The 250,551-nt window shown below is 37.2% G+C and overlaps 1 protein-coding gene across 3 annotated transcripts; it reads right to left on the bottom strand.

Annotated features, from left to right (window-relative positions):
* Positions 1-86,053: 86,053 nt before the first annotated feature.
* On the bottom strand, positions 86,054-235,320 carry LOC131077716 (uncharacterized). 3 transcript variants are annotated; one of them, XM_058015253.2, is made up of 9 exons: positions 200,363-200,706; positions 199,937-200,264; positions 152,750-152,783; positions 151,866-152,102; positions 147,745-147,834; positions 126,821-126,886; positions 126,603-126,694; positions 86,584-86,631; positions 86,054-86,465 (listed from the first exon to the last, which is right to left on the bottom strand). In XM_058015253.2, the coding sequence occupies exons 2-9, from the start codon at positions 200,242-200,244 to the stop codon at positions 86,348-86,350; spliced, it is 993 nt and encodes a 330-aa protein (XP_057871236.2). In that variant the 5' UTR covers positions 200,245-200,264; positions 200,363-200,706; the 3' UTR covers positions 86,054-86,347. The 3 variants fall into 3 exon arrangements, with proteins under 3 accessions (XP_057871236.2, XP_057871237.2, XP_057871238.2); XM_058015254.2 differs by having other exon boundaries at positions 200,373-200,689; XM_058015255.2 differs by lacking the exons at positions 199,937-200,264; positions 200,363-200,706 and adding an exon at positions 234,748-235,320.
* Positions 235,321-250,551: the final 15,231 nt, after the last annotated feature.

Here is a 250,551-nt window from a genome sequence, read left to right on the forward strand (position 1 = left end):
TGATCACTATAGTCTACACTATGAACTGGGTACTCATCAAAAAGGGTAAGGACAAAACTCCTTATGAGTATTGGACCGGTAAGACACCTATGGCTAATTACTTTAAGGTATTTGGTATCAAATGTTACATCAAGAGGAGTGAACATCAGGGCAAATTTGAAGCTAAATGTGATGAGGGAATATTTCTAGGATATTCCACCAAGAGTAAAGCTTTCAAGTGCTACAACAATAGGACTCAGAGAATTATGGAAAGCATCAATGTAAGAGTTGATGAATCCTCTGAGAAGACTGAGGAAACCGGCAGTGAGCAAGCTGTAAATGAACCGGTTGCAACCTTCTGGGAACCGATTGTCAGTCAACCGAGTACCAGTAACAGTGTTCCTGAACCGGTGAATGCTGATACTGATGAAGATGAGGATGAAGAATAAAAGAAAGAAGAACCAGTTAAGACCATTCCTCGGTATGCCAAGATGAATCATGATCCCAAGCAGATCATAGGTGATAAGGATGCAGGAATCCTTACCAGAAGAAAGATCAGAGAAAACTCATGTATGATCTCTAAATTTGAGCCTAAGTCATTCAAAGAGGCTCATAAAGATGAAGACTGGATCAAGGCAATGGAAGAAGAACTTGACCAAATAGAGAAAAATGGTACATGGTCCTTGGTACCCAGACTAGAGCATAAAAATGTCATTAGCACCAAATGGGTGTTCAGAAATAAGTTGAATGAGGATGGCACAGTGATTAGGAATAAAGCCAGACTGGTATGCAAAGGATATGCTCAAGAAGAAGGTGAAGACTATGGGGAAACCTTTGCTCCTATAGCCAGATTGGAAGGAGTTCATATGCTTCTTGCATATGCAACTTTTAAGAGATTCAAGGTATATCAAATGGATGTAAAATCTGCATTCCTAAATGGTGTACTTGAAGAGGAGGTGTATATTGAGCAACCAGATGGGTTTACCCTATCTGAAGATAGTGACATGGTATGTAGGCTACATAAAGCATTATATGGTCTAAAGCAAGCACCTAGGGCATGGTATGAGTGCCTACATTCCCATCTTGTGAATATTGGATTTGAAAGAACAAGTGAAGATAGCAATATCTACTTGAAGTTTGAAGGATATCAGATTTTGATATGTGAAGTTTTTGTTGATGACATCATCTTTGATGGAGATGACAAGATGAGTCATGAGTTTGCTGATGAGATGAAGAAAGAGTTTGAGATGTCACTCATAGGGGAGATTAAGTTCTTCATTGGATTGCAGATCCAGCAGATGGAAGATGGAATCTTCATCACTCAGTCCAAATATGTCAAAGAGGTGTTGAAGACTTTTGGCATGGAAGACAGCAAACCGATTGGTACACTGATGGTAACCGGTTGCAAATTGATAGAGGATGATTTCACACTAGTTGATGAGAAGGAATACCGGTCAATGATTGGTAAGTTGCATTATGTAGTGCATAGCAGACCGGATATTGCACATGCAGTTGACATCACTGCAAGGTTCCAGAAGAGTCTGAGAGAATCTCACTTGATTGTAGTCAAGCGGATTCTTAGGTATCTAAAGGGAACAGTTGACTATGGATTGTGGTACCCATACAACAATAATTTCAATATGAAAGTATTCACAGATGCTGATTGGGCCAGTAATGTGGATGACCGAAAGAGCACAACCGGTGGTGCATTCTTTCTCGGTGGTAGACTGGTCTCATGGATGAGCAAAAAGCAGAGTTGTATCTCTCAGTCTACAGCAGAAGCGGAGTATGTTGCAACTTTCATGAACTGCACTTAGACAATCTGGATGAAGCATGTACTGGAAGGCTTCAAGATCCCTGTATCTGAACCGGTAAGTATATTCTGTGATAACACAAGTGCTATCAATATATCAAAGAATCTGGTTTTACATTCTAGAACCAAGCATTTTGAGCTTAATTATCATTTCTTGAGGGAAAATGTTCAGAATAAAGAGATTGCAATGGAGCATGTGTCCAGTAAGGAGCAGTTAGCAGACATATTCACCAAGCCTCTCCCAAAGAAAACATTTGTGCATTTGAGAGGTGAATTAGGGGTATTGCCCCTTCAGGAGGTGAACTAAAAGTGATTGTTCCACATCAGTCAGGTACTAGAAAGACAAAGTTTTGGTTGATTGATGTGTTGAAGGATGCTACTCCTCAGGGGGAGCAGCATGGTGGAACATAGATGTTTGTACATCCACTTTGGCATTGTTGTCAAAGGGGGAGAAGGAGTGAAGTGGAAAAGATATCTGCAGCAAATGGGGGGAAGATGTGAAGCAGAGAAGATATCTTTTGTATATTGCCATCAATGCCAAAGGGGGAGATTGTTGGCATTATGTGAACCGACATGGCATTCTGTAAACCGACATGAAGACATAATGATATTATATGTTATCATTGATGTCAATATGAGACATGGTGTGAACCGGCACATGTGATGGGTCAAGAGAGAGAGGAACCAGCATATGTATGAACCGGTTTATATGCCAAAGTGAAGCGGTATAGTTGTTCAAGGTGAACCGGCATGTTGTTATGAGAACTGGCACATGGAAGCCTTGTATGACTATCGGTTGGTAGGCAGCTTCCACTTCGGGGTTTCTGGTCAAAGTACCTTAAGTTTGTGTGACTCAATCGGTGATCCTTGTGTGATGAGTTAGCAGTATGATGGAGGACAGATCATGTTGCCACGTAAGCTCTGTGTGTGTGAAGGATCTTGCATCAAGATGACTATTCCTATCTACCTTAGGAATGTGCGAAGTCTATCAAACGGTGATAACATGTGATGGGTTATCAGCCGCCATGAAAACAGTGGACAATGGACGATGGAGAATGTCTTGAGATTGATTCAAGATTGTTGCATTGAATGCAGTATGATTCAAAGGTCAGGATCGAACCATTTGAATTGCTTAACCTAATAGGTTTAAGGTTTAGGGTTTTTGCTACCGACCTGTATGTTTCCTATAAGGTCGATGTTGTGTTTCTTTCTGAAGTTGTTGGCAAAATTTGTGAGTGTGTATCCAAGGAAAGTGATACGTGATTCTTGCCAGACCAAAGGAGAGAAAAGATACCTGCAAAGTGAATGTGCAGAAGGAAAAGACGAGCCTAAACGGATCTGTATTAGCATTGAGTGCTATTAACAGATCATTGTAATACCTGTTGATCTCTAACCACTTCAATAGTTGTAAAATCCCCTAACAGGGTAGCCTTAACTGGCTTGATTCAAAATCCCTTAAATTGGGTGGTCTTAACGGGCTTGTTTCAAATCCCTTAATCGGGTAACTCGAGGCTAATGATTTCTAAGAAGCTAGAGAAGCTTAGGAGATCCTTTTAGCTATTGAGTTCTTGAAATCCTCTAACAAGGTGACCCTACCAGGTTTAACCCTTAACCGGGTATCCCTTAATCGGGTGATCCCTAATAGGATCGGTTCCTACCAGAACCTATTGTAATGTTCTTAACCGGACAAGGCTCCTAATAGAGTGGATTTCTAAAGAGTTCAAAAAGTAGCTTGTGGTTATTCATCCCCATCGTGGTTTTTCCGAGTTGGGTTTCCATGTGAAAATATGTGTGTCATGTGAAATGCTTTTGTCTTGTGATGCTTTGTTTTATCTGTTAAGCACATGAAGGTTCTATGTTTTATGCCTATCTATAAAACATATTGAACTCACTGTTGTGAAGATCTAACGAATAAGTTTACCTATTTATGCATAAGAATATAATGATACTGTAGTATTGAGCTAAGAGGAAAGCTTATTGAGTGACCGGTTCATAACTGACTGAGCTATACTGGATGTTATCGGTTGCACTCTGTTTTACTTGTATCCCTGTTTGTCAGCCATTTGGAGTATTTGTTGTCAAACCGGTTTTGGACTGTATTTGTGCTTGTATTGATTCACCCCCCCTCTTACTACCGGTTTGGTACTAGTGGTTCATCATTGAGTTATCAATAACCCCTTAAGACACCAAATTATGTCGTTATGGGTCATATTGTATTTTAAGGGATCATATTGTGTCATATGACCCCTTTAAGACACCATATGACCCCTTAGGACACAATATGACCCTTTATGACTCTATACGGTGTCATTATGGGTCATATGACCCCTTATGACACCATATGGTGTCGTTAGGGCTCATATGGTGTCCTAAGGGGTCATGGGACACCATATGACCCCTAAGGACAACATACGACCCCTTAGGACACCATATTGGGTCGTTATGGGTCCTATGGTGTCCTAAGGGGTCATATTGTGTCCTACGACCCCTTAGGACACCATATGACCCCTTAAGACACCAAATTGTCTTGTTATGGGTCATATTGTGTCCTAAGGGGTCATGGGATGCCATATGACCCCTAAGGACAACATATGACCCCTTACAACACCATATTGGTCATTATGGGTCCTATGGTGTCCTAAGGAGTCATATTATGTCCTACAACCCCTTAGGACACCATATGACCCCTTAAGACATCAAATTTTGTCGTTATGGGTCATATTATGTCCTAAGGGGTCATGGGACACCATATGACCCCTTAGGACACCATATTGGGTCGTTATGGGTCCTATGATGTCCTAAGGGGTCATATTGTGTCCTACGACCCCTTAGGACACCATATGACCCCTTAAGACACCAAATTCTGTCGTTATGGGTGATATTGTGTCCTAAGGGGTCATGGGACACCATATGACCCCTAAGGACAACATACGCCCCCTTATGACACATATTGGGTCGTTATGAGTCATATGGTGTCCATAAGGGTAATATTGTGTCCTACGACCTCTTAGGATACCATGCAACCCCTTAAGACACCATATTGGGTCGTTATGGGTCCTATGGTGTCCTAAGGGGTCATATTGTGTCCTACAACCCCTTAGGACACCATATGACCCCTTAAGACACCAAATTATGTCGTTATGGGTCATATTGTGTCATAAAGGGTCATGGGACACTATATGACCCCTAAGGACAACATACGACCCCTTATGACACCATATTGGGTTGTTATGGGTCATATTCTTTCATATGACCCCTTTAAGACACCATATGACCCCTTAGGAAACAATATGACCCTTTACAACTCTATACAATGTCGTTATGGGTCATATGACCCCTTATGACACCATATGGTGTCATTTTGGTGTTGTTAGGGTTCATATGGCATCCTAAGAGGTCATGAGACACCATATGACCCCTAAGGACAACATACGACCCCTTATGACACCATATTGGGTCATTATGGGTCCTATGGTGTCCTAAGAGGTCATATTGTGTCCTACGACCCCTTAGGACACCATATGACCCCTTAAGACACCAAATTGTGTCGTTATGGTTCATATTGTGTCCTAAGGGGTCATGGGACACCATATCATCCCTAAGGATAACATACAACCCCTTATGACACCATATTGGGTTGTTATGAGTCATATGATGTCCTAAGGGGTCATATTGTTTCATATGACCCCTTTAAGATGCCATATGACCTCTTAGGACACAATATGACCCTTTACAACTTTTTACACTATCGTTATGGGTCATATGACCCCTTATGACACCATATGGTGTCGTTAGGGGTCATATGGTGTCCTAAGGGGTCATGGGACACCATATGACCCCTAAGGACAACATATGACCCCCTATGACACCATATGGTGTCATTTTGGTGTCGTTAGGATTCATATGGTTCTAAGGGGTCATGGGACACCATATGACCCGTAAGAACAACATATGACCCTTTAGGTCACCATATTGGGTCGTTATGGGTCCTATGGTGTCCTAAGGGGTCATATTGTGTCCTAGAACCCCTTATGACACCATATGACCCCTTAAGACACCAAATTGTGTCATTATGGGTCATATTGTGTCCTAAGGGGTCATGGGACACCATATGACCCCTAACGATAGCATACGGCCCCTTATGACACCATATTGGGTCATTATGGGTCATATTGTGTCCTAAGGTCGACACAATATGACCCTTAACAACTCTATACAATGTCATTATGGGTCATATGCCCCCTTTATGACACCATATGGTGTCCTAAGGGGTCATGGAACACCATATGACCCCTAAGGACAACATATGACACCATATGGTGTCGTTAGGTGTCATATGGTGTCCTACAACCCCTTAGGCCACCATATGACCCCTTAAGACACCAAATTGTGTCGTTATGGGTCATATTATGTTCTAAGGGGTCATATTGTGTCCTAAGGGGTCATATGGTGTCCCCCCTCTCCCCTATTCTCTCTCCCCCCCTCTCTCTCTCTCTCTCTCTCTCCCCCTCCCCCTCTCTCCCCTCCCCCTCTCTTCCCTAATCTCTCTCTCTCTCTCTCTCTCTCTCTCTCTTTCCCCTAATCTCTCTCTCCCCCCTCTCTCTCTCTCCCCTAATCTCTCTCTATCTTTGTCTCTGTCTCTGTCTCTATCTCTATCTCTGTCTCTGTCTCTATCTGTCTCTCTGTCTATCTCCCCTCCCCCCCCTCTCTCTCTCTCCCATAATCTCTCTCTAAAATCAGATATCGGATATTCGATTTTTGTCACTACCATTAATGTGGCAACAGTAAAAAAAAAAGGCGACAACGGGAAAATTCTTTGAGATCACAAATTTATACTTAAAAATTAGATATCCAATATAATTCGATATCCGATTTTATTGGATATCCGATGTTTGCAAATAAAAAAGAGCCTTGTGGGCCATTTTGTGGATTCCAATGGCCCATGGTCTTCACATTCTATTTTTTGTCGACGATCACGGGTTTTCAGACAGGTTGAGACAAATTTGTTCTTTTGAGATATTCTTAAAGTCAAATCTTACATTGTCAATCATTTAGGAGCATCTTTGTGGAGGTAAATGGGGAGTAGTAGTCGTCGGAAGTCTAAATGCAAAAGAAAACTTTCAAATGACCAAATTGAAGTGTATAGAGAAAGAGATAGAGAAGGTCATAGGAGGAGAAGACAAGGTATGTTAAATATTGCTAATGTTGCTTCAAGTGAAGAGGAAATTGAGTTTGAAAATGTTGAACAAGTTATTGAAAATGAAAATGTAGATTTTGAAAGTGAAAATTTTGAATATGTTGAAAATGTTGAAAGTGATAATGAAAATGCTCAACATGACGTGAGAATGGAAAGTGAAAATTTGGGAGTTGACAATGAAGGTGTCCATAATTTTGGTGTAAATATGAATTTTTTGACATTGGAGGTGAAAATGTAAAAAAATTTGACATAGGAGGTGAACATGTGGAAAATGTTGACATTAGAGGTGAAAATGTGGAAAACTTTGACATTGAAGGTGGAATTGCTCAACCAAGTGAACAATATGTAACACCTAATTACTTTAGAAATGAATACCCTCTCATGGATGAAATAAAAATTCCAAATCCAAGACCTTCAAGAACCCCAAAATGGTTACTTGAAATTGATGAGAACATTATTGCAAATCTTGAAGGCAAGAGCTCAACAAGAACCATTCGGTTGTGGGCTACACAACTTTTCGACCAAAATTTTAGCAATAAGACATTGAACGAGCAATGCCAACTCTTTGTTCAATTTCTAAAGATGATAAAGATGAGACCATTGCTAAACAGATTGAAGATTCGTATGAACAAGAAGATGGAGAGAAATTCTATTATTGCCAAAATCTATTTGATGCTCTCAATTCTATTGAAAAGAATACCAAAGAAAGAGATAAGAGAGCCGCTTGAATAGTGATTACAACCTCCTTAGTAAGCCATCAATTAAGGAAGTCTCATCAAATGAGAAAAACTTGTGTTGATTTGAACATAAACCGTAAAACTTTGGATAGAGCACTTGCACAAAGACAAAGACTTGATGATCCACTTCAACATGATACATGGGCTTTTGGTGGGAGGCTTCCACGTGTTGATAGAAAGTTGATTGACAATGTGAAGGAGGATATTCAACAATTTTGGCACCTAATTCTAGAGTATTACCCAATGTAAAGGACATTTTGAAATTAAGAATCGACAACCGAGACCGCACACCAAATCCCAAACATTTCTTGGAATCAAGCCAAACAATGTTGTACAATTTTTTTTGTGAAGTACATCCAACTTTGCAAATATCAAAAAGGGCCTTTGAATCTTTGAAGCCATTTTATTGTGTTCCTCTTAAGATTCATAATACTTGTTGTTGCAAGTACCATGTGGAGTTTTCAATTTACCATGAACTTTTATGCCATATTCGTTCTACGATGCATACTAATGAGATGTTGCAGAAGTGTGGTGCAACGCTATTTTTGAGATCATCAAGAGACTTGCAAGATCTATTTTTATGCCCTAGAGATGATGGTTGCTATTTCTATAGAAATGATTGTTTGAATGAGAAGTGCTCACCATGTGGCGGGTTGTCAAAGTTTGTTTCATGTTTTCATGAGGGCAACGAACACGAGTTTGGAAAGACTTATGTTGAGAAAAAAAGATATGAGATAGTGAAATATACTTTGAAGAGTGGAGGTGAAGGTTCTAGATGTGAATTAGTCTCAAGAGAAGTGAGTGTTGCACACCCATAGGTTTCAGTGGTTGGATCAACAGTTCAGGATGTGTAAGAACTCTTTCCCGATTGGCACTATTGTATCGATGGTTTATTTTGCAGAGAACTATACATTGCAACCACAGAATGAGGTACAGTCTTAGTACTACAATTCAATCCAAATTGCTATTTTTGTTCACATTACATATAGACATGCTCTTGATAGTACAAAAGAGGATAGGAAGATAATCAGGGAGTATCATTTTTATATGAGTGATGATAGATCACACTCCTCCGAGTATGTGCAACATTCTTTTGAGAATTTTTTTGAGTTCTTGCATGAGAAAGATATTGCAATTGATTGACATATCATATGGTCAGATAACTATATGGGTCAATTCAAGAATGCCCATATGTTTTATTGGTTGAGTAGAATGCATGTAGAGAGGCGTAAACCTCATATTTGGTATTTTTTTGAGGCAGGGCATGGGAAGGAGGAGCATGATGGAGCAGGTTCATGTTTGAAGAGCACTCTAGTTAAGGAGTAATTAAGGATTTCAGGTGCAAATTTATCTGATGCAGGTTCTATTGTTGATTGGTGTAGTTCAACATTGTCACATGGAGGTACTCTTGATTCAGCAGTGACCAGATTCTTTTGGTTGGTTGAGGAGAGCACAGTGGGATACAAATTGGATTGTCAAACAATTAAAGATTCTTCAAAGATGCATTCATTTCTCAGCTTAGATGCAAGTACATGGACCATTTGGACATGAGCATTGGCTTGTTTTTGTCAGAGTTATATTTGGTGTGATTGGGACTAGTGCGAGTCAAGTGAGTGGGTTGATACGTGGGTTCCCCATTATCTAACTCCTTTATCTGAAACAATATCCTTGTCAAATGATGACATGGAAAGTTTGCTTGAGTATGACCATCTATTAGATCTTGTACAGCCAGGACATGTTTTTGTAGTTGTTGGACCACAAGGGAATGAAGAGAGATCTGAATATTGGTTGGCACGATGTGTACAGGGAAAAAAAAAGCTAACATAACTAGTGACAGATGATGATGGGTTCACATATCCTACAGGTTCAGTTGTTGTTGTGGGAACTTGGTTGCGAACATACATGATTAGAAAGAATGGCATACCTTCATTTGAATACTATGAGAGACACAAAACCATTCTAATGTATTCACACCTTATTATAGCTACAAATGTCAAGTTGTTGAAACATCAAGAAAAACTGAAGACCAAAGACCTATGGACAGTGACTACTACTGATCATGAAGCAATACTGGATACTCTTAAGCAAAGAGATGACCCTTCAGGCATACTTGAGTAGTAGGTCTTTAATGGTGCCTTATTTTTTTTATCATGCATTTCATTTAAAACAATGATCATTAAACCTAAATGTTCAAGTTTGTTATGTGTATATTAAGGATACACTCGATATAATTGGAAGGGACACATTTTTGCAAAATGACTTATTATCATGCATTTGATGAGCTTTACAATTTTTGTTATTAGACAACATTATTTGATAATTTTTGTTATTAGACAACACTATTTGATAATTTTTGATGATATAATGATCGCAAAACCTTTATGCTCATGCAGGTCTTTTTTGATGATATACAACAGTATCGCATTATGATTTTTACATCAACATAGTGGGTTCTCTTGATATAATTTGAAGGGACGTATTTTTATGGTATATAATCTCACCTTTTCATTTATTATCATGCATTTCAGTTGAAGTTATTATCATAAATCCTTTATGTTCTTCCATGCATTTTATGTGTAGACTAACAATTCTTAAAAATACAGGTTCATGCTAGATCATTCGTCGTTGACTAGTTTACTCTTGGTAATGGTACATATTCCCTTGTGCATTAATGAGATTAAATTTTGTACATAAACACTAATTCAAGTGAATGTATTTCTATTTATAAATGACCATATCTACCATCGTCTTCAACCATGCAGATAAATGCAGTGAGAAGGGCTTTAATCAACATGCATCTTTTTTCAAAGTTATACTTGTATACTTTGCAGAGAAACTGGTAAGTTTCATAATTATACAATCTTGTACGTCTTAAAAATGTTTCAAATTATCTATTTATAATTTGACAAAATAATTTGTATTAATTGTTATAATTTTTTTCTTGTAGCACATTCATTCCGCATAAAAAGGTTGCTTATTTTGGTCTTCATTTATATGCAGGCATTGCAGTACATAAGCTTTTCTCTAAGGACATGAGGATGTTTGATGCAGATGAAGTGGGATGTTGTATTTGTATATGGATGTGAATTGATGTAACTTTATTATGATGATATGCAATGTCCATGAGCAAATTGGTTTAGTTATATTGATGATATACAATGTATGTGTACATGAGTAAATTGGTGTAGTTGTATTGATAATGAAAAAATATCATGTTTGCATATTCCTTCATGGATGTCACATGCAAGTGTAATGGTAATTATGTGTATACAATACATGGAAATATTTATGATCGTTATGTGTCTACAGTGTAATGCTTGTTTATCTATATTTTTCATTGAATGAGACTAACGATTTTTTTGCCAACTTTGCAAAAAATTCTGCCGTAATAAAACCGTAGGGAAACTTGAAAAAATGAGATAGGATTTTGTAGGGACCCTCTCTTGTGGCCTTGTAGGTTCAAATGGATCATTCGCACGTGCCATGGATTCTGAGTTAGGGCCCATCGAAGTTTGACAATTTTTAGCACTTAGGGTGCTCAAAGGACAACGCCTGTAGGGTATGACCCCGAGCATTTGATCGAGTGGGGGGGGGGAATAGGAGCACGCATAGGGTAATAATGCCTAAATAGACATGTCAAATCTGACGATTTTTTATCATGACAAGCAAAATGAGAAATTGGCCACGCGACAACATTCAATTGAATGAGACTGACGATTTCTTTGCCAACCGAAAAAATGTTGCCCTAATAAAACCGTAGGGAAAATTGAAAAATCAAGATAGTCTTTTGTAGGGACCCCTCTCATGGCCCCGTAGGTTCAAATGGATCATTCAAAGGTGCCACAAATGCTGAGTTAGGGCCCACCAAAGTTTGATAACTTTTATCACTTAGGGTGCTCAAGGGACGACGTCGGTAGGGTATGACCCTAAGCGTTCAACCAAGTGGGGGGGGAAAATAGGAGCATACATAGGGTAATAATGCCTCACTGGACATGTCAGAGCTGATGGTTCATTATCACAATGATAAGAACAAGAAATTGGCCACGCGACAACATTCGATTGAATGAGACTGACGATTTTTTTGCCAACTGAAAAAATGTTGCGCTAATAAAACCGTAGGGAAAATTGAAAAACTGAGATAGTATTTTGTAGGGACCTCTCTCATGGCCCCATAGGTTCAAATGGATCATTTGCAGGTCCCATAGATTCTGAGTTAGGGCCCATCAAAGTTTGACAATTTTTAGCATTTAGGGTGCTCGAGGGACAACACCGGTAGGGTATGACACCGAGCGTTCGATCAAGTGGGGGGGGGGGAAATAGGAGAATGCATAGGGTAATAATGCCTAAATGGACATGTCAGAGCCAACGGTTCATTATCACAATGAGAAGAATGAGAAATTGACCACGCGATAACATTCGATTGAATGAGGCTGACGATTTTTTCGCCAACCGAAAAAATGTTGCCCTAATAAAATCGTAGGGAAACTTGAAAAATTAGGCTTTTGTAGGGACCCCTCTCATGGCCCCATAGGTTCAAATAGATCATTCATAGGTGCCACCGATTCCGAGTTAGGGCCTGTCAAAGTTTGACAATTTTTAGCACTTAGGGTGCTTAAGGGACGACGCCGGTAGGGTATGATCTTGAGCATTTGATCGAGTTAGGGGGGGAAAATATGAGCATGCATAGGGTAATAATGCCTAATTGGACATTTTGGAGCCAACGGTTTGTAATCACGATGAGTAGAATGAGAAATTGGCCACGCGACAACATTCGATTGAATGAGAGTGACAATTTTTTTGCCAACCGAAAAATGCTTCCCTAATAAAACCGTAGGGAAAATTGAAAAACCAAGATAGGATTTTGTAGGGACCCCTCTCATGGCCCCATAGGTTCAAGTGGATCATTCGTAGGTGCCACGGATTCTGAGTTAGGGCCCGTCAAAGTTTGACAATTTTTAGCACTTAAGGTGCTCAAGGGATGATGCCGGTAGGGTATGACCTCGAGCATTCGATCGAGTGGGAGGGGAAAATAGGAGCATGCATAGGGTAATAATTCCTAATTGGACATGTTAGAGTTGACGGTTCGTTATCATGACAAGAAAAATGAGAAATTGGCCACGCGACAACATTCGATTGAATGAGACTGACGATTTTTTTGCCAACCAAAAAAATGCTGCCCTAATAAAACCATAGGGCAACTTTAAAAACCAAGATAGGCTTTTGTAGGGACCTCTCTCATGGCCCCATAGGTTCAAATGGATTGTTTGCAGGTGCCACGAATTCTGAGTTAGGGCCCATCAAATTTTGATAATTTTTAGCACTTAGGGTGCTCAAGGGAGGATGCCGGTAGGGTATGACCCCGAGTGTTCGACCAAGTGGAGGGGGGGGGAATAGGAGCATGCATAGGGTAATAATGAATTGTATTGTATTGTTCATTAAATTAATTGTATTGTATTGTTCATTAAATGAATTGTATTGTTCATTATACAAACAACACTTACGATGAAATGAAATGAATTGTATTATTCATTAAATAGCCATTATTAACCATTGTTAAATATTGGATTGAAGATTAAAGATTTCCATGATAACACCATGCACATATGAGCAAAAACTTTAATGATCAAATATCAACTTTTGTATATATGAAAATGTCAAATGATTACAATTGTATGTCCATACACAAATATGGCATAAATGCCAACTCAAACAAAATGTATGTCTATATACGTGAATGTATGTCCATATACAAAATATACATGCCACCTAAACATGTAAGCATCCCAAAACTATCTATAACATCCTGAGCTGCTGATAGATCATCAAAATCGTTCCTCTTCACCGCACTACTCGGCTCTGAAGGATCCTGCACTAGAAAAAACAAACCATGATTAATATTAGCTATATTATATAACTCACATTCAAAAAGTTAACATAAAAATAAACTATAATTGAAATATTCTTGTTTACCTCATCTCCACATTTTCTCTTCAGCTTTGCAGGACTCTTGATGTATGTCTCCGGTAGAGGAGGTATGTTTTCAATATTTTCATACACAACCTACATATGTTCACAAACATGACATTGATACAAGTTAGCATATAATTGTCACTGATAATAACAAATTATATCTACTAAACACAAAATAAAATATACACACATGTACTCAAGGCATCTCTTCTTCTTCATCATCTTTAGGTATACTGCGTGTAGTCAACAAGGATGTGAAGCCAAGAATTCTCTGTACGTATACACAACAAGTATATGAAACTATCAATCTATGTCTAGACGTGTATAATCACTATAAGTTATTTAAACTATTCATTCAATAATATTTGCATTCAATTACCTTTCCCTTGTCTCCAACTGCACTACCAGATCCTAAATCACACAACCCCGCACTCGTGCTGCTTGTGCCCTACAAGAGTAAAATAAGATATACATACAAGTCACTACATAAGCTAATTAATACCAATATAAATGATGAGCATGTATGTACAATAAAATAAAAACAACTAGGTGCAATAATTTATGTACCATCAAGCTATCAAGGCCAAATGAAATGGCCGTCAAGGTTCCCTCCTGGATCTATGTCAAATCCTCCTCGATCATCAACTGTTAAATAGACCATGTAAATAAAAATTAGTACTTAATATTATCTAGATTATAAATATTCATTTAAAATATAGAATGAACTATGAAAATACAAATCTTACCACTACATCATCAATGTATGATGAAGGTGCCTCCTTGCCTCTAGCATGCGAGGACTCCCCAGGGTATCCTCTAGTCTGTGTCATAACATCTGGTGCATCATGCATCTCATGCACCTCATAATCTGCACTGTGCACAGGAGGATCAACAGGTTGTCCAATTGGACCCAAGCATATGTCCCACACATGAAACAACTATGGGGCACACAAATGTGTGGAGCCGAGGAGGACGTATCAGCACCACCGAATGCACCTCTACCATCAAAAGTAGGTTGAGTTACTAACCCAGCCTAAGAAACCAAAAGGCTACTCAAAGAGTGAATAGCCGATATGATATGTGATGCTGCCTCACAAATGATATCTGGATGTTGCACTGGAGGTGGGGGATCAACAGGAGGATGGGGGACATATGGGCCCTAGACTACTCTGATTGCCCCAGGTCTATTTTTGGGCATACCTAAACCCACACCTTGGAAAGGTTGGATGTCAAAGTAGTTCACATATTTTCCTAAAACAAACTCAACATACAATTTTTTTATGAAGTAGAAGGGGACATCAAGATTTTTGTTGGGTGGTTTGTGGAAAACCATCCACCAACGATCCCAAAATTTTTTTACAATACCATCATTTGTGCACCATTTGATAGAAAGTTTTGTTTTTTGGGGGTCTACCAGTTGACCAGTGCAGGGATTCACAAACAATGCGGCGATAGTGGCTTTGGATATCTCGAGATCCTTGATATTCTTATAGGACAAGCCATCCGCATATTGTTCCCTCATAGAATCTCGCCGCAAAAGAGCGGCATTGTTCTCCTCAGTAATGGTTTCCATGCTCTTTATGATCAACATGAGGGGGTCAAACATTGGGTTCAAGCGAGGGATCCTACAATAGACATCTGCAATCCCCCTCAATTGGTTCAAATTTTGTGCAATTAAATCCTGAATTTAGGGGGGGTTTGGCAAAGGAGGGTTTGGTTGTTGCGGTTGTGGTTGATCAATGTTTTCACTATTATCCCCCATTTTTAACCTAATTGAATGTAAATAATTGAATTTAGTTAACAAATTTGAACAATTTTGTATTTGATTTAAAAAAACCCAGTTTTCATGAAAAAGCCATATTTTCAATGAAAACAAATAAACATTAAAAAAAAAAATTGAATGAAAATGATTGAAAACAATAAAAATCCTACTTTTTAATGTATTTTTTAGCAAATTTGGGTCGAAGAACCAGATATAGGGTCCAACCGGATATCGGATTCCAAAAAATCGTGTAGCCCGTGGGTTAAAAATAACTCATGGGCTGTCACAATCCAATTATATTGTCTCAGAAAATCGGATATCCGATTTTTAGACTTAAATTATTTTAAAATAACATTATATTATATAATATAATAATATATTATATAATATGTATTATATAATAATATAATAATATATTATATAATATATAATACAATATAATAATATATTATATAATATTATATTATATTATATAATATATTATTATATAATATAATATAATATTTTATAATCTAATATTATATTATATATTATGTATTATATAATATATAATATAATATAATAATATATTACATATTATATATTATATAATATGTAATATATAATATAATATTATATTACATTATATATTATATAATTTATTTTTTAATTTAAAATTACCTATAAAAACCCAATTTATCTGATATCCGATTTGCTTAGGTGTTTACCATGCCAAGGTGTACTGACACCCAAGCCAAGCAAAAAGTCAACACAGATTTTCGTGTTTTTAGGCGAGTGGAGAAGGCTATTTTTTTCACATCGCCACTTTTTGGCCCCCCATGATCCTGCACTAACCCACTTATCAAACATCAATTTCACAAAATGTGGAGGGAATGGAGGCATTGGAATGCTTCTATCAAATGGGTAAGGACATATATCCTTAGTTGTATACTGTTTCTTTGGTGTATTCATGTCTGCCATTTGCTTTTGTAAATCCTTGATTTGTTGTTGCAAGTCACTCTTGGGTGGTGTCTTTTCTCTTTGAGCTAGTCCCATGCCTGAGCCACCGGGCGAAGGAGGAGGGATATAATGCATATATGGATGGTATTGATCATAAATGTGTTCATATGGGGTAGGAACATGTTGGTTGAAAATTTTGTACACTTGGGGAAATATACAAAATTGTGGTTTCAACCACAGTGTGTGAGTAAAACTCTCCTAATTAAGGGAAGGCTCCCCCTATCTAACTACAACTTTAAAAATAAAATGGGATGGGACAATAGTCTTTCTTCTTCTTTCAAGAAATCCAATATCATTTTCTCTTCACGGAAAAGTGATAGTAATTTAACATAAAACAACAATAACAATTTTTTGAAATGAAATGAGAGAAAGGAAATGAAGTTTCTTGAAAGCTCAAAGACTTCCGCCACTTCCTTCGGGTCGGGACAATGATATCAAGCTCAAAGTCTTGATTATATGAAGTCCTATCTACCCTTTTCTATACTGACGCTATCAAGAACAAATTATAACAGCTCAAAGACTCGAATATCTTATTCTTTTCTACATAAAACAATGGGAAGTAGTATAAGCTCAAAGACTCACAACTATTTCTCATAAAATCTATTTCTAAACTCTCTTAAGAATAAGTGCAAGCATAAAGACTTACAACTCCTCTCAAAAGAATATTTATTCTAATTTATATTAACCTCAAATACTTGCAGCACAAAGACTGAAAATCAAATTCGATTAAGTTCTTTGAAGGAACACTTGCAAGAAAGATAATATAGAACAAAAACTCAAGGATGTAGCACGAAGACTCAAAGCTTGAGCAATTTCCTTCTATTTCTTTCAACTCTTGAATTCACACATGAAAGGTCAAAGACTTCTTTGTTGTAAATATGGCAGAGTTATTTGCTTGCTTTCCAAAAGATAAAGATTACAATAGACCCCTCAAGTATTTATAGAAGAGGAGTCTTGAGAAAAAGGTGGGAGGATCCTAACTAACTTGAGAGATTCTCTCAACCACTAAGACTTATTCAATATCTAGCTAAGACTTATTCCAACTACAGTCCTAACTAAACATAATTTGTAGTTGCCTTACATGTAATTACAAAAGTGCAAGTAAACACTTAACTTGCAATTTACAAAAGGTTTTTACATGTAACTTGTCCAAAGAAAAACTACAATTATGAGATTACAAATCTGAAAAAATACAACTAAGTGTTGAGAAACACTTAAGCTGCAGTATGTGAAGAGATGAATCCTTCGAACTTCTGGATGATCATTCGTATCTCAACGGGATTCGGTTCATGGGTGTTCTTGGCAACAACCATGGTCTTCATGATGATATCATGGCATCGGAGAGGCATAGTCATTCTTCTCCAAGATGGACTGGATTTCATGCAAAAAGATTTGATGTTTCATCAGATGCTGAATTGAAGCAGTTGAGAATTGTTCACTCCTCCATTTATTATGAATCCTCATCTGTAGATCTGCAAGCACTTCTTCTTCTGGTATCAACTCTCCATTCTGACTCATTATGTTGTAAGAGGCCTTCTCATAATGGGAAACAATACCTTGGAATACTTCACCCCGCAATCTCATTGCATCATCAATCTCCTCAATGAGGGATTTGAGAACAAGGGCTTTATTCTCCAGAAGTTCTTCAAATTCCAAGAGCATGACCCTGGAAGGAATAATGGAATGCTCCTGAAGAACACTCAACTGTTGTTGGGGCATGGTGTGCCAGATTGTCAAACTACCTTCAACCCTTTCCAAATTCAGTTTGAAAGTGTTGGAGGTATGATTTAGTTTTTCTTCAATGGTCTCCTACTTAGACATCATTTGGAAAATGTCTTTCAACGCCTATGCACATAGATCATGAAGTTGATCCACCCAAGAATCCAACGCTTGTACTTTCTGAGAAGCTCTTTCAACTCTTTGAATTTATTCTTGGGAACCAGAAGAACTTGTAGGATTACTCCCTTCACCAGCAGGTTTTGTAATTTTATGAATAGCTGCAACAAGTTATCGGTTCTCCTCTTCTAGCTTGTCTTTCTTTGCTAGAAGTTCATCATACTGCTGCACTAGTGGGGCTACAAATTGTTGGGCATCATGTTTGACCACTTCATGCATTTGTTTGCCCAATTCTATCCTTGTAACCCTATGTAATCAGCAACTTGCATTTCCTCACGTAGCTTATCCGCAAGGGGCTGAACAATTTCTGCCACTTTCATCCTATTGCTATCAATAGTTACTCTTGAGATTGTCTTGGCCTTTTTAGCAACCTTGGGCCTAGACTGTTTGATTTGCTGATAGTCAAAGACATCAAGAGAGATTTCCTACTTCTTCCTCTTTGGGGTAAAAGAACTAAGACACGGAGGTAAAACAACTAGTTCTCCTCTAGTAGCTACTGAAGGAGAAGGAGAAGTAGTTTATGTTTGAACAACCGCGGTCACCCTAGGAGGAGTATTTGTTTGGATGGCGACCATGGTTTTCTTAGTAACCAATGGGCATTAAGATTACCTCATAAATTCTTCAAAGCCATAAGTAGATGTATCAATCTTTGTCAAATGGATACATGCAGAAGTATCCTCAAGAATTTCCAGCGAACTCTCTTGTTGATGATCAGGAGGCGGCTCAACTGCTGAAATAGGAATGACATTCTGAGGAGACTCTTCCACTATTATGTCAGGAGGAGAAAGAGGCATCTCAATGGAAACTGAAGAAGGAATCTCATGAGGTGAGTCCAAAGCTAGAGACTTAGGAGCATCTTCTGATTGTTGTCCTTCTTCTGGATTATCATGATCGATCACATGAACATGAAACCGAGACTTTTCCTTTCCATGAACTGTCACCTCCTCGGGAGGAAGCACTATTTTTTGACTAACCCACAATTTGATCTTGGTGCCTAAAGATGATTCACCTTCCTTATTGTCAATCTGAATCTTTGACTTATGTCCAAGAGGCCCCGTAGAGTCATCTTCTTTCCCAACCTTGATCTTGATGAGTCTAACATAATTACCTTTGAGCCAAGTGTTGGTGTTAGCCAAGATAGGCTAAAATATTTCAAGAATGAACGTGCATTCTTTACGCGACCATTGGATTAAAGGAAGTGGGGCTTCCTCAACCCTTCGTGAGATGTACTCTAGATCGAGAACATGACCATCATTGATCATTCCTTGTAGAATTTCCACCAGGTTCAGATCGATAACCTGCTCAACAGTAAGCCTGCAATAGTCCATCTTGAGAACCTCCATTTCTATACAAAGATCTACCCAGATATCCTCAATACGATGCATGTGTACGAAGGACTTTTTGATCTTTTCCTTCATACCTTGGTAATCAAAATCTTCCCTGGACTTAAACCTTTTAAGTTTAATCTCTTGCATCTCAGTCTTCATAGCTTTGGATTTGATGAATGTGACAAGAGAATACCAGCCAATTTTCAATGGGTTTGTTGTAGAAATCCCCATTCCAACCTTATGTCTGACAGATTGATGAGCGTGCACAACCATGATTTGTCTTCCCAACTCCATAAGAATGATCTTATCAGTCGATTATCTAGGGAGCATGTATGGTTGCCCACTGTAGCATCCGACCCTCACATAAGTGAAAGTTGGGAATTGAAGAAACAAGCACCCATACTCATTGACTCTTTCCCATGCTTCATCTGATACCCTTCTGTTCTTTAGAGTCTTTTCAAATTGGCACATGAAGTAACCAAAGAATGCATCTTGAACTCTTCTGAAATGTAATCTATTGGGTCTCAAAGGCAATTGATCACAATATTCCCACACAAGTATAAGTGAGCGGTGGTCACCCTTGGTAGAAAGACTAGGGAAATGTCTGAGTGACGCTGCCAAATACACTACATATGAATTCATGTAGAAAGTCATGGTGGTAGGGACTGCGGCAAGTTGCTCGCACAAAGAATCACTGATAATATCTCCCCTTGATATATGATGGGATTTCCTTATGAACATGGTAAACTGATACATCCAGGGTTCAAAAGCATTAGAGTGTTAAAGACCCATCATCCTACTAAGGAGAGTTATGATTTCTCCAATTTCTCGCTTAAAGTCACAATGGTACAACTTAGCCCACCTTGAGAAGGTGGCTCGTGGCTCATGAATCCACCTATTAATATGATGTTTGTATTCCTTTTCCCTCTTGACATAGTACTTGGCTGCACTATCCTTTTAAATTTCCATATAAATAGGTGTTGGTGGTATTCTGAAGACTTTCTCAATTGTATCTGCATCAAGGTGGATTATTGCCTCACCATCATCATTTTTAATGGTTCTTGTCTCCTTGTCAAAGTGATGGGCGCAAGCGAGAACAAATTCAGGTTCTAGGGAAGCCACTGGAAAAGAGAATGCGTGATGGATGTGGCTATCCAACAACCACTGCATATTACTATCCTGCGGATCCTCCACTCTCTTGACAAATTTTGACATGTCCACATGCCCTATCTCTGTGTCTTTTATGTGATCCAAAGGAGAGGAAACTTGTGAAGGTGAAACTTCATTCTGGTACTTGTCATATTTATACTTCATCTTCTTCAGAATAGGAGAGGATGGTAAATATGACATTGAAGGATAACCTGGTATACTGCGATGAAGACTTAAAAGTGTTAAGGCAACATCATAATCAACTACAACTAACATTTTTCCTTCTTCAAATGGGAAGAACTCCAACCCTTTCACTTCACAAATTTGTGAGAGAAAGATGGGAAATAAATGGGAATGGTGGAAATTTGACTTTGACCAATTTCGGATCTTGGGGAGAGTTTTACAAGTATACAAGTTGGGAAGAATGAACATGCAATTAGACTTTTAAAACCCAAATGCAAGTATACTTGTAAAACGGAAAATGGAGAAATAAGTAAAAAATGAGAATTAGACTTATGGGAAATGACGTGAACAGAAAGTACGGATATAATAAACATGGATAGATAAAAATAGGGAGGTTTTGGGAATGTCATTTTCAAGAAAATGGGAAGAACTTTGGACATACAATCCAGTTCTAAAAACCCGATTTTGGAAGGATGGGTATTTTTTATCTTCGCAACTTGGAGTTTCACTGGAAGATGGTTAAATTATTATAACTATAAGGGAAGATCAATTATTTTCATCCAACTTGTAATCGGGATTTAAAATCTTGAATACAAGTAAAGAGGGAAAATGGGGAAGAACAATGCAATTCACAAATTGCTTTGCAAAGGGGAAAATCTCTCTCACAAAACCCATTTTGGGGCAAAACCAAAATATACAAAAGAATATAACTAGAAAGGGAAAACAAGAAGACAAGAAAACAAGAAAATGAAACAAGAAAAGAAAAGAAATCATACCTTGTTTCAATCTGAAATGCCTCTTCAAAAGATGATCAATCTTTGAAAGAAGGGAAGAAAACTCTTAAATAGAGACTAACTGCATTCCAAAACCCTAGCCACGTTTTTACCAAAACGCCATAGGCAACAAAACGTGGCACCAAATGCAAGTTTGTAGAGCCAAATCGCCAAAGAGAAATCACGCCTAAGAGTCCCAAAGCAAAACGCCTAAGGGAGAGATGAAAATGTGGCACCAAAACCCCCCTAAACGTAGCCTTGGAAGGATCACGTGGAAACGGTTTTTGCAGAAAACAAGGGTTTAAACTGTTTTCTAAAACAAATGAAACATGTTCTTCAACTCACATAAATCGCCTTGCAACAAAATTGCCTCCTTGCTCCATGAATCTCTCCACAAAAATCGGAAAAAAATTGTGGCAAAATTATCTTAGGAGAGGAAAATCGGGATTTGGGGAAAGAAATACAAGTTAAATTTTACATGCAATAGAGAAAATCGGGTTTTTATTCTCATATTACAAGTTTAAAATGTTACTTTTCTTTCAACAAGGCAAAATCGGGTTTTAGAAATCCAATTGCAAGTTTAAAATTTCTCTATTTACACTTTATGGAGCAAATCGGGTTTTTTAGACACAATAGCAAGTTTAAAATGTCACTTTATTCAATTTCTAAGCAAAATTGGGTTTTGGAGAGAGATATGCAAGTTATAATAATTTGTAAAGGGGAAAATAAAATCACTACAACAAGTTTTAATAGCTCAACACATGCAATAGGGAAATAAAATCCCCATTACAAGCAAAAGACACTAAAATAGGGGTTTTACAAAAGAATTACAATTGACATTTAAATATGCAATTTAAAATTAACTTGTAACTTATCCAAAAAATCCCTATTATGACTTAAAAGTGAAAAAGAATCAAGGGGGAAATAAAAAGTAAGTTATAAGTTCTTTTTTCAATAAAGTACACTTGTAATTAGCCAAAAATTTCCGTACAAAGACTAAAACAAAGAAAACCATTAAAACTTGCAATTCAAGGAAAATTTCCCACCTGTAGTCAGGGAGAAAAAACCCGAAATTGAAGGGAAGACATAGAAAATGAACCCAGAATGCGATGAAACTTGAAATGTGGTTCGAGGATGGACTGAGGATTAAGACAGTCCAAGGGCGAAGCAAAATTCTACCTCGGGAAGCATGCCATAGAGTAAAATTTTCATTTTTTGACAATTTTTTTAATGTTATGGTCCTTTTTTGAAAACAAAAATGAGGACAACATAACATAGTTATAGCTTGCATATGGACCACTTGGTATGGTGTTGTAATGAGGAGCATTGGGTCTAGGTCGATACATGTCATGACCATGAGAATAGGAGGTGTCATAAGAATGATCTTGGATATTGCCCCCAAATTTGATACGGGGTCTCCTCGTGTCATGATTTTGAATGTTTGCTTGAGTGTAATTGTATGCATTGGTATGATCTTGGGTATTATCATGAGCATGTGTAGTGGTAGTTCTCCTCCATGGGAAAGGACGACTGCGGGGTTGTTCATGAGAGGTTCTATCATAGCTGGCATGCGAATGAGTGTATGTGTTTGGAATTTCAAGTTTTTGAAATAGGGAGGAAGGTGACTCAAGCACGAGATGCTCTCTCCTATTACCACCATTATTGGGCCTCCTAAGCCTTGTATTAGCCAGATTTGCTTGATTTGGACCATCCTCCAAAATTTGTGACATATCAAAATCACGAAATAATCTTGTTCCACTTTGTGCCATAACTTGTAGGAAATATTGGCTATCCTTCTTTGTGATTTCTTGAACCAATTTATTAAAATGGGGATCCATGATAGTTTCCTCAACTTCTGTAGAATCCACAGATGCATTGTCATTGTCATTAGCATTTCCATTGTTGTTATCATTGTTGTCTTTGTCATGGTCTGGTATATTACTGCGATTGTCAAATGGATTGTAAAATTCATCTCCATCAAACTCATAAGTATTCATGTTTAAAGACCTTAAAGCTTCTTCCACTTCCCTTATAGACCTTTGTGAATGGGTTTCAACCATGGACTAAAGTCTTGACCAAAATGAAAGGTAGGGTGAAAATGCAAAGATTATGGAAGACCAAGAGGTGGATGAAATGTAAATGAATCTATGGTAAACTTGCAATGTCCAAGAGTGTAATACCAAAGTATGTATGTTTTTAGAGTAAGGTGTGGCTTCCAAAGAGATGATGGATCTCTTGATGAGGTAAGTTGACCTTGACTCAAGAAGACCAAATGAGACCCTAAGATGATAAATCTTGATACAGGAATCACCTAGTGTTGTGTTGTAGTATGTTTGCAAAGTTTGATGAGGACAAGCAAAGTAACCTTTTAACTCAAATTTGGAAAATATGTATGATGGTAATGAAAGTGAAAAAAAATGATTGACTATGTGTGACCAAGATAGGTTGACTGAAGAATGAAGCCCTATAGGAAGCAGCCTTAAAAGCTCTTTGAATCTAAAAAACATAAGTCCTTTTTCTCTTGACAAATCTTTTGCAATTTATTAGTTCTGAACACAGATACAATTTAAGTAAACCCAGACGTGATTTTGAAAATGTTTTCCAATTCTGTCTGATTGTGAAGTTGTTTAATATGACCAAATCTCAATGTTTTTTACTCTTTTCGTGGAAAGAGGACACAATAACAATGAAAACTCAATGTTTGAAAGTTTTTTACCCAAGGGATAAAAAATGTTTCCAAATGAGAAATATAATGTGAAATGTTTTTTTGCATACACTTGAAAACACAGTAGACACAATGTTTCCTTGATTTGTTTGAAAATGTTTGAGTGTTTTTTATCATGCAAGCACAAATCCTAGGGCTGGCCGGGACAATAGTTGTTGAATCTCACTTGGGGGGTTACCCCAAGCTACGTAATTCAAAGTGAATACTTAGATGCTTGACCCCACTAGATCCACCCTCGACACTCACTTCTCTAGGAAAACCAAGCACCAGTCCCCACGAAAACTCCCTGTGGCAAAATTTATCTCTCTACCAAGAACCGTAAGAATGTGAACCACTTCAGAGGTCCGACCTCCTACACCAACAACTAGAAATTTTTTGGCTTCTAACACAAAATGGTGTCTATTAAGGGCATCTGTTCAGGTGGTTATAATCAACAGCATGTTATGCTCCGTTAAATGGAAGACCTCCCATCCTATAGAGGTTGTGCTCTATCGGGTTTATGAGGAGTCATAATGCCGTTATAGCAACATGTAACACCCATTGCTTGCAACTTTTGTCACAAACAATTTTATTTATAATGGCTTGGAAGAGCTTGGTTTTAGCCCGTTACCACTTGGTTTGTTCCCTCTCACTTGGCCTTATGGGCTCCTCGGGAGCCAGGCCCTCTAAAAGGTAAAACAAAAAGATCCTATTGCTCAAGACACAAAAGACACTTGTTAATTTTAGAGCACCAATTGAAGTGTTTTGCTAGACTAAAGAAGACAAAGAAAGAAATTTCAAAATCAAGTCTTTGCCAAAGGTCTTGCACCAAACTTGTTAGTAGTTGTGAAATAATACCCCTCCTGCAAGCACACAAGTTAGGTAATTTTTTAGAAATCCCAAATGACTTTGTGAAATAGGGGCCTTCGACAATACATTTTTTGACAAATCCAAAGATATGATTTTCCACGAGTTATTTTGGATCAAAATTAAATTCATAAAGAACAAACCACCTCTAGAATTTCAAGACATTTCCAAAAATGTAAGAAAATTTAAAAAAATTGCTAATTTGCTCCCAAAATTATTTTTTTATGAAAAATTATAAAAAATTCAAAATTTATCTAAAAAATCTGAATTTGGTACTGGAAACTCCTGATACCATTCCCAACCTACACAAAATAATTCCTACAAAAATTCCAAGCAGTTTGTGAGATATGATCAAAACATTGCAAAACCTTAATTTTTAAAGATCTGGTTTTTCACAAATTATTTTGCACCCAAATTAAAATTAAAAAAAATAGAACCCCTATAGAATTCTGATAACTTTCTAGAAATGTAAGAAAATCCGAAAAATTTTGCTAATTTTCTCCCAAGATTAATTTTTTAAGAAAAATCATAAAAAAATTCAAATATGATCCAAAAAATCTGAATTTTAGAGTGAACACTCTGGATACTGTCCCCACCCTGCAAAAAAAAATTGATGCAAAAATTTGAAGCCATTTGTGAGATCTGATCAAATCTCTCCAAAATCTTAATCTTGTATACAAAACCCTAGGTGCACTTGAAGTTATTCTTCAAATTGTTTTACAAAACAACAATATAGGGTTAGAAAAACCTACAAAAAAAACATAGATCTACAAAAATCCATGTCTCATCGGGTGTGCCACAATGTATATGGTGAAAAGTGATGATAAATTGTTGTAAAACCATAAAGATCCAACCACAAACAATCTATGTCCTACAATGAAATATTCACCAATACCAATAGAGATATATAAGGTCATGTAAATCAACAAAATAAAACAATATTACCATTCACATGTCAAGTAAGGTTTCAATCTCCATTGTCTCCTATCTCCATTGATCTTGTTTGATATATTTTCTCTCAGATTTTATGTGTGCACAAGAGCTCAACAAAGAATGGATTGTGGTTGATAGCTTGATCACACGAAAGCTTGATTATGTCATTAGGGGATTAAACAATTAGATGATTAGGGTTGATAATGAAGAGGGCATCCTCTTATATAGAGAACACTATAGGAAATGGAAGGATAAGATTAAAAGGTGAAGAGGAAATAATAAAATGATAAAGGGGGTAGGTAAGAGAAGAATTAAGAGATGAATGACTTGTGTCATGGGTAGAAAAGGCTAATGAATTAATTAATTAAATAAAGATTTATTTAATTAATAGAGAAAGTGGGATCAATTAAATAAATAAAATATTTATTTAATTTAGGAAAGGGACAATTTAAATAAATAAGTATTTATTTAAATGAGGAAAGGCTTAGAAGAGGATTAATGAATTAATTAAATAAATAAGAATTTGCTTAATTAATAGAAGACTTGGGATAAAATAATTAAATAAATAAAATATTTATTTAATTAGATAGAACAATTTTAGGTGTCTACAGTTGTCATAGTATGCTTGTGCTAATTGAATATCAATATTGGCATAGTGATCAATGTTAGGACACTTGAAGATAGTATCAAAGAAATCCTCATCCAATTTGATGAGTGTTTTCTTCCCTTCTACATCCTTGACTGACTTGCATATTGGATCATATCTATTAGCTAATGCCAATACAAATTCATAATTTTGTGTTGACATTGGGAAAGTTGCAACCACATGAATGCCACTGTTGATGCTCGCCTCCATTTTGTAGTACTGTGGTGGCTCTTTGACTCTCTTTAGGAATTCTTCAAGATCTATGTGCCCTATCTCTGTGTCCCTAATATTGTCAATATTAGATGGTATAGATGAAGGTGGAAAGACCAGATGAGGGTCTTGCTTCTTGAACTTCATTGCTTTCTTTCTTGGTGACGACTCTATCATTTGACTCTGATTGCAATTGCAACATTTGGAAAATATCATCATCATGCTTTAGCTCATTAGAATCATCTTATTAGGATTCTTAAAACCCTAATTTGTTGATAAAATAAGAATGCCTTTGAATGCAAATCGGATTTATACCTCCAATCTACATGTGTGTGTATCCAATCTAAATTGGGCTTATAACTCCGATTTACACCAAAAATTGGTGAAAAGAAAAACAAAGTGCATTTTGGACTTATAATTTTGATTTAGACTTGAGATTCTCAAAAACAAAAAATGGTGTAAATCAGGATTGAAAGTCCAATTCGCACCTAGGAAGATCAAATAATGACAAATAGTGGCAATCAGACTTTCAAACTCGATTTACACCATGTTTAAAGCAAAGGGAATAATACACTGCATTTGGTGTATGTTGGGGTTATAACCCCAACATGCACCATGGGAAGGAACCATGGTGTAGGTTGAGAGTATGAACCCAACATGCACCATGCAACATATCTTAGGAAGCACTGCATAAAAGGATAATGGTATAGGTCAGGGGTATGGCCCTGACATACACTGCAAGCAAAGGCTCTGATGCAGGCTGGGGTCATCACCCCACCTTGCACCGAAGCAACCATGATATCAAAAATATGTATGTTGAACTTGTGATCACGACATACATCACATGAAATGTGATGTATGTTGGGATCACAAGCCCATCATACACCAAACATTACATAAAACTTGGTGTAAGGAAAATAAATAGTGTATATCAGGATTAAGGGCCGAAATACATCACATGAATAATGGTGTATGTCGAGTCTTAAACTCCGGTATCTACTGTTGTGGAAAAATGAGAAACGATAAGAAAAGGCTTTGGCCTTGCGCAATCACTCTCCAAAATCTACTGAAAACCCTCAAACAAATGAGAGTGAAAGAAAGATTAAAAAGAAAATAAAGAAGAAGGAACTTAGAAAAGCTAAAGCAATTAATACACAATCGTGCAACATAAATGTATTTATCGGGTTTATAAGTCCAATTCTCAAAAAAGAAAAGAAAAATGATGCAAATCAGACTTGTAAACCCAGTAAGCATCATGAAAAATGGTAAGAGTGCAGTGTTGGAGTTAAACTCCAACCTTGCACACAAAACCCAAAATTGGTGTAATGTCGGACTTTAAGTCCGATTTTGCACCAAAAGACAAAAGAATTAGTTAAGTTAAATTTAAAATTTAACCAATCAAAACAAAGATTGGAAAATGACTACAAAGTTTCCCAATGCCTAAAAAGGTAGACAAAATACCTTGAAAAATGAACCCTTAGAGAAATGAGAACGAATACGAATAAAGATTCGTAGGGGTTATCTTGTTTTTGCTTCAAGCAAAAACAAGGATAACAACTGGCTCTAACTGGGGAACATTTTCTGATCGTTCACAAGAACTATTTGAAAGTGTAGAACCTCAGATCTCTAAGTTCCTTCTTTTGTTCCATTGGGCCACAGAGTCAAGCGACCAAATAAGCAAAAACAAAACAATAAATGAAAGAAAATGTAAAACTGTACAAAATTTAAAATGGTTCCAAAATTTATTGAGTGAACAATTTAAGATGTTGTCCACTATAAGGCAATGCAAATGGAGTTCTATCATGATATGCCAAAAGATAGCTTGATTCTCCACATAATTAATGAATCATGAAAGGACCAGTCCATAATGAATCGAACTTTCCATGCATGCCTTTTGGTTCATATTTCTTCTCCCGGTGAAGAACAAGATCACCAACTTTGAAAATTTTGTAAACCGGGGAAGTTCAGAAAATTATGGTTTCAACCATAGTATGTGAGATTAAATCTCTCCTAATTATAAGGGAAGATTCTCTCTTTTGCTTACTACTCTCTTTAATTTAGAACAAAAGATAAACCGTGATTCCTAATCTAAACTTAGGTGGTACATCATCCTATTCTCTTTTTAGAATAGATGTTATTCTTTTCTCTCTTTTTTTTCAGAAAATAAATTATAATTTGGAGAAATAATGATTAATACAAAGTTGAAGTTACTACAAAACAAATCAAATAATTCTAATGAACAATACAAATAACTTGAAAAAAAAAGTTTTCATAAAAGCACAAAGTCCTCTGTTGCATCTCTAGGATGAGAAAATAGTCTTCAAGCACAAAGTCTTACAATCACTATAATCTTATCTACCTTCTATAAATAACTTTTGTAACCCACGATATTTTACCAAGATAACAAAGCAAAGCAAAAATTCTTTGTATTGATATCTAATTACAATTTTGATAATCTTTTCGCAAAAATAATAAAATGAAGCTCAAAGTCTTCAAATCACTACATCTTGTACTAATTGCTAATTCTATAATTTAACGAGTGCTGAAATGTAACACAAAGTTTACAAAAAGAAAAATTTCTCTACTCCTCAATAATATGTTTCCACAATGCTTTTACTTGATCTAAACAAGATTTTATAACAAGAATGACATAAGAACACTCTCACCATAAACCACAATGTATTCAATGCAAAGTCTGAATGCCAAAGCTTCCTTCTTATTTGATCATATTTTCAAAATAACAATATGAACTCAAAGTTTCACTTTTCTCTTCACTTTAGCAAAGTTTTTTTGCATAATATTAAATATCACTAATTACAATGGACAACCTCATATATATACGTGAGGTGCAATGAGATAATCTAGGAGAAATATGACTAAGTCAAAAAAGAGTCCTATTTGACTTAGGACTTGTGCATATTCTAGATGCAAAAACATGAATACAAAATGACACATGAGGTGTCGAAATCTAACTCCAAAAATGCACCTACAACTATAGAAAAATGGAAACTATGAAGTGTCACCAGACACTCCATTATGATCTTGCTTCATGAATTCTTCCAACTTTTGAAGATTAATCTTCATCTATTCTTCAACAGGTCCCTTGGTATGGCTTGTGATAACTTTGACCCAAGTGATCCAATCTTCGAGGCTCACATAACACTTTTTTGTGTTTCTTCAAAAAGGAAGCCAACTCATCCAAATTGACTTCAATGTCTCTTAACTTATCAATTGAAGATGTTGAGAAAACCTCTGTATCCACTTCTTCTCCAACGAGCAAACTAAATTATTTGATAATAACATCTTCATGGAGAGGCTTTTGGTTTTTATCAAGATATGTACAGCGAACTATCAATACCTTTTCAATGATTTCATTACCTTTGTCATTACATTCTTTTTTAGCTTTCCTCATATCTTTGATAAGCATTTCTAGGGTGTTCATTTGATGTTCTAGCGCTTCCCTTTATTCAATATACATTTCCCTTGAAGGAAGAAGGCCATTATCAACCAAGAAATCTAATTGAAAATCCTCTAACTTCAACCATGAGTTGAAGTCCTCTTGTTTTTCTAGCTCCTTTGAGAATAGAACCAATATTTTATCTATCTCAGACTTGACACCCTCCAAATTATTGATTAGGACAATTGTAGAATATATGAGATGTGTTCCCTAACTGAGTATCCTACCCATCCATTCACCAACTAATATTTCTCATGAGTTGACTTTCTTAGACTGTTTGATGATCTTCTCATCAAATAATGAGGCGACTGACTCAATTATCTCTGAAGAATTTGTTATCTTGATCCAAAAATTGGTGAGTTGTTCCACCTGTTTATTTGGTCTATCTTTTTTGAGATTTTCCTCATTATATATCTCCACATGATTATCAAAAGATGATGGAGCATCTTCTATTGTTCCTTCATGACTTTTCTTACCCAAATCAGTCTTGTTAGTAGCATAATTTGTGGGCTGAATCTTGTCAATATTTGTATCAGACCATTTCTACATACTTATTGTTTGATTTATCTACCTTCACCCTAGACAAGGATTTGGCTTTCTTTGTACCCTTGGGTTTAACAGGAACCAATTGGCTAAAGTCAAAGTCATCTGGGGAGATGGATTGCTTCTTCCTTTTAGGGGTATTTGAAACTAACAAGGGTGGTAGCTATGTATCATCTTCTACTCTTATCGTCAATACCTGAGATGCAAGCTCTTGATTCTATATGTTTGTGGTCACAATAGGAGGAAGATCGGTTTCAAACACGAATTTATCAAAATATTCTAACATGGAGGAAGTCACTTTAGACAAATTAGGAAGGAAAAAATTCTCAATGTTATCTTGTGGAGTATCATGAGATGAAGGAGGGATGATTTCTTGTGTCTCTTCAGACTGGGAAATACTGGGAATTTCTACCAAACCCTCCTCATCATACTCCTCTTCTTGGTCCTTTTCTAAATCCTCCTCTTCTTCACGTTGAATCTCTTCTTCAAGAAACACTTCTTTAGCTTCATCCTGTGTTTGAGTATCCTAGGCCAAGGATTATTCTTCACTTTTATCCTTACCCTTTCCAATTGTAAATTTGAACTTAGGGGCCTTTAGAGTTGCTGGATCTTGTCTATTCTTAGTTCTCAACTCAGAAGTTTTATCAATTGGCCCTACAATGTCATCCTATGATCCAATTTGGAAAGGTTTTAATTGAATCCCCTTCCGTGTCAAGCAAACATTGGTATTGGCAAGGATTTTCTGAAATCTTTCCCTAATTGAAGTATTTTCTTTTTGGGACCATTAAATAAGAGGTAAGGGTGAATATGCAATATTTGTCTTCTCATATATAGGATCTAGAATGATTCCATTATCCTCAAGATCCTTAGGAATGTTAGCAAGATTTAGGTTCTCAATTTGATCTATAGTAAGGCAACAATAGTCGAGCCTTTTGATATCCTCATATGTTTTGTAATCAATCCAAATATCCTCTAATCCATGAACATGAATATAACTTTTCTTAAGTTTGTTCTTCATACCTATGTAGCCAAAATGTTTCTAGGCCTTGAAGAACCTCATTGTCACTCTTCTAATCTCTTCATCCATGGCTTTGGATTTATAGATGGAATTTATTGAATATCTCCTTGAAACCAGTTTTATGCAAACCAGATTGGCTTTCATGCACTGCTACCATCTGATGAGATAGTTTCATGAGTATAATTTTATCTAATGGGTACCTAGGAAGCATGAAAGGATCTCCATCAAAGCATCCTATTCTGAGATATTTAAAAGTAGGGAATTTTAAGAATATGCACCCATATTGGTTCATTGCATTCCTAGATTCATATAACACTATCTTAGTTTGAAGATCTTTATCTAACATGCATATTTAATGATAAAAGAAAGCATCATTCATTCTCTTGTAAGGATGTAAACTATTCTTGAGAGTCAATTGTGATTAATACTGATATACAGGAGTTTGACTCCTTTCATAGGCAACCTTGGAAAATACCTCATTGAGGTTGTTTCATAAACTAGATAGGAAATCAAATAAAACTTCAAAGTGGTAGGAATCTTGGTCAATTGCTCACACAAAGCATCACTTATCTATTTACCCCAATAGATATTCTTCTTATTTTGTTGAATAATATGGATGTATTGATACATCCACTTATGATAAGTATCTAAAACAGGAAGTCCCTTTAACCTACTAAAAAGAGTAATCAAATCATTTACCTCTTCAATGAAGTCACTTCGATGAATAGTCTCAGGCCATCTTGCAATAGTAGGCCTTCAAATATTTAGCCAGTTATCATTGATGCTTCTTCAACACTTATCTGAGTTGTTGGCATAGTATGATTTTGCTGATTGCATATCAATATTGACATATTGATCAATATTTTGACACTTTAAGATAGTGTCAAAGAAATCCTCATCCAATTTGATGAGAGTTTACTTCCCCTCTGCGTCCTTTACTGACCTGTGTACTTGATCATATCTATTAGCTAATGCCCATACAAACTCAAGATTTTGTGCTGACATTAGGAAAGTCGCAACCAAAAGAATTCCACTATTGATGGTCGCCTCCATTTTAAAGTACTGTGGCAGCTCTTTGACTCTCTTTAGGAATTCTTCAAGATCTATGTTCCCTATCTCTATGTCCCTAATATTGTCAATATTGGATGACACAAATGAAGCTAGAAAGACCAGATGAGGGTCTTCCTTCCTGAACTTCATTTCTTTGTTGCCTGGTGATGGCTTTGTCATTTGATTGTGATTGCAATTGCAACATTTGGAAAAGATCATTACCGTGCTTTAGCTAATTAGAATCATCTTTTTACGATTCCACAAACCTTAATTTGTTGATAAAACAAGAATGCTTTTAAATGCAAATCAAATTTATATCTCCAATCTACATGTGTGTGTATCCAATGTAAATCGAGCTTATAAGTCCAATTTACACCAAAAAATGGTGAAAAGAAAAACAAAGTGCATTTTCGATTTACACTTGGCATGCACCATGGGAAGGAACCATGGTGTAGGTTGAGGCTATATGACCCCGACATGTAGTACCCCTCCTCGATCAACCTTTTTTGTATGTTTTGAGTTACTTCAGTGACTATTCTATGGAACATTATTGTATTTTGATTTGGATATTATGCGATGTTATTTCATGCTTTATCTGGATTTATGGTGTATGATTTTATGCAGTATCTCAATGCTTATGAATAATGTTATTTTATGGATCTTTATCATAGACTGACACTTTTCCCTTATATTGCAATGCGTTATTTATATGTTGCGTGTTTGCAAGTGTATTGGGATATGAGGGGATGATTTTCCTTCACTCACTCTGGTGAGATAGGGAACACCATGATTCTCCTTCATCGATGTGCATGTCATGTCTGTATATATATATATATATATATATAGGTCTATATGCACGTGTGGTTCTTTGGTGCAGGACATTGTAGGTACTAGTATCGGGTAGGTACGGGCTATTGACTCCACCTGGTTTCACAGGTCTGAGGATGCCTGATATATCTGATGGGAGTGGAGCAGATAGTTGTGGTACCCCATCTTGACCCGTAGTTACACTTGTGTGAGTGTTGTCAGTCAGTTGTCTTTCCCGTTTGGATGGTATGCGAGTCATAGTGTCTTGTTTGGTCATTTGTGAGTTGTCATTTGATCATCCCTTGTTTTGTGTGTTTTCGTTTATTTAAATGGTTATTTAAATTAAATGGATAATGCTATGTCATGTTGGCGTAATTAGTTGATTATTATGCTTTGTGATCATTGATTTATTAAACTGATGAATTGCTAGATTAAATAGTTAAATGGCTTAATGTATTATGTAAAGTTGCATTGATATTTTTGTGAATTAAATAAATTGCCTAGCCTTTTTAAAAGGTTGAATGCTAATGTTGAAGGAAGTATTTATGGAAAAAGAAATAAATAAAAGCTTCCCTTTTTTACTTTTCCATTTGGCCTTTTTTATTTAATCATTGGGGAGAATTATTATTTTTGGGGAAGAAATAAATCTGATTGCCTTTAAGTTATAAAATATTTAAATTTGATTGGATGTAAACTTTAACCTAGAAGCTTAGGTTAAAAGATATTTTTGGGCATCCATTCTGGGGATTCATGGCAGGAGAAGAAGAGGAGTTTTGAGAGAAGAAAACAATTCTGGAAATCTTCCTGGAAGAGCTGGAGATTCGACCTGGGTTGTAAGACTGGTGTTCCTTCATTCCCTTACTTGCCTTTGCTTCAGGTTGGATAATCTATTCTGATGTTTTGATTTGATTTTGTATATTTCAGTTTTCTTCCTACGTGATTGGAAAATGCAATTTGCCTGTAGATTCTTTTTGGAATGTTGAAATGGAAGAAATATTGCCTGATATAGTTGATTTTGTGATGCTATTAGCATATGGTTGCATTCAGGAAATGAATTGTTCATTTCTTCTTTGTTGTGTGTTATTTGTTCATAGAAAATAACTTCTTGATTTACCTCTTCTTTTGAAAGAATGAATTTTAGATTGGGTTTGTTGGGTGCATCCTTGTTTCTATACTGTCAAGAATTGGCTAGTTATTCTTTCCAGTGTGTTTATTTCACCATCTACCTTGCTAGTAAAATTTTCCCTAAATTTTTGGAGATTGGCACTGTATGTGTGTGCTTGTGGAATAATTATGGAAATAGAATGTTCTTTGTGGTTATTGATTTTGTGACTTTTTGGCTTTAAATTGCCTTGGAGGCATGTGTTTTTGTTTGTTTCATAGACTTTACCACTCCCGTGATGGGCTTGCCTTATCACGTGGGTCGATAGTGTTTGCTACCCGTAGGTAGTAGAACTAACGGTCTGAAGCACCGCTACGTAGTAGCAGTGCTACCAGTCAGTAGGACTGCCACCGGTTGGTAGCAGCACTACCGATCGGAAGGAGTTGTTACCGGCGGTAGAAGCACTACCAGTCGGTAGGGCTATTACTAGTAGTAGCAGCACTATTGACAGGTAGTGTCCGTGCCTTGGCAGTAGCACTACTGACAGGTAGTGTCCGTGCATTGGCAGCAACACTACAGCGGGTTGGCTTTTGCCACCGCTTGACCATGTGCCTTACCGGTGCAAACCAATATGTGTTATAGAATTACTTTAATTTTATTAAGTGAACATGTTGATGTGGTTGTTTTATGTTAAGCATAAATGGTGATTTTTCATGTGATTTTTATCATGTGGTTAAGAAATTTATCAATGGAAATCAAGCATGAATTAGAGATTCAAATTGGTAGATTTGGATATATTTTGGAAATGAATTAAATGCCTGTTAGGAATTCATGTTATAACCGGTTGAATGTTTAATGTGGATTTCATTCCTGATGAAATATTGATTTGGAAATTGATTAGATGTGATAGCTACAAGAGTGTTTTATTTAATTTTTCAATCAATGAGGTTTCAAGTGTATTATGTGTTGCTTTGGTTTGTGGTTCAGTCGTCATGTGGAGGCGTATTTGGTACCTTTGACTAGAGATATATGTTGGCTTGGTTGTCTTAACCATGTAGTGTCTTTGCCTTATGGTTAGCCAAGAGTCAATATGTCCTTGTTTAACCACTTGTTTTTGATAGTGGTGTTATGGCTATCAGCTTCACCATAGGGTCCTCGAGGAGTGACCATGTTTGTTTAGTGTCCTTTGAGAGAGTGGCTTTTGCTTGGGGGTTGCGCCCAAAGTGGTAGGCATTACGACCAAGTGAAAGTCAAATAATAATTGGTAATCGAATGAATTGATTAGGTGGGTAGTATCATAACATTAAAAAGATAATTGTACCTCGTGCATAGGTGAGTGTTAGTGCAGGGCTCATAATGTTGCGAGAAGGCCTGGAATGGCAAACCAACCACCTTGTCTTCACGAAAGGCTGGTAGGGTCTGCATGAGACTTAGTTGGAACCAGAGGTTCGAGAGAGGTTACTAGAACAGTGAGCCAGGACCTATGGAGGTTGTACCATGGTATCCATCTTAACCTATGCGATGACACTCACTCATTTGGTTCACTTGTGTGTTTGTGATGTTGAGTCACCCGGATTTTGTGGGGTCATTTTGTGTTGTCATGGAGTCGTATTGTTTTGTCGACCATTTCATGCTTATGATTGTTTGAGGGTCCTCAACTATTGTGAGGCCTCACCTCGACTCAATCTGACATTCAGTGGATTTTATATTTAGACTATGATGGATACTTTATTTTGATGCTTTTTGAGACTTAGAACTTATATGATTTCAGGATTTGGATAACATTGCTATGATTTGATGATTTTACTTATATGCTTTTGTGATAGAACACTACATGATTGTTAGATAAGATGATATTACAATGATAGATGTCATTATTTAAATTGCAGGACTTTTCTATGATAATAGAACTATGATGTATGTTTAGTTTATGTGAATTGGGATGAAATTGCTTATGTGAATTTGCTTGATAAAAGATGTATTCAATCTGTGCTGATGAAAATTGTATGCAAGTAATGATGTGTATTGTTATATTATTGAATTATATTATATATGGATATTTGGAAGTACTAATGTGTAAATTGAGATGCGTAGGAAATTTACCATGTGACCATGGAAAATTACGGAGAATCAAACCTAGACTTATGTATGTTCGTAATCCAGGGTTTGTCTATTTGGAGAGACAACACCCCGTTTGTGTTGTATTTTATTTGTAATAGTATATGCTGCATGAGTGTTAAGTGTTATTTAAATTTATTGTGTAAAAACCACAAGAGACAATTTCATGTTTTATTTTTGTAAAAGTGTTTTATTTGTGTCACTTGACACATGTGTGGATTTAAATTTAAATGTTTTATTTTGTCTCTTGGTGGGAAAGTGTTTAAATTATAGTTCTTCTTAAATAAAATAATGTGTTGTCATAAATACTTTGGGAATATAATATTTGGGGTGGTCAACTTATGTTTGACCCGAAAATAAACTTCAGAGGGGTTTAAAATGGGTTAAATGAACACCTAGGGGTAGTTTAATAGGGTTTCCTAAAGCCCATAAGGTATACCTAGGGGTTAGGGGTAATTTTAGGCAAGTTTCTACTTTATAATGATCTTTTTAACGCTTTAAAAATTGGCTTTTTTGAGTTGTGCGAAAATTGAAAATTAAAAGTTTAAATCTAATTTAGATTTTTCTTATTCGAATGGGAGTCTTTTTGCATTTTTGCTTTCTTTCCCTTTTGGTTTTTAGAAACTTGTGAGAACTCAGAGAGTGAGCTTCTTAAGCAAGATTTTTGGGAATTGAAGGGTAATCACCCACTCTCCATTTTTGGAGACAAGAGAAATTTTGAAAAGAAAATAATGTTATGGAATAGAAAAATTGATTAAGGGTAGAAGGAAAAAGATTCATGGATTGGGCAGCTCTTCATCAAATATCATAATACCTTTGGGCAGATTAAAGTTGGTTTCAGTTATTCATTATAATGTCTTCTTCTTGCTTATGTCTAGAAGTTTGTTGGTGTAAGAAATCTATGTTTCTTGAATGTATTTAAATCTTTTGGTATTTTTGCATTATGATTTGTGTTGTGTTTTGGGAGTTTCCTCAAGACCTCTTTCTCTTGGGAGAGAAGAGGATCTTGTGGGTGGTAGCAATGACAACCCTCGAGTGAGAGACTCTCTTTTGAGAGCGATCACAAGGGATCTTTGTGTGACCCTTGCTGCATGGCCTGTTTGCGCAATGGGGGTCATAAGGAGGGATATAAGGCTAGAATGCCTTTGGGGGGCATAAGGAATAAGGGGTTGAGATTCTTGATATATTTATTGTGCCATGAGGTGGCTTCTTGTTTATTTCATACTTGCAATTCTCCTCAGGGTATTGGTCCACTACCACCCTTTGAAAAGATCATCACCAAAGTGTGGTGCTATGAAGCCAAGTTGGGAGTGTGTCTGATTATCTGTATGCATTGCCTTCTATGTGTTTGCCTATATGTTACCCGTCTAGGAATTGGTTCTCCGAGCTCAGGGGTGGCTACCAGTTAGCCTAGGCTGGGAGGTGAGCACTCCGTGGTCATATTTGTGTTTTCTATTATGCAGGAAAGTCAGGAGAAAGAGAATAGGAACCATGAAAAGACACAGAAGATTATTGTTGAAGATACTTAAATCGAGTTGCAAATATTTGTTTTAATTTGATTCAGAAGTATGCCCTCATTCATAGAAATGAGAGGCAAGTTGTAATTCTTGAAAATAGACTTGAGTTTTATTGTTGTAGCTAAGCAAGGAAACATCCTGTAAATATGCAGAATATCTTAGAGTTGTAAAAGCTTGTTTTATTTCTACTTCTGTTTGGGTTTCAGAAAAAGAAAAGCCTCTTGAGTTGCGTGTAAAAGCTTCTTTTGTATTATGGAAAAATTAGTTTCAAATAAATTTTATCTATATTCTACTTGTTGAAAAGTATGAGTTATTTTGCTGAAGAATTCTAAGTATTAAAAAAATAAATAAGAGTGTTTTAAGTAATTGTTTTATTAGTGGAAAAATCAATGAATGTGTTTTATTCAGAATAGTATGATGTATTTTTTTTTAAAAATGTTAGAATAAAAGTTTAGCAAAAGATCTACTTCTATTTCTTTTATCAGCAATTAGAATAAATAAATAAAAGAGCCTAAGTTATATATATATATATATATATATATATATATATATATATATATATATATATATATATATATATATATATATATATACTTAAATGTTTATTTGTGCACATGTAATTTTGGATTTACATAATGTGTTTCCCATTGTTATTCTGTTTAAAATTTTGTATGTAAATCTTATTAAAAAATATATATATATATTTTTATATATATTCACCCTTAAAACTTTTATATATATAAATTTATATAAATATAAATATATATATATATATATATATATTCATATATAATATATTTAAAAAAAAATATATATAAATTAAAAAAAGAAAAAGGAGATTTGGGTTCCACGCGGGCCGCACTGTGTGTACGCACAGTGAGGGCCGCGCGGCGCCCACTGTGTGAATACGCAGTGCAGGCCGCTCGGCTCCCACTGTGTGGCCACACAGTGGAAATAAAAAAAAAGAAAAGGAGATTTGGGTTCCATGCGGGCCGCACTGTGTGTACGCACAGTGAGGGCCGCGCGGCGCCCACTGTGTGAATACACAGTGCGGGCCGCTCGGCTCCCACTGTGTGGACACACAGTGGATGGCCGCGGCCACCACTGTGTGGCCACACAGTGGTGTGAGCCGCTAGCGGCACCCATTGTGTGGACACACAGTGGTGCCACGGCACCCACTGTGCGCCCACACAGTGGCACCTCGGCCCTCCCTGTCGCCCTCTTCGAACCTGCAATGAAAATGGCTGCCGCCTTGGGGTTTCGGCCCTGTCAAAAACACTCAGTGGTAAGCAAAAAAAAAAATGGATTAAGCCCTAGCCCGGGTAGGGCTAGGGTAAATGAATTAACTTTTACATGATAGTTTAGAGTTGATAATATATTATAAAAAAAATAGAACCCTAATTAGGGTTGGGAAAATATTGTTTATTATTTTGGAAAGTTATTTTAGAAGAATTAAGATATATAAATATATAAATATATATATATATATATATATATATATATATATAATTCTGGTTATATTTGGAGTAAGTAATTAATAGAGATTTAAATATTTAAATACCTCTGAATTGGTTTCTAATAGGTAGTAAAAGAAAAAAAAAGAATATACAAATTTATGAATAAAGCCTGGTCTTATAAAATTCAAATGTATTTAGCGAGTTAAATGCTTAATATTGCCCTAGTTAATTTAATTAGAGCATTAAAATTTTAAAATGGTTGTTTAGACTATATGGTCATATTGGAGATTGAATTAATTTTCCTCTCTTATTTCTTTAGCGTGATTGTTTTAATAAACTTAATGACTAGGTATCTCGTGGAGATTAATTTAAACCAGTTAGTTTTCCGCAATTAGAATTAAACAAATTATCGATGCTTGGTTCGTTTCAGAATTAGCTCGAATATAATTATGGGAATTTCATTAACGCTTGTCGTGTGAGCGAACTTGTTAATTAATTAGTATTTTATAAAAAAAAATCATTCCGTTTTTGCCCTAAATTTTGGGCATGACAACTATCTCCTAGCACGGTGGGGTGATTCCATTTGGGAATTACATGGTCGGGTGGTAGTTCCACTTCCCATTGGATGTTTATATTTGTGCCTTCATGCAAGGATTGGCTTCGCAGGTGTTCCTGTGGTTCGTGACTCATGCTTCATCTTTGGTTTGAAGATTATTGTTATTTGTAGACCTATGTGGTCATTGTATCATTGTATCATTGATCTTATGTAACCTTGTAACTGGATGAGATCTATCCTTATATGTTTATTGAGAAGCTATGTATTGGAAGAGCAATGTAACCCTATATTGGCATGTTTTTATCAGTTTCCTTGATGAAGTTAGTAAATGCTTATTGAAGTGGAAATTATATTGTATCCTTTCAATATTTCTTTGAAGAATCTTTATTGGCTTATGGCTTCTTGTGATCATTGAGTTAATGATGCATATGTGGATTTATATTTTTGTGGAATTTATTCTTGAAGTTAATTCTTCGTTGGTAACCCTTAAGGAATTCTGGTGTAAGTCTTCCCCTTTTGTTATCGTGCATGTTGTGTAAATGCACTTATGATATTTATACTTAAAAAAAAATTGTTTCACCCTTGTTGTGGGTTGTCCTTCGAGGTTCCTGGCAGGGCATTACATTTGGTATCAAAGCCCATGTTTGAACACTAGGTACTCTGGGTTTGTAGTGAGCCCATTTGCCTTGACCTTTTTGTGTAGGTCTTGTTGTGTGACTTCCTTGTATCTTTCTTTGCCTTGAGCTGAACCTTTTTCTCTTGTGTAGTGTTAGGTCATGGCTAGGAAAGCCAAGCGAGGTGGCCGCGTTGGTGGGCGCACCAGAGGCAGAGGAGGAGGAAGGAGTCAAGGATCCAATCGCCATAGTCCTTCGCCACCACCCACTCATGCAAGTGTGGATAGAGATCAGTTGGTTCATCAAGGGGAGCCACATTCAGTGGAGCAGGTTCCCGAAAGGGAGGAGCTGCGTCAGATGTTTCAGGAGGTGCTAGCTAGACTAGGCCACGTGGATCAGCCCATCCATGGCCGGGTAGAGGAATCGCTTCAGCAGATTCCAGAGAGAGAGAGAGAGAGAGAGATCTCCTAGAAGGAGAGAGACCCCAAGGGACCCGGATCCATCTATCTTAGGGCACATGAGGGACTTGATGAGGTCTAATCCTCCCTTATTTGATGGAAAAGGTACTGGTCTCAAGGCAGAGACCTGGCTTATCAGTTTAGATCGGTGTTTTTCTATGTATCCTTACAATAGCAACACCAAGGCGAGATGTGTGATCATGCATCTCAAGAGCTTCGCATCCATCTAGTGGAGATTAGAGGAGGAGAGGATCGGTGTGAGCATTAACACCGCATCTTGGGAGATCTTTTTGGAGAGGTTCAGGGCACGATTCCTCTCACCCTAGTGGAGGCATTCGTGAGCAGATGAGTTATATGCTCTGCGCCAGTTTGGGTTGTCAGTGGATCAGTTTGAGCACAATTTCTATGAGCTCAAACAGTATGTCAGGATTGGCAATGATGAGGCTATGCTTGTGCAACACTTCTTGAGGGGTCTTAATGACTGCATTGGTGAAGGAGTGAGAGTTTTTGAGCCTACTTCAGTAGAGGTAGTCATGGCGAAAGCCAGGTTGGTAGAGCAGAACCTTAGCTGTGCTCATGGCGGTTGGTCTGGAGTTCAGATTGGAAGTGATCCTTTCAGTGGGTCTAGAGGTAAAGGGAATCAATCCTAGACTGCTGCACCTTTTAGGGGTCTTCAGGCATCCACCAAGGGTGGACAACAGCAGCAGTCACCAAGATCAAAGTAGTCTCAGGGCCAACAAGGTGGCATCTCTCAGTCCCAGAAGAGCAGGAGATGGCAGAAGGGTAGGTAGACCTTTCCAGGGCAATCTTCTCAGGGGGCATCTCAAGCCCCTACTGGGGAGAGATTTCAGCAGTCCAATGGACCATTTGGGAGTAGAGGACCGATTAGGGGAGTTTGCTTCACTTGTGGTCAGTATGACCACAAGGCCACTCAGTGTCCTCAACATCCTCACCAGGCAAGCAGTCAGAGGCCAGCCGCATCAGAGCCGACAGTGGGGGATGTAGGTAGATCCCATAGAGTATTTGCAACGGTGGATGACCACCAGGCTGAGCATCAAAGTAATGTGATTGAGACCACAGGTGTGTTGTGTGGTACCCCTTTCTCTGTACTTTTTGATTCTGATGCTTTAGATTCTTTTATTTCTTCATCCATTATGGAGCGGTGTGGGCTTGTGTCTGCTAAGCAGGTAGATAGGTGGCAAGTAGATTTGGCTACCGGTGTGCGAGTGTTTGTAGATGCCTTCATTCCCAGTTGTGAGTTGGACCTAGGACCCTTTATCACTTCAGTTGACCTTCGAGTCATTCCTTTGGGGTCCTATGGAGTAGTATTGGGGATGGATTGGTTATCATCTCACAATGCTCATGTAGACTGTCGTCTGAAGATAGTAGAGTGTGTAGATGACCATGGCAGGAGAGTGGGGATCATTGGAGTTCAGCGATCGATATCCTTACGTATGATTTCCGCTATGCAACTTAGGCAGTGCATGCATCAAGGGTGTCATCTTTTTGCAGTTTCTCTTGAGGATGTGGATGAGGGAGAGAGTCAAGAAATCTCTCTTGATGGTCACCCTATTCTTTGAGAGTATGTAGATGTGTTTCCTTTGGATATTCCCGGTATGCCTCCGAAATGAGACATAGATTTTCGCATTGAATTGGTTCCTGGCGTGGAACCTATTTCAAGAGAACCATATTGGATGACTGCTCAAGAGTTGAGTGAGTTGAAGTTGCAAGTTGAGGAGTTGTTGGCCAAGGGATTCATTCATCCTAGTGTTTCTCCTTGGGGTGCGTCGGTTATCTTCGTCAAGAAGAAGGATGGTTCTCTTTGATTATGCATTGATTATCGATAGTTGAATAAGGTAACCATCCGGAACCAATATCCATTGCCTCAGATTGATGACCTCTTTGATTAGGTGAGGGGATGCAAGGTGTTCTCTAAAATAGATCTGAAGTCTGGGTATCATCAATTGTGCATTCATGATGCAAACATTCATAAGACGGCGTTTCGTACTCTTTATGGTCACTATGAGTTCACAGTGGTTCCATTTGGGTTGACGAACGCGCCTTCAATGTTCATAAGTCTTATGAATGGGGTTTTTTGCACCTACCTTGACCACTTTGTTCTTGTGTTCTTGGATGACATATTGATTTATTCTAGATCCATGGAAGAGCATGAGGGTCACTTACGTCAGGTATTGCAATGCTTGAGGGCGAATCAACTTTTTGCGAATTTGGCGAAGTGTGATTTCTTCCAGTCAGAGGTGAGCTATCTTGGTCATATAGTTTTAGGAGAAGGTGTATCCATGGATCCTTCTAAGATCCAAGCCATTGTTGATTGGCCAGCACTGACCAATGTTTCTGAAGTTCGAAGTTTCATGGGTTTGGCCAGATATTACCGTCGCTTTTTTCAGAGCTTTTCTTGGATAGGCCAACCGATTACTTCTCTTCAAAGGAAAGGGAAGAAGTTTGTTTGGTCAAAGCAGTGTGAATTGGCTTTTCGTACCTTGAAGGAACTCCTTGTTAGTGCTCTGATTTTGGCAATTCGTGACCCATCCAAAGATTTCATGGTATGCATAGATGCCTCTTTAGAAGGTATAGGTGCAGTGCTTATGCAGGATGGACGTGTGGTTGCCTATGAGTCTCACAAAATTAAGGATCATGAGTTGAACTATCTAGTTCATGACTTGGATTTGGCAGTTGTAGTGCATGCGTTGGTTTGTTGGAGACATTTCCTATTGGGGCATCGGTTTGAGCTGCATAGTCATCACCGCAGTTTGCAGTATATTTTCACGCAGCCTAACTTGAATGCTCGACAGCGGAGATGGATGGAATTCCTCTGCGAGTATGATTTTGAGGTTCGTTATATTAAGGGGAAAGAGAATGTATTGGCAAATGCTTTGAGCTATAGGTGGCATAAATTGTCCCTTGGTGTGGACTTGAGTGAGAGAATTCTTGGAGTTCTTCCTCAGGACACTTGGTATCAGGATGTTAGAGTCGTGGTGGAGTCTGGAAGACCATTGGAGGGTAGATATTTTGGTTATACTCTTGAGTCAGATGGTCTTCTTAGACATCTTGGACGGATCTATGTACCTCCTTTGGAGGCTCTTCGCATTTTGATCATGACTGAGGCCCATCGTGCACCTTATTCAGCACACCCTAGTGTTAAGAAGATGCACGCAGATCTTAGACAAATATATCATTGGGCTGGTATGAAACGTGACATTGCTGATTTTGTATCCAAGTTCTTGGAATGTCAACAGGTGAAGGTGGAGCATCAGCACCTTCTAGGGAATTTACAGCTGAATTTGATATCGGATTGGAAATGGGATATCATTTCCATGGATTTCATAGTAGGGTTACCTGTTTCTTCGCGGCGTCATGATGCCATCATGATAATTATTGATAGATTGACCAAAGTTTCTCATTTTGTTCCTATTTGATCTTCTTATACTGCAGCAGTGGTGGCATGAGTCTTCTTGGAAGATGTGGTGAGGTTGCATGGGATCCCAAGGTAGATCATTTCTGATAGAGACCTTATCTTTATATTGGCCTTGTGGACCTCACTTCAGCATGCTTTGGGGACCCAGTTGAACTTCAGTTCAGCTTATCACCCAAAGACCGATGGTCAGACTGAGTGTGTGAATCAAGTCTTGGAGGACATGCTTGCATGTATGTTATGGATCAACAGTCACGTTGGGAGGAATATCTTTGCCTTGTGCAATTTTCTTATAATAACGGATATCACAACTCTATAGGCATGTCGCCCTTCCAAGCATTGTATGGTCATCCTTGCCCTACTCCTTTGAGTTGGGATTGGTTGGAGGATAGGGTGTGTCTAGGACCAGATTTGCTTCATGAGATGGAGCAGCAGGTTGAGCAGACTCGTGGGCATTTGGTTGCTACCCAAGATAGGCAGAAGAAGTATGCTGATGCTCATAGAGTCGATTGCCAGTTTTCTGTTGGCAACCGTGTGCTCTTAAGAGTGCATCCGTAGAGGATTCTGATCCATTATGGAAAGGGTTCTAAGTTGGCACCTCATTTTGTAGGCCCTTTTAAGATCCTACAGAGGATAGGACCTGTTGCCTACCATCTTGCCTTTCCACCGAGTCTATCCTGCATCCATGATGTCTTTCATGTTTCTGTTCTTCATCCTTATCATTGTGATGTGACCCATGTTCTTGATTGGAATGCTTTGCAGGTTGAGGACGGGCAGCTTTCCATGGAGCCCATGTGCATCCTTCAACATCGGGATTTGACCCTTAGGGGTCGTACCATCGAGCAGGTAAGGGTCCTATGGGACCCCAGTGATGAGTCCTCTGCGACTTGGGAAGATGCAGCGAAGATGAGAGAGCTTTATTCTTCTCTATTTTAGGCTTCCAGGAGTAAGCCTAGGCTTGGGGGGGAGGATGTAGTACCCCTCCTCGATCAGCCTCTTTTGTATGTTTTGAGTTACTTCAGTGACTATTCTGTGGAACATTATTGTATTTTGATTCGGATATTATGTGATGTTATTTCATGCTTTATCTAGATTTATGGTGTATGATTTTATGCAGTATCTTAGTTCTTATGAATAATGTTATTTTATGGATCTTTATCATGGACTGACACTTTTCCCTTATATTGCGATGCGTTATTTATATGTTGCATGTTTGCAAGTGTATTGGGATGCGAGGGGATGATTTTCCTTCACTCACTCCGGTGAGATAGGGAACGTTATGATTCTCCTTCTTCAGTGTGTGTGCCGTGTTTGTATATATATTCATCGGTGTGCATGTCGTGTTTGTATATATATATATATATTGGTCTATATGCACGTGTGATTCTTTGGTGCAGGACATTGCAGGTACTAGTACCAGGTAGGTATGGGGTATTGACTCCACCTGGTTTCACAGGTCTGAGCATGCCTGATATATCTGATGGGAGTGGAGGAGATAGTTGTGGTACCCCATCTTGACCCGCAGTTACACTCGTGTGAGTGTTGTCAGTCAGTTGTCTTTCTCATCTGGCTAGTATGCGAGTCATAGTGTCTGGTTTGGTCATTTGTGAGTCGTCATTTGATCATCCCTTGTTTTGCGTGCTTCCATTTATTTAAATGGTTATTTAACAAAAATGGATAATGCTATCTCATGTTGGTGTAATTAGTTGATTATTATGCTCTGTGATCATTGATTTATTAAATTGATGAATTGCTAGATTAAATAGTTAAATGGCTTAATGTATTGTGTAAAGTTGCATTGATATTTTTGTGAATTAGATAAATTGCCTATCCTTTTTAAAAGGTTGAATGCTTATGTTGAAGGAAGTATTTATGGAAAAAGAAATAAATAAAAGATTCCCTTTTTTACTTTTCCAGTTGGCCTTTTTAATTTAATCATTGGGAAGAATTATTATTTTTGGAGAAGAAATAAATCTTATTGCCTTTAAGTTTTAAAATATTTAAATTTGATTGGATGTAAACTTTAACCTAGAAGCTTAGGTTAAAAGATATTTTTGGGCATCCATTCTGGGGATTCACGACAAGAGAAGAAGAGGAATTTTGAGAGAAGAAAACAATTTTGGAAATCTTCCTGGAAGAGCTGGAGATTCGACTTGGGTTGTAAGACTGGTGCTCCTTCATTCCCTTACTTGCCTTTGCTTCAGGTTGGATAATCTATTCTGATGTTTAGATTTGATTTTGTATATTTCAGTTTTCTTCCTACATGATTGGAAAATGCAATTTCCCTGTAGATTCTTTTTGGAATGTTGAAATGGAAGAAAGATTGCCTGATATAGTTGATTTTGTGATGCTATTAGCATATGGTTGCATTCAGGAAAGGAATTGTTCATTTCTTCTTTGTTCATAGCAAACAACTTCTTGATTTACCTCTTCTTTTGAAAGAAAGAATTTTAGATTGGGTTTGTTGGGTGCATCCTTGTTTCTATACTGTCAAGAATTGGCTAGTTATTCTTTCCAGTGTGTTTATTTCACCATCTACCTTGCTGGTAAACTTTTCCCTGAAATTTTGGAAATTGGCACTGTATGTCTGTGCCCGTGGAATAATTATGGAAATGGAATGTTCTTTGTGGTTATTGATTTTGTGACTTTTTGGCTTTAGATTGCCTTGGAGGCATGTGTTTTTGTTTGTTTTGTAGACTTTACCACTCCCATGATGGGCTTGCTTCATCATGTGGGTCGGTAGTGTTTGCTACCCGCAGGTAGCAGAACTATTGGTCGGCAGCACCGCTACGCAGTAGCAGTGCTACCAATCGATAGGACTGCCACTGGTTGGTAGCAGCACTACCGATCGGTAGGACTACTACTGGTTGGTAGCGGCTGCTACGAGTGGTAACAACACTACTGGTCAATAGTACTGCTACTGGTTGGTAGCAGTGCTACCAGTCGACAGTGGCTGTTACCGACAATAGCAACATTACTGGTCGGTAGGGCTGTTACCAGTGGTAGCAGCACTACCGGCAAGTAGTGTCTATTGCCTCAGTAGCAGCACTATTGCGGGTTGGCTTTTGCCACCGCTTGACCATGTGCCTTATCGGTGCAAACCGATATGTGTTATAGAATTAATTTAATTTTATTAAGTGAACATGTTGATGTGGTTGTTTTATGTTAAGCATAAATGGTGATTTTTCATGTGGTTAAGAAATTTATCAATGGAAATCAAGCATGAATTAGAGATTCAAATTGGTAGATTTGGATATATTCTGGAAATGAATTAAATGCTTGTTAGGAATTCATGTTATAACCAGTTGAATGTTTAATGTGGATTTCATTCCTGATGAAATATTGATTTAGAAATTGATTAGATGTGATAGCTACAAGAGTGTTTTATTTAATTTTTCAATCAATGAGGTTTCAAGTGTATTATGTGTTGCTTTGGTCTGTGGTTTAGTCGTCATGTGGAGGCGTATTTGGTACCTTTGACTAGAGATATATGTTGGCTTTGTTGTCTTAACCATGTAGTGTCTTTGCCTTATGGTTAGCCAAGAGTCAATATGTCCTTGTTTGACCACTTGTTTCTGATAGTGGTGTTATGGCTATCTGCTTCGCCATAGGGTCCTCAGGGAGTGACCATGTTTGTTTAGTGTCCTTTGAGAGAGTGGTTTTTGCTTGGGGGTTGCACCCAAAGCGGTAGGCATTACGACCCAGTGAAAGTCAGATAATAACTGGTAATATAATGAATTGATTAGGTGGGTAGTATCATAACATTAAAAAGATAATTGTACCTCGTGCATAGGTGAGTGCTAGTATTGGGCTCATAATGTTGTGAGAAGGCTTGGAATGGCAAACCAACCACCTTGTCTTCACGAAAGGTTGGTAGGGTCCGCATGAGACTTAGTTGGAACCAGAGGTTCGGGAGAGGTTACCAGAACAGTGAGCCGGAACCTATGGAGGTTGTACCATGGTATCCATCTTAAGATATGCGATGACACTCTCTCATTTGGTTCACTTGTGTGTTTGTGATGTTGAGTCACCCGGATTTTGTGGGGTTGTTCTATCATGGAGTCATATGTCGACCATGTCATGCTTATGCTTGTTTAAGGGTCCTCGGCTATCTCCTAGCATAGTAGGGTGATTCCATTTGGTAATTACATGGTCAGGTGGTAGTGCCACTTCCCATCGGATGTTCAGATTTGTGCCTTCATGCGAGGATTGGCTTCGCAGGTGTTCCTATGGTTCGTTACTCATGCTTCATCTCTGGTTTGAAGATTATTGTTATTTGTAGACCTATGTGGTCATTGTATCATTGTATCATTGATCTTATGTAACCTTGTAACTGGATGAGATCAATCCTTATATGTTTATTGAGAAGCTATGTATTGGAAGAGCAATGTAACCCTATATTGGGATATATTTATCAGTTTCATTGATGATGTTAGTAAATGCTTATTGAAGTGAAAATTATATTGTATCCTTTCAATCTTTCTTTGAAGATTCTTTATTGGCTTATGGCTTCTTGTGATCATTGAGTTAATGATGCATATGTGGATTTATATTTTTGTGGAATTTATTCTTGAAGTTAATTCTTCGTTGGTAACCCTTAAGGAACTCTGGTGTAAGTCTTTCACTTGTGTTATCGTGCATGTTGTGTAAATGCACTTATGATGTTTATACTTTAACAACAAAATTGTTTCACCTTTGTTGTGGGTTTTCCTTCGGGGTTCCTAGTGGGGCATTACATGACATGCACCATGTAACATATCTTAGAAAAGACTACATAAAATGATAATGGTGTAGGTCATGGATATGGCCCCGACATACACCAGAAGCAAAGCCTTCAATGTAGATCAGTGTCATCACCCCGCCTTGCATCAAAGAAACCATGATATCAAAAATATGTATGTCATACTTGTGATAATGACATAAATCAATCACACAAAATGTGATGTATGTCGGGATCACAGACCCGTCATACAACAAATGTCACATGAAACTTGGCGAAAGTAAAATAAACAATGTATGTTGAGATTAAGGCCCAACGTACATCACATGAATAATGGTGCATGTCGAGTCTTAAACTCTAGCATACACTGTTATAACAAAATAGGAAATGATAAGAAAAGAAATAAATACATACCAAGAAGAAAAGGCTTCAACCTTGTGCAATCACTCTCCAAAATATATTGAAAATCGTCAAACAAATGAGGGTGAAAGAACGATTAAAAATAAAGTAAAGAAGAAGAAATCAAAAGGACTTAGAAAACCTAAAGAAATTAATACACAATCTTATAACACTTATCAGGTTTATAAGTTCGGTTCTAAAAAAAAATCCCAAAATGATGTAAATCTAACATGTAAACCAGTAAGCATCATGAAAAATGGTAAGAGTGCAGTGTTGGAGTTAAACTCCAACCTTGCACACAAATCCCAAAAGTGGCGTAATATCGGACTTAAAGTCCAATTTTGCACCAAAAGACGAAATAATTGTTTAAGATAAATTTAAAATTTTACCAATCAAAACAAAGATTGGGAAATGGCTACAAAGTTTCTCAACGACTAAAAAGGTGGACAAAACACCCCAAAAAACAAACCCTTAGAGAAATGAGAATGAATTCAAATAAATATTCATAAGGGTTATCTTGTTTTTGCTTCAAGCAAAAACAAGGCTAACAAGTCTCAAAGGTGGAAAGGAGATACTAGAACATGTCTTGCAGTTTTAGAGTAATAAAGAGTATGGTGAATGCTCGAAGATAAATGAAGAAAAAAGAAAAGAAATGAAGAATTCTACTAAGGATAATAAGATTTTCATGTCTAGCAGAATTCTCGGAAGTCTGTGGTGGACCAGAGACCTCCTATCTTTTCCAGGTATTTATCTTCCGAAGGAGATTGTTTTTCATGTAACGCAGTAGGACACAAAGTAAATGAGTGTATAAATAAGATAAAGAGTTATTCTTTCAATGGAAATTGTCATTATTGCAACAAGTTTGGACACAAGGCTAGTGAATGTAGAAGCAGAATGAATACAAATAGATATGTCAAATCTTTCAATGAATATTTATATGTTTGCAATGGATATGAGTACAAAGCCATTGAATGAGGATGAATAAAAACTTTAGAAGATATGTGAATGAGAACTCTATGTAGAATGGTCTACTATACTATAATTGTAACACTATTGGGCACATTGCAAAATTTTGTAAAAGTAATAATGGAAAGACTATTGGCCCGGAAAGTGTAGTGGACTCTAAAGGAAAAGGAAAGTCATTTTGGGTGAAGAAATCAAAAGAGAGGACCAAACGTGAAATGTTGAAGGTGGTTCAACATCCGCTATGGATGTAGTTCCCTCTTCTAGTAACTAGCTCAAACAACTGGGTCTCATTAGTACAAAAACAACAATATATGACTAAAGAACTACTAAAAATTGCATATAAATGACTAATCTTGGTCACATGACCATTAGTAGTTTATTGCCAGTCATTTATAACACGACCAAATTTATGAATAAATTATTTTAGTCATTTATTGGTTGTTTTGATTGATCAATTTGGTCATTGATTTAGTCATTTATTTGGTGATTGATTTAGTTGTTGATTTAGTCGTTAATTTAGTCATTGATTTAGTCATATGTTCAATCATTAATTTAGCCATTGATTGTTGTTAACTGATCATTTATTTAGTCATTACTTTAGTCATATATTTAGTCATTAATTTAGTCATTGATTGTTGTTAAGTGGTCATTTATTTAGTCATTGTAATCATTAATTACCATCAATTGGTAGTATATTTAGTCATTTTTATTCACCGATTTCCAAAATACCATGCCAGGGTCTTCACAATTTCCATAAGCTAGTACCTTGCAGGGTATGTACTTTATTCATTTCATTCTCTGGGCTCTCTCAAGTGGAGATTCAACATGTATTAGTATAAAGCATGCCACTCCAAAGGAATTGCACTTTGTGTTAGTTTAACTGTAAATGTAATTCAAAGTTAGAAGACCAACATAGGATCTAGTTAGGTGATTCCTACTATCCTCCAAATTACAAGAGAACACTTAGAAGATTTACCGATGACTATCTAATCTAAATAATTGTTTACACCTTTAATGAAAACATCTTTTGACCCCTCTTGGTTTGATGTTGGGTTTCCTCTCAACATGGCAGATGTGTGTGATGATTTTCTAGAGGTTCTGAGTATATATTGTGGTCCGGATGTGATTTTTGATGGTTCAACAAACAATGTATCATCTTTTTGAAAAACTAACTTGTGAGTATTTATTTTTTGTGATTGCGTTTATTTGTGCAATTACAATTTGGGAAATGAAGAAGAGTGAAGGAGTGAGATCAAGAGAAAGTGTGAAGAAATGATTGCAGTACAACGATTTGGCAAAATGACAAAAATTGTAAGTATCAATGATAAACCCAGACGTCAATATGAATTGAAACCCTTTATTCTGACGAATGTAGATTTGGTTGGAGCTTTATTGGGTATCAATGATCGTGCTATTCTAAAAAAAAAAAAATTCAGTACATTCATGTTAATCTAGAAGAATATGATCATGAGAATATTAAGGTTTTTAGGCATAATTATTTGGTTGAAAATTCGCACAGGTTGAAGAGTGAATTTGGCAGTCTAGGGCACAAGGTATTGGACACTTGGAACTATTTTATGATGATTTATGATGAAGAGATTTTAAGAATCATTCTCAACAGAATTCATGGTGAATCTATTTGGCTTGATAGACCATATTTGATTTCGAAGGAACTATTACAAATTGTGACAGGGTTGTGTGTGACCAAAGAAGTATGTATGCTGAAATTTGTAAAGAATGTTGAAGTGAATTGATTGATCGAGGTAATTTTGGATGGAAGAGCTTTAAATATTAATTCTATCATGGATATGGATGCTAGGTATGCAATAATGGGGATATCTTACAAGGTTTATTATAGGAACAAAGAAGGTTTGTGTGCATCCATGGGAGTGCATGTGGCATACAAGATGGTTAAGGAGAATGCAAAATATGATAGATGTGCGAGATTCTACGAAGACAATTTTTAGATAACATCAAAATGACAAAGATTGAAATGCATCCATCCTGAGATGGCTCTCTAGTTGTTTGTTTATATTTCTATTTTTTGAATGCTTTTCTTGATGCTAATTCTTAATTTAATGAATTTTAGGAAATCATCGGAAGCTGCAAAAATGTGCAAATTCTATTTGAGGTGGCCTGCTGCCACACAAAAGTTCAAGGATGAAATTGATCGAATTGAGTCTCAGTTAGTGGAAATGACTAAGAATTATAAAGTCTACAGATATTTTTGGTAAAGAAAGAGATAAGGTTCAGGGATTGCACGATTAATTATCGTTGAGAAGGAGTCAAAGAGATAATTTCATGAGGATGTTTGGAGAGTTGCGAGTTGACATAGAATTGGAACTTTCTTCCTATTCAAGACTATTAGCTGATGTAGAGATTTTTGAGAAGGATGCTAAAAATATAGATTCTTTTGATGATGTGGTAAATAAGTGTATTGACTGTGAATGTCAGAGCATGATTCTAGTTGTTGCTACTCGTGCCTGGAATGCTTCAATGATTAGGTTGAAGAAACAGTTCAAAGATATTTGGCCAAGTAATTTTGAATAATTTGTGTATTATGATGCTTTGTGATTTGGCATTTGTCTTTGATGGGAAAGGGGGAGAAGCTTTCTAAAAAATGTTTTATATTTGCTTTGGAGGATTGTTATAGTTAGGGGGAGTTGTCTGAGTTGTGATTTTTTTTTGGTTATTTGCCATGAATGATAAAGGGGGAGATTATTATAGACATATGCTTTGTTGTCATTGATGTCAAATGGTGTGGTCCGGATGGGTTTTGGTCTAGACATCAGTAGAGTTAGCTATAGTGTTAAAGTATTTGCAGTTATGTTTTTGGATTGGAGGTCACTATGATTGGTATTGTTGCTTGAACGTGGATAGGTTGCATTGGCATGTGTTTTGATTGATATCAGCTTGTTTTTTATGGCAAGGATAGTTGGATGCTTGGTTTTTGTGGTCCGGATGTTCCTTGTTTTGGTCCAGACTTTTGCAATTGTGAAATGATATGATTGGTACATGTGTTGGGTTATGTTATTGGAGTTAGATGTAACATATATTGGTCTAGTTATTGTGTGTGAAGTGTTCTTTTAGCACGTGTTGCACATTTGTTTTCGTTTTGGCTCGGGTTATGTTCTGTGCATTTCATATTTTGGTCTGGTTGTATATCTTAGGTAAAAAATGTGCATACACATTTCAATATTTCTTTTGGCCGACTTGGTGAAGATGTTTTTGTTCCAGATTTGTATATATGTAATGATTTGTTGAAAATAAATTGTATGTGACATATGTGTGTGTGAAATTCAGTGGTGAGTGTATGTGCGATTTGATGTAAGGATGTCGATGTGATTGAATTTGCTACATCATAAGAGATTGCAATGTAGAGGTGACAATTGATATAAGAGTGGTGATCTGAAGACTTGGGAATCTGGATATTTTAGTAAGGTCAAAGTCTGTAAGGATGTAATCAGCATACTGAGATGCCTTTGTTCATATAGCTCTTTTTCTATAAGTTGTAATTCTGTATCTTGCCTTGTTATAGTTAGCATCAGTGTGCAAGTCTTTTTACTGTAAAGTAGTTAGCCTTGGTATGCAAGTTCGGAGCAGTGAGCTCCCTTCTTTTTGTAAAACATTTCTATATAGTGGATTGATTTTGTGAGTTGGCACTCACTGTGGTTTTTCCTAGTTTAGGTTTTCTATGTATAAAATATTCGTGTTCATGTGTGAATGTTTTATGATATTGTGATTCTATTATCTTTGATGTGTATGTCTAGAATTAACTTGTTGAGGAAAGATTGATGTCCAGAATTTTATCTTATGTTGATTTACCCCCCCCCCCCCCCACCCCACCTCCTCTCAGCATTTAGTGTGTGTTAAACAAAGTCAATCATAATTAAAAATTGCATTGGATCAATGAATATCTAAAACTTGACAATGAACATAAATGCAAGATTTTGATAAAAAAAATTAACACATTATAATAATGAAAAAACATTATTATCTTTTCCAAAAGTATTTAAATAAAAAAAGATGATCATACTTAAAATTTGTATTAGATTAAGAGATATTCAAAATTTGAGAATAAATATTAACGTTAATTAAAAAAAAACACCTTAAACATTATATCTTAAAAAAACATATTTAAACAAATAATACAACCATAATAAAAGATTATATTGAGATTATATAGCTACAAACATTTTTGAGGCTACATATTTAAAAACTCATAATCAAGTCAGTAATTTTGAGTAAAAATTAATTAACAAAATGTATGAGAGGGCACTAGGGGTTCATCCAACAAATGCAACAATTCCCGTAAAAATAGAAACTTAAATATTTGAGGATTGTTTTTATATTGATAAAAGAAAGTTTACAAATAATAGAAGCTATCAACAAGTAGTTGAAGAGAAAATAAATACAACTCAACCCATACAACTAAGTCAATTAAACAAAGATACAATAGAGCCTTACTTAGACTGGAGCACTTTTACATAAATCAAAATTGTTCTTCTGAAACTATTTGAACTGATCTTTAATTTGTAATACTTGATCCATTGCTAAAATATTCTTCTTCAAAAGATCTTGCAACTAAGAAAACAAAAAGCAACCTGAAAACATATATCAAAGAAAAGCCTTAAAGTACTAATTTCCTGAAGATGGTTGCTAGAAAATACAACAAAACATATTGCCCTCCAAAAATGTTTTAAAATCACTTGTCTAATAGAATAAAAAATTACATTATTGTGCAAGCTGACACCAAGAACAAATTATTTCTAGTTCAACTTATAATGAAAAATAGCAAGAAATTTTTCAAACATAGCATTCCATTGTTTCTGGACCAAAGGGCAGCCCCATAAGATATGTTTCATACTTTCATATCGTAAGCAAAAAGGGCACTTAACTAGTTGAACCATAATACATATAAGTATGTCCCCTACATGAATCTTATGATGTAACACTTTCTAGGCCAACAATTGATTATCTACATCTGATGCAGGAGCATCCCCAGTTCTTGGCAATCTTGCATCAACCAAAAATATTTCCTTTTCAGTTTGTGTTTTGTTTGGCATTTTCAAAATTTATTTCTATATTTTCTTGCATTGGCTCACCGAATCTTGTGAAGTTGGATTTTGCTTGAGCATGTGATCATCTTCCTTATTCCTAAACCACGAAGCATTTGGATCATTTTCCGGCAAGTTATCGATTCCGGATTCTGAGACAGTTTTTTGGCTTTGGACATGTTGTTCTCAAATTTTGATTCCCCTCTTATCCCCTATAAGAAATACAATAAATCTATTTGCAAATAAAGAGATCAAAGAAAAAGAACCTCAGAGAAACATATGACAAGGTTTCAAGAACCTTCTACACTTTGAACTTATCCAAAGTTCAGGCGGGTATACCTTCTATGAATAATTTCACACTTTTAAAATAGATCCACAGTAAACCAGTCCAAAACCAGTGAATCTTATCGCCTCAAACACAAACTGAAATAATGAAAGAAATCTTATGCTCATGTTCAGTATTGATCTTCAAGAAATGTAGAAAGAGAGCTACAACTGGTACCAATGCCTTATACAGGCTACAGAGTCATCTAAGTTAAAAAAGGATTTCACAATCAAATATCTCCATACATATCATCACTTCGGCTTCTATCAACCCCATACATGCCTAACATATATGAGAGTCTTTCCTATTTAGACTAGACAATGTTCATCAGATTCAAAGTCTCCAACAAAATAACATACTGACAGAGATATTCCTTCCGTATTTAATTCCCCTCCTAAAGAAGAAAGCTAAGAAACGTATCTATAAAGACTGCATTACAATCCATGTTCAATTGAATAACCCTATATTACCCAAATGAAACCAGTAAATTATTGAAAGCACACCAGAAGACAACACAAATTCTAGGCTTCAAAATTTATGGTCTGTATATTGATATTCATTTTGGAAAAAACTTACAAAGCTCAGAATATTTCTCTATAAACTTAGAAAAAACCCAGATAGATTTCTGCAAAGTTTCTTTACAAATTCTTGTGATACTTTTCCAACAAGTTGATCTTCCTCTCTACATTATCTACTCCTTCTACTAACTTTTCTAGATCCTTTGTCATGTCACAAGTTGATTTGATAATGGGGTCATCCCCCGCCTCATCATAAGATACACATATAAGTTCTAGGTCCTCCTCCCTAGGCTTCCACTTGTCCAAAATAGGCATTAGAACAACCTTGTCTCCATTGAGCTCATTCCACATATCCAAAACTTTACTCATATTGTTATACACCAATGATGATCCTACAGTGTCAGCAAAACTCAAAATTATGGCCCTCACTCTCTCTTCATATTTATTTGCAAACAGGGTTTGAGCCTGTTTTAGCTTTTCCAACTCCTGAGGAGTGATCTCAACTGATTGGGAACTAGAAGGTGCAGGACAAGGTGGGAATTCAATGATAGGGCTAGTAGATGGAGGCTGTGTAGGAGAAGAAGAAATCATCAATGTTGAGGACTCACCTCGATGGTATTGACCTGCCAATTGGCTTTTCAAATTAGCAAAAATAATGTCTCGGCTCATTACCTCTCCTTTGGCATCATTGTAATATTTTCAAACTATCTCCAACTTAGCTTGGAGATCTGCCCTTTCCTTTGCTTCCTTTTTTGCCACTGCAACACTGAACTTTGCAGTTTCCAAGACTGTGCTAGCAACCTCTTCCACTCCAGTATTTTGTACTCTCTTCACTATCATACCTCCAAGGTAGCTGGACTTTGGGGTATCCTTTCTCTTTCTATTTTTATCTCTTTTCAGAGACCACATGACAAGGGCAACATCATCCTTGCTGAAGGTTAATCCTTCCATAGGCTTGGTCTCTTTCCTAACTGCCTCTAGAACCAAGGCATCTGCTATATCCCATTTAGGGAGGATGAGTACACCAGCCTGTGCTACCATTTCCCTTCCTTGCTCAAGAGTGATGGTCTTAAACTTAGTGACCATTTCTTGCTTTATTTCTATCTCCACCACAGTTGCATCCTTGTGGGGCTTCTCACTCTTCCTCTTCTCACATCTGGCATTAAACTTATCAATATTCTGCTTCCACACAAATTGCATGAAATCTCCTGAGGTAAAAAAGTTGCTATCAACTAAGAATTCCTCATTGGCCTGTTTAATGGCAGGATCCAGTTCATGGCCTTTGAACTCATTGGTGGTTATGTTCATCTCAGCATCTTCTGACTCTTGAGGCATTCCATCTTCTATTTCATCATAGGTATAGGCTATCTCCCCAAGACTCCCTAATTGCAACAATTTCTCAATTGCTGCCTGGTCATCTCCTATACGAATAGGGGATTGAGATGGGAAATACAAGGGCTCATTAGATTGCACTTCCTTTTCCACCCTTTGCTTCTTTGGGGATTCCTAAATGTCAATGACATCTTGTATTTTCCTCTTCCCTCTTGAAGTAGAAGGCTCCCTTGTTGTTGGCACTAACACACTGTACTTGGATTTTCTATCCAATACATAGTCACCAGGAGCGATTGCTTTAGCAGATGTAGACCTAGCTAGAACTAGTCTTGCCTTCTCAGGGTTGTTTTTAATCACTGCTTCCCTAGTCTTCTCCTTCAATGTTTGCATTACATCTTCAAAGCAAAGAATTAGGAATTTTTCTTTTTCCTCAAAGGGGTGAAAATTGGACAAAGGGTCATAGCTGGTGTCAAATTGGTGCACAAAATCTAGAGCCTTCTTGTAGGCCACCCATTTTTATTTCCTTAGCTCTTGCTCATCCAAATTAAACTCATTTCTGATGAGGTCTTCAGGGAATTGGAATTGGTGAGGTCTATCTTTGCATACTGCCCTCTTCCTAAACATATTGTTAAAGAAGTCTTCAGGGTTAGAAAACCTTGACACTGCAGTGGACAAATGGTATTGTTGAAAGAATTTCTCAAAGCACTTCCATCCACCTTTAGTAATCACAAACTGATGTGCTATTATTACTGTAGGGAAAATGATCCCTTTTCCTCTATTAGATAGCTCTGCCTCTTGCACACTCCCAATCTGTCTGAGGATCTCTGCAATTCCTATTTTCAGTGGGACCTGATATGGCAACAAAAATGGAGTGCCTCTAAAACCATACACTATAAAAACTGTGGAAACAAGGTACAAGTACATGTCACTCCAATTATGGACAATTTTGATTTCTTCAGCAAACTCCTTTGGCCTAAGAAACTCCAAAAGAGCTTTAGGGACCCTTGGAATCTTTGAGCATAAAAGAATTCTGATCTTGGATGCAAAGCACTTATCAAACTTTAGGTAGCTAGCATCTTCCCTGTCCCATGACAAGATTGTGCTCCATAATTGAACTGGCATTCTCTCCCCATCCTTTTCTTTCACCAGATCCATTTCATTGGCAAAGTAGTCACCGCCTTTGAATAGAAACAGATGTTTGAGAAGGGAGTACCATCCAAAAGGCTTGTCCACCTTACCATTCTTTATCCCTATCAAGCCTTCATGGATTGCATCAGTAATATAGGGGGCATAATCAAATGTGACTGCTAGAGAAGGGTTTAAAATTTGAGATATCATTAACATGTAATGAGTTCGCATGTTCACTTCAGCATCCTCTCCAAAAATCTAGCAGAGTGACCAGTATAATCCTTTGGCTCTAAGAGTGAACAAATTTAAGGAGAAAGGCTCCATGGTATTAGGTCCTACAACAGTCAATCCACCTATTTTAACAAAGAATTCTTTAAGAGGCCCATTTCTAAGATGATTCCTCTATGCACTATAGACTTGAGCCAATGATTTAAAATTAATGGGCTCCAAATAATTGGACACCTCACTGGGCCCAAATACATTTTTGACCTCATCATCATTTATTTTAATGAGGGTTTTTCCATTTATATCCCTAACACTTTTGGTAACAGGGTCATAGTTGTGTGCAATCTGAGTTAGGAGATCCACATCCATGAACACTCCAAGGACCACCAATTTACCTACATCCAACTCCCAAATATTATTCATTGGGGCTGGGGAGTGTCTCATACCAAATCCAACATTGAATAAACCCAAACAAGACAACCCTATCTGTGGGTCTCTCAGCCAATTACCCTTGTCATACAACCCTTCTCCTATTCTCAAGCGAGGAGCCTTGGGCACTAATTCTTTGACCTTAGCTGCTACGTTTGTGGACATAGACAACTGTTCCAGGAAATCATCACAAATTGCTCTCTCCTGGTAATTAATTTTCCCTATGAAGTCCCTTCTGGGTGCCATCTCAATGATATGCAAGTAATTCAATTACTAATCACAACAATTCTTTAACAGAACAAAACCACAATTCAATCAAACTTTCAAGTAACTGGTAAGCAAGATACAAGAAAACCTGTTTTCAGCCCGAAGAACTCTGCTCTGCAACAACTCTTCAAAATGATGCCTACATTCAATTGATGTGAGTGTATATATGGAAATTAGGTTCTTAACTATGACATTAACACCACATGCTTCGACCATCACCTCAGAATTGAATTCACGAATGAATTCAAAAATTTCGCTCCAATGCATCACAAAATGTCTGTGTTTCTATCACTTTCTTGTTTCGCCATTTCGCGAAGCCTAAAATCCATTCTTCTTCATCAAGCGAAATCACGCGAACCGTTAGATCCAGCGAAACTTGCATGGCTTTTACTTTATTTACTATTCTTCATCCGACGATGGGCTTAGATCTCTTTCGCCATTTCGTAAAAGCTAAACATTGCGCACATTCACCTAGTGAAACCACGCGGGCCGTCCGATCAAAAAGAAATTGATCGGTCTTTATTTTGTCTTGTGACTAGCGGTTAACCCCACTAACCGTGCACCAAGCATTTAAGGCTAGCGGTTTTCGTTGTTTCGCAAATGGTAATTACCTTGCATCTTCGGCCTGTGAAAAAGCACCCACTGTAGGATCCTTTTGAGATACCCGCCCTTTAACAAACTTAACCGGTAGAAGTGGGTCCTCTGACTCAGCACCATCCGACTTGGCAACCTACTAGCAAAGGAAACCAATGTGTCAATCTTTTATTCGTCGAACAACTTCCACGAGATCTACTTCAGGTCTGCCACATGTATCTGAGAACTTGTCTTTTCGTCAGCGGTCTAATCCATCCGTTCTGCCACGACACCGACCAAGTGGTTGCCATGTCACTTTGCTATTTCGCGAAGGTTAAATCTTGGTCACCTTAGGGCTATGAAATGGTGTCGACCGTCCGATCAAAAGGAACTTGATCGGTATTTACCTTCAGTTTTTACTGCCTCACGGATCCATTTTCCTTTTTGCCACTTCGCGAAGCCTAAAACCCGCGCACCTTCACCCAGCGAAACCGCATGAGCCATCCGATCAAAAGGAACTTGATCGGTCTTTACCTTAGTCTTTTCCTGGATGTCGGAGCCAATTTCCTTTTCGCCATTTCACGAAGGTTAAATCTCAGTCACCTTTATCTTGCGAAACCGTGCGGTCCGTCCGATCATATAGAACTTGAGCGGTCTTTATCTTTAGTGAAAACCTGGATGCCGGAACCGCTTCCGCCTTTCGCCACTTCGTGAATGGTAACTCATGGGCATCTTAGGGCCGCGAAATCACGTGCACCTATAGATTAAAAGGAACCTGCTCACTAGTTAGGAAACTCGATTAAAAATTAAGAACTTTAGGAAAAGCTTAGAAAAATAATGTGATGCTAGACTCGCCTAGGAAGAAATAAGAAGGGGGGGTACACTTCTCATGACAAGCGGACCCTTCTTTAAGTGAATAAAGTAACAAAAAATTAGAAAGAGAGGATTTTTATCAAACACTGGAGCGATTAAGACTTAAACCCTAAACCCTCTTTGTACCTAAAGCAATTAGAGGTAACAAGGCCATACCAGACTCAAAATTTTCATAGATAGCCAATTATGGGACAATAATACCCATTTTTAAAAAGTGATAACAGCGGCTCTAACTGGGGATGGTTGATCACAAGACCAACACAAGAATTCAGAAACTCTCTGGAGAAACAGACCAACACAAGCCCAAAAACAACAACTAAAGCAAACCTAAATATATACAAACAAGGACCTATTGTGCATGGACATCAAGAGAAGTAATGTTTCAGGAATTTTCCATGCACTAGAAATTCCTGTACTTCATCATTCATATTCTTTAAAAAATATGAGTCCTTTCCATTCAGATCACAGACCACAGAGGGGCCGATCCACAGTGACTCAAATTTTTTGTGTTTTCCCTTATCCTGTCCTTTCGTATTCCATTGAAGAATTACATCACCAATTTGGAACTTTCTCAATGAGGTTCTCTTGTCGAATAGGTATTTGGACTGCAACTGGACCTTTAGATTCCTCCCGTGGGCCAGAGTTCTAATTTCTTCAACTTCCACTATCTGAATCATCTGGTCTTCCATAGGTTCAGATAATTCCATGTCCTCGGTTTGTAGGAACTTATACACTGGAAGCAAATTATTAACAGGCACCCTGGATTGCGTGCCATAAACTAATTCAAAAGGTGAGACCCCAATAGCCTTTTTGACAGTAACCCTGTCAACCCATAAAGCCAATTTTAACTTTTGGTCCCAAGACCTTTTATTCTCTTCCAGGATTTTCTTGATAATATTCAAGAGGCTCTTGTTACTAGATTCGGCTTGCCCATTACCCTGAGGATGATAAGGTGAAGAGTAAGACATAATTATTCCATGACTAGTGCAAAATTCAACAAACTCTTTTGACCTGAATCTCATGACATTATCCATTACTAGTTTTACAGGGACTCTGAATCTAGTTATAACATTATCCATCAGAAAGTCAATAACAACCTTACTTGTGGCTCTCCTGGTGGGTATAGCTTCAATCCATTTAGTAAAATAGTCAGTAGCTACTATAATCCACCTATGACCTCTTCCTGATTTCTCAACAATATCTCCAATAAAATCAATGCCCCATTGGAAAAAAGGGGCTTCCACTGTGATTGGGTTCAGGGGTAAAGCTCCTTCATACTTCAATTTGGATGAAAACTTCTGGCATGGGTCACATCTCCTAACATATTCATGGGCATCTTTAAACAAAGTAGGCCAATAGTACCCAGCCCGAACTATCTTACCAGTAGTTGTCTTAGTAGAGTAATGACCTCCACACACTCCATCATGCATTTTAGTTAACACTCTCTTAGCCTAGGATTCATCCAAACATATTAGTAATGCCCCATCTCTATTCCTCCAAAATAGATCACCCCGAACAAGGACATATTTCTATGACTTCAACTTCAAAGTTCTTCTCTGATTATGTGTCATTCCTTCTGAAAATGTTGCATCCCTTAAAAAATGTACTATATCTGAGTACCAGGGTTGTGTTTCAATACTGGTGACCAGGATATTCTCAACTTCAACATTATTTATTTCAACATCAAGAAGGTTTGACTCAGCCATAAGCTTGGCAAGGCCTAAACCTCTCACCAATTTGGTGATCTTTATTTCCAAATCAAACTCCTAGATTCTGTTTATCCATCTGCACCTCTTACCTGTGACCTCAGACTGGGATAAGATATCTTTGACAGTAGCATGTGGGACATATGCAACTACTTGTGCATTTACAAGATATGGCCTAAAAGCTTTGATAGCTTTGACCAAAGTATATGCTTGCTTCTCCATGATTTCATATTTTAACTCTGCAGCCTGTAAAGATTTGCTATAGAAAGCTATAGGATGTTCATATCCTTCATTATCCTTTTGTAATAGAACTACAGCTAGTGTGTGATATGAAGCAAAAGAAAACAAAGAGAAAGGCTTACTGTAATCAGGGGATTTCAACACTGGTGCCTCCTAGATAGCCTTTTTGATCTCAGCAAAAGCCTTTGAAGCTTCTTGATCCTAGCAGAATTTTGTATCCTTTTTAAGCAATTTGACAATGGGCTTGACTATCTCTACAAAATTTGCAATAAATCTTCTAACAAAATTAACTTTTCCCAAGAAAGATTGGATACCTTTAACATTCTTTGGTTCAGGCACATTGTTTATTGCCTCAATTCTTATAGGGTCTATTCTTACTCCTTCTTTAGAGACAATATGCCCTAGCAGCTTCCCTTCAGTAACAACAAAATGACACTTCTTAGGATTTAAAGACACCCCAAATTCCAAAGCCTTACTGAAAGCCTGTTCTAAATGTCCACAGTGGTCATCCGCCCTTTTGGAAAAGCATGTCAAATCATCTTGATATACTACCATGATGATATTGATGAATTCTTTGAAAGCTACATCCATCGCCCTCTGAAAAGTAGCTCCAGCATTTTTCAAACCAAAAGGCATTCTGACATACACATAAGTTCCCCAAGGGGTGGTGAAAGCAGTTTTGAATTGTTCTAATTCTTTTACCAACACCTGGTTATACCCTTAGAACCCATCCATCATTGACAGTAGGTCACAGTCAGTCACTCTTTGCAACATAGCTTCCATATTAGGAGAAGAATAATTATCCTTCAAGGAAGCAACATTCAAGTTTCTAAAGTCAGCACAGAGTCTTATGTCCCCATTCTTCTTTCTCACCGGGACCAAATTTGAGACCCATGAGGATTGCCTTATAGGCTTAATAATTCCCCCTTCCCTTAATTTGGTTAGTTCTTGCTGCATCTTGGATTCCAGCAGGGGGTTAATAGGTCTTTGCTTTTGTCTAAAAGGCTTAGCATCTGGAAGCAAAGGGACTTCATGCTGGAACAAATCCTGTCTATACACCTTTAGATCTTCATAAGACCAAGCAAATATATGCTTATATTTTTTTAATAAATTAATGAGATTCACCCTGACATGAGGAGGCAACTTTTTCCCAATATATACCACCTTAGGGGATGATTCTGTCCCCAAGTTTACTTCCTCTAACTCATCTAGCTTAGTGGTTGATTGCTGGTGCAGATGACTGTCACTGTAACTGAACCTACCTTCAAGCTCTACCAACCCTTTAGGTATTTCATTAGTCTCTAATTGAACCAAGTCATTTCCAAATACAGTTTCTTTGTTGTAAACCACTTCCACCAAGGCATTGCAGTCATTTTTTTGTCCATCGTAGTCATCAATGCATTGTATGAACCTAAGAATATCTTCATCATCAACAAACAATTGCCAATTATACACATTGTCAGGAATGACAAGCCTAGCTTTTACTTCAACTATGGATATACCGGTTAGTGTTGCATCACCATTCTTTAATGCAACATCAGCTAAGAATTCTGCCATGATATTCTTAGATCTTTCTATCCAATTTATAGAAAAAGCACTAAAATGCTCAATCACATCCCAGACTACATGTTTGTATCTTTTCAATCTATCATTCTCGGATGCATATTTGGATCTTACTTGAGAAACAACCAACTCTGAATCTCCTAACACTCTCAACAATTGTATCTCATGCCTTTTTGCAACTTCAAGCCCCAATAACAGGGCTTCATATTCAGCAGTGTTATTTGTACACTGAAAGGCTAATAAGAAAGAATACTTAAAAGTTATACCTGATGGGGACACAAAAAGAACTCCTGCTCTAGATCCTTCTTTAGAGCAAGCTCCATCAAAATACATCTGCCACAAAGCATGCTATTGAGATTCCAATTCAATCACAATGGAGTCAGTATTCTTTAATTGGGGTAAAAATGGTTGTACTCTAAAGTTGTCAAGATCCACATCAATCATACAATTGAGCATGCTAGGATCTACTTTCTCGATTACCCTAGGGGCACGTGGTTCTTTGTACAATTTGACTTGATTCCCATTAATTGGGATGGTAGCATATGACAAATCCAACTAAACATTTCCACCTACTGTTGTAGCCCACTGCCTAGATAATAACATGCCATAATGAGGCTTGGTGTCAGTTACAATAGTATCCATCTTATATGTCGCTTCAGGGAATGTTGCTATCTTCACTTCAACATCTCTCATTGTACCTATCACAGGCACTTCTATGTTATCCATAGCATAGCATTTCCCATATACTGTACTCCCTGAAAGTCCTAATTCTTTCATAACACCATAGGGCATTACATTAGTAGTTGCACCAGAATCTATCATACAATTTTTAATCAACCAGTTATTCAGTAACAAAGTGACATAGAAAGGATCAACCTGTGAGGGTTCTTGTGTAATAGTTGTTCCAACATAAACCTCTAAGGTTTCCTGATCTTTTTCATCTTTAGTTGAACCGGTAGGTAAAACTGTGTTGCTGTCAGATATGTTAGAAAATAAAGACAAAGCAGCTTCTCTAAGTTCCTTTATTTTCAATAATTCTATCAATGGGATAGTAACTTTCATTTGGGTAAGAGCTTGAGCCATATCAAATGTACAATTACTGCTCAACTCAGTATTAGCTTTAGCTCTTTCTACCTTAGGCTGACTTGCCTTCTTTGTTGTGGCAGCTCCTTGTGTATCATTAGTAGCTTTATCATCTGTACCCTTGGGTACTTCTTTAACTTGATCTTTCTTCTCTTGACCATCTTGAGGCAAAGTAGCACTACTTGTTGCTATCTTCTGGGATACCTCTTTTATAAACATAGAACCATGTTCACCTTGATTGCTATCCCTTTTAGTGCTCCTTAAGTTGTAATTGTGCTTGGCTTTGGCTATAGCAGCCTTAGTGATATTTTTTACTTCTTCATCACTAGGCCTCCTAAGATGAACTTATTCATCTTTGATCATTACCACATTCAAAGTGGGATGCCAATCAAGTGTTAGTTGTCCTTGGTAGGACCTTTTACTGTCCAGCGCATCACAATCACTAAATTCACTTTGTAGAGACTCCTCATCACTTTCTATGATAGTTTCAAACATATTAATATCAGGCTCAGCCTCGTCTCATGGATTATTCAAGGGCTTGAGCTACAACACATTGATGAGGAGAATGTGGTCCATCACAAGCAACACACCAAGGAGTGTTCTCTATGTTATGAATATTTTTTCCTTTTAAAGGATCGGGGCTATCTTGGCTCTGAGTATTTTTTGGCTTTTCATTCTGAGGTTTACCATCTTTCTAGGTAGTGTTATAGGGCATGTCATGCAACCTGGGAGGTTTGTCTTGCCAGTTATAATGGGGTTTATCATTTTTGCTCACCTTGGCAGTAAGATCTTTCATAGCAGTCACTAACTTCTCTATTTTATCTTCTTCTTTAGCAACTTTGTTAGGTTGTTGTTTTGTTTCCTGCCATAGCCTACCATCAGTTCTTCTTCCTAATTTTCCAGATGCTTTTCTATTGCTCTCTACATTGATAGAAATTCTAAATGCATCTCTAAGGCTATGTGGATTTTTATCCCTCAAAATATAAGCCATTTTGGAATCAAATGCATTGTAATAAGTGTTCAGGCACATGTGTCATGTAATCTTATTACCTGATACAATCTATGCATTGCTTTATGAAATCTAGCATTAAAATCAATGACTATTTCATTATCAGACTTTTTGATATTGTTAAACTCATTAAGCATGAAGCTCACATTTGTTTTATCACCATACTGTTCCTGAAAGCAATTTTTAAAATCCTCCCAAGACCCAATGTTGTTCATAGGAAGACCTCTATACCAGTCTCTTGCATCATCTACTAAAGACTGTACAAATAATTTCATGATGACATCTTCATCCATAATTTCATAATCATTAATCAAGTCACCAAAATATTTTAAGTGCTCTTATGCACTAATTGCATTATTTCCAACAAATTTATGAAGTCTATCTCTTAACTCAGTAGGAACATGGTTAAGGTACCCTGGGATTCCATCAAAAAAGAGTTGCCTATACAGTTCTAAGTTAATAGGTCTTCTCTGGAATGGGTTAACAACATGGTTATTACCCATGTTCATTCTTACATTGGGGCTCTGAGTTAGAGAGATCTGGTTACCTTGGTTAGTACGAGAGGCTTGATTGGCTGTTGCAGTGCTAACAGGCAGAGTTGGCTGAATTTTAACAGGAGGGAATGGGATTTGCTGAGGAATAGGTTTATTATAATCTACTGAAGGAAATGTGATGGGAGGTGCTTTCAGATAGCTAATCTTCCTTTTGACTTCTTGATTAGCTGCTTCTAATTCAGCCTTTTCTAATTCCATTTGTAAATATTCCTTCTCTTTTCTCATCCTCTCTATCTCTCTTTCATGTGTTGAAAGCCTGTGAGAGATCTCCACTATAGTCTTAGATCCAGACCCATCTTCCATGCATTTCTTCTTTCCTTTATCAACATCATTTCTAGCAGTTTGTGGGTCACTAAGAACTTCCTTACTTGGTTGGACTACTGACTTATATGCTGGTTTGGCCTTGGGAACTAGAATTTCTCTAATCACAAGACCTTCATCTTCACTCTTAGCCTTTTCTTGGGCAAGCAACTCGAGGTCAGAAATTTGTCTTAGGAGCCTCTCTCTCTCCATCAACTTTGCTTTTACTTCTCTCTCCTTATTTGGTTCCTTTTGTGCTCTTAAGGAGATCAAATGATGGACTCTTCTGTTCAGGTCCTCTATTTCCTAGGATACCTTATCTTCATCAGGGAAGATTCTTCAGAGTCTGAGATATTGACTTGATCAATATCAATTAAACTGATGTTTCCATCAATTGTCCTAGGTACAAAATCTCTGACTATGTTTGAACTAGTTCTATCTTTCCCAGAAAAACTAGCATGGGATATCCTTTGATTTGAAAAATGGACATCTTCTACATTCCCAAATAAACTAGAATGGCAACCTAGAACATCATTCTCAGAATCACGGGAAGATGAATTTGAATTTGTGTAAATAGGTCTTTCAAATATCTTACCCATATTGGTGCTTTTTTGCACCCAAGCAACATTTGATGCTTCATGAACCACTAATCTCTTCTGACCTCTACGTGACTGTTCAAGTAATCGTTCCTACAATGTCTCACAAGGATGCTTCTTCATGAAAGATCTGGTGTTTTTTGCTCCCTGCATTATGCTTGTTTCCATAAAGAATTTCAATTATTTCAAAAGGACTAGTTAAGATTATCAGAGTCGCCACCCACAAAGACTGTGGGAAAAATGAAAACAAGCTTTACACAGAAAATTTGCCGATCTTTAAAAATCAAAATCACAAAGATTTTCAGAGAGAGAAAGGAACACACGAATCAAAGGTCAGGCAAACAATTTTGAACACAGATATCCAAACAATATTCGGAACTAATCCAAGCGCCAATCTGCATCTGGATTCACACTATGACTCGATCCCCAGCAGAGTCACCACTTTTGTTGTTCTCAAATTCGGATTCCCCTCTTATCCCCTATAAGAAATATAATAACTCTGTCTGCAAATAAAGAGATCAAAGAAAAAGAACCTCAGAGCAACATATGACAAGGTTTCAAGAACTTTCTACACTTTGAACTTATCCAAAGTTCAGGCGGGTATACCTTCTGTGAATACTTTCACACTTTTAAAATAGATCCACAGTAAACCAGTCCAAAACCAGTGAATCTGATCCCCTCAAACACAAACTGAAATAATGAAAGAAAGCTTATGCTCATGTTCAATATTGATCTTCAAGAAATGTAGAAAGAGAGCTACAACTGGTACCAGTGCCTTATCTAGGCTACAGAGTCATCTAAGTTAAACAAGGATTTCACAATCAAATATCTCTATACATATCATCAGTTCGGCTTCTATCAACCCCATACATGCCTGACATATATGAGTCTTTCCTATTTAGACTAGACAATGTTCATCAGATTCAAAGTCTCCAACAAAATAACATACTGACGGAGATATTCCTTGCGTATTTAATTCCCCTCCTAAAGAAGAAAGCTAAGAAACATATCTATAAAGACTGCATTACAATCCATGTTCAATTGAATAACCCTAGATTACCCAAATGAAACCAGTAAATTATTGAAAGCACACCAGAAGACAACACAAATTCCAAGCTTGAAAATTTATGGTCTATATATTGATATTCATTTTGGAAAAATCTTACAAAGCTCAGAATATTTCTCTATAAACTTAGAAAAAACCCAGATAGATTTCTGCAGAGTTTCTTTACAAATTCTTGTGAACCTTTTCCAACTAGTCCTGGTATCCATTTATAATAGTATGGATGCATACAAGCTTCGGACCTTCTCAAAAATTTTGTTACAACAATCTTCTTGTTTTAACAAGAAGTTACAAATCTTTTCCATATTCTAACGGCCCCCTTCTTGCGGTTGTCATTCAATGGCTTCTTCTTGAACCTCTACATCCAGCACTACATACTTTCTTGTCCACTTGTGGTACACGTCATCAACAGGCCATGAGAAGTTAAAAAATTTCCCTTTTGTCTTGGCTAATCTCTTCCAAGAGTTCCTCATTTTATTGACCTCTGAATTTTGGAAACCACAGTGTGACTTAATTTTCTCTATCTCCTCAATCATTCTGACAAATAGGAAAGTATCATTTGTATTAATGATTCCCTTTATCCTTAATGATAGGTTGGCTCCTAATTCATTAAGCCATATTTGTTTGTCCTTCAATTGAGTTGGACTGGAAAAACCCCTTGGGAATAATTCAAATACTTGCTCAGTGCACTCTTTCTTATACAAGTTGATCTTCCTCTTTGCATTATCTACTCCTTCTGCTAACTTTGCCAGATCCTTTGTCATGTCACAAGTGGATTTGATAATGGGGTCAGCCCCTGCCTCATCATAAGATACACATATAAGTTCTAGGTCCTCCTCCTTAGGCTTCCACTTGTCCAAAATAGGCATTAGAACAGCCTTGTCTCCATTGAGCTCATTCCACATATCCAAAACTTTACTCATACTATTATACACCAATGATGATCCTACGGTGTTAGCAAAACTCAAAATTGTGGCCCTCGCTCTCTCTTCATATTTATTTGCAAACAGAGTTTGAGCCTATTTTAGCTTCTCCAACTCCTGAGGAGTGATCATAACTAATTGGGAACTAGAAGGTGCAGGAGAAGGTGGGAATTCAATGATAGGGCTAGTAGATGGAGGTTGTGCAGGAGAAGAAGCAATCATCAATGTTGAGGACTCACCTCGATGGTATTGACCTGCCAATTGGCTTTTCAAATTAGCAATAATAGTGTCTCAGCTCATTACCTCTCCTTTGGCATCACTGTAAGCTTTTCAATCTGTCTCCAACTTAGCTTGGAGATCTGCACTTTCCTTTGCTTCCTTTTCTGCCACTGCAACACTGGACTTTGTAGTTTCCAAGACTGTGCTAGCAGCCTCCACCACTCCAGTATTTTGTACTCTCTTCACTATCATACCTCCAAGGTAGCTGGACTCTCGGGTATCCTTTCTCTTTCTATTTTCATCACTTTTAAGAGACCACATGACAAGGGCAACATCATCCTTGTTGAAGGTTACTCCTTCCATAGGCTTGGTCTCTTTCCTGATTGCCTCTAGAACCAAGGCATCTACTATATCCCATTCAGTGAGGATGAGTACACCAGCCTTTGCTACCATTTCCCTTCCTTGCTCAAGAGTGATAGTCTTAAACTCAGTGACCATTTCTTTCTATCTCCTCAAGACTCCCTAACTGCAACAATTGCTCAGCTACTGCTTGCTCATCTCCTATATGAATAGGGGATTGAGATGGGGATTACAAGGGCTCATTAGATTGCACTTCCTTTCCCACCCTTTGCTTCTTTGGGGATTCCCGAATGTCAATGACATCTTGTATTTTCCTCTTCCCTCTTGAAGTAGAAGGCTCCCTTGTTGTTGGCACTAACACACTGTACTTGGATTTTCTATGCAATACATAGTCACCAGGAGGGATTGCTTTAGTAGATGTAGACCTAGCTAGAACTAGTCTTGCCTTCTCAGGGTTGTTTTTAATCATTGCTTCCCTCTTCTCCTTCAATGTTTGCATTACATCTTCAAAGCAAAGAATTAGGAATTTTTCTTTTTCCTCAAAGGGGTGAAAATTGGACAAAGGGTCATAGCTGGTGTCAAATTGGTGCACAAAATCTAGAGCCTTCTTGTAGGCCACCCATTTTTCTTTCCTTAGCTCCTGCTTGTCCAAATCAAACTCATTTCTGATGAGGTCTTCAGGGAATTGGAATTGGTGAGGTCTGCCTTTGCATACTTCCCTCTTCCTAAACATACTTTTAAAGAAGTCTTCAAGGTCAGAAAACCTTGACAATGCAGTGGACAAATGGTATTGTTGAAAGAATTCCTCAAAGCACTTCCATCCACCTGTAGTAATCACAAACTAATGTGCTATTGTTACTGTAGGGAAAATGGTCCCTTTTAATTTGTTAGATAGCTCTACCTCTTGCACACTCCCAATCTTCCCGAGGATCTCTGCAATTCCTATTTTCAGTGGGACCTGATATGGCAACAAAAATGGAGTCCCTCTAAAACCATACACTCTGAAAACTATGGAAACAGGGTAGAAGTACATGTCACCCCAATTGTGGACAATTTTGATTTCTTCAGCAAACTCCTTTGGCCTAAGAAACTCCAAAAGAGCTTTAGGAACCCTTGGATTCTCTGAGCATAAGAGAATTCAGATCTTGGATGCAAAGCACTTATCAAACTTTAGGTAGCTAGCATCTTCCCTGTCCCATGACAACATTGTGCTCCATAATTGAACTGGCATTTTCTCCCCATCCTTTTCTTTCACCAGATCCATTTCATTGGCAAAGTAGTCACCACCTTTGAATAGAAACAAATGCATGGGAAGGGAGTACCATCCAAAAGGCCTATCCACCTTACCTACTATTATCCCTATCAAGCCTTCATGGATTGCATCAGTAATATAGGGGGCATAATCAAATGTGACTGCCAGAGAAGGATTTAAAATTTGAGCTATCATTAACATGTAATTAGTTGGCATGTTCACTTCAGCATCCTCTCCAAAAATCTAGCAGAGTGACCAGTATAATCCTTTGGCTCTAAGAGTGAACAAATTTAAGGAGAAAGGCTCCATGGTATTAGGTCCTACAATAGTCAATCCACCTATTTTAACAAAGAATTCTTTAAGAGGCCCATTTCTAAGATGATTCCTCTATGCACTATAGACTTGAGCCAATGATTTAAAATTAATGGGCTCCAAATAATTGGACACCTCACTGAGCCCAAATACATTTCTGAACTCATCATCATTTATTTCAATGAGGGTTTTTCCATTTATATCCCTAACACTTTTGGTAACAGGGTCATAGTTGTGTGCAATCTGAGTTAGGAGATCCACATCCATGAACACTCCAGGGACCACCAATTTACCTAAATCCAACTCCCAAATACTGTTCATTGGGGCTGGGGAGTGTCTCATACCAAATTCAACCTTGAATAAACCCAAACCAGACAACCCTATCTGTGGGTCTCTCAGCCAATTACCCTTGTCATACAACCCTTCTCCTATTCTCAAGCGAGGATCCTTGGGCACTAATTCTTTAACCTTAGCTGCTATGTTTGTGGACATAGACAACTGTTCCAGGAAATCATCACAAATTGCTCTCTCCTAGTAATTAAATTTCCCTGTGAAGTCCCTTCTGAGTACCATCTCAATGATATGCAAGTAATTCAATTACTAATCACAACAATTCTTTAACAGAACAAAACCACAATTCAATCAAACTTTCAAGTAACTGGTAAGCAAGATACAAGAAAACCTATTTTCAGCCCGAAGAACTCTGCTCTGCACCAGATTTTTTGCAACAAATCTTCGAAATGATGCCTACATTCAATTGATGTGAGCGTATATACAGCAATTGGGTTCTTAATTGTGACATTAACACCACATGCTTCGGCCATCACCTCAGAATTGAATTCACGAATGAATTCAAAAATTTTGCTCCAAGGGATCACAAAATGTCTGTGTTTCTATCACTTTCTTGTTTCGGCATTTCGCGAAGCTTAAAATCCGTGCTTCTTCATCAAGCGAAATCACGCCAACCTTTAGATCTAGTGAAACTTGCATGGCTTTTACTTTATTGACTATTCTTCATCTGACGATGGGCTTAGATCTCTTTCGCCATTTCACGAAAGCTAAACATTGTGCACATTCACCTAGTGAAACCGCACGGGTCGTCCGATCAAAAAGAACTTGATCGGTCTTTATTCTGTCCTGTGACTAGCGGTTAACCTCACTAACCGTGCACCAAGCGTTTAAGGCTAGCGGTTTTCGTTGTTTCGCGAACGGTACTTACCTTGCATCTTCGAGTTGCGAAAAAGCGCCCACCGTAGGATCCTTTTGAGATACCCGTCCTTTAACAAACTTAACCGGTAGAAGTGGGCCCTCTTACTCAGCACCATCCGACCTGGCAACCTACTAGCAAGGGAAACCAATGTGTCAATCTTTTATTCATCTAACAACTTCCACGGGATCCACTTCAGGTCCACCACGTGTATTTGACAACTTGTCTTTTCATCAACGGTCTAATCCATCCATTCTGCCACGACACCAACCAAGTGGCTGCCATGTCACTTCGCTATTTCGAGAAGGTTAAATCTCGGTCACCTTAGGGCTGCGAAATGGCACCGACTGTCCGATCAAAAGGAACTTGATCGGTATTTACCTTCAGTTTTTACTGCCTCGCGGATCCATTTTCCTTTTCGCCACTTCGCGAAGCCTAAAACCCACGCACCTTCACCTAGCGAAACCGCGTGAGCCGTCCGATCAAAAGGAACTTGATCGGTCTTTACCTTAGTCTTTGCCTGGATGTCGGAGCCAATTTCCTTTTCGCCATTTCATGAAGGTTAAATCTCAGTCACCTTTATCTTGCGAAACCGTGTGGGCCATCCGATCAAATAGAACTTGAGTGGTCTTTATCTTTAGTGAAAACCTGGATGCCGAACCCACTTCCGCCTTTCGCCACTTCGCGAATGGTAACTCACGGGCATCTTAGGGCTGTGAAATCATGTGCGCCTTTAGATTAAAAGGAACCTACTCACTGGTTAGGAAACCCGATTAAAAATTAAGAACTTCAGGAAAAGCTTAGAAAAATAATGCACTGCCAAACCCGCCTAGGAAGAAATAAGAAGGGGGGGGACACTTCTCACGACAAACGGACCCTTCTTTAAGTGAATAAACTAACACAAAATTAGAAAGAGAGGGTTTTTCTTAGACACTGAAGTGATTAAGACTTATACCCTAAACCCTCTTTGGACCTAAAGCAATTAGAGGTAACAAGGCCATACCAGACTCAAAATTTTCATAGACTTAGCCAATTATGGGACAAGAATATCCATTTTTTTAAAAGTGATAACATGACATCGGAACTGCCTGGACCTATTTTGCTATTGGAGAATCTTGCGGACCCTTTCCATAGCTTGTGGAGCCCCTATTCATGGTTTCCAATGTTCCTTGGCAAAAAGGCTGACCTTCCCTTTGATCCACACTTCATCCTTTGTATTTTTCCGAAGGAATATCTTTGGCGAAGGCCAACCTGTTGGTTTTACACATTTGATCTTATTCTTCGGCATTTGATCCCTTTTGGGCCGACCCAATCTTCTTGGATCACATAAATCATTGTAATAGAGCATTAGAGAGTAGCTAGATAGAACATAAAAGATAGACCTTAAGTTTTAGAGGTCTGAAGTTGACCAATTCTGTAATTGATCATGTATACGGCAGGCTTGTGAGCTGAATCTTGTAACCCGGATGTTACCAGTAATTTGTAATCAGTTTTCATGATCTAATACATCCAGTTCTGCATTGCCTGAATCATATCCTCTTGTTTCCATTGTGCTTACTCTTGTTGCCTGGTCCACATTGATCTCTTTGAGGTGTCTCCTAACTAGGGACTGCACCAAGTGGTATCAGAGCAAGATTTCATTCCAAAAATTATGTTGTCCTAAGAATCTTGTTGTAGGGTGGAGGACTATGGATACAAGCTGTAGTTGCAAAGGATTGGTGTGAATATGGTGCGGAGAGGAAATAGGAATGGTGGAGCATGTGGGATTGCAGACCCAACTGTGATGGAAATATTGAGAGGAATTGTAACCCAGTTAGAAGTCGTTGAGACAACCCAGAGACGAGGCTGACATATTGAAGATGTGAGTGAAGATGAGGAAGAAGAAGCCCCAACAAAACAAGTGGAAAATCCACCAACGATCGATCCGGAAGAAGAGAGGTTCTTGAGGGTTTTGAGTAGGGTGAACACTAAACCATATTTTACCCCACCGGAGTATGATGGAAAATTAGATTTGCATGAATTAATGGATTGGATCTCGGAGATGGAGAAGTATTTTAATTTTGATAACACGAAAGAAGAAAGAAAGGTGAAATATGCCTATACCCAGTTGAAAGGTCATGCATCTCTTTGGTGGGAACATTTGCAGGTTGATAGATAGAGAAGAGATAAAGAGAAGATCAAAACATGGGAGGGGATGGTTGCTAAGTTGAAATTGAAGTTCATGCCAACTGATTACCAAGTAAATCTGTTCTGGAAGTTGCAAAACTTGAAGCAGAAGGAATCTAGCGTGAAGGAGTTTACTGAAGCATTCTACAAGTTGAACATTAGATCCAAACACGTCGATGATGAGATTGAACAAGTTGGGAGATATTTGAATGGATTGCGGGTGTCAATACAAGATGAACTCAGTTTGATCAAGTTGCAGAGTATTGAAGAACCTTACCAATATGGCTGAAAGCAAAAGAGAAGTTGAACAAAAGACATGAGCACAGACAGAGAGGAAGAGGTGGAAGATTTTCTCGAGGAAGATTTCAAGGAGGAAGAGGATATTCCAGAGGAAGAGGAACCTATACAAATCAGAACAATGACAAGTAAGCAAGAAAAGATGGCAATTCATGCCAGAAGGATGACAAAAATTTCTACCAGAGAAGAGAATTTGATGGCTATCGAAATGAAAATTTTGCGAAAGATGACATAATACAAGATAAGAAAGTGTTTAGAGGTACTTGCTTTAAGTGTGGAGGAGAAGGACATTGTTCTTTCGAATGTAAGAAGAAAGAGAACACTGGGAGAACAACATTGGTAGAAGAAAGGCCCACTGAATCAACTAACAAACCAAAAGATGGAGAACTATTGATGAGGAGGAGAGCTTTGTGTCATACCGGAGAGGATGAAGATTCCTTGCAGAGGAGAAATATATTCAAGCTAGATGTATGGTATCTGGTAAGTGTTGTAAAGTCGTTATTGATAGTGGTAGTTCGGATAATCTTGTTTCAGAAGAAATGGTGAATAAATTGAAGTTGAAAAGATTGAAACACCCTAAGCCATATCAGATAGCATGGATTAAGGATGATCATAAGTTGTTAGTAAGTGAGCAATGTTTGGTGAAATTGAAAATTGAAAATTATCATGATGATGTCTTGTGTGATATTATGCCTATGGATATTTGTCACCTTTTGTTGGGTAGACCTTGGTAGTTTGATAGACATAAAATACATGATGGGAGAAAGAATATATACACTATTGTGGCAAATGGGATGAAACAAACCTTGTTACCCTTGGAGGATCCCTTGAAGAGTGAAGTCTATACGAATGCTAGAATCTATTTTGTGGATGCAAGGAAATTCCTAGAAGGAATGAGACATGAGAATGTGTGTTTTTCCTTGGTTCCTAAGAAGACTGAGAACTCGGAGCCTGAATAAAAACAACTAGAGGAGATGGAAGAATTGCTGACAGAATATAGAGACATCATTTCAAATATTGTGCCTGTTGGATTACCACCTGTGAGGAGTATCAGTCATTGCATGGACTTGATTCCTGGAGGTAGTTTGCCTAACAAGGTTGTACACTTGTTGACACCGACAGAGAATGAAGAGTTGAATAGACAAGTGCAGGATTTTTTGAAGAAAGGTCTAATCAGATAAAGTTTGAGTCCCTGTACAGTCCCAACAGTATTAGCACTTAGAAGAATGGGGAATGGAGGATGTGTATTGATTCCAAAGCAATAAACAAGATCACAATGAAATATCGGTTTCCTTTACCTAGGATAGATGACATAATGGATTGTCTAAGTGGAGTCAAATACTACACAAAGATAGACTTGAAGAGTGGATATAATCATATCAGAATCAAAGAAGGAGATGAGTGGAAGACAACATTCAAGACAAATGAAGTATTGTATGAATGGTTGGTGATGCCTTTTGGTTTGACTAATGCACCAAGTACTTTCATGAGATTGATTAATGAGGTTTTGAATAAATTATTTTTTGAGTTTATTATTGTATATTTGGATAACATTTTGATTTTCAGTAAGACAAAAGAGGAGCATTTGTTACATCTAAGACAAGTTTTGTAGAGGTTAAGAGAAGAAAAGTTGTTGATAAACCTTAAGAAGTGCAGTTTCATGAAGGAAGAGTTAGTCTATTTGGGATTTGTGATATCTGTGGATGGATTGAGGATGGACCCTAAGAAAGTAAAAGCAATTGTTGAATGTCCTACATCGGAAAGCATTGGAGAGGTTAGATCATTTCATGGATTAGCTAGTTTCTACCAGAAGTTTATCAGAAATTTTAGTTATGTTTGTAGCCCTATGACTGAGACAATGAGAGGAGATAGGAAGGAATTCAAGTGGACAACTAGAGCAAATAAATTTTTTGAATTGTTGAAGCAGAAAGTGACTGAACAGCCTGTGTTAGCTATACCAGATTTCAACAAAGTATTCCAAGTAGATTGTGATGCAAGTGGAACTGCAATTGGAGCCGTGTTAAGTTAGGAAGGAAGGGCAGTAGCTTATTTCAGTGAGAAGTTGAATGATGCCAGGAGGAGATATTCAATGTATGATCAGGAATTTTATGCCATAGTTCAAGCCTTGAAGAAGTGGAGACATTACCTGTTTCCTAAGGAGTTTGTGTTGTATACCAATCATCAAGCCTTATAGTATTTGTACAGTTAGAATAAGTTGAATCAGAGACATATGAGATGGGTAGAGTTCTTACAAAGTTACAGTTTTGTGTTGGAGCATATGAGTGGGAAGTCAAACAAAGTTGTTGATGCATTGAGTAGGAGGAACTTGTTGACAAAGATAAGAGTGACAGTATTAGGATTTGAGGAGTTGAAGACCTTGTATGATGATGACCCGAATTTTGCAGAACCTTGGAAAGCATGTACAGCACCGATTGTGGTCGATAGAAGCAAATGGTTGGATTATTTCATTCAGGATGAAATGCTATTTAGAGGAGTTCAGTTGTGTATACCTAAGATTTCTATGAGGGAGAATCTGATAAAGGATAAGCATAGTGGAGGATTAGCCGGACACTTTGGTGTTGACAAAACAATAGCATTGGTGAGTGAACATTACTTTTGGCCTCAAATTCATAAGGATGTTAGGAAATTTGTGCAGAGTTGTAGAGTATCTCAAGCTGCAAAAGGCAGTAGTCGGAATGTGGGATTGTATAAACCTTTGACAATACCGGAGAGACCTTGGGAAGACATAAGCATGGAATTCATACTTGGATTGCCTAAGACATAGAGAGGAAATGATTCTATACTTATGGTGGTGGATATATTCTCGAAGATGGCTTATTCCATACCCTCTAAGAAAACATCAAATGCAGTGCATGTGGCTGACTTATTTTTCAAGGAAGTTGTGAGATTGCATGGATTACCTAAAAGCATAGTTTTAGACATAGACATTAAGTTTGTTGGTTATTTTTGGAGAACACTTTGGAAGAAGATGAAGACAGATTTGCAGTTTAGTTCTACTTTTCACTCACAGACTAATGAACAAATAGAGGTAGTTAACCAGATCTTGGGAAATTTGTTGAGATGCTTAGTGGGAGAGAAAACCAGAAGTTGGGATTTGATTGTTGCACAAGCAGAGTTTGCCTACAATAATTTAATGAACATGACTACCAGAAGAACACCTTTTGAGATTTTTACCGGAGCACACCCTAGAGGTATATCGAAATTAAGAGATATCAGTAATGAAGACAAGCGGAGTGCAGAGGCAAAAGAATTTGCAGATCACATGAAGGCCTTACATATTTAGTTTAAGAAACATTTGAAGGATATGAACAGCAATTATAAGGAGAAAGTAGATGAGAAGAGAAGACATAAGGAATTTGAAGTTGGCAATGAAGTGATGGTGTATGCGAGAAAAGAAAGATTTCTAGTTGGAACCTATAACAAGTTGCTGATGAGGAAGTTTGGACCTTGCAAGATCTTGAAGAAGTTTAGATCCAAAAATGCATATGAAGTGGAGCTACCGAATAGTTTGAGTATTTCACCTATATTCAACATTGCAGATCTACCTCAGTATCATGAATCAAAATTTAGTGAAGACAGTATTATAGACTTGGAGAAGCAGTCACCCCAGAAGGAACCAGAGAATATTGAAGACATTTTGGACAACAGGACTGGGTGTAGTACCCGGAACAGTCAATACAAAGAGTATCTTGTGAAATGGAAGGACAGACCATCTGAAGATTCATTTTGGATTTTTCAGATAGAGGTAGACCGCCTTGGTTTTCCTCTGACCCCGACAAAGTGAGAGAATCACTTTTTTAATAACCCTAGATGTCTGATGCAGGAGAATCCCCGGTTCTTGGCAATCTTGCATTAACCAAAAACATTTCCTTTTCAGTTTGTTTTTTGTTTTGCATTTTCAGCATTTCTTTCTGTATTTTCTTGCATTGACTCACTAGATCTTGCGGAGTTGGATTTTTCTTGAGGACATGATCATCTTCCTTATTCCTAAACCACAAAGAATTTGGATAATTTTCTGGAAAGTTATCGATTCTAGATTCCGAGACAGTTTTCTGGCTTTGGACATCGGAACCGCCTGGACCTATTTTGCTATTGGAGAATATTGCGGACCCTTTTCATAGTTTGCAGAGGCCCTGTTCATGGTTTCCAATGTTCCTTGGCATGTGGTTGACCTTCCCTTTGATCCGCACTTCATCCTTTGGATTTTTTTGGAGGAATCTCTTTGGTGGAGGTGGACCTATTGGTTTTATACGTTTGATCTTGTTCTTCGGTATTTGATCCCTTTTGGGCAAACCGGATCTTCTTGGATCATATAAATCATTGTAATAGAGCATTACAGAGCAGTCAAATAGAAAATAGAAGACAGATCTTAAGTTTTAGAGGTCCGGAGTTGACCAATTCTGTAATTGAGCATGTATATGGCAGGGCTATGAACCGAATCTTGTAACCCAGATGTTACCGATTATCTGTAATCTGTTTTCATGATCTAATACATTGAAGCATGGTTAAAACTGAATTACTTCCTTAGAGAGGGAAAGATGAGATAGACGACAGATTACCAACACCGCCATCAATATTAGTTTCTATGTTTTGTGCGTATTGAGAGAATTCGTGCTGCTACTATATTATTTAGAAAAACTATTAATATTGCTTGAATGTCACTACATTAAGGCTGAGGAGCTATGTATTTTTATACATAGGACTATTAGCTTAGAAAACGTTATAAGCTCCCTTGCCTATCAACCCCTTTCTCACTGAGGTAATATTTACTAACAGACTAAGTGCTCCCATAATGTTTATTATGCACATCTGCATTTATGAGCTCTGAAATTCTATTCTAGTCAGACGTTTCTTACCAAGCTAAAGATAACTTAACCATCTTGATCGACGCTTTGGTATGAGGACCCTTTTTGGCCCAATGGTATCCAATAGTTGCAATTACACTTGCGAGTGAAATCATAATTACACCCTTCTTGACTGCAATAAGTCTAGGTTCAAATTAGTTCAATTGAACTCATAAGAGAACTAAGGCCAAACTTATGATGTTTCAACTGAATCCCTGGTTTGGGAAGTTAGGGAGCATAAGAGCCGCCAATTGTATGCACAATTCCTGAGTATGGAATATGACTTTGTCGGACATGTCTTTGTTGTCCTAGCATCTTGAGAGTGACCTCCCAATAGTGATGCTAACTGCATCAAGTACAATGGTGATCTTCTACCCACTGCCTTCCTAGGCTAGGGTATAGGTTAATTTCTTAAACTAGAGAGGTTAATCTTAATTAGTTAATTTTATCTTAGAGTTGTCCTGCCTTCCCAGTCTAAGAAAGTTATGAATAACTTGATTAAGAGGTCAAATTCTTCTTTAAGTTGTATCGGTTGTGAACACCCTTTCATTGAATGGTATAAGTCTGCACCACTATGCTGGAATAGGCTTATCAGCACATGTTAAGGTATGTATACACGGACACACGAGCACAATTACCTTCACATATACGTTAAGTATCACCAGTTATAAACCTCCCTGGTTCATACTTGCCAGTATAAGTCAAAGTATGTGTGCAAGTATGCGCCTGTACCCTCACCTTCACATGTATGACAAGTATTTTTGGGTGCCTAAGATTTAAAGTTTAGTTTACTTAAACAAACTTAACAATTGCCCTATTCTTTGAATCACAAAAACCCAAATTTCATGAAGGAGCAGAAATTATGAGGTTAAGATTGTTGTTTCAGTCTCTAGTTCAACTTAAGAATACATGTAGTCTAACATATAGACCTACAGTTGTTTGTACATAAATTTATCCACATTTTAGAGACATATATGCTCACTTTAAGGCGTATTACTATATCTTTGCAAAGACCCGTTGTTTGTTGTAATATACCACGCATACTTGTTATACTTGAAGAAGAATTATACCCCCTAACCAGGTAGCATAACAACAGATTTTCTATAATAGAGGTAATTGGATAACCATAAGAAAAAAAACACTCTAGTTATATATACAGCTGAAAACGTATATTTTATATGTTAATAAGACATACAGCAAGAAGAATGGTTCAACTTCCAGACCCTTGTTGAATTAATAATTTTGGTTTCTTACAATAGCAAGAAGAATGTTTCAAACTCTCAAACCTTTCCTAGATTCAAACAATAATAATTCTAGTTTCTTACAAAATGTAGAAGATACATTACGTATTTTATTTTGATAGCATAAGGGTTAACCCTTGCCCATTTTCAAACTCTTTCAACATTCAAACCACAAAATGCAATTTACCCCAAAAATTTTCAAGACATAATAAGAAAACATTTTTGCATTTTGTGACTTCCTCTATCTATTTTTTCTTTTGAAACTAGAATGATAAAAAGAAGAAGAATAGTCAATTTCGTAGGGTATCCAAGCTACATGGCCTAAGAAAAAGCAGAATCCCGTCAGAGAATGCACTCCAACGCCCTTCCCAAACAAAACCCTCGATAATTGGTAATGGCTGAGCCAAACAATCACTGATTAGCAGAGCAAAACCCTTTTTCGTGCCCTCCCGAAGAAGAAGAAAAAATGAACAATAATCTTCGTTCTCTCTTCAAAACAGTTTAAGTATTTCCAACCATGTGATTCCTCCTTGGTTCGCCCTAAAACCAGGCGGTATTCCAAACCCTTCAGGAGTCACATTAATATCGTGCTCCATTTTCATGCCTTCAACATTCTCGTGAAAGAAAATATATTTTCCCATATCGATATAACGAATGTGCTTTCAATGTTCATCACAAGGTGATCCCACGAGTCTGCCAAATAACATATAATAAGCATACATTTATCTTGATCATCAATCTTGTCACCGATAGAATACAATTGAGCAATTAGCATGTTGAACACATTCATGTGATTTGGAATGGACCCTCCTTCAATCCTCAAAGAATACTACTTCTTTCTTAAGAATAACTTATTTACCAAGGATTTCCCTTGATAAATATCACCAAGGTTTATCCAAAGTGCAACTGCAATCTTCTCTTCATGGACATTCAGGAGCACTGAATCAGCCAGATAGAGTTTTATTGAACCCTCGGCTTTCCGATCCATTTTATCCCATTCATCATGTAGTGTATTTTGTAGTTTCGTCAAAGAAACCACAACCCATAGATCTCTATCCATAAGCATGTCATCTATTTTGAGTTTCCACAACTCAAAATTGTTGCCATTAAATTTATCCATCTCTATTATGCTGGATGTGGTTGCCATATCAAAGCTACAACAAAGTTATGAAATCTTCCTTTGCAAAACTCCCACTAAAACTAGATCATCACAAAAAACATGTCAACCCAACAACAATAGCAAAGTTGGCCAGACTCTAATACCAATTAAAAGGAAGCCAAAAGGCAGAATAAAGCTTTTAAATGCTTAATGTAATAGGAGAGATGCTACAAAAATTTCTTACAAACTCTTAAACTATTGCAGATTAGATAAACACATATAAAATCAAATTTAAAGAAATAAAACCATAAAACCAAATATAAGTGGGAAAGCCCTTTCGAGAAAAATCCCACTCCAAAAGATAGACTCAATTGTATTATCAAAAACACCAACATTTACAATACAATGCATAGAGCTAATGCTCCTAAGGAGTAGCTACAACAGAAAATTTAAGAACAATTCCGGTAACATAATGTCATAGAAATTAATCAACTTGACTAACTCAAAAACAAATAAAGAATCAACATATAAATAGAGCCCAACACAAAGAATTTTGTGCCAATGGTTTCCAAAACCATCTTCAACGCCCAAAAGGTAAGTTGTGTCGTAAACAACCTTGCTAATCCCATGACATGTTGCACATAGTAAGTTTCAAAGCAACAACACCTATCTCTTCCATAACGATCATCTTGCCAAGACAAATGTAATGTAAGTACAACATAGAAGTTTTCATGACCAAATAGGCGCCTTCCTTACCTCACACCTTTGCAAAAGTGAACTCAAACCATAAATATAAGTTGCCAAAAAATAACTCTCCATGACTCTTCCACTGAACTAAAAACTGTCATAATCATAATAGAATTTCCTCATAGTCTCAATATAACAATCTATAACACTAGTTCCCTAAACTTCAATACTTCCAAAATTGGTGAAAATAAAATAATAATTAAATAAATATGTTTTGATTTAAAGTTGAGACATTTTAATCCCAACATTAAACGAAATAGACAGTGTTACACGTGAGAGGCTCCTCCTTTTAACAATGTTAGCAACAATTACACGACCATATAATAAATGCAATAACCCTTTCTATGGGGGAAGATCTAAAAGTATGTAACCTTTCAGCTCTCCCAATTCATTAATTTCATCATTTTTTGTAGAGATGCTCCAAGAATGCCTACATAATCATCAATCGCATTTTACTCTCTATAGGTATGACCAAAGTTGATATATGCAAATTTACCTAGCAAAGAAAGGAATTCCTTCAAGTATTACCTCTAAATTATGATATCTTGCATCATATTCTCTTTTTAGCCCTACCAAATGGGTCTCCCATTTTGTCTCGTTATTTGCCTCAAGCTAAACATTTTTATATCACCTTTCATATTTCAATTGATGACATAAAAAACTTGAGGTACCATCAAAATTCAAATTTATTTTTCAAATTAAGAATCTTCATTTATTTTAGCCCCACCAAACAAGGCTCCCATTCTGTCTCATTATTTGTCCATTTTCATATCTCAATTAATGACCAAAAAACTTGAGATATCATCAAAATTCGATTTTATTTCTTAAATTAAGAATTTTTGGCTTATCCCTTCTAAAATTCTTGTTCCACTTCTATCCCAAGGCTATTCTCTTCCCTTGACAAAAAATTTCGATTTCAAATTTAAAACATTCAGTAACTTAGATATATTTATGATGATTTTTATCAAATCAATTTCTTTAAATAGTCGTTAGCTTTATTCAATTTTTATACATAACCAGTTGGCACTTATTATGTTTGAATGAAAGAGCTTCTGGTAATGATAATAAAACAGATTCACTCAGCTATTATTCATGTCATGAAAGACTTGAAATATGTGATGCCAAATTAAGTTTCTTATTATTTAATTGAACGTTAAACGATATAGAAATTAATTGAACATATTGTATAGAATAATGGCAAAAATCCTTCCATATATGAATATTGTATTGACTTGATGGATACGAACCCCAAACTCAAAATAATCTTCTATTAATTCAATTCACTTATATTTTGTTACAAGGATTTACAAAACACTTGGCTCGAAACGTGCCCAAGCTTGATTTAATAGCCTCGGTCAATGACATGTGTAACTATAATAAGGAAAAGGTGAAACCATGCAAGGTGACATTTTTAAATGTTAATTTCTTTATCTTATGGAGAAATTTTCAATAAATTACTAGTGCAAGCGTTGATAGGCATACGGAAACCATTTTGGAAAGTTCTTCTCTTTGGCCTTTATGAGAAAAGTAAATATTGTATAGCATACGAGGCACACAATAGCCAAGCCAAAGTACCTGCAATGCATTATTTCCAATCTAGGTGTTAATTCTGATAGAGGCGGAAATATTTTACATCCATTAAAGTTTGAATGTAAGTGGAAAAGACGGTACAAACATATGGTTATAAACATACCATAATGGAGCCCATGGTGTCGAGAGCTCAAGAAATGGATATGGCCACCTAGATCCACCCAAAACTTATAAAGTTAGAAATGAAAAAGTGAACATATGCTTTCAACAAATTGCCTAAATCAGGAAGGGTAATAACAGAGAAATACAAGTTTCAAATTTACGCAATTATATGTATAAATAGAATTAACATAAAATTAAAATCCACAACATTCTGCTTGCAATACCTAGATAGAACATGGGATAGACTTCTCATTATTCATGCTCCTTCATTTGCTATTCTTGACATAGGATTATAGATTATTAATAAATTTCTGGAAATGGGAGTGTTATACGTGGTCAAAGATTGAGCTGGTGTTCATGGCTACCATGCTGGTATAAGTGATAAATTGATAACGTTATGTAGTTTATCAAGAATTATGTTCATGATGAAGTCGGTTGTTTCCTTAAATAGGTTTTGTTGTAATTTCTGTTTGTAGGGTTTTGTTAGGCTCTTAAGACAACTTGATGCACTAACCCAGTTAACTCACTTATGCGACATTAAAGAGGCTTTATCAAGCCTTCATTTCTCTTTCAAGCATTAGTAGGTGGAGACCACAAGGACGTTTAGTTGGTTGCAAACACAATTCACTAGCCTCTCCAACTTGAAGCCTGTAAACCAGACATGTAAGGGTATGCATCCTTCATCATCCTCGAGAAGCAATGCTTTCAGCTAAATTTTTTGGATAGTTCATTCAAAACAAAGTTCTTACTCATAAAACCCATAATTCTTCATCTTTCTTGTATCTGTAACACTAGAATATTGAATGAACTTAGGATAAGGAAGAGCATAAAAGTGTAAACCAGCAAATGGATTGTTTGAGTATTCTATAGGGAAATCTTAGGACCTATTCCCAATGTGCATGGTGACTCCTTAATCGATTCCGCAGATAATAAACAATAGACCTGAGCCACAATTTCATACTATCCGTCCTCAATATGAAATATGCAGAGCTCACCAAATGGAACAATATCGACTGCCTTAATTATTTCGGCAAATTCATAAACTTCTAAAGGTCACACCGAATATGAACTACAACACTCAGAATAAAATATTCCTATCATCCCAAACTTAGAATATAAGATATCTCAGACTTGCAAATATTCTTATTACTGCAAATTTGTCTTCGAAGGAAGACTTCGCAAACTAGGCCCAGATGTAGACTTCGTCACGAATCCACCCCTTTTGGAAGAACTAGGTTTTTGTCTAGCCCTTTACTCAAACTCTTGAAGGTTTTTGTCTCCAGAAATACAGGAACCCCCCATAAAGATCTCCAGGAAGCATCTAGAAGATAGGCTGGGTAGAAATAACTGGAGAAATATATTTAATAAAGTGACATTATAATAATAATTTTATTATTATTTTAACTATTTAATTAATATTAAGTCATCATTTGAATATATATACATTTGTTTTTTGACAACTTAATAAAAATCAATTTAATTAATTGTCACCTTAAAAATTGGAGACATTACACCTTGTTGTGACCATTTCACACATCACCCCATCGCAAATGGGTACCCCCTTTCTTTTGCTCCCAGTTTTTAGGGTTTTAGGTTAGATTGCTAGTAGCGATCCTTTAGGATGAATAGGTTTGAGTTAATCTGTATACTTGGAAGTGAATGATTCATGATAATCATCATCTTTTGCTTGCTTAAATGGAGATGAAATGCTAAATTTGGCTAAGACAAACTGGTTTTAGAAAGTCAATATTTTAAGGAAGGATAGGCTAGAGTTCAAATTACCATGAGAGGCTCGGAACAAAGGGATCAAGATAGCGAAGTTATCATTTTAGGATTACTTCTAGTGGAGCCCAAAACGTGCGAACTAAGGCTTCCAGTCAGGCTCCAAATCAGCGAACTAAGCCTTGACTCTTCCAGTAGCCATCAAAATCAGCATACTAAGCCTTGTATATTTCATTGCTTGAAAAGTGACCATAATCTTGCTAAGTGCATTATCAAGAAGATGTTGCAAGCTTAATCAATAGAAAATCAAGAGGAGGAATGTGTGGCAAGCTGATCAATCTTTCAATTTCGCTTCCAATTGGGCTTCAAAAACACGAACTAACATTTCCAGTTGCCCCTTCAAAGTGCAAACTAAGGATTGATTATTTCCAATGAAGCCTCCAATCAGCAAACTAAGGATTCAATATTTCCAATCTAGCTTCAAAAGTGCGAACTAAGGATTGATGATTTCCAACGAGGCCTTCAAAAAGCAAACTAAGGATTTCAACTTCCAATCGAGTCCCAAATCAGCGAACTAAGCATTTGTTGCCTCTGGTTAGGCCCTCAAAACGCAAACTAAGATTTCCTATCAACCCTTCAAAGTGTGACCTGAGCATTTCCACTTCCCCAAATGTGCAAACTAAGAATAGGCATTTCCGCCACCCAGGAGGAAATTTGATTTTGCATCTAAGGCAAGGGAGAGACATTTAACATTTGCGCCACCTTGAAGGGGCCCCACAATGAGGAGAAACGTTTTTATTCAAATTCGAATTTGATGACTCAAGTCAGCTTTAAGCTTTAAATTTTAAATCATTAAATGAAATACAAGTCGGCCTAACATAGAACAAAGGTCACGTCTTTTGCATCTCTATAAAGGAGGTGATTGATCATTTCATTTGATCAATCACCAATTCCATCCTTTATTTGCAGCGATCTGACATTGTTAAGAGCAGCGATCTTGATCCAAGGGGGGCAAATTAATTCAAGGCTAACCGAGTCCTTCATTTGCCAAGCAACTTGTCTCCCAAAGTGAATTTGCCATTGCTAGCATCAACATTACTTCTATTGAGAATTAGCGAACAGAATATCAGCAATTTCCATTGAGAGTCAGCGAATTGCATTGCCTATCAGCGAATTCATGATTAGGATCTGCGATTCTACATCAGCATTCAATCAAGAGTGCACCAATATAAAGGGCAATTTTGCCAAATTAGCGATCAATCTCAAGTTGCCAGCCACATTATAGATTGTTTGCAGGTCTGAAATGACTGTCATTTGGCCATCTTTATTGAAATCAGACCCTAATTCAATGCTGGTACAGCTTCATGTTTGATATTTTTATGTTGTTCTAATCACGTGATGCAGTGTTCATTACTTTTTGATCATCTAAGCATACTTCAAAAAGCATAATTCATTGATTTAGATGGTAATTTTCAGATTTCAAGCAAGTCTAGGGTTTTATCTACGTCTAGGGTTTGTAATTCATCAATGATTTTGATAATTCTACGAGCTTTTGAAAGGAATTACAAACCTTGAGACATTTTAGCATTATTGAAATTGTAATCATATCAAAACCCTAACTTGGGCAACTCCCACAAGTAGAGCATCACGACTCTGAAGGCCGGAGCAGGTGTGCAACATGGTCTCATCAAGGAAGATTTGAAGAGAGAGGCGTTGGAGTCCAAAATCACATCATTTTGGGGCAATGTAGGAGACACCAACCTCGGGCAAATTAACATGAAGAAGTTCCAAGGTCCCTTGTATACCACCAAGCCTTCAGTTTTTCAAAGATGATTGAGAGTGGGATAGTGAAAGCAGCAGGCTTCCCTCCAGCTATACAATGCAATGAGTTGATTGTTGAGTGTGGCAAGCACTATGATGTGAGCAAAAGAACAGTAGTAGTACTTGATGGCAGAGAAATTGCCTATCCATTCGAGACAGCTATCAGTAAAGCTTTCCACATACCTGAATTCAACGGCATGATCTACAAAAGCAAAGAAGCAGCACAACCATTCTATGATGATGATCCCCACAAATGCCTTGGCATAATCAATAAGTATTGGTTATTGAAGAGCAAACCTAGCATATCCAAGTTACCCACCAAGCTTCACAAGATTGATTTCAAGGAGGAATTCAACGATTTAATCACTTTGATCAACCAAATCATGGGAACCCCTCAAGTATCCCAGTTCGAGAATTGGATGTTCTACTTCATGGAGATCATATCAACTAGAAATGAGAGGATTAGCTAGGCAAGAATTATAAGCAATAGTATTGATATACAACTCAAGAGACTTGCACAAACCAGAACATTCTACATGAGTTCATACATCATATATTCGCTTGCTAGAGCTCATGAATACGCAAGATTAATTTATAGAGGTCCAGTTGGTATACGAGTTGGAGAATTGAAAGCATGCGAATCATACGCAAAGATGCATTATCCCGGCATACCACATTACAGAAGGGTGAATGATGCCTTCACGATGCACATAACAAGAACATTGCAAGGTGGTATGTTGTCCTAATTTTTGAACTTGCACAAATTGGGACGACCCCACAGATTTTTGTTTGAAATTTGAGATTTTAAGGCTCTAGACACGTTTTCCAAGGCATTTTTCCATCACCTAGGAATCCATTGATGAATCGAAGTCCTTCACCTCCGTTTTTGTCAACTTTCATTGTCTTAAAGTTGGGTTTTTCTTCAATTTCGGGTTTCAGAGTAGTCATTGCAAGTAGGAGATTTAAATACAAAATTACAAGATTTTAAGGCTCTAAGGCACACTTTTCAAGGTGGAAAGTCTACATTTCTTGATGATGAATCAATCACGAGATTATGTTCCATCTCCGTGAAAATTTTTGTTACTTTTGGCCTTCATATTGGCCATTTTCTATGCAAATTCGGGTTTCAGATCAGTCACTGCAAATAGGAACTTTTAGACATCATTGCAAGTAAAGTCACTGCAAGTAGGAACTTTTAGATGTCATTGCAAGTAAAGTCACTGCAAGTAGGAACTTTTTGTTCACATTACAAGTTATCTTTACTTGCAAAGTCAGGTTTTTAGCATCTTAGTGCAAGTAGGGGTTTTTGTGTTGTGATTGCAAGTTAGAATTTAACTTGTACTCAGGTCTTCAAGACCCGATTGCAAGTGGATTCTTAGTTTTTAAAAATGACTTTCTGTTACTTGTAATCTTGGCTTGGAAACCCAATTTATGTTATGATGTCCCAAAAACCCGAAATTGACTTAAAATGGCCTAAAATCGGGTTATGTGAACCTTGTTACATCATATCATGACATTTTTTCAAGTTGCCTTCCAAATACATGTTATCACATGTAATCAGTCCTCCAAAACCCGAAATTGGTCCAAAATGCACTCAAAAACACTTGAAAATGAGTCTCTAGGATCCAATTACAAGTGTAAACTTATATTTTCTCATTACACATATAATGTTGCATGTTCGTTCTCCACAATTACAAGACAAATGCTCTTGTTTTTCCTCACATGTAATGTAGTCCTCAAGATCCGAAATTCTCATTTCCACTTTTTCCCTTTGCAAGATCAATACTTGTAATCGGGTCTTCAAGACCCAACTACAAGAAGACACCGTTTGATGACTTGCAATCAGGTTTCTAAGACCCCATTGCAAGGGGTTTCAATGGTTGTTTTCACAGTCAAAGGAAGCATATCAGTCCTATAAACCAGTGAAGGACAGTCCCACAAAAGCAATGAGGGAAAGAGCAGCAATATTGCTTGTCAATACCATGCAATCACTTTTTAATGAAGGTGTGAAAAAGGGGCAACAATGCTGTCACAGAAAATAGAGAATGTATCAAGGAGGCAGTATTACAGTCACAATGTCAATAAAGCAAAAGTTGATTAGCAGAGCCCTATCATTGTAAGGTACACCATAGATCTGAGAGAAGACACAGTAATGTGGGGAATAGAATTGCAAAAGGAGGGTACAGTCTCTTAATAGTCATAAAGCAGCTACAACAATTAAAACAGTGAGAAGCTTGTTACACAATGAATATAGTAGCTATTCATGAATACAAAGCAAAATGAAATGAAATCATGCCATGTGAGCAACATGACAATACAGTCCATCAAAGCAATGAAAAGGTAGAGAATAAATAAGGCACGCATGGTTTGGTGGCAAATGACAGTGCCTTAATGGTGGTAGAACAATCCAATGTACTATAATAGCAATGTAAGAAGCCTTATATCTGCTAGAAAGATGAACATGTGAATGGATATGTGAATTGATAAAGTGTTCATAACAGTCATATGCACAGAGAGGACTTGACAAATGAAGGAGTAGTGCAGCAGAGGAATGCTTTGTAGCAGCTTTCACTATGGCTACCATTCATGATCAAATGATGCAAGTTGATACCTTCACCCATCTTGAATACTTTAAGTGTCAACATCTTGTAGCAGCATGAAGACCTTCTGGATAGAGGATGATGTAGTTAGAATCGTGTCTTTGGACACATAGAATAGTTTCAATTGTGTATTTGTAATTTTGTTTCAACAAGTTACATGTAAAACAAGTTTTGTAATTGCAAGTGTCACTTTTACATGCATTTTTGTAAAATGTAATTACATGTAAAGCAACTACAAGTTGAGTTAAATTAGGACTGTAGTTAGAATAAGTCATGGTGGTTGAGAGAATTTCTCAAGTTAGTTGGGATCCTCCCACCTTTTTCTCAAGGCTCCTCTCCTATATATACTTGAGAGGATCTATTGCAATCTTTATTTTTTGGCAATGCAACAAGACTTTGTCAGTTTGTATGTACATTCTAAGACTTTGAGCTTAGTTGTAAATCAGATTGCAATCAATTAAAAGAGGCAAATTGCTTTCAAACTTTGTGTTGATTCAAGGTGTTATGTGATGACATTTTTTGGAGATTGATTGTGAGTTTTGAGGTGTTATACAAGAAGGATTCAAGCTCAATCTTGCAGACTTTGAGCTGCTTATTGCGTTTGGAGTTTTAGATTGGTTTTAAGATTTGATACTACAGACTTTGAGCTGCTTGTCACATTTGAAGCTAGTGTAGAAAGTTCAAGTAAGGAGATAACTTGTAGACTTTGTGCTTCTTTTATTTTTTAGACTTGTGCATGTAAGGTGAAGTGCATCATATAGATAGACTTTGACCTGCTGTGTGTTGTACTGGTGCAGTCACAGTTAGGAGGGATCTCAATGAGATCTATCTGGACCGTGCTGCAAGAGTAAACATGACGAAAGCAAGACAAGATGATGGAGGCAATGCAGAATCGAATGAATTAGATCATGAAAACTGATTACAAATGGCCGGTAACATCCGGACTACAAGATCCGACTCACTGGCCTGCTACATACATGCTCAAAGTACAGAATTGGTCAACTCCGAACCTCTAAATCTTAAGATATATCTTCTATATTCTTTGGAATAAATTATGATGCTTAATTACATTGATTTATATGGTCTAGAGGGATTCGGTCGGCCCAAGAAGAATCAAACAACGAAGAACAAGATCAAACGTGTAAAACCACTAGGTTGGCCTCCGCTAATGAAAATCCTCCGGAAAATCCAAAGGAAGAAGTGCGGATCAAAGGGAAGGTCGGCCACACACCAAGAAACATTGGGATCAACGAATTGAAGCTTTGCAAGCTACGGAAAGGATCCGCAAGATTCACCAATAGCAAATAGGTCCAAGCGGTTTCGGTGTTCTAAACCAGAAAACTGTATTGGAATTCGGAAGTGATAACTTGTCGGAAAATGATCCAAACGTCCCGCGGCTCAAGAATAAGGAAGATAATCATGTTCACAAGCAAAATTCAGCTTTGCAAAATCCGGTGAGCAAATGCAATAAAATGCAGAAAGAAATGCTGAAACTGCAAAACAGAAAACAAACTGAAAATAAATGTTTTTGGTTGATGCAAGATTGCCAAGAATTGGGGATGCTCCTACATCATGTACAATGTTATCATTTCGAAAAGGTTGATACGACAATAGAAGTGCTAAAGACTTTGTGCTTTCATTTCTATTTTCTCGTCCCGAGGAAGTGACGAAAGTCCTTGTGCTTTCATGGAAACTTCGCTTCCCTTTATGTTCTAAAAATCCTACAAAAAGTTTCATTTCTGTATTTACCGTTGTGGTTGCAACTTCTTTTCTGAAATAAGAGAAAGAATATTGTATGTTCTGAAGAAAGAGAATAAGATGTTATCCCACCCAAATTAGATTAGCGTTAGTAGTAGTAGAGGGGGAACCTTCCCTAAATTAGGAGAGTTTTATACTTACACTGTGGCTGAAACCAAAATTTTGCACATCTTCCCAAATGTAAAAAATTTTCAACCGACATGGTATTCACCAGAGGTTATTTCCACAAGCAAAAGAGCTGATAAAGAACTTCGGTGCTTGGTTTAATCAAATTCCCAAGTTCAAATACATAAGAATTCAAAGATGCTCTTGTTCGCCCTACATGCTACCAAGATATCCTACTGACAAGATAGTATTACTTGAGTTGGTGAGGCCGTTGATGACATACAACAAAGTACAGAAGAATAGACACAAGTCAAGAGTCCCATTTCCCATTTTAGTTGGACAGTCATTGGAAGTGTGTCCATCCTTGCACACAGTAGAGAAGGTAGAAGAATTGAAATCTCTTCTTCTTATTCCATACTTTTCTAGAGATAGCTTTGATCCCTACGATAGCATCAAATGATCTATTGGAAGAAGACACAAACATAAGCTACAATTTAGAAGATCATTTCATGAATGCTCAAGATGATTTAGACATAAGGAGAAAAATGTGCTCAAGGCTATCAATCAACATCATCAAGACATGCAAGGTATTCGACATTCCAGATTAGGCACAAGACAATGCAAGACGCCTCCAGCCAATATATGAACAAGAGAAGGACAAAGAGGTGAAGTTCAATTGGATTGATGACCAGATCACCAACTTGAAAGATTTAATGAAGCCAATTTTTGCATATACAAAACAATGGGTAGACATCCAAATCCAAAAATTGAAGAATCAGGATACCCAATTGACATTCGAATTGATGGGAGAAATAGTCTTTTGATGATGATACAAAAAGTGAAAGTGCCACCCAGTCAACTCATTCCAAGGGATCAAAGAGAAAGAAAGTCACAAGGAAGAGCCTTCAAACAAGAAGCACAAATCAAGTTTAGGCCACCCTTCCACTAGTACCTCTTCCATGCACGAAGTAGAGATGAATCAAGCCGCTGACCAAGAAAAGAAGCCACCTAGGGAAAGCATTGATCATGGAGTGAATGAGTCCATGGAATCTATAGTTCAAAATAGCAAGTGTGAAAAGACAGACAAGGGTAAGCAACCATTGGGTCAAGACAATTTAGTTCCACCTGAGCAAATCAATGACAAAACAAGCAAATATGTATATGTAAACATTGAGAATAAAAATGAAGAAGTGACATCTCCGCCCCTAGAGCATCAACAACTAAATGAAGTGCAAGTAGGAGAAGAGAAATCTACTATCCCAGCACGGCTTAGGGAAAGGTTGACAAAAGAGGTGATAATAGCAAAGGAAGATCCTATTGATTTGGATACCTTCCTGAACAAAACTCAAGAGCCCGTTGAGAAGAAGAAAGCAGCAAAGATGTCAAAGATGTCAAGAGATGGTGCAGGATCTTGAATAATACAAATTGCCACTCCAAGAGTAGATAAGCCTAAAGGCAAGATTACAGTGGAAGAATATAACTTGGAGACTATTGATTTAGGTCCTCCCACCACTAAGCAAGCATTGGAAGACATGAATGACACAGTGAAAACAATCCACGACATGTTGAGGCTGGAAGTAGAAAAAAATAAGAAAGTGGAAAGAGAAGTGAGTGCATTGAGAAGTTACTTCCAGCAATTCAAAGAAATATTGAGGCAACATGATCCTTCAGCTATGCGACCACCATTGCTTCCTCCAGACTTAGTTGACAATTTAGAAAGGATGAGAACTTCAACACACTTGATGGATACTTGGATAAATAGGACTTTCAAGAAGGCGAATGCATATATAAAAGAACTAGTGAAGATATTTGATAAGGTCGTAAGTATCCTTGAAACAACCCAAGTCCTCATGGCAGCTTATGATACTTTCATTTACATTAGAGACTATACTATGCCGAGATTGCAAGCAATGAAGAATCTACCCAAACTAACCTTGGAAAAGGGTGGAGTATTGAGAGATGGACAATTGCCTGATTTCCAGCAGTTGCGTAATTTGCTTCACATGAGGAAGGTCATCTTTGAAGATATCAATAGTGGATGCACCCAAGTTGATGGAGCAATAAATTTGATACATGATAAGATTGTAGAGGTAGCTGAGATCATTCTTGAGAAAGAGATGAAGAAGGAATTCACATAGATGCCAATCAGCTAGCCAAACGAGTGAAGATCATATTCTTTGTAACAGACAGATTGCCTTCCGAGAAACAATTGGACAATATACACTCATTCACAGTACTTACCAGCAAGACTAAAGATTATGGGCCAGGATGGGAGACAACCTTTGCCTCTACTTTAGAAGAAGTCTTACTTGAAAGAACAGTTGAGGAACTTGCTTGTCGCTCCAATAACTGAGATTGAATTTATGAGGTCTAGATTCATTGAATTTGCAATAAAAGAAAAGGATAAGGGCAACAAGATTCTAGAAAATAGTATGTTATGATCCCATGTGGTGTCATTTTTTCTATTGGAGGATTTTTCCTCGTATTGTGTCAAATGGATGTCACATTCCCATTGGCTGACATTTAATAATTTGCAATAATTAGGTATTTTGTTGTAACAAACCCTAATTAAGGTTTAGGTGGCAAAAGTTTGGCCCTTGATTTTGATTTAATCTTGGCCATTCATTGTAGTTAAGAGATCTATATAAGCTCAACTCATTTCATTTGTAAAAGATCAATTAGAAGAGTTTTGAAGAATTGTTACTCGATGTTACAGAATTAATAAAATTATGAAGTGTTGGTGACTTATTGAGTTTTGGAGCATTTGCTTGTTTCTTCATTCTTTTATGAGAAGTTTTGGAGCATTTGCTTGTTTCTTCATTCTTTTATGAGAGAATTTAATATTTGAAAAGAAAAAAAATTAGAATAGAATTTTCTTTAAGTATTTTAAATGAATGGAAGATGCAAGTGTATGATTGATAGTGAAGCTCATTGTTCATACTACTAGTACTCCATTGATGATGAAGTATCTTGCATAGTCGACCAAACCAATTATAGCTAAAGCTTAACTTCAATTACTATTCCATCATTGATATGCTTCATCTTGAAGGTATCTATGCTTCTAGTAGTGATTTGAAAATCATCAAGCTACCCTTAGAAGATTGCACTAGTGTTGTGGATATGTTCATAGCATGTCAAAGCAAAGCTTAGTTGAGCTCACTTGAGATTGATCATTGTCTTACAATCCTAGCATTAACATAGCATTTCTAAACCTTACTCCTTTTTTTTTAACTTTTTTTTATCAAAAATCATTTATTAGTAGTAGGAAAGAGCGATATTGCAACATCATTTGAAGAAGAGCATTCCATTGAGTTTTAAATTGATGAAGAATAATTGTGTAAGTCCCTTTGAAGGTACAACAAACACATCATACTATTGAAGCTATCCAACATGTTGAGACTTGACATTGTAAACCTTGGAGTCGTCTCAAGTGATCCTTCACTAATCTTTAGCATTTGAGAAGTATTTGTTGAAGAGAGGATAGAGCATAGTAGCAAAAATCGTTTAGGGAAAAAAACGGCAAACCAAAAGTATAAGATTTTTTGAAAAAATCGGCAAAAAATCAAAAAAAATCAGATTTTAAAAAAACATTAAAAATTGTAGAAAAAGAGACAAAAACTATTTTTTTAAATAACTTCAGGGCATTTCCATAGCATAGAGATATAAAGAGAAAATAAAATAGAGTTTAACTTGTGAATTGTAGAAAATAGTTTTTTGTTGTTTATATTCATATTACTGATTACATAGGCAAATAATCAGTTACCTTTTTAAGAGGGCAGTCACCAAATACACCAAATAGTTCATCTAAGTCAGATCAAATATTAACTAAGTCTATGAAGTAACATAGATCAAAAGTTAACAGACAAATAGTAAAAATGAAAGCCATTTTGAAGTGATCCAAGAATTTCATTGTGATTGAGGCAAGGAGTTTTGTAGGGTTAATTCAATATTTTAGAAAGCTTATCAAATCATATTCCACAATTGCAATGCTTTATATCATAGTAACAAAAATCATTTGGGGAAAAAATCGGCAAACCAAAGAATGTGTAAGATTTTTTGAAAAAATGGGTAAGAAATTGGATTTTAAAAAATCGTAAAAATTTGTACAAAAATAGACACAAACTACTTTTTTTTTAAAACTTAAGGGCATTTCCATAGCATAGAGATATAGAGAGTAAATAAAATAGAGTTTAACACATAAATTATAGAAAATAGATTTTGTTGTTTATATTCATATTGCTGATTACATAGGCAAATATTCATTTAACTTTTTAAAAGGGCAGTCACCAAATACACCAAATAGCTGTCTAAGTCTGAGATCAAAGATTAGCTCAGTCTATGAAGTAGCTAAGATCAAAATTTATCAGACTGAGATCCAACTATTGTTAGGAATTTAGTAAAAGTGGAAGCTATTTTGAAGTGATCCAAGACTTTCATTGTGATTGAGGCAAGGAGTTTTCTAGGGGTATTAGCTAAGTCTATGAAGTAGCTGAGATCAAAATTTATCAGACAGAGATCCAACTATTGTTAGGAATTTAGTAAAACTTGGAAGCCATTTTGAAGTGATTCAAGACTTTCATTGTGATAGAGACAAGGAGTTTAACCCATGAATTGTAGAAAATAGGTTTTTGTTGTTTGTATTCATATTGCTGATTACATAGGCAAATATCATTTAACTTTTTAAAAAGGCAGTCACCAAATACACCAAATAGTTGTCTAAGTCTGAGATCAAAGATTAGCTAAGCTGAGATCAAAATTTATTAGACAGAGATCCAACAATCATTAGGAATTTAATAAAAGTGGAAGCCATTTTGAAGTTATCCAAGACTTTCATTGTGATTGAGGCAAGGAATTTTCTAGGGGTAGTTCAATATTTGAGAAAGCTTATCAAATCATATTCCATAGTTGCAATGCTTTATATTCCCTAATGGCAATTGGTAAGTCTTTTATATGGGGCAGAATTCAACAAAAGGTATTTGTTTAGCTGAAGTAAAAGATTAGCAAGCCACTTGTTTTGGCAATACCTAGCTTGCAACTACTATTTTAGGTAGAGACAAATTTTAATGATTGTGTGTTGGAGGCTCTTTTATTACAACTATGTAAGCTTGTTTGTTGTCATTCAGATTTATTTTGTGGAGCACTTTAGCTCACATAATGAATTGTATGTCTTTGTTTGAGCAAAAGTTAACTATATCAATTATAAATTAAAAATCATATATCTATATCTACATTTATTAAATGTCTTTGATCGTTTAGTGTTGTGGTAGAAAAACTCCATTGGTGAGGTAGCCACCAAGGTTCAAACCCCTACTGGGTCATTGAGCTCGTGGGCTTTCTACCTTTGTTGGGTCATTGAGCTCGTGAGTTTGAACAAGTGTGGGGAATGATGAACCCCCCGAAAATGGCCAAAATAACAAACTTTTTCGACATTGATTCCACATTGACTCTGATTTTGTCTCAGACCAACCCTCTTTCTAATCAATTCAATAATTTCACTTGTTTTTCTAGGGTTTTGCAAGTTTTTACAATGATTTTTTTCGCTTTTTTGTCATTTTGGGGGTTTTTAACATGATTTTAACGTGATTTAAATGCAAAAAATCTTTGAAAATTGGGTCAATGCTTGGTCAACATTTTTTTCATGAATCGGAATTTTTTCGGGGAATAAATCGGCTAGCTCTAGGATTTAGGATTAATCGGGTATAATCGCGATTTTTTGCAGACTATTGCTCCATTGGGGTAGAGTATTAAATACTTAATTCTATGTTCGGTAGTGCGTGAAAACACCATCAACACACACCCCCGAGAGGTAGATTAGTTGTTTAGAGTGAGCCAAGCCATGTAATTTATAGGGATTTACTCAATTCGTAGACTCTTTCCCCTAGTCGAGTAGTAATGTGTTCCTAGGAATCACTCATAAAGGGGCAACCCTAACTAATACACTCATTGAGATAGTTTGCACCCAACAACTAATCTGCCTCACCTACCTTTAGAATAGTAGGTGCCCTACCACCCGCCGCCCTTTCCTATAGTTTCCTACCCACCCAAATTATAGTGGTGGGAGGAGATATTGAATGAAGTGATGATGAGGTTTTTCTGGGGAAATGAATGATAGTCCTATAGATAGTAGAGGTAGGCCATAGTGAAAGTAAGGTAAGGTCAATTGGGTTGGCTGGCAGCATAGATGAATGAGAAGGCCCCTATATATCTTAGTTCTTGGTCAATCAAGCTCAGATTATAGAGACATGAAAGAAAGAGAATCTAGAGGGGTTTAAGGAACTAACAAGTGGATCAGCAAGCAGGCTTGATGGCCAATAGTGCCTGGTCACAATTTCTCTAACCAACAAATAATGCTTCCATTGTAAAGAACATAGGTTCTTTTCCTTTCAATTCCCCTCAATCACATTTAAAAATATTAACCAAGTATAGACCATAGCACATTAATAGATAGCTTTTGTATACCCAGTTCTATCGAGCAATTCAAATTGCTACATTTTTTCTCCCTAAGGAGATATCATTGCTTGTTCAAAAACTCCAATTGCTCACTTTCTAGTTTCTTCTAGTACCCAAATCACAAGGCTTGGTCATTTTCAAGTAAAGGCCTCATAAGGGACTTCTCAGATCACCAAGTTGATCACGTTGTTCTTCTTGCCTTTCACTAGAATTAGAGGCATTTGATGCCTCTCAAGACACCACTAATTCTCACAATGTTAATGTCAAATCAATGAGAAGGCATACTTCTACACGCACTTGGACCAAGACAACCCACCTTCCTCACTTGAGGCACCATGCACCTATCATGTCTCACTCCTGATTGCAATCTCTTACCCAAATGCGTGCCACCACTCTCTTTCCTACCTACAATTGTACCTTAGAAGGTAGAAGGTCTTTGGCCATAAAAGATTAGAGAGATTTGGGCTAAGTTTCAAGGTGACACTCTTCGTGCCCCCACATGTCATCTAGTTAGGATCTCTTAACCTGGGGATTTCTACAATTGGGCATCATCAATTCTTTTTTTGTCACCTTCCTAATTATTAGTGAGGGTAACTCCTCTAATAATGTAGATTAGACCAAATTCACCCATTTTGGCATTTTGATGTCCTCAACTCTACTTACTTTTGCGATGAACCTTTTCACCTATAAATTTGGAATACTATTAGACTACTTTGTCTCACATGTTATTTCCTTTTAGATAGGACTTGTGTTTCCTTACTCTTGATTGACCCCGCCTTTTTGCTTGCTAAAATGCCTAGCAAATTTTTTGCCTTCAATTATATTTTTGTTTGTAGCAGTGTTACAAGCCCTAGACTCGGATCAGACTCAGCGAGCTAATTTTTTACTAGACTCGGACTCAATGCCCATTCTCGCAAATACTCAACAAAGACTCAATAAATTGAAAAACCCAAGAAATTAAGAGATTTTTAAAGATTTAAAACTTGTTTCATGCACCCTTTACTAAATAACCCTTAAAGACAGAATAATCTCATCAAATAGAAGCTACTTTGAACATGTACACAAGTATACATTAATCACATAAGTACAAAAGCAAATTTTAGCTGAAAGAAATAACACAATAGATGTATAAATAGCATCAAATGACTACAAAACCCGTGATTTATGAAATGCATGGCATCAAAAGTTCCAAAAAAAATCAAAACAAAAGCTAGAAGTATATTGCTCAAGCCTCAAAGGAGCCTATATCACTCAGCATCACGGTCCTCTTATGTGCGTGTCTAAGATAGGTCCTAGATGATGTTGCAGCCATGATATTCTACTGTGTCTCAGTCTCAAGCTCAGTGAAAAGATAATCCTTGATTGTGGCTTTGACTTCGAAGATGCAAAGATTTGCAACAAGGGATATGTACATTGTAGTTTTACGATCTTGATTCATCATTGGCTTATTACTTGCTTAGACTTATAGTTTGATGGGGATTTGAGGGCAACACCAAAAAGAGGTTGAGGGTAGCACCCCTTGCAAGGGTTTGGGAGAGAGAGAGAGATCGAGATCTTGGTGTTGACATTTTTGATGATTATGTTGTGATTGTCATTGATGGACACACACTTGCTATGAGATCACTTTTTGAATGTATGAATTATGCTCAACCGGTATTTGTTCCAAACCGGCATTATGTTGTAGTCTTTAGACTATCGGTGTTTTGCAGAATGTGTTTACCGATCTCAAGCACCATGAAGACCTCAAGCGGTTCGAGGATCTCAAGAAGAACGGAGCAAAGGAACTAAAAGCGGTAGTTATCATTTTCCCAGTCTTCATTTTTGTCAAACCGGTAATCTATTTAATAGTTAAACCGGTATTACTCTGAGTTACCAACCAGTAATTGGTAAAGTTGTATAAACCGGTAATACTCTGTGATGAGTTACCAACCGGTATATTTTTGTGATGAGTTACCATCCACCGACACTTTGACGGTGATTTTGTGTCGTGTTACCAAATGTGTCTAGATACACTAAACCTAGGAACTTGCAATGTAATCCTATTGGACCGACATGAAATCCGATTCATTTTTAAGGACATCATGTTTAGGGTTTTAGGAGTGTAGCTGTTGGGGTTTTTTGGTGGTTGATGAGTTCTTGTATGTGCGATCTTAACAGAGAAGATCAAGTCTGTGTGCTGTAACAAAATGTGGATTTACTGAAGACTAAAGTAATGCTGAAATGCATTAGCAATGAGCTACGATGGATCTAATCAAGCAGACTGTGTCATTTGCTAGATCATTCACTTGTTGATTACTCGCATCTTTGACAAGTCAGAAACCCTTAACCGAGTAGGCCCTAGAAAAGCCTTTGTAAATCCTCTAACAAGGTGATTCACATCTGTGGGTCTGAAATCCTCTCACAAGGTAGTCTTTAATCGGACTTATTTCCTAACAGAGATTGAGATTCCTAACAAGATTTGTTCTGGTAAAGAACATTGTATGACCTTAACTGGTCTGGTTACTATTCTGCAGATAGTTACTTGTGAGTTTCATCTCACCGTGGTTTTTCCCATTTGGGTTTCCACGTCAAAATCTCGTGTTATGGTGATTGTGCTTATGTGGGTGAATGCCTTACTTGTTGTTTGGTTTGCATTTGTGTTTACCGGTTTGTTAGTTAAACTGTTATACCAGTTTACTGCTAGACTGATAAAGTGTTTGAGTTCAGTATTTTTTGGTATACTGATTCACCCCCCCCCCCCCCCTCTTAGTATTCATCAATTGGTATCAGAGCCAACCTTTCTATAAGTCTAACCACTTGGAAAGAGATATGGGGGAATACACTGTGAGGGAACTTACTCATCGGCTCACTCAGACTAAGCAAGCCTATGATGAACTTAAAGTCAAATGTAAGGCCTCTCAGGCAAAAAGAAGAGAGCATGCTGAAAAACTGATGGAGCTAACTGAAAACATTTCTTCTGATGAAGCGGACATGGAAGCCCTAGTTCAAGAAGTTGAAAAACTGAATGAGACCAATGCCAACCTAAGAAGGGAACTTGAAGGACTAACTATTAGAATGTGTCAAGAGCTTGAGAACCGAAGGAAAGCTGAAGATCTGGTAAAAGACAAAGATCATGAGATCTCCAAGCTGAAGCAAGAGATCAGTGCACTTATCGCTCATCTTCATGAAAATAAAATGGAAAAGGAAGAAATGCAAGGTGAACTACACATGGTTGTTTCCAAGAATGCAATCTTAAAGGAATCCAATGCTGCTATTGCCAAAGAACTTACCGAGTCAAAGGAAATACTTGCCAAATTCAATAAGAGCACTGTCAAGCTAGAGCAGAAGCTTGAATCAACTAAACCGGTAAAGAATACCAATGGACTTGGTTTCTTTGATTATGAGGAAGGTGAGACCTCTGGAACAAAAGATGGAGCATCAAAGAAGCAACCGACACCAAAGGATAAAGGTAAGCAAAAGTTCAAACCTGTTTGCTTTAATTGTCTCAAGGAAGGACACACTGCTAATGTATGTAAAAGTAAGGCTTACAATAATTTTCCTTATTTTCTAAACGATAAGCCTAGACCCAATAGATTCAATGGTAATTGTTATGCATGCAACAAGTTTGGGCATAAAGCATTTGAATGCAGGTCTCTCATGCACAACACCGGAAGATATCCTCAAAGGAGTCAAGGAGTTTTTTCTGAACTCTCTGGGAACTGGAACCCAAACCGGTTTAATACCTATAATCATCAGTCAGGAAGCAGTGGCTATCAAGCGGCAACCGGATGGAGAGCAACCTGTTTGATCTGTCATGGTAGTGGTCACACTGTTGCAACATGCAGGAGGAAGAATGGAAACATGAACAATGGACCTTGGAGAGCACCTGGAATGATTTGCTATCATTGCAACAAACCGGGTCATACAACAAGATTCTGCAGATCGAGAAAGAACATATCGGATGATATACCGGTCACTCCGGAAGGAAAGATTGATGTTGAAACTGTTCAAGCAGATATGAAGAAAACCTGGAAGAAGAAGCCAGAAGAAGTGTCTCAAGAAGAACCAGTTTCTGCACCTGGTGTGGAAGTCACTGAACCGGCAAACTAAGCATCAGAAAAGCTTAGGGGGAGCAAACGGTGAAATGTTTCGAACCCCCGGTTTACACCGGTAAAAGACCTTAACCGATATGTGATACCTGTCAACTGGCAAAAGACCGGAAACGGTAAAAGGCAAATTAGGGTTTACGCCCTAATAGTGGAGCATTTATTATGGTAGGTGAAGAACTTGTTTAAAAGGATTTTTCAAGTCATTTTTCACTTATCAATTCTCTAGCGAAGAAGTTTTTAAGCACTAAGCGACAAAAAGCGATTTGGATTGCGATTTGAAGAATTTTCAAATCCTTGAAGAAGAATCAAAAGCTAATATCAATCAGTCAAGTGTAGAACACAAAGCGGTATTTCAGCAACCGAAGGAGTGTGTGGCGAAGTGTAATTTGCAAGCCCTAAATTTCAATTTACGAAGGTATTTTTCAAATTTCTCTGTTTATCATGGCTTTCGCATCACACTCTAGCTCTAGTGCACCCGTTGAATCAGTAGACTTCATCCAACGGAAGGCAAAATATAATGCCTTATCTCAAATATCCGCTGGTGTTATAGTGGAGGAAGGTATTTCAGACTATATTGATTGTAAAATTGAAGACCTAGGATCTCCGATGATCCATTCTCAGTTAAGCTTATTCTGCAGAAAGGACAAGAAGATCAAACCGGAATTCAACGTCTTGGAAAAGAAGAAGCTTCACAATGTGGTATATTTCCTTGAAGAGTTTTCAGATGATCACATCCGCATCATTCTGAGCAGAATGCACGGTGATAAAATGTACTTAAAGCGAACGCATGACATCACACCGGAAGTGATTCATGCCGTCACCGGTTTCTGTAACATCGGTGAAGTGCCAGCCCTAAGGAAGATCAACAAGACGGAAATGACCAAGCTCACCGGTTCTGTGAGCGACCAACGGGGAATGACCATCAATCCTATCAAGGACGATCTGGTCAAATATGCCTGCATGGTAATAGGTTACCAGACATTTTATACTAGCAGGATCAACTCTGTCTCTGTTGCAGCGGTAAATGCTGCCTACAGGATGATCATGGAAGATGCATCATTTGATTTATGCACCTGTATACAAAGGCAACTTCTGGTGAACCTGAAGTCGATTAAACAGGACAATGCCTTGAGATTTAAGTTTGGACAACTATTGGTTGGGTTGTTCTTCTACTTCCAAGGTTACTTCCCAAGAGTCAGAGATATTCAGTGGTCTGCCGACCAACCGGTTACAAAGCAAATCAAGGAAAGCCTTCAAGCAGTTGGAACCGGTTATCCAGAAGTTCTGAACAAATACTTTGATGAGTTCAGACGCAAAATGAGCCAAAGAGTGAGAATATTAGGTGATATTGTCAAGAAATGTGAAGATGACATCTGCTTCACCATCAAAGTTAATGAGTGCATAATGGAGGCGATTGAGCCTAGACAGGAAGAGGTGGAACTCATGGGATATGAGGTAATGTATGACATGCTAGATGGGTATGCCTCTACCCTACTCGCCTCGCCCCTTGATCCAAAGACAAAGAGAACCGACACCTATTTGGAAAGGGTTACACCGGTTGAAGAACCTTCAGTAAAAAAGGGAAAGGCAGTGACTTCAGTATCGGCACCAGTTACTGCAGCAAGTCCCAAAGTGACCAAGCGGTCACCAGCAAAGAAGAAACTGGAAGCTACACCTGCCAAAGTCTTTGAGAGAAAGCGGAAGACAAAAGACAACACATCGGACTCAGAGGACACTGTGTCTGAAGAACAGCCTAAGAAGACTAGGCAAACGAGGAAAAAGAAAAAGAATGAACCGGCAACATCTGCACCGGTAAATATTGATATTTCCTCTTACAAACCTTTGACACATTGTCAAAGAACTATTAAGAATATTAGAAGAAAAGTTCTTGGTGATTTGATGATTTTAATGATGATGAAAAGGAAGAAGTTGAACAGGAAGTCACTAATTATTTATGTATTAATGACCGGTGGCCATCAAAAATTAAATCTGAGACACCTGATTCTTTATATAATTCTTTAGATAACAAGTGGCGCATTGCCATAGAGAAGGAACAGGAAATAAGAGAGGAAGTATTTGCACAATACTTTCCTGATGTGCCTAAATCAGAACTTTATGAAGTGGTGGAAAGATATAAGGGCCTCTTCTTCATGAGAAGAAGGAGACTCTTGTTGCTAGAAGGAAAAGTCCCAGAAGTGGTAAAAGATACCCACTCCCTTGCTCAATCCGCTCTAAAGTTGCACCAAGTGGTAGAAGCCAACAGGAAAGCTGAGCAAGAACCGAAAATCAATCAACCGGATGAGGCGTATGACAGTGAAGGAGTATCGGTCACTGATCAAATGGAACCCATTGATGTTGATGCCTTGAACGGTGAAGATGTTACTCCGGGTACACCAACTGAAGCGGCAGGACAGGAAAAACAAGCAGAAGAAGAGAAGAAGCAACAGGAAGAAGGAAAGAAGAAACAGGCAGATGAAGAGGAAAAGAGAAAAGAAGAAGAAAAGAGGAAACAGGAAGAGGACAGGAGAAAAGAAGAGGAGAACAAGAGACAAGAGAAGGAAGCGGAAAAGAAACGGAAGGAAGAAGAAAAGAGACAAGAGCAAGAGAAGAAGAAGGAAGCAGAGAAGGAAGAAGAAAAGAAACAAGAAGAGGAGAAGAGAAAGGAAGAGAAGAAGAAAAAGGAAGAGGAGAAAAGGAAGCAGGAAGAGGAAAAGAAGAAGAAGGATGAAGATGAAGAGAAGCAGAAAGAAGAGGAGAAGAAGAAAGAAGAGAAAAGGAAGACAGATGAAGAGGAGAAAAAGAAAGCAGAAGAGGACAAGCTAAGGGCTAAAGAGAAGGAGGGAGCGGCACAGAGCACTCAAGTGGAGACCCCAAAGGCAACCGGTAGTCAAGCCAAACCCGCTGACATTACTAGTCCCATTGACCTCCAATCTGCAAACGAATCGGAGTTGCTGCAAAGCATTAAGCTTGCTCAAGAACACCTGGAGGTGATAAGGAGGAAGAAGGAGCAAGACGTGATCCAAGCTGCGGTGGACACTCTTACCTGTTTGATACCCCGGTACCAACCTCCCTACTACCGATTCCTCTCTAGCTCAATTGAAACTCTTATGCACAGTTGTGGAGGATCAAGTACAAAGCCTGGAAGAGGTTGCTGAAGCGAATGCCAAGAAGGAGCATCAAAAGGCTTTGAACACTGCCTTGGTGAAAAAGTTACATGAGCTCCAGTTCGATCTGCAAAAGGCACAGAAGGACATCAGAGATGCAATGGATGAGGGGAAATTACTGCTCAGTAAGATATGTCAACCCCATCTATTTTGTGATGATGTGCTTGCCTAAAAAGACAAACTGCAAACTGATTTGCAGACATTCATAAGCACCTTCAAGACGCCATATGATTCCTTTACCGCTTATGGGCAAACCGTTCACCGGTTTCAACTTCAGGCTGCAAGAATTGATTTGGAGATCAGCAACAGGACCAGGGATTTGCAGGAACTACAACTGGTTCTACTACCAAGACTGCAAATACTTCAGAAATGCTATCTCAATCTGGATGCCTGTTGTGACCATTTCACACATCGCCCCATCGCAAATGGGGACCCCCTCTTTTTGCTCGCCTTTTGCTTCGTTTTTTAGGATTTTGTTAGTCAGTCAGTTGTCTGGATTTAGGGTCAACCTTAGGGTTTTCATTTCTGTCTTTTCAGGCCAAAATCCAGTCGTTTTTGAGAGCTTTCGAGCTTCCTTTTCTAGGATGCTAATTTTGAACGCAATAAATTCGCCAGAATGGTTTAATGTTCAATTGGAATGTTGATGCAGAGCTTAAATTTGTCTAAGTGTTGAGTGAAATGTGTATTTTTGTCTGATTGAATATTTTTGACCAAATTTTGACCTTTATGATTTTTGATCCTAGGCATTTGAAATGATTTGTTTTCGCCTTGTGAAGTGTTTAAATGTGAAAAATCATGTTATTTTGGCCTGTAGGAGCAAATTCGCTCCTGTCCCTCAGTGAAGGACGGGAGCTCGTTTTCAAATATCTCACTATTCCTGCAGAGTTCAGATGAATTACGAATTGTAAGTGATGGGGAAAGGCGAGATCTTTCCATTGAATATAAATTGAAGATTTTCATGAACACAGAAATGCCTCCAGGAGGAAAATCGCTCCTGTCCCTCAGTGAAGGACCGGAGCTACAAATCAAATTTTGCCTTGTCCTTGCGAGATTTCGACGACTTGACGATTTGAAGGGGTCCAAAGGGAGATGCTTTACCAGATGAATATAATTTGAGATGCAAACACGAAGGAGAATGGTCCAGAATGCAAAGTTCGCTCCTGTCCCTCAGGAAGGGACCAGAGCGAAGTACCTTATAGCTCCTGTCCCTCTCCCAGGGACCAGAGCGATGTCCTTCATTGGGCAAAATCCAGGCAAAAATCAAGACAAGTTTACGTTCAAAGGCAAGGAAGAGTGTGAGATGAACTCATTGAATACAAATTGAAGATTCTAAAACGTCTGCAAGGGTCCCAAAAGGCCTAGTTCGCTCCTGTCCCTCAGGAAGGGACCAGAGCGATTTTTGTTATAATTGATTTTCTTGCTAAGTTGCAGACGATATCAAGGCATGGATGAATGGGGTAGAGCATGACGAGTCCGTTGAATATAAATTTGGGACCTAACAAAGTGGAATGAAGGCCACAAGGGATGGATCGCTCCTGTCCCTCTCCAAGGGACCAGGGCGATACAGTGGTTCAAGGCCGTTCCTCCAAGTTCAAGACCTTCTAAGACAAGGAACGAGGGTGGCAAGGACATTTCAAGACATCTTCATCGAGCAAAAGCACTTAAAGGTCATCACAATGAAGAGATTTACACTCTAAGACCCAGATCGCTCCTGTCCCTCAGGAAGGGACCAGAGCGATATCTCTATAATGGCGTAAATTTCAAAAGGCAAACAAGTTTCGAGCAACCAAGAGGGTCGAAAGGACATCATTTCACGTAATGAAGATGATTGCAAGTTGGTAAAAATAAGAACAAGCACATAATGATGAACTTCGCTCCTGTCCCTCAGGAAGGGACCAGAGCGATGTTGGATATATTGGCCACTTCATGCAAGATTTACGTAAGGTCAAAGTTTTGCGAGATTGTAGAAGGTCCATGGCATGATTAGAGGGTGATACAAAAGGATTTTGAACGTAAAATGATCATCAAATTAAACATAGAGACCATATCGCTCCTGTCCCTCTCCAAGGGACCAAGGCGATTTGCTTTGGATTCTTCGTTTTGCTCCAAGTTCATGCCAAGTCAAAGCTTCGCAAGGTTATGCAAGGTCCAAGGCGTTCTTTGAAGAGGACATGCAAGTGTTTTGAACGTCCAAACATTGTTAAACATGCTAAAGAGCTCATATCGCTCCTGTCCTTTGGACAAGGACCAAAGCGATCCCATCAAAAACACTCATATTCCTTCAAAGTTGAGGCAAGGCAAGGATGGACAAGGTAAAGGACGGCGTTTGGAAGACATCACAACAAAGATCGAAGTTTAAAGTTGCCAAGATTAAAGAGAAAGACATGGATCGCTCCTGTCCCTCTCCAAGGGACAAGGGCGATGATCCTCTAAAATGTCCGAACACTTCATGAAAACAAATGGAACAAGCGTAGAAGAAACAAGCAATGAAGTTATTCGCCCTACAATGAAAGTTCGAGGATCAAAGATGCATATTGAACGTGAAAACATGGAGATCGCTCCTGTCCTTTGGACAAGGACCAGGGCGATGAACATCCAAAGGCACTTAAGCACACATGCAAGACGATCTAACTCAAAGGACCCATCAAAATGATCGATATTGAACATGGAAAGGAAGGAGATGAACGTTGAAGTTGCAAGAATCAAGACAAAAATCATGAATCGCTCCTGTCCCTCTCCAAGGGACCAGGGCGATGAGGTACGTCCCTTTCATTTTCATAATTTTGGCGCCAAATAAACATTTCAAATTTTCCTTAAATGCTAAGTTCGATAAAATTGAAAATCCTATTTAAATTAGCATTTAATATGGCGTTGATCATTTATTAATTATTTTGCCTTTATTAAAAAATCGAAATTTATAAATTAAAAACGAAAGGCATTTAATTAATTATTAATTAATCTATAAAAAATCGAATTGGAGCGCTTTGGCATGTAGGTCGGCCTTGTTATTTAATTAAAAATCATTTAAAAATCGTTCAAAATTGCTATATTTTATCAAGTCGGCCTAAGGGATGAATTGAGGTGCAAGCGCTATATATAGGGGGGTGAAAACTATTATTTTCACATCATTATTTTTATCCCTCTACATGCGAATTAAGGAGAAAGAAGATAGTGCGAAGTGTGCTTGAAGGGGTGCGAATTCCATTCAAACCAAAGGTGGCGCTAATACATCAAAGGTGGTGCGATACTTCATTTGAGTGAATTTGCCAAGAGTTGAAGACCACATCAAAGGCGAACTTGAAGATCACGTTGAAGACAAAGGTGGCGAAGTTGATCTTTTGAGGAGATAACATTGAAGATCATTTATACCTCAATTTTGCCTAGGCGAATTTTGTCTTTTTGCATTCTAGAGTTAGCTCTCTTTTGAGGTATGGCGATTTGATTTTATTGCTTTTATTCATTCATCGTCATATTTTAAATTTTGAAGTTTTGAATTTTGGTTCTCTTAGCTCAATCGTTGTTTTTTAGGAAATGATAACTCTAGAGACTTATCATGACGTTTCCTAAAAACTTCTCTCTCTAATCTATGTTATTTATTGCAAAATCAAGTTCTTAAAATGAAATGGTGTGAAGGTATGGCGACTCCGAAGACGGGAGCATCCACCAGCCGTTCAGCTCTCATGAAAGAAGATCAGAAGACCGAAGAAGTGGAGACCAAGATCGTGTCGAAGTGGAGCAACATTGGAGATACAAACTTGGGGAACTTTAGTACGAAGAAGTTTCGAGAGGTCCCTTACATTGGCAAGCCATCACCTGTCGCCCGGAGAATAATAGAGAGTGGCATCATCAAGGCGGCCGGTTTTCCTCCAGCTATTCAATGCCACGTGTTGATGATCGAGTGTGCCCGTCACTACAATCCACAGTCCAGGACAATTGTGTCCAATGAGGGAAACACTTTAGCGTACCTTTCAGAGGAAGCTATAAGTGAAGCTTTCCATCTTCCAGAGCACAGGGACATGATATACAAGAGCATTGAAGGAGCCAGATCAGTGTACGACGATGATCCAGATGCTTGCTTAAGCATAATCAACAAGAACTGGCTACTCAAGAGTCGTCCCCGTCTAAGCAAGGTACCGAACACACCACACAGGATTGATTTCCAGGAGGAGTACAGAGATTTGATTACTATGCTCAACAGAGTTACAGGAGCACCTCATGCCTTCTATTTTGAGAAGTGGATGTTTTACTTCATCCAGGTGATTGTTCAAGGAAAGGGTACAATACATTGGGCTAGGATAATTAGCCATTGCTTAGACGTACAGTTGAGGAGACTCAGGGCTACTAAGTCCTTCCACATGAGTTCATACGTCATCTATGCTTTGATCAGGAGTGTTGAGTACGCAGGACTACCTCACAGAGGAGTGATTGGAAGAGGACCCGGCGAGGTCAAAGCTTGTGAATCCTATACCTACTTGCATCATCCGTCAGGGAAAAACTACAAGTTAGTCAATGATACCTTCACGATGAACATCACGAGGACGTTGCAAGGAAGGATTCACAATAGATTATCTCAGGATGCCCTGGAATTCATCAAGAGGTATGGTGCTTGGTTCATTCAGTTTCCCAAGTTTACTTACATTAGAGTGCATGGATGTCCTTTACCTCCATACATGTTGCCGAGGTATCCGACAGATAGAATTGTGTTACTTGAAGTAACAAGGCAGTTGGCAGCATATGTGAAGGCATTCAGACACAGACATCAGAATGGAGTCCAAGTACCTATTATTTTGGGTAATTCAGTTGAGGTATGTCCTAATGTCTTAGCCATGGATGACGCAGAGAAGGAGTTAGCCTTGTATTCTTTTTCATCTTTTGCTTGGAGAGAGAGTTTTGATCCACATGGACATTTAGAGGAGATGCTCGGTAGAAGATTTAGACATGAGCATCAAATTGAAGATTTTATGATGAACCTCCTAGATGATCTTGAAGTGAAACGAAAGATACATTCTAGATTGCCTTTGGATTTCATCAGGAAATGCAGGATTTACAGAGTGGCCGACCAAGCTCAGGACAATGGCAGGCATATCCAGTCTTCCTATGATAGAGAAAGCAAAACAATAAGGTTGGATTGGGATGAGCCCGAGGTCGTGGATTTAGATACTTTGATGGCACCAGTCTTGTCTTGTACTCGCAGATGGGTTGACATTCAGCATCAGAAGTTAAGAGAACAAGGCATAGCTATGTCTTTTACTTTGGAAGAGAAACCAGCCGAAGGTGGAGCTAGTGTGAGTGAAGGCAATCCTAATCCTAGGAATTCAGGTGAAGGTAACCTTCGATGTGCCAGTGAAGGCAATCTCCATCCGAGAGGTTCGAAGAGAAAGGAAAGATCAGAAAAGAAAGAGCCTTCCAAGAAAAAGCAAGGGGCCAACAAAGATCAAACACCAGGTACTTCTTCTAGACCAGAGAACAGAACAACTCAAGTGGAAGAGTCCATGGAGTCTATGGTACAAAATGATAGGCAGGAGGAAGGGCAGGCACAGCATGTTTCGTCAGATGGATCTCTCCAAGACTATGAGTTAGATGAAGACAAAGAAGACAATGAAATAACATCTCCTCCCAGACAAGAAGAAATAGTGCATAAAGAGATTCAAGTTCAAGAGACAAGATCAAATATCCCAGATTGGTTGAAGGAAAGATTGACTAAGGTGATCGTAGTAGAAGACGAAGACAATGCAATTGATTTAGAGAGCCTTGTTGGACGTTCACGTGAGGTAACAGAGAAGAAGAAGGCTACAAAGATGTCCAAGATGATTCGAGATGAGAATGGATCCAGAAAACTGCAGATAGCTACACCGGCAGCAGACAAATATGAGGGTGAGATCCTAGCAGAGGATTATGATATACAGACTATTGAGTTAGGACCATCCACTACAGAGCAGACAATGGATGATGCTACCGACACATTTGAGGCATTGAAGGACAAGCTTAGAGAAGAAGTGGAAAAGAATAGAAAGCTTGAGAGAGAGGTCGGTGCATGGAGAACATATTTCAGTCACATCAATGAACCTTTGGGACGTCAGGATCCAGTTAGATCACCAGTGCAAGCATTGCCACTTCAATCGATCAAAGAAGCAGAAAGGTTCAGGAACCTGGTCCAGCGTACATGTAGTTGGATGGATAGATCTCATACAGTGGCCATAGAGTTTGTTACAAGGATGACGAAGATCATTCATCAGGCTATCCAAGTTCTTGAGATAATCCACAGATTGATGGTAACAGTAGCTGCATTTGCCCATACCAAGGACGTTATCATTCCTGTCTTGAAAGTTATAAGACACACATCCAGAAGAATTTTAGCGCAGGAGAGGATCTTGGAAGGTGATTCTCACAGTTTATTTCAGTGGTCAACCTTACTCCATATAAAGAATGTTCTCTTCGAGGACATCAGTGTTAGATGCGGTCAAGTTGAGGAGGTGATCAATCCGATCCAGGACAGAGTATTTGAGGTACTTCGTACCATTCTTGGCAGAAGGATCGAGGTCGAGACAGATGTGGATATGCAAGAATTTGAGGATAGAATCAAGATCATCTTTTGCAGGGACGCAGATGTTACAGATGAGCAGTATGATCAGATGTATGCCACCATGCTCCTGATTGATAGAACGAAGGAACTTGAACCTACATGGGACGCAGCTCTTCTAGATGCATTTGATCAGATCATCCACTTAGAGGAGAGTATGAAGAATCTTCCCGAGATTCCAATCACAGAAATCGAAGGAATCGTGACAAAATTCATTGCATATGCTAAGAAAGAGAATTGGAAAGGGAATAAGATTCTAGATGAAAGGTTGTTACAGATGACATGACACCTTATTTCTCATTGGTTGATACCTCCTAGGTTTTTGTGCCGAATTTAATATTTGGCTATGTATTTAATATTGTTCAGTAAAAAGGAGGTCATTTGTAACAAACCCTAATTAGGGTTTAGGTGTCATGATCTTGTCCGTTGATTTACTTTTAATCTGGACCTTTCATTGTAACTGGGGATGCTATTTATACCCCCATTTTTCATTTCATTAAAGAGAGAGTAATAGTCAATAGTCGAATAGTGAAATAGTTGATGTAAGAGAGATTAGAGTTAGAAGCAATTTTATTTTGTAGCAAGATTGAGTCTTGAAGAGAGAAATTCAAGCAATTGTTGTACGTGATGACTTGGAAATCAATAAAATATTGAAGTTATGGTGTTTTGTTGCAAATTTCTTGAGTTATCTTCATGGTTGTTTGATATACTTGAATCGTACTCAATCGAAGTAGATTGTTAATTTGAAGGACTAAGTGTGAGATTTGATATTTGGTAGGATTCGTAATCCAAACCACTAGCTTCTTGCTGATTGTAGGAAAGCCTTGCGTGGTCGACTGGAGAAAACTTTGAGTCCTTTAATCTTCAACCATTATTGTGTCTTGGATATGTACCTTCGTAGTAGTGTCCTTGATCTTTGATGCATTGAATACCATTATATTACCTTAGAAGATCGCACTAATTTCAATTGAGTTGTTATCTTATGGCAAAATTGAAGTTGGTTGAATCTTACCAAGTCTCGTCCATACTAAATCATTCATAGGGTTAGGCTAGATTAGACCTCTTTTAAACCCTATCCTTTTTTTTTTTTTTTTTTTTTTTGAAAGTTCCTTTTTAGTTTAGTAAAATCTTCGAGCTTTAGAATGCGTAAGACCCCTTGGAGGAAACAGCAAATCACATCATACCACTAAAAAAGCTTGTCCACACGTAGAGACCCTACTAAAAGAACCTTGGAGTCTACCTAACTGATCCTTTTTGCAGATCTTCAGCAGTTAGAGACTATTTTCTCAAGAGAGGATAAGATGCCTATTGGTATTTTATTCTGTGTATGATTGTGTATAAAATACACGTCAACAATGCCTTGACGGTTACTCAAGAGATAAGTACCTTGGACGCCATGGAGGAACAGGTATCCCAGATGCAAACGGAGAGTGAGGTTGCTACCTCATTGCTTGAGTCATGGTCCTTATCCATGAAGCAATTTATGCAAGACTTTATATCTATTTTTGACAAGTTTCAATCTTTATTGTCATAAACATTTATTCAGCTAATAGAAACAGGGGTTATTCAACTGTATTTTGTCATTGTTGACAAAGGGGGAGAAGTATTCTGGTATTTAAAATTTTGATGCATGCTATGTATACTCTCATGTTTATCTCTGTAACGAAGTAGTACACATTGTATTTTCTGCAAAGGGATAGTGTATATGCTTAGGGGGAGTAATTTTGATTATGGCATTTTTTATTTTTTTTTGTAAAACACTTAGATGTCAATTTTTCCTAAGTGTTGCCATCAATGCCAAAGGGGGAGATTGTTGGCATTTTTGATGATTATGTTGTGATTGTCATTGATGGACACACACTTGCTATGAGATCATTTTTTGAATGTATGAATTATGCTCAACCGGTATTTGTTCCAAACCGGCATTATGTTGTAGTCTTTAGACTATCGGTATTTTGCAAAAAGTGTTTACCGATCTCAAGCGCCATGAAGACCTCAAGCGGTTCGAGGATCTCAAGCAGCACAGAGCAAAGGAACTAGAAGCGGCAGTTATCATTTTCCCAGTCTTCATTTTTGTCAAACCGGTAATCTGTTTAATAGTTAAACCGGTATTACTCTGAGCTACCAACCGGTAATTGGTAAAGTTGTATAAACCGGTAATACTCTGTGATGAGTTACCAACCGGTATATTTTTGTGATGAGTTACCATCCTGTTGACGTGTATTTTGTACACCATCATACACAGAATAAAATACCTAAAGGCATCTTATCCTCTCTTGAATAAAGTCTCTAACTGCTGAAGATTCGCATGAAGGATCAGTTAGGATGACTCCAATGTTCTGGTTAGTAGGGTCTCTACGTGTGGATAAGCACCAGCGGTATGATGTGATTTGCTGTGTCCTCAAGGGGCCTTACACTCCGAAAGTCTTACTAAACTAAAGAAGGTTTTCAAAAAAATAACAAAAGGATAGGGTTTGCAAGAGATCTAATCTAACCCTAAGAATGACTTCATGTGGACAAGACTTGGCAAGATTCTACCAACTTCAATTTCGCCATAAAATAACAACTTAATTGAAATTGGTGCGATCTTCTAAGGTAACGAAATGATTTTCAATGCATCAAAGATCAAAGACACTACCACGAAGGTACATATCCAAGATACAATAATGATTGTAGGTTAAGTGATTCAAATATCTCCAGTTGACCACGCAAGGCGTTCCTACAATCAGCAAGAAGCTAGTGGTTTGGATTACGAATCCTACCAAAGATCAAGTCTCACACTATGTCCTTCAAATTAACACACTACTTTGATTGAGCATGATTCAAGTAAATTGAACAACCATGAAGATAACCAAAAAAGTTGCAACAAAACACCATAACTTCAATATTTCATTGATTTCAAAGTCATCATGTACAACAATTGCTTGAATTCCTTTCCTCAAACTCAATCTTGCTACAAAAATAAAAATTGCTTCTAATCTCTCTAATACATCAAACTTTCTCTCTAATCTCTTAACTATCTCTCTATTCCAAATGAAATGAAAATGAGGGTATAAATAGCATCCTCAATTACAATGAATGGTCCAGATTGAAAGCAGATCAACGGTCAAGATCATGACACCTAAACCCTAATTAGGGTTTGTTACAAATAGTTCCCCTTTTATTGCACAACATTAAATGCATAGCCAATTATAAATTTGGCACGAAAATCTAGGAGACATAGACCAATGACAATTAGGGTGCCATGTCATCTATAACAACCTCTCATCTAGAATCTTATTCCCTTTCCAATGCTCCTTTTTAGCATATGCAATGAATCTTGACACGATTCCCTCGATCTCAGCAATTGGAATCTCGGGAAGATTCTTCATTCTTTCTTCCAAGTGGATGACCTGATCAAATGCATCTAGAAGAGCTGCGTCCCATGTAAGTTCAAGTTCTTTAGTCTTTTCAATCAGGAGCATGGTAGCAAACATCTAGTCCTGTTGCTCATCTGTGATATTGACGTCCTTGCAAAAGATGACCTTGATTCTATCTTCCAATTCCTGCAAATCCACATCTGTCTCAACTTCGATCCTCCTACCAAGAATGGTACGTAGTACCTCAAATACTCTGTCCTGGATCGGGTTGATCACCTCCTCAACATGACTGCACCTAGTACTGATGTCCTCAAAGAGAACTTCCTTCATCTGGAGTAAGGTTGACCACTGAAGTAAACTGTGAGGTCCTCCATCCATAATCTTTTCCTGTGCTAAGACCTTCCTCGATGTTTGTCTAATTACTTTCAAGACAGGAATGATAACATTCTTGGTATGAGAAAAAGCGGCTACCGTTATCATCAAATTGTGGATGATCTCAAGAACTTGAATAGCCCTATGAATAGTCTTCATCATCCTTGTTGCAAATTCTAAGGCAACTCTATGAGATTTATCCATCCAAGTGCTGGACCATACTCCTGAATCTCTCTGCCTCACCAATTGATTGAAGGGGAAGTGCCTGTATAGGTGATCTTCCTGGATCCTAACGTCCTAAAGGCTGATTGAGATGGCTGAAATATGTTCTCCATGCACCGACCTCCCTCTCAAGCTTTCTACTCTTCTCCATTTCTTCTCTAAGCTTGTCCTTCAATGCCTCAAATGAATCGGTGGCATCATCTAGTGTCTGCTCGGCTGTGGATGGACTTAGCTCAAATGTCTCTATATCATATTCCTCTGCTAAGATCTCACCTTCGTACTTGTCTACTGCCGGTGTAGCTATCTGCAATTTTCTGGATCCAGTCTCATCTCTAATCATCTTGGACATCTTGGTAGCCTTTCTCTTCTCTGTCACTTCCTGGGAATGTCCAACAAGGCTCTCTAAATCAATCACATTGTCTTCGTCCTCGATCACAATCACCTTTGTTAATCTTTCCTTCAACTAATCTGGAATGGCTGATCTTGTCTCTCTAACCTGAATCTCCTTATGCAATATTTCTTCTTCTCTGTGAGGAGATGTTACTTCGTCATTATTCTTGTCTTCATGTAGCTCATAATCTTGGAGAGATCCACTTGGTGACCCTTGAGGTACCTGTCCTTCTTTATCATTCTGAACCATCGACTCCATAGACTCCTCCACTTCAAGTGTCCTTTTCTCTTGTCGAGAGGATGTACCGGATGAACGATCTCGGTTGGCCTCTTGTTTCTTCTTGGAAGATTCTCTCTTTCCAGGTCTCTCTTTCCTCTTCGAGCCTCTTGGATGGAGATCGCCTTCACTTGCACTTCGAAGGTTGCCTTCATTTGCATTTCTGGGATTAGGATTACCTTTGCTTACACTGGCTCCACCTTCGGCTGGTTTCTCTTCCAAAGTGAAAGTCATAGCTATGCCTTGCTCTCTCAACTTCTGATGTTGCACATCAACCCATCTGCGAGTACAAGACAAGATTGGAGCCATCAAAGCATCTAAATCCACGACCTCGGGCTCATCCCAATCTAACCTTACTGATTTGCTTTCTCGATCATAGGATGACTGGAGATGTCTGCCACTGTCCTGAGCTTGGTCGGCCACTCTGTAAATCTTGCATTTCCTGATGAAATCCAAAGGCAATCTAGAATGCATCTTTCTTTTCACTTCAAGATCATCTAAGAGATTCATCATAAAATCTTCAATCTGGAACTCATGCTTAAACTTCCTACCGACTGTCTCCTCTATATATCCATGTGGATCAAAGCTTTCCCTCAAAGCAAAGAATGAAAAAGAATACAAAGCTAACTCCTTCTCTGCGTCATCCATGGCTAAAGCATTAGGACATACCTCAACTGAATTGCCCAATATGATAGGTACCGGAACTCCATTTCCATGTCTGTGTCTGAATGCCTTCGCATAAGCTGCCAACTGTCTTGTTACCTCAAGTAACACAATTCTGTCTGTCGGATATCTTGGCAACATGTATGGAGGTGAAGGACATCCATGAACTCTGATATAAGTAAACTTCGGAAATTGGATAAACCAAGCACCGTACCTCTTTACTAGATCCTGTGCATCCTGAGATAATTTGTTGTGAATCCCACCTTGCAACGTCCTTGTGATGTTCATCGTGAAGGTATCATTAACTAACCTGTAGTTGCTTCCTGGCGGATGATGCAAGTGGACATAGGAATCACAAACTCTGACCTCGCCGGGTCCTCTTCCAATCACTCCTCTGTGACGTAGTCCTGCATACTCAAAGCTCCTGATCAAGGCATAGATGACGTATGAACTCATGTGGAAGGACTTGGTAGCTTTGAGTCTCCTCAACTGTACGTCCAAGCAATGGCTAATCATTCTAGCCCAATGAATTGTTCCTTTACCCTGAACTATCACCTGGATGAAGTAGAACATCCACTTTTCAAAGTAAAAAGCCTGAGGGGCTCCTGTGACTCGGTTGAGCATTGTAATCAAATCTCTGTACTCCTCCTGGAAATCAATCCTGTGTGGTGTGTTCGGTACCTTACTCAAGCGAGGACGACTCTTGAGTAACCAGTTCTTGTTAATGATGCTTAGACACGCATCTGGATCATCTTCATACATTGACCTGGCTCCTTCTATGCTCTTGTAGACCATATCTCTGTGCTCTGGAAGATGGAAAGCCTCACTTATAGCTTCCTCTGAAAGATAAGCTAAAGTGTTTCCTTCCTTGGACACGATCGTTCTGGATTGAGGATCATAATGACGAGCACACTCGATCATCAACTCATGACACTGTACTGCTGGAGGGAAGCCGGCCGCCTTAATGATGCCACTTTCAATTATCCTCCAGGCAACAGGTGATGGCTTGCCAATGTAAGGGACATCTCGAAACTTCTTTGTGCTGAAGTTGCCCAAGTTAGTATCTCCAATGTTGCTCCACTTCGACACGATCTTGGTCTCCACTTCTTCGGTCTTTTGATCTTCCTTCATGAGAGCTGGACGACTGGTGGATGCTCCCGCCTTAGGGGTCGCCATACCTACACAACATTTCACAATAAGTAACTGGATATTGCAATATATATCATAAATTAGAGAGTAAATTTTAGGAAACATCATGATAAGTCTTTGAGTTATCATTTCCTAAATAACGATTGAGCTAAGGGAATTCAAAAATTCAAAATTCAAAATGTGAAGCTATGACGATCAACAATTCAAAATTAAAACGATAAAACCATATCGCCATACCTCCCTTGAGAGCTAACTCTAGAATGCAAAACAAATGGATTCGCCTAGGCAAAATTGATATTAGATGGCTTTAACGTGATCTCCTCTTCAAAATAGCAACTTCGCCACCTTTGGGATGTCCTTGACGTGATCTTCCAATGTCTTTGACAAGTTCGCACAAATGAAACTAAGGTTCGCACCCCCTTTGATGATACTTCACACCACCTTGCTTGAAACGAAATTCGCTCTCTCTAAACACAATTCGCACTTTCCTTTGTCTTCCTCAAATCGCACTTGAATGTGGATGATAAAATGACGATGTGAAAATGAAATCTTTCACCTCCCTTTTATAAGCGCTTATACCACCCATCCTTTTAGGCCAACTTTTTGCAAAATATAGCAATTAAAACGATTTTTAAATAAATAATAAAGGCCGACCTTGATAAAATAAACCCAATCCAAGCGCTCCATTTGATTTTTAATTAATTAATAATTAATTATTAAACGCCATCGTTTATCATTTAATAAATTCGATTTTTTTTACAAGGCAAAAACAATTAACTAATATCCTGCGCAAATTTTAAATGCTATTTTAATTGAATTTTTTAATTTATCGAATTTAGCATTTAAAATAAATTAAAAAATGCTTGTTAGCGCCAAAATTTGAAAATGGAGAAATGCAAACCTCATCGCCCTGGTCCCTGACTGAGGGACAGGAGAGATCTAGCAACTTGATCTCGATCCTTGTGCTTTTGACGTTCAAAATCTTCATCCCTACGTTGAAGTTGGCATTTTTGCTAGGATTTTCAAACTTGAGTGACTTGCTTGTGCGAAGGAGTGCCTCTAGATGTGATATCGCCCTGCTTCCTTGGAGAGGGACAGGAGCGAACTTCATAGTTTCTCCTTGATCTTGCTTTTTAAATCTCAAATCTCCATCATAAGGCGAACAATAATGTTATTTCTTCATTCCATGCTTGTTTTACTTGGCTTCTACAAGGCATATTCGATGTTTGGAGGATTATCGCCCTGGTCCCTTGGAGAAGGACAGGAGCGATCCTTGTGTTTTAGCCAACATTCTTCGTACTTAACCTTTAACTTCTCGTTCATTACCTTCCAAACGACGTTTTAAACCCTTTGCAACTTTGTTTTGACATGATCTTCGAAGGATAACAAGTGTTTTAGCAAATATCGCCCTGGTCCCTTGGTGAGGGACAGGAGCGATCCTGGTGTTTTCTCCTTGACCTTTGTAACTTTGAACTTCAATCTTCATTGTGAGGGGCAAACAATGTTATTCTTTCATTCCACTCTCATTTCACTCGACTTCTATAAGACACTTTGATGTTTAGAGGATCATCGCCCTGGTCCCTTGGTGAGGGACAGGAGCGATCCTTGTGTCTTGGCTCAAATTTGCTAACTTTTAATCTTTGCTTCTTGTTCATCGCCTCCTAAATGATGTTTTTGATCTTGCTTATCCTTGTCTTGTCTTGATTTTGACGAAAAATGAAGGATCATGTGAAAATCGCCCTGGTCCCTGACTGAGGGACAGGAGCGATATAGCTTCCTTGGCTCAATTGATAGTTATTTGACGTTTGAAACCTTTGCATATCATCTTGTTAAGATGCCTTAGACCTTGTGCGACCTCGTAAAACCTTGACTTGGCATGAATTTTGCATGATTTGGCAAATATGGTGGATATCGCTCTGGTCCCTGCCTGAGGGACAGGAGCGAACTTCAAGGTTTTGAGCTTGTCTTTGCTTCTATTGACTTGTTATTACTTTCATAATGTAAGATGAAGTCCCTTGATCCTTCCTAATCACTTAATACTTGATAAACTTTCGAAATCTAGGCCTTCATGAGGATTTCGCTCTGGTCCCTTCCTGAGGGACAGGAGCGAACTTGAACATTTGATGCAAATCTTTCAATACTGGCGACCTTTGATGCTTTGTTCTTCATTGAGATGCCTTAAAACGTCCTTACCACCCTTTACATTGACTTGGAGATGTTTGAACTTGGAGGAAAGGCAATATAACCATCATATCGCCCTGGTCCCTGACTGAGGGACAGGAGCGATCTTGCTCTTGTAGGCTTCATATCACTTTGCTAACTTCAAAATTTATCTTAAACAGTCTTGTTGTACTTTGTTTCACTCATCCATAACTTGGAAATCATTCAAATTGGGCAAGAAACTCATCTAAGGCAAAAATCGCTCTGGTCCCTGACTGAGGGACAAGAGCGAACTTGGGCATTTGGGTCCCTTGTTGATGTTTTGTAATCTTCAATTTGTCTTCAACAGGTTCAATTCACCTCCTTTCTTGCCTTCAATCCTAAAACTTGCTTGATCTTTGCCCAGTACATGCCCTATGAAGAATTTCGCTCTGGTCCCTGGGAGAGGGACGGGAGCTACAATGGATTTTGCCCTGGTCCCTGACTGAGGGACAAGAGCGATCTTGGCATTCTAGTCCACTTTTCTTCGTGTTTGGCCTTCAAATTATATTCATTTGGTAAAATGCACTCACTTGGATCTCTCCAAATCGTCAAGTTGTTAAAATCCTGCAAGGACGAGGTGATGTTTGATTTTAAGCTCCGGTCCTTCACTGAGGGACAGGAGCGATTTTGACTCCTGAGGCATTTCCGTGTCCACGAAATTCTTCAATTTATATTCAACGGAAAGATCACGCTTTTTTTTACTACTTCCATTCGAAAAATCATCTTGATCCTGCAGAGATAGTAAGATTTTTGAAAACGAGCTCCGGTCCTTCACTGAGGGACAAGAGCGATTTTGCTCCTACAGGCCAAAATATCATGATTTCACAAGTTTAATCACTTCACAAGGCAAAAACAAATCATTCCCCATGCCCAGGATCAAATATCAAAAAACTCAAAATTTAGGTCAAAATTACTCAATTGAATAAAATTCACATTTTCATCATTCACACTTAGACAAATTAAGACCCTGCACTCAAAATTCCAATTGAAAATAGACCATTCTGGCGAATTCATTCCATTCAAAATTGCATCCTACAAAAGGAAGCTTAAAAAGCTCTCAAGACTGACTGGACTCTGGCCTGAAAAGATAGTTAACGGAAACCCTAAGGCTTGACCCTAAATCCAAACAACTGACGAACTACCAAAACCCTAAAAAGCAAAGCGAAAGGCGAGCAAAAACGAGCAAAAAGAGGGGGTCCCCATTTTAAATGGGGCGATGTGTGAAATGGTCACAACACATCCACCGACACTTTGACGATGATTTTGTGCCGTGTTACCAAATGTGTATAGATACACTAAACCTAGGAACTTGCAATGTAATCCTATTGGACCGACATGAAATCAGATTCCTTTTTAAGGACATCATATTTAAGGTTTGAGGAGTGTAGCTGTTGGGGTTTTTTGGTGGTTGATGAGTTCTTGTATGTGCGATCTTAACAGAGAAGATCAAGTCTGTGTGCTGTAACAAAGTGTGGATTTACTGAAGACTGAAGTAATGCTGAAATGCATTAGCAATGAGCTACCATGGATCTAATCAAGCAGACTGTGCCATTTGCTAGATCATTCACTTGTTGATTACTCACATCTTTGATAAGTCAGAAACCCTTAACCGAGTAGGCCCAGAAAAGCCTTTGTAAATCCTCTAACAAGGTGATTCACATCTGTGGGTCTGAAATCCTCTCACAAGGCAGTCTTTAATCGGACTTATCTTCTAACAGAGATTGAGATTCCTAACAGGATCTGTTCTGGTAAAGAACATTGTATGACCTTAACCGGTCTGGTTACTATTCTGCAAATAGTTACTTGTGAGTTTCATCTCACAGTGGTTTTTCCCATTTGGGTTTCCACGTCAAAATCTCGTGTTATGGTGATTGTGCTTCTATGGGTGAATGCCTTACTTGCTGTTTGGTTTGCATTTGTGTTTACCGGTTTGTTAGTTAAACTGTTATACCGGTTTACTGCTAGACTGATAAAGTGTTTGAGTTCAGTATTTTTTGGTATACTAATTCATCCCCCCCTCTTAGTATTCATCACTTGGGGGAGAGAGGAGAGAGTGAGACAGAGAAAGGTAGAGAGACGGGATATATGAAGAGAGATAGGGGGAGAGATAGGTCTAGAGTTTAGGGGACATAAAGAGAGTGAGATAGAGAGAACGCTGATAGGAGCCTGCTGGTTATTGAAATTTGACAAAGTCTGAAAATTTCTAAGATCTTCTAAAACCCAGAATCTGCATTATAACTTCTAGAGATCTGAAAGACCGATACCACTCTCAAACATCCTGCCAATATATATACATGAAATATAACTTAAGAGTCAATATGTGTTTTTCCTTTCTTATACTTGAATGTTATATTTCATGCATATATTTTGATGAAGAGAATGAGATTGACTTCAAGACAAACATGGGGAGAATCCTAAATGGACATGCCATATACCAAACAAGCATTGAATGGTTGGAAGTTTTTATAAAAGAGAGTAAAGTGTTTTTCCTTTCTTATACTTAAATGTTATATTTCATGTATATAATATGATGAAGAAAAAGAGACTAACTTGAACAAGCATGGGGAGGATTCTAAATGGGCATGTCATAAACCAAACAAGCATTGAAAGGTTGTAAGTTCTTATAAAATAAATAACTAAAATGTCAAATAAATGCTTTAAAAAAAAAATTCTTCTTTTTTTTAAATTCCCCCCCCCCCCCAATCCTGGCCAAGTTTGGCCTCCATGACTCTCTGAGTCTAGTGAGTCTTCCAAACTCTATGAGTCTTGCAGACTTGGCTGAGACTCAGACAGAGCCATGTCTCGGGTCGTCTAGCCTCAGCAAGGTCGGCTCGTCTCTGGATTCACTGAGCTTAAGCGAGTCCAAGTGAGTCTTGTAACTATGGTTTGTAGTTTCTTTGGATCCTCCTTTGGGCTCCCTTTTGCTTCTATTTCTAATTGTATGCGAATCCTATTGATCTATTTTGGTCACCTATGGACATTAATATAATACCTATCTTTCTTTCTTTCTCCTAATAATATTAAATGACCATGTGAGGAATACAAATCCAAAAATTCATTGTTTAGAAAATTGCAATGAGTTTTTTCGAGTAACTTACCATGTCAGACCACAAGCATGCAGAATCCATTGGAAAACAACATAAAGTGCAGTCCATAGCACAAAATATGCACCTCGAAACCAAGGGAAGCTCTGTCATCAAAGTCAATTGTACTCAATGAGATCTTGAAAATGGTTGCTATTTAAAGAACAAAAATCTAGCTAACAATTTGATTCCAGTTCTCACTCTTATAAGTTAGTGTCTCAATGGATACATACCATACTGTTGAGAGCAGCATCAATGACAAGAAACAAAGCATTAACTGAATGCATACTTCCCATCAACTGCCAAGAAAGATTAAAGAGAGTTTAAATATAGATACTGAAAAAAGTTAATCACTTATATATTGAAACTCAAAGCCATTGTGATATGAAGATAAAATAACTTGCTAATTCACCAAATGTTTTAATAACATAAGAAACAGGAAATTCTGATAAAAGACCAATGGACCTCCAAATTTGCATATTACAAATATCACCATATGCAATATTCATATTGCTCTCATTTAGAAAGCAAAATATATATAATGCCCATTAAAATTTGGGAGAGCTCTCTTTCTCGACATCATGCCAAGTACATCAAGCATTGTCTTGTATTGCATACTTGTAGAACACAATGTTCCTGGATAGTACCAGTTATTACATTAAAGCTAATTAGCCAAAAAAGGAGTTGTAGAAATTTATACATGCAATCTCTTTATGAAATTAACAAGTGGCCTAACAAAATATGTAGTCACAAAAGAAGAGTGTAAAAATGTCTCAAACAATGAATGCAAGTTACCAACATGATAAACCAAAAGGACCTCGTCACAAGATTGTGAACAAAGTTGAATACACTTCTTTCCAATTTGATCTACATCAATGCAGGCACTAATCTTTAAAATAGTATTTCGATAATAGCATATTTCCTTGTATTTTCTACATATAATCTCCGATCACAAAATAATCAGACCTTCATCCAAAAAGAATTTAAGAAAACACAAGAAGAAAATAAAATTTAAAAGAAAATATATTTTCATTCAGGACTTACTGTCACAATATTGCTTTTCAACTCAGAACCCAGAGAAACATCATTGTTATTGACCAGCAGAAGGATGCATTAACATTAAGAATCATTTCCCCATACCTGTCCACATGTGACAACAAGAAGCTGATGTAGAAACAACCAGACCATGCATCTTGACTCATATTCTGGGCAAATATGACGATTAAGTCAAGCATTATAAGTTATAACCATACTTGTAAAAAAGGATAAGATAACCATTACCAAAAGTTTGGTGCGCACCTGCCATAGGTGTATGCCACTTAATGTCATCAAAATGCATACATGAAGACATAGTTAGGAGTAGATCCCAAGTGATTCCATGTTATGCACCAAGAAAATTTGTTATTGGGTCTTGGTGTAAACTATGATGTGGTTGTTCTTGTAGGGCATTTTTATGGATCTTGATGTTTTGCCTAAAATAATGTTTAAGGGTTGAGATTATAGGGGCTAAAAGTTATATATTTAACTACAAATGTGTGTTGTGTCATTATCAATATTAGGTATTCTTATTAGATCCTCTTCTGAGGAACTTGCCTAATTGTATTGCTTTAACACTACTCAAATATGGTGTCTCACTGTGGCTCAAAGAATGCACGGATTTGAGTTGAAACTATTGTAGAGAAGGTGCAAAAAGGTGGTTCTTAACCCTCTGTAGGGCATAACATATTTTCCCCTTAGCATTATTTCTGACCTTATCACTGTCATATTACATTTAACTTCTCTGCATCACCATTACCTTCCATCCATGGACTATGTTATTCAATAGAGACCTATTTCTAGAATTTAGTTATTACTTATTACACTTAATTGTGATTCATCCCTGCCCTAATCGCCTGAAAAGCAATAATATGCAGTATTGTGATTGATATCATTCCTTTTATTACTACCTAACAATTGCTTTCCAGCATTGTCCCCTATATCAATTTGTACTTGCCAAAGCTCTCTATTCTGGTGGCAGCGTCCTGAGAATCATTGAACATCACATTGAATGGCAACAAGGTTTCCTAGAAACCCATTCCCTACCAAAATTCTCATTGCCCTTCCCCCTCCTAACCCCCAGGTCCGTAGTTTCCCACTTTCAATACTCAAGCATGGCTACGTAATGTTTCCTTGCCATCCCCAATCAAACCTTTTGACTACCATGCCTAATAAGGCAATCAAGAAGTGGCACATTTTGAAAATGTCTTTTAAGTTTCCTATCAATCCATGGCTAGAGATTTCAAAAGTGTCGGGTAATTCCTTGACAATTTCAAGGACGTGATGTCATCCTAACATCATCCCACACCAAATACATTTAAATTTTAAAATAAACTGAATATTATTTTTGTAGTTTGATAAAGTATCATTTTTTTCTTACCTCATTGTGGAACAGCAGACTGGACCATATTTGCTTTTCTTAAATCTTACAATATTGTTTTCATTGTTAGCAGTAGGTTTGTAATTGTTTAATTCTCTCTTCGTCTCTATTTTTAGTAAGTCACTAAGCATTCTTGTTCAAATTATTTTGTTTAGTCTATATTATTGGTTGGCCTATAGGAGACCCTGGGTCCCAGTCCAGTCCGACCCAAGTTTACAGGCCAGCAGGTCCCCTATGAGTTTAGGGAGGGAACTGCACATAGCCTGTGGCTTTGGCTCAGATGAACCCGGGTAGAATTTTGTTGTCTCATGCATCCAACCAGCGAATTTTGACATTTATTTTTTATTTTTACTTTCTTTAACTCTAAAAGATGCCATTCGCCCCCCCCAACCCTAAAATGTGACATATAAAACATCTAAAAGGAAAAAGCAAACTCATTTTCGTACTGTGAATGGAAAACAAAAAAAAATTCCTCCATTGTTGAACTTATTTTCTTGCTTGCCATTGCACGAACAGGATTGAAGATCGATCATTGAACACTCCAAGCTGGTTGTTGTGCTATTCCTACGCATTTGCAAGTGTTTGTTTGTAGTCAAAGAGATTGTAGAAAAAAAAATCTTCAAAAGAGGTAGGTTTTCTGAATTTTTTGGTTTTTTTTAGTTACTGGTTCGGGTTCGGGTTCGGGATCGGTTCAAGGACGCGAACCTAGTTCATGGGTTCAAACAAAAAAAATTTGCCTTTTGGGTTCGTGGGTTGGGTTCGTCTGCACACACACACACACATTATATGCAAAAATTTAAAGAAATATACAAAATAACAAATCTAAATACATTTAATATTATGCTACTTCATCATTGATCAATGCCAAATGCCAATTGATAGTTCAGAATTTCAATAATATCATATTATGTCACATACTCATATGCCATATAATATATATTAATGTATCATAGATTCATATATGTCCAGGTTCACAATTCAAATGAAAATCATTACAATTACAAAATTGACAATCAAAAATAATAATTGTCTTCTGTCTTCAATGTTCATCAAATCTAGGTTCGCGCCTGGGTTCGTCTGGGTCTGGACAGGGTTCACCCCAAGGGCCCTGGGGTGAACCCTATCCAAACTAGTCATGAACCTAACGCAAACCAGGACCCACACGAACCCAGTCCATGTTAGGGGCTCTAGACAGGTGAACCCAGTAACTTAAAGTTTGTTTTTTTGCCTACATTTTTTTACAAATGAACTCTCTTGTTTTGTTTTGTTTTGAAGTTTTTGGATTTTTTCATTCTTCTAGGTATCTATAACACATGCTTGATTTTTTTTAAATGAATTAAGTTGCATTTCTATGTTTTTGTTTTCAAACTTCATTTGTTTCAATTCTTCAAATGTGTTGTTTATTGAAATTGTTGTCTTAGGTATTACAATGGCAACAATTTCTAGCTCTATGAGCCAACCTCATTTCAAAACAGACCCAAACTCTCCCCTTACTAAATATGTTAAATTGATACAATAGTTGTGGAGGTTATGTTTGGATTTGTTGTCATTGTAAAGTTCAAATTTCTGAGCTCATGCAATCGAGTGAAAAGCCATTTGTGCAAGATCCCTCGATAAGGCATCAAATTTTGTCCAGGCATAGATGGTAAAGGCATGCCTAAAGCACAAAGAGAAATCAGACCAAGCAGTAGGCCATAAATCAAATCATCCTTTGTTAAAGAATGGATCTAGAGGGATGAAGCCCCCTCCACCACCTCCTCATTTTCAACCTACAAAGAGCCATTTTTGTCCATAACTAAAGAACAATTTGTGGCCTCACCTTAGAAATCAAACGGATTATTGGAAATGGCATTTCAAAACAAGTCTAGAGAGATTTCTGATCAAGACATAGCAAAATGTGTCTATATGAATGGATTGGCATTCAATGTTGTTCACTCACCATATTGGCAAAAAATGGTGAAATCAATTAATAAGGCTTCAAAAGGGTACAAGGGCCCATGTTTTGAGAAGGTGCATAGCACCTTATTGGAAAAAAAGATGAAATTTGTAGAGGACTCCTTGAAGCCCATAAAGGATTTGTGGGTCGAAATAGCGGTGTCCATTCTTGATGGATGAAAAGATGCAAAAAATCACCCATTAATCAATGTTATTGTAACGTCCCCTGAGGAAGCAATATTTTTGAGAGAAATGGATTGTGAAGGAGAGGTGAAGGATGGTGCATTTATTGCTATCATTCTTTGTCAAGCCATTGAGGAAGTTGGCCTTCAAAATGTTGTGCCAAGTTATAACAGACCATAGTTTGAAAACTTGGACTTGAACTCGACTCGAGAGCCCAAAATTTTGACTTGCACTTGAGACTGAACATAGACTAGGAAAAAAACTCAACACAAACTCAGGAAAAAAAACCTCATAATTACACAAAAAAAAAAGAAATCAATGCATTTAGAGAAAATTAAAGTCTAATTTGACGATCAATTTGGCATAATTCAAACATTAAACATGTCATATGACCCTCAAACTCTCAAAATTCAAAATTTCAGTCACTACCTATTATGTTCAAGCACTAGAAGAGTCCAAGCCTAAGACTTGAGAGTCTTTGAGCAAGACTCGTCCAAGTACTCTCCAAGACTCGGCCACGCTCGGCTCAAGAGTCTAGTCGACTCAGCTAACCAGCTTAGAGACTCATGAGTTTGGTGAGCTTTGCCAAGTACTCGACAAGTCTTCAAATCTAGTAACAAACAATACCAAAAATTGTAGGGTTATTTACACATTTTTTGGACACCTTGTGTTGTCCACTCCCTCAACCTAATGCTACAAAACATTGGCACCAAAATTGATTGGATCAAACAAGTGTATGTTGAGGCTAAAGAGATCCAAATTTTCATCACCAACCACCATATGTCACAAAGCATATTTAGCACATTCTTGAAATTAAAACTGATAAAAGTAAATTAAATAATATGTTTCACTTAAGTAAAAATTTTAATTTTAACTTTTGTAAAACTTAAATTTTTTTAATTTTGATTTTCAAATAGGTTTATAGATGACAATGCACAATTTTTTATTTTTTTGTAATTATGTCTGATTGCAGCAGCCTTGAGCTTTTGAAAATCATATTTTTCACAATGTCGAGTCCTACTCCTAGAACAACCCCAAGTAGAAAGGATCTTGAAATTTTTCCCGAGCAAAAAAAAGGAGAGGCCAAATGTAAATATTGCAAAACATTTTTTCATGGAGGCATAAATAGATTGAAATACCATCTTGCCAACATTCACGACTGTGATGCTGACCCGTGCACCAAAGCACCTACTAAGGCTATTCATGAGTGTCAAGTGCAACTGCAAAAGGAAATGAAGAAGAGGCAAAGGGAGGAGTTGGCAAGCATTGGTTGTGTTGGAAAGGCTTCTTCCATGCCTCAATATCGTCCTAGTGCTACTGCTTCTGCCAGTGGTAGTGGGAGTATTAGCATTGGTCCTAGAGTTCGTAAATTTAGAATGGATTCATATTTTGAGCCATGCACTTCTCCAAGTGCCCAACTGTCGCTTGAGAGCATGGGTTGGAACAAGGAGTACATGATGCAGCTAGACATGCAATCGACAAATTTTGGTACTAATGCACCATTCCATTCTTTGCAGCCAAATAATTCTTTTTTATTTGATTGTTTTAAAATTTATAGTTTGATTCTTTGTCTAATCAATTTTATTGGACATACTTATCTTATTTAATTTATTTGTGACAAGTCTCCTTATTGGCAAAACATGGTTGATGCCATAACTATATGTGGGGTGGGGTTCAAAGCCCCTTTTGAATCTGACTTAAGTGGCCCAATTTTGACAAAAATGGTGGCTGATGTAAAAGCCACATTAGAGGAGCAATGCGAGATATAGAGCAAGAAGGGTTGCACCATCATGACCGATGGTTGGACCGATAGGAGAAATTGGACACTCCCAAATTTTCTTGTTTCTTCCGCAGGTGATTGATCATTCTAGTTCCCTCAATGCATTGAATAATTTGAATTTGATTTAGTGATTAATATTTTTAATTTATGATTTATTGAATAATCATTGATTTTGCTTTATTTTCAAATTTTAAGTAGCAGCATGTTCCTCAAGTCCATTGATGCTTTTACACATTCAAAATATGCCACATTCCTATGTGAGGCTATAGAAGAGGTCAAAGTTGAGGTGGGTGAGGAAATGTAGTTCAAGTGGTGACCGATAATGCAACAAAACATGTTTTTGTAGGTAGGCTTTTGATGGAGAGGCACCCAACTATATATTGGTCTTCATGTACCGCCCATTGCCTTGACTTCATATTGGAGGATATTGGCAAGCTTCCATGGATTAGGACATGTGTAGAGAAGGCCATAAATACTTGCAAATTTGTGTACAATTATGCACAGGTCCTTTGCTTAATGAGGCAATACACGGGGCAGAAGGAGTTAGCTTGTCTTAGAATCACTATATTTGCCACCAATTTTGTCACATTACAATATTTAATTCGGTCAAAGGCAACTTTGAGGCATATGTTTGTCAATGAGGAGTGGACTTTATCATCCTATGCTACGACCACTGCAGGGATTGATGTGGCAGATTACATTTTTGATGAGCCAAGCTTTTAGGCCTCTTCTGTAGAGATTGTGAAGGTAAAAATTTTATAAAATCTACATTATGTTTTAACTTTTATTCATAGTTTTCTTCTATTTGCTTATTCTCATTCACATTTAAGTTAACTGTTAATGTTTCAAAATATTTGTGGTTCATTGAGCCCTTGGTAGTTCTCCTATGAGTTGCTGATGGGGAGAAGCCCACAATAGGCTATATATATGAGGGCATGGATAGGGCCAAGGAGGCCATTAGATCCATCTATGTAGGAGATGAGAGTAAGTATCGTCCCATTTGGGATATCATTGATAGGAGATGGCACCTCCAACTTCACAAACCCCTCCATGCAGCAGCTTATTACCTCAATCTGGCATTCCATTTCTGCCCTGATTTCAAGGCGGATGAGGAGGTTCTTAATGGGCTCTATTCAGTGAGAGAGTGGATGTCGCCTAGTGATAGCAACACTATAATCCACAAGATACAAGCCTTTTCTAATGCACAAGGGGAGATCTTCTCGTCAAATTTGCAAAGATAGTCGAACAAAATTGCAGCCGAGTAAAAATATATTATAAGGGCATAATTTAATTTTATAACTTAAAATCTTAAAGTTGGAAATGAGACTGATTTTTTTCCTTTTTCTCATCTCAGATAAATGGTTGCAAATGTTTGGTCCTAAAACACCAAATCTCCAGAGGATAGCCATTCGCCTTTTGAGCCAACCATCCAATGCTTTTGGTTGTGAGCGCAATTGGAGTATGTTTGCGAACATACAATCCAAGAGGCACAATAGACTATCTGTGTGTTAAAATAATATTAATATCTTCTATAATGGTCATCTTCTATTCTTAGTGGTCATCTTAGTTGTCGACTTATTTAGCTATTTAGCTTTTTAGTCGACTTATTTAGCTTTTTATTATTTAGCTTTTTAAGTTTTTTAGCTTATTTGATTTCACTTTAACGAACTCGGGACTCGGAGTCAAACTCGGTTGGACTCGAGAAAGTGAAAAACTCAAGAAATTTAGAGATTTTTAAAGATTTAAAATTTGTTTCATGCACCCTTTATTGAATACACCTTAAAGACACAATAACATCATCAAACTCGGCTCATTTGATTACATACACAAGTATACATCAATCACATAAGCATAAACGCAAATTGTAGGTGAAGGAAATAACAAGCATAGATTTATAAATATTGTCAAACGTATACAATATTACAAAACTCATGGAATAAAAAATCCATGTTATCATATCATCATCATCAAGTGTTCCATACAAATACCAAAGGTAAATACAACTACAAGTCTATGGCTCAAAGGAGCCTGCACCCTCCGGCCCAGCCCCCTACGAAGGCATCTAAGGTAGGTCCTGGATGATTCGACAGCCATAGCCGCTCCCCGTGACACCATGCCATGCTCACCAACATCGGGAACATCTGTGTCACTATCTACCTCTAAATCTCTTGTCTCTGCTCGTGCTCTCCACTCCTCCTCTGCCATGGCTACAGTCTCAGCCTCTATATCTACCTAGTCGATCCAATCAGTGTCAGACTTGGAGGTTAAATTTTCCCTACTTCTATCGACGCAGTTTCCCCCCATATTTCTCAACGAGGGTTTGGGGGCAGCGCCCCTTGTGCGCCAAAAAGACTTTTATTATTTAGTAAAGGCATCAAGTGTTATTTTTCTATTGGCTAACATGTTATAACCCTATTTTTTCTCATTCTCAAACGAGGTTGTAGTGAACAAAGACGAGATTATTCATTTCTAAAAAACTTTAAAAATGCATTTTTTTTTGCCTTTTTTGGGCCTTGCCGCCGGCCGAGTCCCAAGCACAGGACTCGCCGAGTTTGGCGAGTTTATGCCAAACTCGCCGACTCGGCGAGTCTGGCAAGTTCGCCCCCTGGACTCGGACGAGTCCGAGTGCGAGCTCGCAAGACTCGAGGGGCATAAATCGTACTCGGACTTGCCGAGTTTGGCGAGTCCTAGGCGATTTTCCGATCTCTAGTATATCGTTCAATGTAATTATCCAATTATTTGAGCAATCAATTTTTCATGGTATCAGAGCAGGATTTAAATTTTTTTGGAAAAATTTATAATTCTAAAATAATTTCTTATTGAAATTTTTTTAGTGAGATTTTTCTAAAGCTTTTTTTCTGGGCATTGCTCAAATAATTGGATCGAAGATTTTTTTCATGATCGTGATTTTTTGGCGCAGTGTTTGTATGCTGGGCGGATTTTTGCAAGTTTGGTTAGAGCTTTTGGGCGGATTTTTTGTAGGTTCGCAGGTCTGAATCACATTTTTCGCGATTTTTTTTTGCAAGGCGAACTTTTTTTGGTTCCCACGTCTACAATATTATTTTCGGCCTACGTTTTTTTGGGTTGCGTTTTTTTTCGACCAGCTTGTTTCTCTGTGCTTCATGCGGAAATTTCGCGTCTCCTTCTGGGCGACTTCCACAACTAGGGTTTCCACCGACGACGGTGGTCAACTCTTCGTTCTCCGCATTTTTTTTACAATCTAAAAATGTGGAAAAATTTCGACTGCGATATTGAGCACTTTCCACGATTTTCGCGGGTTTCCATATCCGCGATTTTGGTCTGCATTTTTTTTGGCCGCGATCTGCAGTGACGCAATTTTTTGACGACACGTATTTCGCGTTTTTCTAGGGATTTTTTTTATGGCCATCTGCAATTATTTTCGTGTCTAGGGCACGAAACTTTGTGTTGTTTGCTCCTGCAATTTGTTTATGTTATAAATCCGAAATTGGGGATTTTAGTTTTTTTTATCTGGGTTTTTTCAGAAAAATTTTGGGCAGCACCAAGGGTTTTTTTCAAAATCGAAATTCTTGGGTTTTTTTTGCTGTTAGGGTTTTCTGAAGCAGCCTACAGTGTTCTACAGTTTTCAGCAAACGTTCATCTCAGGGTTTGTGCCTCAATATCCGTGTTAGGGTATTTTGAGCCCGCTTTTCTGACTTGGGATCAGCAGCTTTTGTCTCAATTTTTGTGCCTTCATTGGTTGCCTAGTGTTGACCTCAGCTTCTGTGATGGCGTCTTTGACCAACATCATGTTGGAACACAGTCAGAAGTTCAACGACCTCAATTACAACACCTGGAAACAGCGCATGTTATCAATATTTGAATATCGTTGCCTTGATCAGATTGTTCTTGGCAAGGTTCCTCGTCCTACAGCAGCAGGTGAAGATCAAGACAAACAAGATAAGAAAAATCGAGAGGTTGTCATGCTTATCAAACTCCCTCAGGTGCCTTCAGGTAAAACAGCTAAAGAGATTTGGGATCTCTTGAAGGATCTTCATGAAACATCCGACAAGAGCAGAGCTTTCTTTTTGAAGAATATGTTGTTTTCTATCATGATGGATGAGAAATCATCTATCCAGACACATCTCACGAAGATCAAGGAGATCTGTGACTAGTTGGAAGCTATAGGCCGTACCATGGTTGAAGAGGATATGGTAGTGATCACGCTGAAAAGTCTTCCCAGATCCTACAAGCATTTCATTGATACGCTCAATATCTCTTCTACTAGTTTTGATTTGAAGTTTCCTAATCTCTACAACAAGCTTCTACAGTGGGATCGATGGAAGCAACGCTAGTTTGTCCACTGAACAGGCCTTCACAGCTGAAGTTTTGGATAAGAACAAGGGTAAAGGTCAGTCCTTCCAGCAAAAGGGGCAAGGTCAATATACACAGTCTTCGAAGAAAAGTGTACAATGTAACTATTGTCACCAACTTGGCCATATGAAGAAAGATTGTAGGAAAATGTTGGCATCCGTGCAATCTAGGCTGGGAGGGTCTTAGGAACAGGAGCAGGCGCATGTTGCAGAGCATTCTGGAGAGGAATCAGCCTTCTATGCTTTGTGACAAGCAGATTTCTTGTTTGGTTGCTTTTCACATTTTTTTTCCTCAAAAATTGTTCGCAAGGTTTAGAATTTTTTCCTTAAAAATTATTATTTGTCATCCGCAAAGCTTGTGTGGGATTTCTAGGTTTTCACGATTTTTTCTTCAAAAAATGTTGGCTGGTTTTTACGATTTTTTCCTCAAAAATCATTTGTAATACGCAAAGTTCGCATGGGATTTGTGATTTGCGAAGTTCTCTGGTTTTGATCGATTTTTCTCCTAAAAAATTGTGCTTTGTTGCAGTCAGTTTTGGGTCGCACTATCAGGGCGAACATCTGCAACCATGGTATCTTGCAGTCTATTTAGGAGTTGCTGGAGCAAACAGTGCTCAGTACTCTTTTGCAAAAGGGTTTGCTGATTTTTCCCTCAAATCATCGTTTTAGGATTCAGTAATTCGCGTGTGCCAGATCTCTAATTCGCGTGTGAGAGCTACATTACCTTGGATGGCTTTTGGTACTCTTGGTCATTTACATTCTGCAGATCCTGGGAGGGTCTCCGTAGCAGCGAATGGTCTTTGCATTTGTGATCATAACACCTACAGTGTCTTCTGTAGGGTATTGAGTACGATGACCATTAGGGAGGGTGTTAAAATAATATTAATATCTTCTATAATGGTCATCTTCTATTCTTAGTGGTCATCTTAGTTGTCGACTTATTTGGCTATTTAGCTTTTTAGTCGACTTATTTAGCTTGTTTAGTTAGCTTTTTAAGTTTTTTAGCTTATTTGATTTCACTTTAACAACTAGTTCTATTTATAGAACATCGTCTTGTAGGCTCTATATATACGTGTGTGTATCGTTCAATGTAATTATCCAATTATTTCAGCAATCAATTTTTCACTGTGGAGAGGTTGAATGATCTAGTCTTTGTTCATTATAACCTTCGTCTTAGACAAAGACAGGTTTTGGACTATGACTCCACCTCGATTATGCTAGAGGAGTTCGATCCAAAATCTGAGTGGACCATTGAGGCTATGGATCCTATCTTTAGTGATGAGGACCTTAATTGGGTCGACCAGGCAAATAGAGAGGCTGAGGTTGTAGCCATGGCGGAGGAGAAGGATGGAGAATGAGCAAACACAAGCACAACTGATGTTAGTGAAGGTGGCATGGAGTTACAAGTAGAGACTATGGCTGTTGAATCATCCAAGACCTACCTTAGATGCCTTCGTAGGAGGGATGTAGGCTCCTTTGAGCCATAGACTTGTAGTTATTGTTTTGATATTTGTTTGGAACATTTGATGTCATGGATTTCATATTCCATGAGTTTTGTATACATTTGGTAGTATTTATATATCTAAGTTTGTTATTTCTTTCAGCTACAATTTGTGTTTATACTTATGTGATCGAAGTATACTTGTGTATGTGTCAAATTAGCTTCTATTTGATGATGTTATTGTGTCTTCAAGGTATATTTAATAAAGGGTGCATGAAACAAGTTTTAAATCCTTAAAAATCTTTAAATTTCTTGGGCTTTTCACTTTGTCGAATCCTATCGAGTCCATGCCCTATTTTTTTGCCAAGCCCCAAGTCGAGTCACCCTTGCCGAGTACGCACCGAGTCCATGTCCCGTTTCTATGTTCTAAACCAAGCTTCTTGACAACATCTGATTCATAAATGATCTAATTCATGTATTTAATGGCATGTTTTTGGAAACAAGGACAGTCTCTTCAATGTTGGAAAATGCATCAGATGGTATGAAACATCAAATGCAAGTTTTGGCAGGAAAGATGAGATTAGAAAATGTCTCTTGCCTGCAAAGGGGAATTCTCGATGGCAACAGGTGGCAAAAAATGCAATCATCATGGCAATTTGGAAATCATCGATCTATGCAAATAGAAAAGTGTCACAACAGATCATGGCATCCGGTGATATTCCAATTCTCAGTTTTATCACCCTTTTGGGTTGATTTAGCTTCAACAATTTTATAAATAAACATTGTGGGCATGACATATGATTTTTAGTTGTTGTGCTTGCATTCTTAAGGGTTGTGTGGATTTTTCATAGGAATTCTTTGAGTTTTGGTGATTGTTGCATTTGTTGAGGCCAGGGAAATAGTCTAAAAGTGTTTTGGGAGGTTGTACAAGTTTTGTTTATAGGCCCACAAAGATAATAATTCTGTGTTTCCAGATACTTTGTGTTATTTTAACTAGTCATACCTTTTTCTATCAGGAAATCTTTTCAGCTCAATTATGTTTTTATTGACCAAGGGTATCTCTATATAGAGTAGTCTCGTCATATCATGATGTATTCATAGTATAAACCTCTATGTTCACTAATAGATTTTTGCTGTGTTAAAAGTTTCAGACCATGTTGAGCGAATTCTGCACTCAGAAAATTAAACCCTAAACACTAGGAAACTTAAACCTGTTAACTTCTATCAAAACTATTGACTCTGAATAAAATAATCTACAAACACATTACACTCAAAAGGGAACAACAAATAAACAATATTGAACTCTCAAACCTGCAGCTATCTTCACATTAATTGGGAAAAAAACTGCACTAGCTGAATCACTCATACCCCTGCCTTTCTTTTATAGATGAAGATGGCTATGGACTAAAAGCACGCTGTACCTTGCATGAATCAAACTGCCTAAAAACTGATAATTACAAAATAGCAGATAGGAGAACTGAAGTTAATGATGATGCTTAGCTAAATTTGAAAAAGAAAACTGCTAAATACAAAATATCAGAAAGAAAGAAAAAAAAGTTAAACTTAAAAGACTTTTAAATCTGGAACAGCACGCATGATGGAGACATGCATGCAAACTTAAACTTCTAAATCTGAAAAGCATTCTAATTCTGAAAGAAGATGAGGCCTGGCACATGCATACACACTGGATTACACAATTGTGTGTTATTCTCTTCATGCATGCACCCTCTCCATGCCAATCTATCTTCAGCACACAGGTCTGGATCTGCAGCTTCTGAAATGCACCTCTGCTAAGGAAAACAGACAGGGCGACTAGGTAAAACCTCTAACATGCTATATAGAGTGAATTAATGTTCAATCCTTACCGTATTCCCCAAATTTATTTGTATTTAAACATGATCTTCCTTTTTTCTTCGTCCACGTTTCATGGCATCTTTTATAAAAAATTCTTCAGTGGAATTACACTTGTATAAATGAATGCAATACATAAGACCCTAGTGGCAAGCTACCCAATCTTCTCCCTTGAACTTCTCTTCTTCGAAATCATAAAAATAACTACAATTGGCATAATTGGAGGTTCAATATAAAGATTTACCAGACAAAAGGAAGATATGTAGAAAAAAAAAAACAAGGGAACACATTCATAAGATTTACTTCAAATAATTTGATTAACATGATGCAAAGGAATAAATTAAAGAAACGGGCAAATATTTTATGCTTAGGAAAAAGGGGTCAACCACTGAACTGTTTACACGTGTGAGACGAACAATTAAATAAAATTGATCAGCAAGAAAGGCTTATTACATGGCAATTACTCGTGATCAAACCTTGAAGTTTGATACTAGGTAGTATTAAATGGGATAGAGTATTTCAGATAAAAAGTAAAACTGGTTCCTTATCTTGCTTGCTCTTATTCTATTTCTGAAATCGTTTACATAACAGAGGCCTACATTTGCAAGCTAAAAATGTTGTAAAGATATTTAATGGTTTCGACTCCAACTATGCACCTCCTTTTTCTATCTACCCTTGCCTTAATAATTCCATTGACCCATTTACAAATGGATATGACTCATTTAACTATGATTTACAATAACATAACTAGGTAAAAATACTATGATGTATGTCCTCATCATCCCCTCTCTACTAAGGGGCAGTTATCCTCATCTACACAAATTATGCAACTTCTCTCAAAAGCTGATTCGGAGAACCACTTGGCTGACATCAACAAAGGGAATTCATAACTGGTCAGTTCCCATTGTGGTTTGCACAAGTCCAATTATCAACCAAAGTACTCTCAACGAACGGTTGTTGAAAATATATAAAGGTAGCCTCAAAATGAGCAATAGAAACTATATCCAAGTGAAATGACTGATGTGTTGGTGATTAAGTACGCCGTTGCAGATGACTGATAAGTTGAGTAGAAAAACCTAAGATTATGTGATCTAAAATAGTAAACTACATTATTCAATATATCTAACAACATTGATAGAAGTGAAACTACATGCAAAATATAAGATTACACAAGACACCAATATTTAAGTGGGAACCTGTTGACGTGTTTTTTATGACAACGTCTAACACAGAATAAAGTTGCCTAACGGTCACTTCACTCTCTCTTGATCAAAGTACGATTGCATGCTAAGACTACAAGAAGTTCAAACAATCGACTCCAAGGTTCCTTTATGCTATGGACGTGACTCAGTTGGCTTATGTGATTGCTGGTAATCCAAGGGGCCTTACATTTGCATCATTCCTTCACCTCTTTGTTGTGGCTGGAACTCCATCATCGGATATGGCAATTCTACGATGCTATTGCTTCGAACGGACTAAAATGAACTGAAAGTAAAGGGTTAAGGGTTAGAAGGATCTAAATCTACTCCTAAGGGTAGTGATAACAATGAATAGTGCTCTGGTGGACAAATTTCAAATAAACCAAGCTCTGCTTCGCCAAGATAAACTACAACTCCGCAGGAACCGGTGCAATCTTCTGAGGATGTTGGAGGATTTTCATATTGAGAAAAGTGCATCTGAATACCCAACACGGCGCAATCCAAACGACTATTCACAATTGAACTTAGCACAAATTTGGGGGTTCAGGCTAACTTTACACTGCAACTTACAATCAGCAAGATGCAAAAAGTATGAACCATGGAAATTCATCAAACACCATTACATTCTCCATTGGAATCAAAGCACTAAACTAATTCTAATGTAAGTGAGGAAGGTGAAACCATGCAAGCTTTAAAAAAATAACTTAAGTGGACACCATCAAAGAACAATGTTTCACTGTTATTATCTCAAAGCTTATCGCAACAATTTCATACAAAGCTCCCTCCTTTTACAAATGAGGGGGGTCACCCCTTTATATAGGCTTCAAGCCATGATTACATGCAAACCCTAATTAGGGTTTTCCCTAAAAGATTCTCCACTCAAGATGCAACGAGGTGGGAATCTCCAATTAATAACCCATCATGCCCATATACAATTAATTCAAAAGTACCCAAAATAGCATCCATTGCGCATTAAATGCACCACCTCCTTCAAATTTGCCCAACATGCGTTGAATATTCATCCATGCAAAAATCACCCCATTATGTCATAAATGCTCCATCATTTCCACATGCGGTGGCTGCATGCAAAAGGAATCTGCCATAAATTCAACATGCAATGACCAGGGTGCCATTTGGTCAAATATTCGGGCAATGAATGCGCCACCATACTGCCATGCGTTCAATAGATCCTCGCCATGCAAATGGACTCTGCCGTCGTATATCCGCTCCTGCACATCTGGAATTGTTGGAGAGGGAAAATTCGATTCAGGAAGAATTTTCTTGAAGTCTCCTCAACTTTCCTTGCTTGAAGAAAGTTTTTTATCAATTCTGCACATTTCCTATCTTTTAGGAAAATTTCCAAATTAGGGTTCCACGGTCCAGGAGAGAGAAAATTCTCCTACGAATCCAAATCTGTAAACTTTTGAAATTTGGATGTAATTTGATGCCCGAGAATGGATTTTTCAAATTTTTCCCTGGAGGGGAAATTTCTTGTTCAATTCATCCCTGATTCCTTCCTTGCCTTAGAAATTTTATGTTCAATTCATCCTTGGGTGTATTTCTTCCTTGCTTGGAATTTTGTCCCGAAGGAAGGAATTTCCGATACTTAGCCAAATTTTCATCTTTCCTGGAATTCTGTCTTGAAGGAAGGAATTTCCAACTCTTAGCCAAATTTTCACATTTCCAAGAATTTCGTCGTGAAGGAAGGAATTTCCGACACTTAGCCAAATTTTCACCTTTTTCAAGAACTCTATCATGAAGGAAGGAATTTCCAACACTCAGCCAAATTTTCACATTTCCAAGAATTCCATCGTGAAGGAAGGAATTTCCAACGCTTAGCCAAATTTTCATCTTTCCTGGAATTCTGTCCTGAAGGAAGGAATTTCCAACACTTAGCCAAATTTTCACATTTCCAAGAATTCCGTCGTGAAGGAAGGAATTTCCAACACTTAACCAAATTTTCACCTTTTTCAGGAACTCTGTCATGAAGGAAGGAATTTCCAACACTTAGCCAAATTTTCACATTTCCAAGAATTCCGTCGTGAAGGAAGGAATTTCCAACACTTAGCCAAATTTTCACCTTTTTCAAGAACTCTGTCATGAAGGAAGGAATTTCCAACACTTAGTCAATTTTTCACCTTTCCTGGAATTATGTCCTGAAGGAAGGAATTTCCATTACTTTGTGAATTGTCCATGTCTCCTTTTCAACATCCCTATTTTTAGAGATCCTCCTAAAATTTAGGAGTCAGTTCATTGGATGGAGAATTCTGCCACGATTCCGAATCTATAAAATTTTCCACACTGTCGAGATTCGGTGTCTAAAAATAGCAAATTCAAAAATTTGCCCGAGGGGAAAATTTTTTTTTTTTAATTCCTCCTTGACTCCTTGGATTCCATGCCTTAGGCAAAATTTCAATTTTTTAGCTTGGGCGGAATTTTCATCATGTCCATGGATTCATGGATTTTTCCACTTGTGAATGCCTTCTTGAATTCACCGCCCCAGTCCGGCCTTGGGCACATTTTCACTTTGTCCATGGACTGGCGGATTTTCCCACTTGTGAATGTCTTCTTGGATTCAGCGCTCCAGTCCAGCCTTGGGCGCATTTTGGCTTTGTCCATGGATACATGGATTTTTTTCACAAGTTCCAAGCTCTTCGTCAGGATATAGATATAAAATATAACATTTAAGTATAAGTGGCTTATACTTTAAGTTATATTTCATATATATTGTCAGGATGTTTGAGAGTGGTTTCAGGTCCATAGGAATCATAATGCAAATTCTGGATTTTGGAAGATCTTCCAAATTTCCAAACTTAGTCAAATTTCAGGCCATTTTCAGATCAGGATGACATTGGTGGATTGATGTGAATTTCTGGACTTGGATGATTTTGCATGCTTTCCTCTTCTAGAATAGGAGTTCCAAACTTAACCATTTTTTATCCAACTTGTCTGCCTTCTGACTCTTCCGGATTTAGAAATGGTCTTCAGGAACGTTCAGTCTTCAGAGATATTTAGCTTTTAGTGTTTTCCTGTGAAGAACCTGCCAAAAATAGATTTTTCCAAATAGTAAGTGTTTCAAAATGTCAAGGTTTGGGCAAAATAGGTCAAAAAAGCACTTACTAAAAATAGAAACTTACTAAAAATAGTAATTTTATTTTTTGGCAAAATTAGACCAATCCGAGACTTAGTAAAATCCCTAAAAAATAGGAACTTTCTAAAAATAGAAAGTTGCTCCATTTTGGCTCAAATTTTACTGGGAGGTTCCTTGAAGGGTCCTGATTCCAGTTTTATGTTCAGTTTTTCCAAAACCCTAACAGAAACCCCTAAAATCTAGGACAGAAGGCAAAAACCCTAAAATTCACAAAACAAGTCCTAGACTTAGCCAAATTCGCTCAAACAAAAAGCAGATTTAATCAAAATGACCCCCAAACACTTGCAAAGAAGAGAGATTGACAAGACTGCTGCGAAAAGACCACAAAAACGCAAGCCAAAAAACCAGGAGGGCCTAAAAAGAAGGGGGTCCCCATTTGCAATGGGGCGATGTGTGAAAACGTCACAACAGAACGCTGATAGGAGAAAACATTACCATGTCCCTAGATTGCACCACATGAACTCCAGCTCTGCTGCAAGTTCACTTGCAATGCCATTCATGCATCCAGTAACACTAATTCATTTTGCAGTAATGAGTTCTCCAAATGTCTTACAGTTGCTACCACAACACCAACACATGTAAACCAACATGCATAGTGTACCACAACATCTTACTGGATTGCATTAATAGCAACATAGATGCTCACCAATTTGTATATATATATATATTAAAATATTTTTCAAGAACTCTCCATAAGTGAATTACGCACCTTAGTCCCAACATCATGGGATTGGAGGACCTAGGCAAAAGTCATTAAAAACAATTGAGACTAGTGTAAGGACCATACTTGATGGGCCAGAGCTTATGATGTTTGTTGTCGGGCCTTTCTTCTCCAAGTAAATCAAAATGCAATCAACAATTGAATGAGATACTCAATATTGGTCATTAAGAGCCTAGAAGTTGTCTTGGGTGTTGGGAAACGTACTGAATATTGGCATGAATCTCTAAGAGGAAGTTGATTTGTCTTTTTCTTTTTGGCAGTGGGGCACATTGGAAGTTGGAAGAGAAACTAGAATTTCATTAGCCACCAAAGTTTGTATGTCATACCAAAATTCGAAGTATGAATGGCCCATAGAGACATTGATGGCCCAATTGTAGCTATGTTGAATGATATGTAGGTAGATATCTCACTTCTTACTCTATTGATGAGACATGCAAATATTATGGACTAATATGCGATAATAAACCACAATTTGTCCATTGGCATGAATATGAAACCAAGTGGAAAACTGTTGTTGATAACCCAAAACCTTCCATACAATGATCAACAAAAGTGCCTTAGGAAGAATGAGTTGAGATCCAAAAAGATGGTGAGTACTGGCCCAAAATTTCTCTAGATATGCTTGACAAACAAATCAATGGTATGCAGAGCATTAAATGTCTTGGTGCACAGCATAAAGATTGACATTTGGAGGAATGATACTCCACAAGAAAATCTAACCATGTTCAGTTTGAGCAGTCAGGAAAATACTAATGAAGTCTGTGGAAATAGATTCCTATAATTATGATGTTACTCATACAGGCTGATATTGTCCAAGCTTCCAATTGGAAGTCTTTAAATGATTGCAAAGAGAGCACCAAAGAACATAATCCTAATCCTACTTCTATACAGAAATCCAATCAAATAAATATTGAGGGTGCTACAAGGCATACTATATGCCAAAATGTCCACAATAAGAGGATGAGTACACCTCCTTTAAAAGAAGTTGAAAAGAAGAGCAAGCTGGACCATAGAACTAAGAAAACTTATACAATTATCCCTCTAACTGCAATCAAGCAAAGGTATTTGGTTAACAACTGTCACTGCTACAAAGAACCAACAAGTGATAAAAGCTGAGAATCTGTGAAGTAGAGACTTTTCTACTCATCATATGTTGTGCAACAATTAAATTGAATTATAGAAATGCTAGTACTCAAGGAGTATAACAATGAAGATCTACCAGTTTGTTTCTTGTGCTTCTCATACACTTGATCCCCAAAAGAAGCCACTGAATGTAAGATATCCACTTCAAATATTGATATTCCTATATCTTAGATAAAAGTTCCAGAACTGAAACAGTAGATGATCATTATGCATAATGACCTCCTTACTAAGAAGATAATGATGCTATTACTTCAATAGGGGACCAAAGGTAAGAGTTATTTGTCAAATCTAGTATGTACTATATTTGAGCTAGGCTTGTGTGATAACTAATAACTCATAAAAAAAATATTGCAAGATCGATATATGCAAATCCACAACAGATTAACTAATTGACACTACATGCAAACTGTACACTTTGAGTGTACTACATGAAAAGCCAAATAAATGGGCATGATACTTCAATTAGAAATGGCAAGAAGCGTCAAGTATAGTCTCCTCATGCCTAGAAGAGTCCCAATTTCCAATATGTACACTGGGGAGATGGAGACTTGTTTCCTCATTACTATTGATGGAATTTTTTTCCAAATCTCATACTGCTGTATGAAAAATAATGGCCAAAAATGAAACAAGTCAATTTTGTTGGACTTCTGTTAAGATGCTGAATAGAAACTTTCATTTTCTGCATATAGAAATTGATAAATGCATGTATTTTCCCTTTGAATCAACAAATCTCTAGCAACTGACTATGCTAACACACTTACCAAATGCAATCTAAAATGGTTGGCTGTCAAGAATTGGAAATGAAAAGAATAAAGAAAACATCATTTATCTTGCAGAAAGAGTTGAAACATTCAAGAAATCATCTTTCTATTAAATTCCTCTCCAAATTTTCAGCATGTGATTTTTTTGTTTTTCACCTAAACAATAGATTTGCACGGAAATGTAATCCGAATCAATAAAAAACTTACTAAAAAACAAGAGAACTTTTGACTGTTGATATACTCACCGGATTCAATCTGAAATGTTCATTTGTTAGAAAGGGAACAATTATGAACCAGAAAACAATGTCTGTCATCATCACAGCCCCTGCACAAGTCTGTTCAAAATTCAAATCAATGAGTCACCTTTCAGAAGCTGCCTCAAATGCTCAATTGTTTTAGCAAGAAGTAGTTGCTAATAGTCATTCATAAGTATATCTTTAAAAGACAAGAAAATGAAAATGCAATATCAAATGATAGCACCACAATGGATGAAATAGAATCGTAGCCATGATTTTGTCAAGCTACAATTTTCTAGAAATGATTTGTTATCAACTACAAAAAAAATTGTAATAAAATAACCTTTCTTAATTTTTAACACAGGAACATCAAAACATTTAAACAATTTTTTCTTTTCCTTTGGATGAATGGCTTTAAAAGCACTTATCTTTGATAGCAGAGAAAAAAGTATCCTGTCAACATAGCTATAGCCTAACTATGATAAATCCTATGTATGCAATCTATTGAGATCAATGATGTAGAGGAACATTGGTAAGCAGAGGAAGGTGAATAAGACTTGAGTATCCAGCCAAGCAGGATCTCACAAAAACTATCGATAGTGAACAACTCATAATACAAGCAGATGCATATCTTAATAACCCATAAAACTTATAAGCTCAGCTCTACTACTAGTTTGTGCAGCTCCAGAAAGAAAAAAAAACTTATATTAATGGCCACGAATGAGCAGAATAGGTCAATCGGACATAAAAAAATAGAAAGTTACAAGAAAGTATTACTGAGATCAAAAAGAGCCCAAGCAATTGCAAAAAGTAACTAAACACAAAACAATGAAAGCAAAATAAATGTCGGATGGACCCAAATCCATAAAGCCAGCAGTGAATATCCTTCATTTTTCTAAGAGCCTATACTTACAGCGTAGTTTAATTTTAAGCATCTATAAAAGATAGAATCTACTAACATATTCTGGTGCTTGTTAGCCCCTTAAGAAACTTGCTGTCGATAATAAACAATGGATATATTAGTCAAACTAAGGAATCTGTTAATGAACAAATTTTGAGCTACTGTTTAGACTGTTGTCAATGTTTCATCATAAAAATGCCAGCCATTCACTTCATTTGCTTGCATAATGGTATTCAATATGCTTGTGACGGAATAGTTGTAAGCACTAATAGCTATCAATTATCTTTGATATTACACTTCACTGCCCAAGTGGTTTGTCAGGCATTTCTAGTTAAGTTCATCTTTGTTATAGGATAATTCCTGACTATTGAATATCTGTAGAGAAACCATGGGCTTGAAGTTTCCTCGCAAGGTTGTAAAATTTCTTGAGTAAGACTGCTAATGCCAAAAGACAAGAAGTTCTATTGATATGGAGGCATCTGATGATTCCAAGGTATGATTCATGCGAAACACAATGGTTATTGTATTCAGCCCAATAGTGTGACAAAATTATAAGGTTCCATATTATTCTGCACTAGCTCCAATTTGAGGGAATCATAGGATAAGCTTAGGTCTAGGTCCACTTTTGTGTAAGTTTCTCATAATATTCATTATCATCAGTGGATTCCTCCTAAAGACTTCACACATAAATGGCACAGCTTACACCTGTGCATTCAAAAATTTAAGAGATATATGAATATGATAATCTGTGAAGGGGGGTTCTTACAAAACCTAGAGCAATGATTTAGTAGCTATATGTCAAGTTGTCAACTAATGTCAAGCATGCAATCATGTAAGGACATGGAGCTTTTTAACTAGACTGTCATATCTTTGTTAACCATTTCCTTTTACCTTTTATACGCACATGGGAGCAAGAAATTCCTGTTATTTGATCAGCAAATAAAGCACATATATACTCAATCAAGTCAGCATCTGATGGTTAACGTTCTATTGACTCCCAAACGGAAGAAAATGCTATAAACATTTTACATTCTATAGAGCTAAATCTCATACAAACAGCACCATTGGAAAATCCTCATCCTTTCCTTGGCAAGAGTCAAGCTCGCTTATCTATGGATCTATGCTATCATATTGTCATCCTGGGAAAAAATCTCTTTTCATTTCTAAATAATTTCATCAAATCCAAATGGAATTCTGAAAGAAGACTTCAAAAAGTAGACCTTGGTTAGAACATCCCCATTTGTTCATGGCCACTTGGCCCCTGAGAAAATACAAATTCTCTCAAAAATATCTATAAGGATCAATTATTTATGGTTCATGATATGCAACATAAAAGGCATACAAATCAACTATAAACTCAAATACAATAACTGCGTTACTGCACCAACCATGAATACAAATTCATAAAAATTAATTAGAACTAGCCACTGGAACACTTAAGTCTGCAGAAGTTAAAATGCTCTCCAATTGAATTCACTTCATCCTCAAGTGATGGTTTTCACTTCTTCCTCAAGTGACGGTCTTCACTTCTCCAATATGCAACATTCAGAAGTTCATTACTTTGTTCACAAGACCCAAAAGTGTGAGTCATATATTCTAAGTTAAAGATCAGATCGGGTTATTGTTTCTGGCCTCCTGCAATCCATACCTTGAAGTAGATATAATCACAGTTGGCATCCAAAATAGACTAAGTTTCAAATTTAGAAAGTCACTCCTCTCTCCAATTAAGACTACTATGCAATAAGACAATGATGAAACACCAATATCATACATATTTGCAGACATGCGGACATGCATCTAACTGCTTCATATATTTACATGCATCTAGATATAGTCAAAGTTGGCATTCAAAATAGATAGATTTTAAAAACTTAGAAAGGCACTTCTCTCTCCATTTTAGAACACTATGAAATAAGATAATGATGAATAACCAAAATCACAAATATTTGCAGACACGGAGACATGCAGACATGCATCTAGCTTCTTAGTTTAATTACAGATAATTAATACATGGTCTATGGTCTATAATTTTTCATAAACACGAGTGAAGTTCCCCATGGCAATAAGTTGATTCATTAAGGCCCCCATCCAACATTTCTTGTGATTGCATCTTTGATTGTGACAGATCTCATGTGTTCATCAGCTCCTTGAACTAGATTAAGAGCATAATTAGCTGCTGCCTCAAGTATTTTTGATATCTCTTTTGCAAATCCATCTCCAAAAATTTGTTTGATCATACAGTCTTTGAGCTTGGAACTTTTGATTCCAATAATCACATTGATTGAGTGCAGCATATGTTAGAATAGTAATTATTAACTTGTATAGATGATTGATTTATACCATGCAAATATGTTTATGTATATTTTCAATAAAACCTGAAAATGATATTAATAGAAAGAATGTGCATTCTAGCCAATCATGGACAAGAAATATTTTAATTACAATGATTTTTCATTAGTTACAAGTTACAATACTTCAAGATTTCAGTTTTCTCCCAGCACTTATCACTAAAGAAAACATACCTATGCACATAAGAGCAGTATCTGCTAAGACATCTGTTTTGTTACAAACTAATTATCTTCGTACCATACCATTTATTTACAGACAGAAGTAATCTGAATGAGAGGTACAGTTTAGTAGACAACACGCTAGCATTGCAACTTAAATTGTTCTAAAACAGAAATTAAACAATACTAAAACAAAAATTCATGATTACTTATTAAGGTTTCCTTTACATTCCCTTTGCCCATGCATTAGTGAATATTTGCAAAAAATAAGATATCAATGATACAATTTGCAGATGTAAAATACTTGACTAAATTCAAAATGAAGAAATGATTAGAAAATAGCAAAATTAACTACAACTGAAAATGTCGATAGCTTCAAGCAATGTTTCATTATAATCGTGTCAAAGCTTGGAGATGTAGTTTTTGAATTAGTACCAGTGTTATCCACAAAACTGTTTTCAATGCATCAAGAACAATTTTGCATTTTAACATACACAGCATTTCATGCAAGCATTACAACTAAGAAAATAAACTCATCACAATACTTGAATAATTGCACCATGTATAATTTAATCAATCAATTCTATTGGTCTACGAGGGCGAAATATTCTTATAACATGCAACTACTCAGTAAAACCATACATGTATGTATATAAGTGCAGTTCTTAGCAATGTATTTGTCAAAGCAAGGCAAGTAATACAAAAAGTCAATGAATGTGTACCTGGAATATAATTTGCATGGCATAGCCCCAAAATCCAGCTCTCTTTTTTTGTTCTTCCCGCTCTTGATGGCTTTGTAATTTAACCGAATCTCCATCTAAATTTTTTCCAGGACTTTCTGTTACATGTGCTTCCTGTTCTAGATCTGTCTTCAAGAAGTTGGCCCTCACATCTTGATTTCTAATGGAATCATTTTTGGCTAATTGTCTGCATCCCTTTGCAGAAATTAAAGTTGCCAGCTACAACAACAGAAGATGGAATTGAAACGTTGAGGAATTCCATTCTCTAATATATTTATTTTCAAAATGGAAGAGACTAGCAGTCAAAAGTAAGGAAAAAAAAATCTAGTCACTTGCTTTAGGTGAAGTAAAGCAAGTTATACAAATGCATGTTTACATGGGTATTGAGGTGCACATAGTTCGAACCAAGTGGAATTTCCCAAAATTTGGGTGCAAATGTGTGAGGTGGTTGGGTAGGGCGCATGCCCAAACCATTACATGGTTATGCTGTAATATTTGCATTGATACATCAAACACAGAACTTCACATATAACATCATGAAACTTACAAAAACCTGAATAGACCTTTTTTTCAGTTTTTCCAATTTTTTTAGTTTTTTAATATATTAATGGGATTTCCACTTAGGTGTAAATGAAACTTGGGGTAAATGCAACAGATACACTAGGGTGCCTTAGGTACCCACTGAGCCTTGACTGCGGATTTGGGTACTTTTTGCACCCACACCTGGTATGCCCTGGATGTGCCCCCATTTCAATCGGATATGTGCACCCCAAAAATCTTGTACAAATATAAATGAATAGTAGTTTCAACTAAAAGCTTAAAACAAAAACTAAAGTAAAAATGTATGTCCAGGGAAAGGATGTTACCCCAAAGTAGATAATGACTAAAGTAAAAGTCCATCTGTCAAAAGACAACAAACAAATAGAACATAATTTAGATTATCTTTCAAATGCATGTCCACTACATAGTAAGAATGCTTACATTTAAGCATATGCTCCAATAAGGTTAATAGATTTATGATTTTATCTTATGCAACACCATACATAACCAAAAAGAAACCAATTATCAAATTGAATTCTTGTAACATGTTTTTCATACAATATCTCTCTTGAATGTAAGACCAAAATTAATCTCGACATGACTAAATAGTTAAAAATAAACGTATAAAAATAACATTGATTCTAGGCGTCCTTTGGTTCACAATCTACTAAATTATGAGCCAAAAATGTAAACAAGGGCTATGGTAATAGAATAAGTTGAATTCCCTAGCTATCCAAAATTAACTACAATTAGAGGACTTCAAGTGATCCTTGAGAAGTCAAAAGGAAAAACAATGTGCTAGTAATATAATAAAGAAAATCTTTCAGGTTTTGCATACAAACTTACTCTTTGACATATATTAAAGATCAAGAATCTAAGCATTGTTGAATTAAAATATGAAATAAATTGAATGATATTCTGTTCCCAAGTCACATAGGCCACAATGAAGCATGAATCTACAAAGAAGATTGTGCATGTAATAGAGGTGTAAGAGGAGTTTGGGAAGAGCATGTAAGAGTTATAGTTCTGCCATTCCAAATTATGAGAGGCAAACATTTCTAATAATATCTGATTTTTTTAAGTAAGATATAGTTATACTATATAATTTTATCAATTTCAATTTCATGGACAAACAGGCATTTACAAATTCAATCTTTGTAATGCAAGTTAAGGGGAAAATCTTGCTTTCACTACAGCTTTCAACATATCTACAAGAATTAGTGTGCCTAGGTCCATGGTAGATGGTAAAGGAAACCAACTTAAAATGATATTTATGAAAAAACTTTTCAAGTGCATGAACATGTTTTATCTTCAATGGCATTGATCATTCTCAAATTATTAGACAAATAAAGAGAATGAGGGAAGTATACAGTCTGTTTCATCTATCAGAGAGAATTTTTCATAGGACAAGACTTCATGTCCTTACATTTTTCTTGCATCAACTGTGACAATTCCTCTTGACTAAGAAGCACATTTAAACTAAAACCACTCATGGAAAATAGTTTATAGCAGATGTAAGATCACGCATGACCCTTTGCATGGAGCAGCAAATTATTTGGTACAAAGACAGATTGTGATAAATTCTTCATAAGTGACCTCTTTGAATTGTTCAAAGAATGCATTCAAATACATATTACAAGGAAAACCAGAGAATGATAGACATGCCAGTTGGATTAAAAGAAATGTGTGTTAGAACGTAATGCTTTTAAGGGGGGAGGGGGCTCACAATTATTTATATGTGATCCCAATAGGTTCTATTAATATAAGGTTTAGCCTTCCATTTATGGCATATATTACCGTAGGGTGTTGATTATTTAATTAACAGTTTAAATATGATATTATTTTACCAATTACAGATCATTTACCCTATGCATATTTAACCATTTGGGTTGATTATTAATTAACATATTTATATTAATATATTAATTAAAGTATTAAATACCTTAATTGAAAAGGTATAATCAAATCAGACGACATCATCCTATATTTAAGGACTCGTATGACAGGAATTATATCATTGGATATATGAATTTGGCATTTAAAAGTCTGCAAGAGATAATGAGGCTGTGTACATAGAAGGTGGGGAGGAGAGCTTGAAAAGCCAGGGTTCTATATGTAAATTTTCTCAATAAAATTGAATGATGTCTTTTGTGAAGTTTTTGACTGTATGGGTTTGGCCACTTAAATTATGTGTACTGTGCAACATTTTCTTCATTTTATTTTTGCATTTTATGTTTTTCATTGCATTGTAGTCAATGATTAACATGGCTAATTCGAATAATATTTAAATCCCTACATTGTATTAGAACCTACTTTAGGCTATGCTAATCTTATCTACAGGCACAAAGAAATTGTATTGCAGAAAAATACAAGTGCAAGAAAATGAAAAAACAATATTTGTGCTTTTATGAAGTACCCAATTGTGGTTTTATAGTTTAAACAAAATAAGTTTCTCCCTCTATCCATTTTGTAGAGAAAATATTTTTTGTTCAGCTTCTTCTTCTTGCATATCTCATGGCTTCTTACAGAACATAATTGTCATCAATGTAGCATACCATTTGCCTTCATTTAGATGGTCAAGTTCGTAATACAGATGTGCTTGCACCCAGACTTGTCTGTATACCCTTCTTATCACAGCCACATTTAAGGGGGCAGCAATAGTAAATCATATAGTGTCATATCCCCACCATGACACCTATAACTGCGCTATAGTTAATAAGAGAAGATTGTCTTGGAACAAGACTTCACAATCTTCTGAAACCCAACTCTACCCCCTTTGCAAGATAACGAATGAATATATTAATGTTGATACAAGTACGTATTAATTGCCGATGATAATGGTGTGCAAGTCCAACAAATACACAATAATTATAATGATTGATGAAGGCAACAAAGACATTTAAAAGAGACAGTGGTAGAGATCATTACAAGGCAGTGACTGTAATACATCATTTAACTTCACTAGAAAGAGTGCTATGCAGAGAATATAATACAGTGTCAGACTATTAAGAAGTGTGATCTTACTGGGAGTGATTTTATTATAATCACCAAATGATGCGAATTTGGTGTATTTATCAATAGCTGTGATTTAATTATAATTAGTAATGCCTCTTATAAGGTGCGGTTTAAGTCAAGGAAAGGGATGCAATGAGAAGGCACGTATCATCAATGCTCAAAGGGTATAACTCTTTGATAAGTATATATATGAATTACAAATGGAGGAATATAGCAGAGAAATCATCAACCAAGTGAACAGATCTGATATAAGAGATCAGACTTTTAGATATACATTCATTAAACATTGTACCAATAATTTGGTATGAAGACTAAATGTCTATGTCATCGAAGGAGAAAAGAAGAAAAGATGTGGAGTCTGTATAAAAGAGGAAATCAGAACTAAATATTATCAGTATCATAACAGCAGACTGGTATGTATTGTACTCATGATCATATGCTGGTTTACATTTATGTTATGTTATGTCTGCATTCTATCAAGAATAATGAGCATATATATAAATATAATATAAGTTGTTATAGATTCTGGTGTATATATATAAAAGAAGTATTGTCAATAAGATTTGCATTTGTTAAAAAAAATAAGATCAGATTTATACTTAATTTCATTTATGTACATATACATTCATAATACATGAAAGACTATTATATTTATGGCCTAGTCTTTAACCATTTGCTATTGCCTTTGAGAGGATAGGTCGGTATAGGTAGGGAGAGGCGGAGTAATTCCTCACAAGATAGGTAAGCCCAAGATGGGGTATGGACAGAGTCCTGAAACCTTGAGGGAGCCTACTTGTAGACTGGTTGCCAAGCGCCCTATGACAGTAAATCCCCATCCTCCATAGGATTAGGAATGAAGTAAGGATGGGGCCTAAATATAATAATTATTGATTGTATTATGAAGAAGTAATTGTTCTCTAGTTTTAATAGTCTGATTGAAGGCATGATAAGTGTGGTGATATATGGTTTAATTATGGGAAACAGGCTTACTCCCAGTAGGGGACATTACATCTAGGCTTTCCTCTATATGGTCTCCTTTGTCACATACTGTAATGTCCCCTTTTTCGAAATTAAGCCAAGTTGAAACCCAAAATGCCTATCATATATTTTCCAAGGGTTTTGAAAGTTACGCACTAAAGAAATGGGATTAAAATTATAATAAATAGGACCTCAAGTAAAGTTAAAAAATTTCTCTTATAATTGACGTTTATTTTAATAACTACCCTCAAATATCAATCAAAGGGTCATGAAGGAAATTTGAAGAGTTATGTCTTTTGGAAGGAACTTTTATTTAAGAGAGGCCAAGCAAGGAGAAGGGGGCGTATTTGAGTAACCATTCTATTATCTGATTTCTGCTCCTTGTTGGAGCATGGAACTTTGATTCATTTAACCTACGGATGTAAAAATCACAATTCCTTGGACTTATTTCACACAGAGATCATTATTGTGAAGAGAATTTGTTTGAAAAGATTATTGAAGATTTTAATCAATGGATATATGCCATACTACTGTGAGATCTGTTCATTGTGCCATATATTATATAATATATTTAATCATTGTTGCTAGTGATGAATGAACTACGGCCAGGAAAGACAAATCAGTGGATTAAAATATATTTTTTCTGAATGGTGTTAGCCTTAAGTATTACGATCACAGATTATTGTCAATGCAGGAGTTACTTTCTAAGGAGTCGTTTTGAAGACTGGTGATTGCATTATAAGTTATAACTGAAGTAATACTGCTGCTTATATATGTCAGAATCAGCAACTGATATATGGACTTTGGATATTTGTTGTCAACCATCTTAAGTTCCATATCCTTATGACCACCACATATTCCATAGTTACTTTTGAAAAGTGATCAAAGGGAGATTTTGGGCACCAAGGATCCACCGTGTGGTAAAAAGAGATAACAAAGCTCGTATTATTAATAAATATAGCCAAAAAAGTGTATGCTTGCATATTTGTTGTAGCATACTAGTAAGGGTTATCAAAATATTCAATTTTCATCAGCAGAATAAGGAGACGGGCAAGCAACGCAAAAAAGATTAGATATTACAAAATATTCCCTTGGGATATTAAAAATTAAAATGGGATATTATAATGGCTTCAGAGCTAGATCTTACTAGCCTGTGAGATTTCCTTCTTATGCAAACAAATGATAGAACCAACAGGTATCATCAAAGGAAACTTAGAAAAACTCAATATCAATTTCCTAAGAACAAAGAAACAGAAACTCCTTTGGAATTTGACGCAAAATAAGTATATATGGAAAGAGAGAAGAAAGCTTTGAAAGACCCTGCAAGTTTGAAAGGAAGTTTGACCTTATGTTAGATATGACAGGATAGGTGTTACACAAGATGCATAATAACCAGAAAACATCAAATAATGCAGTATATTCCAACAATAAAAATAGTGAGAAAAAATTGTTTGAAGCTAATAATAATAATAATGATAAGCAGAAAAGTCACACATGGATTACCATGGTTGGGTATATTCAAATAGGTGTCATATAGGTGTTGCTTCTAAGTTCTAACATATATAACACCTTTCTTCATACATATGATGTAAGTGTTCCTCTACTATATGGTATATTCAAATAGTAGAGGAACGCTTGCTTCTCTTTCAGAAGCATCAAGATACCATCCGTTTAGATTCCAAGGGACTCTATGTGGAAGCCAAATTTCAATACTCCTGGAAAGTGGAGCTACTCATAACAACATTAATAAAGATTTGATAATTGAGAAAGGATTTCAAATACAAGACTTTGAAGGGGTTGATGTGACAATTACTAATGAATTTATAATCCCTTGCAAAAACAAAATTAGTCAGCTCAGCATACTACTAAAGCAGCATAAGGTGTGTGATGTCTTTTATATTCTCGATTTAGAAGAAATTGACTTAGTTTTGGGTATTCGATGGTTGTGTTCCCTTGGGTATTTGAACTTTGGAATTTAGGTTCCATTCTGAAGGAAGGTGTCAGACATTTTACATTTGTCATTGATGTCAAGTTCAATTAGATGCAATCATATTAATGAAATTTGTAGAGATTCTGAAACCCTAGGTTGGTAGTGAAATTGCAGGCATTCTGATCAGTTTGTAGGGTTTGTAACAGCTGGGTTATATGCATCTACTGTTGTAATTTTTCAGACTTGAAGTTAGTGATTATTTTATTTGTAATATCCTTATGGTTGGTGCCTCAAGGATGCTGAGTTGGTGCTCAGTATGTTAAGTTGTGATTTTGTAGGAGTTGGTGCTCTCAAACAAGGAATTTAGTGATTCCTTAGGGTTGGTGCCCTAAAACTTTGTAAACAGTATTGCCTTGTGAGGCTGGATTAGGGCAGTAAATCCTAGCAGCACTTCTGACTGTGGTTTTTCCCATTCTGGGTTTTCCAAGTATTTCAAGTGTATTGGCTTCGTTGTGTGGTTGCATTCTTTTCAATTTCAGTTTCAATTTTTGCTAAGTTCATCAAAACTTATTAATTGGTTCAAGATCTAAATCATTATCTTCTACTGATTCACACCCCCCCCCACTCCTCTCAGCAGAAGAATTGTGTTCTAGAGAAGGGAGGTGACACTTGAGGGATTTCCTAATTGAAAAACCAGCCTATTTACCAGAAAAAGTATGGGAGTGTCCACCAACAATCAAATACTCATATCTATAATGACTCTTCGCACAGATTGTTCAATTCACAACAAAGTGGTGTAGCAGAAATCAGTTGGAACAAAAAAGGATTTTTTAGGAACTTACAGAAGCTTTGCAAAAGATTTATAGACAATTAGAGAGGCAATTTGAGAAGGTTACATTTGAAGATGTCTTTCAACCAAGCACATCAAGTGGATGGGCACACAAATCTCCAAGGTCGATTTGGGATCCTAGTAATTACAAAAAGATTGAATCAAGTGGAGAAGAAATTCCAGAGCATCCTAGTTGTGATTGCTTGAAGAAAAGCAATCTTGGGAAGGGCAGATTGCAATGTCCCTTTATTAAAAATTATGCTAAGGTGAAACCTAAAATGGCCATCATATATTTTCCATGAGTTTTGGGAGCTTTTCTCTAAAGAAAAAGTTACAAAATTTCTCTTATAATTAAAATTTATTTTAAATAATTTCTCTCAAATATCAAACAAAGGGGTCATGAAGGAAATTTGGAGAGTTAGTAATTTGGAAAGAAATTCTATTTAAGAGAGGCCAAACAAGGAGAAGGGGACATATTTGACCAGCCATTATATCATCTAATTTCTACTCCTTGTTGGAGCATGGCACTTGTGATGTCCCCATCAAATTAATACCATTTGGTGGTATTAATTGTGAATAAAATGAACTTTCCTTATTTTATATTAGTTCGAATGTTGACTAATATATTATAATAAGAGCTCAATATTTGATTTTTCAATAAAGATTAAAAATTAAATATTAGTTTTTCTTAATTACTTTGCCTAACTATTATTTGATTATTTAATCTTGCGGGAGTTGGTTTTCCTACGGGAATTTTACCCGCTATTTGTCTTTTAAATAAGGCTTGGCAAATAAGGAGATGGATCAGATTTTATTAAAACCCAGACCTAGAAGTGAAGGTTGATTATCTGCGTGATATCAACACTTGATGAATAAATTCCTTTCGCCAGCCATTAACTGGCCTATTGGAACCGAAATGTTGAGCCAAGGAGTCATATATTAGCATGAGTATTGGAAGGAAATTGTAGAGACGTGTGTATCTTACACACCGGTCGAGAGAAAGATTAACGGCATTGGTGGAGGTAGATACGGGTAAATACTGCACGCAGGCTACATTCCTCTCCCCGCATGCAACGTCTGAGGACTCCTGCAGAACACGAACACCGTGGCTACGCAAGGTGTATGTGTTGTTCATTCATTTGCAGAAAATGGTGAGAACTGGCCTATTGGTGGAGGCTACATAAGCAGAGGAGTGGAGTCGGGCACCGTGGAGTGCTACGATGGCGTGAGTCTCAAAATGTACATACTTTATGCCGTGACGGGATGTGATTTCCAAAAGCAGAGGAGACGACACAATTGACTTGTGTGTCGTGGCTAAGAGGCTCGATATCGGGATATAACACCGATCGCGTGAGGATTGCAAACAACACACAGTGACCGTGACGGGGGTACAGGCCAGCATTTGGTTTACTATTCTGTAAGGATAAGCGGAATCAAAGTTCGGGAGGAAGCAATGGAACGTTGGCGTGGCAGGAGTCTTTCACACTGCCAACCAGTGAGCATACGATGACGTTTCCGGAGGACCACAACGGGAAGTTTTGCACTATCAACACTGCGAACTAACAGGTGCACCATGAAATACTTAATCATATGATATTGAATGTGTATAATGACTATTCAATCAATGCTATGTCGAATAACAAGCATGAAGGTTAATTTGGGACTGCATGGGTTATACTAATGAGTGAAATTCATAGGAATTTCAATAATCAACTGGTTAAATTAAATAATACTTCTCTGCATAATCTGGACATGCACATTGATTTGTAGTCAGTTCCTAGTAAGGAATTTTACAGCACTTTGGTTCATTTACCTTGAGGACAAAAATCCTCTTAAGTTTAAAATTGGAGATGAAAACCCATAGTTCCTTGGAGTGATTTCACACAAAGATCACATTTGTACAAAAAAGTTTGTTTCAAAAGCTTGTTGAAGATTTCAGTCAATGGATATATGTTGAGATACTAAAAGATCTGTTCATTATGCCAGCTATTATGCTAATCATTGTTTACCAGTGTTGAATGAACTACAGCCAAGAATGGAAAATCAGCGAGTCAGAATATATATATTTTCTAAATTGTGATGGCCTTAAGTATTACGATTGTGGAATATTGTCAACGGAAGAGTTACTTCTTGAGGAGTCATTTGAAGACTAGTGATCGAATTATCACTAAAGTAATATTGTTGCTTAAATCTGTCAAAAAGTAGCAATTAATATATGGACTTCGGGTATCTTCCATCAACTATGTAAAGTTCCATATCCTTTATAACCACCACATGTTCTATAATTACTTTGAAAAACTAATAAAAGGGAGATTTCAGGCATCAAATTTCCACTGTAGTCAAAAGAGAAAAAAACTGGTATTATTAATAAATATAGCCAGAAAATAAAAATCGATGCATCTTTGTTGTAGCATACTAGTAAGGGTTATCAGAATATTCTGTAATGTCCCCTTCCTAATTAGCCCTAGAATCGCAATTGCAACAAATTAGGGTTAGGGTTAGGGTTACATCTTACCAATTAAAATATCTCTTTAAATAATGTGATCTTGATTCTGAATTAGAGTATGATTTGTATGTGGGATCTCAATCATATAAGATATGGAATAAGGAGGTAGGGTAGGGTGCCTTTAGACAACCATTTCTCCCTCTATGCAATCCCTCTCCATTCTTCCATGGCTAGAGATCTTTGAGTTTATCAACAGTCCTTCAATGTAGGAGTTGGAAGGAAAATTGCACTAGGGTGCCCTTAGCCATTCTCTCCCTTTCGCAGTGTAATAGGGTGCCCTAATAGTCATTCTCTCCCTATTTGCCACTGTAGTAGAGTGCCCTATAGCTGTTCTCCCTTAATTGTAGATTTCCTTCCTTCCCTTTGACAGATTGTTGTAGTCTTTGTTGTAGTCTTAAATGCATATTTTAATATTTATTAATATATAACAGATATGTGCAATAAATTCATATATCAGACTAAACACTTTCTACATTACCATGGTGGATTGGAATATTCACAAATTATATTCTAATCTAATTATTACAGTGTTCAGTATTTGTAATCTTCTTTCCTGCTCAATGTGCAAATTGCAAATCATATTACTACCCATGCATAGCATGTAAGGATTCATGTATTTATTTCTGCATACAACAGATATATGTGTGTGTGTGTTAGACAGTTATTTCTGCATACATATTCTTGCATATGCCAAACATGTAAAGTTACGTGTTAAATATACTCTCGCATACCTCAATATTTATTATATAGCCTAAATTGCTATAAGAAAATGCAGGTTACTTATCTCAGAGATGATCTGATCTGAATCCCTTGATGTCGTGCAATGCTTTCCTGCTAAATGGATTTTTGCCTTATATAGTCCTCAAGGGAGGGTGAAATTCGAGGTAATCATAACATATGATTATATCCTATTCTAATCTTATATCATCGGATATGCCTGCTACTTATGGTCTAACTTCTTCCTCTTCCAAGTTTGTTGTTCCATTCTACTCTAAGTATGCTTTAGATCTCTTTTAATTCCTATGATATTCAATTGAAAACTTATCTCCTTCATTTCTTCACATACTCCATTTATACCTTTATATCCTTATGAAGAGATGCATCACTTCACAAAGGCTGCATTGCTTATTCATATTAATCTTTTAACATATAAGTTGTTTGCTCTATGTAAATTGATGTCTTCTTAACCTTAATCACTGTTCTGAGGAAGCGCTGCCTTTAAGTTGTCATTGTTGTCCAAAAGCTACCTTGTACAATATAACCGCCACCTACTTAATGATAATTGCTGTTCATAAACTTGTCAATTGCTACCTAAAGGTTCCAATTACTGTATATTACAAACTCCAAACACTGTTGTTAATTGATGTCTTTTCTTAACAATAATCACTACCCTTTCATTACATTAAATATGATTACTTTACATCGATTGTCTTCAATAATCACCCTTGCTAAGAATCACTATTGTTGAGCCATAACAATTGTAGTTTATGGTCTTTTTAATTTCCAACATTGCCTCCATAGAAATTAGAAATCTGCCATTGTCTGCTTTATGCTTCCCATTTACTAATCGCAGCTCATATTCCTTGTTGAGGGTCAACCCAAGCACAAAAATCATATTCTTTCATGAAGTCATACTTAGATCCTCATTATGTATTTGCTATATGCGTATGTCATTGTCTTAATCAAATCGTTACATTGATTAATCCCAATTTATGTGATAGGTGATTGGGGTCTCTATGGAATTGTTAAATCTTACTCCATATAACAATTTCATATGCAAGTGAGAGGGATATCAGATCGAGGGGCCATGACATATTCAGATTGTATCAACAAAATAAGGATACCAACAAGAAGCACAAAAAAGATTGGATATTACAAATATTCCCTCGAGAATATTTAAATTTTCTTGGGATATTACACCAAAGAACCACAGGGACATGTCCCCCCCCCACCGAAACTCCCACATATCCAGGATGCAAGGACTTGGGGGAAACATCCCCCTTCCACACCGCCACCGTCATCAAGACATTAAGGGTGTCAAGAATGGCGATACATTCCATGGACTCCAAAGAGTCCCCTAACCATCCCAAGGACACCTAGGAGTCTCCCATGGCCCCGATTAGAAACTCCAACTAAAAAACAAAAAACAATGATAAAATTGTGAAAATTACAGTTGTGATGAAGGTTTGTGAGGTTTTGGAGGCCTTATTTGTGCTTGTTGGTGGGACCTATTGACGTGTATTTTGTACACAATCAAACACAAAATAAAATACCCAAGGGTACCTTATCCTCTCTTGAATAAAGTCTCTGAATGCTGAAGATGTCGCAAGAAAGGATGAATCAGAGTGACTTCAATGTTCTTCGTTGTAGGGTCTCTACGTGTGGATAAGCACCAGTGGTCGTTGTGAATGCTATTTCTTCAAGGGGCCTTACGTTTTCGAGCTGCAGGAACAGAATTTTCCTAAAACTAACAAGTTCTCAAAAAAGATCAAAAGATAGGGTTTGCAAGAGATGAATTCTAATCTAACCCTAAGAATGACTCAATGTAGGCTAGACTTGGTAAGATTCTACCAATTTCAGCATTGCCAAGGAATTACAACTCTACTGGAATTGATGCGATCTTCTGAGGTGATTAGTGATTTTTTTTGAATCATCAAGAATTATAGACACTACCATGAAGGTACATATCAATAGTCCAATAATGATCGAAGGTTCAAGCAATCTAGATATCTCCAGTTGACCACACAAGGCGTCCTTACAATCAGTAAGAAGCTAGTGGTTTGGAACGTGAATCTCACCAAAGATCAAGCCTAACACTTAGTCCTTCAAACTTAAATACTACTTCGACTGAGAATGATTCAAGAAAGTAAACAACCATGAGGATAGCCACAAGAATTGCAATAAAACACCATAACTTCGATATTTTATTGATCTCAAAGCCAAAATAGACAACAATTGTTCGAAATCCTTTCTTCAATGCTCAATCTTGCTACAAAATAACTTTCTTCTCTCCAAAAGCTCTAATCTTCTAATTTCTAATTGCTTATCTCTAATATCTAATGACAAAATGAAAATGAGTGAGGGTATTACAATGAACAGCCCAGATCAAAAGAAGATCAATGGCTGAGATTTTGACACCTAAACCCTAATTAGGGTTTGTTACAAAAAGTTCCCTTTTTAGTTGAACATTATTAAATGCATAGCCAAATATTTAATTGGCACAAAAATCTAGGAAGCATAGACCAATGATAATTAAGGTGCCACATCATTTTATAACAATCTCTCTTCTAGAACCTTATTCCCCTTCCAATGTTCTTTCTTAGCATATGCAATGAATCTAGACACAATTCCTTCAATCTCAGCAATAGGAATCTCGGGAAGATTCCTCATTTGTTCCTCCAAGTGGATAACCTGATCAAAGGCCTTGAGGAGGGTCGTATCCCATCCAGGTTCAAGTTCTTTGATCTTCTCAATCGGGAGCATAGTAGCGAACACTTGATCTCGTTGTTCATCTGTGATGACATTCTCATCTTTGCAAAAGATGACTTTGACTCTCTCTTCCAACTCTTGAAGGTCCACATCTGTCTCAACTTCGATCCTCCTGCCGAGAATGGTACATAACACTTCAAACACCTTATCCTGAATTGGATGAATGACGCCCTCAACTTGATTGCATTTGGTGCTGATGTCCTCGAAAAGAACCTCCTTCATCTGAAGTAGAGTTGACCATTGGAGTAAGTTATGAGCTCCTCCATCCATTATCTTTTCTTGTGCTAGGATCTTCCTTGATGTTTGCCTGATTACTTGCAGAACAGGAATGATAACATCTCTAGTGTGAGCGAAAGCGGCTACCGTTATCATTAGGTTGTGGACGATCTCAAGGACCTGGATAGCTCGGTGGATTGTCTCCATCATTCTTGTTGTAAATTCAACGGCTACTGTGTGGGATTTGTCCATCCAAGAGCTCATAAGCTGAACCAAGCTCTTGACTCTTTCTGCCTCGCCAACTGATTCAAGGGGAAGTGCTTGCACAGGAGACACTGCTAGATCCTAACGTCTCAAGGGCTGATTGAGATGACTAAAGTAGCCTCTCCAAGCACCGACCTCTCTCTCAAGCTCTTGTGCATCCAAAGACAGTCGATTGTGAATCCCACCTTGCAATATCCTGGTGATGTTCATCGTGAAGGTATCATTGACTAACTTGTAGTCACTTCCAGGTGGATGATGCAAATGAACATAAGAGTCACAAACTCTCACCTCTCCGGGTCCTCTTCCGATCACTCCTCTGTGAGGTAGTCCTGCATATTTGAAACTCCTGATCAAGGCATATATGACGTATGAGCTCATGTGAAATGACTTGGTAGGCTTTAGTCTTCTCAACTGCACGTCGAGGCAATGGCTAATAATTCTAGCCCAATGAATCGTTCCTTTCCCTTGAACTATCACTTGGATGAAGTAGAACATCCACTTCTCAAAATAGAAGGCTTGAGGAGCCCCTGTAACTCGATTGAGCAAAGTTATCAAATCTCTGTACTCCTCCTGGAAGTCGATCCTATGTGGTGTGTTGGGAATCTTGCTCAGGCGAGGATGACTTTTGAGCAACCAATTCTTATTGATGATGCTCAAGCAAGTGTCTGGATCATCTTCATACATTGACCTGGCTCCTTCTAGGCTTTTGTAAATCATATCTTTATGTTCTGGGAGATGGAGAGCTTCACTTATAGCCTCCTCTGAAAGGTAAGCCAAAGTGTTCCCTTCCTTGGATACGATTGATCTTGATTGTGAGTCATAGTGGCGGGCACACTCGATCATTAGCTCATGACACTGGACTGCTGGAGGGAAACCGGCCGCCTTGATGATGCCGCTTTCAATTATTCTCTTTGCGATAGGTGATGGCTTTCCAATGTAAGGGACCTCTCGAAACTTCTTGACACTGAAGTTTCCCAAGTTGGCATCTCCAATATTGCTCCACTTGGACACGATCTTGGTCTCCAATTCTTCATTCCTCTGATCTTCCTTCATGAGAGCCGGACGACTAGTAGATGCTCCTGCCTTTGGAGTCGCCATCTTGACACCTACACAACATTTCATAATGAGTAATATATTTTGCAACGTAGAAATATAGAGTAGAAAGGAAGATTTAAGATTTTAATTAGGAAACTTTATGATAAATCTTGAGTTATCATTTCCTAATTAACTACATCAAACTTAGGATTTTCAAAACAAAGCGCAAAATTCAAATCTTCAATAATGGTTTCAAGGTGATCTCGCCATACCTCCTCTTGAGAATTAATTCTAAAAAATGATGCAAAAATAAGGTGAATTTGCTAGGCAAAATGTAGATCGAAGTCCTCTTTTTAGCAAAATGCGCCTCCTTTAGTCTTCACAAGCATCAACTTCACCACCTCTAGTCTTCAATACTTAGGATAAATTCGCTCCAAATAGACCAGATTTCGCACTTCCTTCTTGCTCTCCAAATTCGCACTTGAAGTAATGAGTGAATGATTGATTAAACTTGATCAAAACACCCCTATTATATAGGGCGCTCACCATTTTGCTCCCCCTAGGCCGACTTGTCAAAAATAGGCCAAAAAATAAATAAATTTGCAAAAAAAAAGAGAGGCCGACTTGATAAAATGAATGAAAATAAGCCTCCAAGCGCTCCATTTTTAATATTAATTTCACAAAAATTAATTTTAAATGCCTTTATAATAAAAATTCAATTTTCTAAGGCTCAAAATTAATTATCAAATACCAATGCGCCTTTATTAAATGCCAATTTAATTAATTTTTTTTTCAAATATTTCGAAGTTGGCAATTTTGGCATCTAATGCGATTTGGAGGATATTAACGTTGAAATTAGGTAAAAAATAATGAATGCCAATGACTTCGCTCTGGTCCCTTGGAGAGGGACAGGAGCGCTTTTCTCAATCTAGGCCTTGCATTCCTCATTTTTAATTGCCAACACTTCATCTAGGCATCAAAAATGGCATTTTCAATTGGAGTCTTGAGTTTAATTCACTTTATTTTAAGAAGGGAAGTGCCTTAGGACATTTTCGCCCTAGACCCTGGGTGAGGGACAGGAGCGCCTTTTCACTTTTGTCCTCAATCTTTCATCCTTAAATTTGTCAATTCTCGCTGTGGGGTAAGTAATGATCCCCTTCATTCATTCTATGCATGCTTAACTCGTTCTTTGCAAGGCAAAATTGATGTTCTAAAGATTTTCGCCCTAGTCCTCCAGTGAAGGACAGGAGCGCTTTTTGTATTTTAGGCTAGGATTCTCAAATTTTGAAGTCAAATCTTTGTTCACCATGCTTTAGAAGATCCTTTCCTATCTCGCACAACCTTGCCTTAGCATAATCTTGGAGAGAAATTGTTGATTATATAAAAATCGCCCTGGTCCTTCAGTGAGGGACAAGAGCGCTTTTGAGTCCTTGTGCAAATTCTTGATCACATTAATCTTCAAATTACCCTCCAGGCATAGAATATCACATTTCACTCCTTCTTGAGCTTTGGAAACAAAAATAGCATCTCAAAATGTAAGGTAAATGGGCATATTTGGAAATTTCACCCTGGTCCTTCAGTGAGGGACAGGAGCGCTTTTGCCAATTGTCATCAAAATTTGCAAGTCTTGTATCTCAATTCCACTTCGAAGCATTTTAAACATTATTTCAAACTTGCGCCTTGGCCTAGATTTGTTCAAACTTGGAGAGAAGAGCTAGATAATATGTTTTTCGCCCTGGTCCTTTGCTAGCTTTCCAAATTATCTTCACTGGGCCAAACATGCCATATTCCATTCATTTCAATCACAAACTTGCCTTGTCTTTTGCAAGAAATTTGCATTCTTTAGAAAATCGCTCTGGACCCTTAGAGAGGGACAGGAGCGCCTTTTGCCTTCTAGGTATATTTCCTTGTTCTTTTAAACCCTCAATCGCATCTAAGGCATAAAACATCATTCGTCCTTCCCATCCAAGTCAAGTTTTGCCATAAAATCTCAAACAAAGAAGAGAAACTTAAAAAAACGCCATGGTCCTCCAGTGAGGGACGGGAGCACCTATTGTCATTTGAGTTGATTTACTCCTTTGTGGACCACTTAAATTATATTCAATGGACAAAACATGCTTTCCTTAATCTCTTCAAATCATAAAATCACTTTGATCTTGCAAAGATAGTGCAAATTTGAGAATCAAGCTCCGGTCCTTCAGTGAGGGACAGGAGCACTTTTTTTGCTTTCTAGGCAAAAACTCCGTCATTTCATCGTCTTCGATCAAGTCTGGATGCTCTATCATGTTCATTTCGTCCTTCACCATGCCTTTGATGTTTCAATTTGACCAAACAAGGCCAGGAATGACTCAAATAAGCCTTTTCGCCCTGGTCCCTGGGTGAGGGACAGGAGCGCTTTTGAAGATTCAAACAAAATCCTTCATCATTTCGAGTTAAAACTCCTTCAGGCGGGTGGAGAAAATCACTTGTTTTCCATTCATATCCAACACTTGGCCCATTTTCACTGCAAGATGAGGGAATTCAAAATTTCGCCCTGGGCCCTTGGTGAGGGACAGAAGCGATTCTTCCCTTAATCCTTCAAAATTCATCACTTTCATGCCCTCAAAATCTTCAGAAGCATCAAGTCACATTCAATTATCCCTCCTAGAGACCCTGCACAAAACAAAATAAAAAAGTCAGTGACAAATATGCATTGAATAACATTTTCGCCCTGGTCCCTTGGAGAGGGACAAGAGCGATTTTATCCTTTCTGGCTAAAATATTCAAAATTTAAGTCTCCAATCACTTCGCAAGGCAGAGTTAGGTCATCCTCATAGCCAGGAACCAGTTAGCAAACCCTCTCAAAACAAGAAATTGCACTTAGAATGAATTTTGCCCTGGGCCTCCTTTGAAGGACAAGAGCGATTTCTCTGTTTTAGGCATCATCTTGCCTCCAAAATTTGATCAAAATTTACCTAGGCAAGAACACACAATTCTACCTTCAAAATGCTAACACTTAGACAAAATTTGAATTTTACCTCAAAAAACCCTGATTAGACCTAACCTGGGACCTATCTGACTTCCTGACAGACTAACCCTATTTCAACAATCTCAATCCTCGGGAGGACGCTTAATAACTTTCAAAATTTGACTGGACTCAGCTTGAAAAACATTCAGAAAAAACCCCTAAGGTTTAGCCTTAGCCCAGACAGACCACTCACTCACTCAAAACCCTAAAAGCAGAGAGAAGAACAGGCAAAACAAAAGCGAAAAAGAGGGGGTCCCCATTCTAATGGGGCGATGTGTGAAATGGTCACAACAGGGCCCCACCCTATATTGTGACAAGGAACACACCAGGGGTGCTGCCTTTGGACCCTATGAGTGGCGTTGCCCCTCGACCCCATTGGGGGCTCTATTGGGAACCCCCACAAGGGACACTACCCTTGATCCCATACCTCCACCCACCATTGCTATTGTTAATGACTATTCAAATGTGAAGAGAGACGTCTCTTTAATAGAGATGACTCCTCCTTGAGTCAACCTTAAGAGACACGTCCTCTTAATAATTAAATAAACATTATTTAAAGTGGGCAGCGATTCTTAATTAGCATCGGCCTCTCAAGGAATATATCTCCCGCCGCTACATACTTCAACACTCCCTCTTAGCTAGGGAGATATCTTCTCAAATACTCATGTCATGGAGTCTCTCAACATGACAATCACAATGGCTACATCCATTAGTCAAAACAAAAGGTTTATCACGAAGTCTCTCAACGTGATATCATCATGGAGTCACTCAACATGATGTCCATCATGGCTACTCCCATGAGTGGAAGAAAGCAAGTGCACAAGTACCCATCACGGAGTCACTCAACATGATGTCGTCATGGAGTCTCTCAACATGACGTCCACCATGGCTACTCCCAGAGGGTGGATAGACACAAGTATAAGGAATTCATGACAGAGTCTCTCAACGTGATGTTGTCATGGAGTCTCTCAACATGACATCCACCATGGCTACTCCCAGAGGGTGGAACAAGGGCTTTCACCTCAAACCCCTCTCACAGAGAAGAATGCATTAACAAGGGCTTGCACCTCAAACTTCTCTCTCACAGAGAAGAATGCATTAACAAGAGCTTGCACCTCAAACTTCTCTCACAAAGAAGAATGCATTAACAAGAGCTCGCACCTCAAACTTCTCTCTCATAGAGAAGAATGCATTAACAAGGGCTTGCACCTCAAACTTCTCTTTCACAGAGAAGAATACATTAAAGTGCATCTCAATAAATCACTAATGCTAAGCCTCCCTCTCAACAAGGGCTTCAAGTACTAGTATCAACCCCCTGACCTTCTCATCCAAAGTTGCCTTTGTTGGTTTGTCAGACTCCCTCTGAATGTTAATTTCTCCTCTTCGAAGAAACTGATCGTAATGACAATCTGTAAGGGTTCTTCCTCTTCGAGAGATGTCTCCAGCCACCAACTCAGTCCCATGGTTGCAAGCCTGTAAATAGTGATAGCCACATTCATTGGCGAATTCATCTAGATGAAAAAAGAAACTCCTCCAAGATCCAAAAATGTTTTAGAAGCTAATAGTTGTAGTTGGATCTCAATGGCTGAGCTGGGTGTTACTCTGTCACCACTTCCTTGACCACGAGAATGGAAACCAATGCACTTGAGAGCCCATTCAGTAAATCTTTGTACCTTTGCAGCAACCTCAGCCTTTAGGACCTCATCACCATTGCACTAATGAAAGCGCTCTCGCAACCTTTGGGCCATGAGGGTGAGTGTGTCTGCCAAGCTCATCGTACGACTCCAGCAAGCTGAAACACGGGAAGCAAGGAATGATGTTCTAAGAGTTGCACGAGTAAAGTCATCAGCTCCACTTTTGATAAGTTTCTCGATCAACTTTGTAACACCTGCAAGCTCTTGCTGGGTACTTAAAAACCAGATAGAATCCAAAGCAATACACAAGGCATCATTCAACCTCTGGGTGTCTACTAAAGGAATTAGACTTTCTGCAAGAGTCCAATCATGTGAACTTACAGCACTCTAGAAGGATCAGCCTGACTCGACTTTATCCTACCTAAAATACTTTAGTACATTTGGTGGCGGTTCATATAGGTATCGCCCTCTTGAACTTCCCATTCAACAATACCACATTGAATAATATTGAGCAGACAATATCAAGTGCAATGCATTTAATGAAAACTGTTATGAGCCCACGATGAGGTATCGGCCTTCTTAACCGATTGTAGACTCCAATTTGATCATTTCATTTGATCAAATTCAAGGCCGATATTGCTCTCACTTTTGCAATTTAATCCTCTAATTGTATGTGGCGATACCAGAGTTCCGTGACTCGCCAAAACTCGGCGAGTCACGAGCCGAGTCACCCTCAGCGAGTCCTGGGTGGCTCAGACCCGGACTCGGCGAGTTTTGGCCGAGTCACGGCGAGTCACGTGACTCGGTGACTCAGCTCAAAACCGGCGAGTCCCGAGCCCATAACTCGGCTAGCGTAAACCGCCGAAAAAGCAAAAATAAAACATGTTAAAAAATGATTTTACTTGCTTTTTTTTTCATTTATATTTTATGCTAAGTTGTAAAAGGCATCTCATTTCATTCTATTGAAAAAATAGGAGGAGAAGAGTGAGTTGTGTGGAAAAAGAAGAGAGCATAGTAGGGCAACCAGCAAGGAGGAAGAGTAGAATTTCTTCAACAAATCACATTGGGGCAGTGTAATACTTGCATTTGGTGCATCAAAAGCTTGTTAGAGAGGATTGGAAAGAGGTTGCATTTCATTTCAACCTTCTTATAAGAGGTAAGATTTATATTTTTTAGTTTTTTTGGTGTTCTATAAGCAAAATTTACATTTGTTTTTTAAACATTTGTAATATGTATTCATTTCTTTCAAATAAATCAGCAAACCCTACCATGTAGATTGTTTTTTGTTTTCTCAAAACTTATAGAAATCAGCAAACCCTACAATGTACATTTTTTTTTGTTTAAAAATGTACATTGTAGGGTTTGTTGATTACTTTATGTTTTGAAATGAAAAAAACAATCTACATGGTAGGTTTGCTAATTTCTTTGAAAAAAATGAATACAAATACTATTACATTGATTTTTGTATCAAAATCAAAACATTGCTATTATATATTTTTCTGCATTAATTTATAATTTAACAATGGACAAATATTCTTTTTTTTTGTATGTGTCTTATTCCAGCAACCTTCAACTTTTGAAAACAATGTCTAGTTCCAGTCCTCCTCATAGAGCAATCCCAGGTAGAAAAGATCCAGCTTGGAAATATACAGAACCTTTTCCCGGGCAAAAAAGAGGAGAGGCAAAATGTAAATTTTGCAAAACAATCTTTCATGGAGGCATAAATAGATTGAAATACCACCTTGGCGACATACGTGGCCATGATGCAAAGCCTTGCACAAAAGCACTTCCTGAGGCTATTCGTGAGTGCCAAGTGCCATTGAACACATTTGAGACTCGAAAAGAAATAAAGAAGAGGCAAAGGGAGGAGTTGGCTCAGACTAGCATTGGTTGTGTTGGAGAGGCCTCTTCTATGCCTCCATATTGTCCTAGTGGGAGTGCTAGTGCTTATGTTGCCGGTAGTGTCAGTGCTAGTGGGAGTATCAATGCAACTCCAACCATTGGTCCTAGAGTTCGTAAATCTAGGATGGATTCATATTTTGAGCCACGCACTACTCCTGGTGCCCAACCTTCACTTGAGAGCATGGCTTGGAACAAAGAGGTATACAATAAGGCTAAAGGTGCAATTGGAAGATTTTGGTTTTATTGCAATATTCCATTCTTCGCAGCCAAGTAATTCCTTTTAGTTTTTATTTGATTGTTTTAAGTTTTTAAGTTAATATTTTTAGTTTGTTTTGTGACTTTGTCTAAAACTCTAATATTTATAATTTTATACTTATCTTATTTAATTTATTTGTGATAGGTCTCCTTATTAGCAAAACATGGTTGATGCCATTGCTATTTGTGGGGCGGATTTCAAAGCCCCTTCTGATTCCGAGTTAAGTGGCCCAATTTTGATAGAATCGGTGGCTGATGTAAAAGCCACATTAGAGGAACAGCGAGAGATATGGAGGAAAAAGGGTTGCACCATCATGACCGATGGTTGGACTGATAGGAGAAATTGGACGCTCCTAAATTTTCTTGTTTCTTCTGCAGGTGATTGAATAACTTGAATTTTATTTAATGATTCGTATTTTATTTTTGAGTTGAGATTTATTGAATGATCATTGATCACTGTTTTTGCTTTGTTTTCAAATTTCAGGTGGCACCATGTTCATTAAGTCCATTGATGCTTCCGCACATTCTAAAAATGCCACTTACCTATGTGAGGTTATAGAGGAGGTCATATATGAAGTGGGTGAGGAGAATGTAGTACAAGTGGTGACCGATAATGTAGCAAATTATGTTGCTGCAGGTAAACTTTTGATGGAGAGGCACCCATCTATATTTTGGTCTCCATGTGTCGCCCATTGCATTGACCTCATGTTGGAGGACATTGGTAAGATTGCATGGATCAGGACATGTGTAGAGAAGGCAAAAAATATTTGCAAATTTGTATAGAATCATGCATGGGTCCTTAACTTAATGAGGCAATACACGGGGCAGAAGGAGTTGGCTCGTCTTGGAATCACTAAATTTGCCACTAACTTCATCACACTGCAATCCTTGATTCGGAGTAAGGCAGCTTTGAGACGTATGTTTGTTGGTGAGGAGTGGACTTCCTCATCCTATGCTACGAGTGTTGCAGGAGTTGATGTTGCAGATTACATTTTTGATGAGCCAAGCTTTTGGACCCCTTGTGCTGAGATTGTGAAGGTAAAATTTTTAAGCATTCTAATTTCTACCTTATGTTTTAAGTTTTAACTTTTTATTTTTATTCGTATTTTTCTTTTATTTGCTTATTTTCATTCACAATTTCACACTTACATTGACTGATATTACATATTGTTTTACAATATTTGCAGTTCATTGAGCCCTTGGTAGTTCTCCTACGTGTTGCTGACGGAGAGAAGCCCACAATGGGCTACATATACGAGGGCATGGATAGGGCCAAGGAGCGCATCAGATCTGCCTATGAAGGGGATGAGAGTAAGTATCGTCCCATTTGGGATATCATTGACAGGGGATGGCAGATCCAACTTCACAGGCCCCTTCATGTAGCTGCTTATTACCTCAATCTGGCATTCCATTTCCACCCTGATTTCAAGGCGGATGAGGAGGTTCTTAGTGGGCTTTACTCAGTGATAGAGCGAATGTCACCTGGTCATAGCAGTAATATAGTCCAGGAGCTAGAGGCTTTTTCTAATGCTGAAGGGGAGGTCTTCTCTCGTCTGCTTTGCAAAGAAAATCGGACAAAAATGCAGCCAGGTAAAATGTATATTTTAAGAAATTAAGAGCATAATTTTAATTATATGTTATTCAATTTGTTATTAATTATTAAATGAGGCTGATTTTTTTTTCCTTTTTCTCATTTCAGATAGGTGGTGGCAGATGTTTGGTCCTAAAACACCAAATCTTCAACAGGTAGCCATTTGTATTTTGAGCCAGCCATGCAGTGCTTTCAGTCGTGAGCGCAATTGGAGTATGTTTGAGCACATACACTCCAAGAGGCGCAATAGACTGTCTGTGGAGAGGTTGAATGATCTAGTCTTTGTTCATTACAACCTCCGTCTTAGACACAAACAGGTTATGGACCATGACAGCACCCCGATCACGCTTGAGGAGGTTGATCCAGAATCTGAGTGGATCAGTGAGGCTACAGATCCTATCTTTGGTGATGAGGACTTAGATTGAATCGACCAGGTAGATAGAGAGGCTGAGGTTGTAGCCATGGCAAAGGAGGAGGTTAGAGCACGAGGAGAGCCAAAGCTAGAGCCAGACACAGCTAGTGTTGGTGAGGGTAGAATGGAGTCACGGGCAGAGAGTATGGTTGTTGACGCATCCAGGACCTACCTTAGGGTTAGACGCCTTCGTAGGAAGGACCCAGGCTCCTCTGAGCCATAGACTTGTAGTTGTTTTACTTTTGATATATGTGTGAAACTGGAACATTTGAATTTTGATGTCATGGATTTCATATTCCATGAGTTTTGTAATATTTTTACATTTGACACTATTTATATATCTATGGTTATTGGTTGCTAATTCCTTCAGCTACAATTTGCGTTTATACTAATCATAATGTGATCGATGTATACTTGACACTTGTGTATGTGATGATGATCAAATTAACTTCTATTTGATGATGTTATTGTGTATTTAAGGTTTGTTTAATAAAGGGTGCATGAAACAAGTTTTAAATCCTTAAAAATCGCTAAATTTCTTGGGTTTTTCACTTTGTCGAGTCCTGCCGAGTCCTGGCCGATCCGAGTCCCGAGTCCCGAGTCGAGTCACCCTTGCCGAGTTCGCACCGAGTCCGAGTCCCGTTTCTTTGGGCGATACGTAGCTAAATATCCTACCTTTGATCAAATTCTATTTGAAGGAGGCGATATCGATACAAATGGTGAAGGCGAATATCAAGGTGGCGATTCTCATCATTACCACCGTAAATCAACACTGAAAGCTCCAACGGTATAAGCATGGCGATTTTGAGTATCAACACTTCTATTCGATTGTTGTATAAGCTAGGATCGGAACTTGCTCTGCTACCATGTTGATGGGTGTGCTCGTTTAACCACAGGCAATGACACAGATCATTGTTGCCTTCCCAACCATAGACGATATACTGTTATCGTCTCCCCTGAGCACTACATTTCTGGATTTAGATTAACTATATATTCAATCTGCCTATGTATCAACCTGCTTGTGTTGTATTGAACTGAATGTGTGTATTCGATCCAAGTGAATGAGCAAGCCTTATGTAGAAATATGTGAATCATAACCCTTCTTGAATAGTCAGCCTCCAATAGAGGCGACTATTCAAATGTGACGAGAGACGTCTCTTTAATAGAGGTGACTCCTCCTTGAGTCAACCTTAAGAGACACATCCTCTTAATAATTAGATAAACATTATTTAAAGTGGGCAGCGATTCTTAATGAGCATCAGCCTCTCAAGGAATATATCTCCCGCTGCTACATACTTCAACAATTTTTATGTTTATTGTTTAAACTTCACTTAGTATGCCAAAGTTTCATTTGCAATCTTTGACTGATTCTTGGTTTGCTCTGAAAGTTCCAAAACTTTGTCCACCATTGCTAATGTACAAATTTCAATGCAATCGGTGCCATGTTTTTAATGTTTATTATTTTAAACTTTACATAGGATGCCAAAGTTTCATTTGCAATTATTATACTTATTCCTTACACATCTTTTTATAACTATTAAAAAACTTCATGGAACTATGTATTACACATACTTCTATTGTAACGAAAATATGAGCAAGTTTCATATCCTTGAGGCTATAATCCTACATGTTAGAAGGTGCTAAGATAATAACAATGCCCTAACAAATCTTCAAATTGAAGAAGTTCCATAGCATTCAATCTCATTGTAATTTTTGTAGCATAGTTATATCATCTTGTCCACAATGGAAGTGTGAAAATATTAACCATAGCATGTGTGTGAAGTTCAAGTCATTTCTATCATTTGGCTAGTGCAACTGCAATGTGATTTTTTATAATGCAACACCAATCTAACATTTGTAAGACAACTGCTATTGCCAAGCATGGGAATTCATTGTGCAATGGCATAAGGTTCAACATTTGCACTTGAAGCAATTGATATCTATGCCATTTTTTTAGGCCATCCATCTATACTAGGAGTTCTATCCATGCAGCAAAGTTAAAAAGGGCATGATATTCTCTAATGCACAAGATAAGATAAACTTTGCACGGAAGGGAAAAGATAGTCTAAGGACGTGATTTGCCCAAATCAACAATGCAAAGGCCTATGCCAAGCATAGAAGTTGAAATTGTCACCCATCTACTTGAGTACTCACCCCTTTGATGCCTCCCTTCTATATTTATCTCTCAATCTTGTTTCCATTAACAATACAAACAGTATTACAACAGTTTTTGGCCTCCTTTTTTGTTGATATACTTTCTTGACAAGGGGAAGCAACTTGGTAATGCAGTCCATGTTTATACCTAGTAGTACATACTGAAACTTTTTGTATGAGTTAATGTCTACAATTAAACAAAAATACCGATTGGATGGTAGAAGTCAATGTGTCATAGCTTTAATGGTTGTATCATGTTCCTCCAACAAAGTTGAATTTAGGGTGTCTTAGAACTTTGTAATATCAAAATCTTTTGTTTTCCTTTTATGAAATTGAGCTAGGATTAATTGTGAGTTGATTGGTGCATATAATAATCCCCTAACCTAAGAAAATGATCCCATCTCTCAGATATGATGGGCCTTTTTGATGTCCCAATCTTGGACATCACACCACTAATATTACACATGATCCTTCAATTTTGTTAAGTCTCTAAAAGAGACAAAATTGCAGAAGTAACATGTCCATTTCAGGTAAGAAGACCACCTTCACATAAGAATAATTGGATCAGGAAGATATTAGAAAACCAAACTATCATTGGCAAGAACATCCTACCCAAGACATTATGAAGCAACACGTATTCTATACGTAGAACATATCCATATATACAGAACCAACATAGATTATCATATTCAGATCACCAAAGATACAAATGATCCCTCTATATTGGTAAAACAATGTAATATTCCCCTTAATTTTTTTTTGCTTTTCAATGAGAATTACAAAGCAAACACCATAACCCGTTAAGGTTAGAGAAATAATCCAAACAACTGAAAGGGAACCCTTCCACCTTTTGTTCACCGAGAGCCCAATCTGGGAGGGTGAGAGCATACGGTGTTCCGGGGATCGTTAGCACCATAAACCAAACTGAAATTACAATGCACAGGCGGCAAGCCAGCCCCTTCTGCTTATCCAGCAAGATAGAAACTAAACTTCTTGGCGGTAAACCAGCCAAGGGAAACAACAAGAAACTAAAACTCAATCACTCTACCGCGTATTTCAGCGGGAGGACAATACATAAATCTATCACTCTACCGCGTATTTCAGCAGGAGGCCAATACATAAAGCTATCACTCTACCGCATATTTCAGCGGGAGGACAATACATAAAACTTATCACTCGACCACTTATTCAATGGGAGGACTAAGTTACAAATACCAGAAAATAGGCGACAAGCCTGCCTCTTCCACCCATGGGCAAGTGTTTTATTGAACCGGGTAGTTGAATAGACTATCTTCCCTTCCCTGGACAAGATACAAATGCTTTCGGATGGGAGGCAAGAAGATATGACGTTGCCCCCGATCCAGAGAAGGAGTAGGAAACCCAGCACGCTCCCACCCCACCCGCCCCATCAAATAGTAGGGGTTCAATGAGAAAGTTCAAGACTCAAGTAACTAGTTGGAAGAAGAGTTCAATGAAGGCAAGCTTCTGCACCGATAATTGTTGTGGGCGGTATAGTTATGTGGTTCGATCGGTGAGTAAGCTCATCTCCTCGGTCAATGAATAAGCTCACCTCCGCCAACCTTCTTCAGTTTCACCGTATCAACGACCGGCAAGAAACAATAGGCGATGCTGCTGATCCATCATAAAAAGAAGGCGGCTATTCTCGGGCGCATTCCTCTCTCCCTAGCTATTGAGTCCAATCTTCTCCAGGAAGGAAAGAGGATGAGAAGAAGTCCTCTGGCTCGACCCAATTTTCACCACTATTTTCGACCCCCCGATTTTATGGTGCCCAAAAAAGAAGATTCTGAAAATGATAGAGAAGAAGATCCCGAAAATGATGAATAAATTAGAGGAAGTGGTGTACACCCTCCAAGAGGAGCAATGGGAATCTCTAGGGTCTCTTGGAGGTACTTAGAAAGATGGTCGGGCAGAACGGGGATGAAAGGATGGCCAAAACATAGGAGGGACCTCAGTTAGCCGGTTACGGTATATTAGTTGGAAGGCCTATCTCTCTTTCTTTCCTCGAGAAGAGCCAACGTTGTCTCGCAGCCACCCAGACGAGTTCAATAACAAGGATCCGGAGGCCGAGAGAAAGTATGAAAGCTTTGGCCACCTACCTAGCCCATCCAAACAGAAGGATTATATTGTCCATCCAAACAGAAAGATTCCCCTACTATTCTAAAGGGAAACGAGCGAGGGAAACAATCCCCGCTAATGTTCTCAGGGAATTGCCCTGCTTTACGACCTCAAGCTCTTTACCACCATCGTTGGGCCAAATGGAAGGGATCAGCTTCTGGGTCTACTATAGCATCATAAGTAAAGGTAGATAGAGATCGAGTTGTAGTAATCGAGCTGCCTGTTGTGACCATTTCACACATCGCCCCATTAAAATGGGGACCCGCTCTTTTGCTCGGTTTTGCCTGTTTCTCTCTCTGCTTTTAGGGTTTTGGGTTAGTGAGTCAGTCGTCTGGACTGGGGTTAAGCCTTAGGGTTTCCGTTTTGATGTTTTCAAGCCGGTGTCCAGTCCAATTTTGAAGATTGTTCAGCTTCCTCTCGTAAGATGCAATTTTGAAGTAAGGTAATCTGTCAGGGGGCAAGTAAGTCTGTCTAGGTTCAGTCGGAATTTTGAATGCGAGTCTGAATTTTTGCCTAAGTGTTGACGATGGAATTTTGAAATTTTGTTTGAGTGATTTTGGCCAAATTTTGGAAATTTTGATAATTGATCCCAGGCATTGGAAATAACCTAATTTTGCCTTGTGAAGTGACTGAGGTCCTAAAATCTTGGTATTTTGACCTATGGAAGCAAGTTCGCTCCTGTCCCTTAGCCAGGAACCAGGGCGAAAATGATATTTTATGCATCCTGGTTATTAATTTGTTTCATTTGTCTTGTGCAGGGTCGCCAGGGGATGCGGTCGAGCGTAAATTGAAAGCTTTGAGGATTTTGAGATTCGAAAATGGCAAATTTTTGAAGTTTAAGGCCAAATCGCTCCTGTCCCTCAGTCAGGGACCAGGGCGAAATGACTCACTTAGACCATTTTGACCTCATTTTGATAAAATTAAAACGTCAAGGACGCAATGGAAGGTGAAATCAACATGATAGAGCGCCAGGATTTAGCCGTTTGCAATGAAAAGCTGAACTTTTGCCCTCAAGGACAAAAATCGCTCCTGTCCCTCACTGAAGGACCGGAGCTTGTTTCTCAAAATTCAACTGTCCTTGCAGGATCAAGACGATTTTTGGATTGGAAGATATAAAGGAGGGCATGTTCTGTCCATTGAATATAATTTGAAGAAATTTGCAAACAAGGAAATGTGCCAGGGACAAAAATCGCTCCTGTCCCTCACTGAAGGACCGGAGCTTGAAATCCAAAATTGCCTTGTCCTTGAAAGATTTGAATGATTTCGCGATTTGAGAAGAACAAAGGAAGTACATCTTATCAGTTGAATATAACTTGAAAGTACCATAATGAGGAATATTGGCCCTAGAAGCAAAATCGCTCTTGTCCCTCTGCCAAGGACCAGGGCGAATTTTAGTGATAGCTCCCGTCCCTCTCCCAGGGACTAGAGCGATTTTCCTTATAAAACAAGTTTTGGGCAAAGATCAAGTGAGTGTTACATTTGAGGCAAGCAAAGGAGGCTTAACGAACCCATTGAAGATAATTTGAAGATTGTAAAACGCCAAGTGAAGCCCATATTGTCCTAGGCGCTCCTGTCCCTCTCCAAGGGACCAGAGCGATTTCTTCCTTAGACAAATTTCCCACGAAGTTAAAGTGAGTTTCATGTCGAAGATGAGTGAAGGGGAGCATGGCGGATCCGTTGAAGATAGTTTTAAGTATTGGCAAAGAATGATTGAGCCTACAAATGCAAGTTCGCTCCTGTCCTTCAGTCAAGGACCAGGGCGAAATCTTAGTTATTTTGCCTTCCCTTCCGATTTTTGATGAATCCAGACCAAGGTACAAGGGGGCAATGATGTTTGGAACGCCTCGAAGAGAAAGTAAAGTGTCGAAGACCGCAAAAGTGATAGAAACGCCCAAGTTCGCTCCTGTCCCTCTCCAAGGGACCAGAGCGATTTCTTCCTTATGCAAATTTCCCACGAAGTTAAAGTGAGTTTCATGTCGAAGATGAATGGAGGGGAGCATAATGAGTCCGTTGAAAACAAGTTTGAAGGTTGGCAAAGCACGAACAAGCCTACAAGTGAAAGTTCGCTCCTGTCCCTCACTAAGGGACCAGAGCGAAATAGTCAAATGTGCTTAAATGTTGAATGTCACTCCCATTTCATACGTTCAAGAAGGAATAAAGGACATCATTTTACGCCTTGAAGACAATTTGATATCAATATGATGAAGGATTTGCACCATAGAGGCAAGTTCGCTCCTATCCTTCAGTCAAGGACCAGGGCGATATTCACTAGACTGGTCATTTCTTTCAAAAAACCACGTCAAAGCAAGGTTACACAAGATCCGAAATGTCATTTGAAAGGTGATGAACAAAGAGTTAAGGTTAAAAGATGACGAATTTGAGCTAGAATTCAAAGATCGCTCCTGTCCCTCACCAAGGGACCAGGGCGATATTCACTTGAATATCAAATTTACCTTGTAAAGGACAAGTAAAGTACGCGTGGAATGAAAGGATAAAATAGTTACTTGCCTTGTGATGCAAAGTGGTGATTAAAGAAGCGAAGACCAAGGAGTAAATCCAAGATCGCTCCTGTCCCTCTCCCAGGGACCAGAGCGATGTGGTTTGTACCCCTTACATCTCCCATGTTTTGGCGCTAACATCATTTTCAAATTATTTCAAATGCTAAATTTCGATAAACCTTGATTTTTTTAATTAAAATTGGCATTTAATAAGTGTGCACAAGACATTTAAGTAATTAATTTTGCCTTTAAAAATCGAAACTATTAAATACGAAGGCATTAAATTAATTAATTATTATTTTAAATAAATAAATTGGGGCGCTTGGGTTTTATTTTCCATATTTTAAAAAGGTCGGCCTTGATTTTTATTTAAAATTTGTTTTTATTTTGCCTTATTTCCAAAAGTCGGCCTAGAGGTAATTGAGGAGGTAAGCGCTTATATAAAGGGGGTGTGATATGGCATTTTAAAACATCATTCAATCATCCTTTGCATGCGATTTGGAGAAGACAATTACAACGTGCGAATTTCATCAAGGAGAGGTGCGAAATTTCCATTCAAAGGGGAGTGCGAACTTGGTTTGTGTTCAAGTGGAGCGAATTTGCCATCAAGACGTTGAAGACCCCACAAGTTGGCGAAGTTAACAAGGAAGGCGCCTTTGCTAGAGGAGGATCGCATTGATACTTCAAATTTCGATTTTTGCCTAGGCGATTTCCTTATTTTGCATTTTTAAGAGTTAGCTCTCAAGTGAGGTATGGCGAAGTCTTCCCTTGTCTTGAATTTTGAATATTGATCTAAATTTTGAATTTTGAAATTTTGAATTTCCAGTAGCTCAATCGAATTTAGGAAATGATAACTCAAAGACTTATCATGAAGTTTCCTAAATTCAATCTCTAATCTAATCTATGTTTATACATTGCAAAATCTATTTCTCATTATGAAATGTTGTGTAGGTGTTACAATGGCGACCCCAAAGGCAGGAGCATCCACCAGTCGTCCAGCTCTCATGAAGGAAGATCAGAAGAACGAAGAATTGGAGACCAAGATCGTGTCGAAGTGGAGCAACATTGGAGATACCAACCTGGGAAACTTCAGTACGAAGAAGTTTCGAGAGGTCCCTTACATTGGCAAGCCGTCACCTGTCGCAAGGAGAATAATTGAAAGTGGTATCATTAAGGCGGCCGGCTTCCCTCCAGCAATCCAGTGCCATGAGTTGATGATCGAGTGTGCTCGCCATTATGATCCACAGTCCAGATCGATAGTGTCCAAGGAAGGAGACACTTTTGCTTATCTTTCAGAGGAAGCTATCAGTGAAGCTCTTCACTTGCCAGAACATAAAGATATGATTTATAAAAGCTTAGAAGGAGCCAGGTCCATGTACGAAGATGATCCAGACACTTGCCTAAGCATCATCAATAAGAACTGGTTACTCAAGAGTCGTCCTCGCCTGAGCAAGATTCCGAACACACCACATAGGATCGACTTCCAGGAGGAGTACAGAGATTTGATAACATTACTCAACCGAGTTACAAGGGCTCCTCAAGCCTTCTATTTTGAGAAGTGGATGTTCTACTTCATCCAAGTGATAGTTCAGGGAAAAGGAACAATCCATTGGGCTAGAATGATTAGCCATTGCTTGGACGTACAGTTAAGGAGATTGAAGGCTACCAAGTCTTTCCACATGAGTTCATACATCATATATGCCTTGGTCAGGAGCTTTGAGTATGTAGGACTACCTCACAAGGGAGTGATTGGAAGAGGGCCCGGGGAAGTCAGAGTTTGTGATTCCTATGTTCACTTGCATCATCCGCCAGGAAGTAACTACAAGTTAGTCAATGATACATTCACGATGAACATCACCAGGATATTGCAAGGCGGGATTCACAATCGGCTATCTCAGGATGCACAAGAGCTTGTAAAGAGGTACGGTGCTTGGTTCATCCAATTTCAGAAGTTTACATATATTAGAGTTCATAGATGTCCTTCACCTCCCTATATGTTGCCGAGATATCCGACAGACAGAATTGTGTTACTTGAGGTAACAAGACAGTTGGCCGCTTATGTGAAAGCATTCAGACACAGACATGGAAATGGAGTTCCTGTGCCTATCATATTAGGGAATTCAGTTGAGGTATGTCCTAATGCTCTAGCCATGGATGATGCAGAGAAGAGTTAGCTTTATATTCATTTTCATTCTTTGCCTTGAGAGAGAACTTTGATCCATATGGATATATAGAGGAGACAGTCGGAAGAAAATATAAGCATGAGTTTCAGATAGAGGACTTTGTGATGAATCTCTTGGATGACCTTGAAGTGAAAAGAAAGATGCATTCTAGATTACCTTTAGACTTTATCAGAAAATGCAAAATTTACAGAGTGGCCGACCAAGCTCAGGACAGTGGCAGACATCTCCAATCATCTTATGATCGAGAAAGCAAATCAGTAAGGCTAGATTGGAATGAACCCGAGGTTGTGGATCTAGATGCTTTGATGGCTCCAGTCTTGTCTTGTACTCGCAGATGGGTTGATGTGCAGCATCAGAAGTTGAGAGAGCAAGGCATATCTATGACTTTCACTTTGGAAGAGAGACCAATTGAAGGAGGAGCAAGTGTAAGTGAGGGTAATCCTAATCCCAGAAATACAAGCGAAGGCAACCTTCGAAGTATAAGTGAGGGCAGTCCCCATTCAAGAGGCTCGAAGAGGAAAGAGAGACCTAAGAAAAGAGAATCTTCCAAGAAGAAGCTAGAGGCCAACCGAGATCGTTCATCCGGCACATCTTCTCGACCTGAGAGGAGGACACTTGAGATAGAGGAGTCTATGGAATCAATGGTACAGAACGATAAAGAAGGACAGGCACCTCGAAGGTCACCAAGTGGGTCTCTCCAAGCTAATGAGCTACATGAAGATAAGGAAGAAAATGAAGTAACATCTCCTCTCAGAGAAGAAGAAACATTGCCTAATGAGATACAGGTTAGAGAAACAAGATCTGCCATTCCAGATTGGTTAAAAGAGAGACTAACAAGGGTGATTGTGATCGAGGACGAAGATAATGTGATTGATTTAGAGAGCCTTGTTGGAAATTCTCAGGGAGTGACAGAAAAGAGGAAAGCCACTAAGATGTCCAAGATGATCAGAGATGAGACAGGATCTAGGAAATTACAAATAGCTACACCAGCAGTGGACAAGTATGAAGGTGAGATCCTCGCAGAGGAATATGATGTAGAGACATTTGAGCTTGGTCCACTCACAGTCGAGCAGACGTTGGATGATGCCACTGATTCATTTGAGGCACTTAAGGACAAGCTTAGAGAAGAAATGGAAAAGAATAGGAAGCTTGAGCGAGAGGTCAGTGCTTGGAGAGGTTACTTTAGCCATCTCAATCAGCCTTTGAGGCGTCAGGATCCAGCAGTATCTCCTGCGCAGGCACTTCCCCTCGAATCAGTTGGCGAGGCAGAGAGAGTCAGGAGTTTGGTTCAGCTTATGAGCTCATGGATTGACAAATCCCATAAAGTTGCTATTGAATTTGCAACAAGGATGATGCAGACCATTCATCGAGCTATTCAAGTTCTTGAGGTCATCCACAACTTGATGATAACGGTAGCTGCCTTTGCTCATACTAAAGATGTTATCATTCCTGTCTTGCAAGTAATCAGACAAACATCAAGGAAGGTCCTAGTGCAAGAAAAGATAATGGATGGAGGACCTCATGGTTTACTTCAGTGGTCGACTTTACTCCAGATGAAGGAAGTTCTCTTCGAGGACATCAGTACTAGATGCAATCATGTTGAGGAGGTTATCCACCCGATCCAAGACAGAGTGTTTGAGGTACTACGTACTATTCTTGGCAGGAGGATCGAAGTTGAGACAGGTGTGGATTTGCAAGAATTAGAAGATAGAGTCAAGGTCATCTTTTGCAAAGATGAGAATATTATTACAGATGAGCAACGGGACCAGATGTTTGCTACCATGCTCCTGATTGAGAAGATCAAAGAACTTGAACCTGAATGGGACGCTGCCCTTCTCAAGGCTTTCGATCAGGTCATCCACTTAGAAGAACGAATGAAGAATCTTCCCGAGATTCCAATTGCTGAGATCGAAGGAATCGTGTCTAGATTCATTGCATATGCTAAAAAAGAGCATTGGAAAGGGAATAAGATTCTAGATGAGAGGTTGTTATAGATGATGTGGCACCTTAATTGTCATTGGTCTATGTCTCCTAGATTTTCGTGCCAAATTTAATATTTGGCTATGCATTTAATATTGTTCAGTAAAAAGGGGGCTATTTGTAATAAACCCTAATTAGGGTTTAGGTGTCATAATCTTGGCCATTGATCTTATTTTGATCTGGACCGTTCATTGTAATTGAGGATGCTATATATACCCTCATTTCTTTTCATTTTGTAATTAGAAACTAGAGATTAGATGTCAGCATTAGTGATTAGAGATTAGCAATTTGATAGAAGCAAGTATTTTGTAGCAAGATTGAGCTTTGAAGAAGGAATTTCAAACAATTGTTGTTCATGATGGCTTTGAGATCAATAAAATATTGAAGTTATGGTGTTTTATTGCAATTCTTGTGGTTATCTTCATGGTTGCTCGTTTTCTTGAATCATTCTCAATCAAAATAGTGTTTTAATTTGAAGGACAAGGTGTTGGACTTGATCGTCGGTGAGGTTCACTTTCCAAACCACTAGCTTCTTGCTGATTGTAGGAACGCCTTGCGTGGTCAACTGGATCAACTTGAATCACTTAAACTTTCAATCATTGTTGTATCTTGGACATGTACCTTCGTGGTAGTGTTTATGATCCTTGATGAATTGAAAAATCATTTGTTACCTTAGAAGATCGCATCAATTTCAATTGAGTTGTTACTTTATGGCAATATTGAAGTTGGTAGAATCTTACCAAGTCTCGTCCACATTAAGTCATTCTTAGGATTAGATTAGACTTTATCTCTTGCAAGCCCTACTCTTTTGATCTTTTTTGAGAGCTTGTTAGTATTAGGAAACCCTGTTCCTGCAGTTCGGATTTGGCGTAAGACCCCTTGATGAAACAGCAATCACAACGGCCATTGGTGCTTATCCACACGTAGAGACCCTACTTAAAAGAACATTGAAGTCACCCTAACTGATCCTTCTTGCGATATCTTCAGCAGTTAGAGATTTTATTCAAGAGAGGATAAGGTACCCTTGGGTATTTTATTCTGTGTATGATTGTGTACAAAATACACGTCAACACTGCCCTACAAGAATAACTATAATGGGGGTGGGAGAGGGGGGGTGGGTGAAGGGAAGGTTTCTAGTTCCGGAGTTCTAGTTCCTTCTGGCATGTTACATATAGAATCCTAAAATTCTATGGGCAAATGGACAGTCCAGCTATGCGTATGCCCATCCTCACCCCCGATTATAAAGTGGGAATCGTCTAACTTACAAATATAGGAAAGATAGAATAGAAGACAATGTTGATCACAGAAGATATTATCACCAAACCAGCTCAACACCAACTTCCTAAAATCTGATATAAATAACAGAAAGCTAAAAATGCATAATCAGCAGCACTAAATCACGCTAAAACGATCATATCTCACTTAAAACTCACTCAAATCATCCCAAATCACACCCAAACCAACAATATGCATTAGGCGACCAAGTACGAATAGAGAGATAACATCAACATGAGCTCCAACTAACATCACGCTACCCAATGCACACCCCAGAAAGTACGCCCAGGTAGAAAGGTACGATTTGCAATTAAAACTTGGATACTCAAAACCAAGGGCTAAAAACTTACAAATCTCTTCGACAACAGCATAGGAAAGTAAAGAGTCGATACCCAGAATGCTAGGTCGCACAGGCAGGGAGGTAAGATCGAAACTTCGCTTCAGCCACACAGAAACCAGCAACACTGAAAATTACAGCAGCAAACTAACTCTCTCAAATCCACACACGCAATCCACAAGAACACCACGAAATCCACACATAAGAGCCTTAGCTAGGAGTGATATCTCACACTCGAAACTGCAATTGTAAAGTCTAGGAGGTTTTCACCCTCAAAGAAGTCAAGAATCAATCTGACAGCATAACATTATATTTTCTCTGGATGATCAAATGAGGAGCCAAACACCTGTATATGTAGATTTTTCCCTCTGAAATTCAAATGTAATTGCTCCCAAATTCGCCCAAATCTCATTGCATTTCATTTCGCTATCATATGGCGTCCAATTTACATTTCATTTTATTACCAAAATGGGCGCCCAAGTTGTAATTAAACAATAATTAGACAAGTTCGAACTTGCCTAAGTCCTCAAACAATAACTTAAGGCATTCTTCAAACTTCAAAGCCTAACTTAGAAAAATAACAATATAGATGGCAGATAAATAATTTCCCCTAAGCTGCCCACAATACAAATAGTCAGTAATAAAAGTAATTAAATATTAAACCTTAGGATAAGGAATTAATACTTAATTAAATAACTTATAACTCCAATACTAATCAATACCAAAATCAAGGATGAAGTTGTGCGACGAAGAGCACTGAACTGTGCTGAGTCAGGACCCTGCCTGAGGCTGCTAAAAATAAAAATGCTCAACACAGCCACTTACTAAAAATAGTAAGTCAAGAAATACTACTCTGAAAAACATGATCTTCGCACCCAGAGAAAGAGCTTGGAAAGCTCAGTAGAACTGCATCATCCAAACAGCCAAACCCTAACTTACTAAAAATAGTAAGTTCGTACTTCACCAAAGAATCAAATGTATGTTATGCCACCCTAGAGTTCATGGAAAACCCAGAAGGAAACCATAGACAGAACTAAAGAATTCCCTCGTGATAAACCCTAAAAAGATCGCACAAAACTCCACAAAAGTTGGAAACACTAATTCTCCTTTCCAACTAGCCTACGGGTCTCTGGAATAGGCCAATGGACCACTGAAAGCACATCACTGAGAAGGGGACATTACAGTCCGCCCTCCCCAAATTTGCTTGTCCTCAAGCAACTGTAAGGTTGGATGCAGTAAAACCTCCTCATTTTCCCACGTAGCATCCTTTGCTGGCAAAATTTTCAACTTGATTAAGTATTCCTTGATCACCCTTCTCCTCAAAGAATGATCCCTGAAAGTCAAGGATAGCTTCAGGAATCAAAACTAACTCTCCCTCCTCATCAAGCAGAGGTAACTCTACTGAAGCAACCCCAACCCCTGCCCAATTCGGCTGGGGGCATAATCGGGCGAGCCCGACTAGGATAGATTAGTTGGTTATTGTTAGCAAGCTGATTCCTTTAGAATAGTAGGGAAGCCCCTACCGGGGAATTGAGTTGGGTCACTTTCACAGTCATGTCCTAATTAATCAGCTTGCTAGAATAAAGAAAAATGATCCCTTAAAATAGTAGGGCGATAGGCTTTATTAGGGGAATTGAGTTGGGCCACTTTCACAGTCATGTCAGCGAGACACCATCCATTCTTTCTCTCCGACTGGACCCCATAGGAGGTTGGTGGGAGGCTAGGTTTGGGCAAAGAACTTGTCCAAGTGGGAGGGAGGGTAGTGTGGCCACTTACTTACAATAGGGAGGAGGACCAGTTTGAAACCACCACAAGAAAGCCTTGGCCTTGGGGAGTGGGACAGAATCTTAAGGGGTGGGCTTCCCGAGCACCTACCTTCATTCATAGGGGAAAGTAGTGCATTCAAAAGGGAGCATATCTGGTGGTCCACCCGCATCTGGAGGAAAGGATCGTACGGATGCTTTTCAACCAATAGCTTATCTCCTTGCCCCACATTACATTCATTATAGGGACAGACTCTTCGCATGTGGTTGGGCACTTAAAACCAAATGCCCTTAAAATAGTAGGGGCTTGGAAGGCCTCTGATATATGGCCTTCAAAGTAACGTAAGTGCAACATTATGTCCAAGAGCCTTCTTAAGGCGAGATACATGAAATACATTATGAATCCTACTGCTCGCCGGAAGTTCCAACTCATAGGCCACTTCTCCAATCCTCTTGTTGACTCTGAAAGGCCCATAAAATCATGGCTTCAATTTCTCAACTCCACTCTTCTTGAGAGTAGACTGTCTGTAGGGCTGGAGCCTCAAATAAACCATGTCGCCCACCTCAAAGGTGCGCTCAACCCGCCGCTGATCAGCATACAACTTCTGCTGATTTTGTGCATGCTAGAGATTGTCCCTCAAGGACCTCAAAACATTCTGACTTTGTTGCATCATATCCTTCGCCTAAGGAGCTTTACTATCACCAAATATCAAATCAGTGAAGCTAGGAGCTTCACAACCAAAGAGTGCCATGAAAGGAAACATTCTGATAGACATGTGGTAGAAAGAACTGTAGCACTATTCCCCTAAGTGTAGCCATCTCACCAGAGCTCTCTGCTGCTCCGAGACACAGTTCTTGACATAGCTGAAATCAATGCCATGTAACATATCATGCCAAGGCAACTCTATAAAATCCACATCAGCAATTTCATTGCCAATCATGATCCTAGGCGATAGAAAAAAGACCGTGCTCAACCATATAACATAACCCCAAGTGTCACTCCACACGACACCACGGAAATGAAGATCATTCACCGTTATAACTCTACAATCTGTCAACCCAGGAATGCCTCTATCATTACCAACTAAAAACATACCATGGACACTTAATTTCCAAGTGACAAGGGAAGGACCTCGTCTACACCGGCCAACCCATCTCATTGCAATCAACCAATCATCATCTAAAAGATTGCCAACTAACACCATGAAATGACTGCAGTGTCCCAAACTTCTCCAAGAGATAGAGATGAAGAACTGAACCATGCCCAGAGAATCTCTCATAACTGGTTTTAATAAAGACTGCAAGTGGTCGAAACCAAACTGCTCCAAGATTGAGGTCGCCATAAACGGTGTTAAAAACTTAAAATAACAGCGAACAATCAGAAATCTCACTGAATAAATAGGAGTCATGAGAGTAGCTAAAAAGCCATCACAAATGAGAAAATCTCCTCTACCAACCATCCTCAACCATGTACTACCCATCTGTTGAACTAGTAATGCATACGAACTCATCTGCATGCCAAGAACTGTAGTCCCATGGGTGTGGATTGGAAAGTGAACAGCGGTACCAATACTGAAATTTTGCCCATATCCCCAATTCTGAATCAACAACTTACTGCTAGAAATTGCACCCGGATTCCAAATCCTATAATCAACCCCTCTTCACTAAAATTAGGAAAAACATCGTCATCCAACTCGAAGAGTGGATTGTCAAATGTCATATCAGCATCTACATCAAACAAGGGATTATCAATCAGCTGATTACTAACATAGCCCTCATGCTTTCCCCGAGCATTTTGCTGCACCAAGCTCCTTATTTCAGATTTTATGGGACAATGTGCAAGATCATACTCTTTCTTAATGCAATCAAGTTCCTCCAATACTTGCTCAACTTCTTTGGTTCCTTTCCTATTCTCTTGCTCCCTGAAGAGTTTATTGATAGCAATCTGAAACTCTATTGCTTTCAATTTAGACTTCATTCCTTGGTATAAATCTATGGCCTCGCCAACTACCTTAAAAGCCATATCTCTATCAAGGATCTCATGCAAGAATGTTACCTTGATTCCTCTATAGTATTCTTCATGTTTCGAAGATCAGCAAGGGAAACATTACACTCCACTTGACCTCTTGGCACATTATGAATTAAACTTCCCACATACCCATATGCATCATCCCTTCTAGTCAAAACTTGTATTTCATTTTCAGTAGTTAATAAAAATCCCCTTCTCCAATTTTGTTCAAAGGAAGTCGATGAACTGCTATCAAGATCCCTTTCAACTGCAGTTTCATGGCTGCTACAATTCTCAAGTGCCTCTTCCCTTTCATCCTCATTAGTAAAATGAGAATCCAAATGATTGAAGTCATTGGTTCTCTTCTCTAGATCAGCTTCATGCAAAAGAAAATCTGATTTATGCTCAAAAGAATTATTACCTTCAATGTTGTCTTCAGCACATGACTCTCGAGATGAGGTAGCAACAACATTAGAGTCAAGGGGAATAATCTTGTTCTAAAAGTCAAACCAAAATCCTTCTGTCTCATTGAAGTGAAAGTAAGAATCATATGTAGGTTCAATTGCTTCCATTTTCCCACAAGTGTCATGAACCATCTCTTTTCGGAGAATCTCCTTAACTGTCTCATCATAGTTTACAACACAATCTGTTTCTTGAGACTCGTTTGGATCAAAGGGAAATTCATCCCATGTTGGATCCTCTTCATACTTAGTTTCTATTATATCAGGATCCCAAATGCCAAAAGGCTGAAAACCGAACGCCAAAATAGACTTTGAATCTTCTCTTGGTTTCCACACCTTGCTATTCTCACCAAGAGAAATGCTAGAGCCAAGTGATGCCCCATCTTCTATCTCATACAATGGGTTATTGGATGTTATCCAATTCTGATCTAGAGTAGAAAGTGAACTGCCCCTATGGTCAAGATCTAAATCAGAATCATAGTACTTGTCAACAATGATCCCACAGCTGTCCCAGCCCTCTTGTGCATCCTCATCGTCGCTTTCAGCAGTGTTGTGTGGATCCAATTCACCAAGATGACTAACTTCATGCTCAAAATCAGCCTCATGTGAAGATAAGTCTAATTTCCTCTCAAAAATTAAATCATCTTCATCGATTCTAACCTGCATACCTATATCATGCTCTTCATTCTTGAACTCATTGGTCTCAAGACCAACATTGGCTGAATCTGAATTAGGCTTCAGAAACATTGTTTTGTTCTTTCCACAAAACCAATCATCATTATTTCTCATTTCATGCAAGTTTGAGGGAGTATCTTGAGGCTTTGTCACACATTCTTCATGTGTCAAGACAGCCTTCCCATCCAAACGTTTGGATTTTGCAGCACTCATTGTGTATACCCTTTCTTCTCTCCTCTTCTTATGATTCATAAATTGGTCAAGAGAAAAAATATTTCTGATCTCCGCAGGGAGTGATGCATACTCTGTGTAACAAGCTTGTATCTCATCAGCCACAAGGACTTCCACTTCAAGTGGCGGTGCTTCCCTTGGAAGGAAAACAGGCTGAAAGGGTCTTGAAACCAAACCAAACGGCATTCCACCATTGTTACTGCTATGGTTGTTGGCATTCCCATTACCTCCTGGATTGTTCGAGGTGCTAGCATTGCGATCATTAGGCGACCAAGTACGAATAGAGAGATAACATCAACATGAGCTCCAACTAACATCACGCTTCCCAATGCACACCCTAGAAAGTATACCGAGGCAGAAAGGTACGATTTGCAATTAAAAATTGGATACTCAAAACCAAGGGCTAAAAACTTACAAATCTCTTTGTCAACAACATAGGAATGTAAAGAGTCGATACCCAGAATGATAGGTCGGACAGGCAGGGAGGTAGGATCGAAACTTCGCTTCAACCACACAGAAACCAGCAACACTGAAAATTACAGCAGCAAACCAACTCTCTCAAATCCACACACGCAATCCACAAGAACACGAAATCCACACATAAGAGCCTCAGCTAGGAGTGATGTCTCACACTCGAAACTGCAATTGTAAAGTCTAGGAGGTTTTCACCCTCAAAGAAGTCAAGAATCAATCGGACAACATAACATTATATTTTCTCTGGATGATCAAATGAGGAGCCAAACACTTGTATATGTAGATTTTTCCCTCTGAAATTCAATGATAGATTTTTCCCTCTGAAATTCAATGTAATTGCTCCCAAATTCGCCCAAATCTCATTGCATTTCATTTCACTATCATATGGCGTCCAATTTACATTTCATTTTATTACCAAAATGGGCGCCCAAGTTGTAATTAAACAATAATTAGACAAGTTCGAACTTGCCTAAGTCCTCAAACAATAACTTTAGGCATTCTTCAAATTTCAACGCCTAACTTAGGAAAATAACAATATAGATGGCAGATAAATAATTTCCCCTAAGTTGCCCACAATACAAATAGTCAGTAATAAAAATAATTAAATATTAAACCTTAGGATAAGGAATTAATATTTAATTAAATAACTTATAACTCAAATACTGATCAATACCAAAATCAAGGATGAAGCTGTGCGACGAAGACCACTGAACTATGCTGAGTCAAGACCTTGTTCAAGGCTGCTAAAAATAAAAAATGCTCAACACAGCCACTTACTAAAAATAGTAAGTCAAGAAATACTGCTCTGAAAAACATGATCTCCGCACCCAGAGAAAGAGCTTGGAAAGCTCAGTAGAACTGCATCATCCAAACAGCCAAACCCTAACTTACTAAAAATAGTAAGTTCGTACTTCACCAAAGAATCGAATGCATGTTATGCCACCCTAGAGTTCATGGAAAACCCAGAAGGAAACCACAGACAAAACTAAAGAATTCCAACCTGATAAACCCTAAAAAGCTCACACAGAACTCCACAAAAGTTGGAAACCCTAATTCTCCTTTCCAACTAGCCTACGGGTCTCTGGAATAGGCCAATGGACCACTGAAAGCACATCACTGAGAATGGGACATTACAAACAATATCTATCAAATCCGTATCTAAGTTGCTTGCATTGATAATCGATATTCCTTGATCAATATCAATTAATGATGAAAATTGGTATGAATCAAGAGATGGCAATTAGCATTGTTAAGGAATGATCATTGATGATCAGAATATAGAACTGTGGAATGTCTCAATATCCTTTGACTATCAAGAAATATTGATCCTCACAAACATATCGATTTTATTATTATCAAAGAACCTTCGGCCAGATCAGGATGAGCATCCTTATAAAAGTATGAATAGGCAGATCACCACATTAACCATTGTCATCAAACATTCTCTAATTCCAAGAATATCGAAGTATGAAGAAACTAATCAATTTGAGTGATAACAACAATTACTAATGGAACAGCTTAACTAACCAACTTTATCGATGTTAACCTTGTTATGAAAAGGCACGGATTGAATAATCAAACACCATTGGTTATGCTTTATTGAACTGAAGGAGCACGATTAGAGTAACCATTATTAAGAGACAAGAGACGTGTCTCTTAAGGCACCTTTCCCATCGTATAAGGAGTCAATCAAATTCGTTTGCACAGGAGATGGATTGTCTTTTATTTTTCATCTACACCTACTATTGGATCGCTCTATTGAGAAGTAGCCTTCATAAGGAAAATCAGGCTGCATCCATCCAAAGATTGAAATCAGGAACAGCTCCATAACCTTTGCATATTTTCATAGCAAAATCTGAAACAGCAACCTATATCGCCATAGGCAATACCATCTATCTCATTGTATATAGCAATTTATTAATATAGTAAGTATATCATTTCACTGCAGTATACATAATCATACAAATCAGAGACAGCCAGTGACATTGTTGGCTGCCATAATTATATACATTTCTCTTCATAAAATTCATCTCATAGGTTCATTGCAGAAATCAGACATTGTCATTTAAGAATTATAAGTAAGTGTCTAGAAAGGACATTACAGCCTTTCACTACATGACAACATGGAGTTTGTAGGAATGTTGGGAATGGGATAATGGCAACCAATATTTTGCAGTTAATGTACACTTGGGTATTATACCATAGGTCCAGCTACTAGATGTAGACATTGATTGCATGACCTAAATACCTAAGAATTGATCAAAAGATAAAGTGATTCGCTTTCTCATAATTATTTGAGAGGAGTTGCACTTAAAATTACTTTTATATTTAATTTTTTTGTTACCCAATTTGCAAGCTTGAACAGACAAATAATACTCCATGTTCTTATCTTTCTTTCTTCGTTCTATTCATCTATGCAAATGTATTTTGCAAGTTAACAGTAAATTTTTGTGTCCTTATAAAGCTAAATTTGGATTTTTTTTCAATTTAATTGATTGATGATGATAAATTCTATGACTAAATCAAAAGAAAGTGCATATTCCATGGGCATTAAAGAAAAAATATATGGGACAGCCCGAATTGTTATTTTCCATCCACCTAGAAATACAGAATCTTTGTTTTACTCCAGCAAACTCTAAATCTGAGTCTAGTTTGTGCAAGGCCATATTGGCTATTCACTATTGATAAGATTGAATTATGTTTTTATTAAAGTTTTGTAACGTATAATTTTCCCGATGTAAATTATTTGTACTAAGCAATATGCAATATTCTCTCCATTTTATTTCTGCATTTTATATTTCTCCTTGTATTTTAGTAAACTATTAACATGGTTAAATCCATAGTTGAAAAACTCGGACTCGCCACGGACTCGGACTCGTGAAAGACTCGTGAAAGACTCGGCAAGGACTCGGCAAAAAAAAAACGTAGTTTTACAAAAAACATAAAGAAATTAATGCATTTAGAGAACATAAGAGCCATAATTGAAACATTACACATGTCACATACTCATAGTTTCAAACTTTCAACTCTAAAATGTATAATACCAAGATTTCTCCAATGCTAATTATGCTTTTATATGGAGCCTAATCAGACTCGGAGGTTAAATTTTCCCTACTTCCATCGGCACAATTTCCCCCTATATTTTTCAACAGGGGTTTGGGGGCAGCACCCCCAAGTTGGGGTCAAGGGCGTCGGGTGTTATTTTTCTTTTATTTTTCAGTCCCTCAGTTATGCCAAATGAAGGCAAATTTTTTTTTAAAAAACTCAATTTTAAAGCTTGCATGACTTTTTTTCTAGGTCTTGGCGAGTCCATCTGAAAGACTCGCGCGTCCATGCAAAAGACTCGCGAGTCTTTCAGATGGACTCGCCAAGACTCGCCTCGCGAGTCCTTGGCGAGTGGACTCGCCGCTCCCATGGACTTTAAATCTATATATTAAAATCCCAACATGAAGTTATCATGGCAAAGGAGTCCTATTGCTGCAGAAACAAGTTTGCATTTTCTGGGATAGTTGCAACCAATCTCCGGTACTTTGTGGTTCAGGTCAAGAGTTAGGGATCAGATGCATCAACTTATGAAAGAAATAAGTGCAGTTACATCCATGTTTAATCCGACAAAATAAATTTCTGCTTATTTAGACAATTCAGAGAGCTTTCAAATTCATAGCATTTACATTTGAGTTGTCATGCCCCTGATCTGATATTCTATTACCAGCAATGAAATTGTCTTACAAGGTAAGACTTCACAAATTCATAAGACATAACCATGTGCTTAGCTCGCCTACCTCTTGTAGTCGGGTTGGTTAACAGGGTCAGCCTTGAGGATCGATCATTCTTCTCCTTTAGTGCAGCGATTTAATTCAAAAATTATTAATTAGTTAATCAAGACTCTGCCTCTTGGTAAAGAGATGAAAGGCAGCGATCAAACACAAGGAGGTGTCTCTTCACAACCGGCATGACCATGGGAAAGGGCATGACTCTCCAGCATCAATGGAGGGGTATAAGAGATCATTCCAACATCCAAGGGAAAGCATCGAAGGAGATCAGATTTGGCATTGATAATAAATAGAATACACAGCAGATTCGAAAATATATTGTGGTCTTTGGTATGAGTTCCCATGATGAATACTATTTATATCTACACACTGCTGATCAATGATGCGTTGTTGTTTATGACTGTTTAACATAGCATAATGAATATTATTTGTATCTGCTCATTACTGGTTTATAATATGTTGTGGTTTATGACTGATTAATATATGTAGAATACATGGATAATATTGGATTCTTTATATGTTCTGATGGATTATTAAAATCAGCCATGATAGGGGTAATGAGGGATTACAAGGGGGGAAACGTCGTTGGGTTCCTCTTCTAGGTACGCCCCCTCATGGTAGCAGACCGGGGAGTCCCATGAGGCCAAGGGGGTACAAGGGGTTCTGCCTTTGGGCTTAGAAGGGATGGACTTCCAGAGCACCCTATTGTGAATACATCTCAACCCTCTATCATGGTGGATTAATACACCGAGAAGTCCAATCATAGGAATTGGGAGATGGATGACAAGATGAAGGGAACAGTTATAGGACACCTCACTAGGCACACCACCTCATATGGATGGCGCGGACCACATGAGGCCAAGAGGGATGGTACATCCACTCTTGGGCCTAGGGTAGAGGATATCTAGGGCACTCTATTGAGTCATTTTATACTAGCTCTCCTATGGTTGAGCTTTCTCAAACAGATTTAAGATATTTTGTGATTAAGTTTATATTTCTAATATATGCGTTTATGATTCCTAACTAAGAAAGATCTAATTTATGGATTATGGTTATAAATGGTTTCTAACCTGTTTGCAGGGCCTCGATCAGGTGAAAGATATCTCTAACCCTACTCTTGTTCACTTGGAAATTGTGATTTAGGGCTAAATTAGGGCATTCACAAAAAGGGACATTACATGAGTACAAGAATCAACTAATTCTTCTTCTCCATGTTCAAGTTCGTTTGAAAGATCAAGGTGATGACAACATAAACACTGATTCTGAAAAAAATTAGCTGAGAAAGCATGAATCATAGATTCATGATTATAATATTTTTACTTTTTAGTGTACATAGCAGTATAGATTCTTCGGAGTCACAGTAACTAGGAAACTCGGGCATGAAGATGGTAAGCAGTCATATCGTATCACCCTTACTCCGTTCCCCCATATCTCTCACCTTCGCTCTTACTTCAGTTGACTGGATGGTTGTACTTGGTTTCTGTGGTGATTGAAGAATAAGGTTCGCTTTAGACCCATTTGTGTAGGAGCATATACACCCATCGTAGGTTCTAGAATGCAAGGTATAGCTGGAGGATATAGTGGTTGGCCAAATTTTCTGGATTTATTGAATAAAAGTTCAATGATTTCTGATGCTTAGGCCATACTTCTCGACCAATAAGACTTCCTTTGGTGATGAGAGAGCAACTACAGCCTTCAGAGAGATCATTAATATCGAACATAATCCCATTACGGGGATATGCAACTAACATATTTGATAGATTAACAATTAAGTTTTTAAAGTATTGGTTATTTGATAGACCAAACTGCAAAGGGTTAAAACTTATTGAGGCAGTTTTGATATGCAAAGGGTTAAAACTTAATTGATAATCTATCAAATCGATTAACAGTTTGGATATGCAAAAAACAAATTTGATAGACTAAAAAAAATCTGAAATCATAAACGTATTGGTTGTTTGATTTCCATAATCCAAAAGTAAATAATTTGCCTCTAAGTTTTTAACAAATAACATTTCCTTTAGAATTATCCCGTTCTAAGTCTAGACTCCCAACCAAAATCAGTATTTTTGATTATGTGGATTTATGACGGATTACACATTCCAAATTTTGAAAAGCCCAAAGCAGTAAATCATATTCACCATTTCTCTCCAGAACAAACAGATACTTAAAAGGTGTGTGTGTCAAGTGACTCCCATGCCTTGTAAACATCACCAACATACACAAAATAAAATGTCATTTAGAATAAATAACTATGAAGACTACTCTCAGAAATCATCCTGCGATATGGCTTCAGAGCACACAGGTCACATCCCCCAAAAATTAAAACTCTCAACTTTAATATAATTAACACTTTCCCTGCTGCAAATTTTTTTCCTTGAACTCCACTAATTTGTGCAAACAATTTAAATTATGTATCTAGGACTAGAGACTACAAAATGCAAAGCAGATGCCTCATGCCGTGTAGAGCTGAGACAGTTAAAATGAGAAACGCAATTCACTCACTGTGTATAAAAGTAAAAAATGAAAACCCCAGACAAAATGGCATCGCTTGATAGTATCCCCACCATCAAAAAGAATGCAATTGCTCTGAAAGCAAGAAACCCTGCGGGCTTAATCGTATTGAAACAAGGCCTCCAGAGATCCTCATCATACACATTCGTCTCCTCTACGCCAGCTTCACCCCACCACTTCCACACCCTTCTGTACTTAAATACAACAAGTGCGGCTGCTGCAACCGTTAACAATACTACAAATTCACAGAAAAGAGCCTGCCAATGCAGCCAATACTCCAAATTTGTAGCGCTTACCATGCCTGGATCAAAGAAAAATCCTGTCCCCATAATTCACACCGTTATTCCTACATTTTATGATTCAACAGACTAACATAATAAAGCGCAAATTCTATGGAATCGTAGCATAATTATTAACCTGTACTGACTTGCAGTGCTCTGTCGGATTATTGGACTACAATTATGGTTGCGTTCAGCCTGTAGAACACGGAAAATTAAAGTCACTTTTTCACTGGATTCCAAGCTTGTGTATGAGGAAATCAAAGGCTGTCCACGCGTCGCGTGAATGAATTGCACCTCCTTTGCCAACAACTACTTTGGAATGCGAACTCTGCGATTTTTACGTGAGACCCGCAAGAATTTAAAAATTAACGTGCGTAATAACGATGGACAACAATGATGGCTTGCGTGAAGTATGGAACTTGATAAAGGAGCTTTATGCCCTTTAACAGTTCTCCATACCCGTACGCGCTTGATATGATTAGTATAGGAGATAAGATCTTTTAACATTTATTAGACTTATGCTATTCAAATATTCATTGAAAGCTTTTTAAATTCAGAGGATGAATTGATGGATATATACTTTTCTTTTTCTTTTTTTTCTTTTTTTTTTTAATTCTGTAGTAATAATAGTATTTGTTAGTTGCTTCATAAATATATTTGTTGACTAATTGATAAATGAGTCATGAATAATAGCCTATAAAAAACACTTACAATTCAATGATCAATAAATATCATTAATATTGATATAATATTTAAAGTATTATATTTTTAAAATCATAATAATATAATAAATTATAAATTGTTTGTTGGTTTTAGAAAATTAAAATTATCAATCTTATAGAAAATTGAAAATTGAATTACAAATTAATATTAAAAATAAATTCAAATAATAAAATAAATTTTAAGAAGATAAAATAACTGTTCAAGTAAAAATAAAATGATTCTAAAGTATAAAACTAAAATACAATTATTATTATAATTTAAGATTTAGATATATTGTTACTTAAGATTGTATATTAGATTATCATAATATTAAAAAAATTAATAATTCATAATAGATTATAAATAGAATATTAGAATGTATAATATTATGCAAAAGAAAATAAATATTAGAAATAAGAATAATTATTTTATTACATTATGAGAAAAAAAAAATTTAAAAATTATTGTATTAATTAAAAACAAATAAATAACAAATTAATTCTAATGACAAATTTTAAAAATTAAATATAAATAATATTTAAGATTGCTCATAACTTGACTTTTCTATAGCTACTTTTTAATTTATGGATTGGGTACTATAATAACTACTTTTTTTTCCTTAATTTTCAAAGTTTGTAATAAGTGAAATTTGCATCCACTAAAAATAAGACATAAAGTATCTTAACCAATCAAGTATTTAAAAATTAATTTTTAATATAATTTGAATTAAAAAATTTGCTTCTATACTAAAAGTAAAGATAAATATTTTAATAAAAAGAATTACATTTGAATTTGTTAAAACTACATTGTAAATAACTAATGAAACAAAACCCATTGGGATAGTATTAAACACTAGCAATAAAGTTCTCTTGGGTATACAAATTGATGAAAGATGTTCTTCAAGTTATGTTGGACTCTTGGAGTGATATCCATTTTCTTTTAAGTCTTAGACTTTGAATCAATTTCTTAAAATGATTGTATGATTGATCATAACTCAACATCTTAAATAACATAGAATTCAAAGAATTATTTTTCAGATATATAAAATAGTTTACAATCAATATTTTAATAACTTATCATAACCAATAAAATTATATGATGGAAAACAATTTAAAAAAAAAAAAAAGTGCATACCTAATTTTTCACTCAAGTTTTATAGTATATTGAGCTAATCATTATGCCCCAAGTACCATCATCCTCACACCCACATTCATCACTATCCTATTTATCACTTTATTGTTGATTCAATCTAGCAACTTGGTTATGTTGGTGTAATATTTTATTGCACCTATTTTATTAAATTAAATTAGGTAATATGTTTCATCTAGGTAGTTGATAATGGTGTGTCGTTAAGGCAACCATTTGTCATCTCTATCTTGTCAATTATTGATTGATGGAATTAGCACCACTTTCTTTACTCAATTGAGGTAGTTCATCTCTTCATTGAAGTTAATTAAAATTCTCTTGAACGTGTGTCACCATGACTTTTATATATATATAATGTTGAGAAATTAGTTATGTTGTATTTGAATTGTTAATGAACAAAATAGCCATTGTTCTTAAATTGAGAGTTTTATTAGTTTGGATAAATAGGGTTTAATATAATAAATTATAAGTTGTCTAGATTTAGGTATATTTTTTTTCAAATTAAATAAAAAAGCATCAAGATCAAATTGAAGAGGCATATTATATTATTGTGAAAAGAAGTTCAACGGAAAACATATAGAAGAGGGAACTAAGAGTTAGTAAGATGCGAAAGAATGGTGTCTATGTTGAAACTTCTACTTTTATTTATGCAAACTACCAATTAGATATGTTCAAGGAATTGCAAAATTTGATACAAATTAAGTTGGGTGTGAAGAATTTGTAATGTGGTGAAAATTAGGGTTTCACCGAATTAAGGTAATAAAACCACTAATTTTGCTTAAATAACCAATTACATTGAAAGAGAGATGGATCTAATAGATCTAGGCCTAATCCCTCTAAGAAGAAGCTCTGAAATATTGGTTAGATCTTCCTTTGTTAGGGTGTTATTCCCTCTTTCTAAATTGAATTGTGAAAAGATGAAATTAGGGTAAATGGATGAATATTGAAGAGATCATGGATAAATAGTGAGCTACAATCACCATATGGAGCCACAAACTTGGATCTGTTCAGATCTGCTCCCCGAAATTCGGCTTGATTTGTCGAGACCGTGGTGGTGGTCGCCTTGGTCCTCCGAACTTTTTGTCGTCAAAAGGGGAACCTGTTCGTCTCTGTGAATACTATCAATCCTCTGAAACGCAACTCTATACTTGTTCATGCACACAGTGAAAAGGGGAAAATAGTTGGGAATGGGGATTTGCCTAAGTCAAATCCCCAGTTTAGGAATTAACCTTGAATGAAATAATGCAAATATTGAAATAAATACTAGAAAGATATAACTCATATTTGCACTTGTTGATGATGATGTTTGACTTCTTTGAATGAAATCACATATGTTGTATGAAATGGCGTGAACATGACAAAACCCTAATCACACACACATGCTTGCAGATGAATGATGTAATTTTGCTCCACAATGGTTGAATGATGAATATGCAGCCTTGAAGATCTCTGAAAATGCTTGATAATGAATACTTCACGAAAGCAAGGAATTGATTGCTTAGAGTCTTAGATTGCTTGGAGATATGAAATTAGGTTGATCAAATATCTTTATATAGGGGTGTCTAGGTAAAATTATTGATTAGGCCGACCTCCAACAGTCGTGCGGAGCCACGAAGATGAAATCTCGTTGGAGGGATAAAACCACTACCCTAATTCAAAATTGGGCCCCATTGAGAGGGACCATGGCATTGGGCGCCATGACGCCTTCTGCAGAAGGGACCAAAATGAAGCCTCAAGGAGAAGGGTACCCCACCGAGGAATCCATTCAATGGGTGTTCATGGCATCAGAATTGGAGAATAGGCACAAAACAGACCTAAATAGGTGATGAGAATAAAACATGCTAAAGTAGGGGTACAAACATGAGGTGTAAATTGACCCAGTGACAATTTACGATGCTACAGAATTATACACAAGAGTTTTGAATGTTGACAATCAAAATCAATCATCATGAAGTAGATCAAGAAAAGATAATGGTACATCAATGGGTTGCATGGTAGCCTCCAAAAGAATTAAGCTAGTTAAACTAAAGACTATTGAAGAGACATATTAGCTTTCCTTGAAAGCATCTAGGAGAAGCTTCAACTAATTTTACTCATGTAAGTTTTTCTTAAGTAAAATCTACCATGTAAGAATTGCCAAAGCTAAATCTACCCAAAACCAAAATTCTTATAATCAACTCAAGTAACCTACTTGCTCAAAATAATGAAAGGCTCAATTTAACAATGGTTATTCTATTTATAAGAGACTCAAAGAAGAGAATACATATGTAGCCTCTTAGATGGATGAATCATGATAACACATTTCCAAACGAATGAGTTGATTCCAATTCAGAGAGGAGCTAACTCAATTGAGTAGAGGTAATGGTGGCACTTTATGAGGCAAGAATGGCACTTGACTCTCATCAATCAAGAAATACTGTCTTTTATAAAAGACAATACATTTCATTATTAATTGCTTAGAATGAATTATATTACCTAAGTAAACTTAATAAAATAACTACAATAAAATATTGCAACAACAAGCTAAGGCACAAGGAGCTCAAGAACTTTAACTATTACATAGAAATTTTATGTGTGTTCTTTGCAACCACCCTTGTTTCCCTTGCATTAGATAGAACTAGGCAAGCATTTCTTGTAGATACCAAAGACCTAGTTTTACAAAAGATAAGATTGTAAACTTGCAAAACAAGATTGCAAATTTTAGATGGGATCACAAATCTAAAAATTGACCTCAATATATGATTCTATCCAAGAGTTTAGAACATTAGATGTAGTCTCTCCTAGCCATAGATACACACTTTTGATCATCGATCTCATATATCAAGCTTCTTCCACAATGCCTTATCAAGTAAAATTCATTTCAAAGTACACAACCCTAATTCTTCCTAATTCAATGTTACTACATGTTTATTTACATTCTTTGTTAGTTTGCATTAGTCATATTTGTATATGGTGAAAATGGATAACAATAATGTTGAAAGACTAAATGAATTCAACCACAAAACCCTAGCCTAACAACAACAAAGATCCACCATAACATATGAAGATTACCTAAGACAATGCAAATCAAATGAAATCACAAAGATTACCTAAGACAAAGATTTGCCCTCAGATTTTATGTGCATAAGAGCTCAACAAAGAACGGAATGTGGTTGCAAGTAGGATCGCATATGTTCAAAAGTGTAGTGTAGTCAAGTAGTCAACAAGGGTTTCATAATGAAGGAAACATCCCCTTATATAGAAGACACTATATGAAATGGAGGGATAAGATTGAGAGGTGTAAAAGAGGTCGGCTATGATTAGAGGGTAGGTAAAGGAAATAATAAAATAATGAAAGGCTAGGTAGTGTATGAATTAAGAGATGAATAACATGTGTCATGGGTAGAAAAGGCTAATGAATTAATTAAATAAATAAATATTCATTTAATTAATAGAAGAAGTGAAATCAATTAAATAGATAAAATATTTAATTTAGGAAAAAGGGTAATTTAAATAAATAAATGTATTTATTTAAATGAGAAATAAGGCTAGAAGAGGATAAATGAATTAATTAAATAAATAAAGATTTATTTAATTAATAGAAGAATTAGGCTCAAATAATTAAATAAATAAAGATATTTATTTAATTAGACATGACAATTTTAGGTGTCTACAATATTATCAAATCCATTATCATTGCTCAATAATTAAAAAATAAAGGGTTAACTCATACTTAATTTATTACTCCCATTCACATTAAGATTTTATACAAAGGATGTGTTTATTCCTCTATATAAATTGGTGTGCCCATAGCTTCCACACCTAGCCTTTAGTCCTTGGTTTTCTAATTGTTTTAAGTTACAAATCTATGTGTAGACACCTAAAATTGTCCTCTAATAATTTAATTATTTTATCGTAAGCCTTCTATTAATTAAATAAATTTTTATTTATTTAATTAATTCACTTATCCTCTTCTAGTCTTTCCCTATTTAAATAAATATTCTTACTTATTTAAATTATCCTTTCCTTAAATTAAATAAATATTTTATTTATTTAATTGGTCCCACTTCTTCTATTAATTAAATAATTTTTTATTTATTCAATTAATTCATTAACTTTTTCCCTCCATGACACGTGTCATTTATCTTTTCATTTATCCAACCTACCCCCTTCATATTTTAGTATTTCCTCTACCTACCCTTTAATCCTAGTTGACCATTTATTTTTTCACTTCTTAATCTTATCCCTCCAATTCTTAAGGTGTTTTCTATGTAAAAAGATACTCTCTTCCTTTCAATCCTAATCAATCAACTAGCTAATGACATGCAACCTAGCCTTCAAGCAATCAGGTGACTTTACAACCACAATCCATTCTTTGTTGAGCTCTTGTGCATAATACAAAATCTAAGAGCAAATATATCAAACAAGATCAATGGAGATAGGAGACAATGGAGATCAAACCCTACTTGGCATGTGAATGGTATTATTGTTTCATTTGTGAATGAAGGAATTTTAATGACTTCCACGAGACCCAACGATCCAAGTGACCAAGAACCAAAATTAGCCCATGTTCAAGCTCATCTGCATGTTGTTTCTTCTGTTATGAATCTTGAGTAAGAAACTTGTTGTTTTGTGAAGCCTAGTCTCTTCAAAAAGTTCACTCAAATTGTCCACCTTTAACTCCTCAAACTGACTATGGAGATCATCATATGTTGCACATTCCTTGATGAAATGCCATTCTGTTTCCACCTCTCTCTTGCTGCAAAAAAATGCACATCCTCTCTTCCCACTCTTCTTTGGGCACCTTCCACCTGCCAATTTCACATCTCAAATGATGAGACCCAGTCCTCAGTTGAGCAAATAAAATTTTGGCCTTTGCGCTAATCGTAGATCTCAAATAGGTTTTTTCATCATGTTTCCAAGAATGGTTAAATTCTTTGATATAGTATGTTGTTTTCCTACCTAACTGTTTTGTCCACATGGCATTTCTAATTTTTTCTAGGACCCACTTTTTAATCTCCTCTTTAGTGCCAGAACATTCATGTTGATTTAGGTCCCACTTGTTCATCCACTTGTTGTTTTGTTTCTTTCATGTCTTCTTCCTACGTTTTAGCTCCTCCTCAACAATCATTTTGGTTCAGTAGTGCTTGTCCATATTTTCAATCTTTTTTAAGTAGTATAACAACCGAATTACCACTGAAGCCTCAATTGGGAACATACCAGCTTCTGCTAGAAGAATCTAATAAGGTATAGTTGATTTGACTTTGAGACTGCCAGTAATTAGATGCTTTTGAATTCTTTCTATTTGTCGCCATTTGTGGTTTGACATGCTATTCCCCCAAACTTCACACCCGTAAAGGATAACTGGCACTACTAACAATCCAAAAAGAGTTTTCTTAGTCTTCCAATCCCACAACTCAGCTTTCCTACATATGTTATGAAGAAGGTATAAGGCTTTCCATCCTCCTTGAATCCTCTTTGATCTTCGTTGATTTGCATGATCTTAGGTTTCTTCATTGGTGTATGGTGAATGCTTCATTATAGAACTAGGGTTTTGTTGTGGTTGGATCTTTGTGGTTTTGCAATAGTTTTATATCATCTTTTTTCACTGTATACACTATGTACTTGATGTTTCATATCATTGTGTGATTTGATTTACTCCTTGTAGATTTAGTGTTTTGCCTAGATTTAGCCCTTAGTTGCTTTCCTCGTTTGGATTCTTCACTCGTAAGAGTTTTCCCTTAGGATTTATCCTTCGATAGTTGTTCTTTTCTAATCCAATATTTTTATTGTATTTATCTTATTTGCAGATCTAAAATGAACTTGTGTCCACATTCCTTAGAATTTATTTTCACCTAGAGTTTTGCCTTTAGTTTGTTTTTTCCATCATCCATTGGGTGCTTGTATTGTTATATCTTACTCATGGATTCCCATGAACCTTTTTCCTTTGGCTTTTACCATGAATATCTAACAGATTTTAATGTGTTCCTCTTATTTGTTACATGTGATCCTTCAACCTTTGATGGCATCATATCATTCTATCACATGGATTGTGATGTATATTCTATGGATGTGTTATTTCATTATGTATGTGGTTTTTCATCCTTCATGGAGCCATTAAATGGTTTCTCTTGCCTTTTAGATGCATTCACATTATTTGTTTATGAGTGTAACATTGATTTCTCTTTTTTTATGACTAGTCGTAGCAATTGTCATGAGCCTTATGATGATCATACTCTTTATATGACTACTAGTGATACTTTACCTTTGGGCATGTATTTCCTTTATTTCATTATTTACTTAAGGATGAGACATGTGATTCTTTCTTATGTGATATGTGTTAATTGTTTTCAACTTAGATGGTGTTGTTTGGTTCATGATGATGATAGCCCTCAAGCAACTTATGACGATCACATTAATTTTCTTGATGCTTTTATGTAATGATATTAAAGTATGTGTTTCTAATGTGCATATTAATTATAAATCAATAGTATGTGCTTCTAATGTTTTATCCCTAACCACTATTGAAACATCTGGGATTTATGATTCATGTGATGAGGTTATTCCACGTAAAGATAGTTATTCTTCTTTTGTGTGCATTGATGATATACCTAATGAGGATCCTTATGATATTTGTTTGTTTGATTAAATATGTTTTGCATTCTTTGTCATATAATATTGTTATAGTCATCCAATAGCCATCCTAGGGTTGCCATAACCTTGCAACCCCCAAAAAAAAATCCATATTTTTAAAGTTTATTATGTGAAAACTTAACTTGTGTACACTAATTTTTAATGTGTGTGGGGCATTTTAGGTGGATTAGTACAACTCTTGCTAGATGGTACGACATTTTTTTGCATATACAAATCTTTTCACTCTTTTGCAAGATTTTGGGAACAACCCTCGACAATCTTTACTTGGTTTCAATTTATTGTACAATCCTCAAGCCTTATGTGCACCAACATAGTCTAGATGCAAGTTCCTTGTCTCACACAACTTGAAGCAAGCAATCTCAAGAAAATGTCAACAAATGTCACATTCAAAATATGTGGTCAAGTCGTCACTTGGTTGTTTCTAGTAGAAGCAATGATTACTCCACAAGTGATTTATTGTCCAATTGAATTATCTACAAGAAGTTGTTACTTAACAAGGGGTAACCAACTTTTCAAATTTGGAATGTTGAAGTTTGAAATTAATGAGGAATTGCCTAAATGTTCAAAAGTATTTATCCTTTGGATCATATTTCCTCCGCACATGCATTGATGGTGATATAGATATTTCCAATATTGGGATCCTTGTAGAATAAAATTTCATTCTCTTGGGCACTTATTTATTCAAGGTTCTTGATCATCAAAAAGGTCTACAATTTGATAAAGAAAGATCACCCAGAGCTAAGATTTGGAAGGTAATGCAAAGTCTCTACATAGATTGAATATTTCTCATTAGGTTGAGCATCATAATATGACAAGTTTCACAATTAAAGTGGCTCATGTTGTATTTATTTCATTCTGCAAATTAATGTTTATTCACATTTTGTTTCCTACATTTTCTTCCATATTACTCTATTTATGTGTTATATGTGTTCATTCTCTAGATGTATATTTTGACATGCTTTCTACAATTGCACCAATCACCATTATAAATTTTATTCTAAGCCCTTAGAGGTGAGCTTGCAAGACTTCTATAATTGAAAGCATTTATGTGAATACTTGATGATTTGCAAGATTTTGCTAAGACCCACACATAATTTTATATTTTTTTAATATTTTCACATCAAATACAAGTGAAGAGAAGAGTGTTGCAAGTTGATTATTGATAGCAACAACACCGCCAACTTAATGTCCACAAAGATACTACGGAAGTTGGGGTTGAACACTGGTGTGCACCTCATGTCATACAAAGTCTCTCAATTGCTAAAAGGACAAGAAATCATGGTGACAAAGCAATTACATGTTACATTTTGCATTGGTTGATACACAAAGGACGTATGGTTTGACAACATCCCCATGCATGCTTGTCATGTATTATTGGGCATACCCTAGTAGTATGCAAAGGTGGAATCCATGGTACAAGAAAAGACACTTTCATCACCATCAAGAATAGTAGGAAGCTTAAGTTATTGTCCATTGTTGTGCCCATACAAAAATTAATGTTTGTACTTACCTTATATTCATTTGTTATCAAACAATCATCATTTGTATGTTAACCATAGTTATTTACAGTCTTCCCAATAATTTGCAAGGTTCATTACGTCATGGTCTTTCCTTCAACTAACAAGTTTTGCAAGGTGAAGATAATCCCCACAAGCTCAATAATGAGTAAGCAATCACATGCCAAGGGCAATGAAAGAGAAAGGAATGATAGAACAAGCAAGAGTGGATTAGTTGATCAATTATGATAAAGTTAGTTGAAATATTGTCCACTTTAAGATGAAAATTTAGCAAAATTTTCCAATGACCTAACCACTTAGCACATCTACTCATCAGTCTAAAATTGATAACATGGGAGGTTTTCTTCACCTAAATCTTTGCCCAATTGAAGAAGGCGTAAAGGACATGCCTAAGGCGCACTTTTGGTGTAGCCAAACCATTGAATTTCTCTAATGAAATGAAATAAAGGTGGCAATTTCATTAGTAATATCACCTAGATTTTATTAATGCATGTTTCTATCAAGATCAAGGTAGAAATGGCTAAAGTAATGTTTTTCACCTACCTAGTGTTCCACCACACATCAAGCCCAAGTCAAGTGCACCTTTCCCTTAGCTAAACCACCAAACTTTTCTACTAAGCATTGAAAAACTAACTAAAGCCTTAGTAATCTCCACCAAGTCCACTTTTTTAAGTGACAAATAGTGATGAGGCACATACCATGCTTGACTTAGCCCATCCAATCTTCCACCAAGTCTTTTTAAAAGTGATCCAAACATATAAGGCACATGCTTAGTCATATCTTGTCATGGTTAAGTGACTAAAGGTGCACACTAAGCATTTATTCCCCTGAGAAAGACGCCAATTTTGCACAGTAGAGGTGGTTAGACCATTAGTCTCTTCACCCATGTTTGAGAAAATAAAACATTATGAGGTGGGATTTTCTCATGACAAAGTCATCAGTTTATTCCATGTAAATCTTGTATGAAAATCATTTGGAAAAGGGACACCATAGTATACTCAATTGATTTTGTGAAAGCAACTTAAAAAAAGCATGTAAAGAGGAATTTCAATGCCTATATAAAAACAATTCATCATTGCAAACACCAAACTAATTCAGAATTAGTTTTCACAACATAAGAAAGACATTTATTTCCTATTATTGCATATCTTTAGGAGGATCTCAACACCATTAAGGCACAAATTTCAGCATACTTGTAGTGCTAAAAGAGATCACTTATCTGTATTGGTTTGTGTAGCATCCTAAACTTGCACCCCCTGCAATTTCCAACCGCATTTGGGTCTTCGCCTTAGTGTTTGCGCCCCCGGCCTGATTGAAGACCTGACTATGCTCTTGCACATCATAAATGCCAAAATTATCAACTTTGCACTCAACCTGCACTGGATCCTAGCCCCAAAATAGGGCAGTACGCCCTCGTCCTCACTAGGACCAGGGTGCCTCATTTTGGGCCCAATTTGAAACCTCTTCCCCATCTCAAATTTGAGCGGGATTTCTTTCTCCGTCTCGGCCTATGTCAGGAAATTAATCAATTAATCCAACAAGCAGGTATATAAAGAGGATTTCCCCTCTCGTTTGGGGACCATGAAAAATCAAGAAGCATTCAAGCACACAAGCAATCTAGCATTCAAGAGAAATTGAGCATTTTCGGTCTTCCTTCAAGCCTTGGAGCACTAATAAAGTCAAGGATCAAGCATTGAAGTGGAGATCTATATCCTATTTCATGAAACCCTAATTCCATGTGGAGGCAAACAAAACTTCACAAGGAGGTATAATCATTCCATTTTCAGTCATAATTTAGCATCTCCCTCAAAAGGAGAACATTTCCTTTTAGTCATTTCAATTACATTTATCTCAATTTCATGGTTAATTCCAAAACCGAGGTTTGACCAAAGGCAAGCCCCTATTCCCAACCTATTTCCCTTTCTTTATGTGTGTAGGAAATAGGTGTGCAGTTGTACTTCTGAAAATAAGCTTCAGACACAGAGACAGAACAACCCTATTCGACGCGCGAAAAATTTGGAGGACCAAGAGGCAACACCATGGTCCCTGCTTTTTCGGGGCATTTTCGCAAGGCATATCTGAATCAGCTCATATTTCTCAGATCCAGGTGCACAACTGAATCTCGCATCTGTAGCTCAGTATTTTCTCAGTTTTGTCTTCAATTTCAGCACTTTACCCTAAATCAGCATTTCAACTTACAAAAGAGGGAAAAATACATCATAATCAATCAATCCACTTAGTATTCAGTCCTTATCTGATTTGTGATTGAATCTAGTGGATTCCTCCTCTCTTTGAATGTAAAGGTCATCTCTCCATTCAAAGCGAAAATTGATTTGGTGATTTCTCCTTCTATGTTGCAAATTGCCAAATCAAATTTTCCTCTTTACAGTTTGTATGAAAATTGAGTTATTTTCATTTGATGAGGGTTTTGTTTTCCACGTGGTAGTTTTTTATTATGGAAAAAACAAGTTTTGAAGGGACCCTGAAACCCTTTACATCAAATCATATAAGATAGATCAAATAAAGTCCATTCAAAACAAAACCAACAGACAAAACCCCATAGGGCTGAGAGACGGCAAAAATAAAGCAAAAAAACCGTTCAGCCCACAAAAACAGCAAACTAACAGCACAAACCCAGCAACAGAAACAGATCAAGCCAAATTTGTAAGATTCTCTGCAACATCAGCACTAAGTTGATGCATCTTCTTGGCAGTATTCTTCAAATCCAGGATGTCCTGGGGCATTTCAGTGGCTTTCTTCTTCATGCTAGCCCGAGTACGCTTTCCTGGAGGACCCGAATATTTCGCACCAACAACCATCTCCTTGTCCACGTCCACCACAGTCCTACCCATCTGAGCTTTCTCCAACTTGCTAACCATGGTAGACATAGTGTCAGCAGAGGCCTTGACAATATTCTGACTGGTTTCCATAATACCCTAGAGGGTAGCTTCGCATTTAGCATTTTTGGCCTCCATATCCACAAATTTTTTATCAGATATCTCCTTCACTCTTTGGGTGGATTCCATGTTCTTAGCCAAACAATCAGTCATAACCTGTTTTTTGCTTTTTATCCACAGAACACCCGCCAAAGCCCCCTCAACCACCTCCTTACCAATATCAGCAGGGTGAGCACTAACAACAGCATGCGGCATATCTTCAACATTAGCCTGCATAACTTCCATCTGGGAAGATAAAGACCAATGCTTGAGATTGATGTTCTTAATCTCATAAAACACCCACCTGAAAAGACGGAAAACCTCCAGAGAGTTGTTATTGGCAATGTTCAGCACATCAAACGGGATCTCTTGTTTAGGATGAAAATCTTGTGGGGCAAAATCCGTCGATTCTTGGGAATTTTGTTCAGAGCCATGGGACGAAGAGGACACCTCGACATAATGAGTTTGGTCCAGGGAATCCTGATCATCAGGGTTGTCTGAGACCTTCAAAGTGGCCTTTCAAGTTTTACCCTTAGGACGTTTGCTTGAACCCTCACCACCAGCACCAGGGGACCCCTTACTAACACCTGAAGCAACCACCTTAACTCCAGTTTTGGCCTTTTTGCTAGTGTGAGGGACAAAATCCCCATCATTACTGTCAGTTTCCCATCCTTCCGACTCCGAGTCCTCACTATCATCAATCTCTTCATCAGAAACAGGAGAGGGCTTGCTAGGGTTTTCAAAAGCCCTAGCTTTCAAATGCTCAAAGATAAGAGCGATTAAACCTTGGTGTAAAACAGGATTAACATGGGGATTCTCCTTAAAGTTAGCAATGCTAACATTCAACGAAGATAGCAAATAAAACGGAAACGACATTTTCTCATTATGACGAAAATTATTAAGGAACACAAAATGATACCCGTATATTTTAGTGAACCTGTCATCCAAAGTGAAAAACTCCATAATCATCTTCAAAAGCCCCCTACATATGGCCTTAATCTGCTTCGGCTCAAAGTGGGTCTTGTTAGCTTTCACCAGGCGCTCATGCTCCTTCTCTTTCTTAGGGAATCTCTTCACAGCAGCGTTAGAGATTTTTCTGTCTCTGTAAAATTTAATCCCCTCCGTAGGCATTCCCATCACTTCAGCAATAAGATCTTCATTGATCTCAGTCGCCCTACCAAACAAATGCACCTTACCATCCTTCCATCCCTTCACGAATTGCCTAGTAACACTCTGGTTATGCCCATGCAGTTTCTCCAGGAATGTCGCCACTCCCCCCTTCTGCAATCTATGCCAAATGGTAGGGTTCTTCTTCCAATTAGCACAATTTGGAGGTTCCACTCTGCGTCGTTGACCCCCCATAGTATTAAAACTCGGCTTAGAAACAACAATCTTCATTAGAACAGAGTCTGCAAAAAAAAAACAGCAGCAGCTTCCAAAACAAGTAATACCCATAAAGCATGCAAAGTCTGGCAGTAATAATTATAACTTAAGGCATTCAGACCAAACGCAAGCTGAAAAATGATGACAAAATTAAACACTTTCATCATTGAAAATAGTAGGGATCTCATCATATCTGTCATGTGTTCGATCGTGCATAAGAAGTGACCGAACCTCATACTCCAAGGTGTCTTCATTAAACCACACCTTCCTTGTGTTAAGTCTAACCCCTATGTTAGCGAAATAGTCCGCTACACAATTAACCTCTCTATAGTTATGAGAAATATATGACTCTTCAAAGGTATTGATAATACTCTTAGAGGCATTAATAATATTCTCAATAGTCCATGAAGGTAAACTTTTCCCCCTTAGACATTGAATAATATTATTCGAATCTCCCTCAATCCACACCTTCCTGCATCGAAGTTGCTTAGCAATTTGTAGAGTTTAGAAGGCGCCCATGGCTTCAGCAAGGTAGTTAGTCTGGGTACCCATGGGGAGTGCCACCGCTGCAATACACCTACCATGCTCATCCCTTATCACTCCCCCACACCCAGCTAGCCCAGGATTGCCCTTAGCCGGCCCATCAAAATTAATTTTAACCCATTCTGAAGGAGGGAAACTTCACACACAACTTTCTCTAGTCTTCTTCCTTTGTCTTTGATATTTGGGCATAACAATTCTCCACTCCTTAGAAACAACATTCTCAGAATCATTATTCGGGATTGAAGAGAACGAGGAACCAGCACTGAAAACCACATTGACATTCTCAGATAGCCCTGAATAACCACGTGGTAGTTACTCCAAAAAAAAAAAATTCATATAAAGGTGACACCTAGGGTTAAATTGATTATTAGTTTTTTCCTTCAAACATTCCATTGATACACTTATCAAATAAATTAAAACTATCTTATTTTCAAGTGTAATTTGTGAGTGTATATCAATGTTAGGAGAACTAGTTTGTAAAGGAGTATTTATTGTTGTTTTAGTGGTTAATTTTCTAAGATTTATCATAGAACATCATTCTGTTGATTGCTTTTAAATTTGAGTTAAGGTTGATGTAGAATCAAAAGAAAGAGGACTTCTCAAATTCAAAGCATTGGAAGAGTGGTTTTATTGTTCTTTAGAAGATTCACCATGCTCTATTCAAAAAGAGTTTCATAATCCTAGAGGTCACTCATACAACTTATTATTTTAGTAATGGCTATTGCAAGTCGTTATCATTTATATAACTTATAATGTCTCATTTCAAGAAATAGATATGGGTTGATTCAGTTAGTTGTATCTTATTAATTTTTTTAGGCTAGATTTGTTTTAAGTTCATTTTTTTCCAATTTTTTTGTAACTCTTGAATAGGTGAACTTTAAATCATTTCCTTTTGGGATATTTAATTAAAATTATTATTCTCAAATCCCTAAACGCTATTCATTGTAACGAACAAAAAAGTGTCTTGGGCAAAAGTCAGTCTTAATTATAATAAAAGTGAAGTTTATGTTGCAAAAACTGTATTCAACTACATTTTTTGTGGAACATAAGTTTATAATTTCATGAATTGGATTGGTAGTAGATTATATTTAGGTTTCGCATTGATGATAATCATCTACTTAGGTTGTAGTTTGCATGCAATGCAGCCTTTTCAATTCCTAGAATGTTGTGTAGTTTAAATAGATATTGCTTTAAATCTCGTTAACATCAAAGTACTAGACTTTGTTTGAACCAATGGGAAGTTGTTCTTGTTTGTGTCTACATTGTTTCTTTCCATTCAATATCAAGGTTTGATTGTTTACATTTTGGTGCATGTATTGAGTGCAAAAACATTGGCACATATAATCTTTTCATTTATGCAAACCCCTCTTAGTAAATTGTGTATAGTGTGTATATTTGTCTACCTTGTATATAGTTTTAATTTAGGGTTGGTTTGCTTAGGTTTCAAGTTTAGATAGATCCCATGGAGCTTCCCCTTCTAATTTGAAGAATGGTTTTACAATACACATTCTTGCATTTTGTGTTGTCTTGCAAAATACAATTTAAAATGGCTAACACCTGTGAAGGTAAAGAAAGAAGGCATGAAGGGTGAGGTGGTGATGTTGTCAACAAAAGAGATCCTCAAAGAAGGCAAGCAACTTGCAACACTATCATGCACTAGTAGTCAAGCCCCCACAAAAAGGGAAGAAGCTACATATCTCAAAAGAGCCAAATATTGTTTTGTTGCTAAAAAAAAAATTGCAATTGTGATTAGTAGCTGTTGTAAAATTTTGCTTCTCAAAATATTGCATATTTTCTTTATTTATTATTTCCTCTCTATTTTTCTTGAAAGATGGGAAATGTTTTAATTCACTATAATATTTAGCCACTATATTTTAATAAATGCGGACATCTAATTAAAGGTTCCACTTTTAATAAAAATAGTCTCACAAGAGTAAAGAAAGAAAGGAAAAAAGACTCAAAGCATGCAAATAGATACTTTTAAAAGAAAATGAAACATGAATGAAAAATATTTTTTAGGAGAATATATTTTCAAATGAAAAGGCCACGAAACTACTCTTCTACTACAACAATCAATTCAATAGCATGGTGTGTTGCATTCAATAAGCACCTATGATGATCAAGGCATTTTGGTGTTGTGGTTTTTTTTAGATTTTAGTTTATTCTATTTTGTACAAATAGGAGCTTCAAGCTTATTTATAAATTAGAATGACATTTGCAATTTCATGCTTTTATAAGTTTTATGTACAATCCATTTTCGTGCTTTTCATTTGTAAGCTCTAAGGTTGTTCTAATTCATGTCTAAAAATTATGTTATATTTTGTACAAATAGGAGCTTCAAACTTATTTATAAATTAGAATGGTGTTTGTAAGTTTGTTCTTTTAGAGGTTTTATGTACAATCCCTTCTCATTCTTTTCATTTGTAAGCTCTAAGGTTGCTTAAATCCATATGTCTAGAAATTATGTTAAGCTTTATAGTTTGTAAATGAGCAATTTTGATTGAATTAATGAAATGTTTGTGATTTCTACTATCCTTTTGTATTGCATGATGCATGAATGTTGTTTTCTTTTACATCATTGCAACTATGCTTTTAAATTTTGTTGACTATCGAGTTCCATGTTAGTAATTCCAATGCAATTGACAAATCATTATTTAATCTCATGTTGATGATCAATGCAAGGCATTAATATTTCAAATATGTTGGATTATTGACAATTTATGAGACACTTGACAAGATAGAACTCAAGGCTTTGGCCTTTAGTTCTGTTCCACAAAACAAATTTTAGTTTTAACTTTCAAGATTTATGGTGGGATCTTGAAAAACAACTTTTAAAGTAAATATCAAACTCCTCAACCGAGTCTTTTATAGACAATTTTTGTTGTAATTGAGGCCAAATTCTAGACACAACATGCCCCCTATTAAAACAAATAAATATATTAAGCAAGCCAATGCAATAAGAATATGTTGAGTTCTCAAACGATGTTTTCATCAAGTCCATGCACAAACAAATACCTAACATGAGCAACTTCCATTCGAGTTGCCAACAACTACCCATAAAGCCACTGAAAATCAATCACATCTATCTTATTATATTTTGTACAAATAGGAGCTTCAAGCTCATTTCTAAACTAGGAGATTATCGAGTTCACACTTATAGAAGAGCTTTATGTGCAAACCCATCAAGCTCTAAGGTTGCTTTAATTTATATGTTTAGAACTATGTTGATTTTTTGTAGTCTATAATTGTGCAAGATTTTGATTGAATCAATAAAATGTATGAGATTTCTTCTCTCCTTCCATATTATGATGTTTGAATGTTGTTTGTCTTTTAAATTGTATTGACTATTGAATTCCATGTTAGTAATCCCTATGCAACTTAGAAATCATTTATTTTATTACATCTAAGGAACTAACCTTTCAATCTCAAAGGTTGTCTTGCACAATAAGATCTTACACTAACATGATAACAAGAATTCTCATGTTGATGTTATATACATGTTTTGCTCTATGTTCTGTAAATAAGAGCTTCAAGCTCATTTGTAAAGAAAAAGGAGATTTGTATGTTCGTGCTTTTAGAAGCTTTATGTATAGACCCTTCTCATCCTTTTTGTTTGTAAGCTCTGAGGTTGCTTTAATTCATATGTTTGAAAATTATGTTCACAATGTGTAGTCTACAATTGTGCAAGATTTTGATTAGATCAACAATATGTTTATGATTTCTTCTATTCTTTCATATTATGATATATGAATGTTGTTGTCATTTACATTGTTGCAACTATGCTTTTAAATTATGTTGACCATTGGGTTCCATATTAGTAATCCCTATACACCTAACAAATCATTTATTTTGATGCATCTAAGGAACTAACATTTTAATTTCAAATGTTGTTTTCAACAATAAGATCCTACTCTTACAGGAATATTCATGTTGATGTTCTACTCAAGGTGTTAATATTTCAAATATATCAAAGCATCAACAATTTCTAAACCACTTCATAAAATTTAAATCAAGGCTTTGGCCTTTAATTTTGTTCCACAAAGAAAATTTTAGTTTTCACTTTCAAGATTTATTATGCAATCTTGAAAAATAACTTTTAAGAGCAAAACTTAATTTGTCAAACCAAATATAAGTTTTTAAAGAAAATTTTCGTTATAACTGGTGCCAAATTCTAGATGCAACATGTCACCTTGTTCAAAACGAATCTGTATATGGAGCAAGCCAAAGCAATTAGAACGTTAAGTTCCCAAACTAGTGTTTTCATCAAGTCCATACATGAGCGAATACCTAACACAAAAAAACTTCATTTCTATTTGCCAACAAATACCCACAAAGCCACTGGAAACTAATCAAATCCGTCCTAATATATTTGGGGTACTAGCCATCACCATCATTGTGAATTTTAGTGACTTTGGTGGAGATAGATTCATAAAATCTAATCTTAAAAGCACCATTCTCATCCACCTAATAACTCTATTGGCTTCAAAAGTAAGATCAATGGAGCAAGAAGACTATGTTTTCTCTAAAAAGATTCATTTTTGTTTTCTCTAAAAAGGTTCATCTCAAGTATTCTTGTTTGAAATAATTTGTGATGCTACTATAAGAAAATCAGAGAAAGCGCGTGATGTCGAACCCTAGAGCTAATCTATTTGTTTATTGGGATAGTGGTGTACCATTACACCTACAATAGTGAAATAATATTCCCAAATAATAGCTCTTAGAGCATTCCCTATTTTCTACACAAATGGCTTTGTATCCTCTATAAACTACATTCAAGATATGGCTAATATTTGTGTAATACATCATGTTGCAACAATTGATGTGGCTCTTGAAGGTAGGTTTAGTTGTGTTCATACACACCATTTCCCTTAATTGACCACCTTAGGCACCAAAAAAATTTAGCTTTCCTTTTTATGTTCTTTTCTCCATGGAGTCTTATGTGCTTAGTGGTATTGACCCTCCCCTACATTATGGTTCAATTCCCTACCTTTACCAATTTGATCTTTAATCAAACCCATACTCCTAGTTTGATTACTCCCACTTAGGAAGGTATTTGGTTAAACAAGGACACCACCATTTGGAAGACAAATAAATTGGAAATGGCTAAAACTAACTTAAACAAACTAGAGGAGGACGAATTTTTAAAAAGTGTTAACATTTAAATATACCTACTAAAAATACAAATGTGAACCCATACGAAGTATGTATTTCTTGAAAACTTCTCTATATTTGAAAGGAAGTCGCCTCATAGCTATCAAGGTTAATGTGAAATAGATTCAATTATGACATCCAAAAATTTAACTTGCTAGGTATAAGTTTGTCTAATCCCATAAACACATTGAACTATTCAATCAAGCATTGTTGCAAGGATGGAAATATGTTAGTGGACTATTTATCAAACCATGGTACCGAGCAAAAGGAAGATTTAATAATTCAAGGTGATATTTCATGTTGGTTGTGTCTTAGAACTCTAATGCACACAATGATTATGATGTCAATAAAGATAAATTTGATCATGGTAAACGTGAGCGTTGGATCATAATTGATTGGGTTCAGAGAGCCTTGCATTCATCATCACTCACTTGGGTTTCAATTTATGGGATGGTGAGAACTCTCTCAAAATATGCATCTAAGAGTCCCTTCTCTATCTATATTCAAAATATGGCAGAACCTACATTGCAACTTGGATTCATAGCATGGCAAATGAAATTCAAGGGAGAAGTAACAACAACAAAAAGGTGGAAGTATTTTTTACCACGAGGAAGAGGTATTAGAAGCCATTGTGGAAATCCTAGCAAAAGATTTCATTGAGGGGGCAGCTAGGCATAGGGTTTTAGAGCTCTTCTCAATGTTCATGAAGAACTTACTCGTGTTGAATAGGGGTAAGGAGATTGCTAGAGCTCTAGGGAAGTACTTTTTCTAGGGAAAATTTAGTGTTGGACTAGATAAAGTTATAATCAATACCATTATAGAAAGGTTATTCTTTCTCCCATTAATAGGGTTCAAATTTCAAAGCTTGCTTTGGTCAATACTACGAGGAGCATTAAAATACTTCTAGAGGAACTCGTGTGGGAGGTGGTAGCAATGTAGAAGCATTCCTCCATGGATGTTATTAAATCTTCTTATCAGCTTGAACTCAATAATCTTGAGCTTCTTTGTGTAAAGAAATCTTAACATCAACCAAAATGTTTTAATATCACGAAAGCAAAAAAAACCATTAAGTTTTTGGCAAGGATAGCACTAGTGAAGGATGAGGATGGGTCTTATGGACTCGATTGTAGTGGTTTACGTTAATTTCATATGGACTCTCTAATATGTTAATCATGTATTATAATTTATATATAGGTTTTTTCTTATGTATAGTCTAATACATTATGATGTGTATGGCATAAATATTGGGAGAATCCTATGTCTCAACATTTTGTCAATAGCTAGTCCGATAGCAAATTGTGTAGAAGTCAAATATAATACGCAACAATCAATATTTTGTACATGCTATTGAACTTTTATGTATCATTCTAGAATCTATTTATCCTTTCCCTAATTTGAAAAGAATCCTAATATAATCTTTTTGATCTTTTGATATGTAAATATCAAGGAACATGGCCTTAATCCCTCGCCTAATTGAAAAAAGGGGAGTTTCCATCTTCAATCACAACTATTAGAGTCAATTTAACTTCGCTCCATTTTCTATCTCATTTTCAATTTAAGATCCAAAATTGACTCAAATAGATGGTGCACTAATTGTGTAAGATCGCATCCTATATACCAATGAGAAATGTCAATGTTTGTAGTTTGAACCTGCTACTATATTTGTATTTTAAATCGTCATATTCATCAAATAATAATATAAAAGATCAAAAAACAATGAATCTTTAAAAAAAAAAAAAGAATTATAATCTTTTGAAATCACCAAAAAAGGGTTGTGGGAATTTTTTTAATGTTCTATATTTTATTTCTATAAAGTGCGCCTTTGTAGAACAAAAAAAGATATGCTCTCCTTTGCCTTAGGGTTTTCTACTTGCATTTGCTAGTAGGTTAGATTTCCATTGCAACTATTTGATAGTGATTAGTTTGAAGGAGTTATATAATTGTGCCATTTATGTTTTAAGGTGTTTGGTGCAGGGGCGCCTACTCACTGACCTCTTTGGGTCATCATTTATGTTTGTAATAAGGGCTTAAGGCTCATTTGATGTTTATCATGTTTTGTAAGGTATTGCAAGCCATTATGGTCATCCATGTACTTGGATGTTGAATTACGATCTAATAGGGGTCAATATTGGTCAAACATGTTGTAGGTGGCCAATATGGGTAGAATTGATGTCTTTGGTCTTATATGGACATATTTTGTCCCAATGTATTGGTTTCATGTTGTTTTGAGTGGTTTTGTGACCAAGGACACAAAGTTACAAAAGTTGTCATAGTTGTCAACATTGACAACATTTTGGGGTTAGTTGGTCTCCAACAGTTAGAAGTTCAAAATTCTGCTTTGGTCGTTGGGAGACATGGAATAACATATATAAAGGCCTCTCAGACCGCATATGTAAGGTTGGCATGTTGAAGAATTCAAGGAAAGGTGTTCTCTGTTGCATTTTCTGTCTCGGTCTGTGGATTTTAGAATTCCTAACATTGTAATCTGATTGATGAATGTCTAATAAACATTTGGAAGGGTGAACCAGTGTTATATCTCTCATCCAAGTGTATGCAAGCCCTGTAGTGGATTTTTAAATTGATTATGCACAATAGTTTGCCTACCGGGTCTGATCAAACCCTACCCTAGGGTTTCATAGTCATGGTTGGATCTCAACATCTCTGAGGGGCAAAAATCATGAGACTCGCAGGGATGTTGGGCCAACTAGTGTACTATAGCATGGTAGGAGCAATGGAGGGTGTCGTGAAGAGTTGCTTAGAAAAGGTGCACTGAAATGCTTGGCAAGGAGGGTTTGGCAAGCAATTGAAGATAACAATCAAGGTTGGATGAGTTCTAGACCTCACAAACCCAAAATTTTGACAAAATTGGTTGATTTAACACAAACCTAGAAGGATCCAATTAGTGAGAAACTTCTGGGTAATCATTGGAAAGGGGTTGCTTTGTAAAACAGGCCTAATTGGGGCTCTTGCCTAATTGGGACAGGTGTAGGACAGGTAGGTCGGTCCAAATTAACCCTACTCAAGTTTCACATATGTTGTAGAGGGCCCAAAAGGGTACCTGAATCTATATTTTGTTTGTCTATTGTTTTGGGAAGTTTGTGTGTTATTGCCCAAAAACCGCAAACCTAGGGCTAGTAAGATTGCTAAGCCATTGTGAAGAACAAGAATAGTAGGAGGTTGATGAACCACTTCCAATGCTTTATTCATGTCTTTGTGGATGTAAGAAGACATTATGCATGGGTGGTTTGGGTCTGTGCTTCTTTGTTGGTATAGTGCCTTTGTAAGGGTGCATATAGCCTATTGGGGTTTAGGGCTATATGGAGGAAGTCGCATTGTGAAAGTGGTTGATGAGAACCATTGACTAGTGAGTTATTTGATTAAGGGTCCAATGAGTCAGTGGACCCCTTAGAGAAAGTATTTGAGTGTGTTGGGATTGGGTTTTACCTTGTTTCCATGTGACTCTGAATCAGTGTTGCAGGCATTCACTGTTCAATGGCGTCTAAAAGTGTTAAAGGCATTAGGTTCGCCAAAGGCACTATTTTACTAAATTTATTTATATTGATAGTTTATAAGTATGAATTTTTATTTTCTTACTTTATTTTAAAAGTTAGTGTTTAGGTCTATTTAAATTTTAAATTTTTTATTTAGTATCATTTTATTTAATATAACATATCTAAATTCTGATTTTTTTAAATTTATTATAATTATATTTATATTTTTATATTTTTTAATTTTATGTTTTGTAATTGTAATTTATAATAGTTTTTTTCACTATCATCATACAAAATTATTAAAAATAACCACAATTTTATTTATAAATAGTGATGTTTGAAGTTTGTATTTTTACAATTAAAAGCTTAAATGATGTGATTGTTTTTTATTAAGTGAAAAACGGGTTTTGAAGGGACCCGAAACCCTTTACATATCAAACTAGGGATAGGACTTGACTGCTCAACCAAGAGGAGAGAGCCACAACCAAAAAACAGAGTCTGCCCCGAAAGACAGCAAACAATCCATCCTAGGACAGGGCTAGAAAAACCAGCCCACTACAAGGGCCCTCAAGATTTACAACTGGCCTTGTGGGAACGAAGAGTCATATCAAAAGAAGGTTTGGACGCCTTTGAATGCTTCCCTTTTACAGTTATCCAACCCTCTTCAACTTTAGCTGTTGCAACGGACCAATCCAAAGAGCCCAGCACCAATCTATCTGGAGTGGAAAAAGGAGGAACAATAGAGGGAGCAACAACCATCGCAAGTACAAGACCCCCTTCAGCAGATGGGGTAGAAGAAGTGACAGCACACGATGGAGCAGTCGGCAGGGTAAAAGGCAACAAACCATTTTTAGCAGAAGAGACAGCAGCAACCTGTATCCCAACATTTTTAATCACCGAGCCATCCTTAGTGGCATCCGAAGAATTCACCATAACAGAGTCTAAACCAGCCATCGAAACCCCAGCATCCAACAACTCAATAGAAGAGTCCAAAGATTTCTTAACCGTGTAATGCAGGTAAGAGGCCCCCGACCACCATGAAGCTGCAAGATTTTTCTTCTCAAGCCCACAATTCCGAGCCGCATGGCCGGTTTTGAAGCATTTGCGACACCTGAACGGGATACCTTCGTAATCCAAAGTTTGGACCCAGCTGCCAAAAGAGGAGTTAATGACAATCTCAGCTGGTAGTCCCTTAGACACATCTAGCTCCACCAAAATGCGAGCAGAAGTAGTGTGATAAAGCTCAAAGGATTCATTATCCACCATAATGAAACTCCCAATAGCATCACCAATCTCCTCAAAGAGAGAGTCAGCCCACAAATGGATAGGAGGATAAGGAATCCGTATCCAAACCAGAATTTTGTTGAACTTCTCAGAAAGGGGATTAAAATCGGAGTGCCAGGGTTTGGCCAAAAGCGGCATTTTATCTTTCTAATATAAAAAAATTTCACACAAGATTTTCTTCTATCCTTAGCATTCTCAAATTTAGCTACAAAGAAACCTTTAGCCATAAGGTATGTGTGAACAGTACCAGAAATGAGTGGATCCCAGTGATGAGAGATCCATTTATGCAGCTCCGGGAGGCTGGGCCAAATACCCTTGAATCTATAAATAATGCCATGCTCTGTAAAAACCTTCACATTATTCTCTATTTCCCAATCTGAATCATTATTCACATTAACAGAGGCCACACAGGAGACAGGAATAAACCCCCTTCCCCCCCCTCTCTGCAAAAATTTGTTGACGACACTCGGGCAGAGCCTCTGCAAGGGATCTTTGCAGCCACTGTCGCCCATGAGGGACCAACAAGAGCCACTACGGCAGACTGGGACGAGGTGCCATCAGGGAGAACGACAACAGGGGAGCGAGCAGGAACAAGTGGGACGGCTGTAGGAGACATTCCAAAGGTTGATTGCAATAACTTCACTAAATGATGTGATTGTTATTTGTTAGTGTTTTGAATGTTATTTTATAAAATTAACATAGGCATTTGGCATACTTGTAATTTTTAATTTCTTAAATCTATTATTTTGAATATTAAATATTATTATTTGCATTTTACAACATGTAGATTCCCCAAAATCAACTATTGAGAGATGAAAACGTGTGACTTGAAAGAGCAATATCCTCTTGATTGTAAGGCCATCCTTCTATAGGGAGTTTAACAAAGGTAAGGACTCTAAAGATAAGAGTTGCTCTAAAGAAAGACCAAGCCTCTTCATTGCAAGAAAGAGTGAATCAATGCAAAAGACAAGGAATCCATGGGAAAATGTTTAGATTCAAAACATCTCTGATATCTTCCTCTTCCATTGTCCCCAAGGCCATGACATGTGGATCAACATGCAATGGAACATTGAACAACTTTTCCTTATTTGTTTTATTCAAGTGTCATTCCATTGAATGTAGCTAGATGTCCACATTTGAATAATACAATTCAAAAAGTTGAGTTTAGCAAAGGGTACACACCCCCTCATTTAGAGGTTTGGAGAACTCTTTTGAAAAGATCAAAAGAAAAGGTGACTTACAATCAAAGCATCTAAGAAAATATTAGGTTGCGCTATATTGAGTTATAGATGACCAAATGTATGTTAGAGACCATTGATTAATGTTTTGGTGGCTTGCCTTTGAGCTATTGTATTTTTTAGGTGGTTTGACACAATGAACCATAAAAAACCTCCAAATGTATTTCAAAATAGCAGACAAAGCCATCTTGAAATGGGTATAGAGAATATAGTTCAAGTTGTTACTAATAATACTACTACAAATTGTATCGAAGTCAAGAAGCTAATTGCTAAGGTCTACTTGCCATAGTTTTAGGGCTCAAATTGAATAGCCTAAAATTTTGACTCAAACTCAAGAGTCGGCAAAAAAAAGTATAACTTTATAATTAAACCAAAAAAGAAAAACAATTAATGCATTTAGAGAACATAAATGTCTAATTTGACTAGATCAATTTGTCATAATTCAAACATTACACATGTCATATGATCATCAAACTCTTATATTTTGAAATTTTATAGTTTCAAAGTCGAGCAATATGTCGTAATACAACAAAATTATAAATAATAAATGTATAATAGCATTATAATTGTTTACATATGACGATTTGTCAAAATGAAAAACCAATCAAATACAATCTACATCTTCTCAAATTGTCTTCTTGTTATGTAGATGCTTCCTTGGGTAAAATGGACAAATAAGATTACAAAAATGATGAAAAAAAGTTGAAATTTTGCTAGAGTTTGAGCTCAAGATTCGGGAGTCTAACCTGAGACTCAACGAGTCTTGGAGCGACTCGACCAGCTACTCTCCAAAACTTTGCCGAACTCAATGCAAAAATTCGATCAACTCAACACAACTAGCCTAGGGACTTGCGAGTTTGGCAAGCCTTGAAGAGTACTCACTAAGCCCTGAAACTATGCTTAAACAAATATATTGGAGTTCAAGTGCAACCCATTGTCTTGATTGGTTGCTTCATGAATTATCTAAATCCCCATAGATACATGAAGCAATTCACACAAGATAAGCAATTGCAAATTTTATAAAAAACCATCATCTCATATTGAATGTTTATAGGAAAGATGCATCTAAAGAGTTGTTGAGGCCATAAAAAAACAAGATGTACCTTGTTTTATATCACTTTGAAATGGGTGGTTAGAGAGAAAGTACCACTAAGGTCTATTATTTATTCTATTGAGTGAAAAAATTGGATGTTTTTAAAGTTCAAAGATTATAGAGCAACTTATTCTAGAGAACAATTTTTGAAAAAATGAAACAAAGGTTTTAAATCTATTTGGAAACAATTTTTGAAGTGTTGCACATGGTTGATAGTGACACCCTTTGTCTTGGCATGTTTAATGAGAGCATATACTATTGTAAGAAAGTCATTCAAAAAGCACTCAATAATATGGAAGTAGATGACATTGAGATATGGAATACAATTAAATTTCAAATGGAAAATGATGCACACAATTTTATATGTAGTAACTTTATATTTGGGGCCTAAACTATTTCATATTGATAAATAAAGTGATAGCAAAGTTATACTTGTAACTCATAAACCACACAAGAAGTTTGAATCAAATTCACTAGCTACAAGTCAAATTGGGGATTAGTCTTGAAGCACCTCAATAACAATTTCAAGATAGATGCCTCAAAACTGATATCTCAGCATCTTTTAAATAAATGCATGTAAGATATGTATGTTGATATACATAACTTTTTATTATTAATGTTATGCATTGTCAAGCCATAAATTTTATTTGTTTTGTATTTTTATTATTTTTTATATGTTAGTTATTTAATAGTTTTTGTCAACACACAAACCATTATATTCCACCCCTTGTTGCTACCATAGGTTATGCTTCTTGGCATAACATGATAGCGCAACAACAAGATACGATATGTGACATGTTGACATGCTTGGGTACAAATGGTGGAGTTACTATGGAGCAAAGACTCATGAACTACAAGGCTTTATTGTTTGAATGTTGAGCCAAGGACCAAGTTCATCAGACTATAAGAGGAACCAAAGTTGAAAACCACATTCAATCTAAAATGAACAACAAGTTACTAGATGAAATTTTGTTTATATTTGAAATGATTTATTGTTGTGAATGAACAAAGCTAAAAAAAAAATATCTCTTTTTTTAACAACTTCAACACATTCCAAGGGACAATCTTGATCGACTTCTTTCATAATGAATTCAGCAGTGCAACTAATAATGATGATATTGTGACAACTCAACAAGTGTTCTTGATGACTTGAATCATCTAATAATGATGATATTGTGACAACTCAGCAAGTGTTCTTGATGACTTGAATCTTATCTGAAGTTTGGGAGCCTTAACTCTTGTTTGTTAGTTCCTAACAAAAACATTTCTTATAGTTTAATTTTGATAAATTTATCGTAACTTATATATATGAACATCTTTTTATATAGATTTCAAATTTATAATTTTGATAAATTTATCATAATTTATATATATGAACATCTTTTTATATAGATTTTAAATTTATTTTAAAATGTTTAACTATTTTAAGAATTTTATGGATTTGTTTATTATAATTTTTAATAAAATAGATTTACATTCTTTTAACTTAAATCACAAGTTTTTTCCCAAATTTTATCATTGACAAATGTGTTTCAATTTTTTTCCTTACCAAAGTTGAACACAAACACGAACCTAATGACATAGCATGTATCAATTATTGGCAAAATGACAAATTGTTCATGGATTGTACTGGCTTGTTAGAATGGGAAATTTTATTTTCAACTCTTCTAAGAGACAGTTCCAAATTTTATAGAATTTTGAACCACAAAGAGGATGCCCAGAAAACTAGGCCACGGCTATTCTAGCTCCAAAACAGACCTTTCGTACAGCGTGTTAGTGACTGGTTAGTCAATCGCAACCGTTAACTGCAAAATCGACGGTGTAAAACGCGCGACTAACACGCGTGTTAGTCAATCCGTACTGTCTTTTTGGAGCCAGAATAGACGCGTCCAGAAAACTAATCTCCCCAAGTTACCCAGACCAAGAAAGATTGGATAGCCAACTTATGAAACGAAAAGAGTGCTGCCTGTATTACTGCATTTTACACCCTTGAATATTGAACCAGAGGTCTTACAAAAGTTAACAAAGCACTGCATGGCCTTACGCACACTCTGACTATCCTGTAATAATGAGAAGGTGAAACATCTACAAAATGCCCCTTAAGGAGTTTGAGTCCACTGATCGGTAAGCTAACTTCTCTTAAACAATTCCTTGTGCAGCTTTACAGATGATCAAAAGCTTTTTCTGCAAGGATGTAGAGAGAAGTTCAAGGGGCATCCTTGCTATATAAAACAGTAAAGTCTGAATCTAAATATATAGATGGCCATTAATGGTAAGGTTTCAAAGGGTTCCGAGAAAAGGGTAGAACCTGTCCATCCACAATGCATACATGACCTGTGTTACAGGTTGCTTAGCCTCAGTTTGTATTAACGAAGGAATCAAAATATTTAAGCGCGTGTACTGGATAGGTATTTGAAAGAATTAGAATCAAATTAAGGCAACTGCAAGATACGGACTTACAAATTGAGATGAATGAGATTTTAGCTGTTGCTCTAGAGCTCTCTACCCCTCTCCCTTTGGCATTAGTCTAGACTGGAATACAAATATTTGGAAAGATATTAAATGTACGAATGGCACTATGTTTCTTGAAGTCCAAAATCTGTAAAACTGCTGATTAGAGAAGTTGATTTCTCCACCAAACTCCATCAAATGTAGAATGCTTCTAATACCCCACATGCATGACCATGGAGATCTATATTGGCTTGGACTCCTTGTTTAGACCAAAAATATTTAGTTTCAGATGGCCTTTATATTGGCAAAAACTGGCACTGTCTGAAACCCTTAGAACATATGATTTGAGAATTTCTAACTGTTTGGTCGGTAATGAACTTCAAACAATATCATTGGAAGACATTTTGTCCCATTCCAATGGAAACATCAAAGAAAAATTATTTCCTTGATATCTTATAGCTTGTAATTTCTATTAAGGTGTGAATTTTTTTTGGAAAAGCAATAGCAGGCTCCTAGTGACTTCGTATGAAAAGTGATGCTTGCAAATGTGTGTGTGCAGGTCTATGTTCAACTAGATTTTCAAGAAGACAATTTCAGGAGCTTTTTGAGGTCTAGCTTGGTTCAATAACAGGGCAATGTAGGATAGAGGAAAGGGATAATTTATTTGACCTCGTACTACAAAATCTTCAAACGGAAAACCAAGTTCAAGTGGCCAAAAACAACTAAGCAGAATCAACGATTAAACAGGCAGAGAGAGTTCCCTGCCTCCAAATGTTCACAGAAACAATCATTTTCTAGTAGTAAACTGTCAGAGGCTCCAACAGAACCAAACTACAAATAGGCAGAGTGTGGCAAGACCAAAGATGGACAGGGGAGATGTGTCACAATATGGGTGCACACCTAATTTCCTAAATTAGCAACAAGGTCTGACTGTAAATTTTGGGGAAGATACATATTTGACCAATGATGATGTCAATAAAAATGATTGGCAAATGATTGTTGAAACGTAATAAGAAATATAAGAGGTGCATCCTGGAGCAAGAAGATCTTACATTAGTATCCTGTTAAAGGGATAAGCGAAAATCAGTTGACTGGAGAAACGCTTCTTGGCAGAATCCTCTGGTAGGACTCTTCCAAATTAACTGCGATGGAGCCTGTTGGGGCAAACTGGGCCTAATTGGGGCTGGTTTGGTACTCCAAAATTCTTAAGGGATCTTCATTCATGGATGATCTTTATTTCTGGGGTGCAGGCCTAATAATGAAGCAGAATGGGATGCAGTAGTACCCCGGGGTTGGCTTTGGCCTTGTCGTTGGAATGTAAGAAGTTGGTTGAGGAGGGTAATCCTTTCAATGTGATTCAACTTCAAAAAGGTCTTTGTCCGAATTGGAACCACTCTCATTTTTTAGAAGCAGCTTTGTCCATTTCCCATTGAAGTTCAGTTTGCTCATTGTTTTCAGGAATCAAATTTGATGGCTCATTTTTTTTTGGCTAATGTTGATGTGGATCAAGACCTGTTCGCAGCTCTTTTTACTTTTAAGTTTTTAGCGATTGCTCAAGCTTGTGGCTAAAATTTAATTTTAAACCCGCTTAAGTTATATTTATTTTTATTCTGAGGCCATTAAATGGCCTTAGTAAGTGCTTCTTCCCAGGCTGTGCGTGCTTTTGGCAATTAAGTGTAATTGATTTAATGACGATTATGCTTTGATTTGACACCTCAGCACATAGGAGCATGGCTAGGGACAGAAAGGCTTTTTATGGAGAGAGAAGCTTTGTTTTTCAGTCGTGTTTGTTTACACTTCTTGGAACTGGACTAGCATCAGCTGTTGCTTGGCACTAAGTTTTTGTTGTGGTTGCGTGTTGCAGACAGTCCTCCTTGGTGTTGTTTTGTAGAACACTGCTTTGCTGTTGCTCGCTACATCCTAAAGGCCTCTACCTTCAGATAGGATCTTGGACAATCGGTTGTGCTTAATTTTCCATTGCCTGAATCACAGAGGCTGATCACAGGCTTTGGCTTCTGCAATTATTTCTCCCTCCGCAGTTTGTGATGCGGAGCATCTTACTTAGATTCCTCTGCCCACGTTCTGACCGTGAAATTAAGGGAGTTTCTAATTTTAGTTTTCCTTTATTTTTCTTTCTGCTGTTTTCGTTTTGTTTTGTCTTTTTTTGTGCTGTGTAGCAGTCAGTGGACAGGTTGTCTGTAGTCACGCTGGTTGTGAGTTTTTTTAAGTAAGGTTTTATAGAGCTGGATTAAGAGGAAGACAGGGATGAGAATAGAGGAGTGGTCTAGGTTAATCGGAATGGGAGTTTATTCTGAGTGATATGTTGGTGAGATTTACTTCTGAGTGAATGAGGAATTAAGAATGAGAAAAACTATTTGTAATTGAGGACTATTGAATCTGAATCTGTTCTTGTTATTTTCTGGGTTATTGTTAATTATTTTCTGCATATTTAATCTTCAATCTCTTGATTTGAGCTGCATCAGTTTGCCGGGATGAATTTAGCCAAGGAGTAGTTGGTAGCACTATGGGCTAAAGCTAAAGGAGTCATTTTTGCCTGCATCTATGGGAGGAATCAGTCTGGCGCAGAAGTAGACCGTGACTGTTTACATGGAGTTGAAGGAATTGAAATCGTTTTGTCCAGAATTCTGCTCAATCATGGAAAACTTGGGTAACTCATTCTCAGGGCCGTCACACTCACAGCCTGGGAAGACAGGAAACTGCAGCATTCAAAGAAGAGAGAGGAAGTGTTTAATGGGAACCAATTCTTGGCACTGGATTCTTCCTTCTCATATTTGATAGTGAGCTGCAAGCAATGGTATCAGGGATGAAGTTATTAAGGTGGATTTGGACGGGTGGGGTGTGTATCCTGCTAGTGGTGTTGGAGGCTCGGGGTTTGCAATGTGAGGTAGCAGTATTGTGATTTTAGCCCGGGGATGGTCATGGGGTTTTGCTTATTTCGTTTGTTCCAATTTGTGCTCTATTTGGTTTACAGTTGGTATGACCCTTTTTGTTTTGGTAATCTGTGTTTCCGTTTCTCAATAGAACCCTCTCTAATTAGTCAAAAAAAGATCACAATTTAGTCTTTTACATTTAGAGGATTTATATATCCATTAACATGTAGACGTCCCCCTTCAGACCACTGATCATTTGCCTGTGCAAGAAAACGATATGGATATTGGTCAAGAACTGAAATAAGATACTTCTTGGTTTCAGCAGGATTTTCTTCTTGATAATGGGTGCTCTTCCTATCCCGATTCTAACCTCGCCTCTGTAGCTCACCCTACTGCTGGGTGATAAACTCCCTTCGCTCCTGGGCTCCTTCTTCCCTGTCTGGGCATTCTACGAAAGGGACCGCACAAATGTTGAATCAGCTTGTGGTGATAAGCTTATGAAGGTCATTCAGCCAAAGGATATTCTTTTGTATGAGATTAACAGTTGCAAGGAGAGCATCTGGATATTTTTCCTAGCTCTGCAAGTCATTGGGTTGATCAGTCTGGATACTGTGAACTGTTCAATTCATTTGGGAAATCAAAAAAAATCAGATTTCCAGGATTAAAAAAAAAAATTAGTAAAATTTCTATAACTACTGAAAAATCCACACTGAATCGGACAAATTCAGCTGGACCAAACTAAATTTGGCAACTATGGCAAGGATTGGTAGTGAACAGTATGTATTTCCGGAAGTGGTCTACCCATTGTAGAATTTTCAGGTTTGAATGCTGATTCCCACCAGGGCTTGCATGAGAATAAGCTTGTTCAGACGGTCGATGTTAGGAATAATATTCGTGTGAGATCCACGTGCCTCAATAGGACTTAAGTCAGGGCATTCCTACTTTGCTTCAATGGATACGTCAGAGGCATATTGTGCAGAACAGTGGAACTAGTAGTGGAAATTACGAGAAGTCTATGTGTGTTAATTCTAGCTCCACCCGAACTGCTATTTGGATGCACTCTGTCACCTGAAACCATTGTAGTGAGCATCTAGAAGGCCTCCACTGACAAAAATTATGAAGCAACTGAATTCTCTGCCCGATGAAATCCAGTTCATCACTTTGCTTCCAGAGGGCTTGTAGCTCTCTACATAGGGGCTCGTGTTCATGGTTCCAAAAATATCGGACATGCTGCTGAACACAATAAGTTAACATAGGCTGAAGTGAAAGGTAAAAGGAAGATGATTGCATGTTGGGGAGGAGATGCAGAGATTGAAGTCTAGTAAAAGGATACAGCAACGCTAAGTTAAGAGATACTAAAACTAATCCACCTCAATATGTGCTTATTTCTGAGACAGAAATTGCTCCACCTCTTGGAGACTTCATTTCATTTACAGGACCTTTAAGGATACTCGGGCGAATGAAATCATTTCCCCTGTCATGCCCTTATCTGTAGCATCTCCTGCCTAGCTGCTCTGCAATATGGATCATGACAGTGGGGCTGTTGCTTTAAAAAGGGAGCGGAGGCGAGGAAGATGCTGGAAACAATCCAAACGATGGACCACAAAGAGGACTGCTAGGTGGGGGGAACAGAAGGGGCTACAATCCAAACATTACTGAGCACAAAAAGGACCATTAGCTCAGGGGTAGAGCACCCAGCAAAACTTTTGCATGGGTTGGAAAGTGGAAGTGTACTATCAGAGCCTCCTAATGCAAGGCCCTATGTCAACAACTCTCTATGCCGTTTCATATCCAAAAGTCTTAACAATTGATAGATTTCCTTTTTCGCTCCTATAAAATCATTAGGAATCTATAGGCCAATTTTCATTAGATTAAACGTATTTATATATAATTTTATCTAGCACTTGGGTTTTCAACATTGTTTGGGAAAGTTTTCCCTGCACCACACTGAATCTGATGCTCATAAGCCAGAGGAATAAGAATAAAAATAAAAAACTCGAGTACATAAAAATGAGTAAGAAAAAGAATAAAAGAACAAGGAAAAGGAAAGTGTAAGACTAACTCTGTATAGAAGTAATAGATGTGAATCCCGCCATTGTGGAGATCGAAAGCTAGCACGACGGCCATGAATAAGAAAACAATTGCTCTGTATGCCATTAACCCTGCGGGATGCAACGCTCTCCAACAAGGCCTCCACAGCACGTTATCGTACACATAGTCCTCTCTTTTTCCGCGCCCTCGGCTCCAAAATCTTTCAAATTTCACTGCCACAAAAATAGCTGCTGCAAGCGCCCCAAAAACCATAAATTCACATATTAGAGCTGACTCTTGCAGCCAGTACTCCATACTTTTGGCGTTTTCCATTACCACCTGGATTGAAAACAATTCAACGCATCACAAAAGCGCTGTATTTATGAATTCCACTGTCCCGAGCTTAAAATTTCACGGCCAAACCAAATCTCGTGGTAATCTGCAAGAAATTTGGTTGGCCTACTCGAGGAATATGCAAAACTGCAGACTGGAATGCGTTTCCCGATTGTGCATTTTCTTTCAACCTGCAAAAGTCGTAATTTGTACGAAAGATAAACATCACTGTCAAAATTGGTAGGCAGGGGTAAAATTCCCAGTCATCAGGGCGCTTCAAAGCTATTTGATATAGGGCTTTATAATGCAAACTATTGAACCCATAGGATTGGATGGTCATGCTAATTTTTTTTTAAAAAAATTATTACAGTAAAATTCTGCTTTTTTTTTATAGTCAAATCTTTAATTATATGGAGAGTGGGACAAAATATGGATATTTTATTAAATGTATTAAATATTTATCTTATTTTAGTTTTGAATTTTTAAAATTATTCAAGACTTTTATTATAGATGTTTCATTTGCCAAAGAGTTAGTCTAAGTAAATAATTTTATTTTTTAAGAAAATAAAATAAAATAATTTTTAAGTGAGTAAAATAACTATAAATAATAGTAATTTTTGAGTAAACAATATAAATAAATTAAAATTATTTTTCAAAAATTTGTTAACATGGACAAAGTTAGAATTTGGATTACATTTAGAATTAGGGCTAAACTAAAATTTGGATTACATTTAGAATTAGGGCTAGGTTTACAATTAGAGTTATGATAAACTTTAGAGTTAGGGTTAGAATGTCATATCAATCCAAAAACATAAATTTGATACCTTAGTTTTTTAAATGAACTCAACTTCTATAAAGTTAACAAATATTATGTTGCTTCCCAGAAATCTATTATGCTGCATCCTAGAAACCCGTGTATAACAGGGAAAAAAGTATTAGCCAATCGTTTAGAGAAATATTTTTTTTTAATTATAAAGTTAACAAATATGCATGTATACTTTAAAATAAATTTAAAAATTTTAAAGAAAGAAAAATATTTGTTTATGATTGGTCAAAATAAATTTTTTTAATAACTATTTAAGCATAACAAAAAAAAATTCATTACAAAACGGCAAGTACTAATAATAATAATAAACAATATGTATTGTAGTTAAATTTGATTATCATAAAAATTATTAAATTATATGATGTTAATTTTTAAAAATTTATTCTTATTGATAAGAATAAATATAAACTTCAATTGAAAAAAATACATATCAGTACTCAAAGTGACCTCCTGCATAATTTTTTAAAAAAATGAAATGGAGTTAGATACACTGTTACACCATCATCGGTAAGTTTGGTACTACAAGGCATAATTGAATGCCTATTTTACCATCGATTTCTTTTACTGTTTTACGTTTAGTTTTGTTTTAGTTTTTTCTTAATTTTTTCTTTTAACTTAAATAATGTGCTTTAAAAAGCATGTAACCTTTAATTTTTTTAAGTTTTATTTTACTTTTCATTTAAATATTTATTTTTACTCATTTAAAATTTTGGTTTATTTTTATTGATAAAAAAAATTCATTTATTTTTTCATTAATTATTTTCTTTATCTAAAAATCATGCATTATTAAATATATGATATATATATTTATTTGTTTAATAAATTATATTTTTATAATAATTATTTTAAAATAAATATATTTTATTTAAAGAAAATAATTTATTTTTTTATAATAAAAATAATAATTTAGTTATTGTATATAGAAGAATAGAGTCTTTAGGTTGAATTTTTTTTTATGTATACTAATTAATATATAAATTATTATGGTCTATGGAGTAGTTAAATAATTTAAATTAAACTTTAGTTTTAGTTTATTTTGTGTATTATAAAAGTTTAGATTTCTTGATAAATATATCACATATTTATTATTTGATTTAGATTTGTATGTGTTGATGTGAATTGTGTATTGTTGTTTTTTGTCTACTAATAATTATTTCAAATAACATATTAAGATGGTTCTATGGAGGAGTTGCTAGTTATTTTGTTTTTGTTTTTGTTTATTTTGTATATTTTAAGAGTTTAGATTCATCTAATAAATATATTTGTTGTTCTTTTTCTATTAATAATGAGTCCATAAAAATCTAAATTATTTCAAATTACATGTATTAAGTTGGTTTATATAAGAACATGTTTTAATTTATTTTAACAATATAAAATCTATAAAATATTGTTTGTATATATTTAAGAGTATTAAATTCTAGAAGAATGTATTAAAAGCACACACTTTTTTTTTTGGAAGAAGTTTTTAAATTAAAAATTACTAAATATTACAAGATACAAAGAGTGTTGAATTGAATCAACATTATAAAAAATGATTTTGCTACACAAACATAGAAGGAGCAGCAATATCAGACAAGGATTGTGTTGAGCTGGCAAAATGGAACGACAACAATGAGCAACAACATTGTAGACATGATGCATCAACTCTACAAAATAACACAAACAATAGATATGTTGAAATGAAGACAAGCCCCAACTAGAGAGCATAAATTGGTAGTTAAGAATCAATACACGAAACAAATCATAACCCTATTGTTCAAAATTAATTTGTACCACTTTTTGAAGAAGCTTGAAGAGTATGATATGAGAAAGATTGCATTCTTGGAGAGAAAACCTTGTCCTTGAGTTGGGAAAGCACATCTTTGGCCTGCAACTTGATAGCTTCGTTGCTAGTGCTCTGTACTGTTGAGGAGATTATAAAATTCATCTGGATTAGAAGACTAGAGCAAATGATTTGGATTTCAATCTCACACTAAGAAAAGGAACGACACAATGCAGCCAAACACCTAAACTTCCTAATGAATTTGATAATAGACAAGTAGCACGAACAAGAAATCATGTTGTGGGAAGCTAAAGGACCAAGAAGTGTAGCCTTCCAAAACCAAGGTAAGGTGCAGGTATGGAGGCAAAAAGTGTTGTCCATAATAATTTAGCATGGGGACAATACCAGAAGCAGTGTTTGAAGGATTCAATTCTACCACAAAAGGGACAAGGAGGTGATAGACAAAGTAATTTAAGGCGGGAACCACTCAGGAGTTTTGTATGCAATAATTTCCAAGCGATGAGCTGGGATTAAGAGTCGGTTTTACATTTTAGATTTACATATTTGTAAGTTGAGCTTATTCCATCTAGCATGTTTAAGTTTACATCTCCAAAGAGCATTAAGTTGGCAGGAAATTGACAAGCTAGGCAAAAAGTTAGTTATAAATAACTTTGAGATGAAACATTCTAAGGATTCATCCATTAGGCCACCTCCAATCCTTGAGAAAACAAGAATGACAATTGGAGGAGATCAAAATAGCTAAGTTAGGGGGCACGAGTTTTATAAATAGCACATACTTATGATATCAACTTCATGTCAACATCATAAGATAATACATTGGGGATGTTTGTTGTATTATAACTTTCTTTCGTGTTGCCAAATAAATCTACTTAGTGATTTGATTAAGAGATGATCTGTTAGAGTAAAGTAATTAATTAACTTTGCTCTCCTCTTAAGATTTCCCTTTATGCACATATTAGTCATTTAATAATTAATATTTAATTATTAAATGCTCACACCTTAGGGTTAGGTTTTCCTTTTGGTGTTGATCTCCTTTATAAGGATTGATCTCTTGTATTATTCATATTCTTGATTCATATTTTCTCTGATAATACATCTTTTCTCTTTGTCAGAGCCAAAACCCTTGTATTTGTTCTCTCTCTTTCTCTGTGGCAGGTTTCTTGCATGCAGGTTTCTTTTGGGTTCTGTGGATTTGTATTTCTCAAATCCTACATGTTATCAGAGCTGGATCTGCTGCAGCTTGTTCATACTTTTGAAAGATTTTGAGATCCAGGTTTTGGTTGCATCAGATCTGTGTTTGTATTCTGTTTTTTATTTTGGAATAGGGGGTATTTTTTTTTTCGGTGCACTTTGAGCCCAAACGGACCTCACCGTTGAGCTCGTAGCGCCCAAAAACCCCTATTTCCATATAAAATTCGTCCGATTTGGACACAGTTGCACCAGGTGGCAAATTTTTTTTGGCCCCAAGGCCGTACGGCCCTAGGGCACGAAAACCGAGGCGAAAATATTCAAAAAATCAAAAAAATATTTAAAAAAAGCTTTTTTTAATTAAACGCAGGGCGCAGCCAGTGAAATTGCCTGCGCCGCCGCTAAGCAGCCCAGCGGCCACCCGGCGGTAACCCGCCCACGCGCCGCCCTGCGCTACCCTGCCGCCTGCGCACCGCCAGCCGCCCGCCCGCAGCCTGCGCGCCGCCCGCGCCCAGCCAGTGCGCCGCCTGCCACCACAGCGCCGCCCCTGCGCCGCCGCCCCCTGCGCCCGCCCCTGGTCGCCCAGAGGACCAAGGGCTTATTTTTTTTAAGCCCTTGAGGGCTTAAAGGGCCTATTTGGGCTTTTTTGGAGCAATTTTACTAAATCGGGTATAACTCGGGCATTTTAGCTCGGATTTTCGAATGAAAATAGGCGTTGGAAAGCTGGTTCCGAGCCCGATCTAAAAGATGAAGATCTTTTTTTCTGATTTTTCCGTTTTGTAGTGTTTTTTGCCAGTCGAAGTCAGAACAAGTTTTTTGCACTCCAGGAGCCATATCTTTTGCATACGGACTCCGTTTTTCGAAAGCGAATAGGCGTCGGAAAGGTGGTTCTGTGCTCTTTCCAGATCTACAGTCTATTTCATCAGAAAAATATTCAGGTGCTCCAAATTTTGTCTCAACCCATTATTGCTTTCTATCATTTTCTGGCTTTCAGTTTGTACTGGGGATTAGTTTTTTGCATTGTGGGGGGGTGTTTTCTCTTGTTTTCTGTTATTTACATCAGAAAACCAGAATTTACAAACACCAATACAAAAAAATCAAACCCCCTTCTGCATCTTCTGTCTAGTTCTGAAAGACCACTTAATAATAATTAAAAATTCAGAGCAGTTGAGGCACAGTTCACAGGATGGCAGACAGACCTATTGAATCTCTCACACCGCATAATTACCACACTTGGAAGGGTCGCATGATGACTCTTCTCCAGTCAAAAGGGTTATGGTCCTGTTTGGATGAGGTTCAGCCTCAGTTGACACGTCCTTTTGAGATTATGCAGCACAGGAACAATATGGATCAGGCTATGGGATTGATGGCTTTACACATTTCCGACAGTCTCCAGTTTCATCTTGAAGGTTGTATCACTCCTCGAGCCATTTGGACCAAGTTTGAGGGACTTTTTGGTACTGTCAACGAGTTCAGAGCTTTGCAGCTTGAGGCAGAGTTAACTTCCTTGGTACCTGATTCATTTCCTTCTATTGAGGACTTTCTGATGAAGTTCAAACAGCAAAGATCTATCTTGCAGGGTTGTGGTAAGACTAAGACTGATACAGAGTGCATTTTCCTGATTCTCTCCAAGCTTCAGGGTCCATTTCAGATCTTCTCTTCGACCTTCTATTCCACCATGGATACCTTGGGTGCTCGACATGTCATGCCTTCTTTTGAGGTCTTTTGTGATCATCTGACTCGTGAGCAAGCTAAGCTTAAGCAGTTGGATTCACTTTCAGGTTCACAGAACCAAGCATTGGTAGCCCAGTCCTTCAAAGGAAAACAGAAGCAGAAACCGAAGCCTAAGAAAGATTCAGAGGCTAGTGAGAATCCCTCCAAGCCACCACCTAAGTCTGATTCAAAACCACAATTCAATTCTAAACAGGGCAAATCTTCAAAGTCTGGTGAGTCTTCCTCCAAGACTAAGAAGAAATCAGGTGATCCTTGCAGTTTTTGTGGCAAGAAAGGACATCCCGTTTCCAGGTGTTGGAAACGTTTAGAGGCTTTGGAGGAAGCCATGCAGCAACATAATATCAGTGCACCACAGCCTCCTTCACAGCCCACAGGGAAAGGTCATGCTCTTTCTGCACGAGCATTGTCCTCAGCGTCCACTTGGATTCTAGATTCTGGTGCCTCTCACCATATGACACACACATAGGATTTGGTCACCGCTCTTGCTCCTACAGGCACTCGACATATTGCAGTTGGTGACTCAGCACAACTTTCCGTTCAGGGTTCTGGTACTGTTTCATTGGATGGTGGTTGTCTTCAGGATGTGCTTTTGGTTCCTGACATTTCGACAAACCTTCTATCTGTTTATCAGATTTGCCACTCTGGCTCTGGTAAGACAGTTGAGTTCTCTCCACATGATGTGGTTATTCGAGATCTTCATGATCCTGACTTGGTTGTGGCTACTGGGAGTGTGGATTCTGCATCTCACTTATATAGTTTTGATGGCTTTGAGAGTTCAGACACTGTTGGTTCCTCTCTTATAGCACATGCAGATTCAGTGAGCAGGCTTTGGCATGAGCGTTTTGGTCATGTCAATTACAGATATCTACAGCAGATGAGTACACAGGCACTTGTGATTGGGCTTCCACAGATTTCTTGTATAGATGGTGTATGTCGTGGTTGTGTCCTTGGCAAACATCATCGAGATCCTTTTCCTAAGGGTCGAGCCTCTCGTGCTAGGGCAGCCCTAGAGTTGGTACACAGTGATCTTATGTCCTTTCCGACTCCTTCTTTTTCAGGGGCCCGTTATGTACTCACTTTTATTGATGACTTCTCCAGACGTACATGGGTGTACTTTCTTAAGTACAAGTCTGATGTCTTTGACTCTTTCAGGAAGTTTAAGACATTTGTGGAGAAGCAATCTGGACTTTCTATCTAGAGGATACGCACAGATAATGGGGGGGAGTATGTAAATCAGGCTTTCAGAGATTTTTGCACTGAGCATGGTTTACAGCATCAGTTTACAGTTCCTTATACCCCTCAACAGAATGGTGTTGCTGAGAGAAAGAACAGAACCTTACGGGAGATGGCAAATTGTATGATACAGTCTCGAGCTATGAGTTCTTCATTTTGGGCTGAGGCAGTCAATTGTGCCAATTATATTCAGAACCAGATGCCCCATAAGGCATTACGACATATAACTCCTGAGGAGGCTTGGACCCATGTCAAGCCTGATGTTTCTACATTCCGAGTTTTTGGTAGTGAGGCTTGGGCATTTATTCCTGATGCTCAGCGGATAGCCATGGAGAGGAAGAGTCGACCACTCATATTTGTTGGCTACTGTGAGGATGTTAAGGCATACAGGTTGTTTGATCCTGATTCTAGAGAGGTCTTGTTTCGGCGGGATGTCCAGTTTGATGAGTGCTATCCTCAGATGGATTCTCCATCACCAGCTTCTCCCTCATTGCCTACTCCTTCCTCTTCATCTCTTGAGGATTACTTATCTCTTGAGGATGATGTAGATCATGATCCACCATCTCCACCACCACCAGTTGCTCCGTCTTTGCCGAAGTGGGCCCGTGATACTGTTGATGCAGCTGGTTCTTTGGCAGGTGATCCTTCAGATACTCGTCGCACTCGTGCTCAGACATCTGGTTCTAGTCTTTTGAGTCATACCCTTTCAGATGATCCTCAAAAGTTTTCAGAGGCGACAGGACACCCAGAGTGGGATAGGGCCATGGATGAGGAGTATTCTTCTTTGATGAAGAATCATACTTGGGATCTTTGTCCTCTTCCTAAGGGAAGAAAGTTGGTTCGGTGCAAGTGGGTGTATCGTACCAAGTATGTTGCAGATGGTTCTATTGATAAGTATAAGGCCCGTCTTGTTGCGAAGGGGTTTCCTCAGGTAGAGGGTATTGACTACTCTGAGACCTTTGCTCCTGTCGCCAAGATGAATTCTATACGCCTGGTACTTTCACTTGCAGCTTCACAGGGATGGACAGTGTTTCAGATGGATGTGAAGAGTGCCTTCTTGCATGGAGACCTACATGAGGAGATCTATATGGAGCAACCTCAGGGTTTTGTGCAGGACACTTCTTTGGTTTGCAGACTTCGACGTTCATTGTATGGTCTCAAACAAGCCCCCAGGGCTTGGTATGAGAAGATGGACTCCTTCTTGCTTTCCTCGCACTTCACACGCTGTCATTCCGATCACACAGTCTATATTCAGCGTTAGGAGGGTGATCTTTTGATTCTAGTGCTATATGTAGATGATCTCATCATTACAGGTAGCTCATCCTCCATGATTCAGAGTGTTCAGAGAGCTTTGATGGAGCAGTTTGAGATGACCAATCTTGGTCTCTTGCACTTCTTTCTGGGTCTACAGGTTATTCAGTCTTCGGATGGGATTTCCATTTTTCAGGAGAAGTATGCTCTTGATATGCTTCAGCGATTTGGCATGCTTGATTGCAAGTCTGCCCCCACTCCATTTCAGTCAGGTGTTGTTTTGTCTTCCACTTGCTCTACTCCTTCAGTAGACCCCACTTTATACAGGCAATTGGTTGGCAGTCTGTTGTACCTGACACATTCTCGTCCTGATCTTTCCTTTGCGGTTGGCCTTGTCTCTCGGTTCTCCCATGATCCTCATGAGAGCCATTGGCAAGCAGCCAAACGTATTTTGAGATATATTCGGGGCACCACACATTATGGCATTCACTACTCTTCAGGATCCCCTCACATCATTGGCTTCACTGACTCCGATTGGGCTGGTGATGTCAATGATCGGAAGTCTACTTCTGGCTTCGTTTTTTGCCTTGGTTCTGGTCCTATCACATGGTCTTGCAAGAAGCAATCTGCTATTGCATTATCATCTACAGAGGCTGAGTACCGTGCAGCAGTGTTCGCCAGTCAGGAGGTTTTATGGCTTCGGCAATCGATGACAGAGTTTGGGTTTCCTCCAGATTGTCCCACTATTCTTTGGTGTGACAACCAGAGTGCCATTCACATTTCACGCAACCCAGTGGAGCATCAGCGGACAAAGCACATTGAAATCCACATGCACTTCATCAGACAGTTGATTCAGGATGGTTCTCTCATCTTGGAGTATATTCCTACAGAGGAGCAGGTTGCTGACATCTTCACTAAACCTTTGGCATCTCCGCGCTATCTTCAGTTGCGCTCAATGCTTGGGGTGAAGGAAGTTGTCCTTGGGGGGTCTCAGTGAGGCCTTCCTTCCTTCATGTTTTCTTTTCAGCATGATTCTTTATCTCTTTTTGGAGAGGAGTTTTTTCCCACTGGGTTTTCTCCTTTACTCCACTTTATAGAGATTTTCTTGTATTTGGGTACCTCATCAGGCCTTGTTGTCGGGACCCTCTTTTGCATTGTAGTTCCTTTGCTTTTTTCTGCATTGTTTGAAGCTGCATTGTAGCTCATCTTAAGGGGGGGTGTTAGAGTAAAGTAATTAATTAACTTTGCTCTCCTCTTAAGATTTCCCTTTATGCACATATTAGTCATTTAATAATTAATATTTAATTATTAAATGCTCACACCTTAGGGTTAGGTTTTCCTTTTGGTGTTGATCTCCTTTATAAGGATTGATCTCTTGTATTATTCATATTCTTGATTCATATTTTCTCTGATAATACATCTTTTCTCTTTGTCAGAGCCAAAACCCTTGTATTTGTTCTCTCTCTTTCTCTGTGACAGGTTTCTTGCATGCAGGTTTCTTTTGGGTTCTGTGGATTTGTATTTCTCAAATCCTACATGATCTTTCTACCTAGTAAACTATTTAATAGTGCTCTCAACATTGCAAGTCGATTGTTACAAGTTTTAGATGAAAAGATGTACGCCCATGCCAAAGAAGTTCAATTTAATACACAAATCTAGATTGGTAGTTGTAGGAATTACTTCCATGAGTATGCTATGATTAATTCCAATTTTAAATATGTAATATAATCCTCCATAAAAAAATATAAAAAATTGACATCAAATTTTAAATTAAACTTTTAATTAATTATATTAATTTTAATATTTATTACATTATTAACTATTAATCACTCTCTATTCTTTATTTTTTATTTAATTATTCCACCCAAACTATTTATGTAGATGTTGTTTTCAATACATTTTAATAAATAAATTTATAAATTTAACTAGTCTAATATTATTGAATCCTCTTCCATAATCCATATAATGCATCTTTAAATAATATGATGGTCATGCAATATTTTTTATGTAAAATTCAATCAAAACATAAAATACAATCATAGAGAGAGAGAGAGATTCCTCTTATCTATTTCTTTGTATCTCTCCCTCTCTCTCTCACACACACACACTCTATATTTCTAACTCCCTCTCTCTCTCTCTCTCACACACACTCTATATTTCTAACTCCATATCTCTCTCTCTCTCTCACGTACACACTCTTTATTTCTCCCTCCTCATCTCTGTCTCCATCTCCATATCTCTCACTCATGCACGCACGCACGCGCACACACGCCATATTACTCCCTCCCTATTTCTATATCTCTCACTCACACACAAACTCTATGTGTCTCTCTCCCTATCTTTATATCTTTCTCTCTATCTTTATCTTTATATCTCACTCTTTCCCCCTTTATCTTTGTCTTCAAGCTTTTTTCTCCCTCTCTATATACCTCATTATCTAGATATCTTTCTCTTATTCACTCCATCTCTCCCATATCTTTGTTTCTCTCTCCCTCTCTTTATGTATATGTCTACTTCTCTTTATATATCACCTCCTCTCTCTCTCTCTCTCTCTCTCTCTCTCTCTCTCTCTCTCTCTCTCTCTCTCTCTCTCTCTCTCTCTATCTATCTATCTATCTATCTATCTATATGTTTTCCCCTCTCTATCCCTTTCTCTACCTCACTTAATACCTCTCTCTACTACCACGGGGGCTTCACTTAATGAACCTGGGTTATATCATGTGAGTTCATGGCATACTAAAGAGTCCCCCTATTTTAAAAAAATATTACCCTGAGCTCCTTTTTTGTCTCCCCCTCCCAATACACATCCCAAATTAAAACCCCCCCTATTTTCACCAAATATTGCATTTTTTCATGGCCCGAATTAAAAAAACCCTTATGTTCACCAGATAGGCAATATATTGAGCCTTTTGGGGGGATATTAAACCCCCCAATATGAATGCATGTGATATAATATTCCCTACCCATTGAAGCCCCCATGTCTACTACTTGTCTTTGTCATCTTCTTCCTCTCTCACTCTTTCCCCCTCTATCTCTAAACTAACCAAATCCTTTTCTATTTTCTACTTCTAACTAGACTATTAGCAAGAACTTGACGCATTGCATCCCTTGTTTGAATTTGGTTTTATAGTGGATATTATTGACATAAATGTACTTTAAAGGTGTGTTGGAATTTAAATACATTTATTGATAGAACTTGAAAGTTTTCATCTTGAAATGTTTAGTGACTTAGTGATTTTAAATCTCACTAAGTACAAGTAGATTTTAAGTTTAAATGTCAAGTTATCCAATATTATCATAACATATATTTCCTTATATAGACAAATGCAATCCTTATCACAAATTAGCAAAGAAATAATTAAATAATAGGTGTTCTCCTTTGTCATTGACTTCTTGTTACATTATCTCCTTGATTAATTTGTAAATTTATAAGTTGTTCTTAATTTCTAGACTATCTTGCATCACATGAAGGCACTCTTCAAATCCTCATCTCATCAATGCACTTGTCTCTCAAAACAAGGTTCACTTGTGTATGGTTGTAGCTCACAGAAAGGCATTGAAATGGGGCTCAAAATTTTGTTAAACACTACTTAATGGTAATTTTCTGACTATTGATTTCTTGAAAACAAATTAATTCTTTTGTACATGGATTTCAACTACAAATTACTTTGTTTGATCTCCACCAAGAAGTTCCTATTTGAAGATATCATCATGGTTGTATGCATGGCAATGTTCCAAAGGGATCCATAGCATGTATCCCTTGATTCCTTCATCATATTCTATGTGGATGCACATAACAGGCTATCAAGCTTTCCCCTATTACATGCATGTATTCTTCACATTCAAACACACTAAGATGTGCTAGAAAAAGATTCTAGTCACTCCAAACCTCCATTGTGTCTTTCAACTCCAAGCCTCCTTGTTTAGTTATGCCCAAGTAATATATAATGTTTCTTTGATATGGTTTATATAATAAATCAAAATATAAAAAAACATTCATCTATTATATATACATAATAATAATAAAATAAATAAACTATAACATTTATACATATACTTAATGAAAGGTTGATATTGTTTGGTGCATTATTTCCTTAAGTTGCCAGTCATACACTTTCATAAGGAATCCCCATAAACAAAGGAGACAATTTATAACACAAGGATATGTTTTGTCTTGTTTGATTGACTTTGTTTTTATTAGGCCTAGTGAGTTTCTTTAATTTCCCTCATATGGATGGTGTGGGCCACATGAGACCAAGAGGGATGGTATATCTACTCTTGGGCCTATGATAGAGGATATTTGGGGCACCCTATCAAGTCACCTTATCCTATCTTCCCTATGGTTGAGCTTTCCCTATTAGATCTGATATTTTTATGATTAAATTTATATTTCTAATATATGCTTTGATGAATCCTCATTAAGAAGATCTATTTTATGGATTATGGTTATAAATGGTTTCTAACCTATTTTATAGATCTCAATCACGTGAATGATATCTCTAACCCTACTCTTAGTTCATTTGAAAATTGTGATTTAGGAAAAAATTAGGGAATTTACAGATAGGAGACATTAAAATTGGTATCAGAGCATTAATCATGCTAGTCTGGGGGACAAACCAACTTTAATTGTCTTCCAATTAAGGTTATCTATTCAAGCCCTCTTCTTGAGTAAATCATAGAACAAAATCAGATAGGCCAACATTGCATTTCTATATGTGTGTGCCTTTAAAATATGTGCTTCATCTCTTATGTGTATTTATGTGAATACTTCATGCCTTATCTATAGTTATATGTACGATTAATGTCATGTGTTTGTGCATGATTCATGCCAGGTGTGTAGTCACATGTATGATTCATGTCTTGTGTGCATTCATGTGTATGAGTCATTTCTTGTGTGTATTCACGTGTATGATTCATGTCTTGTGTGTATTCACATGTATGATTTGTTTCTTGTGTGTATTCACGTCTATGATTCATGTCTTGCATGTCTTCATGTGTATGATTCATGCCTTGTGTGTATTCATGTGTATGATTCATGTCTTACATGTATCACATGTATTCAAGTGTATGATTCACGCCATACGTGTATTCATGTGTATGATTCATACCTTACATATATTCATGCTTTACACTTTATGTGTATTCATGTGTATGCTTCATGCCCTACATGTATTTACACATATGCGTATATTTTATGTGCTTGCTTCATGCCTAATTTATTTGCAGCATGTTTGATCCATGTTTAATAATTATTGACAAATACCAAAGGATACCAACATGCATCATTATTACAAATACTAATATAGTCCTCCATTTCTAAAATAAAAGCATGATTCAAGCCATAAGTTCAACCATTAACATATAACTCAAGGGAAGGACCATGCTCTTCAAATTATCTTTCTGATTTAGGATTTTTAGAACAATCTTCTCTAATAGAATTTCTACAACTAGACCTAGAGAATTCCTCTTCAATAAAACATGGTCATTCTTCATGCTATTAGTGCACTCATTTAGTTGTGAATCAATGTAGGACAAATATCTACAAGTATTAACCTATCCACTCATTAAAAAGATCATTAGTTATACACATTATCTTGTCAAACCCCAAGAGAAGGATAACATCCTTAAATTCACTTCTCTATTTCAGACCTTATGCAGTAATCTATTGCTCAACCACCATTTTTTCAATAATTTCTATTTTCTTTAAGAGAATAAAAAACCCTTCTCAAGATAAAGATGTTTGTGATCAATAATTTAGCCAATAAGTCTAGAAATAACCTTTCAACATTGTTGCCTCCATAATAGTTGACATCTCCAACCAATAATCCAAAAATAAATAAATAAAAATCATAGAAGCAAAAAATATCTCAAAAAAGGTCACTACATATAGAATTCTCAAGTTTGTAATGATAAAAGATTACATAACATCAAAATGGCAACTCACCTCTTGCCTTCTAATATTGAGCAATGTTTGGACCAGGGAGGAAAGGGAAACATTATGTTGGAAAGAGACACTGAATTGATGATCAAATGTTGTCATTGACGGCAACTTGAGTCAGATAATCAATTTGAAGTTCATGATTCATTCGTTGATTGAGGTATGGTAAGGTTCGGTGAGAACAGGTTATCTAGTAGTGTACAACATCTAGTTGGATTCATTTGTGTTGCATATTTTATGTTGCAAATCTCGAAGAAGCATTTTGGTCATGTGATATACATTATTCCAGGTTTATGGCCTCTGATATTGTGAATTGAGTAAGTTTAAAGATCCGATAGACAGTTTTTTGGTAGAACAATGTTGATTAGCAGTAACGTGTGAAGATTATGTGTGCGGATCGTGCAAAGTGATTTTGGCAGTTGTTTGTGTTGGATATTGTTGGTCATTGTTTCTGCTAGGATATGTTGTTGTCATTGATGTCAACATATTCCTATGTATTGCTCTGGTGATTGAAAATTGAGAAGATCTTATGATCTGGTTTGTAGTTTTGGTTTGTTGATCATTGTTTTGCAAAGTCCAGTATATCCTCTGGTATATTCTGGTGTGATCAAATCTTGTGCTGATATTTTGGGATATTGCTTGGGATGGTCTTGTGTATCTTCATTTCAGATGGATCATGATTTGGTGCTCTGCAAGTTATCTTTCTTCGTAACAGTTGTTTATTGGTTGTGTTCCTGAGCTTTCAGATGTTGATCGATGAAGATTTGATAAGTGGTGTTGGTATAGCTACTATTGATGATTCTAATGTGCTTGTTGGTGTTTCCTAGTCGTGTCCTATTTGTTTTGATGATCCGCATTGATCGGTGTGCAAGTTTTTTATGGTTTCTATCAACCGGTGATGATTTTCATGTTATGTAATTTTTCTGGTGATGTAGCGTGTTGCGGTTGATCTTGGCGTGATTTCTGGTGGAGTTGTGTGTTTGGGAATTTGATTTTAGGTCCATGTTATGCTATGTAAATCATATATTGGTCCAGTGGTCAATCTTTGTATCGTATGATGTAATTTTGTAATTGAGGGTTGAGGATTTAGCCGACCTTGTTGTCAAGGGTGATGAATTGTATATATAGGTGACATATTCATATAATTTAGGTGTCGATGTTGTGTATGCATTATAAGAGAGTGGTGTATGTGCGAACAAGAGATTTATCCTTCGATATTGTGTCATGAACCATATTTATCTGTAATTATTTATTAAGAAAATAATGCTTATTTTTCATTTATGAAATTGAAATGAAATGGAAATGGAAATGGAATTTTTAGTGAAATAGATGATAATGAAATAGGAAATTCTATGCGATGAAAGGATTTGCATTACGTTATTTATGAAAATGCAATGAATGACCAGTATTATTTTTATTATGAAATTGGGATCGTCATTGCTAATGAGCAATTGAGTGCAAGTGAATGCAAGAACAAGTGAACGCGAATGAAGGCGAGAACATGGCTCAGGTAGAATTGTTTTAGCTCTTGGACTTCGTTAGAATAGAT

This window comes from Cryptomeria japonica, chromosome 5 (genome assembly GCF_030272615.1).
Source record: "Cryptomeria japonica chromosome 5, Sugi_1.0, whole genome shotgun sequence".
NCBI lineage: Eukaryota > Viridiplantae > Streptophyta > Pinopsida > Cupressales > Cupressaceae > Cryptomeria > Cryptomeria japonica.

Coding starts and splice junctions, on each gene's coding strand:
- LOC131077716 (XM_058015253.2), bottom strand. CDS start 200,244: ATGGTAAGCGCTACAAATTTGGAGTATTGGCTGCATTGGCAGGCTCTT. Junction 147,835..151,865: donor CCATGCAAATTATATTCCAG/GTACACATTCAT, acceptor AATTTTGAACAG/ACTTGTGCAGGGGCTGTGAT. Junction 86,466..86,583: donor ACACCATGGGCTCCATTATG/GTATGTTTATAA, acceptor AATGCATTGCAG/GTACTTTGGCTTGGCTATTG.